This window comes from Gasterosteus aculeatus, chromosome 1 (genome assembly GCF_964276395.1).
Source record: "Gasterosteus aculeatus chromosome 1, fGasAcu3.hap1.1, whole genome shotgun sequence".
Classification (NCBI taxonomy): domain Eukaryota; kingdom Metazoa; phylum Chordata; class Actinopteri; order Perciformes; family Gasterosteidae; genus Gasterosteus; species Gasterosteus aculeatus.
This window is the reverse complement of record NC_135688.1, coordinates 28,196,352-28,465,210: the sequence shown is the minus strand read 5'-3', so window position 1 is coordinate 28,465,210 and position 268,859 is coordinate 28,196,352. Positions and strand designations below refer to the sequence as shown.

The 268,859-nt window shown below is 47.0% G+C and overlaps 17 protein-coding genes and 9 non-coding genes across 66 annotated transcripts; 13 read left to right on the top strand and 13 right to left on the bottom strand.

The window, feature by feature from the left end:
* Positions 1–12,833: 12,833 nt before the first annotated feature.
* On the top strand, positions 12,834–19,069 carry lig4 (ligase IV, DNA, ATP-dependent). 5 transcript variants are annotated; one of them, XM_078101586.1, is made up of 4 exons: positions 12,873–13,058; positions 14,218–14,766; positions 15,710–17,777; positions 17,846–19,069. In XM_078101586.1, the coding sequence occupies exons 3-4, from the start codon at positions 15,718–15,720 to the stop codon at positions 18,513–18,515; spliced, it is 2,730 nt and encodes a 909-aa protein (XP_077957712.1). In that variant the 5' UTR covers positions 12,873–13,058; positions 14,218–14,766; positions 15,710–15,717; the 3' UTR covers positions 18,516–19,069. The 5 variants fall into 5 exon arrangements, with proteins under 5 accessions (XP_040043349.2, XP_040043357.2, XP_077957712.1 ...); XM_040187396.2 differs by having other exon boundaries at positions 12,955–13,175; XM_040187415.2 differs by lacking the exon at positions 14,218–14,766 and having other exon boundaries at positions 12,834–13,175.
* Positions 19,070–20,868: 1,799 nt separating this feature from the next.
* LOC120825679 (NALCN channel auxiliary factor 1) lies at positions 20,869–43,202 on the top strand. The gene is made up of 3 exons (XM_040187433.2): positions 20,869–22,262; positions 38,244–38,415; positions 40,419–43,202. The coding sequence occupies exons 1-3, from the start codon at positions 21,573–21,575 to the stop codon at positions 40,715–40,717; spliced, it is 1,161 nt and encodes a 386-aa protein (XP_040043367.1). The 5' UTR covers positions 20,869–21,572; the 3' UTR covers positions 40,718–43,202.
* Positions 43,203–60,888: 17,686 nt separating this feature from the next.
* On the bottom strand, positions 60,889–82,110 carry cckbra (cholecystokinin B receptor a). The gene is made up of 5 exons (XM_078101569.1): positions 81,700–82,110; positions 75,408–75,656; positions 68,600–68,861; positions 65,021–65,148; positions 60,889–64,490 (listed from the first exon to the last, which is right to left on the bottom strand). Exons 1-5 carry the CDS (start codon positions 81,842–81,844, stop codon positions 63,913–63,915), a joined length of 1,362 nt encoding a protein of 453 aa, XP_077957695.1. The 5' UTR covers positions 81,845–82,110; the 3' UTR covers positions 60,889–63,912.
* A 5,304-nt stretch (positions 82,111–87,414) lies between these two features.
* LOC120817658 (carboxypeptidase O) lies at positions 87,415–93,769 on the top strand. Of its 3 annotated transcripts, none has more exons than XM_078101568.1 (10): positions 87,415–87,509; positions 89,373–89,477; positions 89,626–89,665; positions 89,763–89,864; positions 89,948–90,052; positions 90,168–90,284; positions 90,609–90,702; positions 92,221–92,423; positions 93,007–93,091; positions 93,169–93,769. In XM_078101568.1, exons 2-10 carry the CDS (start codon positions 89,410–89,412, stop codon positions 93,432–93,434), a joined length of 1,080 nt encoding a protein of 359 aa, XP_077957694.1. In that variant the 5' UTR covers positions 87,415–87,509; positions 89,373–89,409; the 3' UTR covers positions 93,435–93,769. The 3 variants fall into 3 exon arrangements, with proteins under 3 accessions (XP_077957694.1, XP_040030022.1, XP_077957691.1); XM_040174088.2 differs by lacking the exon at positions 87,415–87,509 and adding an exon at positions 88,833–88,964; XM_078101565.1 differs by lacking the exon at positions 87,415–87,509 and adding an exon at positions 89,085–89,219.
* Positions 93,672–95,416, bottom strand: nudt15 (nudix (nucleoside diphosphate linked moiety X)-type motif 15). The gene is made up of 3 exons (XM_040174114.2): positions 95,166–95,416; positions 94,180–94,376; positions 93,672–94,084 (listed from the first exon to the last, which is right to left on the bottom strand). The coding sequence occupies exons 1-3, from the start codon at positions 95,312–95,314 to the stop codon at positions 93,954–93,956; spliced, it is 477 nt and encodes a 158-aa protein (XP_040030048.1). The 5' UTR covers positions 95,315–95,416; the 3' UTR covers positions 93,672–93,953.
* Positions 95,417–96,261: 845 nt separating this feature from the next.
* On the top strand, positions 96,262–101,810 carry trim25l (tripartite motif containing 25, like). Its single transcript, XM_040174075.2, has 16 exons — positions 96,262–97,014; positions 97,504–97,599; positions 97,681–97,914; positions 98,591–98,750; positions 98,840–98,872; positions 98,958–98,990; positions 99,082–99,123; positions 99,195–99,242; positions 99,339–99,386; positions 99,465–99,515; positions 99,765–99,935; positions 100,051–100,161; positions 100,293–100,328; positions 100,426–100,494; positions 100,619–100,684; positions 100,985–101,810. The coding sequence occupies exons 1-16, from the start codon at positions 96,385–96,387 to the stop codon at positions 101,557–101,559; spliced, it is 2,403 nt and encodes an 800-aa protein (XP_040030009.2). The 5' UTR covers positions 96,262–96,384; the 3' UTR covers positions 101,560–101,810.
* On the bottom strand, positions 101,739–113,421 carry trak2 (trafficking protein, kinesin binding 2). 16 transcript variants are annotated; one of them, XM_078101512.1, is made up of 17 exons: positions 113,275–113,418; positions 110,884–111,075; positions 110,279–110,464; positions 108,376–108,435; positions 107,904–107,980; positions 107,686–107,802; positions 107,374–107,595; positions 107,205–107,283; positions 106,965–107,095; positions 106,712–106,786; positions 106,306–106,443; positions 106,068–106,198; positions 105,386–105,526; positions 104,988–105,292; positions 104,299–104,790; positions 104,108–104,207; positions 101,739–104,020 (listed from the first exon to the last, which is right to left on the bottom strand). In XM_078101512.1, the coding sequence occupies exons 2-17, from the start codon at positions 111,032–111,034 to the stop codon at positions 103,243–103,245; spliced, it is 3,183 nt and encodes a 1,060-aa protein (XP_077957638.1). In that variant the 5' UTR covers positions 111,035–111,075; positions 113,275–113,418; the 3' UTR covers positions 101,739–103,242. The 16 variants fall into 16 exon arrangements, with proteins under 16 accessions (XP_077957638.1, XP_040029966.2, XP_077957663.1 ...); XM_040174032.2 differs by having other exon boundaries at positions 106,119–106,198; XM_078101537.1 differs by lacking the exon at positions 108,376–108,435 and adding an exon at positions 108,644–108,684 and having other exon boundaries at positions 113,275–113,414.
* Positions 113,411–119,875, top strand: stradb (STE20 related adaptor beta). The gene is made up of 12 exons (XM_040174100.2): positions 113,411–113,683; positions 114,146–114,276; positions 114,830–114,910; positions 116,293–116,395; positions 116,490–116,611; positions 116,702–116,810; positions 116,907–117,030; positions 117,138–117,309; positions 117,413–117,517; positions 117,658–117,914; positions 118,017–118,059; positions 118,202–119,875. The coding sequence occupies exons 2-12, from the start codon at positions 114,265–114,267 to the stop codon at positions 118,352–118,354; spliced, it is 1,281 nt and encodes a 426-aa protein (XP_040030034.2). The 5' UTR covers positions 113,411–113,683; positions 114,146–114,264; the 3' UTR covers positions 118,355–119,875.
* A 995-nt stretch (positions 119,876–120,870) lies between these two features.
* nbeal1 (neurobeachin-like 1) lies at positions 120,871–153,364 on the top strand. Of its 5 annotated transcripts, XM_040193875.2 has the most exons (55): positions 120,871–120,930; positions 121,437–121,796; positions 127,623–127,714; positions 128,422–128,583; positions 128,716–128,797; positions 128,982–129,109; positions 129,224–129,306; positions 130,249–130,334; positions 130,813–131,248; positions 131,402–131,508; positions 132,458–132,544; positions 134,427–134,510; positions 134,603–134,701; positions 134,785–135,356; positions 135,481–135,613; positions 135,897–136,016; positions 136,159–136,468; positions 136,630–136,715; positions 136,864–136,953; positions 137,069–137,246; positions 137,347–137,480; positions 138,259–138,418; positions 138,568–138,670; positions 138,759–138,921; positions 139,939–140,097; positions 140,217–140,376; positions 140,548–140,636; positions 140,916–141,509; positions 142,292–142,467; positions 142,545–142,833; positions 142,937–143,245; positions 143,343–143,492; positions 143,624–143,781; positions 143,908–144,032; positions 144,391–144,517; positions 144,605–144,753; positions 144,847–144,980; positions 145,097–145,198; positions 145,312–145,407; positions 145,497–145,621; positions 145,728–145,868; positions 146,025–146,155; positions 146,634–146,743; positions 147,019–147,136; positions 147,320–147,417; positions 147,576–147,692; positions 147,831–147,920; positions 148,036–148,145; positions 148,274–148,446; positions 148,631–148,725; positions 149,126–149,242; positions 149,555–149,716; positions 149,864–150,012; positions 150,097–150,232; positions 151,138–153,364. In XM_040193875.2, exons 2-55 carry the CDS (start codon positions 121,746–121,748, stop codon positions 151,240–151,242), a joined length of 8,340 nt encoding a protein of 2,779 aa, XP_040049809.2. In that variant the 5' UTR covers positions 120,871–120,930; positions 121,437–121,745; the 3' UTR covers positions 151,243–153,364. The 5 variants fall into 5 exon arrangements, with proteins under 5 accessions (XP_040049809.2, XP_040049828.2, XP_040049800.2 ...); XM_040193894.2 differs by lacking the exon at positions 132,458–132,544 and having other exon boundaries at positions 151,138–153,358; XM_040193866.2 differs by lacking the exon at positions 151,138–153,364 and having other exon boundaries at positions 150,097–150,536.
* Positions 153,365–153,440: 76 nt separating this feature from the next.
* On the bottom strand, positions 153,441–156,813 carry LOC120829636 (uncharacterized). The gene is made up of 8 exons (XM_040193934.2): positions 156,753–156,813; positions 156,606–156,643; positions 156,151–156,369; positions 156,000–156,068; positions 154,730–155,793; positions 154,444–154,581; positions 153,978–154,089; positions 153,441–153,596 (listed from the first exon to the last, which is right to left on the bottom strand). Exons 2-8 carry the CDS (start codon positions 156,640–156,642, stop codon positions 153,523–153,525), a joined length of 1,713 nt encoding a protein of 570 aa, XP_040049868.2. The 5' UTR covers position 156,643; positions 156,753–156,813; the 3' UTR covers positions 153,441–153,522.
* A 1,171-nt stretch (positions 156,814–157,984) lies between these two features.
* On the top strand, positions 157,985–162,801 carry LOC120829645 (adrenodoxin). Its single transcript, XM_040193944.2, has 4 exons — positions 157,985–158,661; positions 160,543–160,667; positions 161,036–161,165; positions 162,093–162,801. The coding sequence occupies exons 1-4, from the start codon at positions 158,525–158,527 to the stop codon at positions 162,199–162,201; spliced, it is 501 nt and encodes a 166-aa protein (XP_040049878.1). The 5' UTR covers positions 157,985–158,524; the 3' UTR covers positions 162,202–162,801.
* Positions 162,802–163,323: 522 nt separating this feature from the next.
* On the bottom strand, positions 163,324–174,258 carry LOC120829620 (putative ribonuclease ZC3H12C). Of its 2 annotated transcripts, none has more exons than XM_040193906.2 (6): positions 174,077–174,258; positions 168,361–169,220; positions 168,061–168,200; positions 167,734–167,968; positions 167,480–167,586; positions 163,324–167,341 (listed from the first exon to the last, which is right to left on the bottom strand). In XM_040193906.2, the coding sequence occupies exons 2-6, from the start codon at positions 169,149–169,151 to the stop codon at positions 165,771–165,773; spliced, it is 2,844 nt and encodes a 947-aa protein (XP_040049840.2). In that variant the 5' UTR covers positions 169,152–169,220; positions 174,077–174,258; the 3' UTR covers positions 163,324–165,770. The 2 variants fall into 2 exon arrangements, with proteins under 2 accessions (XP_040049840.2, XP_040049848.2); XM_040193914.2 differs by lacking the exon at positions 174,077–174,258 and adding an exon at positions 171,656–171,959.
* Positions 174,259–174,310: 52 nt separating this feature from the next.
* LOC120829656 (protein unc-80 homolog) lies at positions 174,311–178,407 on the top strand. Of its 4 annotated transcripts, XR_013467432.1 has the most exons (6): positions 174,311–174,448; positions 174,586–174,697; positions 175,540–175,729; positions 176,605–176,710; positions 177,796–177,906; positions 178,025–178,407. XR_013467432.1 is itself a non-coding variant. In XM_078101494.1 (3 exons), exons 2-3 carry the CDS (start codon positions 175,097–175,099, stop codon positions 175,598–175,600), a joined length of 246 nt encoding a protein of 81 aa, XP_077957620.1. In that variant the 5' UTR covers positions 174,311–174,448; positions 174,586–175,096; the 3' UTR covers positions 175,601–175,729. The 4 variants fall into 4 exon arrangements, 1 of the variants encoding a protein (XP_077957620.1); XR_005713700.2 differs by lacking the exons at positions 174,311–174,448; positions 174,586–174,697 and having other exon boundaries at positions 175,590–175,729; positions 178,018–178,156; XM_078101494.1 differs by lacking the exons at positions 176,605–176,710; positions 177,796–177,906; positions 178,025–178,407 and having other exon boundaries at positions 174,586–175,281.
* A 7,070-nt stretch (positions 178,408–185,477) lies between these two features.
* trnad-guc (transfer RNA aspartic acid (anticodon GUC)) lies at positions 185,478–185,549 on the top strand. The gene has a single exon. It is a non-coding gene; the product is annotated as a tRNA-Asp (tRNA).
* Positions 185,550–186,474: 925 nt separating this feature from the next.
* Positions 186,475–186,546, top strand: trnad-guc (transfer RNA aspartic acid (anticodon GUC)). The gene has a single exon. It is a non-coding gene; the product is annotated as a tRNA-Asp (tRNA).
* A 392-nt stretch (positions 186,547–186,938) lies between these two features.
* On the bottom strand, positions 186,939–187,009 carry trnag-gcc (transfer RNA glycine (anticodon GCC)). Its single transcript has one exon. It is a non-coding gene; the product is annotated as a tRNA-Gly (tRNA).
* A 325-nt stretch (positions 187,010–187,334) lies between these two features.
* Positions 187,335–187,405, bottom strand: trnag-gcc (transfer RNA glycine (anticodon GCC)). The gene has a single exon. It is a non-coding gene; the product is annotated as a tRNA-Gly (tRNA).
* Positions 187,406–190,312: 2,907 nt separating this feature from the next.
* trnag-gcc (transfer RNA glycine (anticodon GCC)) lies at positions 190,313–190,383 on the bottom strand. The gene has a single exon. It is a non-coding gene; the product is annotated as a tRNA-Gly (tRNA).
* Positions 190,384–191,156: 773 nt separating this feature from the next.
* On the bottom strand, positions 191,157–191,227 carry trnag-gcc (transfer RNA glycine (anticodon GCC)). The gene has a single exon. It is a non-coding gene; the product is annotated as a tRNA-Gly (tRNA).
* Positions 191,228–194,838: 3,611 nt separating this feature from the next.
* Positions 194,839–194,911, bottom strand: trnak-cuu (transfer RNA lysine (anticodon CUU)). The gene has a single exon. It is a non-coding gene; the product is annotated as a tRNA-Lys (tRNA).
* A 654-nt stretch (positions 194,912–195,565) lies between these two features.
* Positions 195,566–195,638, bottom strand: trnam-cau (transfer RNA methionine (anticodon CAU)). Its single transcript has one exon. It is a non-coding gene; the product is annotated as a tRNA-Met (tRNA).
* Positions 195,639–196,964: 1,326 nt separating this feature from the next.
* Positions 196,965–208,857, bottom strand: LOC120815768 (N-chimaerin). The gene is made up of 16 exons (XM_040170752.2): positions 208,805–208,857; positions 208,345–208,503; positions 207,920–208,024; positions 206,536–206,574; positions 206,361–206,416; positions 205,110–205,141; positions 204,868–204,981; positions 204,088–204,214; positions 203,571–203,732; positions 201,111–201,188; positions 200,442–200,526; positions 200,084–200,257; positions 199,463–199,540; positions 199,237–199,374; positions 198,974–199,079; positions 196,965–198,887 (listed from the first exon to the last, which is right to left on the bottom strand). The coding sequence occupies exons 3-16, from the start codon at positions 207,936–207,938 to the stop codon at positions 198,716–198,718; spliced, it is 1,380 nt and encodes a 459-aa protein (XP_040026686.1). The 5' UTR covers positions 207,939–208,024; positions 208,345–208,503; positions 208,805–208,857; the 3' UTR covers positions 196,965–198,715.
* On the top strand, positions 208,635–208,708 carry trnai-aau (transfer RNA isoleucine (anticodon AAU)). The gene has a single exon. It is a non-coding gene; the product is annotated as a tRNA-Ile (tRNA).
* A 485-nt stretch (positions 208,858–209,342) lies between the features above and the next one.
* LOC120815563 (FERM, ARHGEF and pleckstrin domain-containing protein 1) lies at positions 209,343–238,940 on the top strand. Of its 4 annotated transcripts, none has more exons than XM_040170627.2 (28): positions 209,343–209,738; positions 213,023–213,246; positions 222,942–223,046; positions 223,873–223,915; positions 224,000–224,078; positions 225,283–225,380; positions 226,020–226,134; positions 227,014–227,161; positions 227,341–227,436; positions 227,525–227,691; positions 227,785–227,853; positions 227,951–228,026; positions 228,299–228,503; positions 233,405–233,586; positions 233,667–233,756; positions 234,930–235,063; positions 235,221–235,302; positions 235,426–235,487; positions 235,572–235,747; positions 235,825–235,955; positions 236,100–236,168; positions 236,269–236,358; positions 236,441–236,523; positions 236,613–236,725; positions 237,354–237,514; positions 237,629–237,736; positions 237,911–238,062; positions 238,250–238,940. In XM_040170627.2, the coding sequence occupies exons 2-28, from the start codon at positions 213,073–213,075 to the stop codon at positions 238,323–238,325; spliced, it is 3,084 nt and encodes a 1,027-aa protein (XP_040026561.2). In that variant the 5' UTR covers positions 209,343–209,738; positions 213,023–213,072; the 3' UTR covers positions 238,326–238,940. The 4 variants fall into 4 exon arrangements, with proteins under 4 accessions (XP_040026561.2, XP_077957520.1, XP_077957517.1 ...); XM_078101394.1 differs by having other exon boundaries at positions 209,439–209,738; positions 227,528–227,691; positions 233,670–233,756; XM_078101391.1 differs by having other exon boundaries at positions 209,439–209,738; positions 227,528–227,691.
* A 177-nt stretch (positions 238,941–239,117) lies between these two features.
* LOC120816060 (gamma-glutamylaminecyclotransferase C) lies at positions 239,118–241,328 on the bottom strand. Of its 2 annotated transcripts, none has more exons than XM_040171371.2 (2): positions 241,184–241,328; positions 239,118–239,986 (listed from the first exon to the last, which is right to left on the bottom strand). In XM_040171371.2, exon 2 carries the CDS (start codon positions 239,968–239,970, stop codon positions 239,476–239,478), a length of 495 nt encoding a protein of 164 aa, XP_040027305.1. In that variant the 5' UTR covers positions 239,971–239,986; positions 241,184–241,328; the 3' UTR covers positions 239,118–239,475. The 2 variants fall into 2 exon arrangements, with proteins under 2 accessions (XP_040027305.1, XP_077957582.1); XM_078101456.1 differs by having other exon boundaries at positions 240,587–241,187.
* Positions 241,311–248,048, top strand: arl13b (ADP-ribosylation factor-like 13b). 8 transcript variants are annotated; one of them, XM_078101424.1, is made up of 11 exons: positions 241,311–241,401; positions 241,953–242,096; positions 243,400–243,470; positions 243,779–244,028; positions 244,379–244,484; positions 244,684–244,886; positions 245,070–245,184; positions 245,258–245,390; positions 245,851–245,973; positions 246,263–246,331; positions 246,925–248,048. In XM_078101424.1, the coding sequence occupies exons 2-11, from the start codon at positions 242,038–242,040 to the stop codon at positions 246,936–246,938; spliced, it is 1,143 nt and encodes a 380-aa protein (XP_077957550.1). In that variant the 5' UTR covers positions 241,311–241,401; positions 241,953–242,037; the 3' UTR covers positions 246,939–248,048. The 8 variants fall into 8 exon arrangements, with proteins under 8 accessions (XP_077957550.1, XP_077957546.1, XP_077957537.1 ...); XM_078101420.1 differs by lacking the exon at positions 241,311–241,401 and having other exon boundaries at positions 241,554–242,096; positions 245,261–245,390; XM_078101411.1 differs by lacking the exon at positions 241,311–241,401 and having other exon boundaries at positions 241,554–242,096; positions 245,261–245,390; positions 246,814–248,048.
* The last annotated feature ends 20,811 nt before the right edge of the window (positions 248,049–268,859 follow it).

Below are 268,859 nucleotides of genomic sequence, written 5' to 3'. Positions count from 1 at the left end.
GACTTGAGACATGGGGCAGCTGGGACTCGAACCACCAACCTTGCGGTTCCCAGCGCACCCACGACCCCAAATGATGAGCCTCACACGACTACAAATCCCATCCTGCCCCTCCTCTTCTCCCTCCCTCACCGGAATGTGAGCACAACTTTGGCACAAAGTGTAATGGCTTCCTGAAGAGAGGCTGATATCCTACTGTGCCCCCGATCTGTGGGAGAATGAGGTGTTGAACTTTCCGGGCCATGCTTTTCCCTTTCCGTAAGTGTTTTTTTTTTTTTTTTCATACGGGGGCCCGAGGCGGGAAGCTCATACTGAGCCAATGACTTCCTTCCAAGCCACGCGTCCCCAGGAAGGACTTTGTAGTTGGAGTCTGGAGGTTCAGCAGGTTGGAAGCACGAAGTGAAACAACCCATTCCACCGTCTCTTTTCTCCCACACGCTCACAGCAGCTGTTACAGGGACCTTGTGGGCCTTTGCTGTGCAGTTATGTTTTTACACATTTCCATTTTCAAATTTGAATTATGATTTCTCTTCCCAAGGTTTTGAGACTGCTTCTTCCAATGACAAATGGAATTTGTTTTTCAAAAACAGTTTACCTGCAAAGTGCCTAATAAGCCTAACAATACAATAATCTCTGTGCGTTACATACAGAGCTAAAGCTAGAGGGGGATTAGCCGAGCTTAAAATAGCTGAACAAAAATAGAAATTCCCACTTTTTAAAGAATTTCTAAACCCTGTTTCCCGTTAAAACCACAAACCACCATTGTTATTACATATAGAGTTATTACCCCGATTCCAGTCCTTGCTAAGCTATTTCCTAACGTGCAGCCCCACAGTGCTGCTGGCACGGCTTTAGTCTTTGTGAAGGCTCAGTTAAAACAGGTTTGAAACCCAAAAGCGTGGTGAGTTGGTCCCCAGTCAGGAGATAAGCAATCCGACAGGGGAAACGGGACATTAGGAACTGACTAACACATGTTTAGTCAGCCTGTCTGTCCCTTTTAAAACGCAGAACCCTCTAGATTATGATTATTACACACACACACACACACACACATATAAACTCACACTTCTGGTGGTGTGTATTAATTAGCAACATGACACTGTCAGAGGGGCACTTCTCTGCTGCCAGGCAGAAACCAGCCTTACGTAACCCAACCAAGCCACCAGGAGGGACAGTGTTCCTCACCCTTCTCGCCACTGTGTCCGTCGCAAGAAATGAAATCTGTATGGGCACATTTGTGCTCTGAAGGCAAACCTCAGGAGAAAACCCCAACATTTTTTTGACCAACATCTTTTTTTTAGTCACTGCTTGTTGCCTCCTCAACATAGAAAACAGCTTAGTTAATCAAGTGTGACAGGGAAGCGAAATTGTCAACCCTGCGCAACACGGCTTTGAAGGTTCCTAAAATACAGTTTACGGGATGCTGCTCTGACGTTATTTTGTGTGTGTGTGTGTGTTTCTATCTGATCTCTATTCCCAAATTTAGGATCCCATTCACCATCACATCCATGCACACGGAAACAGACGAACGAGGAATTCATTCAGAATGGAAATCTACATCATCATCACACCATCTGGAGGCTCCATCTTCTGCGACTCACTGACGAAGTCTCGAGCCCCCAATTACCAGTGAAATCAAGTGCGTTTGTTAAAGGGGAAAACATGAAAAAAAAAGTTTTAAAAGATGTCAACAGTAGATGGTGGAATGGCTGCTCGTGTCGCAAACAGCAAAGAAACAACTCAAAAAATCGGATACTTTTAAATCTAAGTCATGCAACATGAAGGCGGCACTGTAAATCCACCCCGCGTACCCCTGATGCGTGGGCGCCTTGTTCTGCAAAGAGAGGCCCAACAGAACTTCAAATAGCAACTCCGGACCATGCGCCCCGTGGACCCAGTGCACCAAGTGCACATTCAAGCTGCGTGTGTGGTATTCACTGTAAATTAGGGTCTTCTAGCTGCTCTTTTGCCGACCCCGCGCTCCACCGGGCCTCCCTCCCTGCCGCAGCTCTCCAGGGGATTGAGAGTCGCTGGCCCCATTATTTCTCCCTGGATCAGCCTGAGGAGGTCTTTCAGCCGGGGCTCGCCGGCTCCACTGCGCAGCAGCCGGGCAGAGCCGTGACCCACTTACAGGATCCAGTGCTGACTCTCCACAGACAAGAGAGAGGACAGGGGCACACAGCACCGGTGAGCCCACATGGAAACATAACATACTGACATATATTTTTTAGAGCACAATACTTAATCAAAATACTCGTGACAACATAGTTTTGCGATACCATTCTTTGAAACCTGAGATACAGCTTAAGGAACGGTTGTCATTTAAGGGACTCATAGTACTTCTGTTTACACTGTCTTAGATGGGTTAGCGTTGCTTGCTTCTGGTTTCTCCTCCTTGTGGAAGTTTGGTTTTATTTGGTCCAGCAGATCCAGCAAGACATGTAACTTTTCAGGTGTTGATTAATGTGTTCTGTCAAATGCCATTGGTGATTAACACTACCGCCCACAGCATGAACATACGCTGCTGTTGCGATGGCCAATCTTGATCAGTTACCAACCTGCACTTTCTTTAACCTCCTTTTCTGGGAGCATCAGCACTTTAAGCTATACAGAGGTCAACAGGCCAATCAGCCCTGATGCATTCTCTCTGAACCTTTTTGGCTTTTACCAGCCATCACTTCTGCATGCCTTCCCAGACGGAAAGCTGCCTGAAGGCGAGACATCTGGATGCTTGGCTTGGTGCCTTAATACTGGGCGTTTTTTCATTTTGATCTGTCCTTTTTGGACTTGTTGCTGCAAAACAAGTGAAAAATTCTGGGTCGAGATGTCAGCTCGAGAGCCTCACGGGACCACTCTTCTCTCGCGCTTATGTCTGGTGGTTTATATAGGGAGATCTAATGATTAAGTAGCATTAATTGATACTAATTTTTGAACAAATATTTCAGATTTTCTCTTATTATTCGGAATTATATAATGTTAATACGTGGAAAGGTTTACTTGAGGAGGTTTGGCGTATCTTTTTTCTGCGGGGGAGCCTTTACATGCATGTGACTGTGTGCCTGTGTGTGTCAATGGAAAGTCTCTGCGGTTATGTATATCTCACTCTGTGGCATTCAGACTCCACATGTTTGGACAGCATGCGGAGTCCATGTACCGCCCCCTGTTCAAAAACACTCTTGCTGCTGTTTACCACACTGGCGGTGGAGTGGAAGACTCCAGCCTGCCCGGTCCACGTGCCGCCGTATCAGCGGACGCTCTCTCGCGCCTCGTCAACATGTTTTCCAAAGGAAATCCTCCAGGAGGACGCTGTCGTTAAAAGACACTAGCATGAGTTGACTCATATTTGTTTCCCAATGAGCGGGTGTGACAGCTAGTGGGTGGCATGGACTCAGCTTATGCAGATCACCATCTACTGGATGGGTTTTTCTTCCATGTTCAATGTCCTCATTTTGTACAAAAAAATGGTTTATACCCAATCACATCATAGCGGAAAGCCTTTTCAGTCTTGATGTGCAGAGCAAAAAGTAAGAGGAAAGTTAGCAACTAACGAAGTGATCAAATAGTTCTACAAGAGGATAAAAGCAAGCATCAACAAATCAACAAATCCAAGTCCGACAAAGCCCCAGTCAATCAAGGTGTCCCCCAAGGTTCACTTCTCGGCCCCCTCCGCTTCATCCTCTACCTGCTCCCCCTTGGCGACATCGTAGGCCACCATGTTCTCCACTTCTACTTCTACGCTGACAACACCCAGCTCTACATCTCCACCAAATCCATCCCCCCCACCACCCACTCGACCATCACCAACTGTCTCTATTAACACATGGATGCAAGCCAACTTCCTCAAATTCAACAGCAACAAATCTGAAATCCTTACAATCACACCACAATCACTAAACAAACCCCACCATAACTTCTCCCTGTGCATTGATGGCACCACTGTTCTTTCACATATATGTAACCTTGGCATCATCTTCGGTCAAACCCTCTTCTATGAACACAATGTTTAATCACATCTCAAAAACATTTCCCGTCTCCCCCCTCCATCCCTTCTCCAGCTGCCGAAACATTCATCCAAGCCTCCATCACCTCTTGACTGGACTACTGCAATAGCATCTTATATGGCTCATCCACCAAATCATCAACAAACTACAATACATTCAGAACTCAGCCGCTACTCTACGCTCCCGCACCAGAGATGACATATTACAGTTTTCACAACCTTTCAATGTCTCAAACTATTTATTATAAACGGCCTTGGGATTCTGAGACATTTTCATCATGATGCTTGGTGCTCAAACAGTTGACGGACAATGTTTTTCTTTGTGTTGAATTGTTAATGTGAAGATGTCATATCATTTAATCTGCCCAGAAAACAGTATTCTGTTGCTGCTGTTTACATTTTGTAATATGCAAACGTTCTCCTGTTTTGTTTTTGTTTTGTCTGTGTGTGCTGTGTAGTAAATGGGCCCTAGCTGAATGCTGTTGTGCATCCCTGTGTTGCATAATAACAACAAATGCTCCTGGAATGGCTAAAAGGCTTGAGGACCACATTTGTTTTCATGACATTTAATCCAGCGTTAATCATGACGCCCTGCTTTTATTCATGTCATCGTACAAATCTCTTGGAAAAATGCAAACATTCCGAGCACACTGTTTGCACTCTGACCCACATGCCTCACTGGAAACACGGGCCTTGTGCATGAGGTCTGAGTTTTAAGCACGCCATTCTCCATTGCAAAAACCCAAAACACGCAAGGACGAGATTAGGAGTTATGGTGACTTTGATGCACAAATACAGTGACGCCATGAAGCCTGTCAGCTTATCCATGTTTCCATCTGTGTGTGTGTGTGTGTGAAACATTTTGCTGCCTGAGAGCAAACATCATGAAACACACATGGCTATATTTGACATTACCAAAGACGCCGTGCTTTGTGCGATAACAGTTTTGTCCAGGGGTTATTCCCCTTAGCGGGAATGATTTCACGTCTCGTGTCTGCAGATTTGGGGTGTGACGTCATTTGTGTCGCCTGTGCTCAGGCTCTCTCACGACACAGGATGCTTCCTTTATTGGAATTAAACAACCTTAAGATATGGGGTAATCTGGAGGGAGCTTGGCCTTCATCTGAACCTTTATCTTAATTCAAATGCAGTATATATTTTTGTGTGTGATATATTCCTTTTTCACAGGCTCCAGTTTCCTGGGGCTCTGCGTGATAGACAGTGATGTTAACAGGTTTGCCGTAGTGGAGGAGGAGGACGTTTCAGAGCAGAGTCAGTGAGACACTGATGCTAATGAGGCATTAGTTTAAGCCTATAATGCGGACCATGGCAGTTTAACATTGAGGGCGGCCCCTTAGCGCACAAGCAATCTGACTCACTGGATTTGGGATGATACTACCGGCGACCCAGCTGCAAAACACACATTCAAATTCACAACTTTCTTTTTTTATGGATCCATTAATCTAATTGTACCTCTTTTATTTGTTGTGTATGTTAGTTGTAACAGCATCCCTCACATTACTTTTAGTGGATTCTTTGCAGCAGCCAATGTATCATCCTTTACAATAAATCAATAATTGCCAACTGCCAAAGAGTGTTTTGATTTCCTTTACGAAACCCCGTCCAGGAAGTCCAGCGAGATAAATGTCTTACCTTTGGGTGAGCGGGCTATGAAGCCAGCTCTGGTTTTGTCGCCCTACATTACTCTAATCTGATCCCTTCCATTGTACTGCTAATGTCGCTCCGTCTGTAAAGGAGAGCTGTGACAGCAGCACCATGGTCTCTGAGCCTATTCTCAGCCTGTAGCTTTGCGTCAGTACGCATTCGAGTCATGCTTGTGTGTGGATGTCTGCATTAAGACCATCTATGTCTTTATATGCACAGTAACGGCAGCAGCTGGAGTTTCTCCATTTTGCGGGTGTGTTGAATGAACGACAAGGAGAAGAATTTTGTGCCGACTCCTAGTAGAAGAGGATTTATGGGCGTTTTTTTGTTAAACCCCGACTTTTATGAACATTGCTTCAAACCTTTGCTTTGCTTTGCTGCATTGCCAAATGAGGACGACTGTATAAATCAATCTACTTTTGGCATTTAAACTGCTACTAGCTGGGGCCCTGGAGCAGGATTCTGGAAGATTTTTCTGCGACTGGAATGCCAGTGCTATGAAAACATACAAAAATACCCAGTTCATTACCTTTCCCCACGTTTTTAGTCTTTGTGCTAAACTAAGCTAACTGTCTCCAGGATCGGCTTCATATTTGATGCAAAGAAATGACAGTGGTATCAATCTCCCGCACAGTGGCCCTTTAAACTTTGTGGAAGAGGTATTAGAGTTGAGTCACTTTGCGTCCAGGAGATGTAGGAATGCCATGAATGCATTTGCTTGACTTTGTATAAAAAGAAAGCAACTTCAGTCCTGGTTTCTGCAGAACGCTGGAGGGAAAACATGACCATGTGTGTGGCTAGAGATGTTTCCACTGACACAAAACCCCACATGTTATTTTGGCACGTTTGCAGCAAATTTCCGTCTTCCAAACATTCTTTCAATGTTCCTCGTCCTCCAATGCTGCTGCGCTATGGAGGCAATACAGTCACCGTGGGACGCCGCGCTCAAGACGCGAGACACATCTTGAGTTGAAATCTGAACGCAGTCCAGCCGGTCCCTCGCCACTTTCAACCTTAGTCCCGGTGCTTGTTTACCTCCTGAGCAGAGAGTGGCGTTATCTAAGGCTTAATCTATCAGATTACCACCAGGTTACCACTGTGACCCGGGTCACAGGACAACACACACACACACACGGATGTAAACACTTACTCGACCAGCAGCTTAATGATACGGCCGTGCCCGTGTCGCAGCGGGTGTATCAGAAGTGTTCTCCCTGCGCACGCACCGCCTCAGCACACATGCTGCGTGCGAGTAAAGGTCAAGGACCGCGTCTGAGTTCCGTGTGTCCTAACGCGTGAACTTTTATGACCAATAGCAGGGCTTCTGCAGTCGCACGGCAAAGACAAAGGCCCACTCGGCTTACGCATGCTGAACACGAACACTTCAAAACTCCTCGGGCGTTGTTACCACAGAATGTGTTGAATGTTTGCTGTAAGTACACCGCTGACGCGTTTCCGTGATGTGTATTTTGTGCTGTTGACGCGCCAGACCCGATCAATATTTCTTTCCGGAGGTTTCCATTCGTGGAACCCGTCCAAATGCAAACTATGCGCCAAACAGCCCCCCTCCGTGCTGTGTGTGTCATCAGACTAGCTCAGAAACCTCCTGCTGAAAGTCTGCCGATAGCACCAATGGGTGTCAACAGGTTTTTTTTGTCACACAAACATGTCGGTGGGTTGGGAGCGTGCACGCACAAAAGCCCACGGAAACACGTGCACAGCCGCCCTTAAGCGCAATAGAAGTTGAGTCACAAAGCACTTTGCTTTGCTTTACAGGTGCAAAACATTGTATCACCTTTTATCTGAGTAAGATAATTACCAGGAATGTGTTCTCATTGGCCAATGGTGCCGCAAGCCCGATCCCATTTGGGGGAGCAGTCATTGTCTATACATCTCATTCAGCAGCCCAACGCCACCCTCCAAAAACAGAGTTCACACGAGGGGCATGTTTGCGTGCGCTGCAACCAAGTAGATCATCCGTCAAACATGCCAGCCACGGGGCTAAAGCTTACAGAAACAGGACACGGTCGGAGACACGGAGAGGAGGGGGGGGGGGCGCTTAGTGGAGAGCGGCATCACGCGAAGATAATGTGCCACAAAAACACATCCAGCCCTGTGCAAGAGGCCTACTCACTGGGCGCACGACTAACGTGAGTCTGTCGTTGTGTTCACGGCATGCGTGCCGTAAACAGAGCGTGACCTTTTTATTTTGTGTGGTGCCGCTTGCGTACGAAACTAAAAGAAGACACGTCTGCATGAGCACAGCGGTCGATTCGTCTTCTGAAGTTCTCTTTTTTCATACAAACCATGGCCGTTTATACTTGTTTTTGTCCCACTAATGTTTTTTAATGGTTTCCTTGTTTGTTTTATAGGTTGTTGCCCGTAGCCGAATCTATTGTTGACTTAATGAACCGTTATTAACTATTTGTAACTGCAAAACTGACCATTTGCCTTTTCTACTCTACTACGCTGTTTGCTTTAAAATGTTCTTTCCTCGGTTGCCTCTGTTATATGAGTTGAAGATGACCTACATTGGAGTCCACACACCAAAGGCACGACACTCCTGCCTGGCCTACTTGCGGTTGCTATTGTACGATCGGACAATTGCTTAAATGGAGAGCCAAGCAAAGGTAGCGCCCATTAACCTGAAATGATTAGGAGGAGACGCACCCAACCTGGCAGCCCAAGTGGCTTGTTAACTTCCAATTGATCTACATGGCATCATTACAAATGATTCATCATTTATCAATTTACACAACTTTGATACAGTGACACATTAGAAACTAGAGCAGTATGCACCTGAATGGCCTGCTGCTGTACCTGGTTCAGCCAAGACCGCAACCAGATGCTGACAATCCAGCCAGAGAGAGGCGGGGCGTAGATGTTTGTTTACAAATGAAAAAATTGTAGTCGCTGCAGTTCATTGGATCATTGGATTAGGAAGTGAGTGCCAAGTGTCCCAGATTGGCAACGGACACCGAGGGTCAAAGAGAGAAAAAGCACGGCAACAACACAGAGAAACAAACGCGTCTGTGGTGTATTACTGATCCCTCTTGGCAGGTTAAAGTAATCAAGGGAAATTCTTTCTGTAAGATTGTCAGAATGTGTAGAAGTCTATAAGAAAGTTTGGTGAACATTGTGAAAATTCACATCGGGACGTCGCAAAATAATTACTCACAAAGTCAACACACCAATCGGTGACAATACCAAGACTACGTCCACTTCCTATAAACGGTTTAGGCAACCATAACACAAGCGCTAACGTTAGCTTAGCACAAACCAAGAAAGGTACGCTAGCGAACTGAGTGAAAAGCACATTTTAGATGAATTCGAGCAACTTACCCAAAATCTCAAGTACCATGCTATTTAGCCTGTTCCGATCATGCTAAAGAAAAGAATGACGAAAGAATGACGCTATTGACATCGGGCGTTTTTTTGCTGAGACTTGTTGCACAGCAACGCAACGCAGCAACACAACAAAGCAACGCAACACAACGCATAAGAAGCGCAGAAAACTTCACTCCCCCTAAAGACGGTCACAATAATTTGCCTCCCAGGCGCCAAAAAGCCTTTTGTCTTTGGGCCTCAATGCAGTAAATGAATTAATCATGGTGGAAGACCTGGCAGGAGTGGCCGGGAGGTTCAAAGCTCACGTCCCATTTGATGGTATTTAAGATTATTTTATCTTAGTTTTCTGTCTTGCCAGCAAATGTCCCACTTCCTTGGAACTTTGCGTTGTCATTTATTTTAAATGACAACGCAATGTGTTGTTTTTCCGGTGATAACACACCATTGCATAAGAAGCATCAGAAGGTGCTTGTATGTGTTTGCATTTCTGATGTGGCTTGATAACAGCAGGAGGAGGAGTTATTGCTCCGGAAGCTCAAACAGTCATGTTGTTTGACAAAAACACTTTGATAGCAGGACTTTAGCCGATAACAACTGTGGTCACAGTGTTTAAAAACATACTGCGATCCATAATCAGACCTTGGTGACAGAGAAGCCTGGCATTATAAGTACTAGCACTGCAGGGGCATGTTTCAAGGAGCCTGAACCTCTACTAATATTATTATTAATAAAATACTAATTCCATCTTCTTTGAAGCAAATGATGAGTGGAACACTTACATTTCTCCTTAGAAACCAGTCACACAAATGCTTAAAAAGCTTAAAGCTCCTTTTACATTACATGTCATTTAGCTGACGCTTTTATCCAAAGTGACTGACTTTGCTTTTTTAACCCACGGTTAGGGCATCGGACACGAAGCAGCCAGGGTTCGAACCGCCAACCTTGTGGTTCCCGGTGCACCCTTTCTACTCCATGCACCAGTTTATTGTTATTGTCACTGCAAAGTCTGATCGAACCAGACTGACTCAATGACTGTGTGTTTAATAAGGTCAATGAAATACATTGTTGATGAACCATATCATTCTTTTGTTGTTTGGTAAACTGTTTAAAACGAGCCCATTACGTTTCCAAAGTGATTTTTTGTTGTTCAACCAAGAAAGACCATGTACTTTCAAAGAGGACTGAAACAAAAACAAAACAGCTGACTACATTCTCTGTAAATAATGATGAAGGATTAATAGCGCGTTATTAATCCAAAAATGGACTGCGGCGGTGTTATGTATAAATGCAATTTCCCCTTTAGGATGAATGTTTATTAGACAAGTAAAGTTCATTCTATCCTGAGATGCATATAGAAGGAAAACACAGGACTCCTGAGAACAGAGCCCTGAGGCACACCCCCCTCCAAGAGCACAGGCAGAACACACGACTCACAGGGGACCAACTCTTTCCTTTATGACATGTCAGAGGGGGGACTATTCAAAAGCAGGTCCTTATGTGTCATTCCGGGTTTTAAAGAAATAAATCTGGACGGCGTGAGAGGCATCACTTGGATTTGACACCAGCAGAATGGCTCGGCCCAGCGGGGCTTAGGTGTCAGTGGAAAGAAGTGCGGGTGAGAGAGTAGTGCGGTCGAGCCGACGCCTCCGTTCACACACAAATCCACTACGTTGATGATGGAGCCGGGCGACAGTTGACGGGGGTTTTCCACCGTTCGATTGGAACCACTTTAATCAGGCGTGAGGACATCTGAACATGTGGAGTGTTTCCCTCTGAGCGGTCGTCATGAAATATGTCACTTTTATCAATGAAAAGTCGTAACAGACTCACAATTTCCATGTAGCATTAAAAACAAGAACAACACTTACATTGACCTAACCAGCGCACGTTTGCTTGTTTTAATCAGATGCCCACAATCTAATCCTGAGCTTCTATCTTCCTCCGTCTGCTGCGAGGGTGGTTAACTCGCGCTTTAACCCACACATTAGGCCAAATCCAGGTTACCCAAAAGGCTACATGGGACTCTGTGACACCCCACTTTTGCCCGATCTTGCGCTGGAGACCCAGGCAGACGGATCCAAGAGGAAAAAGGGCCGATCGCAGAGAGGAACGGCAGCTACGTGTGAAGCTGATCCACTCGGTTTAGCGGGAAGTTCACTGGGTGCAGCGTGGATCGCTCTGCCAGCCGAGAGACGGCGAGAGAGCCCAGGTCAATATGTGGTGTTCCGCAATTACGGCGAACGGGATCTCCCTGTCCTGACCTCGCCTGACATTTGAGTACAATTACGCGGCCAGGAGTTTGATCAAGCCGCGTGGCCGCGAGGGAAGGCAAGTGTGAGGAGGAGTACTTTTTTTCTCACTGTGATTACAAAGCAGCCTCCGGGAACACATTAGGCACCGCACATTCTGTGCTCTTATACGTGTGCTGTACTTGTCAGCTTTGGCCTTTGGGCCAAACTTCCTGTTATACCACATATAAATGTCATAGCATTCTTCTCTGAATCTAATCAGAGGCAACAGAGGACATTGAACCCCTGAGGGGGAAATCATCTGACATAAGCACCGTCAAGTGGGAAGAAAACAATTTAAACCTATACAAACCCATGAGGCACGCAGTACTGTGTACTGATAGTACCTTCCACCAGTGGGGAACAATATGTACTGGCATGGACGGCCAAGGGGGGGGGCGGTTGGACGCTACGATTGATTTTTGGAAACATCTGATGACAAGTGGCAGCAAAGTCAGAAGAGTAAAGTACAATGAATATAATATGCAGTTATATAATACAACATAATACAATAAGTAGGACTTTACATTCAAATACATTGAACACAAAAAGCTTAAAGGTGCATTCAAACTGTTTAATATCGCACCTTCAGAATGGATGGAAAAGGGTTAATTTAAGAGGAATGTGGGCGTGTCTATGTAGTTTAAGAACTTATCACTCTAACAGCATCCTCCACACCCTCCCTACCGGTTTGTCAAAACCTTTTATCACAAGCCCATAGCGCTGATGACATCATGATGACATCATCAGGGTTATGATAATCTTCATTTTAAACACCCCCCCTCCGTTAAAACCTGACAGATTTCTTTTTTTTTAACATAAAATTAACTGAGAAGCCTTCCTTGGAAACTGTAAGAGTGCGGGCACTCGGGACACTAAGCGGTGGACTGGCTGAAACACCTGCCAGTCAAGCTGCTGCCGAAGCCAGTCGAGAGACGACCAAAAGACATTGTCCCATGGAGAAAAAAGTCTTCAGTGCCCCTCTTCACCCCTCTTTCTAGAACAAACTATGCAGTTCTGATCAAGGATGATGCTACGCAAACCTCTGCAGGAGCAACCATTGTTCCCGCCTTTATCTCTCGCGTGGCCGCCTGACCCGGTGAGGGTCACATCGGACAGCTGTCTTCACGAAGGAGACAACTGATCTTCTTCGAAAGCCCTTTTATACTCATCTATCCATGCTGGTGTCCTCACCGAGTCCTTCATGAGACACGCACACATGCACAATCACGCGTGCATTGAGTGATCAACGGGAAGCCTTTTTTTGGCAAACATCCTCACACCAATATGTCAGCAGCCAGCAGGGGACGGAAAGTGTTTACGGCGGCGACACGTCCCCAACAAGTCACTCTGAATGAGGAGGCTGACGCACACCGCTTAATCATCGGCCAATTCTCTCTCCGACCCTCCGTGCCTCCCTGCCAGAATCTCACTATAAACACCCACCCCCCCATCCTCCTCTTCCTCTTCTCCCCGAGTCCCAGTGCGAGCTGCTGCATGCCACGGAAGCAGTGACGTCAGTTGTTTACCGTCTTGTGGGTCGCTTCTCGTTGCAGTGCAGCAGCACATCCAGCAGGGCTTATGTAACCCCGCTGCACGACTGCACGACAGGAGGGCTACTGCAGTGTGTGAGTGCGCGCGTGTGTGCGTGCGTGAAGTGAAAACACACGTATTGGCTCCAAACGGACCTCCTCTCTCCCTTCCCCACGCGTGCACAGAGATATCCCAGGATGCACCGCTGCAGCAGCAGGAGCGGACAGGTAAACAACCGCAGCTGGCGTGCGACTCCGCGATCAGTGACGTGCAGACCTGCGCCACCGCGGAAGAAGCAGCAGGAAGCAATGAGCAGGACCAAATATGGCTTGCTGTTGAAAGAAGTACGGAAGCTGACTTTCGTTTTTCAGATCACAACGAAAAAATAGTTTGTTCTTTTCAGTTGAGAATTCGTTGAGAATGGACGATCACACGTGTGTTCAAATGTCTGTTTGATTCATGGAAAAAATGATGTTTAGTCAACTGTTTATTTATGCTCAATAATATGTTATTAAGAATTCATCAAATCTTTGTATAATGTTTCTAAATGCAGGAGAAGGCACTTTAATGGCATGGTTCCCCCCTGAATCAATTTTGAATGAATTTGTTTATCCTCTTACCTATAGGGATATTTATCAATATAGATAGATGTGTAAAAAACCTTTCGAACTATTTGTTGAATAGGAAGCACTTTAGTAGCGCTTAAAATGGCATAAGAAATTATACTTATTATTTTTGTAAATTGTTTCCATGAAATTTCCCCTTAAAGTAAAGTGTCACCATCTAATTTGTTTCTCCAATGCATTCATATGCATAGTGTGAACATTAATAACTGTATTCTTTGTAACTGTTACCTTTATTGATGAACTTTTGTGATGTTGTTTTCAAATTTGCAAACTCCCTGACTCAAGGGTCAAAGGTTAGCGTCATTGATTGAGCATCCAAACGTATTACATTGTCAAAAAAAACAAGAATTGTTGCATTTGTAGTATTTTGGCATGTAACTTGACGTAACATCAGCTGCCTACTGGCCCTTGTCACAGCCAAAATTAGTTTATGAGGGAAACAAAGCATGAGGTTAAAAGTCTTGGAGCTGTATTAGTGGCCCATTGATGGGTTTTATTGGACCAAGACCCAAAACCCAGATTATTTACTCCCTCAAATAAGCACAGGGAATATAGTGATTCTTGCAGAATTTGTCTGTTACGAAATGATCCCAGGTCCCTTTAGGTCATCACAATAGTTGCATAAATGATTAACCAGGTCTTAATGTTCTTAGTGCCACCCGCAAATAGACGACTGATCCAAATGTCCTCATAGTAATTGTTGTGAAGGGAAACGCCTGATCGCTGTCAACTAGTCCGCATTCCTGTATTTTACAACTAGATTACTACTGGCTGACTGGCTCCAGACCTCTGGTGGTAAACAACCTCCCTGGCTGCGCCTCCTCAGCACCGCAGCATCTCAGTGTCGTCCTCTGCCGGCGAAAAGGAAGAGCAGCAATGCTACTACTACAGGGAATTCAATCGTTTTTTAAAGCATTCTGTTCATCATAAACATCTCAGGACAAACATGTTTTTACGCACGGCGCAGAATGTGTATGAAACAACATGAACGCGTAGCTCATAATATTACATAAAGCTGCTGAACGTATTCTTAATATGTAAATAATATAAATGTTCATTTTTAAACATAAAAAAGGCACACATTAAAAGTGTGAATCACGTGAGGCCCAATTCGCGGTTTTTGATTAACAATTTTTAATGTTTCAAATCACAAATTGACGCTGTGGGGCAACGAAGGTTCCGCTCTTGTTTCCGGGGGACCGTGTTCCTCGTAGGTCCATTCTGCGACTACAAGGAAGTGTCCAGCATGTAGCTCCCAGGCAGAACCCTTACGTCCGCTACATCTTCTTCTCTGAAGGATACAAAAAGGGTAACATTGAAATGCGATGCATGTATTTATTTAGTAAGCGTGCATCGTTGCCGTTTCTAGAATGAAGCCGGAGAACAACACCTTCCGGTTTGTTCTCAACGCGGTAGCTCGGCGTGATCCCCTCACGCTTAGTTGTATGTGTGAACGGAATATGACTTTTCAGTTCAATTACCCTTATAATATTGTAAAAGTTGTCGGTCAATGTGCGTAACTTTTCTGCACAGACACGCCGATGAAACGCCAACGTCACATGAGACTTTTATTTTGAAACTAATCCAACCCGAGTTGACAGCAGCGTTGCGTTTGACAGCAGATTCATGTAAATAACACGTTCCTTTGAGGCTGAACGAGACGCTTTACTTCATGTGAAACTCAACGTTTAACCCAGTATTGGATGTTATACTTTCCACCATTTTTAAGGTAAACTCAGGCTTTTGTTTTCTTTTAAATTTGCGTGCTACTTTCAGTGTCAGTTTAAAGGAGCTCTTCTTTTGTTCATGTTCGAACATGTTTGATTTCTGTGGATCCATAATCGACTCAGCAGTTATTGGAATAGCAAGAATAATCAGCTTGTATTCATAACTGTTAAGGCTGTTTTATTGTTGACATTGAAATTCTACTAATTTAAGAGGCCAAATATGACAGAATGAGTGATATTTTCACAATCGAAGCTGCCGATTGTTGATATCCAAATCTTTCAATTTAGACATATTCATTAAAAACCACTAACCATTAGTATCATAGTTGATTAAACTGCTAATTGTTTTTTATCAACTACACGATTGATCATCTGGTCTATATCATTTCCAAAAAAAAGTGAAAAATACCGATTAAATGCCCAAAACGGATGCTGAGGATTTTTTCATTTAATGGAAAAAATGAAAAAAAACAACTATTCAGTTGATAGACGTGGCTGACTTTCGAATTGTTGTATTGGTTTCAGATTTCACCATGGAGGAGGCGTCCAGCGATGCAGCGGCTCGGCCCGTTGTTGCTGCTCGGGTTCCTTTCCTTCACCTTTGTAACACTTTAGAGAAAATCCAGAAGTCTAAACTCCGCCCGGAGAAATCCAAGATCCTCGGGGATTTCATTGAGTCATGGAGGAACTTCCATTCGGCCCTGCACAAAGACAACCCCAAAACGACCGACTCCTTCTACTCAGCCATGCGCCTTATAGTGCCCTCCTTCGAACGAGACCGGGTTGCGTACGGCATAAAAGAGAACATGTTAGCCAAACTCTACATCGACGTGCTGGGCCTCCCAAAGAACGGCCCGGAAGCCCATAAACTGTTGAACTACCGCGCTCCGACCACGTCTCAGGGGGAAGCCGGAGACTTTGCTGGCATGGCGTACTTTGTGCTGAAGAAACGGTGCGCCAGCCCAGGGACCCTCACCATCAAGGAAGTTAACGACTTCCTGGACTCGGTGGCCATCAACAACGCGGGCAAGCAGAAGGATCTGGTGAAGAAGAGCCTGCTGCACCTCATCACCCACAGCTCGGCTCTGGAGCAGAAATGGCTCATCCGGATGATCCTGAAGGACATGAAGCTCGGGATCAGCAAGGAGACGGTGCTGCAGGTCTTCCACCCGGATGCGGCCGATTTCTACAACGTCAACACGGACTTGAACAAGGTGTGCCAGCAGCTCCACAGCCCCTCCGTGTCCTTAAGCGAAGTCTCCATCGGGCTCTTCTCCGCCTTCAAGCCCATGTTGGCGGCCGTGGCGAACATCCGCAACGTGGAGAAGCAGATGGGGAACGGCCCTTTTTACATTCAGACCAAGCTGGACGGGGAGCGCATTCAGCTGCACAAAGACGGCGACGTGTACAAGTACTTCAGCAGGAACGCCTTTGAATACACCCAGCAGTTCGGAGGATCGCCGCTGCAGGGCTCTCTGACGCCGCACATCCACAACGCGTTCAAAGGCCACGTCGTCAACTGCATCCTCGACGGGGAGATGATGGCGTACAACCCGACCGCGGAGACCTTCATGCAAAAAGGGAGCAAGTTCGACATCAAGAGGCTCATGGAGGACTCCGAGCTGCAGACGTGCTTCTGCGTCTTCGACGTTTTGCTGGTCAATGAACGGAAGCTCGGCGGGGAGACCCTGAAGCAGCGCCACGAGACCCTTCAGACGGTCTTCACGCCGGTCAAGGGGCGGCTGCACCTGGTGCCGAAGGCCGACGCCCGGACCATGCACGAGGTGGTGAACGCGCTGAACGACGCCATTGACGGCAGGGAGGAGGGGATCATGGTGAAGGATCCCATGTCTCTCTACAAGCCGGACAAGAGGGGGGAGGGGTGGCTGAAAATAAAGCCCGAGTACGTGGACGGCCTGATGGATGAGCTCGACCTGCTGATCGTCGGCGCCTACTGGGGCAAAGGAAGGCGGGGCGGTATGATGTCCCACTTCTTATGCGCCGTCGCCGAAGCCCCAAAGCTCGGCGAGAAGCCCTCCGTATTCCACACGCTGTGCCGCATCGGCTCGGGCTACACCATGAAGGAGCTGTACGACCTCGGCCTGAAGCTGGCCAAGCACTGGCGCGTCTACCGCAAGAACGACCCGCCGGCGTCCATCCTGTGCGGAACGGAGAAGCCGGAGGTCTACATCGAGCCCTGCAACTCGGTCATCATCCAGGTCCGGGCGGCCGAGATAGTCGGCAGCGACATGTACAAGACCAACTGCACCCTGCGCTTCCCCAGGATCGAGAAGATCCGCGACGACAAGGAGTGGCACCAGTGCATGACCCTGGCGGAGCTGGATCAGTTCCGCGGCAAGGCGTCCGGGAAGCTTGCCTCGCGGCACCTCCGCATCGACGGCGACGAACCGCAGAAGAAGAAGCGCAAGCTGCCGGCCAAAGCCAAGAAGGCGGTCGGGATCATCGACCACTTCAAGCCGCAGGACCTCTCCGGGGTCACCAAGGAGACGGACATGTTTGAGGAGGTGGAGTTCTGCATCCTGAACGGCACAGCGGATCACCCCAAGGCCGAGCTGGAGAAGGGCGTGGCCAGGTAAAGTCACAGAAACCTATCAAAGGGAAGCAATGCTTAAATGATGACCGCTGTCTTCGCCTCATTAGGTGTGGAGGTTTCGTGGTGCAGAACCCGGGTCGGGACACCTGGTGCGTGATCGCCGGCGCTGAGAACGTGCGCGTGAGGAACTTGGTCTCGTCCGACCAGCACGACGTGGTGTGGGCCTCCTGGCTGCTGGACTGCCTGGCCCGGAAGGAGGTGGCGCCGTGGCAGCCGCGCCACATGATCCACATGTCGCCCTCCACCCGGGAGCACTTTGCCAAGGAGTACGACAGCTACGGCGACAGCTACGTCGCCGACACGGACGAGCAGCAGCTGAGGGAGGTGTTCGGGCGGATGAGCGGCGCGGACGCGTCGGCGGTGGCGAGCGCCAGCCAGGTGGAGCAGCGCTACGGCTGGGACGACCTTCCCACCAGCATGTTCAGACCCTGCCGGGTCTACATGGACCGCTACGCCGAGATGGGAAAACCGCAAACCGCCTTGGCCGCCAGCTGTTTGGAGATAAGGGCTCTGGAGTTGCGCTACCACGGCGGTGCGGTGACGCAGAGTTTGGAGGAAGGAGTCACTCATGTCGTTGTCACAGAGGAGACGAGACTTCTGGGTTTCAGGACTCTGAGACGCAGCTTCGAGAAGAAGTTTATGATTGTGAGGGACTCATGGGTGACGGATTCCATTGAAGCCGGGCGCCTGATGAATGAGGCGGACTACTTGGTCTGAAGAGTCGTCTGGTGGCACATGCTTGTCTAGTCAGCGTTTTTTAATTATTATTATTTTTTACTATAAGAAGGTAATCACTGTTTTAAAACAACAGTGTAGTGGGTGCTGCTTTCTCTTTAATTAAATTGGGAATTATATAAATACTTTAAACGTTTAGCCGAGCAGACACCAACACTATGGAGCAAGTTCAGTCCAATTTAATAAATGAAGGTTTGGTTTTCATTTTTAAATACTAGGTGGAATTAATTTTAAATTAACTTTTTAAAAAGCAATAAAGCTGGTTTCATTCTTTTAACTGTTATGCCTTTTTAGATATGAAATCATAAAACAAAAGAATCCACAATGGACTGACATAAAATCACCCCAATAGTCCATAATAATTTTATCTTTCAATTTAGTGTCACACTTGCGTGAAATTGGGGGACTTTAATGGTCAAATCCGACGCAGCAGAGGCCGCGATGTGCTGCGTCAATGCAGCGTGTGCCTTTTTCCTTTTTCCTTCTGTCCAATCACATGTAAAGCACAACTAATAAATACATTGAATCATTTAAAACTGACCTGGTGTTTTTACAAAAAACCCACTTAAAACCAGAGAAACTGTGTGAAGCGACGGCCTTTGCCTCGCACGGAGAGAGAGGGACTCAGCGGGGTCCGTTAAAACCGGTCCAGCTTAAGGCCCTCCGACGAAGACGCGTCCGTGTTTCCGCTGCCTGCAAGAATGTCACCAGGATGCCTTGGGACCCGTTGATATGTTATAACCTTCATTACCACGGCCCCCAGGGTGCAGGTGGCTGCCTGTGGTGTCCTTGGCGCTGTTGTGCGTAAATGTCGCATGCATACATTTTTTTGAAGAGAAAGCGATGAGCTACCTGTTACCGGAGAACGCCTCCCGTTGAGGCAGCGCTCATCCCGGGGGTTTGTCCATTTCTGTCCCGACAAATCAATTAAAAGTTTGCATTGGCGACGGTTTTAGCTTTAGCTATGAGTTTGTCCTAAAAAAAAAAGAAAAAAAGACAATGAAATAGTTGAGTGTGCGATTCGACATGAAGATGTTGTGCTTCGGTGAGCCCTGTTGTGGCCCGTCGCCCACTCTGGCCTATTTCCAGGTGATGCGGCGTGAGCGGTGGACTGACAGGCCTTAATTAGAAGTGCTCAAACGGCGCCTGTTGCCGCGTGCCCTCGGGTGCACGTCGGGCGGCGGCACAACTGTAGGCGTTGACGAATGTTTTAACGCCATGCGGCCCTCTTCGGGAGCAAATTGGCCTCCCCGAGGAAGCATGATTTTAACAAAACCGAAAAGAAACGGCAAACGCTGCGGCCTAATGGGATGAATGTCCTAATTGGGACGCTTTTTGGAGAGATGGTATTCGGCGAGCACGCTTGCACACGTAAATTAGCCCCTAGCTTCACATCATCTGAAGAATTTTGTGTTGCTTTGTCTGGTTTCACTGCCCTAATGCTTATCTTGTGGTCCCCACTCTCTCTCGTGTTTAGATTAATCCACTGAAAAAGAACGGCAGCCTGTGCTTTGGTATGAATTTTAAAATACGTGTTTATTTATATGTACTAAATGCATCGGTATCATCCTATAAAGAGAAAACGGGGAGCATCTTGCCTGGAGCTGAAACCAGGTGAGTGAACCAACCTACAGTGTTATGAAAAGCACACTGTAACATAATGAGGTCGTTAGTGGAACACTTCAAAATAAAATCATTACAGTTACCAAAAACTATTCAGAGGAGCAAGTTGTATTACTACGTGTCGTCCGTACAGGTGATGCCTTTAAGCTACACGCTTGAACAGTTGAGACAGTATTTTATTTTGGGGGCTGACATCGTGGGCTTTGACTTTGAAGTCCCAATCACAACATTCCTGGGGTCGTTTCAGCGGGCTCGCTCCGACTCGACGCCCTTTGGTGCCGAGGGATGCGGCGCCTGCGATGCGTGCGCATCACGTCAGAGCTGGAGAAGTTGGTCAAGGTGGCAGGATTACGCAGCACAGTACCGGATGTCGTCCAATTGTACCCTCAAAATAAAATAATATATAACACGGTATTGTTTTATCTCAATGAATATGAGATATTATTTTGTTGCGATTCAAAGTGATGAATACATTATGCCTTTCAAACGATGTATTGTTCCGAACAGTATACGTTTGTAGAATGTTGTACGTTTTTTGATGTTGTCTTAAAATCTTTAAAATGACAATGTAGCAACTCAAACACATTAAATAGAATTAGTAAAATGCATCCTATAATAGCCCAAAAGGTGTTTCCTAAAATTTCCTAAAAAGTCCACAGCTTTGAAAGTTCACAACAGACAGACTGGGAAGAAAAATAAATGACATACAATTGTGTTGGACGGGTCACCAATAAAAACTACTTCGTTATGAGAGCGACCTGAGCTCGGGGCGCATTAGTGCAAAGTAACGCCACACGCGAAACGACCGGCTTCACAGCACGAAACAAACACGACCTTTATTCTGAATGCCGCGACCGGAAACGGCGACTTAACTCGGCTTCCTGCAAACACACAGCGTCTCCTGGCGAACATGGCGGCAACTTGACAACGGCAGCGAGATGAAGACGGCGAGGGCTTGAAAAGGAAAAAGAGGTCCGTACCAGGCTGTAGGCCCCTCCGCCGACACAAAGGCAGACCGCTTCGCCATGTTGGAGGAGGATAGCGCCCTTGTCCCTGCTCGACCGAGGCCGGGGAAAACGTAAAACGCGTCGGTGAGTGTTTCTAAAAACGGAGTCGGGGGCTACGCAGAGGAGCGGAGCGGCGCGGCGCGGAGCTCGGGGCGGGCAGGGGAGGGACGGCGGCTGTCGCCGGTCAGCCATGGAGGATGCGGCCCGTGGTCGCCAGCGACTGATTTCCCATCCGGCCCACGCTCATTTTAATGGGAATTACCGCTGAACGCGAAGGCAAGCCGGGACGACCCACCCGCCTGACATTCCGAGGGGCAAGGAAAACGCGAAGCAGACCCCCCCACCCCCACACGTCAATGACTGTTGCGGCAGAGGAGCCCCCACGGCGGAGTCGGCCGGTTCCCAAAATATGACCAGGGGTGCTGGGACGTGTTGGCAGCAAGAAGATGACGACGGCTTCCAAATCTGGCTAGAGCCCCCCCGCGACAACCAAAAGCCATTCACCGACTCCGAGCGGGTGCAGAGATGGCGACTGTCCTTGGCTTCCCTCCTGTTCCTCACCATCCTCCTCTCTGATCACCTGTGGTTCTGCGCCGAGGCCAAGCTGGCCCGGACCCGGGTCAAGTTCGCGTCCCCCCACCTCCTCTCCCCCCAGACCCACTCAGCACACAGCAGCCTCAGAGGAACCCCAGATGCTATTTTTATAGGAAACTCTACCAAACATGTGTGGCGTCTCGAAACTTGCCACCGGGATAGTTTGTCCAAGAACTGCTTCACCTTCGCAGACGCCGACCACTTGTGCGGGGGCCTTTCCGACAAAGCGGGGACGCCGCCGGCTGTAAATATGAGCGATTTGTACCTCTCCTTTTGTAACTCCTACTCTCTGCTGGACTTGTTCTACGGGTCGACGAGTCCGGACAATTTGAACTGCAGCCTCGACGTGCTCGGCGACGGCGACCCGGCCAGATGCAGCCTGTGCGTCCAGGCGTACCAGCGCTACGACCAGCACGCCCAGGAGAAGTACGAGGACTTCGAGCTGCTCACCCAGAAATACGAGCCGGGGGCTTATTCGGTGAGGACGTGCATGGAGCAGTGCAAGGTAGGCTGCAGAAAAAGGGAAATGGGGAGGGGGGGGTGGTGGCGGCCATCTGTTGATTTGGGCCCCGGATAGATGCCAGTTTCGGTCCTCCTCCTCCTCCTCCTGTCGCCATGGAGACGGATGACAGATTCAAGGAGACTCCCGGCTCCGGGCCTCATGTTCATTCATCTCCTCATTGTGTTTAGGCCCCATGCTAATGTGCAGATGGAGGCCCTGCTTGCTTGCTTGTGTGTGTGTGTGTGTGTTTTTTCTTCTGTTGTTCTTCTCCAGCATATCTTTAAACATCACCCCGTCCCCGGTGCTCTGCGCCGGTTCTCTGACACCGATGACCGTCCGATTAGCCGCCGTTAACCCGCTTTGGGGTTGTTAGACCCGCGCTGTTACACAAGCTTTCCTAGCCACGGCGTTTATGACCCCTTAATGAGCAGGAAGGAAGCTGTTGGCCTATGCAAACAACTCTGTGTGCGCGCGTGTGTGTGTCCTCATTGCCATGTGTGTTGTCGCAGTCCGCCAGGTGTTCATCATGGCCGCCCCCACTCCATATCGAGAGCGTTTCATTAAAGTCAAGAGGTGGTTTCCCAGCCTAATGTGGCAGAAGGCTTTCTTCAGCTGGACTTGTGTTTGCTGTGTGTGTGTGTGTGTGTGTGTGTGTGTTGTATTCATCAAACAATGATTCACTTGCTTTTATATTCTCTTTTTGGAATGCCGGCAAAGACAACACCGACTTTATTTCTTTTTTAGAGTAGGTGAGGAGAATCCCAGCAGAAAACATTTTTGACGGCACATTATAATTAATATAAACACTCACAAAAAAAGCGCCATCGTGGTTTAACATGTGTAGAGCCCAAAGCGGCAGTCATTTGACAGATAAATCACCAGCTATTCTCTGCTTCTCACATGTCGCTGTAAACTCGTAACTGTCGGGTCTTGGACTTTTGGGTTGTTCTAAGATGTCTCCCTGGGTTCTGGGGACTTTTTGGGGGACAATTACTGAATTAAACAACCACTCAATCAAGAGCAGCCCAAGTTACTGATACCTTCCATGAACCATCATCGCTGGAAGCTGAAACCACTCCCCTCCGACCCAGGTCCATGACTCATGTGGCGTTGGTAAAGCCTGACCCGGGCTGCTTCGGAGGTTAACTTCAAGGTTGGCCCCGCTGCCGGCGACGGACTATATGCAATCCGTGACGGCCTCCTCCAGCACGTTTATCAGCCGCTAATGGGAGCCCGGGCGTGTGACCTTCCTCCTCTTCCTCAGCGAGCTCACCTCTCGACACTCTGGGGGGGGGGTGTAAGACAGTCATCTGGCCACGCCGACTAATATCTTCCACAATGACCCCTCTCCCGTTGCGGCCGGCGCAGACTCGATGGAGCGACCATGTCCAGCTTGCGCTGACCTGACGGCTACCTGCGTTTTACGTGGAGCCCTCGGATGGATGTTTTTTTGTGTAAGTTGTGTCGGGATAAAGCGAGAGAGCGCCTCGCATTGAGCCGGGCGGTGTGTGAAAACACACACACCACAAACACATGGCTCACGGTCTCCTTGCTGGGAACCAGAGGAGGCTCTACAACACTTCAAGGGATGATAATTGACACGGCGAGCTGTGTTTTTTGTTTGTGCAGGTCCGCAGGTGGTGCTTTGATTCCTCTAGCCAGAGGTGAGGAATCAAAGAGCGGACGCGGCCGGTGGGCCGGTCCTTGCGATGACGTTCTCCTTGCGAGAGCCCACCGGTTCACCCGGGTGTATCTGCGGATCCATTCGTAATATTTAATGGTGATGAATATGAAAGCGACCTAGGTGGGCCAAAACAAAACCCCACAACCCTAGTTTATGGTAAAGCAAAGTTGTTGTTTTTTGTCTATCAATTAATCCGAGGGACCACGGGTCCTTTTAGCAGTTTAATCCGGCCCGGTTGGGGATGGAACAGGTGGGTCAGGCCTTCCCACCAGAAACGAGGCGTTTTGAGGGCCCTTCCGATCTCACACCAAAATATTGGCGCATTCTTTCGCTCGCCATCGCCGATCTGTTTGACAACACCCTACCCTGCTTCTTCTCTCTCTGCAGCCACAGTGTTGTGAAACAATTTCAAACCAACCACTGATGAGCATGAGCACCTCCTCAAACACTCACTGACTCGCTCTCTCACTCTTGTCTCTCTCACGCTCCAGGTCCAATTGAATGTCTAATCTTAGCTGGTGTTTTGTGAGAGTGGAAAGGAGGACAGTGTCCTCCGCGTCCTACTCTCTTCAGATGCTTGTGAAACCGCACACATCTGCATTGATCCGAGCTCCTCTTGAGCCGGAGGGACGGGTGGCGGCAATACCGAGAGGTTGATCCTTATCGATTCGCGCCGAGCCCCTCTGCCATCTCTCGTCCTTCATCCCAGAGCGCAACGCTCCTGCAGCCAATATAGGGCAGTGAAGACATCATGTCACTATCTGAGCCTGTTTGATTGGGCCAAGGACCTGTGTGTGTGTGTGTGTGTGTGTGTGTGTGTGTGTGTGTGTACAGTTTGTGTAGACCAAGCTGCCCTCTCCTCATCTGTTCCCTCACCATCTGAACAGTGGACAGTTACCATTCGCCAGTAAAGGATGTGTAGCAATGAGGATATTGGTTCTCAGTTGGCACTGAGTTTCGGGACAAACTTTAAACACAGATGGAACTTTGTGTAGTTTTCGGGTTTGAGCTGCACGTTCTGTTCTTTTTTTCCCTTCAAATAGTTTGGACTGAATTAATTAATTGGTGACTCCTGCGCCGTCACTTGTTCCAAATCAAATTTGTTTTCCTGACTTAATACCTGTAAAGCTAATAGCACGCCCACCGGCTGCTCTTATCTGTGTTTTGATGCCAGTTAGCGACATGGGCGACGTCCACAGTCTGTGATGTTAGCATTGCTGGCGTGCTACCATGCTGACTTTAGCATTTAGCCTTGAGCATCACAGTTCCTATAGCCTGAAATGTGCCCACCCCAACAAAAAATGAAAGTAATGTCCATCGGAGAGTGAAGATCCATTGACATAACTTGAAGTACATCTTAACATAGATTTTTAGCACTAGATTTTGATAAGTGTTCACAGACGTCATTGATTGTAGTCTAGATCGGAACAATCAGGTGTCACATCAGAGGGATTCGCTTTCATGTGGAGGACCAATATTCCCACTAGTCCTGTTTGGTAGTAGCTGTGTTCTTTGTATTCCAGTGTCTTGTGTACACAGCCAACCGATAGTGATTATAGCGGCTCTCCGGCTGGAGGGGGCTCACACGCGGGTAGCTTTGATTCGCGCGCCCTCCCCCCTCCGCTAATCCCCCTGTACTTGACAACAAGACATGGATACGCGCACTCTCTCATCACGTGCTAACAATTGTGCTTTATCTCCTCTGCAAGAAAATATGCTGTGATCACTCATGCCTTCATTTAATATAAAAAAGCTGCCTTTGTCAGCCTTTTATTCTTTACTCATATTATCCTTGTGCGCACTGATGAGCGACAGATTGTTGCATTGGGGCCACACGGTACTGCTTACACGTGTGATTTACACCCGCGGGGGGGTTGTGTGTGAACGCTGACCTTGGAGAGGGCTTCGAGATTTTTGGCCCACTCCGCGAGACTCCTTTTTTTTTATTTTTATGAATGGGCAGCTCCCTGAGCAGCATGCCAATGAGCCGGGGAGGAGAGCGAGCGAGAGGGAGAGGGAGAGGGAGAGAGGGGCGGGGGGGAGAGCGGGAGCTGCAGTGTACGGCAGCGCTTCCATGTTGTTTTAACTGTGAACGGGGAGGCTGATCAGATCACGCGAGATAACATGGGGGGGATTGAAAGTGGGTTAGCTGACTAATGGGCTTTGTTTAACCTCTGGCATTTCCATTATGGGTGCAATGTGAAGTCATTTCTGTGGCATACAGTAATGTTGTCAATCAAAGGTGGAAATCATAATTAAGGCCACGATGTCACTTAGGAAGGATTCCATCTATGGAACCGATGTTCCCATCAGCCACAGCTGTATTTTGTGTTTAGGGCTCATCGTGTTAGCGTTTTGAAGCCAGACAATAACCACTTTGCATCTGCTGAACATAATTTTAGCATGCTAACGTTAGCGTTCAGCTAAAAGTACCTCCTGTTTAGCCTCGCATAGCTTCCTAGCTTTTGGGTCACCATTTGGTTTGAAACTATTCCATGTATACATTTATTGTATTTTAAAAAATGGCTCTGTATTTTAAAGGACAGCTCCATCATTTTGGTCAAAATTCAATCTGCACTGTCTCTTTCCCATAATGCAACTCAAAGTCCCAACTTTGATGCATCACGGTGACAGAAATTGGGCTCGACACTTGACAAATCATTCATACTTTAACAATCTCAGCCACACAATTACTACTTATTATCATTTGAAATAAAATCTGTGTAGTTTCCCTTTGTTGCGTTTATCATGTCAAGTGCATAAAGCCCTGAAGAAAAAAAAAACACACCCACACGCAACTATTAAAATGACATCTTAATAAGTATAAATCATCTCGGGAGATGAATCAATTTCAGTTGCTGTTCTCTTAAGCACAACCAAAATATAATTTATAGTAAAAAGATTACTTTTAAGTTGTTTCACGCAGGACGCCCCCCCCCCCCGCTGGAGAAACACCTAAGGGTCAGTACCTTCATACCTTCATGCGCGTCAATTAGTTTTAACAGTGGTATTGTCTGCACAGGTATGTGGATGGATTATTTGTACAGGGGCAGGTATAAGCCTGAATGCATATCCCGTGTGCCGTATTCAACTAATGTAGAAGGAGCGCCGCGGAGGTTTTGTGACCTTGTTCGGGGAGGGACAGCGTTCTCCACGGCTGGTGGTATCCGATAAAAAGTGCTGACTACGCATTTCAGATTCCCTGGGGGCTGCCTCCAGATGATCACATCTAAATCCCTGCGCCACTTGGCACTAATGGGATTATCTGACTTCCCCTTACTCCCCGGTAAGGCTCCTCGCGCACCCTGTGTGCCCCCCCCCCCCCCCTCCAGTAAAAGCCTTTTTTTTTTTTTTCAAACCAGGTCTGCATGAACACAGTGGATAAGGTTAGAATCTCCTTTAAGCTTTGTGTGGCCCATTACGATGATTGAGGATGACGTTCCCGTGAAATGAATTGTCAGTCACTGAACATGCATTTTATTTATGAGAGCGCCGTGCGGCGCTTTGCCTCTTGCGCATTTCTTTCCATCGAACTTCTCATTGCCTGATAGACGGCTCTGCCGTATGCAATAAGTTGATTTGATCCAGTGTGACAGACTAATTCACTGCCCGACGTAAGATTTATAGGACAAAAAAGAACGATGAGGGGAAAACATCAGCCGGTGCAACAGTGTGGCTCATTGATGTTGTTGCACAGAAGAATAAAAATGCGAAATGACTTAAAATATATCGTCAGTTAAGCAAAACGTGAATCAGCGCCTCCTGGTTGTATTCCTCCGCCCCAGTCGGGTTTCAGTTTGGATCCAAAATGTCATTACATTTTTTGTGTGAAACAGTCATAGTTTGCATATGAATTCCTGACTTTCGGGCAAAAGCATTTTGTTGAGAAGTCACGGGGACCTTCGAGGAAATCCCTCCAGGCGAGTCCAAGAACAAAAACACGTCGAACCGATGTCACTGGTGGAAGTCGACTCAGGAGAGATTTTCTCTCGCGTTGGTGCACTATTTTTAACAGTGTCGTTGAGTCTGCTGAGAAAGCGCATTAGAAACAAAATCATTTATAAAACTACAAGTTTTATTTTTTATGTTCTGCAGTGTATACAGTGATCTCATCTTTGCCTCCCTGTTCTTTTCCCAGGATCTTTCAGCCGTATCGTACTAATAGTAATAAAATACCTCACGTCAGCTTGTAGCTGTGGTCCAAAGTACACTTTAGGAAAAACCTTTTTAAAACTTTCAGCCCGTTGACTTCTTGTGAACGCAGTATCTCCGGAGGGCCTCTTGATATTTAAATGTATTCAGATTTGGCACAAACGTCTTGGACTCAATGTTGAACCGATTAGAATTTGGTGCGAAAATGTCAAAGTTACTGTGACCTCACAAAACCCGTTCGGGGGCATAACTCAAGAAGACATACGAATTTCTTGGGGGGGGTTAGGTGGGACATACGTGGGTGTCATCTTCAAGTCCATTCACGGGTATTTACAAGTTCAGCTCTCCGTCCGAACCACGTGGTCAGCTCTTTACATGCCGGGGATGTACACAAATCCATATATGATGACGCAGAGATGCAGGTTGAACATGTACGACTTCATGCGTGTCGTATGCGTAGACACACACACGCATCCATATATGACGCTGCACAGGAAGAAGGCACGCAGGAACGCAGCCTCCATAAATACGGGGTCAACTGCGGGACCCTCTCAGAAACGGCGTGTGTCCCGGAGATATTGGCGAGGTTCTCCCACAGTCACAAGGCCACGATGCGAGGGGGGGGGTGGCGGCGCAGCATCGCGGGGAGCTCGTGGGCGGAATGGGACGCCTCTTGGCTGTATAGCTCTGACTGTCCTTGTATATTAATGATTCATTGCTGGAGAGCTTTCTTTTCCCTGAACATTTCTGAAGTGTGATCTAGCAGCCTGGCGTCTGAGAGAGTTCTCTTCATGCTGCTGCTGTCGTCTTGGCAGATCAACACTATTGAGTGTTACCGTCTTCCTGTTTCCGGAAGTAATGACAGAGACCCCCCCCCCCCCCCCTCCCCTCCTCTCCTAACCCCTGCCCCTTCTCGTACTCGGGCCGTGACCGATTCATGCTCACACTGACCGCCTTGCATACGGGCGGCCGTCTTGACCACAGCTATCTGCCTTCTATCACTCACACAATTATCTTTCACATTTTCTCCGCTTTCCAGTCTAATAAATCTCTGTGCTGATTGCTTGACCAACCCCCCCCCCCCCTCCCCCCCACACACACACAGCACCCCGGGCCTGTCATTCCTACACATTCCCTCTCTGTCATTACGGGCAACACTTGGCCTAGAATTATCGTCTTTCACGGTATTTAAACTCGGAGGGCGTCATGCGAATGTGTCAAGATGAGAGTGGGCATCTCCCATGTTGCGTAATACAACTTGAGTACTGTACTTCAGCACAACCCAATCTTTTTTAATTGTATGCCGCTTTATCTTCTCAAATCTGCTGAAATTGAAATATTTCCTCTCTTTTTACCACTTAACTCATTTCACAGCCATGGTTTCTAGTTTTGTATGCTTATGGAGCGGGGTCATATTATGTGACCATTTTTTCCAGCAACATTAACTTTCGCCTTTACAGGAAACAACGTATTGTTATTTTATGTCAAGGAAACAAAGCCATTTGTGTCATTTTAGGAAAATATCGTGAACTACATCTTTTCAGAAAACCTGTTATCCGTAATACCCACGGAAGTCACGGTACTGAAGTACGAATAAATCCTTGTTGTCTTCTGGAGGGAAGGGCCGTCTCCTTGGTGAAAGGTCCGGGTCATGTTAAGTCTGCCGTGGTTCTTGTGCATCAAACTCCGCATCTATCTGGGTTCATGCCGGTTGGAGGGGCAGTTCAGTCCATTTGTCTTCTAACGCAGAGCCACCCCGACTTGTTCAGCTTCCTCCCGGAGCTCAGATCCAGCTGAGAATTAAATCTTCAAACCTTTGGAGAAAGTGAGCCGCAGAGCTGGAGCTGTGCCAACAGGAAACCCCTCACAATCCCTGACCACAGCGCCGCTTCATCTACAGCGAGGTGAAGCCAAATCTGTCCCGATTAGCTGTCCCTCGCAGCACAGAGGGTCTTTGTTTGCACCCAACCTTTTTTTACTTAAGCTCACAGACATACACATTAAGGACTACGGCTTTTCTCAGAATCTACAAAACACGGCTCGGGGGGCGGGGGGGGGGGGGGGGGGGGGGCATGGCGGCCAATGGGCTTATCCTTCAGACGATCGACGTCCCACAATGCGGGGTGCTCAACGGGGGCGGGGAGGGGGTGCATTTCCAGTTAAAGGGTCGAGGGTTTTTTGGAAGCCTCTGGGGGGCCGTGTCAATACGATTGATGGGTCCCATTGTAAAAATGTGTCTCTTCGTGCTGCAGGCTGATCAGGCGCCGTGTGGATTTTTTTTTTGTGGATGAACCAATGCTCAATCCAGAAAATCTGTAAATAGATTACACAGAGTGGTACCCAACCACCGGTCCGAGGACCAGTACCGGTTCCGGGGCCATTTGGTATCGGGCCGCACAGACAGAACCAATGGAACCAATAACTTTAGATACATTTTTACATTTGACTGTTTTTTCTGAAAAATGTTTTATTTAAAAAAATCCCCCGATTCTCTCATATTGTTATATTGTACATAATGAAAATACAATAGCAGAATAAAAGAACGTTTTATTTTTCAGAATATTAAGTTAGGAATGTAAAAGAATATATCCTAAATAAATAAAACGATAAGTGCAAGGGAAAATTATATTCTATTCATTTTACATATAAATTATCGCAGCAGCAAAAATTATTTGCACATTTTCATATATTGTGCGATATGTCAATATATCAATTATCGCGACAGGCCTAGCGTCAGCCATATTTCATGCACCAAGGCCGCTCTGTGTTATATGGATGTTTGTTTTCATGCCCATTGTGTCTTTTTATTTCCTTGTGTTTATACGCCACGCTTTGAAAAACCTTTTTTAGAATATTTTCTAGCATGAGGCAAAAGGTTTGGGGACCGCTGACCTAGAGCGTTTTCATTTATCTGACAAAAGTCCTATTCTAAGCTGGAGTGACTAACAAATGCATTACACGTTGAAAAAGTTTGGGGATGTGCCCGCTGATATTTCCTTTTGTTGCTGAAGGGCAGCCACAAGCGGCGCATTGAAGAAGCTGAAACCTCGAGTGTAACAGCGGCACAAGCCCCGGAGGCCTGTCGATACCTTTTTATGGATCACTCATCAGGGCCTTTGTTTACTGTTACTGACGCACTTGCTTCTGAGAAACTGTTTGCTATGTGAGCGTGTAATTATATCCATTTGCACAATGAAAAGGTGCAATGGATTATTGGAAGAGGTAAAAAAGAGGTCTGTCTTTTTGAAGTGAAAATAATGTTCTGTCAAGTTAGAACCACAGCTGTTGTTTAATTGTGTTCATAAGAAAACAAGCAACATGTGCTAAATGTGGACATTGGATGGCTTTATTGCTTTTGCATTAGACATTGCATTGGATAAAATCCAGTGGCGGCTGGCCAATAGATCCACGGGGACTGAAGCAGTTTTACCAATTACTTTGTCTTCAGGGTTTGTCTCACAAGGCGACTATTCTTCCAAGACGACCCCACCCGAACTGGGTAACATCTCTCCTCCAAGACCCGTTTGAGAGAAGAACTTTGGCGGAGAAACTGTAGGGAAAAGGGTCCAGATCAGACTGGCGTGAAAGGGAAGCTGCACATGCAAAGCTTCTGTAGAGACGGCTACACGCGGACGGTTTGGCTTGCTGGATGCAGTCGTTCTAACGCGTGTTTTGATTCACATGCTTGTTTTTTTTAAATCAACTGGGACAGATCCAGCTTGGACAGATACGAGAGTAAAGGACATGACGCACTTGTTGGAAATAATAAGAACCCACAAGAACATCAGGACACACACGGAAAACTCCGTCAAGGTAACGTTAACGTTGCTACTCAGACACAGGATTGCGGTGAGGGAACACAAACAGGCACACACGTTCTATAAGATTCATTAGGAAGATTATATATAAATATATTTAGATTATGATCCCTTTTTATATATATATATATATATATCCCTTTTTCATGTTTGGAGACGGTTAAATTCTTATTGAAAGATGAATTTAGAGGATTGTGCATCTTGCAATTTTCTTGGCCAATCATGATTTAAAGAAAAATCTGATCTGTCTGTTTCAATTTCCATTTATAAGATCTAAAATTGACATGAGGGCTGCAGTCTACTGTCTCGAAACGTAGACAGTAAAGATGTAAAGCAACTTGATGTCCTTCAAACAACAGGATTTACTCATGCTTTTTGCCAACAAAGTTTTACTAGTTTACATATAACCTTGAATAGTGTCACTACTCTACTTTCGCACGATGGGAATAATTCATATCTTAATAAGACAAAAAGAATTGTACATGTCTTTAACGTTGTTCCGATTGTGTGTGTTTTGTGTGAAGGCACAAATGTTCTTCTAGTTCTTCTCCACCTTCGGGCCAACGCTCGCCACATTGTTATTCACAAAAAAGAAGAAGAGCGAAAACATCTTCGACTTGACCAGATTTTTCCTCCTCCGTCCTCAGAACCCTGTTTGACCCTCATTCTCCCAGTGCTGCACTTGTTGCCGGGACGTGACACAGCGGGCAAACAAGGATCGCACGGACATTGCAAACCACCTGATTCGATGAAAAACTCTGCCTCGGAGTGTCTTTTTCTAGCCAGCGCACGCACACACCTACACACGCACACAGACTCGCACGTGCACGCACGCCTGTAGCCGTTACATCACCGGGGGATGGAATGCGATAAGTACGGACATCAATGCAGGAGGGCAGACACGCCGTGTACACGTCCCTCTTCCTGACGGATTATCCCGGTATTGCGTCAGTGTGAGCGCATCAAAGTCCTGTCAACAACACGCTCCTTTTATGTTGTGTGTGTGTGTGGCATATAAAATTAATATATAGACCTGGTGAGTAAGTTTTTATTCCTGCACACTCAGGACATTAATTGCGCTGTGAGGAAAAAATAAGCAAAAAATCAGCCGGTCCAGGTAGTTTGTGAGTGGCAATGATCTGTGTCATTCAGCTCCTAGCTGGGGTCTCTCTCTGCAGCTGACTCATGTGTCTTTTATAGCCCGTCTCTCTCATTCCACTTTATAGCCTGTGTGTGTGTGTGTGTGTGTGTGTGTGTCCTCCTGAGATATATGAGTGATAATACTTAGCGGCGCGTTGAGTTAAAGTTGCAACAGACACCAGGAGCATTAAGCAGCACGAGGAGGGTCAACGACAATTGAAAGAAAATGAATAGTGAAAAACGTAAGTCCTAAAGACAATTGTATATATTGTGTCAAAAGGAAAATGTGTATTTGCATGCAGTATAAATGCACACCAACCGAAATGAACACACATATCTGGACAACGTCAAGCGGCATTATTATTTGCATGTTTAAAAACGTCAACATTACCTCTTCTTTCCATTTACCTGTACTTCGTCTACGCCTTTCTACTACTACACCTAACAAAATGTCTATTGCATTTTTTTATAGCCAGTTTGCATTCCTTCCTACATTAAGATGATGCTGGTCTTGCACCATCAGTATCTCTATCTGGGGAAATCAAACATTGCCTCTTTATCTGGTTGGTGCAGTTTTGTCCTCCCAGTAATCGGCGTCTGCGTTTTTGTTCCAGATAAATAAACTACAACTGCAAAGCAGTTTTTGTCAAATGACAACAAGGTGAAAGCTGAAAAACACTCTGGATACGAGAAGGAAAAAAGCAAAACGTTCATAAACGGTCGTTTAGAAAAGTGTTTCGGAGATTTTATGTTGACGCTGCTGCTTTTTTTCGGAGTCATTTCAGCTCGCCATTTTCCTCGCTGCGGTGGTCATTTTACAGGAGCGGGGCGGCGTGCCGCAAACCGCTGGAGGCCGGTAGGATGACCAAAGCTGACCTGCTTTTTGGAACGCAAAAGTCACGGGGGGGCGGCGGTTATCCACCCGAGCTGTGAGTTTCCCCCCTCAAGCCGAGCAGAGGTGATAAACGCTTCGTAGTACCTTAAGGGGTCTGTGGCATTTCTCTCTCCACTGGTTACTAATTTGTTTCCCATTGAGCGCCTCATAAAGCCTCAGCACATTATGAAATAGTGTCACCCTCACCCACCCAAACTCCAGCGTTTTCCTCTCTCGGATTGATTAATGCTACGTGACGAGCAGGAGTGTCCCCCCTCTCATCTCAGGTATCAGATGCACTTTTTTCCCTCCACCCTGCCAGTTTTTTTTATGTGTCCGGCAGGAACACAAAGTCCATGCAAGAAATCCGCTGCATGGTTGTTATTTCTGAAAGGACATTTTTTATTGTTCTTCTGTTGGGGGGGACAGGGTTTTGGTCCTGACTGGTTTATTTCACCACTGCAATATGGTGTCGTTGTTGCAGACGGCGCTGTCGCTTGTGTTGCCGAAAAACTTCTGTAGCTTCTTGTAAAGTCCATGTTTTGATTCAGACTGCGGAGATGTGCACTGATCTGTTCGTCGCTGTGTGTTTTCTACTGGAACCATGAAAGATATAAAGCCAACATCAGCTTTAACATTATAGGTTCTATAATGTGAAACAAACCGAACACGGTGTCTGTGTGTGTGGGAACTGCCGGTGACTGAGGTGTTTGGATAACAAAACAAATATATATATATATATATACTGTGTGGGTACCAGTGTTTACATTATCAGGGCTAACTAGCTCCCGCTTTGAGTGGAAGTACTGGCAGCTGCCACTCAAGCCCTGTAACCAACCACCACCAAGTTCCCGTGCTAGCAGCATCCACTCATGCTAACTAGCTCCCACTAGGTTATATAGTTAGTTGGGCTGGTTCGACTTTCTGATTGGAAGTACTAACTGCTTCCTAAAATATCTTATCCGGTTTTATCCAACAGCTGCCATTCTATACCATATTTTTTTGGCTTTCAGAAAATTGATTCAGTACAGGTGGATTCAGGAGGGAAGTCTGAGGTTTCGGCTTTGGAGTTAATTTACACAATATGAAGGAGAAATAAACTGCATAGTCCCAGTCGTTTATCTGGAGTTCTGAAGAGTATTTTCCCGACTGTGCATAAAGAAAATGAGAAGCAGTCCACAACTCGTCCTGCTTTCTGCTTCTTATATAATAGTAATAATCACCGTGGTGAAATTCAGATGCCAGCGCTGCTGACACTTATCTGCCAAAGCGTCAGCGTTTGAATCTTAATATTGTCTTGTTATTTTTAGGCTTTGAAAGATTTGCATGTAAGGCACCGGCATAAAGCATCTCGTTAGAATATCGTAAACACCACGATCACCTTAATTCCACCCTTCTGATTTGAGGATTGAGGAGGATTGAATTGCCGGCCCGAGGGGCTGAAAGTCAGCTGGGCGCATAAGAAAGACCCCCCAACCGGCCTGGTGTCGACATGGTCGGCAGCTTAGTGTCTCTCCGGTCGGCGTCTCCGGGCTTCAGCACATTGGTTGAAGCCGACCGAGCTGCGCGGCGACGGAGGCTCTTTAAGGCCCGGTTCCCGTTCACACTGATCACACATTAGGCTGATCAAATCAGACTCCGGCCTGCTTCCTGACTAACTCAATTTGCTCTTGTACGCTTCCCTTTTCACGCTGAGCGCACGTGCACAAACGGACCTGGCTGTGCGCTTAAATGTGTGCACACAAACAGCACACCGACAGAGAGCGGGGCAGCACCCATTGAGCTCTAATGAAAAGCAGAAAAAGCCGTTTCCTTGGCAACTGCCGGCACACATCTTCAGGAGGACCCAGGTTTCCCGTCTGGCTGGGCTCGTATTGTTTTGGTCCTCTTTTGATAGCCGCAGCATCCCCCCAGACGGATTATCTCATAGCTGGGAGGAATTTATGCTAAATCATCGTGAATTAAACACCCATTTGCGCAGACACAGCCGCAAACCTCCAACGATTACCACACTCGGTTATAAACGTCAGTGATCTGGGCGATTTTTATGGATTTTTTTGATTTTTTCATTATTCAACCCTGGACCACAAGATTTAGATGGAGACCGATCTCCCATCAAGGTTGTAAAAAAACTGTTTGTTTGTTTTTTTAAGGATGAGGGTTATTCTTGGAAACAGTCTGAAGGATTTAACCCCCTCAGCACAGCTCTCTCCTGCATCAGCAAGAATTCATAAGCGTCTGTAACACATTCGATTTTGCAAAGCTTTTGTGTCCACGCTGTTCTCATCACCACCATCGTAATCAAATTGGTATAATTATTATAATTGCCCGTGTGTTTGTTATCTTTGTATGGCGGTACACAAATCAGACCCCCATGTGATTTCTCAGCATTTGAAAACGGGAGGGATGTTTGAGGAGGGGCACATTCACCCTGTTCCAAGTCTGGTGGAGGTTCTGGGTGTATTTTAACACTGTGTTTACACAGTAAACTAAACTAATTGTTAGCTCTTTAGACTTGATTCAGTAACAGAATTGTTTCAAACAGACAGATTCCCTTGACAATATCCCATATTGTTACATACAGGACTTTCATTTTAATTTGCTCAAGTTCTCTTCCGACCGTGAACATTGATTCTCTACACAGAACCGTTTCTGGGTTGCCATGCGTGTGAAATCCCATCTGCTGAGTCTGATCAAACTGGAGGAAGCAGGTTTGCTGACATTAAAGTAGCACATTTAAAACTTTGATCAGGGTTATAACCCGAACCCTATTTAATTAAAAACATTTCATTTTCAAAGACACCGCTATTTGCTTCCCATCGAAATAATGCGTCCTGAGAGATGTTGCTGTTGTATGTGAAAATCTCACTCTGAAAGGTCATTATTCTCCCACTCTGTACTTACCTGATTGCCACTAATGCTTTGTTTTTGTCCCAGTTTCATGCCTTGTTGCACCCGTCTCCGATGTGTCAGGTATTCAATTGACTCTCTCTTGGAGCCCTCCATCACTTGATCTACAACTCACGTTGGCATGCTAACATGCTAACACGCTGTAGCCTCCCCAGGTGGTTACACAATACTGTGTGCTGACTTGCACCCAGAACTGAATTGAAGGTTTTGTCATGGTTCAGGCTTTCGTCCAACACCTCTGTTTTGTATTGCTTAGTCAAATTTGTAATTAACTGTCATTAGATTATTGTTTTTTTTGCTGCAATATGGTAATTTCATGATTAATTTAAAAGTTTCAACTGTGGAATGTTCCAGTACGTACTTTAATAACCATAATGGCACATAGCATTTTTTTTGTCGTATCGTCCGATCAAATCTTTTCATGTTCTTCTAACTCTTGCATCGGGTTGGGGGCGGTTTCGGCAGCAGGAGGGGGGGTTTTGGAGCACACAAAGTCCCCGTAGCGTGCCCTGGCTGTGCAAGAATGAGAACAAATCCAGACTCTGGTTCATTCTTGGTTTATTTTGCTTTTCCAAGCCCGAGGCCTTGGTCACCAGCTGCCTCCTTATGCACATACGTCTGTACATTTTGTATCACGTTCTGCTTCCCAGTCGACTGCAGCAGGCAGAACTCACAGGAGGGACTGAAATTTGAACTTGATGACGTGGGTTGGTGCTCGCTTTACCATCAATTGCGTGGTGCACCTGGTTGAAAGCCATCCATCCATCGAAGAAAGGCCTTTTTGGAGGTTTCAACCAACCCCCCGGATAGCTGTGTTGTATTGACCTGTATCGATATGTATTGTTCAGATATTTTTTTGCAAACAGGTCTCCAGTTCCTGACAACCACATGTGAGGATGTGGTGCCTTTCTTTCACTTATATTAGAGTGATTTAAACATTTTGGTGTTTTGAACCATTGGTCACACAAAACAAGACAAGTAGAAACGTCACCTTGGCCTGTAGGAATCGATTCATTTAGAAAATAGTTTCTTTCAGCCTTAGTTAAAGTGCTTTTAGGTTTTATTGTAAATCCATCCATTACCTGCTGCAGCCACTTCTCATAATCCGTATCCCACAAACAAGCAAAGGATCAGTCGCTATTTGACACACTTTACTTTCTTTCAGTTAATACTCTGCAGAAAGATTTTTTCAACGTCCCACAAGGTTCTGCTTTGAAGACTTTCCTTGGCTCATAACTCCTGAGCTTTCATTAAAGCATGAAGTGCAAATGCAATCCAATGTTTTAAATATAAATGCAATGACTTTTTACCCCAATGTGTTTGGACGTACGACTCAACAGATGCAGTTCTCAGACAGTTCATTATCATCATCTCTTCTCCTTCTTCTCCTCCTCCTTCCCCCTCAGACGGCCTACAAGCCCTGGCTGTGCGCTCAGTACTTCCCCACCACCCAGCTGTCCTGTCCGAGGAAGGTCCCGTGCCACCAGTACTGCCTGGAGGTCCAGCAGAGCTGTCCGTTCATCCTGCCGGACAACGACGACCTGATCCACGGCGGCAGCCCCAGCTTCATCTGCACAGGTTAAAGCCGGCCCTCTTTTGTGTACGCCAGTTATCAAATGTGTGTCTCCGTATGTTTGCTGGGGGACGGTGTTCCTCCAGGAAAAACAAAAAAACAACAACAGGCGAGGGGCGTCTCTGAAGGCTTTCTCATGACATCTAGTGGCGCATTTGAGCACAGGCCGAGCTCAGACATTTTGACAAACGCAGCGGCCTCTCTGTGTTTACTGCGGGTTGTGGAGTAGCGGTGAGCGAGGCCTCGTCACCATCATCACCACCACCACGCCGGTGTTTGCAGTCCAGTGAGACACCTGCGCCCCACGCAGTATGAGCTGAGAAATGATGTGAGGCGGTGGTGCAGTTCTTTCATTCTGCTGGATTGAGGGCAGTCGGACAGGAAGGACAGCAGGTCACTTTAACTCGCCCGTAGCAAGATGAATAATTAAGAAGATTCAGTTTTGTTCGCTTGCAAAACGTTTAAAAAAGGTGAAATCTGTCTTTTAGAGGTGGCCTGTATTTTAATTTTACTTTTGCTGTTTATTTATCTTCAATTATTTAAATAATCATTCATTGTTGGTATAATGTTGGTTTACATTCTCAAAACAACAAGAGTCTGACATTCGGGGGCGTTTCTAGGATTCAAAGTTGGCAGTGGTATGTCGGCGGCAGTGTCCGTGGTTTCAGACGGTTCTTGGATTCGTTCGGAGAGAGTGGGACTTTGCTCTGTACTTTCGCTTGCATTCAGTGTATGATAACACACAGGAGACAACATTTATGTCATGGTCATGGTGATATTTGGCAACACAAATATGAACTTTGACTCGACATGAAGATAATGTAGATAATGTAGTTTCGGCTATGCCTCGTAGCCCAGGCCTGACAATAAATGCTGACACATAAAGAGAAATGATTAAAAAAACTCCTGTGGTTTCCTTCTAGACCTGTAGACCACTGACCTCCATCATACTGGCTCCTCCTGCTCCTCTCTCTCATCTGAGTCTCCTAAAGAATAAATACAATAAAATACATTTTACAAACAGTCAATATTTGTGCATTTAAAATATGAAATATACCCAGTAACATTTCAGATAAGATATTTGCCTAAAATATAAGCTTTTCCTGCACGTCCTCTCCATGCATGTCTCAGCTGGGCTCGGGCCAGCCCCAAAAAGGGCGGGTCTAAGAAGCAGTTTAGCCAATTACTGATTAAAGATAAAGCTAAATATCATTTCAATAGATTGAGCCTGGGACCAGCGTAGGGCCGGCTCAGCCCTGGTGAAAGCGAAGCAGCACATACGAAGCTTCTGCAGATTCTGCTACACCCTAAAGGTTTAGCTAGCTGGAGGCAGTCGTGCCAACGCTGTGTTTTGCTTCCCATGCTTGCTTTTTAAATCAACGGGGACAGAATCCAGCGCGGACAGATACGGGAGTAAGGGACATGAAGCACTTTTTGGAAAAAAAATATTAAAAACTGACTCAACTCCTTGTTGACGAACGTTATAATCCTGGCTGTTGTCAACGAGAGACGTTGCTTGGCAGAGTAAAAGAAGCCGGTGCGGCCTCCCCAAGGTCCTAGTGCCCAGGGATTATGTCATAAAGTATAACCATAGGCTATCCATCCATCCATCCATTGTCAGACCGCTTATCCTGCACACAGGGTCGCGGGGGGGCTGGATTCCATCCCAGCCAACTTCGGGCGATAGACAGGGTACATCCTGGATTGGTCGCCAGCCAATCGCAGGGCAACACAGAGACAGACAACCATTCACACTCACACAACTACGGGCAATTTAAAGTCCCCAATTAACCTGATCCCCATAGGCTATTGGATTGTAATTTGAAGGGGGTGAAAACATACACACCAGAGACCACCCACACATGTAGCATGTTAAGAGATATAAATAACTTGTCCATGTGAGAAACATATTTAAATAACCTCCCTAAAAGCACCTTGAAACCTTAATATATAAAATATACTATACATTTTCTGTCTCTCTCTATAACATGTTGCCTCTCCCTCTCAGGGATCCTGGCAGATCATCTATCAGACGGCGAGGCGGAGTGCTGCGACGTACGATGGGACCCCAAAATGGACAGCCCCTCAGGCGGGACACTAAAAAGGACTGCCTCCTCCTGCCAGCCCGAAGGGGCCTCGGTCACCTCCGCCGCCACACCGAGACTGTGCAGCGGGCGACTGAAGATTTGCCTGCTGGCCCTCGTCCTCCTACACACTGTCATCATCATCTCGGCCTCCCACAACGCCACGTTGGTGGGCGTGGTGGCCATTTTCTCGCCAGAGGAGAGCGCTTCTAACGAGGAGTGAACCTTTTTGACGTTGAATTAGATGCTCGCGGGGAGCGAGGCCGTTTTTTTATTTTATTTGCGGGGCTGCCGGAGAGCGCGCCTGGCGACGAAACGCACTGGAGTCGCCTCTACGATCTCGCACGCCAACGAACCATCAGCCACGGGGAGTGGGCGGGTTTGAAATGGAGCCGAAAGGTGCCGGGATCGGACGGCGACTGAACCGCCCCCCCACCCTCCAAAAAGGACTGACCTCTTGCCACTTAAAACCTGCTCATTGTTTCTAGCCAACCCAAATGTTTTTTTTTCTAGCATTACTTCCTTCTCTCCGCCCTCCCTTCCCCTCTCCGCCCTCCAGACGTTTCCCGCTTGTGTGGACGGGACGTTGAAGGGGGAAGAAAAAGGGGGACATTAATTTAAAGTGCTGCATACTCATTTTTTGATTATTTGTTTGTTGCATTTCTTTCAAATATATATTTTTTTTACATTTCAACCGTAGTTGCACTTGCTGCTCTCCATTACCTCGGAGGGGGTGTGGGTAGGTGGTTGCGGGGGGAAGGGCTTATCCATCATTCACGTGGGTCTCGTTCCTCTCTATAAACCAAAATGAGTGTGTGGTTCCTCTATGTTCTGAGCATTCAGCATCGTATTTTGTTCTGCTAGCCCCCCTCCCCCCCTCCCTCCCTCCCAAACACTCCCCTTAACGGCAGTACATGCCAACGCGTTTTAGGACCGTAAGTGCTCTGAGACCGGCTCGTTTATTCGCTCGATTGCCGGGGGCCAAAAGTCGCCATGCGGTGCTGCCGGACCGGAAACGGGCCTCTCTTCTGGCCTCTCTTCTGGCCTCTGAACGGTTCCGTTTACCTCGTGCACGGCGAGCGATCAGAGTGGGGGGAGGGGAATGGGAGGGGGAGAGTCGCCTGATGCCAAAACACCAGGGGCCTCATTTAATCAAGCACTCGGGGCGCTCGTTTCAACGGCCTTTTCACCCAGAAAGACTTCAGAACAGATATTCTTTAGTTTCACTTTCTTTAGGTTCAAACCAAATGCAACAGGTGTGATTGGCTCAACACCCCCTCCCCGCCCCAAAAAAGGACGTAGCTCAGCGACTACCGCGTGATACCCAGTAACCAGACTGTCGGCGCTCCACCTGCTGAGGAGGACGAGTGTTTGGGTTAAATGTTTAAATTCGTTCTTTCTCTGAGAAAGTAATTCCGATGTCGCACTCCGCCTGACACCCAGGGAATGAGCCCCGAGCAGATTTACGAGCTCGTCTTCTGTGATGGTTCTCGATCAATGAGGGCCGGATCTTTGAGTGCCTCTTTCTGCTGCGTGCGTCCGCTGAGGCCGATGGCGGAGAGGTACAGACACGTCAGTACTTCGGCCAATCAATCAGCCCGTTGACTCTTAAATACCCGGAGACGCGCTGACCCCTCCCTCCCCCTGCTATCCCCCACAGACTATAGCAAAGCGCTGTGTTAGCGTCGGAAGTGTGAGGAGTTTTCAAAGGGCTGATCTATCCAGTTTTGTTCAGTTTTTTTTTTTTAAATCAAAATCTTGCCATGGCGTGGGGGAATAAAAACAACTCTTGAGCGAGGAGCAAGATCGCGACAGGAACCCAAACGTTAAAATCTGATACCAAAAATGAAAGTCCCTTTACCGCAGCCATTTTTTGTTCTTTTTCTTCATTCCTGATGATCAGTCCAATCCAGATTGGAGTTTCACCTCAAAGCGGTTTCCCGGCAGTGACAGCGTGAGCCCTACGCTCGCGCCCCCCTGCCGAGTTTCTGCAACTTGTAGCCCCTCCCACCTCCATATCTTCGAACCCTCCCCTTTTCCGCGTGTTATGCTTCACGTGTCGTTCCGCTTCCGGTTTGTTTTCCCCGTCAAACCCCGGTGGCGAGAGGGACTTTCCCACCCGAAAACAGCGGCGGGTGTAACGGGCCCCCTCCGATCTCTAGCTGTTCACGATCTGAGTCCTGTGGATCTATGCAGATGAACCCCACCCAAAACTGACACCCACCCACCACCCTTTTCCTTTCTGTTGTAAATATGCCCCACCCTCACCGCTCCTCCCACTGTTCTCACTGTGTTTTCTGTTTGCCTCCTTGTTTTTTTTGTCTGTTTTTTGAGATTTTTTGCTGCATTTTTTTCTGTTGTCTAAAGCAGTGGTGTCAGTTGATGAGTAGGAATAAGTTGGATGTTAAAAAGATGAGATGAAGAGGTCTTGGAGAGAAATATTCTAAAAAAAAAGATATATTATAACAAAGCTTGAATTGAGAAAAGGGTTCAAATATAGAGAAAAAAAATTATGATAAAGTTGTCATATTGTCATACTAGAGATGCTTTAGTTTGCTAATTTACTTTCTTTTTTTTCTACAAAAGACTTGGATGAAATTATTTATAAAAATGCGTCCCACAAGTCATGATCTTTTTTGGACGTAAAACAAATACATTTATTAACATTTTGTTCAAAAGAAAATAAATATAAATTATGTTAAACATTACTGGTGTTTGTGCTTTTTTCCCTTGTTGAGTATCTTACATCGATAGTAACAGAAACAAAAGCAGTATTATGTCAATAAAAAATACATAATTAAAATAATAATTCATAATCATGTGAATAAATTCAGACAAATATAAAAGCGATCCAATAAGTGTTGAAATAAGTTATTCACAACACAAATGTTATGCCATGTGTCATTTTCCGGATTTTATTAAATATTTATCTAATTTTCAAAATGGTCCTTATATGCTTATAATTCAAAATTCTAATGCACCCAAACTCATGGCAGCACGGGGCGTTTGATTTACTGACAGGTAAACACCACAGTTACCATCAAATTAAGTCACATTATCTAAGTCACAATGAGTGGCTTTTCGCCATTATCTTTTCATTAATATATTTACAATATATCTGCATTTATTATTATTTTTGTAAAAGCTAGTGTCTGCAGACGTATACCGTATAATCACATTCCTCGTGTGCACCAGCAGAGGGCAGTATAGCACCATTTCTCAGGCCACCGCATGCCCTGTCTTCCATTCAGTAGATTGTTCTTAAGTGTTCCCTCAGTTCTTAAACACGAATCTTTAAACAAGCAAAACATCTGGAGTGAAATAAAATTATTTCATCTCTCTGGGAGACTTTTTAAAGATGTGTTCGAACATTGTTTGTACTGATAATTTACTTTCTTTGAAAAAAATGTAGTTTACAACGAGCTTAATTTACCACTTATATAATTTATCAACGAAAAGCGCCTGCTAAACAAATCAAACACACCTACAACGTGCGTGCAGAACAGGTGCATTCTGGGTCCGGCTAACGCGTTAAATGCTAACGCGTTAAATGCTAACACGATAAATGCTAATACACAATGGCGGTGCCTTTCTGCTTTCAGTTCAGAACTTTTCCAAATTGTATGAGAAGCTTTTTAAAGCCGATAGATTTCCGCAGCTTTAAAAAACACATTTTAAAACTTTTTACTGCGAAATTACGAATAGACGAGCAGAAAAAATGACCGGGGGCGACGGTGCGGGACTTCCCGGGAAACCGGACCCACAGCTGTGAGTACAACACGACGTGCGTGTCCGGCCGAGCTACTGTTCGACATATTACATTCATACAATTTATACATTTACATTTAATGTGTGCCATGTTTGTTCAGTCTCAACTTTTTCTGGTTGCATTGTAACTCCCTCCGATTAACACGCTCCTCTTCTGGTCGTACAGACGCCTTTTTAAGGCAAAGCCGCTGAGACGGAGCTTACTGGGACATCTTTCTACTGGGAAACCAGGCAAGCAAGGTCAGTGTCCTCGTTGAGAAGTGCAACATCTATAAAGCATAACACTAATATCGTTAATAATAATGCAGCATCTCTGGCAAGTGCTCTGCAGCCATAAAATAAGCACCAGTACCTGGGTGCGGCCACAAGGTGGCGCCATAGACCTGCTTTACATTAAAGAGAAAATAATTAGTTCTGATTGTTGTATTTAGAATCAAGCGAGTTGAAGTTAAAGGCCTTTCAATGACAGTGTTGTGTATATCAAATAGGCTGAAATATTTGAATCAAACAATACATTTTGTGTGATATATCTCACTTTGCTCACATTAAAATATCAACAGAGGTCAACAAGTGTCAGCGTAATGTAACAAAGCGAGCATCAATTGTATATTAAGTGCACTCTAATATTATTTTAAGCATTTTATAATTCCTTAGTTCTCCGCCTGGCATTTAACATTTTGCAGAGTGTCGAATGCGGTGGATGAATCCTTAACGCAGACTTTCTAAACAATTTTGGTGCGTCCGGCTGTGAAAGCGTTTGCACCGCGTGGCATTACTTGCGGTCTTCCACCAACCTGACATTTTCCCATCTCAGGGGCCCTTTTATTTCTCCTCCTTTTACTGCACGCTGTCACACATTTGGGTAAGGCGGGTGGTACTTGTTGTTCTTTGGGTTGTTGTTACACCAATAATTTCCCTTATATTCTAAATATGTTCATATCCATTCAACCGTTTTGGTGCGGGCGAGGGCCAAACCCCCGCCCAGCGACATGTACATGGAGTGCTTGTAAATAAATAAATAAAAAGCGCCCGTCTGTGTCCTCGCCGTCACACGCTCCGAATGAATCGGCGGTGCCAGCAGCGTCCCTCCCACATCTCTTCCTCTCGCTGCCCACTTTCCTCCCCGGTCTGAGTTTATTTATCGAGCGGAACTGGCATCCAACTCGCCCGAGACACTTCAGCGCCTCGACACCTCAACGCTGGGGCTCATCTGCATCAAAGGCACCAGAAAAGGCACCTCGGAAAAGAAGAAGAAAAAAGAAGAAAATTCCTTTCTTGGTGCATTTTTTTTCTTTTCTGCCTGAGGGAGAAAAGCTGGTGTTGCTACTGTACATGCAGCTTGACACCGCGGTGAAGGAGAATGATGTGTTTACATGGGGCCTTTTTGTGTGTGTGTGTGTGTGTGTGTGCTTATGCTACACACACACACAGCCAAAGACCAGTGACTGTGCAGCCTTACACCGTGTCCCGAGGACACGCATGTCACCTCCCATCCGTCTCTCTGTCCAACAAGCTCCTGGAGTCATTGTGTTTTCGATCTCGAAGCAGGAAATGGCGTTAACTTTTAATGCCAGTGTGTGTGTGTGTGTGTGTGTGTGTGTGTGTGTGTGTGTGTGTGTGTGTGTGTGTGTGTGTGTGTGTGTGTGTGTGTGTGTGTGTGTGTGTTGCTGCAGTTTGAAAACACAGGGTTTGGTGGGTTCTTGTCCCAGGGGGAGGAATTTAATCAAACTGGAGCCCAAATCATTCAGCATCTCCGTGCCTCACTGATGTTTCACCACTACTGAATACGTCCAGTGTGATTTCATCCCCTTTATCATGGTTTTTAATGGTGGGATGCCAAAAGTATGATGGTTATGATAATATCGTACAACCTAATCAGACAGAATTCACAGTTTATCTCCTGTTTGCACCGCCTGCGATGTGAAACTAGAGTAGAAGATCTAATGAGTTTGTTTGTGATAGGTATTGGTATTTTATTTTTATTTGCTCCAGAAAAATGTCCACGATGATGAGAAACACCCCAAAGGTGACGAGTTGTTTTCAACATCAACAGGTTGTTGATTTTTGGCAGCAGAGGGGAAGACTTTTAGAACTGTTGGCCTGTGATTAATTCCCAAAGGGCAGAGAGCGATCGTCAGTCGGGACGCGTTTCCTCTCACAGCAGTTATGAGAGAAGACACAAGTGTACACACACACACACACACACACACCACATCAGCCGTCTTTAATGGAACCTGGCAAGCTGGAAACATTCTCTTCTCCGTTGTTGGCACGGGCTGCGAGCACAAACCTGATAATAGGAGACGTGAGCGATGCCGGGAACATGATCTGGGCTTTTTTTTTTTTGTACTTCCCGCTTTCATAAATCTGTGAAAAAGTCAGAATTGCCAGATGGCTCGTGGCCGCACCAGACATTTAACAGATATCTCTCTTTTTCATACAAACCGAGCTGTAAATGAGTGACGGCCCAGAAATGTCACAGGAAATCTTTTTTTCCCTTGATGTGCACTTATCATTCGTAAGCAAGTCTCCTTCTTTGCCATCAATCTCTTTTTCCTTTCTGAAAGTGTCTCCAGGTCAACATGGGTTGCCTTAGAGACGACACGACATGCGTTCTTTAAACCTCACGGTCAGCAGAAGAAGAAGCCGGCGAACACGTGTGTGTGTGTGTGTGCGTGGCTGTTAATCCGTCAGATCTACAGTCCGGGGCCTAAATCACTGCCGTGGACCCCAAAATGAAGCCATGTCGTCTCATTAAAGCCAATATCTTGCTTGAGGACAGCTTAAAGCGGTAAGTCTTTTGCAGCGAACACAGTCTGCGAGGTGTAGAAAGGTGCACACACACACACACGTGACATATTTTATTAAAATTTCAGCATGCAGAATGTAGGTAGTGAAGTCCACTCGGGGGGTGGGGGCCATCTGATGACTCGCTTTAAGTGTTCCCATTCGGGCTTCAGGCGAGTTTTCTCATTTCCTCCAGAGGCAAATACAGCAGTCGTACTCATGCTCGTCCTCGGAGGGAGCCAGGGACGAAAATTCGCCGCTGAATTAAGAGATTTATGCGCTTCTGTGATTGCGATAAATACCTACTTGCACCCGCCTCCCCCCCCCCACCCCCCCCCCCCCCCCGCGCCCTACACACACAATTACACACACACCGTATTCGTTCCAGCATTTGCTCCCACGCGGCGAGTGTGTCGGCATGCAGGGCAGCGGGAAGTCCGACGACCATCTGCCTCCTGATTGAGGGAGGTGGCGGGGTGAGTTGTGGGGGAGCTTCCGGAAACCCACATGAGCGCCACCCGTTGATTAGAATCAGCAGAGAGCAGAAGGACCTGTTTGCTGTGGAGCAACAGACAGCCCCCCGTCCTCCCCCGCCCCTCGAAAACAAACCTCCTTTCCTCTCTAGAAACATGACATTGTCTCCAGACAACTGCTAGGGGTAAATTGATTTGTCTTGAAATCGTCAGTTTCAATTTTGGTGCTGGAATTAATTTGACTTCAAATCAGTCACTGAGCTCTTTGGCCTCGGGGCAGATATTTTATCACAAAAGTAATCCAGCCATGATTTTGGGATACTGTATGTTTTTCGCATACAGACCTGAGACGTGTATGTAGCCTAAAATCCAGCTTCCAACAGCACTTTTTAAGACAATGAATGCTAAAGGAATGCAAAGTCTTAATGTTTTTTTTCCAGTTTTCTGTGACACTGTTCAGATATGCATGTTCCGCATTATCTCATCCAATATGTGCAACGTTTCCAGAACAGTCAGACCCTTGCATCAAGCCAGGATTTTGTTTGGTTTTGTATTGCTCCATAAATCAGAAATACTGTCAATAGTCAAAAAAAAAAATCAATTTTGGCCAAATCTTTTTGGAATTTGGAATTAAGTGTTTAACTCTAGCTATGAATTATTATATATATGAGCACGTCTTCAGAATATAGATGGAAAGTATGATATATTTATGTGCTACTGAAGTGGCTCAGAGTCACTGTAAAAATCCGCCTGTTAAAGATACAACCATATATTTAATGGACCCTCGAAGGGAAGAGGGTAAAAAATGAACCACTGGATATCTCAGTAAATCTTTCATTGTCGCACTCGTGCTTTGTGTTATGAACTTCACGATTAGCTACGCGAAGAAGCCAAGCGCCGTATACCTTAACGTCTCTCCCTTCTAGTCTGAAAGACGACGTGCTACGGAAGCTAAATCTGAACATTTACCAGCCAGGCCTCGAGTGTGCGACTGACAACGTTAGTGGTTCAGAGTAGAAGTGTCAGAGTATCTTCTCTCAGGAAGTCGCCGGCACCGTCTGCACGCTTTGGAGGACTCCTCCGTGCAGCTTGAGAGGTTAAAGCAAAGGTTGATGGTTGAAGTGTTTGCTGTTTCGTATATATCTTCCTCCACATACGCCACATTTTCTGAACTGATTTGAATCCCATCTATCAAGTACCTTTTTTTTTTTTTCCGGAATGGACGTATGTGTTTCACCGCTACAGCAGAATTACGATTCTTTCCAGCGGAGCACTCATGAATAAATCAGCGTTTAAACCCACAAAAGGAATGAGATTTAAATCATCACTCAGTGGTCTCGTCTTAGAAGTGACTTTTTTATTTTATTTCTGAAGCCCTCTGGGAGAAATGAAAATCACTTTTTTGAGCACAAGGCACCTTTTTTTTTATTTTGAGCTTTCAGAGAATTACGGAGAAGAACGGTGAAGAGAAACCGACACACAAACATGTGGAAAATGAATTTACAGGATGAACGAGCTGGGATTAGTCTCCTCGTCTGAGCTAACGAGACATCTCAATTCTGTAAACGAATACAAACATAAACGGATAGTCCTGAGGCTTAACAGAGAATATCTTCCCCAGTGGACGGTAATTCATTCGCGCTGGTCTCTCAGACCAGAATCTTGGTGGAGTGATGCGGGAAGCAGCGCCGCTCTGCCTCGTTTCCATAAATGGCCTCTTCTTTAGCAACGCAGTGCGATTACATTTTGGAGAAGAAACAAAGTGCTCGGCTAGAAGCCGGCTCTCCGTTTTATTTTTGCCCTTGAAGGATGGAACTTTTGGCGTGTCAGCGTTGTAGCTGATATTACCCCCCCCATCCCTCCACCTCCACCCACCACTGAATGCCAAATATATTTCACCGCAATGCGTGTGAAACCCCAACCTCCAGCCTTTTTTGGGCAGACAGCCAAGAAGGCCAGAGATCATACTTTTAAGAACGTCCGCTTGATGCATCACTTTGCACAAGTCCTCCATCTCAATGACGGAAGTGTCCTCTAATGGTAATGAAAGTGACCGTCGACTGCAGTTAAAACGTTTGAGCATTCCAGTAATCTCCGAACTGCACATAATCTCTGAACTGCACATAGTAAAACATTTTACAAACATACAAAGATTTTTAAAAACAATAGTCAACGTCGAGCTTTGCTCTTAAACTAAAACCTATTTTTCAAGTGGTTATAATCACCTTTGTATTATACTAACAGCTGGCTGCTGTACGTGCGGTGGAGCATTTAGCAGCTCTGGAGCTGTAGATTCCCCTCAGTTGTTGGAGACTAAAGTTGAAGAAGAGTAACGCAGCCTTACTTACAACTCAATAGTTAATAGTGTTCTGTTGCAGCCAGTTTCTGCTGCCCCCAAGTGCCCCTCCCACCAAAAGAAGATTCCGTTATCCCAGCTTTAACTAAGAGCCAGATATGAAATTAACTTGGGTGTGAAAACAAGTTAGCTAAAACCCACCCACACACACACTTGCACACAAATTAGAGTGTAAAATACAGGAATAAATCTAAATATATGACAATTAAACGTGAAACATAGGGGGAAGCAACAAGTAATGCAATAAAGCCCATCGTGCACACGGGACAGATGGCGAAGCGTCGACGGTAGTTAAACCACATGTCCTCTTTGTGTGTCTACACATGGTTGGATGTGGTTCGAGGTGGTTGTTAGAATTGGGTTCAACAAATACATCGAAAAAAAGGGGAGTCTCCATATGCAACGTGGTGAATGTCCCAGATTAAAAAAGAAAACCCAAGCGTGTGCAGCCATGGCAGTTTACGATGGAGAAGACGTGACGATGAATATCGGGGTGAATAAGGGTCTCTGACGCTGTGAGCCCCGTCGAGATAAGTCACACGTGACTTGCTGATATCATCAGCAATTTAAAGACCTTTTATGGCTGTGTGGACTACAGTCAGGTGTCCTCACTGCTCCGCTCCACGGGTCGCGTCAGCTTCCTGAGGAAGAGGAGGGGAAACAGGAAACGGTAATTTTAAAAAAAAACGGCATTTCCTTCATTCGGTGGTTCTTTGACGGAACGTGGCTTTGTTTGTTTGTTAGTAAATCAAGGCATTCTCACTCCGTTGGCATCTGCTTTGCTCCACCGGGTGATTTTAATCAATTTTCATGCGGCAGAAAACAACAACAACGCGTTGGACAGTAGAGGAGAGAGCCCCAATAAATCACTTTAATTCCCTTCGACAATTCACAAGGCGGTAAAAGAAAAGGCCCACACGGCTTATTTATCCAACAACAAAGTCCTTTTCCTTCTCTTTGGAAAGTTCTGGAAATTATCATATTTCTTTTGAACTTTTTGAGAAAAAAACATCCATCTTTGTGCACATTACCTCGCACTGCTTTAAAATCGGGGAGGTGGCGAGCTGTCTGAGTTTGAAGTACACATGCAGTAGTTTCTGTGCATTTGTTGCGTTTATCTGAACATGATGTACATAGAAACACACACAGTCTCGATACGTGTGCTTAAAATACACACAGAACATTCAGTCATCCATTCAATATTGTAGTGTTGCCATTTCCCTTATTATTCCACTGTAGGGCTGCAAATAACGATTATTTTGATAATCGATTAATTGGTCGATTATTTCTTCGATTAATCGATGAATTGGATTAAAAAAACTAATTTCCAACCCTTTATTCTAAAACATAACTGCCAATTCACATTGCAAAAATACTTCAGAAAGTACAGGTTGCTCCTTGAACATAATAATTTATAAAAAAAAATAAAAAAAATACAAATCCGAAAATGTAACAGGACAAAGTTGTTTTAACTTGTTCTCTATACTACACTCACAAACTCTCACCCACAAACACACCCCTATGTTCTATTTTTAAGTTTATTCATTAAATGATTACCATCATTGTAGTGCAAGTTAAGTAAATGTATACACCCCATCTGGTACAGCTAAAAAACAACCAAGTGCTATGAGATGAATTTAAAATGGCATTTGTAAATAAATGTATTAGAGGCTTCTTAGTTAGCCGCTCTGGTTTAATGGATCACGGTGTCTCCCTTTACAGACATAACATCAACTACCGTATAACCCACAGTATGTGCGCAAGCGCACTAGATTACCGTATATGACAGCATTAAACACACAAATATATGTCAACAATAACCGATATGGGACAAAGCACGAAATACAACAGATAAAAAAATGAATGGTCCAAAAGAGGCGAGTAAATAAAAACTTGTCTTAGTCCTGCTAACTGCTTCACTGTTAGCGAGCTAACGCTATCTGAATCAGCTGGATGACGAGTAAACCGCTCCTTATGTTCCTCACGTCAAAACGGGACAACGTGGCGCTTTCGTGCCACGTTACGTCGACTTTGCATGTTTTGCCATTGACGCACTTTCAGGGCTCTCGCGTGTCACGTGTCGCGCATCGAGCGTGACAGTCAGTCAGTCTTTAGTAACGCGTCATGTGACTCAAAACAGCTGCCGGCGCTGCTGGCTCCTCTTCCCTCTGCGTCGGATCGGCGCTTTAACTTTTGGTCCGCACGCATCTCTGCAACTCATTGAGTGACGTAATAATCACGCGACACAGCGAATCGATAATGAAATTTGTTGCCAACGCTTTTAATAATCGAATTTGATCAATTTCATGGATTCGTTGTTGCAGCCCTATTGCACTGACCATTTACCATTTTTCTCTCTCTTTGCCCCCCCGCACCTCCCTCCCCAGGGAACATGGAGTCTTATTTTCGTACTGATCAGAAAGGGACGATAGATAGAAGATAGTTTCCCCCCGTCTTTCATTACCGGCCGTGTCTCAGAACCAAATTTGCTCAGTATGCTAATTACAAAGCAGAGGCCCATTTTAACGCCCATCTTTTAATTAAAAGAAGCTGAGACTTTCAGCATCTGCCATGTAAAATTACTTTTGGTGAAGTACGGACTTCGGCTGCCACGCATTGTAGCCGCTGGGAGATAATCCTCCCGGCAAACCAGGCTTATTGACTTAAGGACTTTTCATAACGTCTTACTGGACACGGATGTTTGCTGGTTCACATCCCCCTTTAGCGTGATACTCCCTGAAGGTGGAAGAGGTGTTTGCACATTGAGAGCAGCGCTCCGCCCTGTGACTCATCACGTGTACAAAGTCGGAACTGGGAGACCGAGGAATGGTTTGAGATATTCACTCATTAGATGATGAGGCCTCTCATGGCTGGAGGACAAACGTGGCGCTGCATCCATCTGGGGGTTGATTACAATAACTTTGCTCAGCAAGTCCAGAAACGGAGGGAAGAAGCTTTCTTTTATTTTGTCATGTTTTCTGTTTAATTCAACGCAAACACGATGGGAGGTATCAGAGGTTGATTTCTCTGAGCTTTTGCACCACGAATGAAAACATCGACCAATTGAGTTGTGCTAAATGGGTTGAGTTGCACCGACATTCAGATCTAACAGCAAACTTTTATCACGTTCAGCATTGACGAAGGCAGACAGGCTACTTCTGTTTTTCCCCATAAAAGGTCAAAGAGGAGATTTCTCGCCGGACTATTTCTTTGCGGGTGCAGGTATTGTCTCTGTGAGGTCGCCAGGCAACCGGCGTGAATTCAAGGAAGTCACTGCACGCGGCCGGTGTATGATGGGAGAAAAGCAGTTTGATTTATCAGCTTTGAGGGGGGCGTTGTTACTCTCCCAGCGTGGGTGGGCGCTGACCGACAATTTTAAGGTAGACTACAAACAAGGCACTAGAGGGACACTGTGCGTTGAGGCTTTTTGGGGTTTACATAAATGTTGCTACTCCTCGGTGTGCCTTCAGCCTCCATATGGATGCCGCACACATCCATGTCGGCCCCTTGGAGCCTGGTGCCTGTCAGGATGATTGACAGCAGCCCTACGGGCAACCTGTCAACACCTCTCTGCAGGATCAGTCACAGATTGATGTCTCCCTCAGTGGAGTTCAATAATGTCTCGTATTCATGTGCCAGTTTCAGAAAAGGGACAAAATCCCTTACAGATATATAGAAAGTCTGTACAGCATCCGAGATGCTCGCTGCCGAAAAAATCCATTCAAAAGGCCGTTACAAAAGCCTTGGATTTTCCATACAATAATGTCAAGCGTGAATTTGTTGTTTTGTTTTTCCCGTGGGAAAGTGTTTTCTTCTTCGTCTCATCTCCGTGTACTCCAGGCCTACTCACCTTTTGATTGTTCAACTCCAGTAAAGTCTACATCACATTTAATCTGTGCATCTGAAGTTATGTCCACTGGCTTTACCTTTGCACCTGCCTGGTTCAGCCTGGTCATTCATTGCATTTTATGTATTGAACTATCTCTATAACATACATGTAGTACTGCATTATTCACGTGATCTTACACCAAATCTTGCCAAATAACTAAAAGCAATTTGTGATCTTAAATTGTCGTAAAAGAAAAGTTCACAGTTCAAGTTAAAAATGGAGACTTGGCGGTGACGGCAGTGAGATATCTAAGGCGGTTTAAATTCTTTGCCCGTCTTCTTTTATTTGGAACCAAAAGATGTTTGTTCTGTCTTTATTTAGTCGCCTTTATGGTCAGACCTTCAGAATAAACCAGTGAAATAATTTCAGTTTGTCTGAAGCGACAATGCAAAGAGGAAGCCAAAAAGGCACTCCTTCGTTACCAAAGACATAAACACCTGTTAAATAGGCAGCAGAGGCATCACAACTATTACAAATTCATGCTCACATTTTTCTACCGCCTTCAAAAGTTTCAAAGGATACCATCTGTAAACAATATTGATCCCATTGCAAAAACTCTGAGCTCTTGTTTACATCCCTGAAGTCGGAAGCGCCTCTCTCTGTTTATGAGGAAGCCTCTGTGCCGCTAAGTGCCGCAGCAGCGAAAACACGTCTCGCGTCTGAGTTATGTGACAAATGATATCAATGCATATTGAGTCACGCGCTGTAATATAAGGCTTGGTCGTTAATAGTGGGCCTCCGCTCCAAACGCGTCCCACTGACTCACTAACACGCATCATTGAGGCGAGAGTAACTGAGACGCCGTTTCGTTTCGTTTACGTGGCCAAATGCAGCTCCGCTCCCGCCACCAGATTAAGACCTCCCGTCCGTTCCGCTCACCAAAACGAGGCGAGACTCCTCAAATTGTCCCTAATTAGAAAATCTTCCTGACGGCAAAACGGCGACGCCATTATCTCGGGTGCTTACGCGACACTCGCGCAGCACATGCAGGATTTGTCAAACTTTCATTTTGCATTCATGATACAGGTTCTGTAATGATGCTCTTAATCGCTTCCTCTCATCATCAGTTATTGAGGAAATCGTCTCCTAATGAGCTGTTTTAGATACGGCCCACCGTGAGTATTGATTAATGCGTCTGCACCTGTGAATTTCCCCCGAGGGTTCTTCACAGTGTAGACGTTTCCTGCCAGTCTGCTGACCGAGCTTCAGTGCGTTCCCAGTGAGCGAACGAGGTTTAACTCAAATAAGTTGCATCCAGCCAATCGGCCAATTTGCCTCAAAGGTCACACATGTCGTAGCCGCCAACGTGTGGTATGTTTTTTCTTTCTATTTTGGGAAGTCAATAAAGCGGCGGACAGTGATTGTAGAGCCCCTAAGCAGTATATTCAAATTTGTTCTTAAACATAATTCCAATTTTGTGCAGTTGTTGATGCCGCAAATGTTGTTGTTCCAAATAAAAAATAAAAACAGAGGCAGAGTGATAAACAGAGCGATTGGTCTAATAAAAACTTGCACGCTAGGCAACAAGATGATTTGATTGATTCCCCATGCCTGCACCAATACAACCACAGAGGTTTCTTAAACCTGATTGTTGTTGGGTGTTTTTTTTTGCTGTGATTGCTGCACTGCTGCTTCATTGATGGACATTGAAATACTAAATGCAAATTGGAGGAACCATTCGTTCCTCTTCGGACCACTACCATTTAAAAAAGAAAATGCTTGATTATTTATAGATCATAAACGTGCCAAAATCTGTCAAGAGGTTTTCAGCTTGATGGTACAATGAGGATAAAGTCAGGGGAACAAAGGAGGATATTAAACACCCAAAGAGCTCACGTTAAGTAGTTCTCATCGTTGACCTTCCTCATTTCCATTTTCCTTCTGAGTAAAAGAGTCTCATGACGGCAGAGGTTAAAGCGCGATTCTGTCTTTTGCCGGTCGGCACAAACACAAGACGTCTGAAAAAACGTTATGCGTGACGCCCCTTCACACGTCCTCGGTGCCACAGGAAGTGAGCGCTGTCATCAAACAGACGGCCAGAATGACGCAGGTAAAGTCCAAATGTATTACCACGACTCTCTGCCAAACCAATAAGAAAGCAGAACATCTTCATGTTTCCTACCGATGGGGTGACAAAGGAAATGTATCAACCCCCCCCCCTCCAGCCCAGCTGTTTAAATAATAAACAATATGTCACACTGTGGAACAATTCTTCTCCGTTCAGTTACTTAGCAACGGCATGACGTCTCCTCTCGCAAAAGAGAACTTTTGAAAAACGGATTGTTGTCCCCGTCCGAGGTCTCTGCGTCGCCCGGAGCCTTTCGCTCCTCACAATGGGCCGTTAAGGACGGTGTGCTTTGCCAACGGGAGCAGTTAAAGCCCATCCAGGGCGGAGGAGGAGGGTCCCAGCGCGGTTTGAATGCCGTTTTCACCTCACAGAGGAAAGGTCAACTCGGCATAACCACGTCCTCTGCAGGGGGGCGGTATTTAGGGGGAGATGGCAGGTTCAACTGAATTTTCAACACAAGTGGTTTTACAAAATCTCAAAGCTGCCAACTGTAAGATAACATAAATTAGAGATACAAATCAATTGTGGAATTGAAAAATAATAAATTGCTGCTGCAGTGGAAATTATGATGGTCGTTTCCATGCCTTAATACTTTTGGATTGATTACGTTTATAACACAGCTTTGGTGCCAAATTTGACCAGTAATGTACCACGTGAGAATTTATAAAAAATACTCAAAATACAAAAAAGCACATTAAGACATTTTGGAACTAGCCTAGAAAACTAGCCAAAAGATTGTCTTTCATTCAGCAGCTAGATGGGGAGTTTTCTAGAGTTCCTCCGAAACCACCTTATATTTAGGGAGTATTTTTATTGAGCCTGTTTAATGTAATGACCGCAGCAAGTTGTTAAATAGGTAGTATATATATATATATATATATATAATCTGTAACGACCGCAGCATTACGTTGGGCTCTCTAATCCGAGTATAAAGACACAATGAACTGCAGAGAAAGGCAGCGACTGCCCCCGGTCGATATCTTCTTATTTCTGGGTTGGCGGCTCCATCCTTTCCCGCTTTCCTTCTCTCACAGGTGACCCTTCCCAAAGCATCCTTCCTCCTCTTTGGATCTATATCACTACAAGTGGTAAACCTCTTAGTATAATATGTGAATGAGCCTCCTGGACGCAGTGCGCTGTAGAACAACCTTTCACCAAGTTGTGTGTGTGTGTGTGAAAATACTAATGCGTGGCCTCAAGCTTTTCATAACTCGCAACAAAAGTGCTCTCTGTGTAAACGCTGCAGGGGCATCGCAAACGGGAAACATTACTTTAGTGCAGCGCTGAATCAGCTATGCCGCAGCGTCCGTAGCAACACATGCATTTCTTGTACAATACAGGATATCTATTTTGAATCCCCTCCAGCTGTTTGGACACGGGGGGGGGGTTCTGGCTACTCTGTGAAACCGTGTACTTTTCTACAGACCCTCGCCTTGACATAAAAGCAGAAGGTCATACCATAGCTTTTAACCGCGGGGTCATGACTATGTAACGGAACAAAAGACAGTTTTACACAGCGGGACGGGAGATGGGTATAAATGCTTTTAGGAACATCTTGGGTTGGAAAGAAGATAAATGAGCTGTCCGTGGTGCTTTGCTGTGGAGGGGTTACAACAGAGAAGTCGTGTCCGTCCCCCTGACGCTGCACTGTTGCCTTTCATTACTGAGCCCTGCGGTAGAAGGCAGCTTTGACAAATGGCGGGGTAATAGCGTGCTCGGCGCAGCGCGGGGGCACCTGCAGCTCGCAGGAGGACGGCAACCTGTCGCCGGCTAGGATTACTGATGACTTCACAGTATAGTGGAGCGGGGGCACCTGCCCTCTTCCAGGGCGAGGAACACCAGAAACCTGTTCGGAATGCGCCACAGGTGGGATGTGTGTTCATCATTTTGACGTATTTTTTTTGGTAAGTTAATTTCCCAGAAGAGAGACTTCTCGGGTCACAAAAGTTGTGAAAATGCACTAAGAGCTGCCTTTTGTGTGAATAAGCCTGAGACCGAGCAGCTGGGAGGCCGAGGCAAATGTGCTCCAAGTGGTTGTATCCCATGTGCCATCGAGTGGCTATTCTATTAGAATGAACGTGTATACGGTTCTCTTCATTCGTCCGTGGTCCATCTTGGGTATACAGATGAAGTTAAAAGTTTTGTTTCTGCAAAATTACCATAGACTGTATAAAACCCAGTGGACAGCGATTGAGCCATTTTGGTCGTCTTGGAAAGAAAGTGGTCATCAATTGACTGCAGTTTGATATTTTACCAAAAGTAGAGCCATTGAGCCAATGATAATAATCTTTACGATGTTTACTAAGGAAATAAATGAAGAGAGAAAGAAGTCATTTTCGGATTTATACAATCTCGCATTCTCTTGCGTCGGTCAAATTGTCGCTCTTATTTTGAAATCAAGAAACATGTTAAAATGAGCGAGAGGAAAAGGGTTTCCATGTTGCCAACTGCAGCTTCCTTTTTTGATTATTAAGTGAAACTGGCACCAAGCGATTTTGCTTCATTACAGGGTTCATTTACGCTGAAAATGAGAAGGATGAAAGCCAACTTAAATAGTGAAGATGCGTGCAGTAAAACCGAAACCGTAAAAGATGCTCAAACTGTGAATGTGGCTGAGGGGAAGGACCGACAGAACCGCGATGGTTCTCTGTGGGATTGTCTAAACGAGCAACCTCTTTTTCCCCCCTGGTACTTGTATGCGTTTTTGCCCCTTGGCCATTTTGTGTTGGAGTTGATGACTATTAAAGTCCTTTTTGTTTCCCGGAAACTCCTCCTCCTGCTTCCCACGCAATGTGGCGATGACTCCATCGGCATTCACGGCCTTCTCCCCCCCCCACTAAGACTTTAATTTAAGTATTCTGTGTGGATGTTGACATGCTATTGTTTATTTAGTAATTCACCTGTTTTTTTGTGATGTTTTCCAAAAGGCAGAAACCATATATATCAGGGGTGCTCAATACGTCGATCGCCATCGACCAGTTGTTTACAAAGGGAGCGCCGATCGATCGCGTGCCATCGCTGAAAAAATGACTGCAAGGTCTCCCGCGGGAGATGACCGAAACTAATGCTAATGCTAATTAGCGATCGTTACTTACTAACGGACGCATTTAATTTCATTCCAAAGTGACCCAGGCTGACTCCAGTAAGGTAATGACCAAGAACGTGCGGGACGCTTGTGACTGTTTCCTCCTGCTGACAAATGAGAGGCTCGTTGTTTTCTTCATATCGACTCGCTGTTGGAGCGCATCACCGCTACTATTTACCGGTCCGTCCCGTCATGACCTGGTTAGTTGAAAAGTAGCTCGCGAGCCGGAAAACATCATTTGGCAGAGTTTATACCAAAAATCTTTTTATTGATATAATCACACAAACATCAACAAGTAATCCAGTTTTTTTTTCTTTTCTCCTTATGTTTATTCTTTGTTAAATAAATAATGAACATTTGGCATGAAAACACCAGCAACCATGACGGGAACATGAACATCATCAAGATACATTGAAAGTCAAACATCACAAACATCGATAACCTCATATTGGGGAACCCGCTCAGGCGCGAGCTCCCGTTTCGGCTGACGGGACAAGTTACACGTTTCACACTGCAGCACGAGGCGGCACCGGATGTGGCGATAAAGTCAACACACGCAAAAGAAAATGCAGCTAATATTAATCTGGCAGGCTCTTAAAACTTCGGTAAACATGGAGTGAATGGACACGCGAGCGGACACGGCTACCGCCCCCCTCCATGAGGGAGGGACCTCCATCGATTAAGAGCTGAATATAACATTTCATCATCTCGCCTCAGCGTTTCTCTGGTTGTTTACTCACTCCACTTCCACGTCGACACCTACAACGAAGTGGGAAGGAGCGAGGCGTTTGAGAAGGAGGAGAGAAAAGCCTTTTTTCACGAACTGACACGAACGAGGGGACAAAACGCGCCAGACCTTTCCCGTTAAGCACGTTGCTCATCTGCACGGAGCTGGGGGCCAAAACAAAACACAATATTTCTTTCCGACCCTTAGGTGAGAAAAGGTATCCTTGCAATTATGACTTATTCTACCAAAGTGCAAAATTACAAACCCTCCCCCCAGGAAGCCGTTATGAATAATTGCGGTACAACTTTACTTATGAGCTTTTGTTAGTGTTTGCTGCCGAGCAGGCAATGATTCAGAATCTTGAGGAACTAAAAAGAGAGATTCCTCCAAAGCGCGTAATCCCTTCAGCTGCAGTTAAATCCCCCCCCCTCCCAAAAAATTCTCCAAATTAAAGGTTAAGTAAAAGCAAAAATCCTAATGAGCCGCTCAAAGAGCACAAATTACATTCCCCAGGAATCATCACATATACAAAGAGGGTTGCTGACGCCTATAAAATATGACAGCGCGGTCTATATTTTGTGCTGTCGCTGCCTTTCTCTCGTCCCGAGAGGGTCAAGCGTCGTCTGCGGAACTGAAGAGGTTTTGTTTATTTTTCTTCTCTCCTTCTGTGCCGACCGGAGCGCCTGATGGGATTCTTGTTGGAGGGAGGCGTAGATAAGAGCAGAACGTCCGTGCGCGCGGTCCCATGTCTCAGTCTCGTTTCAGTTTTAATTTGCATCAGCTTCTGTTCTGGGAGACGGGTAAGAATTCGATTTCTCACCCCTGCAGGCACATTTGTACCAGTTGTTTTTTTGGGGGTAAGGAGTCTGTAAACTTTTTTTGTCCCGGTGAAAATCCATTCTTCAGGAGACATTCACTGAGTTGAGGCTTGTAGTGGTGAACGTGCTCCGTGTACACTTAAAGGAATAATTATCCCCTTTCTTGAGAGTTAGACAAGAACATTGATACCGATAAACTCCTCATTATGAAGTTAAAGCCATTCCCTAGCACGCAGGATTTAGTCGACAAAACCGTTTAGTTTCAACAAAAATAATCAAAATATCAGAAGTTAAGTTCAAAGGTCACATCACATCTGGCCTCTGCTTTCATACCTGGATGAAAGTCTTGCTATTTACATCTATTAGTCATGCCCGGTTACCTGTTCGAACGCACAATTTCAAGGAAAACATTTATATGCAGAATGTGTGTGTGTGTGTGTGTGTGTACACATTAAAAAGCAATACTACTGCTTTTTGTAGTGAACGACTCTCATTGTTTTACATCTGCAGCTTGTTAGCTCAGCTTGACCATAAGAGGCAGGATCCAGTTATTTTGACAGTTAAAAGATTTTTTTAAATATATTTGCCTACGTCTCTCTATAAACTACACATTTTTCCAATTACATTTTTTCCAAATTTTCTTTTGTTAATTGAGAGATGCTTTGGAAAGAGCCAGGCTAGCTGTTTTTTCCCAGCCTTCCTATTCTATGCTAAGCTATTCTATGCTAAGCTAACTGCCCGTCGGCTGTAGCTTCATATTTAGTGTGTAGACATGACGTCTAACTTTACCACAGAACTGGGTTCCGTTTCTTACTCATTAGCATATCTCGCAGTGACGAAATATATTGCACTCGCAACTAGCTTGACTTTAAAAGTACAAATATGAAAAAAAGAGACTGAGGATGCTAATTTTAATAATGCATACTTGAACTTGCTGGCCTGGTCAGGTGAAGAAACTGATTCAATGAAGATCCCTTTTTACCGTAGCGACTATTTACCCTGTCTATTCATAATGCACAATCATTAAGCGGTGATTGTAAAGCTACAGGACGTGATTTAATACCCGCTTTAAGAGGCTTACCTTCATTATTACTAACTAACGAAGGTTTAACATACTTTTAACTGTTTGCAGTTCATGAACCTCCAGACGTGTGACGCAACAAAACATGCAAATAAATGCAAATTTAAGTGGAAGGGGGAAATAAATCCGTACTAAAACCGGCAGGTTCTGCTGCGCACCGCATGGCGGCAAAGTTATGGAAATCACTCGCCGTTCTGGCTTAATTACAAAAACGTACTGCAGTGGCGACCGCCAGACGATGTGTTTCCGGGAGTGTGAGTGCCAATTGTCAGTCTGTCTGTCAAAGCAAACCCGCCCACTTGCCACCGCTTTGTAAACCTCTCTCAGGATCGCCGCTTGTGCCGGCAAATCTCAGCTGTCACCCCCACTCTATTGCCATTCATGTATTCATGCTCCTCTGCGCTGGAAAAGCAAGATAAAAACGAGGTGAGCGGTGGGGGGCGGGTGGAGTGTCGGTGGCTGCAGAGACGGGGAAAGAGGAAACTTGAAAGTGGTGGAGGAAATGACTGCACGAAGCTGTTGACATGTCACCGCTTGCAGGACAAAAGCGTCCCACCGGCCAAATTGACTGAGTTCATGAACAGAGTCATGGATCATTTCCACATCGGGAAATCAATGCTACTTACTGCTAGATCATGAATCTAACAGGTCCAATTTAACTCTCTCACCCTTCTAAATGTTGTGTGAGGCAACAAACATTTGAAGGGAGATTTGTGCATTTCTCCGGCTTCATCTCATTGTCATCAATTAGACTTTTTTGTAAAGTTTCAGTAAAAAGCTCGCTACTTCTGGGGCAACACTAACAAACGGCCGGTTATCTTCAGCCAGAGAGGACCGTCCTGCTATACTGCTAGCTTGGTTAGCCGGCTTGTCGCTCGTTAGAAGCATTTCAGTGAATTAGCTAATCATGATTTCAATGTTCACTCTCACAAATGCTTAATTTAAGCGAACGAGATACAGGTCTTTATGCTAAGCTAACACAAGCTTCACATTTAGCGCATGCGAGTGGCATCAATGTTCTCGCATAATCAAATGAATTCTTGTCTGTCTGTGATCTTCAAGTGAAAATGCATCATGTCCCTCATTTAGAGGCTGTATTGAAAATCCAGTTTGGTGTCTAAATCCAAAACATGGAATTTAAACCCAAACCCAAGGGCACCAGCACAAAATGTCTATGTAAATGTTGTATAAACCCTAATACGCTTATTTGAGATACTATTCATAACATTACATTTAAATATGATACACTTATAATGTTTTTATTATCATAAATATATGTGTCTTAATATAATATATAAGCAGAATTACATAATTCTGTTCACTAGTCCATTCTTACCCTAATTTCATCTTTTCTTACGATCCCTCTGTACTTCATCGGAGCGAACGTCGGTCACAATCCGGAGAGTAGAAGGATGCTATTTAACTCCAGATCATCGTTGTCATTAATAAATGACAATGAAGTGCTCTCGGATAATCTGTCAGCGGCTCTACGGGCAAAAGCCACGAGCGGGTTCCCCGGGAACACCTCGTTAGTCTGAGCCTGAGAAAGTGAGGGTCTTTGTGCTCAGGTACTTCTCAGAGTAATTGCGGCGCACTGCAGCTGCTTGAGAGAGAAAGAGGAAAATCAAAGACGCCACAGAGATAATTGAGCAGAAAAGGTGTGTTTGACTGAAGCACTTTTGTGGAGAGCAACCAGCAGCTGCAATCAGCCTCTAACGGAGACTGACTGCACTTCATCTCGTCCCGATGTTAACGCCTGCGTCTGCCTGAATCACAGAGTGCCATTTTTGGTGCTAAATATGCAGGAATATCAGGAAATGATGAAACGTAACTCAAAAAGAGTGAAACATTAAGTCAGAGCTAAGCATGTTGTCCCTTACCCCAACTGTTCCCATCAGTACTTTTTGGTGTCAATAGAAAGACTTCCTGCAGTTATCGGGAACTCAACAATATCATATTAACGTTGCCACGTGTAGCCTTCATTCTTCCAACTGAGAAAGATGCCCTGGATGAGTGAAGATAAAACCACGCTAAACACAAGGAGCTCCAATCCTTCACTGAGGTAATCCGTCCTCATTGTCTCTCTCTCAGTATGTCTCTATCAGAACCTTTTTGGCCGGTAAGAACATAAAGGTATTTCTCCCTATTATATGAATGAAATTTCTCTCGGCCAGAGAACAAACAAACCCACACGAAGAGCACAGGCACTTGATGTCCACCGAACCCGCCTCCCATTCTGCAATCATGCACACAGGATTTTAAGGAACGAGGGCAGGAACATTACGTGGTACGTGAATAGCATAAAAGCTAAAATGAGAGTGAAAAACCGAAGCTTGAAATAAAAAAGCGGCTGCTCCGCCCGGAGCTTAGCAGGTGCCGGCGGTGCTGACGGTGGTGTAGCTGAACTTGGACATGGACGTGGCCATGGAAGTGGCCATGGATGTGGCGCCGATGCCGTCCTCGCCGCCCCCCTCCTTCTTCTGGCACCACCAGCGGCAGAGGCGGCCGCGGCAGCAGCAGGCGAAGGTGGACAGCAGGGCTTTGCGGAAGCGCAAGTTCATGAAGCAGTAGATGATGGGGTTGACGCACGCCGAGGTGTAGGACAGCAGGTGGATGAAGGAGATGGGCGCTCCGGACAGCGCCGCGTAGGCCGACTTCGGGTCGAAGGCCTTCCACGTGTTGGCCGAGTACAGCGGCATCCAGCAGACGAAGAAGAGCGCCACGATGACCATCAGCATGCGGATGACCCGCTTCTTGGCCTGCAGCTTGGCCTCCGAGGTGTTGCTGCGGGCGCGGTCGGCCTTGGCCCGGGCGGCGCTGGACGCGGCAGAGAGGGTGGGCAGCTCCACGGCGTTGCGGGGCTTCTTGGACACCTGGATGTAGCAGCCGTCGTCGTCGTCGTTACTGGACCCCGCGGCGGCCCGTCCCACGCCGTTCTTCTGGCCTGCGGGAGGGAAAGGGGGGCGGGATCAGAAGGTTTACTGCTGTAAAGGCACTAAAGGATGGAGGGGTGATTGCAGAATGCAAAGTTGCAAAGAGTCACACACAAGACTGCATGGAAACAGGAGCGTCTCATGCTCACGGTAACGGCAGCCGCTATTCTTCACCTATAAGGAGCACGGCGAGATTGTTTTTCTGTTTGTTCTGTAACAGCTATACTGCGCGTGTGTACGTCTGTTTCTGCACGCGACAGGTGCAGGTAGCGACGAAATATGTCATCCTCTGCTTGAGGCGACACAAACAAATCTCCCTCCGTGGTCCACTCTTCTACCCTCCATCTGCCCTCCATCTGCCGTCACTGGCTGTCGCTCTGTTCGACCGGGCTTTTTAGAAATCCCGCTGCAGCCTCTTTCTCACGCATTCCACACACCAGTCTGTAAAAGGTGTGATGGATTGTTTTTCATCCGTGCTGTTAAAAATACGGGGGGGGAGTTAGTGTGTTGCAGTTTGGAGTGGATTTGTGGCGGATCTCACCGGTGGTCTCTCTGCTCTGGCCCAGCTCAAACTGCATGCCTCGGAAGAGCTCTCTGGAGATCAGACCGTAGGCTACAATCATCACCACTCCCGGGATGAAGAACAGAGTGAACAGCAGCAGCACATACCTGAAAAACAGCCAGAGTGGAAACAAAACACCAGAGAGGGAGAAGGAGTTCAGTCAGTGCTCAGAACCAACCGAGCACATCACATTTTATAGCTGAAGGCAAAAGAAGTATAACACAGGGTACCATGATATGGTGGCAAATAGTTAATAATGCACGTAATAATAAATAAAGTGCACATATTTTATGTGCACCAATCACTCTAAAGCGTACCGCTTTTATAGACCTTGAGACCATGAACTCATGTTTCCCGAGGTAATAAATCAAGTGAGGATTAATCATATTTTCATACACTTTCATACAACCTGGCTTTCTTTTTGCAACCAGAGGAGTCGCACGATGCTGGTTAGTAAAGAGAGAGGGATCGTGAAGATATTGCTTGCTTTCCCCTTTTCTCCATACACCTCCACTCTTGTGTTGTGCTGGAGGCTCTGCAGGTGGTTCATATTTCAGGACCTAGTCAAACTGTCTTGACGTATTGACAGTGTCCACAGTAGCGTCGTGCTATGGACCGTACACGTGGCTATACGGCACTGTGTTTGTGGACATTTTGAAACCTTGCGTCTGGCTTTTTTGGCTGCCTGCATCTTCCTTTATTTTGACAGGAGAGGGCGAAGCCAAGTACAACTGAATGTTGAAAGGGACGCTTTTAGGTGACCAAAATGTTAAAATTCACTTTGGTGAAACAATGTCATTGTAGCGGCCTGGCGGTCAGAACCTAGCCCGGCTCTACAGCATTCCCTGCTGTATATTCTGTTTTAAATCAACCATTCATTGAAAAAGTTGAAACTAGCGATGGAGACCACGAACTCATCTTCACAATGATTATGGGGAGAATAAATCAAGAGAGAATTGGAGTCATTTTCTCAGACGCTGTGTACCCGGTATTATAATCATAAGCTTCAGCTTTTGTGGCACAGAAGAATGATGATCGTCGCTCTCTTGACGTGCACGGATAGATGACACCTCAAAGGAAAAGCAGTGAACTGAGTAAATTGTAAAGAATTCTGAGGGGAAATGTGTCATTTATCAACGATGTACAACATTAAAAGACCTGCAACACAGTTCTGCTTTGTTCAAATGTGCAGTTAAGTATGATGAATGAGTTGGGGTTTATAGAAATAAACTATAAAAAGATCAAATGATTCAAACCCTTTTCACAAGTGAAACTAGAAAGGGCAACCCATGAATAAACGAGATAAGGTAACTGCAGGTGTCACTTTGATTGCAATGAATCTTTATCGTCTGTGGACACGTCTCCCTTTTGATTGGTCGCGATCCCAGGATAACCTTCCTCGCCACGCGGCGCACATCAGTCAGCACATGAAAGTGACGGCACGGAGGAAGTCTCATTCGCTCTCTGATATTCTAATGTCTTCCCAGGCAGCAGTCTGAGCGCTGCGTGGCCACTCTCATTTAAAAGCTCTCATTTTAAAAGAGAAAAGAAGGTTTCTCCGCCTCTCATCAGCTGGCTGTTCGATACTTTGTCACTTGTCACCGACAGATTTTCCAATGTCGTTGTGCGGGAAACACTACAGAAAAAAGAAAATCATAAATCTGGTGGTATCTGTGCTTGTTTTGCCTCGAGAGGGAAACCCGGATGGGCGGTACGATGAATAAATGTAGCGTCCTTGTGGACAGATCAAACGTCACCGGAAAGCTACACGGTTAACATCCGGGAAAGCTGCGCGTAATTTGTGCTCCTTATCTCGGGAAAAGCACATGCACGTGTTACATCTTTTGTGCTCCAAAACCCGACCAAGACTCCATGTGGCGTTTAGATCATTGTCTACTTTTGCAGATTCCTGCAAAGCCACAAGCAGCGTTTCCCAATGTCAGTCAGTCCAGATTATCCAGCAATTACATGGGTTGTGAGTTCGTTTTGCACCGGCATTCATGGCCCTCAAAGGATGAACCCTACTGACTTTAGTGAGCTCCTGACACGCCGGCGCCACAGAGGCCGACCTTACTGGTTTTGTGATGTTCTCTTACTAGAGAGGTTATTATTCCCTCTACAATTTCTGTTTCTGTGTTTTAGTGTTAGAGGAAAACCGTTTTAGAGCATCCCTATTCCTGTTTATTTTCTCCACTCCACATCCTCCACTCACATCTTTGTTAGACTCGTGCAGATAATCAGGTTTGTCTATAATGCAAAACATCTTCTGGTCTGTTAAAATGGTTTTGATAATTTACTTTAATGAATAATTCTGTCGGTAACTTTTTTTTTTTAATTTAGACTTGTCTGCGCATAAAACGCCCACCAAGCAAAATAATAATTACAATTATCAAAAATCATTACCTTTTAGTCTTTGACTTGACAGGATCAGTTCACAAACCGGCTCATGCCTCTTTAAGTTGTTTGGAAACCGATTGGCTCATCCGCTCAGACTAAAAAGATTGAAACTTCATTCACTCTCTGTGCCGCTTCGTTAGGCGCTAGAATGAAAGGTGAGAAGGCGGGAAAAGGTGATATCTGCTTTCAGTCGGAGTCTGAACCCTCTAACCCTGGTGTACTTTTCAAACAACGTCCCGACGGGGCGAAGGCCAAGCCGCAAATTAAAACTTGAACGGTCTGCGTACTTAGTGACACGTCTGGACTTTTGACATCAGAGCCCCTCGACCCTCTTCCTCCCTCCTCCCTCCTCCTCCTCCTCACCAAGCAGACTAATTAACTGTTCTCCCACTGCCGCGTCTTTTCCCTGAGAGGCTTTACGGTTTGACAGACGGGACGAGAAGAAGCGCTTTCAACCACAAAGCGCTGTTAAGGTAGGGAGACCTGCCATGTTCGGCTTCTCCTTCTTAATTTTAACGGCGCCGTGCTGCGGGACCGGAAGCTGTCTGCGGACCAATCGATGGACGACCACGAGCGTCCTGTGGCGGCTTTAACACGTCTTCATTTCCTCGGCAGCGTATTGATGAGCTTGGGCTGCTTTTTTTTTTTTAGCAACAAAGCACCAAATCGTGTACTTTTTGTTAAGTTTGAACTGCTTTTCATGAAGCGTCTGGAAGCAAGTGGATCCACAGCACAACTAAAGACTACAATATTGCAGACACCATTTCTTTTTTATTTACTGCAAAGAGAACACTGGAAGCCTTCACGCCTTCCGCGTATGAAATGTAAGGCTAGATTACCATAACGACCAAATCAGCACGCACATTTTCCAACCACCAGCAATCAGCGGAGGTGATTCGATTGCACGGTCTCAGAGAGCTGAAAGCGACTTTCTGCTCGATAATGCATATAGATTACACAATTATATCGCATGTAAATCAGAGCGTCGCCGCAACACTGGAACACGAAGCCATGCAGATTTTATTCAGTTCACCAAGTGACTCCATCTATTCATCTCTGGATCCGTCGTCACCAAGGCCCGCCCAACAAATTATTGCCCGCGCACGCCTTTTGTGGTATTTCAACATGCATCCCCTGGGCCAGCGACCCACCAGTACTCACCAGGTCTGCTCCGCTTGCCCGCTGGGCCAGTCCATGCGGCACGTGTGGGTGACGGTGCCGTTGGCCTTGGGGAAGGACTTGAGCAGGCTGAACACCGGGTACGGCACCATGAGGAGCAGCGACACCAGCCAGGTGGCGGCGATGACGCGGTAGGCGTGGGACCGAGTCTGCCACGCGCGAGACTTCAGCGGATTACAGATGGCGCTGTACCGCTCGATGGCGATCGCCACGAGGCTGAAGGTGGAGATGCTGACGGAGATCCCTGCAGGAGAGAATACGATTTTTTTAAAAGGACCACGAGAAAACTCTAGTCACCGGGCAAGATGCTTGTTTGCTTTCTTGCAGAGCTGGATGAGAAGATCAATAGTGCTTTCCCGTCTACAAAGCTGCAGGCGTGTGGCGAATGTCTAAGCATAAAGACTGGACGAGCCATATCTGCACACACAGCCCGGTTCCCCCCTCAAGTAAACACTGTATAGCTTTGTCAGCAATTTTGTTTGCGCTTTTAGTACCATTAGTCGCCATTTTGAGAGGAAATAGAAAAGCTCCAAATCGTGTAAAGAGCACCTTTCAACACATCGGTGCATCTGCACCACCACTGTAATCTTCACCAATAACCATCATAAAATCGCAAATCTAATAGTTGATTAGCTACTGAAACATTCACCCAGTTTAAACATTGATTAATGGATTATCATGTATTATAATAAAATTTGGGTAAAGAAACAGGCCACTAGCCGATTACAGGTCAGCGCTCGAAAGGTTGATAAGTAAAGAAAGCCTCACAATACAAGAAGCTCTCAGTGTGCTGGATAACATTTCTGTTCATAGTGTACAGTTGTGTGAAAAATGTTTGCCCCTTCCTGATTTCTTATTTTGTCACACTTAAATGTTTCAGATCATTAAACAAATTTAAATATTAGACAAATATAACACAAGTAACCACAAACCTACATGGCCCTGTGTGAAAAAGTTATTCCCTCCTAAACGTAATAACTGGTTGGGCCGTCCTTATCAGCAACAACTGCGATCAAGCGTTTGCGATAACTGAGTTTTTTACAGCGCTGTGGGGGAATTTTGGCTCACTCATCTTTGCAGAATTGTTGTAATTCAGCCACATTGGAGGGTTTTCAAGCATGAACCGCCTTTTTAAGGTCATGCCACAGCATCTCAATCGGATTCAGGTCGGGACTTTGACTAGGGGACTCCAAAGTCTTCACTTTGTTTTTCTTAAGCCATTCAGAGATGGACTTGCTGCGGTGTTTTGGATCATTGTCCTGCTGCAGAACCCAATTGCGCTACAGCTTGAGGTCACGAAACAGATGGCCGGACATTCTCCTTCAGGATTTTTTGGTAGAAAGCAGAATTCATGGTTCCATTTACCACAGCAAGTCTGCCAGGTCCTGAAGCAGCAAAACAGCCCCAGACCATCAGACTACTACCACCATATTTTACTGTTGGTATGATGTTCCTTTTCTAAAATGCTGTTACTTTTACGCCAGATCCAATGGCACATACACCTTCCAAAAAGTTCAACTTGTCTCGTCAGTCCACAAAGTATTTTCCCAAAAGTCTTGGGGATCATCAAGATGTTTTTTGGGGAAAGTGAGACGAGCCTTTATGTTCTTTTTGCTCAGCAGTGGTTTTCGTCTTGGAACTCTGCCACGCAGGCCATTTGTGCCACGTCTCTTTCTCATGGTGAAGTCATAAACACTGACCTTAATTGCGGCAAGTGAGGCCTGCATTTCTTTGGATGTTGTTCTGTGGGCTTGTGTGACCTCTTGGATGAGTCGTCGCTGCACTCTTGGGGTCATTTTGGCCGGCCAGCCGCTCCTAGGAAGGTTCACCACTGTTTTTGCCATTTGTGGATAATGGCTCACTGTGGTTGCTGGAGTCCCAAAGCTTTCGAAATGGCTTTGTAACCTTTTCCAGACTGAAGGATCTCAATTACTTTGTTTATTATTTGTTCCTGAATTTCCTTGGATCGCATCATGATGTCTAGCTTTTGAGGATCAGGATCAGGCCAGGGTGTAGCTAGAGAAATGGAACTCAGCTTTTCAAAGATGTTATAAACCAGTTAATTTATGTTTTAACAGGGAGGGCAATCACGTTTGCACACAGGGGCCATGTAGGTTTCGATTTTCTTCTCCCCTTAATAATAAAAACCTTAATTTAAAAACTGAATTTTGTGTTTACTTCTTAAATTTGTTTGATGATCTGAAACATTTAAGTGTGTCAAACATGCAACACAAATAAGAAATCAAGACGGGGGGCAAACACTTTTTCACACAACTGTATATCTGTGACACAAGTCTAACTCCTTCTGGGACGAGCGCGAGCTAAGCATGTGCATATCTCCTGCGATCCGAGGGTGAGACAGGTTTGCGGCAACAAGCATTGAGGACCCCTGCCTGCCTGTCACAGGCGGGCCCCCTCCTTCCCCCCTCCGGGAATCTATTCACCACGCTGATCCTCTTGTCACTACGAGAAGCAACAACATTTTAATCCCCGCCACGGAGGAGAGCGTCCTGACTAAGCCGCAGTGTGCTGTTATCATTCCAGGGAGGAAGTCTATATTATGCCGCCATCAGGAACCACATTGCTGTGGGTATCGTGAGTGTTGGACTGTTTCCATTGTGTCTTCCGACAGCCACTAAAATACAATCCATTCTATCGTGATCAGCTCTGTTAAGCTAAAAGGTAACCGCAGAGATGTGAAGAGACGTTTGGTCGTGGGGGTCTGATGCACAGTCGGATAGTCGTTCTGCCTGTGACAGAACAAAGGAGCTGACTGGTTGTGCTACTCAGGAACAAAGGGAACACCATTATTTCAGAAAGACGTCGGAAGGCCTTTCATGCTGGGCCAGTCGGAGGGGCCGTGCATTATTAAACGCATTTTGGCTTGTCGAGAGCAGGGTCATTTTTCTGTGATTGTTGGGACACCGACACGAAACCTGACAGTGTACAACATCAAACAAAAAAACCCTTCTGGGTTTATTGGCTTGAGGCCTGGGTCGCACCGGCGACCATTATTTACTCATGATGTACTTCGTGTTGACAAAACAAAGAACAAAAAGGTCCAATAATGATGAAAAATAGATAGACCTGTTTGTCCGTCTATGTTCTCAGCACCCTGGACAGCGCCTCACTGACATGCAAACACACACACACACACACTCTACACATCTCATCATTTATGTCACAGGCAGTCAGAATTTCCCCTGTTTGTGTATATATTTTTAAAAATAGCAATGCACTTAATTACTGATTGGGTACCATGGCAACGGTCGACGTATATGGTTCAGCTTTGCATGTGTTTGTTTCATAGGGTTTAACCTGAGCTGCGTTTTATATCACATCCACAATGGGTTAGGAGTATACCGCTGTTAAATAATAATCATGTTTTTGTGAAAAGTTGTAATTGGAACATGTCTAACGTCCTGTTTCCTCAAACTCTGCATGAATTATCCACCAGAAAGATGTGCGTAAAACGTGTTCACATGCTCAGAGAGTCAGGAAGGGGCTCCATAACTGGCTCCCGCTGCAACACACAACTAGCGTTACACATTTTATTTCTGTCAGAGAGCCGTCGCTGTCGGTCCGTTCACGGCCCGTTTTGACAGTCGCCCGGTGAACACCTCCTGCTGGGGGCTAAACAGAAGAAGGTGGGTGGCACTGTCGAGAGATGCAGATCTTTACACCCCCCCCCACCGCACAATAAGTCTCTCACACCCACAAGTTCTCTTTCAAGTGCAAAGCCGAGGCACCGACCAAATCACACACGCGGGAGGGGGGTCTTTTGTTGACGCTCGAGGGCGGTCATGCCCGTCGCAGCGGCAGCTCACGCTGATTGTCGAAAGCGTGAAACACTGCTTTTCAAAGTAACAATACGAATACCGAATAGAATGAAATGAAAAATACAATACTTAAAGAGCACTTTCGTTAAGTCCTCTACAAATCAAACCGACACGCAGCAGGATTTATAGACAAAAGGTTTTATGAAGAGAGAAGTGAGTCCAACCACCATCAGGTATTATATATTGTGTTTCATTTGATATTACCAGCTCATCCTTTGCATTCACAGGCAAAGCGTTGAGGATGAGACCCCGCAGAGGGGAGAGCCACTGACCTCTCACACCGCACACTCATAAAGACCGATCGCTGAGAGGTTGTGCACATTCGCGCTGGAAGGAAGTAGACTTCCAGGTGATGCATGGCGCCAACACCCCCCCAGTAATAAGAATTGATGACACAGCTGACGGTACGCAGAGCGCTCAAAGACGCATCTTGTCTGAGGGCTTTTCTTTTTTTTGTCCTTTCAACGTTTCAGTCCGCTCGACCATCTGTTTTTATTACCGGCAAAAGGAGGATGTGGGGGGTTGAGCAAGTAATTGCTGATTTGACATCAGCAGCATTGATGGATCAATTTGTCCAGCCGTCCAGGAAGAGTTATGACATAGGAAATGCTTAGCAACTATAAAACGGACTGCGGCAACTGCTTAGTGCTCATCTCATATTAATGCCGTATGCGCATCAAGAACACCAGCGTATATCATGTTTCACGTGTGGTCCCCCAATATCAACAAATAAAACCCAGTCGGCTCCTCAATATTAATCGCGGTCATTGCCTCTAAGTCCGTGAAGTCGGGAGGATTTCTTCGGGTCGAAGCGGAATCGAGAGGGTGTGATGTTGCAGGAGAGGAGATTCTGGACCAGGTGCAGCCCAGTTAATTACCAGCCGAGGAAGCGGCCAAACGCTCCCACTTTTTTCCTCCCTTCGCTCTGCAGCTTGTTTCGTATCCTGTTTTCTGAGCGAGGGAGCTGTAATCCCCTTTTCTTGTTCATTAAATACGAGTTGTGGGCGAACACTCAAAATCAGAGGGCCGTGAAGCTCTGAATCTGATTTGAAGTGCACACCTTCCCCCGAGGAGGAAAGGATTTGCATTCCTTCATCAGAAAATATGTTCATTGTCAGCTCACACCTAATTCTCTCTGCAGAAAATTGCTCAAAAAGAATCCCGATTGGAATAAATGTTACGGGAAAAAAACGACATAATGGGGAGGGGTTACGGAGGGTAACATCACCGGCAACGCCAAACATGGACGCGTACACGTGGCAGCATCGAAGGCTGCCTACACCCGGATTAGTGCAACATCGATCGCATGACGGCCTCGCGTGGCTATCGAGCAACAAGCGAACAGATGGACGCACGGGGGGCAGCGGGTGGACAGGAGGACGGATGGCGTATCGCGTGTCTCATTGGCGCGAGCTAACAGATGAGTGTGCAAAGGGCGGATGAGTTTGCCTCATGATCAATGGGTGAGGATCTCAATGATCCAGAGTATCGATCGGTTTTGGATGATCGAGGGCCCTGCTCATAGGAGACTCCGATTGGGGGTTATAGGGTTAAGATGGATGAGGGTGTTTGAGTGCTTTTGCCAAACTTTTTAAACCAGCAGTTCTAAGATATTTTGCCAGATTTGCACTTCAAGTCTTCTTGTCGGGGTGTGATTGCTCATTGGAGGAGCTGTGGTTGAGGTGCAGATCTGCGGCCTTTGCACTACAACACTTTTTACTATTATTGTTATTTGAAGTGTACACATCGGGGGGGGGGAATCCACCAAGGGTGCAAAGGCCGGAATTGTTGCCCCGGAACCACTTGGCTTGCTGCAAACAGTGTTACAAAGTAAAAAGGATAATACTCGACGATACGATGAATGAGAAAAAAACTCGCAAAGCGCTGACTGGAAAATTATAGGCAGAATAACGCATAGGAAGCTGCATCATTGTTAAGACTCCTCCAGAGGAAATTCCAGCACGTAACTGCTCCAAAAGGCGATCCTGGGACTGGCCGCCTGCTTGTCTAATCAGCTGTAAGAACTTTTTTTTTTCTCCTTCAGTAACTTTCAATTGAAAGGAATGATGTCTTGAGAAGTAATTGCACACAACACGCTGAAGAAGCTCGGCAAGCAACGGTCATTCACCAGCTGTTAGCGGTTAGCTCACAAGCTCCATCAACCGCCCCCCCGAGACCCAGCTTCCGCAGCCCTGTATTTTATGTCTATTGATTAACTGGACCTTTTTAGGTCACGGGGGCTCATCGATCCTTCTGGAGGCAATGAGTCAAACCTTGACTGATGAAATTCCTAATTACCACGTTCACCGTTGCAGAACTAAACGTTGTTGTGCTCTCATTCAGGAAGTAACATCCGTCTCAGCTGCAGAGAAGGAGGTCCAGGTCGTTAATCCCAATTTCATAAAGCCGTTCAGGTGGTCGAGTGATTCATCATTTAACCACGGCTATTTGTCAGCTTGACCCTTAGTGTCTTACTGTACAGACGAACGGACGTAGGAAATATCAGACCAGGTGGCCGCAGAACAAAAGGGTTATTTCTGCAGTCAAAGGCCGCACCGCCATTCAGGAGAGCTGAATGGCGGTGATTGAAAAGGAGATTCGGCCGGCCTCTCCTTAGAGTGGCGATAATAGGATTGTGGACAAAGAAGACCATATGGGAACTGGGTGGGTGGGGACTTCGGCACGTGACTCAGGCACCTTACACGGGACCTTGCCTCGAGGCGCGCCAGGAGCCAGCTCAAGGCCAGCTCATCGCCAGCTCATCACTCCGTCACGCTCCTGTAAGACGGGCGGCTCTGACAAGCGGAAAGAGGAAGCCACTCCGAAAGCTCTTGTCCAGTGCCCCCCCCCCAAACAACTGCTGTCCTTTCCTTCATATTCAGCAAGCTCTTGGCAGGAAAGTCAACCTCCTTCCGCCTCCCCCCCCCCCACACTTGCCCCTCTATCCTCACCCATGAAGTAGGAGACGGTCTTGCACATGGCGCCCCCGAAGATGAAGTCCTCCAGGATGTTGGGGATGAAGGTGAAGGGTATGCAGAAGACAGCCATCATGAGGTCGCTGACCGCCAGCGACAGCAGGAAGGAGTTGGTGACGGTCCGCATGCGCTTGTTCAGCACCAGCACCACGATGATGAGCAGGTTGCCGAAGACGCTCAGCAGGAAGATGAGGGAGTAGAGCAGGATGCGGAACGAGTCCATCTCTGGAAAAAAACAACAACAAAAATGTGTCATTGAACAGGCAACTGTGATGAACGTGAATAAATAACATTTCCTGATTGTGAAGAGGCTTATGCTGGATTCACCAAAACAAACTTTGTTCTTTTTCCTTTTTCTCATCCTCATGCAGATGTCGGTGCTTTTTATTCCTTCATCGCTGAAGCATGAAATCACATGAGCAATGACAAAATAAGGAGACGTCGTATGAATAGGACAAGAGATGGCCTGGGTACACGCAGGGAACAGGCTGTATTGAGAACGTTCACGTGGGAAATGAGAATCCGGGCGCGTTAAGATAACACCAAAGTCTATCACAAGAAAGAATAACTTGGCAAACCAACATCTTAAATTGTGAATATGCCCCCTGTCAGCCAAATTCTAATTTGATTCAATATCACCGGGAGAAAAAGACAAACCGCATTGTGTGTGCTTAGAAGACGAAAGCTTGGTAACTCCGACTGCAAGAACAAGATGAAACTGAAAACAGCATATGAGTCGGCAACATCTCTCTCTGTTAGCGTTGAATAAAAATGGGAAATGATTGATTTAAAAAACGGATCGACGCAGAGCATTTCCCGTGCAGAACTGACGCACAAGACAGAGAATGAAAAGGTCCTGAGTCCAGCCGCTACAGCCGAGCGCCGGGGATACGGGGAAAAGCCAGATCCCACAATAATTCTAACCTGACGCATTTGTTCCTTTTTTTCCAAAAATATTCACACAATGAGTGAACTAGTGGACATAATCACTCCATCGGGTGAAGGCAAGGATATGACATCACTTTACTCTTAAAGTATCCAAATTTGCACATTCTTTTACAATTTTATTAATTTTACAATAAAGGGTTTGCATCTAATTTGTGTTTTTTTGCATCCTCATCGGTTTGTCGATGAGCCAGCTAACTACCACGGGCCCATCGATAGGGATGTTGACTCTGTGTGACTAAAGCCCACTTTCTCTAGTAAAACCGTACGCTGTGCTAACCTGGTCTGTGAGCTCATCATGAACAAACATATGAACGCTTCCCACCGACATTCAGCCAGGACCCGATGGGCGTTTTCCAAAACCACTGTCTCTTGGGGAACAGGTGGTCCTCTGCAGACGGTGTGCCGCGCAGGCTAGATGTTGAAATGGAAGTAGCCTAGCAGCTAGCTTAGCCTAGCAGTTCACCAGTAACGTAAATACATTTTGACACATCAGAATACACTCACAGGGGTTCCAGATAGACAAAGTAGTTACAGAGTTATTCCACTTTTTTTCATAGGTGTGCCATTTTTGGAGCAGAGGCCAAAGGTCTAGACATCATCTGATCCGCTATTTCCCTTCTATTTGTTTTGAAATCATAAAAGAAGTTGAGGAATGTAACTGTAGCTAATTTCTAGTCACATTTGTCGGACAATCTGCAGAGAAAATCACGGCAAGGCTAAAATAGTTGAGGGATTTGAACCCATGGGCGCTGTTGCATGTTTAATCATCTCCGCCATGCGAGGGACTTGGTCACCCCAGCGCCGCAAATATGAATTATTCCTTTGATTGGAAAATCCTCTGGCGACTCAGAGAGCAGTTTATTCCGTCGTGGATCGGCGCAGCGTGAATGGAAAGCGAGTTTTGACGAGATCTGCTCAAGCGGCGCTCACTTGTGAGAAACACAAACACGGCCGGCGGGGGGGGGCCCCGCTTTTACTGTTTTAGATCGGTAGCGACCAAGCCAAGTGAAGACGGGATCATCATCAATTCATTGAGCGGTACGTGCGGCTCCCCTGAGCCCGACGGCTCCGGGACAATTCATTCCGGTTCCTATATATGAATACAAAAAAATGGACTCAAAGATTTTCAAAGCGGAACATTATAGTCGTGACTTGGGGGGCGAAGTTACGTGTCTCTTATTGGCGATGGACCGTCAGCAATCTACTCCTCAGGGGAGAAACAAACACCAGGAAAAGTCGACTGCCACTTGCCGGCACAACGGTTGTTTCCACGACGACATGCGGCCTGACGTTATTGTGATAACAAACAGTTATAACTTCGGAGGCGCTGCGAGCGAGAAGCCACGACTCCGAACTCCCATTTTAATCAAGGCCTCGCCGCGAGGGGCCATTTCGTAGCCGAGGCCCTGTGAGATGACGACAATCGGCTCCATGCAGATCCGAGGTTCCTCCTAATTATAACAAGCGAGCGGAAAGCCCCTCTGGAAGTGACGTACGATGAGCCCTGATCCTGTGGGAGTCGTTTAATTTCATTTCAAACCTGTATTAATGTGTTTCTTATAGCAATGATTTCAGCACAAGTTTTCTGTTTGCTGCACGAAGGACAAAAAAACAGTCCCTTTGAATTACAGATATGAATATGAATTCTGAATTCTGCCAGATTATTACAGAAATCACTCCAACTTAATGACATTTTCTGGAGCGCAATTCCGTTTCACATTTTTCCGTAAGCAATAAACATAGTCAAATTACATTTTTATTCTTATTAGAGTCTCTTTTGGAAAGCCAGAGAGACAAATATATTTTTCTGTGAAGGCGAAGGAGGGAGGGGGGGGGGTCCTCGAGTCAAAAGACAAACAAATCCATCACCTGCTGACGTTTTCTGTAGCCTCATGCATTTACTCAAATCACAGACAAAATAATATCCCAGTGACAGCAGAGAAATGGCAGTAAAGTGAAGTGAAGATGAGATGATCATATAAAACCTTCAATACAGTCACTTTTATTGCCTTTTTATATTTGCTTAAGGCAATGCCTCTTGGGAAAGTAAGTAAGGATGTAAATAAAAACAAATCAACTCTGTAAATTTGGCTGACAAATACAAAACTTGTCCATGCACTTTTCCCTTTTACAATTTTCATCCACCAAACAACTCAGCCCAAAAGAAAAGAGCCATAAAATCAACCTTGAGTGTTTTGAAATTTGAATTCTTTTTTCCTCCTGATGTGCTTTCCCAGCACAAGGAGCTGCTTATAATTACGGGTAAACATCTGTTTCCTTCTAACCATGAATGGTTGTGTTTTTGGAGCGTTTTCATTCTGAAGAAGTAAACAGCGCAAATACTCACAGACATACTTGTGAATGCCCCCCCCCCCCCCTCCCAATCGAGGAAGATCTCTTTTAGGACTAAAACCTTATGGTTTCTGGCCCTCCGGCTTTATGACCCATTGGTCTTCTTCAAGGCGCCCTGAACGCACATTACTGGATCTTTTAAAAAAGTGGCGAAGCGACTGAAGAAAGCAATCGAGCGCCAAGCCTCCGTGTCGTATTCCGTCGCTCTAATGAGGCGAGCTGCTTTGACACTCGGCACAACCAAACTAGATTAGTCTTTTCCCCAGCCGTCCCACGAGAGGAGAAAATCGACCCTTCCACGACTTGACCCACGCACGGGGAAGGAGCTCATTTGTAGCGCTCCAAGCGAACGAGCTCAGCACATTTTGAATTTACCCACCAGGGCCTCGGTGGATGCGCGCTTTGTCCTTTAACGCCGTTCGTCCCGCCAATATCCGCCCTCATTACCATATTGTCAAATACCAAAGAGAATATATTCAAGTCAAAAAGCAGAGTGGGGGAACTCGGGGGTGTGGCGGTAGGTGTGAGCTCATGTTTGTTTAAAGTCGAGCATTTAGCAGCGTTACTGCAATGCAGTCGCTCCCGAGCAGGGGGAGGGGAGGACCGATCCACTAAAGCCCCGTGCACTCTGCTGTCTCTCCAAACAGGGCGACACGAGGTTAGACGCAAAAGTTGAAAAAGGCAAACTTCATCCACCCTTGATAATGTGATTAATTGAGAAGTCTGTCTTCCCAGGTGTCCTAATCCCCACTACAGTACCAATTGAAGGAAATGAAATACTCCGACCCTAAACGTGTTAAAAATTGATTAACCGGGTTCTCTAATTTGCCTCAATATGGTCTCATTTGCACCTCATCGCTGGATATTACTGGAGGCGTGTCCCGGGGGAATTTCTTTTATGGAATTAAACAATCAATCAATCGAGGCGGTAGCTATTTAATTCCCATAAATCACTTTGTTAGCGAAGCAAGCGTTGAGGCATTGCGTCTGTTTCCAAGCACCGTACAGTGCAAATCAAGTTACGGCTCGTATATTTTCCGGACCTTTAAAGTTGTTTGCAGTTGCACAGGTGTCACATGACTTGACAGGAGTCAGACTGGAGTCACGTGACTTGGACACGATGGAAACTCAAGTCACGTGACCCGAGTGTGATCAATTACCTCATAAAACTGCAGCGCTGCAACTATTATACAGTTGAGGGCATCTTGAGTGTCTGTGCGATCTACTCCACAGACATCACAACCACACACCCTCATGATCTGCGATAACTCCACTGTTTTTACTCGAGTGAACGGATGATATTATTACGGATTAAAGCCATAACACTGTATTGATTTGCTTTATTAAATCCATAAGGAAGGAAGGAGGGAGGAAACGTGTGTGTGTGTGTGTGTGTGTGTGTGTGTGTGCGCTGTGTCTGCGTCAACATCACCCCTCCGATGTCTCCAATTATATGATCTCATTCCCACGATCACGCTTTGACAGGCGGCCTCAGCGCGCACACGCTTGGGGGGTCAGAGATAATCTACGAGGTGAAACAGGCGGCGATATTAGAAAACTCCTGCGGCGTCCCTCCGCTATTACTGTGCACACATTGCATGCCCTCTCTGCACCAACATGCCTCCCTCTCTTCTTTTTTTTAAATTCCCACCCAAAGCCCCGAAGCTCCGGCTGGGTTGTTTGTTTTAATGCCGCAGCAGCAAACACAGTCTGTGTCTATCATGATATAACGCATTGGCATTTCAGGAGGACGTCACGCGTGTTTTGGTTTGTTGTTTGCATATTGCCGTTATATTTAAGAGCTAGCAGAATAAGATACCAGGTTACCAGATAAGTCCCGGCTGTAAACTCTGGAGGTAACAAGGAGCTTCTCCTCTGTGATTACCAGGCGGGGACACGCCAGATGAGGCCGTCCTCGGGGGGAAAACTGCAAGAATGTGTTTGAGTGATGACTCGTTTCTTTCGGGATGCAAATATGACCAAATTATTGGTCCGGACCTTTATATGCGCTGGCCTCAGCGCCTTCGCCTCGTGCCAGTTTTTATGAAGTGTCTGTTTGTCCCCTGGAGCTTTCAAGAAGAGAATGCAGGAGTCACCTGTCGCGTTCTGTTTGAGGGTTTTTTTAAGGGTCTTTTAGTAGAAGAAAGTGTCCATGTTTCTCCGAAAATATTAACTATTGGGGTTTGTGCCGCTGCTGTAAAAGCTCAATAAGCAATGCTGCACATAAAGATTGTGAATAATTTAGTGTGGGCGGGTGGGTGGGGCGGGATTTAAAATATTGCTGCAGCGGCGTGGGGTAAAGAAAAGGAAAAAATCACTCTGCCCAATGTTTATACCGTAATCGACCCTTATTTCCCACATGGCGCTTGGAAGCAGGCGAAGGGCCTTATCTTCCTCAGTGTGCACTCAGCAGTTTGAAAGACACAAGAAAAACCAACATTCAGAATTAAAACAGCCTCTCGCACTGCACACGCACGCACGCACGCACACACACACGCAATTTGTGGCGGTATTGATGCACCAGTATAATTGGTCGGCGTGTGATGGATTGCACGAAAGGAGGTTGAGAAACTTGATTCAAACACAACTCCTGAACGTAACCCTTTTATTCCTTTTATCTTACAGCACAGACGGGTCGGGGAATTTGACAGGATCTGTCACGGGGGGAGAACAAAATATTTTTTTTGCTATTTTTTTTGTGTTGCAAATGTAATCCTTCATGATGAAATGACTGTCTGCTGATTACATTTTTAAGCAGGCAATCAGTCTTAGCACTTAGAAGCCTTATCATATCTTGAAATGAAAGCGTGTGGCTCTTTTTTGCACTTGATTTCTATGAGAAGAAAAAAACAATTATTTGTTAACATAATGTTGACAATAAATAAGACACAGTTTGGTTATTGTTGCATTACAGTTTGACAGCTCAGCTTGGTGGACGAGGGACAGCCCGGAGGAGGAGAACCCTTACCTCTGACTCTGGCTGCTCTGGGGACGGAGACGTTCTGGCAGCTGATGTTATAGTCGCCGACTTCCCCGCTGAGGTTCCGCTGCTCGGCGCATCCCGACACCACCTCCGCCGCGCTCTCGTTCGCCGCCCGCAGAGCCAGAGCCATCCTTTCCTTCGCGTGGGGGAGACTTAGGGGAGGCAAAAGTGGACTTTTACTAATCTCGATAAATAACCAGCCCCCGACGCCACCTCGCAGGGACGGGAGAACGAGGCTGACCGTGGGAAGAAGGAGAAGAAGAAGAAGGAGGAGGAGGAGAAGAAGAAGGGAACACCCGGTGAAGTGAAGTGAAGCGCGACGCGCACAGCACCGGACTGTGAGGGAATGAAGCTGCGCTGCTAAGGCAACTGAGGAGCTCTCTGTCTCTGCTTCTCTATCTCTCTTTCACACACACAGACCCCCTCCCACCACCACCACCCTCCACCCGCCTCCCTCTGCCTCCCTCTCTCCATTCAGCGCACGACTGTCACTGTACAATTCAGTCACAGCTACTGGAGCGAGGCTTCTTAAATGTATGAATATGAATCTGAAGAATTGCTATTTACTTTTGAAGTGAAATATGAACCGTGTCAAAGGCAAACACGTCTTTGTCCTTTGGTCATCTCTCGTCTCTGCTTGAATCCAACTGCAGACGGACAGTTGGACACACTCACTTACCAAGTGAGTGTGTCCATGCAGGTTTCATGAACATTGCAGGGGAAATGTTCCTGAAATGAGTTACTTTCCCCAGTACGCCATTCTGTTGGTTCTTTTAAGACGTAGGAACCTGCTCAAGTTCCCTGCAGGCGTGTGACAGACACCTGTACTAGTTCCTGAGGACGCTACCAACAGACTCGGGATCAGCTCGTTGGAATCATGCACACAAAGTCCAGCATTAGTTAGGAATTGTAAGTATAGTTATATTTTAGTGTGTGGGTAGAGGGGGCGATGGAGTTAAGAGAGATTGTAAATTCTAAACCACTTACTACTAAAGAGCTGTGAAAAAAAACAACCTGTTTTTTTGTGACTCATTTATTACATGTTTGGTTGGGAGGATACAAACTAAAACATTTGAGCATAATGGAGAGAAGCTGAGACTGGGCAAGAGAAACGCTTTTATTATTTATCAAATTATAAAGACTCACCTGGGGACCCTCACCATGACATCTCCCATTGATATGTTAACTTCCGTTCGGCACCTGCAGCTGGTCCCCCGCCCTAAAGCACGCCCAGCTTTACGGTCCATTCGACTCTAAATGGGACCACAATTTACCAAATGACCATCGTGCTGGATAGAGGAAGACTTGAAACTAGAGCTTGGGATCACAAACTTGTTTACGATGTTTTACGTGGTTGTTTTCTCATCGGCGTCGATAGGAGCCTTCCACTGAAAGAATGCAGCTTCAAAGCGCTGCTGCATTGGCTTCACTCCTCAGAGCAGAAGGTGGCCTCTCGGGCGCCATAAAAAGCTTCTCCCTCATTTAACGGTGTTGTTAGAGCTCATCTCTCACTCTATTGTTTTGAATTGTTTTAATTTTCCGTAACGTTTCGCTGAATCGATAGGACCGCAATCTCTTTCTCTCAAGGAATGAATGTCTTCGATTCCTCTGGGCAACCGGGGGGGGGTGTAATCAGTGGGACAAATGGCCCACAATCCTTTAAGGTTCAGTGAAGGTTTTTCTGAAATTATCTTGCGATTTAAAGCAAAGGCTAAAGAAAGGATATTGCATATTGATTTGTTTTTTTTTCTCACTCCTCTTAGTGTGACTGTCTGATTTACACCTTCATCTTTCAAAAGGCTTCTGTTTCAATCCGCAGAGCGTCGCTCATATATTTTTCTGTAGCTCGTTAGATCTTCCCTTCGGCCGACAGGAAACTCGACGGCCTGTTTACGGGGGAACATCTTCAGAGCGCCTCTGGGTTTAGCCTCTGTGTCACCACTTGAAAAAAGATATTGATGCTTAAAAAAAGATAAATGTCTGCAGGCTTGGGGGGGGTAGTTTGCACTGTGGGGGAGGATGGCTCCGGTATTTGTGTTTGGGATTTGCTCGATGGTTGCTGTCAGTCCTGCTGATGGAATAACAAGCGAACACCGCTGCGTTGCTGCCGCTTTCATTGTGTGGGAGGCGTGTGCGTTTGTGTGTCCGCATGCATGTGTGCTGCTTCAGCTATTGCCAACATGTGCTGGTGTTTCTTCCACTTAAAAACAGGATAACAGCTTATAAAAAGGAATGCCGAACCAAAAGTCGCTCTCTCTCTCGCTTTCTCTGGAGCCTCTGATGTTGGTGGACATTGATTTTCACCGTGTCTACAAGCAGGTCACGACCAGCATGTCTGATGTTCTCGGCTTTCTGAACATCCTGCTGCATTCGTTGGCGTTTTCCATTTTCCGGTGGAACTGAACATTTTTGTGGAAAAGCCCGCTGGAGCAAAGAAGCAGCTCAGGCGGAGCAGCAAAGCTGCTGATTTGCATAAGAGGGGAACGTCGGTGAGCCCATTTAAAAAAAAAAACGTCTCCAGTGCCCCAAGACGGCCCCCTCAATACTGATGAACTTAACTGTCTGCTGTTACGCACCAACCGCCAAGTCAAGTTCCTTCTATGTCTGACATATTTTGGTAATAAATGTTTCCTGATTAAACCAAACTTTCCTCAAGCTAGAAACGGCTCGACTTGCAGCGGAATGGTGCGTGATTATGTGGACGCATTAATAACAAATGTGCACTTTGAATACGAGTGGAATTGCCCTCTTAATGGCTCCCAAAGGACACGGCAGTAGTTCAGACGAGGTTTCAGTCTCATTGCGCCGAAATAACATAAAACCACTGAATTAACCTTCAGAAGGATTTCAAGACAATCCCCAAAACCTGTTCGTAAAAATGTATACGAAAATCTTGAAGATACAAATTTGTAGTGATACATACTAAATAAATACGGACTGCAACTAATGACGTCACCCTATTCCAAGTGAATGGGGACCTGCGCCCCGTAAACACACTTTGTGAAGTCTAACGATGTAAAATAAACGTGTTATGATTGCATTTTTAACGAGAAATCAATGTTAACTTGTAAGAATACAATACTAACCCCAACCCCCTCAAAAAATCCAACATGGCGGAGAGACGTTCACTCAAGAATCCAACATGGTCCGCCATGTTGTTCACTCAAGGGGCGTGGTTAACCACCGCCAGTTCCTATGTATTGTTACGAATTTGTATGTTCAAGATTTTGGGATACATTTTTACGGGTTTTGGAGATCACGTTGTACTGTGAGGTTACATATGCACCTGAATGCACTCATTGTTAGTCGCTCTTAGTACTAGTAGTACGGTAACTACAGTTGAAATTTAAACCTTTTTGCAGCGATAGTTCACCGCCTCCTCCGCTCCATGTCGAAGTGTTCTCGGCCAAGACACCGGACTCCTGATGGCTGCGTGTCAGTGGACTGTGAGAGTGAAGCCGTCATTTTTCAAACCCTGACCTGCCAATTTCAGATTTTCTATCTAAGAACTATAATTTACTTAAACCGTAAAAGTATTTGAAACCCTCCTGTTCCATTAAGCCGCTCTAATCACCACTGTAAACAGGCGTCTCATTATCACCGGCCCGTCAAGTGTCGACAGACGGGTTGTTGAACTTTCCCATGTGACAAAAGTAAACCACCTCAGTCCGAGTCCTTGACCTTAGTTGTGTGTCTCTGACATAAAAAATCCTTCCTTTGTTCAGCCGAGGAAACTATTTTCCTAATCCTCCGATGTAATTGGCGTACGTATGAGAAGCATGGGGGAAAAGGCCGCCTGGGTCTGTCCAAAGGTTAAAAATGATTGCATACCGGCACTTTTAAAGCTGCCTAATTAACTCCAAGTGTCATCTTTACGTTTCTGATTGAGCCTACCGTCCTTTCTCACTGTTGATTCAGCGAAGGTTTTGAGGACTGCACTTATTTGATTTCTTGCTGAGAGTTAACTGAGAAGACCAAACACAGCCATGTGTTTCTCCTTTAAGTGTGGATCTATAGCCCAGGTAGCTCACAGACGTTACTGAGCTTCTTGGTACTTGTACTTCGTGTTGGTACTTGTAGTTACACGGTTTTCCCCGGTTTCTTGTAACTGTCATAAAATTGTGTTTGCCACAATCAAGAGGAATGTATGGAAAAGTACCAGACGACGTAGGGGAGACAGCGTGACCCTCCCTTAATGGGACCCAGTCAATCAATAACAATTTTGAAGATCAGTCAGGGCACCTTATGGGTTCCATCTGTTGAACCCTTATCTCTCCCTGGACGGCCTTCGGTCACATTCCTGAGAGACTTTGGCGGACGGCCTCTGATTCACGGAGGGAGATCTCCACAAACAACAAAGTTGTGGAGGAAAATACGGGACAAATGTGTCCGCGATGAAAAGCAGCAGTGGCGATGCACGGGGCAATAAAAGACGTGACTCTCTAGGTCGTTTTCGATAAAAACATGTTACTCCGCCTGTTGTTCTGGCGGTGAATTGCTCTGCAAGACACACAAGACTTTTAGAACCATGAATTGAAACGAGTGCGTCGCGCAGCGGTGCGTAAAGACGCAGACACAGAAGCACGCGTCAGCCTTTAGGCTGCAAAGATGTGACAAACACACTGCATTCAGACGTTAGCACAGCATCAACGGACACTTCGCTTGAAACCCGCCGACCCCGCGAGGACCCAAATGACCCCTCAGCGACACACGCCCCAAACAACAGGTTCCTGGTGATCCCGGGATCGATGTTTGCACAGCTCTTCCCCTGCAGCAAGCGCTCCCCAAGTCAACTACACCTGGTAAAACACTGAGACCAGCGCTAAAATAAACTGTGATCTGTTAAAAAAAAAAAAGAAGTCATGTGATGCAATGAGTCATACATTGCAAGTAGAGGACAGTTGTGTTTGAAGTTACAATCTACTCCCTATTCATTCAACGCGCTTTTGTGTGAACAACACACAGCAGCGGTGCGTTTATTGTTGAACGCACTGCACGATCACAGGTCACCTCCCGGGAGGCTCCTTGCTGGTTTGAGACGCGTAACCATGGCAACCAGTGCCAACCTTATGTGACGGAAGGAGGAAGTGTGAACTGTAAAACGCAGCTGTTTATTCTTAAATTTAAGCGTTTCTGACGTTGCAGAACTAACTGCCATCGTCGGGAGCGTGTTTGATACTACTGCATTGCATTGTGGGATATCCACGCTGGCGTAGGCTCCAGTGTCTGCACACTGTCCACCACAGATACTACTATTCCATATCGGCTCTTTTGCTTTCACATTAATGTTTCAGAAGTACAAAATCTACCCGCAGTTTGGGTGTATTAGTATGCAACGTCAGGCGCAACCGTTGAGCACATAAAGTCGCAAACCCATATCTAAATTCAGCCCCCCCACCCCTCCTCCCCCCCGGGAGAAACGTCTCATCTCTCAATTCAAAATTCTAGGTGCTATCGGCGGCCTTAAAGACTCACTGTGTGCTCGTGTCTGAGTGCAGCCGAGCGGCCGCGCCTCTTTCATCCTGAAGCATTAGCGCTTTCATCCATCATTATGCCCATGATGTGCGCTTTGAAGCCAACCCCCCCCCCCCCCCCCTTCTCCCTACCAGTTTGTGCACACAGCCCCGAAGCTGAGGCAGGTCTTGTCACCGCATCTCATGAGTGGTTCATAAATAGACGAGTTTGCACATGTCAGCAAAGGAGTGGGAACAACGACTGGAGTTGCTGAGGCGCAGTGACCATGTCAGGGACGTAACCACGGAGATGGCGGAGGGACGGACAGAGCTCTGAGCAAAGTAAAGACTGCACTCTGACACTTGTTCATCTCAAAAGGGCAAACTTTGCCCAGACTGACGGGCAACATAATTGAATGGTTGACAACATGCACTTGCTGCCTACTGAGAACTGAAGGTTATTTTCTCACATTGACTCGTCTGCGTTTTAGAGTTTTAGAATTGACCTAAACTCAGCATCGCACTGACATCTGCTGGTGAGACAATATATGAAAGAATCCTTCGATGGACCGATTTTTAAAGCAGACCGGTGGCAAGTTTCTTTTTACAGCCAAATGTGTCTGCGTCTTTAAGGACAGAAAGGTTGTTGTTTTTCCCAGACTGAATTCTGAATATGATATTTTTGATTAAATTGCATGCCCGACTTCCAGAATTCAGCCGGCTCAGGGGAAGCTTTAGTGCTTATTACTAAAGGTCTGAAGGCTTTATTGGAAAATGGCAGCAACAGAAAGCGTATCAACATTCAGGAGAATAACTGTAGGCGGTCTACTTTAACAGCAGTAGCAACCACAGCCGGAAAAAAAAAAAACAATTAGAAGAGCATCCAAACTAAATCCAAAGGCGGGCGATCTTTCTGGGAGCAGCGGTGCAGAGACACCGAAGCAATTAAGCACCGAAATAAACCAAAAAGGAGGATGATAAGACCCCAACGAGAGCTCTTCAGCAGGCAGTGCAGGGAGACCACTGGTCCTTGTGGTTCTTTAAAATGAGAATCTGGAATGGACTGACCATAAAATGTCACGCAGTCCACCTGAGCACAGACCCCAGTATGCAATAGATAAGTTTGTGTGTGTTATTAAATGCCAAATAAACTATTCTTGCTCTGAATCACGTTGGCTGATATGTCAGTGCGTGGCGACTGATTGAGGCGGTGAAATAAGAATTGAGGAACTAGATCACACTTTGCATCCCCAGATAATAATCTTATATTACCACCATGATACGACGCAGTGGTGGTTATTAATGATGAACTATAAACAGATTGTTATCCCAGTGACAAAATGTTGAAAACTTGAGAGCCCCGTCTAACGTATAATGTTTACTGTCTACATTAGCACGTTACCATGCTAATGGTTCATTATAACCCAACACAAATTACAGCTAATTGGTTATGAAACTTAAACTCACAATTTATTTAATGATGACTAAAATACCCAAAAGAAGACAATCACTAATATCCTTATATTGACAGTTTCCACCCAAACTGAGGCTACAATATTTCTGATGCAATACTGGTGGACCTTTGCTCTCTTTCAGCCAAGCCTCGTTCTTTTTTCCTTTCGTGTCGTTGAATTACTGGAGCTTATCTAATCACGCTCTTATTTTCTTGTTTTGGAAACATGCGGAACACAAGGCTATTATCCTCAAAAGAGGGTGTAGATTACTTTTAGTTTTATTACTTCAGGTTTCCAGAGAAGAAGTAGGAAGCGTTTGCTTATGACCTCCACAAAGTATCAGGTGAGTTCATCTGTTATTCCGTATGAGTGGTCGGCGTTGCTGGGTGTTGACAGGCAAAACTAAACATCAACCTGCTCTGATTTGTTTACTCCCCCGACTTCAAACCTCTGAAAGGAGTGAGCTGCAGTGAACGCAATGACAAGTCAGCAGTAGAGAAACGCACAAAGTCACAGGGGAACGTAAAGGAAAATATCTCTGTCTATATTGCTTTAGGAATTTGCTGACCTTCTGACCTCGGATAATATTTAGCAACTGGTAAGTAACAGAGGAAAAACAGATTCGAGGCTCAGGTCAATCAGTAACCACCAACACAGATAGACTGTGGGACGATTTATGGCTCAGGCAAAGGTCTTTGAATGTCTTTATCTGATGGACGTCTGCTATAAATGTTACTTTCCCCGAGATCAGAACTCTCAAGCGAGGAGTTCACGCTCACAGAGAGACGATGCTTTGGCCCGCGCTGCTCGGCCTTGTGGCGCTGCTCTCGGCGACGAGCGCCGCCGTGACAGAGAGGTGAGTCCCGCTCAGAAAGTATCAGCAGCAGCTGGTGTGTTGTCGCCGACTGACGGAAGGTTGAGGAAATTTACGTTTACAGCTGTTCGCGTTGGTGGACGCGCTTCCACCGCTTACTTCTCACATAATGTTTCCCTGTGCGAAACAGAGCGGAGTACGACTACTTCAAGTACCATCCCATGCCGGAGGTGAGGAGGCCCCTCGGCCGCTGCTCTCGCACACTTCCCTTGTGACTGAATCCCCATCCTCACTTCTGATGGGTAATGCCTGCGTTCCACCCTGCAGATCTCCCAATGGATGGACCAGGTTGCAACGGATCACCCTGACGTTGTCACCGTGATGAAATACGGACAGACGTACGAGAAGAGGACCATCCGCTTGCTCAAGGTCGGCCAACCTTTGCGCTCCGATTAGATCGGAAATGTGTTGTGTGGCAGTTTAATGAGAAGCTCCGCGAATGTGTCGTTAAGATTGGCCTGGATACCGGGGAGAAGAAGAAAGCTATCTGGATGGACTGTGGTATTCATGCCAGGGAGTGGATCGCCCCGGCCTTCTGTCAGTACTTTGTCAGTCAGGTAAGAGCGATGTGATAATTAAAAGAAAAAAAACGACGATTATAACTGCACCCAAAAGACAATGTTTTTATTATGCGGTAGTGAGGAACTTTTGTGTTTCCCCATCTCAAATCAGATCCTGAAAGCCCACAAAACGGACCTGAAAATGCAGGAAATGCTAAAAAACATGGACTTCTACGTCACCCCAGTTCTCAACATGGACGGCTACATGTACACCTGGGAGAACAACGGGGTCGGTGCTCGCGTTCAAACCATTCTAATCCAATTTCTTTTGGAGGGTTGCTCTGAGCTCCGGCTCTCGGGCCACAGATGAGCAGGATACGCAGGAATGAAGCTCTATTAAAGAGACACGATTCAATCAGGGAATAAATTGATTTCAGGTACTCAGTGTGACCCAAGTAGAAAATCATCTAATTTTCAAAATAAGATGGTCTGAAAAAGAGCGATCCAAGGCCGCACTAAAGTATGTTTGAGTGGCCATTTCATGGCCCGCTAAATTGATAGAGGGAGTAGAACCAGCTGATGTAACCGACTGCTCTCTTTTTTTTACCCGTAGACGCGTCTGTGGAGGAAGAACATGTCACCGGGACCTTTTGGCTGCAACTGCACCGGCGTCGATCTCAACCGCAACTTTGATGCCAACTGGGGCAGTAAGTCTTACTGTGTTTGTTTCCATCTCCTCATTCACGCATCCTTTTGCTTTAATCATTCATTTATCTGATAAGTGTTTTCGAGGATAGGGTGACAAATAAATGGTAAGGAAATATGAAATATCTCCATGCAAATGATATATAAACATCTAGGGCTTTTTCTGTGAAGGAAGGAGCGGAGTTGCTCTGCTCCGTCTTTGTCATGGTTGAAAGGAGTTATTACTCCTTTCAAGTTATCGTCTTTGATGAAACTACTCAGCCTCCGCGTTGTCGTGACATAACTCAATCCTTGTTCCTTGTAATATGAGTTCAGAAAATATATTTTATTGCGCTATTTTGCTGCCTGACATTGTGGTTCTGTGTAAATTATTAGTGACTAAAACAAATAGTTCAATTCAAAGAAAATGTGGCTCCATTCTGGTAGTTCTTAACCCCAATATCATCACCATGACATGTTGTTTGACCTTTCATCTTCTGGGCACTGCATTGTATAATATAATATATATATAATATCCAGCCATAGGGGAATTTCAGTATGTGCACAGACATGTTTGACTCAAAGCAGACATAAGGATGGGAAAAAATATGTTAAAACGTATATTGATACCAAATAGAAAATACCCCTCAAAGAAATGTATCAAAGAAAAATACAAAACACTAGTGCCAGAAAATGTAACAAAATACAATATATATATTTTGTATTTAAAATGTAGAAAATATTTTTCTGGATTGCGGGTTCGAGCTATATCATGTACACAAAGCTGAAAAAGAAACACAGAATGTAACCGTAAAATGTCAGGTTTCATTCACGGACAGAAAGACTGAAATGCACGTTGCAATTCAACAAAGTAAACGTATTTTAACTATTGAATGCCTAGTGGCAAACAAATACTTTTATAATGTGCCTTTTAAATGAAATGGATATTTAATGTTTTTTTGATCAAATGGACGTCTACTGTCATAGCCTGGTTGCATCGCCTAAACTGTGTAAATGATCTGCCAGTAATTGATATTATCAGTGCAAGATTAAACGTCTCTTGATAAGATTATCCTGCTACGTGTCCCCTGTCAAAGTGTCCCTGAGCATGACACCCAACCCATAACTGCTGGTCTCCTTTACGGCAGCGTTGGCTAAATGCAATTTCCCCACCGGGATTAGCAAAGGATTCTTTCTTCTTCTAAACACTGGCCTAGACAGCATGCTGGTGTCGTTAGCATGTTAGCATCGATCTCTAGCTTGATGATATAACCATCACCATGTACAAGATGCTATGTAGCCAGACCCAGACATAAATTATACATCAAGCTAGTTAAACACTCAGATAAATATTTACCTTGAAAAATCTGTTGAAGATCTGAAGACTGAACTATTTTTGCAAATTCAAATCAGACTAACGGGAGAAAAAAACACTTCATAAATTGATGTTCTGGAGGATTTCTATGATTTAAACAGCGGCAGGAAGCTTTGTCACTACTGCATTGAGATGGTTTCCCTTTCTTCTTCGGCTGCGTTCACAGCGATCGGGGTGTCGTCCAACTGCTGCTCCGAAATCTACTACGGGAGCCGTCCGGTGTCTGAGCCCGAGGCCCAGGCCGTCACTTATTTTGTGGGCACCCGACCGGAAGAGTTCCTGTGTTTCCTCACCATCCACTCCTACGGCCAGCTGCTCCTGGTTCCATACGGACACCCAAACTTCACCGCCTACAACTACGAAGAGCTGGTACTCCTAGCCCACCCACGCACGTTTTGACACATTATGAGCATGCACATGCAATATTTGACCTTTCAAGTCAGGATGCAAAAAAGAAGAAAGCTTCTACATTAATGAAGGGGAATACTGTACATGCTCCCATAGAAATTGAGCTGGAAAAAAAACAGTTAAAGTGGGACAAGCTCTTACAGTTTGGGGTTAAATATCCTATGTACAGAACATTCAAATGGTGCATTGCATCATGCATTGCAGAGCCACATCGGCCTCTTGTGGCGGATGAGGCAAGGTTTTCCAGTGTGAGACACTTTAATTGATGCCAGAACATCTTCTGGTTCTTTTATGTTAGTGGGTGAAATATCAGATAAAAAATAAAATAAAAACTCGTTACCAAAAATCCCATTATCTTTAGACCAGAAATGAAAAATGGAAATCTGAATATCGTGCCTTGTAAAACTGCTCCCTGTAGTCAGTAGGGTTTTTTCCATCACTTTGACTGGATACACTGCCCTGTATACTAGTAGAAACCCACAGCATAAAGGTACATAGATGCTTTCAAGGAGCGTATGATGAAAGGAAACATCTGGTTCCTCAGATGGAGGTGGGTTTGGGTGCAGCAGACGCCATCAGGAAGGTCCACGGAATGAACTACACCGTCGGAAGCTCACCGGATGTGCTGTGTAAGTCCTTGCGCGCCTGTTCGAGCAGCGTGGCCACTGGGGCGGGACAGTAAAACATTGCACTCTAATTCCCACAGACCCCAACTCGGGTTCATCGAGAGACTGGGCTCACATGCAGAAGATCCCCTTCTCCTTCACCTTCGAGCTAAGGGACAAGGGGGCCTTCGGCTTTGAGCTTCCCGAGGATCAGATCCGGCCGACGTGCGAGGAGGCCTACAGCGGCGCACTGCACATCATCACCTACGCCCACGACAAGACCTTTAGCGGTGCCGTGGCAACCGCTGCCGCAACCCTGTCGATCACGCTGTTAGCAGTGGGTGTCACCGGCAACTCCCTGCTGTGAGGGACGACAAATTGACCCGTAGTGCTTCCAGTTCTAGCCATCCTGCGTATCTGCCACTAGTATCCAGTTTTTATGTTACTGTAAGAAACTGTTTGCTTCTGTTTTTTTATTTTTAGGGAAGGATTATCGATAGAATATGATGAAGCAGTGTGTAAATGTATCTTTTGGTGGATAATAATCAAGCCATAATAAAACTGTTGTGAAGTGTCTTTCAATAAGCTGAGATTTCACCATCTGTTTGTAAATCATTCCCAAGAATATTTTTATTTCATTGAATATCCTAAAATATTTAAAGCATATGTTGTCACAAAAAATAATTAAAATATTTAAATATGTTCCCTCTCTTGTGTTGATGTCTGTACTTTTGCACATTTGCATTTTATTTATTTGTTGCTTAAAATCTGACATAATGTGACAAATAATACAGTATGTAGCATAAGAAAAAGACACAATTTTTGAGGAAAAAGCACTTATGTCTGTCAGTGTGATCCTTTGGGGAAGGATAAATGCTTCACAGTGTTACGGATCTGCCTTAAAGCTGCTTGCCGCTGTGTTCCTGAACGGCTGGAAGCCTTGCTGCCTCAGACCAGCAAGTGGCAAGAAGAGCTGCTCCTCTGGAGGGAACCGGTCCCAGAGCGTCCACGTCCAGCCTGAGACAGAACCACGGACACCACTTAGGTGGGGGGGTCTTTCATATTCTCAAATTAAAACTGGTGAACATCGGTAGTCCCACATCCGTTCTTACCCTCGTTCTTCTCCGGCTCCAGGTTCTCGGGCTCTCCCGACTGCTTCCGGTCCAGTTCTCCCTGCATGATTATGGTGACGTAGTGGTACTGCTCCTCCAGTCTGATGGAGTTCACCACCGAGGCGAAGCGGACGTCCACCAAACGCACCCCAGCTTCCTCCAGCACCTCTCTGTGAGCACACTGCTCCCATGTCTCTCTTTCAATGAAACAGAAACGAGGTTTGCCATTACGATGCTTGTAAAGTAAGCATTTTTTAAATGTATTTTTTATTTTAAAGGGATCATGTACAGTTCAAACATAAATGTCACCATTTGATGCGCTCGACTAGATTATATTGTTTATCATTTGCATTTTTAACGAGAATAACACGCTAACAGTACACGTGAAAGCCATAATAACAACTATAGGTGGTGAAAACACAATACAAAGCTAAAGAATAGCACATTAAAAGTAAGTAGTAAAAAACATAACTTTGCTAATGAGTTGAGTGCTGAGCAGAATTAACATGCTTTTTACACATTTGGACTGCTGCCTCTCCACTCAAATAACCCCAATCTGCTTAAAATCACTTTTAGTCCCTTTAAAGACATCTCCCAGTGATAACCAAGGCTCACCACGTCAAACCAAACTGCCTTCAAAAAATTGCCAATTAACGTTAGTATTCATGCAAACTTATTGAGCAAACACGTGCTAAAATGCATGTCCACGTGGTCATTTCCGCTGAACAGCTTGAAGGATTTCGGCACATCGATAAATGGCTAAAATTAATTTTAATTTTATTTAATTGTAAAAATCACTCTAGTACCAAAAAAAACCGAAACCTATTGAAGCCGTAAAGTGTATGTGTTGCTACAACAACGGATGTTTGACGACGTCACACATCTAATTTTACGTCACCACGTCGTCTCAGACTAATGAATGGGGACAAGCTAAATCGTTGCTAAATTAGCTAACCGCTGTAACGTTAGCTGCCCAGGCTACGTACCCAAACTCTAAGTGCCCCCCGGGGAGCTGGTACGTCCCGTTGCCCATCGGGCTCTTTCGTTTCCCCACGAGAACACAGCCCGGGTGGGCCGAGTCTGTCACCAACACCCCGACCCCAACTCCCGGACGTTTCACGGGTTTATCTGACATCGGTTCGACTCAGAAACGACACAAAGTTAGCTTTGTGTTACTAGTTGCTATACGGAGGAGCAGCTAGCGGCAAGATGTTTCACTTTGAGTACTTCCGTTTTCGCTTTAAAAAATAATCGTTGGTTAGACTCTCTTGTTTTTACGTTTAACTTTGGAACCCTAATTTAGTCCTTTCTTCAGACTTATAGGGTGGCGACAAAATACCGCTGTATACATTGCTACAAAATCAATCTTTCTTATTCGCTGGTTATTTGAATTGCCTGCGTAGAAAATGTTTTCTTTGACGGGTTAAACACTCTTTGGCTACACAGCGCGTCCTTAGCGTGACCTCCCTGAAGCCATCCCCTCTATAATTGGTTATATATTCATATAATGGACTATAATTACGTTTTAAAGCACCGGCTTCTGCCAACAAACAGAGGTGTAACACTGCCACATAGTGACAAGATACGCCTATTGTATGTCACTTTATAAGACACGAAATTGCTTTATTAGTTCACACAAGATACATGGTATAAAAACGTGCAGCATCATCATGGTTTTAAAAAAATACTATGGACTTTATAGAGACTATTATCATAGTCAGAGCAATACCTACTTTTATCTCACTTTGATACAGAGATCTTTCTCAAAAAGGAAGTGGAAGAGGAGGCGTTCCACAACATTTGTTTTCAATAGAGGACTTTATTTACAGTTTAAAGTCTAATAGTTAAGCCAAATTTGAATTATTATACATTTCACACATTTCGACTGTCAATCAATTTCATCATCTCACTAACAAGAATGAGCATCGCAAAAGTTGCTCTGACAGACTCGTAGTGGTGTGTTTCTAAAGTAAAGTACCACAATGAATTCACTACTGTCAAACGATCGGCCCGTTCGCACACCTTTAGCAGTTTTCCACCGACACCCGTTTTCCCCGCTCGACCTGCCCGGCGGCTCTGGCCCCGCCCCTTTCAACCTCTCCCTGCTCTCCCCTCGACAGACAGAACAGTTTCCCGATCAGTCCAGACGAGCCTTTCCTCCTTCACCGCTCCGCTTGTGATTTTCTCTCTATCTTCTCCGCCGGCATGAGCGCCAAGCTGTGGACTGAGGAGCAGTTCAACTGCCCCGTGTGTCTTGACCTCCCCAATGATCCGGTCACAATCCCCTGCGGGCACAGCTACTGCATGGGCTGCATCAAGGACTACTGGAGCAAGGACGACCCCAAGGGGGTCTACAGCTGCCCCCAATGCCGGAAGAACTTCTCCCCCAAGCCCTCCCTGTCCAGGAACACCATGCTGGCCGAGGCGGTAGAGCAGCTCCGCAAAGGGGCCCACAAGGCCGACGTGCGTGAGTCCATGCGGAGTGCCAGTTCCTCGGCCAAAAGGAAGACCTCCTCCTCTTCCTCCTCCTCCTCTTCGGCGGTACCGTGCGACATGTGCAAAGGGGAGCGGCGAGCGGCGGTCAAGAGCTGCCTGTCGTGCATGACCTCGTTCTGCGCCGCCCACCTGAAGCCCCACTCCACTAAGAAGGCCCTGAAGGCGCACGAGCTGATCGCGCCCACGGCCAACCTGGCGGAGAAGATCTGCACCCAGCACAAGTACCTGCAGGAGTTCTACTGCCGCCAGTGCAAGATGTTCATCTGCTGGCTGTGCACCAGCAACCAACACAAGGGCCACGAGTGCGTCTCCACCAAGGCCGAGCGCCTGGAGAAACAGGTGAGAGGAGGGGGCGCTGCGCCGGGATGAGTTCCCTGGGGGAACCGTTGTTTGTTTGTGATCGCTAATGTCTTTCTTAATTATTCAAAATAAGTGGTGTGTTCTTTACAAATACACATACATACAACATCTATACAAACAGTTTTATTTGGCGGAACCCAGTTTAAAGTATCTCAGCAGCTGGAATCGAGTAGTATAGGTAGTACTCTGCAGTAGTACTATGCGCTGTACGTCGTCCCACCTGCCGTCCATTGTTCTGCGCGATGGGTTTTGTCTCTTTCGAGGGTGTCGTCCTCACTCCTTTTGTGTCTCCAGCCGGGCTGAGAACATTCCTCACCGCATTCCTGTCCAATCATAGCGTCCCACGCTCTCGCGTTGTCTGTGAGACACGGCATTTCCTCGTATCGTGTTTTTTTTTCTTCTTCTTTTTCTTCCTTGAGGTGGATGAATGTGGTTCTCATCCTGCGTCTCGATGTGGTCCTCCCGCAGAAAGTGCTGGCAGAGATGCAGACTGAAAACCAGCAGAGGCTGAAAGACCGCCAGCAGGAGCTGAAGGACATGAAGAAGATGATGGAGGGGATGAAGGTCGGCCGCTTGCAGTGATTTTCGTGACCTCAAAAGAAGAATTTTTCATTAAATGAATTAAATCTGCCTCCTCTCTCGCAGCGTTCCGCGGACAGGGTGCACGGCGACACGGAGCAAGTGCTGGTGGAGCTGCAGCGGTCGGTGGAGCGTCTGCAGGAGCTGCTGGAGGAGGTGCTTGACCAGGCCGGCATGGAGAAGATGGGACAGGCCCAGGAGGTCGTCGATAACCTGGAGGCCGAGATCAAGGAGCTGAAAAAGAGGGAGACGGAGATGAGGGACCTGGTGCACTGCGAGGACCACATCCACTACCTGGAGGTGGGCGGGACCAAACTTCGCTGTGTGGGCCAGATGATTTGAGCATATTTCTAAATTCAACCAAATACAGATAACGCTATATTATCTTAGTTTAAACAATAGATGTGGATTAAATCGAGTGGAATTATTACCTTATCTTGTAACCTGTAAAACTTCTGCCTGTTCTGTGTGTTAATATTAAACTACACATGTTACATTTATATCATCATTAATCAAATTTAAGATATTTGATTATTGTTGCAAGTTGTATCGTGTCTTACTTACAGATTTATACTCAAACACACACTATTTTAAGCTCAAAAGGAATTCATTTAAACTTGAGACCGGAAATACATTTTCATTAATATGGTGGCGAAGGCTGATTTGTTTTTAAGCTAGAAACATTGATTTGGGTAACTTGTTGAAAACGGTCAAATTATTTTGCATTCATTTAGAACTATTTGTATGGGCATCTGAGATAGTGTGAATGTATTATTTGTTTTTCGGATTACGCCATTACATTTATTAATTATATTGCATGTCATTTAGCTGACGGTTTTATCCAAAGCGACTTTCATTAAGTGCACTTCAACCATAAGGATACAAACCTGGAAGAAAGTGCAATTTCATCAAATAAGCCGATTTACAACCTGCTATCAATAAGAGCAGTAAGTGCTACATGCTTGTTCCCCGTCAGGCCTGCGAGTCCGTGTGCAGCCCGCTGGAGTCGGGGGACCTGCCCGTCGTGGCCGCAAACCTGGACGCTTCCTTTGAGCCCGTGCGGGAAGCCGTCCTGAACCTCCGGGAACGCGTGGAGGACCTGTGCAACCAGGAGCTGAGCAAGATCACCAAACAAGGTCCCCAACCGAGTCTCGCCTCGCTCCGACCCCCCGCCTCTCTTTCACCTGCTCTCGTGCCTCATCTAATCTCGTCTGTTCTCTTCCAGTCAACGACACCACGCTGTTCACGCTGAAGGACTGTGAGTTCCAGGCATTTCTTTCTTACCGACATGAAACAACAGAAGCGAGTCTTTGTTGCTTAACTTCCCTTTTTGTCTTCCCCAGCCAACCGGAGCGCGAAGGGAGGGATTCTAAAATGTGAGTTTGTTTGTGATTTTAAATAAGCAGCAGAGGACTCCTGAAAGACTTTTATTCCCGTAAAAACCCATTTCCCCTTTTCTCCCCACAGTGTTTGGCCTGTCCTCTCGCAACACCAGCAGCCGCCCAGCAGGTACGTCCCGCCTCTCTGAGTCCACGTCAATGAGGCTGACACACATACGTGATTTCCGTCTCGTCTCACAGCCGCTGTGCCCAGCATCGCGTCGGGAGGGCGGAGCGCGGACAGAAGAGGTGATGCCAACTGACGTGCGACAATATCAGGGACAGGGGGGGAGGTAAGGGTGTGGCGCTCCTTGTTAAACACCATGTTGGCATCGTGTCATTCAGGTATCGGCCTCAAGAGTCAAGACGTGAGGAGCAGAGACGGTCCGCGAGGTAAGACAGAAAAATAAAAAATACCATGGATGGAGAGGTGTGTGTGTGTGTGTAAAATATGCTTCTTCCCTGTAACAGACGGAGGAAACACAAGCTCACCCAGACCCCGAGACAGGCAGAGAGAGACAGGTGGGTTCTGATGACAGTGATCATTAACCCATTATAAAGTTACTATCATTTATAAGGACTTACATGTATCTTATCGGATCTCTGTATTATATTTCCATAATGAATAATAATCTTTGCATCATAATGTGAGTTATTTTTATTGTCTGATTTCTCCTCATGCACCAATACGGTTCTTATGATTTAGTAAGCTTTAATCGACTGGCCATAACACCTATGCTCGATCGAACTTGTCACGTGTCCTCCGAGCAGTGAGGGAGACCAACCCCCGACCGAGCCCCGTCCCCGTCCCCAGCCCCTCTCCCAGCCGCGCAAACCCTCAGTCTCTTTGGAGCAGGGCCAGTCAGAACCAGGCTGCCGCCCCGCCCCAGACTCCAATCCCGGCCACCCCGATTCCCGCTCCAGCACCTGCACCAACCGGAGGTAGACAACCAACCTTGTTTTGACGAAACAAAACCCTTTGCTGCCGCCAACAACAAAATGCTCAGACTCTTCATCAATCCGCCTTTCTCCTCCTCCTCCTCCTCTCGGGATTCAGGGTCCAGTTTCGGTCGGATGGCGTCCATCAGCAGCCTGTTCCGCTCCCATCGGCGCGGCACCACCCCGGCTACCCCGGCCGCTAACACACTGCCAGCCGGAGGAAACCCATGTAAGACCTAAAAGTAGCTCTTAATCCACTCATTTGTATGTTTGGACTGAATTAACCCAAATTCTGAGAAGATGTCTCTATATCAGTAGTTACATAGCGTGTTGACTCTGCGGCTCGTTTACACCCAACAGGGGCGACGGCCGCTCCGTCTGAATCACCAACGCAAAGTAAGATGGCCGCCTTTACATGTTGGATTCATTTATTTTCGGCTCATAACTTGAACATGGACCCGATGTTAATGCACGCGGTTTCCTCGTTGGACAGTTAACCCCGGCCTCTTCTTGGACCTGCCCACCCCGACCTCGGTGATGCACGCGCCTGCTTTTCCCGCGCGTGAGTACATTTCATCCTCCTCATTTTCAGACAAGACGTGAGTGAAAACAACACACGCAACAGACAAGAATGAATATGGAACCTCTTTTTTTTGTTGTTGTTGTTGCAACGTTTGCTTTTCCAGTGCGAGAGATCAACCTGGACAGCATCCAGGCCCCGGAGCCCAGGACCAGAGAGGAGTTCCTGCAGTGTGAGTCGCTACGTTTCAATACGTTTCAGAGGCTGTGGAACGATCGGCTGCTGTTAATGTTTACGCCAAAGAACCTAAAACATATCGCTTGCAGAAGTTGTGATGGAAACAACAGAAAGTGCACTGACATAGTTGATATTCTTTAATAAAAACCCAACTCAAGGTCTAATTCCACGGCTTCTAACCAAATCGCCGGGTCTCTGTGAGAGGACTTTTCACAGTTCAGACTTGACTCAACACAATAATGAACTTAATTCTCCAGACTGTGTGACTAATTGCCAATTTAAAACCCCCCCTTAGACTCTGTGACCTTGACCCTCGACACCGACACCGCCCACCGGCGGCTGGCCCTCACCGAGGGCAACACCAAAGCCACCCTGCAGGCAGCGGCGCAGCCTTACCCCAACGCAGCCGGGCGCTTCGACGGCTGGACCCAGGTGATGTGCGCGAGCCCGCTGTACGCCCAGCGCTGCTACTGGGAGGTGGAGTGGAGGGGCCGGGGCTCCTCCATGGGCGTGGCCTACGGCGCCATGGCCCGGAAGGGCTCGGACGCCCGGTCGGGCCTCGGCTACAACGCCCAGTCGTGGACCCTGGAGCTGTCGGACACCTGTTGCTCGGCGATGCACGACAACGAGAAGCGGGATATCCCGGTGAGCTACTCGCCCCGCCTGGGCCTCTACCTGGACGTGTCCACGGGGACGCTGGCCTTCTACAGCGTGGCGGAGAGCATGACGCACCTGCACAGCTTCCGCGCCAACTTCACGCAGCCGCTGTACGCCGCCTTCGCGGTGGGCAGCGGGGTCGGGGTGGGCCTGGACTTTGCCCTCGGACAGTTCAGTTCCAGCTCCGACAGCATCAAGATCTGTCCCATGTGAGAGAGGGGGGCGAGGGGGGGGAGGATCTTCCCTTCAGAACAAACTGCTTATCCGGTTGGGTTGCGGGAAAGCAGCTGACTTCAGCATAATAAGTAAAAACACTCAACAACTTTACTTTGAGTTTCTGTACTAGTTCTTCCACCGAGAATGAGTAATACAGCAGTGGGTGAGTCAGACGCTTTGTTTCCATTGCTTTATTATTAAAAAAAAAAAGAGGCAGCTTATTAATAGCCATGTGTAGTTTAGAGGATTATGATCTTAGAGGAGAGGCACGAGGAAGCGACATAACATAGTAGCCAACAAAAGACACACCTGAACCTGCCGCCCTACTGGAAAAACAGGGGATTTGACAAATACAACTAATCTACGGATGAGAAGCCTGATGGTGCCTTTTTTCCTCTGCTCTAAACTCTGACAAATGTACAAAAAAACACAGCAATTGTAAGCAAGAAAAATAAAGATGGCTGGACATATTAAAATCGTTGCACTGTTTTCATTAATATGTTAAAATATTCATAGTTCAAATAGTAGTGTCACCAAAACAAAGGTTAAAACAAAGAGTCAAAGTGCAATAGGCGAGTGGGGGGGGGGGGGGGGGGGTCTGGTCGGATCAACGGTTGCTGGGGACGACGGCGCTAAAGGGGCCGCGGTGGTCAAGCGCACACCTCTGATCCTTGTATCAAAAGCATGATTTTATAAAATACAACCAAATAATAAAGGATCACTTTTCATTATCCTCTCCTGAAGGAATACACCCCCCCAGTTCCCTGGTGTGTGAATCACATAAACATTGTCATGTGCAACTAAATTATGTGTTAATATTTATCCGACTTCCCAGACTGCCCGTGAGAGTCTAAAAAGACCTTCAGGTGAGGACGGTGGCTGCAAATTGAATCAAATTCGAGGACCCGAGGACAAAGGCAGACCCCGTCTCGCTCCGGTCTGGCCTGCCTCCCGACAGGTGCATGCTGGGAACCCCAAGCTTGCCTCTGACTTCTCAGGCATTGGCTTGCAAGTAAAATCCTCACAATATTAATACTGGCATGTCAATGGCGTGGTCTGACTACAACAATGGTCTGGCAGTATGCTATTAAACCAGCTGCCACTCAAAGTCCTCAAGTTACAAAAAGCATGTTGAATCCCTTCTGGTTTTATTGGGACATGCCTTTAAAGCGTTTGCTGTATAATGCTTGTGGTTGTAGTATAATGCTATTTCATTACAGACTAAAGCTGACTTGACCCCCCCCCCCACGCAGAACAACCCATGGAATCGCGAGAGTGGATGCTCAGTCTCCTTTACCTTCCCACTTACTCTGCCCTCTGACCTCTGACCTACTTATTCCTTCCTCACAACTCCATCTCATGATCCACATCCTCAGACCTTCGTCCACGTACGCGTTGCCATTTTCTTCCCTCCTACACATGAGCATCCAGAACCTCGCTGCAAAACTACAGAAGCGACTTAATTACTGAGAAGGTCCCGGGCGCAGCCCAGGGGGGAGGCGAGATAAGGCCTTGGTTACTGTCTACTATAAACAGTCAGCTCGTTCAATTGTGCTTCAAAGAGGAAGGTTTAAAAAAAAAAGGATGGGTTGGTCTGTTCTTCCCGCTGGACGCCTCCTCGTCCCCAAAAGGGCAGTGGGAGGGAGACAGAAAGAGCGGTTGAAGTGTCCAGCCACCTCGTCAGCGCTTTGTTGAACCTGGCGGGGCGCGGGGGACGGAGGCAAGATGCCGCCGCCGCTCTTTGGGGTTTCCCCAGGGTGGCGGCTGGAGGGCCAGGGAGGTCGGGTGGGGACGAGGCGTTGGGTTACCGGACAGTTTCCCCGCCCGGGCACCGATCATGGCCGGGAGGCTCTGGTTGCGCCTCAGGCCGTCCAGCAGGCTCCCCCCGCCTGCCGACACAAACGTGGCGGAGCCCTGGCACGGCCCCTCAGACTCTGCGCTCTGGAGCACCCGGGTGAACCCCAGCCGCCGCAGCCTCTCCACCAGGCCGAGGTCGGGCTTGGCGTGCCCGGGCTTGGGGGGCGGGACGTGGGCCGGAGTTCCCTGGGACGGGCTGGGCAGGTCGGGGTGTGGGGCGCGGCCCAGGTTCAGCCCGTAGACGTCCTGGAGGAAGAGCTCGGCGGGCCGCGAGGCGAGGAAGTTGTCGGCCTGTTGCTTGCGGGGCTCTGGGGGCACCGGGGAGGGGTCCCGCGAGTGCGAGGGGGAATTGGGGGGCGTGCCGGGGAGCAGGCGGAAGAGGGGCTGCCGGGACGCCGTCTTTGGGGACGGAGGCGGGCCGTCGGCGGAGACTTGTGCGGAGATGCCCCTCTCCAGGACCAGCTTGGCCAGGCCGCTGGTGGCCACCAGGGGGCGTCGGGGGGGAAAGCAGTCGCCCAGGCTCAGCCGGCAGGGGGTCACAGGGGTGCTGGGACCGGTCCTCATGGAGCTCGGGGTGTTGGCCACGAGGGACGACCGGGAGCTGAAAAACGCAGAGGCGGCTATGAGGTGAGAAGAGAGGCCTCCTGTGTAAAATAAAAGTTCACAGCGTCCTTTGCAGAGGTCCTACCTGTGGGTGACCTGTGTGATGTCGCTGGGGTGCAGGATGCTGCACGTCGTGATGGTGTAGGTGGAGAAGGTGGAGCTCTGACACTTTCCTGGATTTTGGACTGAACACACAACAAAATCAGGTAAGAACACACTCACAACAGCTGCAATGAATATCCTAAAAGCCCCTCATTGAAGCACGGCAGCGTTTACCAGAGGAAGACGTTGTCGTGGAGATGAACATCTGACTCGGTGATTGGACCACGGTGGTACAGGCTCCCGGAATGGGCCGAGGGGATCGCTCGGTGACACGTTGGGGCGCAGGGGTCAGACAGAGGTCCGCTCTCCCGGTGGAGGAAGGCGGATGTGCCACGGGTGATGCTGGCCGGGTGGGGGAGCGAGGCCGGACGGGGAGAGGCAACGCCGAGTGCGTCCTGTCCCTCCTGTCCTCCGGCGTGGACGTAAAGCGCGCCTTGAAGGTGATCCCGTCTTCCTCTTCGTCCTCGTCCTCTTCCTTACCCGGCTCCGCCGACCCCTTCTCCAGGACACCCGTATGCTCCTCGTCCTCCTCCATGTCAGACAGCCGGTACACGGTGTCCTGAACCAGTGGACAGAAGCCTTTGGTCACCACCCCAGGGTGGGGGTCCAGGATGGTGGCCAGGTGGGGTTGAGCCAGCTGCTGCCAGTGATGCAGCGTCAGTGAGCCTGTTTGGTGCATCAACACAGGAGGAAATGTCCTTATGACCACTGATAAATATATAAATAAAAGTCCACTGGTGGTAGTGAAGACTACAGACCCACCTCTAGTCCCAAATCCATGATGTAAGACAACTAAGTCCTACATCAAGTCTCAAGTCAGTGAAAACTTTTGTAAAATGTGCTTGTTGGATCTCACGTTTTACCTTCCATGGGCTTGACGATCTGCAGCTTCTCCGGCAGGAAGGTCTTGAAGACGCTGGAGCCGAAAGAGAGCTCCGACAGGTTGGAGAAGGAGGAACACGCGCTGCCCACCGGCGAGCTGCAGCCGCTGCCCCCGCCGCCGCCCCCCCCCTCCGCGCCCGCCAGGGCCTGCAGCTTCTTCTCGCGCTCCGCCTGGAAGAACCGCCGCTCGCAGAGGAAGTTCTGCCGTCGCAGCGATAGCCGGTGGAGGGCTTTGGTCAGGTCGTTTCCTCCTGGGCAGCCGGGCTGGCCCATCCGCACCTCCTCCCTGGGGGGGGGGTAAAACCACGGGTCTATTAACAAGGGCCGCGGACGTCGCCCTCGGGGTCGAAACCTCGAGGCGGGAATACTTGTGACGTACCCCTGAGAGGACGCGAAAGGCTGTGCGGTCATCACTAGAGAGCTGTGACCCGAGCCGGGGATGGGGGGCGTGGCCAAAGCCGGCCGCGGCGACGAGGCGTTGATGGAGCGGACCGTTTGGAAGACTCGCTTCTGGGATACTCTGCAGGCAGAAAGGGTACGAGGTCAGAGCTTTGACTCAATACATCAAGGGTCTGTTTCAAAGTGGGATTTAATTGTTCAGCAGCAGAAAATCTAAACACATTAAAGGGGACATATAATGAAAATTCCACTTTTTTTGTGCTTCCACACGTTAATTTGTATATCCGCCGTGTCTACCAACCCAAAAGACAACTCCCGCAATTTGTTATGGTTCTTGCTCGTCAGAAACGTCACGCTTGAGTGACTGAGAATGAGCTTCCTTATCATTCTCTCGTCACTATGAAATGAATTCTCTACATGGTCCTCCCCCTACATTGCCCCCCCCCCTCTCCTACACTCACTATAGATACCGTAGCGTCTTGGGTGCAGTGGCTCTCGCAACACGGCGGCGAAAGGACGTACGAGCAGGAATCCTTTTTACAGTCAGAAGACCCCCCCCACGCTGTCTCTTTAGGGCTCTGTTTTAAATCATCCTTGTGGTATTACAGACATTTCATTAAGACCCCAAGGACTCATAGCAACTTGTGGTAAAAGGGGCATACGGTGGGTCCTTTAAAACGGAGTTCCTCAGTCGTGAAGAATGGGTTTCTGACCTTTGGTCCAGGGAGGCCGTCTCCTCCTCTACACTCATATCTCTCCTCATAGTGCCCTCAATTTCGGCGGCCAATGAGTCCTGTTCACACACACACACACACACACACACACACACACGAGAGTTGGATATGCAGAACTTTCTTAATTTTGCAGTTATTTAACGCCTAGTGAGCTATGGGTTCTCACCATGGGATAGACGCCGTAGGAGAGGTGCCTCCGCATCCCAGCTGAGGGAGTGTTTTTACTGCGAAGCTCCTTGATCTCCTCCTGGGATTCATGTAGCATCTCCACACACTCCGCATTCCTGTCTGCCAACTCGTCCAGCTGCAACGCACACGTTATTCAAATTACTTGGTATGAAGCGGTTAAATATATATTTAAATTAGACTTTAAATGTATGATTTGATAATTTAATTATCTTTAATGCATTTTACATCTATTAAGGGATTAACTGCTTTAAGCTATAACAATTTGAGGAAATTGTATTTTTCATACTCGCTATATGTTAAGGCTACAAACCGTAACAACCTATTTTTGTTTGAGTTCAAATAATATAGTTTGTTGTTGTTTGTAACTCCCTGTGCGATTGTACCTCTGCTGTGAGCTGTCGCTGAGACTCTTTGGACGCCTGCAGGTGGATCCTCAGCTCCTCTTTCTCCAGGGCCAGCTGCGTACAAACACACGGATACCCACATGAGCCTTTAGACAGACCACCAAGACCCAGGTCCACACCTAAATCAAGACCACCAGACCCAAATGGAGACCGCAAGAGCCACGTCGTGTCCCTACTCATCAAATTCTGGTCTTAATTTCAAGTTCCATGCATCAGGTACCAGTCTCCTCACCTCCTTCACTCTGTGCTGCAGCTCTACTATCTTGGAGAGCAACTGAGAGATTTCCTCCTGGTGCCTGAGCAGCTCCTCGTTCTTCTCAGATAGCTCGTCGCTCAGGGAAACCATCTGGCAGTTGGACTCTCCTGGAACCAGCACACAGACGGACCAAAGTAAGAAAAAAAGAGAAATCGTGGGGTTCCCCAGTACGGAGAGATCACGTCTCCGACGTGAACGCGTCCTCGTCACACTCACGGAGCTCCTTGACACAGTCGTTTACAAGCTGCTGCTCCTTCTCCTCGTAGGTGATGGTGTCGCATTTCAGTTGACACGCCTGCAGACGAGAGGAACCAGTCAGCACAACGTAGGTCTAGTGGCGCGATCACGGTTCAACGCGCTCCACACGCCCTCCACGCCCTCGTACCTCGGACCTCAGTGACAGGTTCTCCTCCTCCAGCTCCTGCAGCTTCACCTGGAGGGACTCCAGCTGGCCGAGCGTGGCGGCGGCCGACGTCGCCCCCCCCGGCGGCCGGGGCTGCCGCAGCGGCGTGGACGCGCTGGAGTCGGTCTCGCTCTCTTCCGAGGCGCTGGCCACCATGCGCAGAAGTTCCTCCTTCTTTCCGAGCTCATGCTGCACCTGGTGAACCTGAGGGGGGTGAGGGGGGTGCTCAGTGGGGGGGTTGCTTGTATCCACAGGGGTACCTTTACATGTAGTGAGACTCGGCGTGTGAGCTACCTGGTCCAGAGCCTGCGCCAGCTGCTCCTCTAAGGCCTCGTTGCGTTCCTGCAGCAGGTGGTTCCTCTGCAGGAGGGACTGACCGATCCGAGCCGCCAGCTCCAAGTCTCTGTCCCGCTGTCCAAAAAGGACACACAGCGCACCGACCAATCAGAACCGCCTCGTAAAAAGGTGGAAGCACGTGTCCCGAGCGAGTCCCGGGGAGTGGGCCGACCTACCTCCGCCAAAAGGTGCGAGACCACTTCAATGTCATTGTAAGTCCTGGTCATCTGCTCCATGCGATCTGCGCTGAGGACTGGCCAGAAAGAGGACATTTTTATCAGAAGACACTGGAGCAAACACACACACACACACACACACACACACCTACATCCATGCAGTTTGTTTTGCACATATTGCATGCAAACACAACAGCATTTAAACAAAACCACACACGTCCCTTTACTTGCTCCCTAATAACAACATTCCGACCACGAGCAACGTGAGCGCCCACTTGTGTGTGGCTACATTGTGTCACTTATTACAGAAACATATGGCGATGTGGTTGCTAGTGGTCTGAATGTGGAGCCGCCACAACACACACACACACACCCGCCCCACAGGTCCATTTCATCTGCTGTCGTCTACATGCGGCCAAGCAGAGACCCACCGGAGCTAAATGAAGAAGCAGGCAGAGAGAGAGGAAGATACCTTTGGAGAGGCTCTGAGAGCCGGGGTGGGGATAGGAAGAGGGCTCCAAGGCAAGATACGCTACGGTGAGAGACAGATACAAGAAGGGGACAGAGTTACAAGAAAAGGCTCACAAGCCGTCTGCTTGTTTTCACACTGAGGGGGCGGAGAGACAGAAAGGAAAGCGGCTGAGGGCGAAAGCTGAAGAACGCATGAATCGACTTCTTTCGGTAAGTATTAGTGTGTTGGCGGTCTACACAGCCATTAGTGCGGTCCGGCCTCCAAGCACCTGAGTGGGTGTCGCCGGCGCCGCGCTGCCGCCCCTGGCACCTGTTCAAAAGAGAAGTAGCAGCTCCAGATCACCGAAAACACATCGCCGCGGCTCGACCGCGCCGTCGGAGCGGTGTGCGTTTCAGCAGGCGGCACGAGCGGCGCGGCAGAGCGGAGGCGGCCACTCGATCGGGAGGAGAGCCCGTCGACGCGGTAATCTGAGGCCCGCGGTGACCTTTGGATCTCGCCGGGTAAAAATAACCTCTGCGGCGCAGCGAAGATATTTTTGTTACATAAACACACAAAATCTCTCTTGTTACTGTACAATTGACAAGAAGAGTCTCTCTCACTCACACACACACACATACATATATATTGTTTCACCTGCTGGGAAAAGTACGGCTCACCGAGTAAATCAATTATCTGTCTATCGGCTCAACACTACATTAAAAACATAAAAAATAATCACACACTAAGCCGTTCTTTACTTGTTGGCCTCGTTGGCCACAATAAACTACATCACTGCAAAGTCCAATGAGTAACGAGAGCGGTGCTTTTATTTCGATATGGATCATTGGAACGCAGACGCGGTCGGCGTCGTATGAAACACTGTAGACCTCTGGCACTAATAAACTAACAACACGCCCTGCACGTATGATATTCAGCCTTCATGCGAATTTGAAAGTCTCATTCAGGTCCCGGCAGAAAGCCCACATGCGAGGTCAAAGGGTGAACGACTAGAAAGAATTAAAGTTTTTTTTTTAATAAGAATTCTGCCCATCTGTCACCACTCTGACTTCTGCATCAAAATAGAGTTTCTGCGGTTCAAAGAAACATTTACTAATCGACCCTGGGGGAGGGAGGGGGCACTCGGACATCAGCGTGCCTATTGAGGCCATCGGGGGCTATTAATAGGCCGCGTTTTGATTTTGCAAGCGCACAAGTGGAGCAAGTATTTCAGAGAGCAAGAATATGACCCAGACTCTCCCTTACTGTACCCCCCCCCCCACATGTTCAGTTAACACACAAATTCAACAGTTAAAAGCGGCACAGGAAGTACAGCATGTATTACAAATAAAACCGCAGCATACCGCAACCAGTTTGAATGTAAACAGACGAGCATTCATTCAGACTTGCCCACTTCCTGCTTTTCAAGGAACACACACACACACACGTATGTTCCGCCTGACCTTGCAGAGCGGAGCTGCAGTCGGATTGTCTCACATGTCTCTCACACACACACACGCACTTAGCACAGCGCTAACGCTGCACTCACCTTCCATAGCGATGCCGTCGTAAACCTCCTCATTGTGAATGTTTAAAACCGGCATGATCCGACTCCTCTCGCCACTGTCCTCTCTTCATCCTCTATCATCCTCCCTCCCTCCCCGTCCCGTGACTCTGGCCCCGGCTGCACTTAACTCTGGCTTGATCACTGGATGCCTCTCTCTCTCTCCCTCACACACACACACACATCAGCAAAGACCCACAAGCACAACGACAACCGTGTGCCCAATAAGTCCCTCACGCACGCCATCGGCTCGCCGATGTCGCCCAAGAGGCCTTAATCAATCAAATGGCGGCAGACGGAGAGACCTTAAGACCTAAGTGTCCCGCCGCCGGACATATACGCCACAGGGAGATCCACACGTACTCATGTAGCGGAAGGTCTCCTCGGCCAGCACGGGGGAGATGGCGCTGTGTGGAGCGTGGCCTTCGTCCGGGGAGCAGCCGGGAGAGACCGCCCAGTCCTGGCTGTCCGACAGGTACACGGAGCCGGAGTCGGCCGAGCCGGAGCCCAACGAGCCGTAGTGCTTACCGCTGCTGCCGAGCCCCTCGTCTGTGGGTCAGAGGGCGGATTAGAAAAGGGGGGATACAAGTCCCCAAAATAAAGGTCTGGCTCATGTGAATTACTAATAACCAGCATTATATTAACAGCTTGTACCAAGTGCCTGGTTGCCATATTTATATGCTATAATAGTAATAATTTTACCATGACAACATAAATTAAAGAGGCTTTCATTTCGTAAGAAAAGTTGCAGCCCTGGTGAGATTTCCTGAGAGCGAGTGTGGGCTGATGAAGCCTTCGAGAGTGCTTATGTGTGTGTGTGAGTGTGTGATTGTGTGTCCTTTGTGGTTTACTGGGACATGAGGCGATAACTATAGCATCGAGCCCAAAGACACAGCAAACTGTACTGCAGGGCAGCGGGGGGGTTAGAACTCAAAATGTACACATAGGACACACTGCAGACGCCCTACCCGTCTCCGTGCTCGACTCCTTCTTCTCCACCGCCCGGGATTTGACCTCAAACATGTCTGTGGAGCGGGAGAGGGGGGAGGGGGTGGAGGGAGGCGGCGGTCCCCGCTCGCTAACACAAAGCTGGACCGGGAGCCGCTGCCGCTGGGACATCACATCCTGTCCAAGCACTGACCGGTGGTGCCCGCATACACCTTCAGTTGAGGGGAGAAGAGTGGAGTGTCAAAGAAGCAATAGTCCCAGAGAAGAAGATATGCAGAGGGTTGTTGGGGAGGGGGGGGGGGGGTCCCTACAGACACTCAACATTGACAGGATGTTGAGTGTCTGTAGGGAATAATCTGGGCCTTAAAGTGGTCAGACAGGATGAACATTCTTTTTTCTCTCATTTTGTACTGTACTGTAACTTTTTCGTTTTCATTTCACACATTTATTTAGTTCCAAATAACTCATTGCTGATGAAAACATTCAAAACTTAATTAAAGAGCGACTACAACAATTCAGCATCCCACTTCTCCACGTTGGGAGGCTTGTGAGAGATAGATTTTAAAAAGAATAGACAAAATCAAAACCGCAGAAGGGAGACATTCTGACTTCCCCGCCTTGGTACGAGTGATGGACCAAAACGCTGAATTCTACACTTCCCATAATGCAATTCTACAGCATCTTTCATTTCCTCCATACGTTACACAGCTGATTTCCCAGAGTAATAAATCGATCTTATCGGATAAAACTTGTTCTTCTAAGTAGACAGAGAGTTTTATCGTGCTGTTGTTAATTTTTTACTAAGAGCTACTCTAATAACCGTGCAGGTTCATGAATCCCCAAGAGCATCTGCATCACTGATCTCCTGTCCGTGTGGGTGTGTGTGTGTGTGTGTGTGTGTGTGTGTGTGTGGGCATGTCTGTGGAAAAACAGGCCTTGGGCAACATCCATCCTGTGCTTATGTAACATTGAAGCCGTCACTGTTTGTTCTATGAAGGAGATTAACGTCATGCGTGCAACGCTACAGTCCAAATGGGCCGTTCGGCATTAGAGGCCTGGGAGATCATATCGAACTGACCCATAAATCTCATCGGTAATGGAATAATATAGAAACATTCACATATGATATTGCTTGTATTAATCATCCTGAATGGCTCAGTATGAGTATCTTTTTCCATATTTGTCATGGCAACCTCCCCGCTGCCCGATTTAAAATGAAACGGCTGATCAGGGACAAGCGCCCTTGAGTCATTGCATGATTAACACCGTACCAGACAGACAGCTCTGTGCCTGGAAATTGAACAGTGAGAGATGAGTGCTCCCACGAGCGTATTTCCCTTCAAACTGGAAAAACCACAAGATGACAATAAGCCAGCGCCCACAAAAACTCAAATCTATCAATACGCTGGAGAAAATCCAGACCTCAATGCGGAAACCCACCACTTAATGTTGGTGACCGATTATTGCGCGTTATAAACGTGTAAAAAGGTAAGCACAGCCGCAAGATAGTAGCGCTGCGAAACACCGACGACACGGCAGCGTTTCACACAAGTAACAATCTGTCACAGAGGGACCGGATGCTTACTTCAGCTTTTTACAGGCTCCATCTCCCTTCACGTCTAATCCGCTCTCATCCAGAGCGACCTACAACCAAGTGCAGCAGTATAAATGTCAAATGCCAAAAGCAGTAAACTGTACAGTTTGATCTAACTATCACCAACAACAGCAGGAAACACACATCTGATCTGACCTCCATATGTGCCACCGTCGACTATGAAGAAATGGATTCATCCTAAATCCGTTTATTTATAGACCATAGTAAGACTTATCATGAAGATGTTTCAGTGGTCAAATAACCTAATGATTGGTAGAGCATAATTTTGCGGCTCTGCATTTCGGCACGATTAAAACAATTATAAAGATTGTATTTGAAAGAGGACATTTAAAGCTGCATCCCATCGATGTCAAATCCGTTATTTTAGGACGTATATGTTCTATCAATGAATTTTTCAATAACGGCACGCTTATTGTTCTCTCTGTCCGCTAACATTGAGTGTCTACGTGTATTAAAGCGTTATGTGTCCATATGTAATATATAGGTATAAAGGTCACAATAATAAAACAACGCTAACCAACAAACAAACAGCAGGCCGACCATAACGTCACCATTACGCGATCTAAAGCTACGGCTAAATAGCTCGGGTAGTTGTTAGTCCCTTATCAAAATATCCTTTAATTTAAATGTAGGATCATTTTAATAGGCATTTAGCGTTAGCTAACATAACGTTTCACGTGTGGAGTGAGGATGACAGCTTCACTGTTTCTAGTCGAGGGCGTTCCTCGGGCGGACGCATTTCAACACTAAGGACATTAAAAAATGATTTTCGATTATTAATTTTTTTTAAACGTACCCTGCGTCGGTGTTACTCCACGGCATCTGTTATTCCAGTTTTACATACGGAGTATTTCGATATCTTCACCAACAACTGAAACAATGGAGCGGAAGGGAAGGAGACGGCGAACAGCGACGAGTCATCGACGCGCGACAATATGCGCGGTGACGTATTCACTCTGCGCCATTTACCTTTGTCAAATTTAAAGTCATGTCAAAAAGGAAAAAAGAACAGCGCCGGGATATTGTGCGGTTCGGTTCCGACTGTAACGCGTGATACTTATTTCGCACAGATCGCGTCATATGGGCCAAAGTAAATGAAAGACCACGGAGTTCGTAAATAAAACATCGCTTCGGAAAACCAATCTCTTGTTAGTATTTTTAACTTGTTTACGTCGAAGCGCTCGAGTTGCAGTCAAGAGGAGACGGTAAGCGACTTTTCCTTTCGTGACGGGGTGACGTTACTCCAAACAAATGACGTTAGACTTGAAACAAAGAGGTATTTTAACTGAGCTAACGTCGGCATCACGTTTGAACCATATACGTCCATTGCAGCTTTTAAAAAATCTCTCCCGAACTTCGACAAATAGTTATTAGCCATTAACTGACGACATCAACCGTCGGGTTGAATAAAATGCGTTCTGGTTCAACAAAAAAATGGCTGCATCTAGCCATAACCTTGACGTGCAATTGAGTAATACATGTACAGCGGCGTTAATAATGTTATATAACCCAGTGTAAGTACATCTCCAACACAACCGAACACAGTTTTATGTTAGCTTCTGGTCGGGGAATGTTTTCCTGGGCTTCATTGTTCCCGATGTGTCGTCGCTCAACCGGCCTGGCGGGGATGTTTCATGTTTCATATCGTTTGGTTTGTGCTGACTCAGACAGGTGAGCTGCGGGCGGATGAATGCGTGTCTGTGGTCGGACGGACGCTGCCTGCTTTCTACTCCAGTTTGGGGGAGGGGGGGCAGGGAATCGACGCTAGTCTCCTGTTACCCCCTCCATGTCTTTCTTGGTAAGAATATATTATTATTATTGTTGCTGTTGTTGTTGTTTTTCTCACTTTGTGTGAGTCGCTGGGTTGCGATCTAATAGATGTTGATGGTCTGGTGGGATGAAGCCAGTCCCCTCGCGATGCACCATTAAGTGTGTCCAGTAACCAGGTGTGCTTTCTCTGAGGTGTATAAGACGGCTATGGCTTGTCTGGAAAACCCAACGCATCTGCACCAACATACATAATATAGATGGAAAAAATGTGAGATGCTGCTGAGCATTGTTCACACGTAATGGTCATCTGATTATGTATGCAGCGCTCTGTGGGGACATCAGTCACTCCGCTGCCTCTTTTTGTTGCCTGTTGTCGTGAGTCTCGTTCTCTCACCACTTCCAATGAAAATGCGGCGTCAGTGCCCAGATTCCCCAGATGCTTTCTGCTCTCGCCTCATCCCTGACCGTGTCGTGTATCACCCCCCCTTCCCCCAAGTTCCCACGTGTCCTCTCCACCCCTTCCTTTGTTCCGTAGGGCATGTCTCACCTGTGCTCCTCCTCCCTCCCCCACCCTTCACCAGGATTGTTCCTGCATCTCCCACACTCAAGTCCAGCCCCTGGACATAGAGGAGTGCTATGAGGACGTCAGCCACCAGTTCCTGGTCAGTAGCCGAGACATTCAGCGTGGTTACATGGATTCGAATAACTGGCTTAGTCGGACTGAAATCGAATTATTCGTTTCATGTAAACACCTTTGTCCGACTGTGCGGTCCGACTACGATCCGACTAACACCCCTGGATAACTCGATCCGATCCAGTTGATAGTTTGACTATTGCGGCATGTAACGGTGAATCGGATGAGGAACTGGACTTTGCGTCTTTGCGCATGCTTGAGATCCCGACGGCGTCTTCTCTCCGTTATCAAATCAGCCAATAGCGGCATTCGCATTCGCTGTACTCCTATTAACATCATGCACAAATAGTAGAGGGATGTAGCTTCACCTTGCTCTCCGCTCGCCATCTTTCTCGTAATGTTGATGTTGTTGTTGTTGTTGTTGGCGGTAGTGGTGAAGCGGTCAAGCGGAAATTGGCTGTATCACAACTAGTAGTAATGAAAACAGCGCCACCTATCGTATCGGATATGACGATATGCTTTCGGCCGATGATTCGATTTATTCACTGCCATGTATATTGGCTTAATAGCACCTCCCCCCAAAAGATAGCATAGTCCGACTAAGCAAAGATTCCAATTCTACCATCATGTAAACACACTGACTGTCCCCATGGAGACAGGCGTCACACGAATGCTCTTCACTTTGTCAACGTCCATCCATCCATTTATGTTTGCTGACCCTTTGTCAAGTTGTTGAAGACTGGAATCACATTGCAGCTGTTCTTTTTTTTCCCCATAAGCATCTTTATTCCCATGTGTCTTATACTCGCAGTTTACAACAGAGGTTTCTTGCGACAAAGAAGTCAAGGCAACCCCGATAACATTGCCATTACATCATCGGGAGTAGGTTTGCTCCCAAGGAGCCACAGTAGACAGTCACCGATAATCCACATTATTGATTGGATGGATTTCCACAGGGATTTGCCCGTTTTATGTTGTTCATCTGTAGCCACATATAATCATTCTCAACACAGTACTTATTATTAAAATGTACTGCTGGTGTGAAAGGTCAACAACTCCCTCCACAGACACACACACCACACCCCGCCCCCCCTGCCTCCACCCAGTGATACAGGCACAATCCTGGCACAGTAAACAAAGCTGATGTATGTTCAAAAGGCAACGAGAAACTGCATCTGACACGCCTGCAGCTGTCAGATGCCTTCCCAACCCCCCCATGAAACCCTTCACTCTGCACAGTCATACCGCCACCCTCTGGTGGCCACCGTCCCACTCGTACATAAACTCTTTGATGTTAGATGAAGGTCAGGGATCCCCAGAAGCACATTGAAAGACACTCGTGTGCGTCCTTGTTTGAGTTACTTATGTGACGTGCCAAATACACGAATGCATGATGTATTTCCCCCGCAGAGCTGTGACCGTTCTGAATACACCCTGCAAGGGCCGGCAGGGGGCGATGACATCACAGGGCTGTCGGCTGAGCCGGCCCACTACCAGCTGCTGTCTGAGCTGGGTGAGAACAACATGGCTGGCTCCTCAGTCAGGCAAATAGTTACCCGTCAAAAGAAAGGATGAGTTCACTTGAAGTCCATTTCTGTGTGCCACAGGGAGGGGCTTCAATAACCTGAGCCAGGTGAACATGGCGCGCCACATCCCGACTGGCCAGCCTGTTGCCGTCAAACAAACCAACCTGGACGAGTGCACAGAAGAAGAGCTTCTGCAGCTCCTGGTGAGCTGGTGGCGATTTACTTTGAAGGTTAGCATAATAGCATGCTCTCCATCCAGGTGTGTTTACACCTCATTCTGTCTCAAACCCCAGAGTGAGGTTCTTCTGTCCAGGCGGTTCCGTCACCCCAACCTGCTGACATCTCGCCTGGTTTTCGGCTCCTGCTGCAAACTCTGGGTCCTCACGCCCCTCATGGCCTACGGTCAGCCACCCTGCTCCTCCATTCACCTTCTTGGCCTTTTGTCCATCAGATTTTGTATTTCCATGAGCTGTCCTTTTCTCTCTCCTTCGTCCGCAGGCTCTGCAGACGCTCTGCTCCGAACATATTTCCCAGACGGAATGAGTGAATCCCTGATCGCGTACCTGCTCTACGGCGCGCTGAAAGCCTTGGAGTACCTGCACCGGATGGGCTACGTTCACCGGTCAGTGGGAGACGGGAAGACGTTGGGTGAAACATCTGTTTTACCAAGGGAGAGAGAGAAGTGCTTAAAAATACTTAATGTCTGTCCACGTATTCCTCTGCCGTAAGGGGGGTGAAGGCCAGTCACATCTTGCTGTCTGGTGAGGGGCATGTCTACCTCTCGGGGCTCCACAGTGTCTACAGCTTGATGCGCGAGGGGAAGCGGATGAGGACGGTGTTCGACATGCCCCACCACAGCCCCGCCCTGTTGCCCTGGCTCAGCCCCGAACTACTGCGACAGGTCAGCTCTCGCTAGATCAAAAAAAAAAAAAACATGTGGCGGTGCCCTTTTCCTGACGCGTCCTGTCTCCCCTCTCCCCCCCCCCCGGTGTTGCCCTGAGTAGGACCTGCACGGCTACGGAGTCAAGTCTGATATCTACAGTTTAGGTATCGTGGCGTGTGAGCTGGTCAGCGGCCGGGTGCCTTTCCAGGACATGCCCCCCACTCAGGTAACAGGGACGTGGGATTCAACTTCTCCTCCGATGTCCCAGGCAGGCTCATTAGGATATAAATATAAAAGAAGAATAGGTACGTGCACATTTAGCTTTAAAAGGCCGTTGTCCTCCTCCGCCGAATATCCCCCGTCCAGATGCTGCTTCAGAAGCTGCGCGGCTCCCACTGCTGCCTGCTGGATGTGGCTCCCTTCCCGCTGGGCGAGCTGGGGGGGCTGAAGGTCTCGCGGTCCGGGGTGGACTCCGGCATCGGGGAGAGCGTCGCCACCGGGAGCATGACACACAGCGCCGCGGCTCCACCCGCAGACCGACCCCAGAGCCCCGCGCCCAAAAACCACTCGGTCACCCTGCACAACCTGGTCGAGCTGTGTCTGCAGCAGCAGCCCGAGCGCAGGTCAGCGCGACCTGATTTATCAAATACGATTTCATTGCATTGCGATAGCGAGCACAAACTTGAGTTTTCCTTCTTTTTATATATATATGTTTTTATCCACAGACCGTCGGCATCTACGCTATTGACACACGCCTTCTTCAAGCAGGTGGGTTCAATAGGCCTCTTGGTTCTCAGCTCGGTCTACTCATTAATGTCACAAACATAATTTAGTATAATACTTGGGCCGAAGCTTGAAACGGACTTCTGTAAATGTGATTTTAATGAAAAGCTGTGTCGTTGTGTGACAGGTGAAGAAGCACACCAGAGACACCTTCCTCAGCCTCATGTACCCAGCAGTGCCCCTCAGCAGCCGCGAGGACCCTCCGATATCCTGCCCCCCCACCCTGTCCTGCCACGCCACGGTGTCGGCCTACGCTGAGGCCGCGTGGGACTTTTCCTAACACCCCCCCCCTTCCCCGTCCTCCCCTCCCCTAAAAATCTCTTTACTAGCAAGCCAAAACACAAAGACAATTGCAGCAACAAGGCCAAATTCTTCTGTGCTTTGATTTCATGTCATCAACCCCGACTCTCAGAGCCCTTTTATTTTTTTATTTTTATTTTTTTAAAGTAGTTTCATACTTTTTTTAAAACACAGGTTTCTCTGCATATGTTCAGAGTTTGCACAAACCAGCAGTTGACTTATAATCGCACAATACTTGAGAGAGTTAAAGGAAAAGTCCACCCTCAAATACTTTGTGAAAAACAGCAGTTTGTGATAAGCATATGCATTTTTTACAATGTGGTTGTCATACTTCTATTGGCAGTGATCATTTTTTATGTTACTGCACCTGTTCTCAAAGTATTCTCCAAAAAGGGAGGACCTTGTTAACTGGATTTAAAAATGATAAAATAATACAGGGAGTTAGATAATAACAGTTACTGACAAGGTAAACCCTGAGGCACAAGTGACGATGCAGGGTGGGTTTGTCCTTTACATTGTTTTTACGTATTCAGACTGAATAGATACTGAGGTACATGAGAAGATATTTACAGCACACGTGCATATATATTTTCATCTACATCAGAGTGGAACACCCATGGCTGTATTGCAAATGGGAAGTGCTAATTGGTCATTCAGAGTACTTCAGTCAAACAGAAACGAATGTGGGCTTTAAAATCGGGGATGAAAGTGAGTCATGGTAACATATTACACAAAACGATGGGAACTATGGTTCTGCAACTTAGAGCAAAAATATGCTTTATGTGTATAATTTTAATCAATTACGCTGATTCCACACCCGTCCTAACTTGAGGCTTTATTGGCTTGAGGCTTGTTTGCATCAGAAACAACTCTTTTTACCATCTCTGAATGTTTCGAAAACTTTCCCCAATCAAATATGCCACGTGTGTTTGCTGTATGTTTGAACATACATCCACTGTTTTACTATGTGTATTGTCATTTGAAAACACAAGACTAATAAGATAAACATCTGTCCCACGTACGAGTTAGAAACCATCAGTAGATGAGTTATTACTGTGACCACCTCTCCAACAATGCCTTTATGTATTTATGAAACCTGCGTTCTGAATATGGTGATCCATCCGTAACTGTGATTAAGTGAACTGTGTATGAGAACTGTGATCTACACTACATATCAAACATGGTAGCTGCGTAAGCCTTATGTATACATACTTATAAATATATATGTAACTACTAAATTTGATTTATGAACTACCTGTTGAGCCTTGAATCACTTTCTTTTTTGTAGTTGTGTGATAATAGAAAGGTGGTGCGAATTCAGTATCGTTTTAAACAATACAAAAAGGACCTTTTCATTTGCTTTGCAAAGTTTATCAAATGTTGGTACAAGTATTATACATTACAATCTATGCGTGTGAATAATACCTCCACACACAAATGTTAGCTTGGTATCAGATATATCAGATAATAGAAATAAATTGTTATAATCTGAAAGCCGAAATGTCAGCGGTTGTTTTGATTCGTGCACGTAGAGGTGAGCAGATGAGGTAAGCGTCTTGTGGGCGCGCAAAGAGACCAAACCAGCCAAGAAGATGGTGACAGCGTCATCCGTGCAGGTGAGTGTGTATCATGTTATCATATCTATAATAATTGTAACAACCCACTAACTTTCAGCAGGCAAAAGGTATTTAACAGTTCAGTTATCCGGGTTAATAGTGGTAAAAGTAAGGGGGGGACATGTAGAATTAGTTAATTGATACTACATTTATACTACACGGTATAGCTTTATCTTTTTATCTAAACCCAGTTTTTTTAACTTTCATTTATTCACAGAAATACCTCTACATAAGACTTGTCATAAATAGCAGTTCTCTGCTACTCCACTAGATGACGACAAGACATCAAAACAAACCGATGGAGCGCTGCTGCAACCTGAGCCCTGCGCTTAGCAACCACGTTGCTCCACATCGACAGCGTAAAGTGGAAAAATAGTCGCAAACACACCCAAATTTATATGATAAATATATTTGGCCCCGTAATACACGATTATTGCCTTCTATGATAACAAGTTGAGCACGCCAAAAAAGAAACACGAAACTGCACTTTAGTCCTAAATGTATTTCACTTGGTTGGAAGGATTTTTGAGCTGGTTGCTGTAATGTATGATGTATCCGGTTCCCCTACCAAAGGAAAGGCTCTGTTTTTATTTCACCCAAAAATTCATTTTAAAGCATGGGTAAGCACGACATTTTAAAAGCAGTTGTTGCAATAATTCATTCGCAACCGCATTTTCCCGTTTTATTAAACCAGTAACACTAGAAACAAGCTAGTGACAATACGAAACATTCTATTTTCTTGTAATTGTCAGCTTCAATGCATTCCTGTCGTAGCCATATTTGTGAGGTTTTTTTCATTCTTGTCCTTTTATTTTGCAATAAACGTACTCTGACCGGAAGTTGCCGTCGGTTGAATCGACGGTGTCAACGCCGGCAGCTTGACGCAGTTCCAACAACTCTCCGGACGACGTCAGTGACAGTTGGGTCCTTCGCTGCTCAGGTGAGAGGTTTTCAGTTTCTCGACGGTTTTATTTGCGCATTATCAGGTATCCATGTTCTCTTTCCAATTAAACGCCTGTAGCCGCGCGGGGGTCTCTGTTACGTGAGGAGGAGGAAGGACGAAAAAATAAAAATAGAAATAGGCTTTTTTTTTTGACAGCTAGCTTTGAGCTAACTCTAGCTTGGTCAGGTAAGGTCGACTGAAACCGTTAAAGTTACTGTTTGGCGAGGATAACGGAGGGCGTTGTTCCGCGGTCTCCGGTTCGGCAGCTTTGCGTTTACCCGCTAGCACACGAAAGAAAGGGACATTATTGACGGCGTGTGTTGTTTTTCCTTTCTTCCCCCGTGCGGTTTTGAACCGCAGTCCGTCTCCTCTCGGAGCCCGCGGGGCAGCGCACAGCGCACAGGGAGCAGCGGTGCTGCCGGTGTTTGGTCGTGGCTGTCGGCGTGTTTGGCGCCTGCGTGATCGGTAAACGCTAATTGCCTGCGTGTTGTTTTCGTTCACAGTGCAAACGCTGCTGGGGAAAACCCTCTGGAAGAGCCTGTTAAGTGGAAGTACACAGGCCCGGCTGCGCCGAGTCCTCCCTGGGAACTGCACGGTTTGTCCTCCGCCATGGAATAATTCTCGGGACAGTTTTTTTTTCTCTTCTGCCTCGGCACGTCTGCCATCCATCTTTGGATCGCATCCGAAGGAGTGTTGCATCTTGCGGGAGAGTCGTGATGCTGAGCGTCGGAGGTCGGCGGCGGAGAGCATGAGGCGGACAGGGAAGTGACCTCGGTGGACTCTACGGCCTGAGGGAGCCGCTCACTGGCACCATGGCATCCAAGGAGAGACTGTACGAGGTCTGGATGCTCTACTGCACCAAGGTGAGTCACGCACACACACACACGCACACATGGTATTATTATGGAGTCTAGTGTTACTAGCTGTTTGTTTAATAATAGATGAAGCATATATGCAGTGGCAGACTAGTCATCACTAGTAAGTAAAATCAAAAGCTTGTATTTTATTAAACCCAAGTCAATGATATCCATTATTTTGTGGCATCGTTTTGCATCTTTTAATACCCCATATTACCCTTTTTAGGATGCCTCTCTAACAGCATATTACAGGACTCTAAAACGCTCCGTTTAACGTTAATTGATAGGGGACAAATGAGACTTATGATTAGGTAATTAACTCACAGATGTGCCCGGGATTACAGGGAGTTTATTTTTGGGCTGTGGTCTGACAGGAACCTACATCACATTGCTGCTGAATAAATAATACCACTCCCATTAACTCTCATATCCAACAGTTAATGCGCTACGTGGTCTTCTCAGGCTGTAGAAATCACGGCAAGCTGGAGATGGTTTTGTAATGTACCGCTGCAGTGACCGGGGCAGTGCCATGTAGCATTCTGCTTTGTTGTTTTCTCTACAGCGAAGATGAATGAACAGCACTCAGTGCAGAGACAGCACCCCTTGAGTCAGCTGTTGGCTAGATTTAATTCACTCTGCGATAAAGCATGCGCGCATCACGGCGTCCAATCAAAACGGCCCGTCTGAGCCGCTCCTCACGTGAGCTTTCCCACTGTAATCCCTCACAGCCACACACACAAACACACACGCTGCACGGCCCTCTGAGGTATCCCTGAAAAGAGAAAGTGTGTTTGTTTTTTTTTGCTTAAATGCTGACACAAATAGAATATGTAATGCCAGGAGTACGGGTGTTTGGGGCTTACAACAGAACACGCTGCTGCTCGTCACAGCCACTCGTGAAAATGCCAGCAATTTCCTTCGAGCACACACGTCGCATTTTTTCCCGGGAGGCGTGTGTCCTTGCATTGACTAAGCATCACACTCGCGAGGAGGGGGATAGTTTAATTTTGTACTGGCCACGAGCCGAGGGTCCGCCGGGGCCGATATCTCCCTCTGCTCGGGGCCAAGGAGAAGCCCGGAGAGAGAATCATTTCAATCCACACGTGTAGCTGCCTGTCTTCCTCCCCCATGCAGCCGAATAGTCAGGTCCTGCTTGACGGAGTGGCTCCGCAATAAATATGTGCACGTATATGTGTGTGTTAGGGTTGCTGGGAGATGTTGGCAGCGATGTGGACCTGCAGTCACGTGGCTTTAATCAGATGAGGAATGCTGGTGTGAGACCCCCTTTGTCCCACCGACGGGTCAATCGTTCCACAACTGACCTCAGCCCTCACCTCTGTAGTCATACTCCATGTGCATTCGTGATCATCGGTTATTGACATCTTCCGTCCTAATGCTGAGCACGGGATTGGCTCAACAAGGCATATTTAAGCAGAGCACAAAGAATAGCTATTTAAAGTGCATCACATAATTTGGTTTGATGACTTGAGGGGCACATTATTTCTCACGCTTGCCATCTATCTGTGTAATGATTGTCAGAGGTTAACACTTGCACTGTTCTCTCAGAGGATTATACCGTCCGCATTGCATTGCTGACACCAGAAGCTTCAGATGTGATGCCGTGGTTAATGTTGGTAAGCAGGAGTAAACAGTGCATCGAATTGTCTTCCTAACGGAGTAAAATGACCAGGAAGAAGGGTAAGTGGTCGCCATGATGAGAGCTGTTTGAATTCTCTAATGCTTTGGAAGGGAGCTTCAATGCTTCCCTACTTAGCTCCTTTTGCATATGAACCACTGGACCCTCCTTTACAAAAGGAAAGGAGATAATCACGTCCCACAATTCCTTGCGGCAGCAATATTTGAATAGTATAGACGTATCATTCGTTCACGAGAAATAACGATCATGAAAGAGAAACGCAGATCATTTAAGTGACCTTGTTAATAAAGTACTACTTTGAACCTGGTTGTTTTATGTCGTCTGAATGACTCCGCACTTCTTTGTAATCCATCTTTGGAGAAATTGTAGTTTCGCCGCTGCTGCCGGACGTCACTAACAAGTGTCTCGTCCCGTCGCATTATAACTAGTAGCTTAGTGAAAGCAGGTTCGGATTCACTAAAAACCACAGCAGTCTTTTCCTAGCTCCTCATGAATCCTCCCAACCATCTCACCTTGACCCTGTGATGTTTTCTACAGAGGTTAGAGTTTAGGAATAGATGCCCAGCGTTGCTTCTCAGAGTTGATGAAGGCTGAGAGGTCATAGCTGACGGCGGAGGCCGTTGGGTAACCGGCGGCCCCCCTAAGCCGCCCGCCGCTTGTTCGTGCAGGAACGTCGTCTCCAAAGGCACAGGACCAACAACGCCATCGCGCTCTCTAAAAGCCTTTTTCTGCTGCAGAAAAAACACTTTTAATTCCTGACCGAAGGGCTTTAGCACCGAGCACAGACTTTTTAATTGTCCACAAACAGGGATTTCTGGTTAAGAGTTACTGAACCGCCACCCTCTGCCTTCCGTCACCCCAGTAGTCGCCTTTTCATCTGGAATCAGAGAAATTACAGTCTTTTGCATAAGCCCCATGCCCTCATGACAGGCAGAATAGTGAGAGGGAGGAGATGAAAACATAAGGGGGGGGGATTGAAGGTGGGAGAAGAGCAGTTGGAGCTGGAGAAGGAGAGAAGTGCCATGGTTTCACATATTTGCTCAAGTAGATTACTCGGGTCTTTTCCCCGGCCTGCTGACTGGTTGCTAGTTACAGTCTAATCGCTGTTGTCACGCGCACAGCCGCACACGCACGCACACAATTCCTTACAGAGTTAACACAAGTCCACACAGTCAGGCTTTGGTGCAGGTATGCAAAGTTTGTTCCCGTGGGCTCGCTTTCTTTTCTCAACGCCGCTTACTGCGCTCCTCATCTCGCTTCTGAATTAATTCTTTCATTTTCTATGTCTGCGCTATGAATAAATATGGAATAACACTGATGTCACCAACACAGTGCATCATCATGTGGTTTCCACTCCTCCCACCGGCTGCTTTAAATACACCCGTTGACAGTGACGTCATGGACCGGTGGACTCGTCGCTCTCTGGTTTTTCTTTTCTTTTCTTTTTTTTCTTCCTTTTTTACTTTGCGGTTTCCAGTGACTCTTTGCCAGGTCACTCATAGCCGGCCCAAACTAAGAAGAAGACCAACTGTCCAGCTGGTTGAGCCTACTGGACGTAGATCAATCCATCAAGTCATTTCTGTCCGTGCATTTCCTTCCCCTTTAAAAGATTTGCGAGACATATCCACTATGTCATCAGGCGGCGAGACATTAAACACTGTGGTCGGGACGCTATGAGTCGGTATGATAACACATCACATATCAGAGTCTGCGCTTCTGTCGCAGGTCAACAAGCATCTCTTCTTTTGCTCTCATTTAAACGAATAAAGCACGTTAATGTGTCACCAGTGACCTTGTTTCCGGAGGTCAGCGTGAACAAATCAGTGGGAGTGTGATGTAGTTGCTTGGCATAGGGCCTGATGTGTGTGTGTGTGTGTGTGTGTGTGTGTACATATATGTTTACACACACACAGAGAGGCATGTGATCTTCTTATAGGCCTTGTCTGCGCAGATGATTGTTAAGAATGGGGACAAGTTGACTGTTGTTGAGTTAGGATTCCTGCTTATACGTCGAGATCATAATCTGTGTGTCGGGCCAGCAATACAGGCCATGGATAAACGGAGCCATGCAGAGCAGGGTGTGTCCCTGCTTGCCACAGTCCAAAACCCTCAATGGGCATCTGTGCTCTGAGAGCTGCTGCCTAAAAGAGACATTCATTCAGACGTGGGCGCACACACACACCCACACAGTCCTTCAGTCACCCAGTCACCGCTACTGGCGTGCTCACTTGAGAGTGAAGCCGCTGCCATAAATCATCATCTAATTATCCGGAGCCAACGATGGACATAAAGACAATACAGTTGCTAAACTCAAGAACAGATTTTGCAGCAGGCACAAATTAACAATGTTTCCCTACTGTAGTATGTAATTCATGACACAGATGAAGCACACAGGCGACATGCTGCGCTCTCCCAGCAGAACATATTATTCACACGCCGCTAATTTTGGATTTCAGATGGATCTCACTCATGCGCACACGCACACACACACACACACAGAGACACTCCGATCAGCATCGCCGGTTTGTTCTGATGACCTCATAGGCATTGCAGAGAGCTTCCTGCGTCCCTCTGGCTGATTCAACACTGTGACACGCAGACAGAAGCCCTCTCCTACTCTGTCACCACATGGCAGTGCTATCCTGAGAGAACCCAGTTTTTCCATTTGTTCTGTGTGTGTGTGTGTGTGTGTGTGTGTGTGTGTATTTTTTCTTCTCTCTACTTTCAAGCTCTAATCTGCAAATGATTCCATCTACGACTCTCTAAGTAGGGGATTGTATAAATCGGATTTTCAGGTGCGCACTGTTTTTGCAGCCTCCAGGTGTGAATGGCTACAAGGCAGGAAATTAAAGTACCTACATCACAAGTCCAAATTCAAGTCCAATCACAATAGAGCCATTCAATAATGCTGTGAACCCGCAGTGGTGCAGTGTGTTCTCGTCCTCCATCTGTCTCTTTGTCTCCGAGGGTTGCTCAATAGAAATGTGATAAGTCTGTTTCAAAGTTGCTGGCTTCTTAGGATGACAGACTAATGTGAGTGTTTGGAATGATGTTTCCTGGAAAATTCATGCTATGTGTCTCAGCTTAAGGAATTGCAATGTCAGCCTCGCACTTCTTTTCATTGCTATGAACACAACTTGCCCAGTGTGGCCCAAAAGAGTGAAACAAACTATACCGCCGAATGCACAACATACATTGCCTGGTGTTAATCTGCCGCTGCCACCTCTTTAGCCCTCCTTGACCTAGATGGCTCACCCCAAAGTCTTTATGTCTGGATCCTCTGGTGTGGGCGTGTATTCCTGTATGATGAATTAATAATGCTTTCTAAACTTCACCCATAAGGGTCCCTCAGCAGGCTACACAAGTTGCACTTTTCACTGATATGTGCTTATTCTCCCAGGCATCAGTAAGAGGCCTTTTGGGACTGTTACGGTGCTACCGAAGCCGTTTTGACACACAAATGGCTTTGAGGATATTCGTGCACTAGGAACTGTTTACGATTGCATGTCCGTCCTTTACCACCCGGCGGGCCGAACCACACGCCACCGCCATCCGTCCCTCTCGGGGCATTGGTTCAGGAATGTAGGAAATGCGGGTTTGACCGGCTGCTCGAAATCCCTCCCCAGAATGCAGCCGAGCTCGTTCTCGGCTGCGACAGGTGCCTGTTTGAGCCTCCACGCCCCGAAGAGAGATAAGAGACACGCGCTTGCACCTGAAACATTCCTGCTGTCCTGCGTTTGTCACGCTTGGGTGGCAGCTTCATACACCTCTTTACACAGTGTTTGGTACACACTGCAGCTCGTCTCACTAGTTCCGTTTAACCTTGCCCTACTTAATCTGGAATGTATAAGTCTGTTTAGGTATGTTGAAGCCATGGAAAAACATTGCCCCCAGCATTTGAAGGATGCGTTCATCTTTCACATTCAGAGGGATAATAAAACGCCATTTTTTTTTTTTTTCTATTAGAAGTTACAGACGACACACACACACACAAAACTGACTCAACCGTACTGCAGACAAGGCCTGTCAGCTGAAAATTGATATACTTTAACCATGACAGCTTTTGTCAGCAAAGGCCACTAACTCTTTTGTCCTCTCTCTCCCTGTGTCCCTCCCCCTGTCTGTGACCCTCCCTCACCTCACTCCTTCTTTCTCCCTGTCGTTCCATTTCCCAGAGGGATCCGGATTACCTGAAGTTATGGCTGGAGGTTTTCATCAGCTCCTACGAGCAATGCCTGGATGTGGACTTTGAAAAGCCTCTGTCGAGGTAACGCGTTACAAACATATTGGAATAGTAGGAACAAAAACTACCGTTGATGACGGCAGAAACCCAGTTCCTCTTCTGTTTGTCCAAAACTCACTGGAAATGTAAACGCAACATGCGTGTAAAAGAATTCATACCTGAGGAAAACCCCAAATATGCCACTTGTTGTGTTTCCCTGTCTCCAATACATCCCATACCCTGATTACTCCGACCCCCGTGAATAGACTTGGACAAAACATCTTTAGTTTTCTAGCTCCGCACTACCCCTCCTGGTTTCCGTCATGCCACAGCGTGACCTCGTACCGTGCACAGCTGCTTCACCCAGAATAGCCCACCTGATGCTTTCATGCGGCGCGGTCACACAACTTAAAGCCCAGATATAAGGAAAGTCTGTTGATACCCCGTCACATTTTCTTTATCAGGGAGAGAGCCATGTTCTCTCTCTGCTCTTTTCCCCCTCTTTCTCTCTCCTTCCTTTCCTCTGCAGCTGCCACATCTGTCCCACTTTTCCCATCGACAATGTTTTTTTCTAGAAAAGAATGCCTGAAAGCTGCGGCGTGTGTGCGTTTGTGTGTGTGATCGAACGCAGAACTCTGTCAAGCTGTCCTTGTGGACGCTGCAGGAATACCTTCATTGAAAAAAGAAAAGCCACATCGGCACCGTAACGTACATAAATACCCTCCCTCCCCCACCCTGTGATGTGTCTCCAGGCCCGAGGAGGTGCCCCCGGTGTTGACGCTCCTCCCTGACAACATCCTGCAGGTTCTGCGCCACCAGCTGCTGCAGTGCGTCCAGAAAGCTTCCGACGGCCTGGAGCCCGAGCAGCAGAACCTGGCTCTGCTGCTACTCAAGTTCCTCATTGTCATCTGCAGGTCTGCTAATAAAAATGCACCACAGATGTTTCTTTTTTTATCGTTGTGCGTTGCTAAGTTGATGTAAAAGACGGCACTTCATAGCAAGCAACCGATTGTGTGCGTTTGTGTGTGATGGGTTGTTTCTGGCAGGAACCTCTCCAATGTGGAGGAGATCGGCACCTGCTCTTACATCAATCATGTCATCACCATGACAACACTCTACATTCAACAGGTGTGGCCCCCCCAACCCAGGCCTCCCTCTTATGTCTTTGCTCAGATCCTTCAGTTTCTCTCTGCCAAACAAAATAGTAAACTAAAGATGATGAAAATAAATGTGGAAGTGACTGAATGAGACTCTACAGTAGCAGTTGTGACAAGGTGTGTGTGTGTGTGTTTGTCTGTGTGCGGTGCTGCAGCTGAAGAGCAGGACCAAAGAGAAAGAGATGGCGGACCAGAGCCAGGCGGAGGAGTTTGTCCGTCACGCACTAGCATTCTGCGAGAGCCTCTACGACCCGTACCGCAACTGGAGGCATCGAACCTGCGGGTAACGGCGTCCCCGGCATCTAGCTCGTTGCTTTCGCCATACCGTCACACACGTGACTCTTAACATCCGGAAGTGTTTCTCATCCCGTGTGCTGGTCTGTTTGTTTTTCACCAGGGAGCAGCTGGGCACGGTAGAGAGGAGCAGGCAGAAGTACAAGGCAGCTCCGCTCACCGTGGAGTTTGTTCCTTTCTTTTACCGTAAGTTGTGTCTCATAAGTCACATCTAGGCCTATTCATCAACTGTATATTGTTCTCTCCAGTCCCCTGAACTTTAATCCGTGATGTTGGGCGAGTTTGCGTAACTCATTTGCAAACACTGTAGCAGTATTACAGCGCTCGCTGTGTATGGTCCTCACTTTGCATCACCTGACTTTTATGTGTGCAAATGAGGAAGTGATCTCCCATCACAAAAAGCTATCCTCCTTCCTTCACCATCTTGTACTCTCACGCCGTCATTCTCTCCTCTCCTCTTGTATCCAGTTTTGTGTCAGCGTCCCATTTTCCGGCGGCCGAGATGAGCCGATAGCTCAGTTTTCAAATACAGTCTTCAAATACTTCAGTAATACTCCCTTTTCTGTCCCGCGTGGCCGTTGTGGTTTCCCACCAAAGATAACACCCAAAGCCTAACCTGACAGGCTGTGTTTGTATGGATCTTGCTCATTTGAATATAGGTCAAATGATAAAGTTGTAGTCGAAAAGGGAAACAGACCTTGTGGAGCCGAGATGTCACTCTCTTCTCCCCAGTCGGCCGTGTTGACAGATGAGTTAATGGATGACTGGAACCTCCGTGACCCAGAGGTTACTGTCCTGATTGCCTCATGCCAACTGGGTGTTTGCTAACTGAGCTATCTTCTCAGGTTGCAGATTTCTTTTAGCTATTGTGTGTGTGTGTGTGTGTGTGTGTGTGTGTGTGTTTGTGTGTGTGTGTGTGTGTGTGTGTGTGTGTGTGTGTGTGTGTGTGTGTGTGTGTGTGTGTGTACACGAAATGGACAGAAAAAATAGAGGCGTGTCCATGTGTTTTGGTTGTAGACAAAAAAACAGGAATTTCAGTTTCGCTTTGTGGTTTTGTTGTAATTGCGTAGCAAACATCCCTCCCAGACATCAAACTAATGGATTTTATGTGCCCTTCCTTTGTTCCAGAGTGCTTCCAGGAGAGTGAGCACCTGAAGGAGAGCCTGAAATGCTGCCTACTCCACCTGTTTGGAGCCATTGTAGCTGGTGATCAGGTACGCCAGTTTTCACTAGCGGGTCACAGGATTAATTTCACCGACATTCCTTCTTGCCTCTTGCTGGCCACGGATGTGTTTGGAGAGACATGGCACCTACACAAGTATTTAAATGACACCCAGGTTTCAACTTTCGCGTGGCCATATGAAATTGACAGTGCCGGTATCACCTATACACCTAAGACGAAGGAAATTATAAACAGTCAAAATGTCCTCTGGGACATCACCCAATTAGATGAATGAGTGACATATTATCGAGCATAACCTACATCTTGCATATATTTGGAAAGGTTTGGTGGCAACTGCAAGGAAAATGTTTTATATTATATGGCTATTTGAAATATATGTCAGATTGTTGCTCTTTATACCTGGAATTCTGGAATACCAACAGCCATATGGGCAGTTGGAATAACTGGAATAAGTCTAGTGTAATCCCTGCCTTTGACTAGCGACAATACTTTTCTCTGCACTCTTGCAGAGGAACGCTCAGCTTGCCATCTCTCCAGCCACCATGGAGGTGTTGATGCGGGTGCTGGCCGACTGCTCCATGGGGGGCTGCTCCTCGGACGAGGGCGAGGACTGGGACAGCGAGGCCCCCGACCACAAGGCGCTGCTGACCCTGGGCTGCCTGCGGGAGGTGGTGCAGCGCCTCCTGGCCTCCAGCTCCGACCAGCGGCAAGTTGAGATCGCCTCTGTGCTGGAAAACTACTTCAAGCTGCTCAACTCCGACCCGGCAGCCGTTGTAGCTTCCCAACTTCAAGAGCAGCAGCAGCAGCAGCAGCAACAACAACAGCAGCAAAAACAACAACAACAACAACAACAACAACCGCAGGTGCAGCAAGCAAAGAGCAGAGTGCCGACGCTGGGCAGACACTGGGAAAGCCGGTTTGTGGCCCTGCAAGTAAATATGCTAGGTACGGCCATAAAAGACGCTGAAAACACTTTTGTGATCTTGAAAAACATACATTTTCAGCTTGAGTTCATGTTGTGTGACTTATTCCACCTCCTTTGTTTTCTACCTTCTGTCTTTGCTTCTCTTTCTCTCTGTGTCTCCTGCTTTCTCTCAGACACCATCAGGGACATGTTCCTGTGTTCAGACCGTCCGGTTCTACAAGCCATTTTCCTCAACAGTAACTGTTTCGAGCATCTGACGCGGCTTCTGCAAAACAGCAAGGTAACAATGAAGGTTTTTCTATGTAAATATAACCAGAGGACACAACCCAGTGTGTGTGTGTGTGTGTGCGCGGGCTGGATACTTTTGAGCTCATTTCCATTGTTATTATTTTATTATTCATTGTCATTAGTTTTTAGTTGCACCATAATGATACAACAAAACTGTTTGAGCTCGTAATATTGTACCAGAATGACATGTTAATGCAGTTATTTTTTCCCGTAGCGGTTTTCTGAATTTTACAATATTATTACTTCTAAAATGTACAGATTTATTACAATAACATTTATTACAATCTTACAATAACAAAGCAAAATAACCTATTTTGCTGAATGGATAATGTTTTGTTTATATGTGTAGTACCTGATTATTATTACATGAAACCAGCATATTATTGTCACAGCTTTTTTATGTAGAGGCAATTTGAACTATAATTTTATATTTGACCAGTTGGGTATTTCAGTCAGAAACATTGCATTTAATCTCTTATCATGTATTATATGTGAAATCATACTCTGTAGGGAAAAAAAGACATTTCCTCCTTATGTGTAGTGCGGTAGAAACATAACAAAGCCTTTAAAGGTCCAGGACCAGGTTACATTTGACCTTTAGTGTCCTGCTAGACTTTAAGAGCAAAAATGTTATTTGAACTGGGATAGTCTGGAGCCTTAAAGGTCTTCTGTGAATATGGCCTCCGTTATTTAACATGTCATTTTGGGATAATTATGTTGTCTGTCTATTTTTTAAGCATTTTGCCCACGTTGCATGTTTACCTCCCACAGCAAGGCTGGAGCACCAACACGCCTCCACACAGTGACCCCTCCCCTGCTGAAGGGCCACGGCTTTTAGCCTTTTGTCCTCTCCTCTACTTACACCCCCACCCCACCGTTCCTCCCCACATGCTGTGTTGACATGTCGCCCCGTTGTTATTGTTGTTGTTGTTGTGTGTCAGCTGGTTAACGCGAGGTGCACTGCGGCAGACAAGGACCAGAAAGATATAACCAACAACAGGTTACTGACAGGAGAGAGGGACACTCAGGTACCGCCGAGAAACCACCCCCTCCCCTCGCTGCCATCCTTCTCCCTGCCCCACTTACCTGCTGCCAGGTCCCGCCCCCTTCACCTCACCACAGGGGGCCTCCTCCACAGCAAGACGCTTGCGCTGCTCCGTGCCAGACGATGATTTCTGGCATCCGGTCGTCTGACCATCATCAGTAGTCTGTTACACCGCCATGTTTGGGGTCTTCACATGAATACAGGTTGCTGTAGGAGGTCTGGTTGGCAACACGGTGTTGCTTAGCTCATAAGTAGGCAAGTGTATTGACTTCTTTATTAGATGAGCAGGTCAACAGTTTGAGGAATACCTGCAATGTAACTTCTTGCCGAGAGCTGGATGAAAATGATGATGCACATAGTTATTTCTTGTCTGTTAAATATGAAACTAAAGCCAGTTAGCATGGAGGCCGAACACTGGCTTTCTGATTTAACAGTTGTCATGATGCTATAAACTCCTTCACTAGTATATAACAAGAGCAACTAGTCCGCTAGTAAGGCATCAAATAGAGATTTTTCTAATATTTAGACGCATTCAGAAAAAAGGCCATTTTTTTGTCACACATTCTTTAGAAACCATCTGTTTGATCAATTATTGCTTTGTACTATCACTTACTGTGGGTTTTCTGATACATCTAAGGCCGGTTTTATGTCCACTATCTGTCACGGCTCTTTCACTGGATCATCTCACCTGCACAGAAAGGTCCCTTGTTCCCCCTCAGAGTATATCAGCCTCCATTCTACCCTTTGTAGTTCTTGCTTCTACTCACAGAGGCACCTTTTTATAAGGCATTATCCCTCCATTGATCTGCATGATGTGAATACAGGTGGACAAACTGGCGATGGGCCATTGTTGCTGAACAGCTGCAACACGATGCCGTGGCCTTGTGCTTCAGTCTGCTCGGCCGGGTTCATAGACCTCACTCGTGAGTCACCTGTAGGACTCTGGCTCAGTCGGCCAAAGCATTGTATCATCATTGTATGATTCAATTACAACGAAGAGATGTAATACAGACTTAAGAAAAACACCACGGCGGAAGTTTAAAAAAAAACAGAAGGGGCCGTTTAGCTGTCTTGCTGTGGAGTGACCACTCGTCACAGCTCTGTCATTTTCTTTTATTTTAATGCTACTTCAGGTTTCCTCACGCTTTCCCCCCCAAGCCCCTTCCTCCACATGCCATTTTCTGCGGTACACTATGGGTCCTGTTGGAATGCTACCACGTTGGCCTGGTGTGATCTCTCAGAGTTCAGAGTGGTTCAAGGTGATCTGGACTCAAGTGTTTGATTTTGTTTTCCTCCCCCGCAACATTCCTTCTCCAGCTGGTCCAAGACTCTCTTTAGGACCAACTAGCCTGAGAGCTGCATTTTTAATCCAACCCGACACCCAACATGAGCTTGGACAGAGCTGGACAGAGATGTGATTGTTTGTTGTGGTCTGGCTCGTGTTTTTATGGGTTGCATGCTCTTTTTTTGTTTTTGTTTTTTTGTGTGTGAATCTGTGTCTGTGCCAGGAAAAAGCGCAAAGTCTGTCTGTCAACAATGATTTTACTCACATTCTCACACAAACTAATTGAATCAAACCAAAAGGCATCTACTTAAGTCTCTTTTATTCCTCTCAGTGTGATGCATGTTGTATTTGGCATCTTAAATCCGTTTGTCATTATCATTTTAGCATTACAAACCTTATTTATATATATTTATATATGAACGTGGCTTGAATTAATTAATTTGTGCACGATTGTCACCTTATAAATGTGCTATATCATTCATGTGGAATAAGAGGAGATTTGGCTTTTGTCCAATCATATGTTACTACACTAAAAACGAGGGATTTGGCCTTTGGGACTGACAAGTCTGACCCCCCCCAGGTGTTGCAAGGGCGACTAGACTCCCTCGCCGTGGCGACCATCAAAGCCCTGACAACGGTGATGCACAAATCACCTGCTGCAAAGGTGACTTGGTCATAAATACTTTCAAGTGAGGTTAATGTCCTGCGCTACGGAAGCTTCGTCAACGTGTTTTCAATCATTTTTTTTCTCTGCAGGAAGTGTTCAAGGAGAGGATCGGCTACAATCATCTGTACGAAGTGCTCACCTCACTCGGCCAGCCGTCGCGGCGACTCCTCAAGGAGCTGATGAACATGGTGAGAAGCCCTTGCCGTCTCTGCCCCCGGGTTATTCCGCCGGCTCTGGCGTGTCTTTTGATCGCGTGTATTTGTGCGTGCAGGCGGTGGAGGGGGAGCACACTTCAGTGGGGCTCCTGGGCATCAGCAACGTGGAGCCCTTGCTGCTGCTGGCCCAGTGGCTCCCGGAGCTGGACTCGTCGGAGCGGCAGCTGTTCACGGCCGACTGGCTCCGCCGCCTCAGCTGCCTCAACCGCCAGACCCGCGCCATCTGCGTCAACGCCGCCATGGTCATGCGAGCGCTGGCGGGCCTGGAGCGCCACCAGCGGCTGCACCGGGCGTGCGCCGAGAGTTTGCTGGGGCTGGTGGGCTCACTGGGCTCCCAGTCGTTGGCCGCCGGGGAGCTCCTGGGACTCCTTCGCCTTCTCAGGCCTCCAGAATCCACGCATGTTCACCCATATGTGGGTCCCGCCCTGAGGGCATTACTGGCCATGGTGCGCAAGCAAGGCCTGGAGAGCGCCATGCAGTACTTTGACCTGTCCCCCAGCATGGCGGGCATTGTGGTTCCGACAGTGCAGCGCTGGCCCGGCTCGGCCTTCAGCTTCCTCGCCTGGTTGTCGCTAGACCAGGACCAGCTGGGCCCACCCAGCAAGGACAAGAGGAAGCAGCTCTACAGGTGAGTGGATGAGTGGATGACGGATAAAGAAACGTTGTCCTCTTAATATCTGGTCTTGAAAGTAGAGCAGAGGGTTTGTGTTCCATTAAACTCAAACTGTTTTCTTGTGTTCTATGCCGCACAGCTTTTTTACCCCTGGGGGGACGGGATTCGAGGCCTTCATCAGCTCAGTGGGTGTGCTGGTGGTGGCCGTGTGCACCAAGAAAGAATACGTCACAGTCATGCTGCCCGACTACTGTTTCTGTGACTCGCTCTGGGTGAGTCTGGTTCAATGACATCCGCTTCAGACACACATTTAAAAAAGGCAAAGATGCAAGAATATACAATAGAAAAGAAAAAGAAATACACTTTACTACTGCTAAAATGTTCAAGCACAAAAATTGATTGAGTCTTCCCTCGGGACATCTAGGCTAAAAAGGAATCTGGCAACACGGACTACCCTATATTTAGAAAATTAAACCTTTTGAAACAAATGTCTGATCACAGAGAGCAACACTCAAGATTACAGGGACTAAATTCCGTGTGCATTTCTGTTCACAGCACAGCATCGGTGTGGTTCACGTACCGGGAAAGAGGCCATTTGGACAGAGTCTTGTATACATTTATGTGGATGGGCAGCAGAAACTCTCCGCCCCCCTCAAGTATCCCAGCATGACAGAGGTGAGACCTGCACTGGTTATGAGCCAGTGCTACCAGTGATTCAATTTTACAGATATAACTGGGTCAATGGTAACCTGCAGTTTACGTGTTTAACGGTTTCTTAAATGCACATTATTTGTGTTTGTTTGTCTTCAACCCGCAGCCATTCATTTCCTGCTGCATCGGCTCAGCGGGCCACCGGACCACCACTCCGCCTCCCTCTCAGATCCCGGACCCTCCCTTCTCCTCTGTCATCACCCCCACCACTCGCTCCTCGCTGGGCGCCATCTTGTCGCCGCAGACCTGGGGGGGCCTGTTGGGGGGAAAGCCGGAGTCTCTGACCAAGCTCATCTCTGCAGGGACACAGGACAGTGAGTGGGGGAGTCCTACTTCGCTGCAAGGCCAGTTAGGAGGCGTCATGGTCTTCCACGAACCCCTGCAGCCCAACCACATGAAAGCCATCTGTAGTGCTGGTAAGCAGGGAGGAGGAGGAGTGATTTACAAATGACAGAAAAATGTAATAATGTTAGAACAGCAGTCTCACTAACGACTAAAAAACAGTCAAATTCACGTCAGAGATTAGATAATGAATAAAAATAGTGTATTGCCCTCTCTCACCCTCTTTTCTACGCAGGTCCAAATTGCATCTCTCCATTTAAAGCCCAGGAGTCTGAACTCGGTGACCTCTCAACCAAATTGCTGCTTCACTACTCGCCCAAGGTATTTGGATCACTCAGTCCTCTGAATGTGGAAACTATCATGGACCATCATAATGATCCATTAAAAATTAATCATATCCTAATTGATAAATAATTTGTTTAAAGGATATCCGATAACTGCTATCTAAACCTAGTTGTTTTGTCAACAGGCGTGTAGGAACCCCATCTGTCTCGATCTGTCTCCCAACATGCTGCATGGACGCCTGACTGGCAATAAAGTGGTCAACTGGGAAATCAAGGTGGGGGGGGGGGGGATCATGCGGCTTGTGTGATTGTCCTGCCGTTAGAGGAATATTCCAACATGAACTGCAGACAGTTTCAATTTCAAAATACTGTTCTTTGTACCTGCGGCAGGATATGATCAACTGTGTGGGCGGCCTGCCGGTGCTCTTCCCCATCCTGGAGCAGCTGACTCTGATCATCCCGGATCAACAGCCCAGTGATCCTGCCGCCGGGTCAGATTTAATTACTCCTGATGTGACCACGCCACCCGACGGAGATTGGGTCCTTTTGCCGTCCAACAGGGCTTCAGGTCGGCTCCGCAACAATTTATTTTCTGTTCCTCGTTGCCCTAAATAGCACCGTAAAACCTTGGGGCACATGTGGCAACAGGTTACATTTTTTGCTTTCAGAGGCGCGCCTGGAGAAGAATCTGGTGGCCACTTTCCTGTTGGTTCTAAAGCATTTCCTGCAGAGGCATCCTATCAACCAGGATAATCTGCTCCACTCGCATGGCGTCGGCACACTGGGAGCCCTGCTGCAGAAGGTTTCTTTCTCATCTTAATATTTGCACACAATCAGCATAAATCAGTCAAGTTAATTCTGCCTGAGGATCACATTGTATCATAAATATATGAAATATTTACAGAAATAGAATGCGGGTTATTTCATTTGAGTGGAAGACCGAAGTCTTCTCATGAAATAACCTTGTGTGAGATGCACTAAACCAAACAAAGCTTTTTTTTGGGTCACATGTAGTTTCTATCTCCCTGCAATAACATGAATTAATTGCTTTAAAAATGCAAAACTGACATAAGAGAAGCTCGACCTGAAATGACTTCACCTCAGACAGTATTTTCCCCTATGTTTGTCTTTTCCTTTGTTACTGTCTGTTTCCTTTGACTGCTCACTCTTTTTAACTTTAGATCTCGTTCTTCCCTCTTCTATATTTTTTCTGTGGGGGGAGTCTGGGAAATACCGCTGAATCAGCATTTCCCCCATGGGAAAGTAAAAGACTCCACTCAGATAAAAGAAAATGACTTTGCTCTGTTAATAGCTGCTCCAGGAACAGTAGACACACCCTGTAAATGGTTAACAAAACAAACAAAGAAAACTAACAAATAAACTTCTAATGTAGTTTGTGGAGGCAAGTTATGTTCCAGAGGCTTGTTTTCAAACCAGCATCATCATCATTATTTACGGGGCTATTCATAATAAGTACTTCTTTCTTAAAAGAGTCCTGTTCATACCACATGAATTTTTAACCGGTAATGGTGAATATAATGGAACTTATGGTTCGATATATTGTTTGTGTCTGTGTTCAGCTGCCAGCAGGTCATGTGGACGTCAGCGTCCTGGTCGCTATGCAGCTGCTGATTGAACAGGTGACTCATGAGAAGAACCAGGTTCTACTGCAGCAGCTTCACACACACCTGCTCTTCAACTTTAACATCTGGAACAAAGGAGACTTCCCTCTACGCATAGGTCAGATCTCTGTTTTAAAAGATATCTTGTGGGAACCAAAATTGCATGTATTCACATCCACCTTTTCTCTTATAGCAAACACAGAAAGCGTGCGTGTCACCTGACTGTCAACATACTAAGTTTTGCTTTTTTGTTTCCTTCAAATGAAGGTCATATCCAGTACATGTCCACCGTCATCAAAGACAACAGGAAGCAGTTCAGAAAAAAATATGGAGTCCAGTTCCTCTTGGACACTGTGCGCCTTTATTACGGGTAAGATTACATTCCCCAAAGTTCCCGCCTGGCCGGCTGGCTCAGTGTCTTTCTCACCAAATGTCCCCTCCTCCACTCCGTCCTTCAGGAGGGGCAGCAGCAACAAAGAGAGCGACCTCAGCGAGGACGACGTCCGCACCATCCGGGCGTCTCTCTGCGGCCTCATCAAATACTACATCAGCAAGGGCATGTCGCAGGAGGAGATGCAAAGCATTCTGGGATACGTTGCTGCCATCGGTCCCGAGGAGCAGGTGAGGAGGGGCGGGGCTTAAAATTCATAAAATTAAATTTTGTCCCAGGAAATGCTTTTCTTTTGTATATACAAATCCTGACTTGCATATGCAATACAAAGTACTCAATCTTAAGATTGAATACAAAGTACTCAATCTTACTGTGTGTGAGCTACTTTGAGGTGTGTCAGGCCAGCAACCAAGAAATGTGGAATAGGTCATATTATTATCGGTGTGTGCTTCTCTGAGGACCCATATCGTGCAAACCACTCCTGCCGTCAAGTCTTTTTGCTGGCCCCTAAGAGGCAGAAGTATTGCCTGTACAAGAAGTCGCCAGCATCATTTTCCCCTCAGGTGGCTTTCTTTTGCAGCCTCTCTTTTTCAAAACATTTCCTTCTCTGTAAGTTATATCCCTCAGTGGCTGTTGGCAGACCACACAATTTCTCTACTGTTGTCCTCTCAGTCACCCTTTTTGTGAAATCAATTTCCTCCTCTTGTCACTCTCTTCTGTCCCGTCTTGTTATTCCACTTTCTGTATCTATGAACATAAGGTCAGAATAACATGCATGAATACTCCTTCGCTGCTGGGCATTTGATACTACTTCCATCCATTCATCAAGCCATACCGAGGATTTATAAGAATAAGTTAAACATCACATACATGTTCCAGGTATGAATCATGCAACTCAAGCACTTCGATTTTTTGGGGTCGAAGATGCAACTCTGTGCTTGTTAAAGGAACAGTTTGCATCTTTTTGAAGAAGTTTTTTATGAGATACTTATGCGTAGTCAGAGTGTTAACACGGGTAAAGCAATGTATAGTAATGGACATATTTTTGAGGACCTAAATGAATCAATATGTGTTGATTTATACCCTATATTTAGAATATTTTCACTACTTATGGCTGCTGCTATACGGTTGTCTTTGATGGGAACTGAAGCAGTTATGCTCTCTTCAAAACCTCAAGACTTTGCAAACCTCACTGAATACAGAAATAAATTATTATTATTATTAAATGTAGTTGTTGCTATTTGCAGCTGTGTGGCATGCTGGAGTTGTTACTCAGCCTTCTTCAGACCAGTCCTGCCAGGGACCAGCTCTTCCTGCTCCTCTTCGAGCCCGGTGCCGCCGACTCCTGCTACGCTCTCGTGCTCAACAACAAGTACTCTGATCGACTGCGGGAGCTCGTCTTTAAGGTGGGTTCATCATCAACCTCGGAGACCTACAAATGTACTTTACTTTCCTCAAAAATTAATGGAAAAATTACTTTTGGGACTAACGGCAGCGGAAAATTGTTGTTTCTTTATCTGCGCAGTTGTTTGAGCGCATGCTGCGCTGCGACCGGGTCTACGAGAAGAATAAGCAGCGCTTGCGGCTGAGGGAGGCGGGTTACTCCGGCATGTCGCTGCTCTTCTCCGAAATTCACATCACTCCCACACTGATCCGCTGTCTCCTCAACCAGGTCCTCCATACAGGTCAGCTTTCCTTCTTTATTTTATTAGACTTGCTTAAAGAGATAATGAAGAAAGGATCACGAGATTTCTACTTGCTGCAATATTTGATATCAGTAAGGACTGTAGTTACCTCTCCAGCTAATTCACTCGAGTTAAATGTTTTGAGTCTGTTTGTGTGTCTAAAATCGACAGATCATGTGGTGAACTACAAGGACCTGATGGCCCTGGTCCAGCTCACTCACCGGGCCGGTCCCAGCGAGCGCCTCCTCGTCTGCAAGAGGGTGTGTAAAACACATTCACTTGTCCACACTACCAACTATCAATATTGAATACCAGCAGACACAGGAAATGACTTGACGGTGTCAGCAGTTGATTAATGCTTTCTACATTGCTTTCTATTTCCTTTCTTCTCTGTATCTCCTTTTTCTCTTGCTCCATTATGTCCTTACATCCGCCTCAGACACACACAAACTTATGGGAGTACGTCCCGACTCATAAGTCATTGTTTGGTTTCGTGCAGTTATCACTACCTTTAGCCTTCTCCCCCTCTCTGTCTCCAGGTGTACCAGCTGCTACATTCCCAACAAGACGCTGCCATCCAGATCTCGAAGCAGCAGTGTTGGCAGGACACCCTCGTGCGGCTCTACCTGCGTAGCGACGGGTCCCACCCGCAGCGGAGCACCGACACCATCAGCGCCAGCAGCCTGGACCTGAGCCGCGGCGGAGGCACCGCCAGCCGCCTGGAGCTGCCCCTGGAAAAGAGGGCGCGGGCGGGCAGTGGCGGCCGCCTGGAGGACGACCGGATTAGTGTAAGCGACAACCGCTCAGTGGACAGCCTGGAGAGCGGCGACGTCCTCTCGCTGCTGGACACGCCATCCTCCTCGGCCTCTTCCGAGCCGCAGCCGCACGTCAAGCCCTGGGCGGTGGGGAAGTCGGGCGGCTTGATGCTGGATCTGTCCCACCTGCAGCCCTACGAGGTCGGGGACGGCGGCTGTCAAACACCCGGCAGCCAGGCCAGCACGCCGTCGCCGCTGGAGACTTCTAAGCCTTTCCCAGGGTGCACCGGAGAGCGCGACGCGACCTCGTCCCTGACGGAGGACAGCTTTCTCTTCAGCGACAACCTCTCGTTGGGAGAGTCCTTCAACAACGCCGAGGTGAGACAGCTGCTTTTGTGATGATTTTCCTTCTGAGAGGGTTCAAGACAGTGTTTTGGCTATAGTTGTTTAAATCCCATAATGATCACATATTTCTAGGCTTATCCTTTTTAGAATAGATTCTTCACCTTCCTCGACATACTGTTTTGTTGGGGAACTAATTTATTTGTATCAATATGCGATTGTTTACAATAAACGATTGGATCGCCCAACAATCCCTAAAATGATTTTTCATGAAGCCCCCAGAAGTAAGCAGGATCCGATAAGTAAGATAATTTTAATTTATATAGCTCTGTACTCAAAGGTTGCCTCGAACCTACACCGTAGCAAGAGCTTCTTACAGCACTGCTGAAATGCCGCCGGCACCTCAGGGGGTGGGCGACGCTGACTTTCATCCAGGGAGCTCTATTCCGGGCGTTGCTGGGGGTGCAGAGATGGAAGAGAGACGGCCCGTCTCCTCCCGCAGCAGGAAGCAGTCAGTCACAGAAATAGAAATGTCCTTTCAAAGCTTCGGTCCGGGGAATGTGACAAAGCGGCAGAATACAGTCAGTATCATCTACATTCCAGAGACAGATTAAAGGCGGTTAAATCATGGTGAGGCCCGGGCTGTCACAGGGCTTTGAGATGAGAGGTATTAGAATGCGAGTTGGGAAATAACGCTGCCGGGGACATCAATTGTCATCTTATTGAAGTCTTTTCTTCTGTATCCTGTTACCTTGCAAAACACCAGAGGGGTCAATGGCTTTTTTGTCTTTTTTTTTTTTTGTCCCCATCGCTCCCAGCGGGCGGAGGAGGAGCTGTGCCACATGCTGCTGGAGATCTTGCTGTGCGTGATGTGGCGCGGGGTCGAAGGCTCGGACGACTCGGCGTGGCTGGAGCGTGGCCAGGTCTTCTCTGCCCTCGCCAAGCTGGCGACCGCCAACGAGCTGCTGCTGCCCGTCGACCGAATCAAGCTGAGGTGAGCCGGCTGTGGCTGAAAACACGGTACCGGGAACTAATGTATCGACAATATCTAATGATATCCAACTCCCATAGTCTCATGGAACGCATGTTGGAGTGGGCGGTGGGTGATAACCGCGAGGCGTCCGCCGCCACCTTGCCGCAGCACACGGAGAACGCGGTGCGTTTGCTTCACATGGTGCAGGACTTCCTGCAGGCGGAGGGCCTAGTCAACCCGGCGCTGTGGACGGAGAAGGTGCTGGAGGAGACGGTGACCCTGATGGACAGCCTCATGGTGTGGTACTCGGCCGGCGCTCAGTGGTTCCAGCTCTCCCAAGTCGGACTGCGGCTGCTGCTAGGCTTCATGGCGCAGGAGGACCCTGAAGTGAGCTGATTTTCCCGGCTGTCCCGCCCTGTGTGTGATTTTTATTCATAGCTTTCAAATCCACGCCCGTGCATGCACATTAACACATGGCCCTCTGTCCCAGGTGTGTGCCTTGGCCACAGCCAAGCTCAACGGCATCCTGCAGACCAAGCAGGTGTCCAGCCAGGACGAGGCCTGCTACCTCCTGGGTAAGGTGGAGGGCATCCTGCGGCGCTCCATCCAGGAGCAAAGGGAGGAGACGTACTGCTTCCTTGTCCCCCTGCTGCGAACGCTGCTCTCCAAAGTCCACCGCCTCCTCTTCATCGAGCTGCACCTCCCCCAGCTCCCCGACACCAACGGCAGCCCGTCCTTCTTCGAGGACTTCCAGCTGTACTGCGACTCCCCAGAGTGGCGGGTCTACCTCGACAAATATGTACGAGATGGAGTTTTAGAGTCAATCTTGTTCAGCTATAGATTTATTGGAAAAGTTAATGTGAATGTTGTCCTTTTCACTTCTCCGTCGTCTCCAGATCATCCCGTACATGAAGCAGTATGAAATTGAGACATTCAGCCAGGGCCACGAGACCATGGCTCTCTACTGGAAGGAGTGCTACGAGGCGTTCATGGTCAGCCTGCATAAGAGAGAGAGGGAGAGGGGTGAGAGCAAGATCCGCTTCCAGGTTAGTTGAATCCGTAGTAAACAAATAATCACTGAAGCTCCCTCTTCTTTTTCTATTTTCGGATCCCATCTAGTTGAATCTAATCTGGTGCAAAGTTTAAACTCTTCTCACTGTATATTTGCCCTCTTCAGGAGCAATTTGTGGAGCCTTTTTCACGCAGAGGGCGCCAGGAGAATCTGCGCTACAACAGCATGTTGAAGCAGCAGCACAGCCAGAACAGCGCCACCCTCAGGCAGTGGAAGGCAGCACGTCGAGGGCTGGTGTGTGAGAGAGGAACCTGGGCTGACAGGTACCAACATCTCTGCTCTGCTCTCTACTTTGTAAAACAAAAGTGTATCAACATATAATACATTGAGATATACGTATAGCCTTCATTTGCGATTTACCCGTGTGTTTTGTTAACCATCTCGAACAGGCAGCAGGACGAAATGCACTGGCGCGTGTCCAGCGCAGAGAACTTCTCCCGCATGAGGCTGAAGCTGGTGCGCAATTACAATTTTGACCCACACAGAGAAGCCAGCGCTCTGAGAGACAACCTGGGTAAAGCAGCCTCACTGTAGGCTCTTTGATGTGTCGCCTATTGAACATATGCTCAAACTGCACTTTGGTTGCAAATCCTGGATGTGATGATAAAGGATCTGTGCGTGTACAGTATGTCATGAGCACATAAACAGATTAGAAAGGACTGACCTTGAAAATCCTCCTTAAACCGAAGTCATGTCCCACCCTTCCATCCAGAAGAGGATAATCCACTGGGCTTGTTCTTCTGTCCTTATTAAGTTGTATGCAGGGTTTTGCAACCGTTTTTCCTGCACTGCCGTGTGATTGATTGCATCCACCGTCTCTGGAAGCCTCCTCTCTCTGTTAATTACCCTCCCGTCTCATTTGCTGTTCTTAGGTGTTCATCAGAAGCGGGTCAACGCAGAGTCTCTGCTACTGGAGGCAGCGAAGCAGGTCAAAGTCAGCGACCTGGAAGAAGACATCCTGGAGCTGCCGGAGGACGACCCGGCCGCCGCCAACAACCAGTCAGTCACAGAAGACGACCTCTGCAGAACAACCGCGGTCCTGTTATAGGTAGTGAGTTACAGCCTGCAATTCCTTTTGTCCCGCAGAATTGAAGCAGAGGAGGCGGGCCAGAAGGAGAAGCTTGTGCTGTGGGAGGACTGCGAGCTGGTGACGGTGGTGGACGTGGTGCCCGGCCGCCTGGAGCTCACCACCCAACACATCTACTTCTACGACAGCAGCCAGGAGAAAGAGGAAGGTGAGGACAGAGCGAGGCGGGTGGAGGAGAAAGTGTGGTGGAAAACATCACTAAACGTTTACGTACACTTAACTGTCGACCTGTTTCCTCAAGGAGTGGGCCACGACTTTAAATGGCCCCTGTCCCAGATTAGAGAGGTCCACCTTCGACGTTATAATCTACGCCGCTCCGCTCTGGAGATCTTCCTCATCGACCAGACCAACTACTTCCTCAACTTCAAGAAGGAGGTAATGAATTTAAAGTTTCAAGTTCCTGTTGAGTAAAGTTTCAATTTCTCTGATTGTAAGATTTTCGGTACCCTCTCGCCGTTGAGATAGTTTAAGGTCGTGTTGCTTGTGATCAGGTGAGGAACAAGGTCTATAGCCGCATGCTGCTGCTGCGATCCCTCAGCCTCTATGGAACCCGCTCACCCCAGGAGCTCCTCAAAGCCTCTGGACTTACACAGGTTAGGAAACGCTTGTTTATTACTTGTTTTGAAGTATATCATTTTGAAAGAGGGTATTTGATGATGCTTGTAATATTTCTCATTAAACTAAGGAAAGCACTGCTTTTACACAGAAATGGGTGAACCGGGAGATTTCCAACTTCGACTACTTGATGCAACTCAACACGATTGCAGGCAGAACGTACAACAACCTGGCTCAGTATCCAGTGGTAAGTTCCTCACTGAGTACATGACCGTACGAGTGTGCCGACTCGAGTGAATGTTTGAACCGACTTGTTTGTTTGTGTGTTGTTACCAGTTTCCCTGGATTCTAGCTGACTACACTTCAGAGGAGCTGGACCTATCTGATCCCCGCGTATTCAGGGACCTATCGAAGCCAGTGGCGGTTCTCAACGAACGCAATGCGAAGGCTGTTAGAGAGAAGTACGCTTTGTTCCCCCCCCCATGCTTCAGTTATTCTCATCATTAAATTATCACTTAAGCAGCCAGAGGAAGATTCAACATTCCCATTTTTATATGTGCTAACCAGGTATGAAAGTTTCGAGGACCCAACCGGCACCATCGACAGGTTCCATTATGGCACCCACTACTCCAACGCTGCCGGGGTGATGCACTATTTGATCAGGGTGGAGCCCTTCACGTCTCTGCACATCCAACTGCAGAGCGGACGGTAAGGAGACCAGTCCGTCACACCACTCCTCCTTGGCTTCCCTCTTCCTTTTATCTTCAGCGACGATGCCCATTGGAACTATGGAATGACAGCTGTGAAATAGTTCACCGCAGGGCATTTTAGAGAAGCTGCTTTTTCTGATGTTTCAACACTCAGATTTGACTGTGCCGACCGCCAGTTCCACTCCATCCCCGCCACATGGCAGACCCTCATGGACAACCCGAATGACGTCAAAGAGCTCATCCCCGAGTTCTTCTACTTCCCAGAATTCCTTGAGAACCAAAACGGTACGGTACGGGTAATGAGCGATTCTTTTTCAAATGCTTTAACATATTGTATATAAAACTATCTACTACCTTGCATGTGTAACAGATGCGTTTAGGGCATGGAAGTAGTCGACTCAGGTACTGATCTTTTCAGCATTTATTTGCTCCTGCAGAAGACAATAAAACACAGACATTGCCTTCTGGTCTCTGCACATCAGCTCCCTACACACAGGGTCTTCAACAGAGTAACGCTTCTGTGAAGGAAAAACGGGACTACGGGAGCCTAGGAGGCGCAGGAGAGATGAATCGCAATTTCCGCAAATTTGACTCATCAAAATAAAATTCACACACACACGCTCAACAAGATTGTTGAATAATAACCAAAAATAAGATACAATACATTGAAAATGACAGTGTATTTCTAACTCTGTTACACATGCATGCATTTTCTTCTGGCATAGATGTGTTTAAAAAAAAAAAAGTATCCCTTTTTCTTCAGGCTTCGATCTGGGTCGCCTGCAGATCTCCAAGGAAAGGGTAAACAATGTCATTCTGCCCAAATGGGCCAAGTCCCCCGAGGACTTCATCTACAAACACCGCAAAGCCCTGGTGAGATGCGGCCTCAGTTACTTACTTACTTACTTTGCTTCTTGGGGATCTTTCTCAATTGATATTGTGGAAGAAAAAGGTAGAAGGAAAACAATGATTTATCAGTAGAGTGTCCAGATACTGATGGTGATTGTTTTGGGTGGAGTATTTCTGCAGTGGAATTTAAGGCATTGTGATTTGGTCTGTGTTTCTATGTAGGTGTAGCTTGTGCTTGTACTGGCTTCATGTGTGTTTTTATTTTTAACATGTAAAGTTGGCATGTGTTTTCCTAACAGGAGTCAGAGTACGTGTCGGCTCATCTTCACGAGTGGATCGATCTCATCTTCGGTTACAAGCAGAGGGGCCCCGCGGCGGTGGAGGCCCTCAACGTCTTCTACTATTGCACATATGAGGGTAAAGCCTCCAGAACGGTCATGGATTTTATTCTGTCCTCGTTCTGCAGTTGACCATGTTGATATTTCTGAATAGTTGATACTGTATCATCAAACATTTTTTTTTTTGTAATAATGTATTTATTGGGATGTCTGAGTTCATTTCTAATTAAAGTCTGTGGTCTTGATTGGTGTATTGTTGCAGGAGCGGTCGACCTGGATGCCATCACAGACGAAAAGGAGCGCAAGGCCCTGGAGGGCATGATCAGCAACTTTGGACAGACGCCCTGCCAGCTCCTCAAGGTGCAGACACACACACACACACACACACACACACGGCAGACACAACGTGAAGCCAATGAAGTACTGTGTCTGTGCCGATGAATCGGATTGAGACCCGTGTGTGTGTGTGTGTGTGTGTGGGCGGGCGTGTGTGTGTGTGTGTGGGCGTGTGTGTGTAGGAGCCTCATCCAGTGCGACTGCCTCTGGAGGAAGTGGAGAAAAGGAAGGCTCAGCTTGACTCGTGTCATTTCAGCATGTTCGAACACCTCAGCGACCTCAAGTCCTTCTTTGTTGAGGTTTGAACTTCCTACTGCTCGGTGTTGCTCAAAAAAAAAATCATAAATCTAGTAAACTAAAACATCAGGAATAATTTAAACGAAAACTCTAACCCTATACAAGCTGTGATTTCAATTCTCTCCCCCGTCATGCTGCAGGGCATCAGTGACAACGTGCCGCTGGTTAAGGCCGTGGTGCCAAAGAATCAGTCCCATTCTTTCATCACCCAGGGAAGCCCTGACACCTTGGTGAGCCGGGTGCTGATACGAACGTCCATTATAACATTGTTTTAACTCCCTATAAACTGTGGAAGTTGTAAACCAAATGAAAATGAAATATGTAATGTGTGTGCTCTGTCTCCAGGTCACGGTGAGTCAGAACTGCTTGGTCGGGACCCACGGGTGGCTGCCTTACAACAAGAACATCTCCAACTACTTTACCTTCATCAAGGACCCCACCGTGTTCAACGCCAAGTGAGAACACTTTCGACAATGCAGTATTTACAGGAGAGCAGCACCAATGTCATGCTGCATTTGTCGCCATATTGCGTCCTCTCCAAACCTCTGTGCTCTCCGTCTTCCTCTCAACCATCTTCACCCAGGACCCAGCGTTTCCTCTCCGGACCGTTTGCCCCCGGCGTGGAGGTAACCGCTGGGCTCTTTGTGGCCTCCCACGACGGCAAGCTGCTCTTCAGCGGTGGCCACTGGGACAACAGCCTGCGGGTCACCTCCCTGGTTAAGGGCAAGACTGTGGGACAGCACATCCGGCACATGGGTAAACCCGGCCTGCACCCTACGCACACCTCAAGTCCTGACTTGTGTCACATCCTAAAAATAAGCAGGCCAAGCACAATGGCGATGACACTTTCATCCCCTCCTCATAACTGCTACTGTAAGGCTGCAAAGTGTTTTGTTGTATGTCCTGTAACAATCCGTGGTTTCGTCCTCCTCTCCTCCAGACATTGTGACCTGCTTGTCAACAGACCACTGCGGCATCCACCTGATCTCCGGCTCCAAAGACACAACCTGCATGGTGTGGCAGGTTCTGCAGCAGGTCAGCACAGTCAGGGCTCGCTTGTACACCATGACACATCTGCTAAATTATTTCATGAAGTCTTTTTAAAACATGCAGACCTAAAAAACACGGTGCTCTACAGGACCGGTGAATAATTACATCCATAAATCAGTGATCATTTTTTGTCATTTTACTCCTTTTTTTCTGAAAAATGTTTTATTTTGAAAATTGACTGGATTCTCTCCTAATTACGTGCGCTCGTCCACATTGACATATTTCCCAAGCGTCTCCAACGGTCCGTGAGGCAAAAAAGGTTGGGGACCACTGGTGTAGATAACTTTGATGTAAAGGGCCATCTTTCAATTTGGGGTCTTGTTTTCGGGAAAGTGTCGTCCTAGATGTGTTTTAGCTCTCTGTTTGTTCTTGTTTGCTTGTGCAGGGTGGAGCTCCTGTGGGTCTTCATCCCAAACCGGTTCAGGTGTTGTATGGACACACGGACGAGGTGGTCAGTGTCAGCATCAGCACAGAACTGGACATGGCTGTTTCCGGATCACGGGTAAGAGCACGCGCAGAGAGACTGGGCCACTCTAGAGTTTTTCAATCACATGCTCACTGCCATGTGATTGATGACTAATGGTCACTGACCTGGATATGTATCATGATATGTGGAATTGTGGGCCTTTAAACGGTAAAGAGCTTTGTAGGGGTTTAAACATTGTTTAGTTTAATCTAAATAATGTTAGTTTATTGTAATGTTTGGTATTATGTAGCTTAGATTATTCTTCATTTTAATAAATGTACCGAATATTGTCATGTTTGTGTTTTTTATTTGTTTATTTAACGTGTGCTTCCATTCTCTGTGCCCCAGGACGGGACGGTGATCATCCACACGGTGCGTCGGGGCCACTACATGCGTTGCCTGCGGCCGCCGTGCGATAGCTCCCTGCCGCTCTCCATACTCCACCTCGCCGTTTCCTGGGAGGGTCACCTGCTGGTCCACACCTGCCTCGAAGGCAAAGCAACGCTCAAGGTGCACGCAGTTATACACAGATGCTGCTCGGAAGAAAGAGAACGTTTTCACTTTCACAAATTCCGCCTTGTGTGGTCGTTTTCAAACCGTTTTTTTTTGGGATAAAGATTAAGACGGAATATATAATTCACAAGGTTTTCCCCCCAGGATAAAAATTCCCTCCACCTTTACTCCGTCAATGGGAAGCACCTCCGCAGCGAGCCTCTGAAGGAGCAGGTGACCGACATGTGTGTTTCTGGGGAGTATGTGGTCATCGGCAGCGAGGAGGGATACCTATCCATCCGCGACCTCTACAGGTAAACTCCCCTGAAACTGCCCTTTTTTCTTCTTCTGACGTCCGTCGGTCGGCGTCACCGCTCTGTTTGTCTCGCCCCGCGCAGCCTGTCTCTGTGCGCGGAGCCCATGGCCATGAGGGTGCCGGTCCGCTGCGTCTCGGTCACCAAGGAGCAGAGCCACGTCCTGGTGGGCCTGGAGGACGGCAAGCTGATCATCGTGGGCGTGGGCAAGCCGGCGGAGGTAAAGAGCTCGCTGAGGAACTACATCGCTCAGAGCCTGGAGGGATCGCCGCTCCTGGCCTCCCCCCTGCTGGCCCCGCTCCGGGCCCGCTCGCCGACCCGCCTGCTACACCAGCGCGACCAGCTGGTGTTCAGCCCCAGCTCCCATAAACCCAGGCGGCTCTAGTTCCCCGCCCCCCACCTTGACAAACACTGTTTCACACACAGATACACCTGCTGCACATGTTGCCTGTGTTGCAATGCTTGGCCTCAAAGACCTTTTTAATCCACAGTCACCCCTCCTTCTCAGGGATGGTTGTCGCCCCTACAGTTCTTTATTCGTTCCTAATCGAACCACGCGCACAGACTTCAGTATATCCGAGCCACCGGGATTCAAGTCTTTGGGTGGACGTTTTGTTCTTACCTCATACTTGCAATGTTGACCTGATTTGGCAGTTGACCAACTACAACCCCATCTGTTCACCCGAAGTGTCATTGTGTGACGTGTTTGTGTGTACTTCACCACTTCCACAAATATGCTGTGAAACAAAAACTAATTAACCCTTTCTGCAAATCCAAGCCATAGAAACAGTGTAGCCACAATCTAATAATGCAAACCAATAATCCTGTGTCAAGATCAACTTCAGTGTTTTGATAGTGTAAATAGTGCGGTAGTGTAGATGGGCTTGATAGGCAGTAAATAGTTATATGAAAACCATCGCAACATTCTGCTTTTCATCTTTTCTCACCAAAGTGAGTCAACCGCTGATTTACTTGCCTCACAAGTCAATCAAGCCGCAATGAACTAATCGATCACTCATGAATCATATCCCTCCTTTCTTTCTTCCCGGTTTCCTTTGACTTCATGTTTCACCTCCCCCGCCCTTCTCCCCTCCATCCCACTTCCTCTTCCTTTGCTTTTCGCAGATGCGCTCGGGTCAGATCACACGGAAGCTGTGGGGCTCCAGCAAGAGAATGACCCAGATCTCCTCGGGGGAGACGGTCTACAACCCGCAGCACGACCACAACTGACCCAATCCCCCGAAACCCTCCTTCCCACCAGCATCCCACATTCCTGTCACCCAGTTCGCCTCCTTGCCTGTCAATCCCTCGACGGTTTGCTTCATTCTGTCTAAGGAACTCCCTTCAGTTCATGAATCAGTTATGTTTTTGTATTTTTTTTTTGCCGCTGCTTTGGATTGAGCGTAAGGCGCTGGCGCCAGGGTTATAATCCAGCCTCAGCGGCACCACTACCAAACACCGTAGCTCCTGATCCCTCGGCTAGCCATCGTCACTTTTACGTGATACTAATGTCTGTCCGGAGGTGTGCGCGCTCTGTCAAAATGTAGTTTCCAGGGGCCTTTTTTGTTCCCCCCCCCCCCTCATCTTAGCTTGCCTTCAATACAGACTGGCGGGCCTGTGCTCTGTAGGCGGAGACTTCTCATGGTTGCCTCAAAGCTGCGACACCGCAGCCTTAAAATGCAGTAAGATGGCTCCACCACTCACAAGACCAAACTCGTCGCCTTTCTTGGGCATTCTTTTTATGGATTTCTTTGTTTTTTTCCTCCGGGTTTGTTTTTTGGTCGTATTCATGCATGTGCCCCAGCGACTTCATCTTTGTTTGTGTGCATAACCTTTTTGGTCCATTTTGAGATTAGGCAGCATCAAAAACGGTGATGGAAGTCATGGTTGTTTTTCTTGTTATATTGACCTCTTCCATTTAGCTGACTTGTTTTGTTCTAGAAACATCTGTAGCGTCTGTCTTTAAGGTCGGCATGTCATTTCAGATATGGTTTTGTAAAAGACAATATTTTCACTACGGACAAAACACTACATTTTCATGTGAATATCCATCGCAGTACAGAGACGCGGCTTTAAAGTCGCACTTCACAATGAAACACTTCATTGAATGTTTTTAATTTACTTGAATCCATGCTTATTTATAAGTGAAAATGGCAGTTTTTGCATGCACTGGTATTGCATATTTAAAACTGTACTGACTGTTCAGACACCTGCAAAAGAAGGAGAAATCCGAATTCCTCAAGGGCTTAACGAGATGTCGGTGTTAACGGCAGCACAGCTCCTTCCCGTTCCTTTTTGTCCCGTCTTGGTTGCTCTGCCAGCTATTTATCTCCAGTCTTCTTATCGCTTCACTGGGACTCAAATGCGCCATATCTCCCTCCCGTCCCTTTTAGCTCACATCGTCTCCTACGACTGGCGTCTTTTATTTTGACATCTCATTCTCCTTCCTGCTAATTGTGAAGTGAGTCTATTTTTTTTTTGTTTTTTATAGGAACATTGAGAAGGCCTGCGTGACTTTTTGAGGTTGATTGGAAGACTACTGTTCAATGTGTGAATGTGTCCTTACACAAAACTTGATTTATATGATGATTTATATCTCTGCACCATATCTTTGTGTGTGTGAGTGAGGACATGCCGATAATGCGTTTTCTTTTTTCTTTTCTTTTTTTAGCCAAATTCTGATTCAGTAGAGCATAGCAGACCTTAATGGTTTTAGGTCATTGCTCATGGACTTTGCATTGGACACCAGGCTTCTCTGGGTTTTTTCTCTCTAGACGTGAGTTTTTATTTAAATGTCAAAGCAAGATGGGGCGCAAAGACCAATCTGTGTCCTTCTTTCTGAGGTTTCCATGAAAGATGTTTTTCTTTGCTCATCCACATTTTATCCTTAAGACAATAGACCACTGTTTGAGTGTTTTCACAACTGCAACTAACAGAGTGCCTTTATCCCATTGTGGCATGAAAACGTGTTCCTCTCATCGCCAAAACTCATCGTCCCCCCCGACCTTACGGTAAATCTAAGGAAAGCAGCATTCCAGACTTTAAACCTCCACAGTCTCAACGGATGCCAAGAACCGAGGACTTCAAAGCGAAATCAAAAAAATATACATTTTTGTGTCTTAGCAACGTTCTCTGTGACTGTCACCAAATGGATGTTTGTATATCTGTGATTATTTATGAATACAATATATAATGTACAGCATGAATTTTATTTCAGCGTATTTGAAATGTACTTTTGCACTTTCCAGGTACTAAATTGTAAGAAATTGTTTTAACTGGGTTCCCTAGACTGTATAAACTGCTTTGTATACACAGAAGTGGAAAATGATCATTAAAGTTGTCTAAATTGAAATAGTAGTGTGTAATTTGTGGTTTTATCGGTCAGGTCTTTGAAGAAAAAGTAAAAAATATCCTCTTTTCCCTTCACATTTATTGCCAATTTTTTTATTTGAGGGAATACAGATGTATTCGAGGAAACAACTCATTTCATGCTCTGTTTCTTTGTGGTTTTCACGCAGTGATCTGGTACGAACAGATGGACGCTCTCTTCAGTTCACAGTCGGCGGCCGTCCACCAGCTCTCGCCTGCAGAAAAGGTGGGATCAGGATTGTGGAAGACAAGTGGGCTCACCGCAATTTCACACACCGTTCTCGTGTCTTTCTAAGGCCTGACTAGTTACTGGTATTTCTGAAAAGCAAAAGCGTGCTAATGGGACAGGGGAAAAAAAGGAAGTATGTCTAAGCAGTTAAGCAGTGCAAAGATTCCTTCATACAGGTTGACATTTTATCTTATCAAACTTTCTGTGATGTAACCACGGCGGTTGTCTGAGTTTCACTGTATCAGTAACCTTTGTATTAACAGTGTGGTTATGGGTAAGTCACAAAGACACGCTTTGCCTGCCAGCGGACAGTAGACATAATCCAGTCATCTGTGTGCGTCTTAATGTGTCTGTAGTGTATTCTTACCCATCTTGAACATCTCCACGCAGACCGGTTTATCCGTGTGAATGTTTGGGTGACCTGGCATCCACTCGCTGTAGCGCCACTCAGACCCGTCTACCCATGATGGCTGCTGGTTCTGAGGTGTGCAACGCCATCACACACAGTATATAAATGATATGCATATATAATAGGCTTGACGCTTATTGTGACAGTTTTCCAATCTTTTACTTGCTGGTGTTTTTGCTTTTTCTTTCTGTCCTTGTTCAGTGACAGTAAAGAAACAGATGGAACATTTTGGAAAATAAAAGTTCAACGGTCAATGTTTTACCAAGGTAAGAATAACACTATCTGTCCTGTTGATAACATATCTGATGACACTCCTTGGCCTCTGTTGGCGTCACAGCCAAGAGCACTTTCATTAAAATGGCAGTTTTAGATTGCTTTTCCCCACGTCACACTAAAAGGGGGGAAGTTGAAGAAAGGAACTTGCCTGGACCCTGCCTCCCAGCCAGGTCAGGACAGGGTTGCGCTCTCCACCCTGGGTCACCAGGTAGACCAGACGGGATTGCAGATCGCCAGTGGTAACGGATGCAAGCTCAGCATTTGGGGCGAGAGATCTGCACAAGGCCTAAGATAAATGACAGACAAGTTTGAGATTCAACCTGTAAAGCTACAAACATTTAATACGAGGAGACCTAAAACACAATAGGTCACATGCACTCAGAATCACTGTCAATATTTTTTTTTAGCAATGCGAGTTTTGTCATGCGTCTAACCTGTGCATCTTGGAAGGCCAGCAGCGTAGGGTTGAACTCATAGCAGTTTCCGTTGATGACCTCTCCCTCACACGTGGAGGGTTCAGGTGCCTTCCTGAAACCTTCTGGGATAGCCCTAATGGGTTCTGTTCCCTGTCTGAAACCTTCTGGGATAGTCCGAATGGGTTCTGTTCCCTGTCTGAAACCTTCTGGGATAGTCCTAATGGGTTCTGTTCCCTGTCTGAAACCTTCTGGGATAGTCCTAATGGGTTCTGTTCCCTGTCTGAAACCTTCTGGGATAGTCCTAATGGGTTCTGTTCCCTGTCTGAAACCTTCTGGGATAGTCCTAATGGGTTCAGTTCCCTGTCTGAAACCATCTGAGACAGTCTTAATGGGTTCAGTTCTTTGTCTGAAGCTATCTGGGCTGGACTTTACAAGTTTTGTTCCCTGTCTGAAACTTTCTGGGATAGCCCTAATGGGTTCTGTTCCCTGTCTGAAACCTTCTGGGATAGTCCTAATGGGTTCTGTTCCCTGTCTAAAACCTTCTGGGATAGTCCTAATGGGTTCTGTTCCCTGTCGGAAACCTTCTGGGATAGTCCTAATGGGTTCTGTTCCCTGTCTGAAACCATCTGGGATAGTCCTAATGGGTTCTGTTCCCTGTCTGAAACCATCTGGGATAGTCTTAATGGGTTTAGTTCTTTGTCTGAAGCTATCTGGGCTGGACTTCACATGTTTAGTTCCCTGTCGGAAACTTTCTAGGATAGCCCTAATGGGTTCTGTTCCCTGTCTGAAACCTTCTGGGATCGTCTTAATGGGTTCTGTTCCCTGTCGGAAACCTTCTGGGATAGTCCTAATGGGTTCTGTTCCCTGTCTGAAACCTTCTGGGATAGTCCTAATGGGTTCTGTTCCCTGTCTGAAACCTTCTGGCATAGTCCTAATGGGTTCTGTTCCCTGTCGGAAACCTTCTGGGATAGTCTTAATGGGTTCAGTTCCCTGTCTAAAACCATCTTGAAGATGAGGAACAGAAGGTTCATCTACCCGGACCCAACCACCAGCGTTCTTCAGGGTCGGAACATCAACCGGGACTGGAGAACAGAATGGAAGGTGACAATAGATTATACAGGCTTGTTCAGGGAGAGTGAGATGCTATTGAGTACATACAAGAAAAAAAAGGAGATTCTCAGTGGCAATGCTAGGATGTTGAAGTTTAGTGAGTTTACTATATTTACCAACTCTTTGTGTCAGCATCATAGTAACTTAGGAATAGTATTTCCCTTAATAGCTTCCTCACCCTCATCTGTCAGCCAGTGTCTTCTCTCCATCTCACCAAATCCCTTTGCTGGAGAAAGCTGCATAGAACCTAGAGGAGGAAAGTGTACATTGTAAGAACACAAATGGTTGAAGTATTTGTTTCTTGATTGGGTTTGATTATATATACTTACCCACTCTCCTGCTCATCTCACCGATGCGTTTCCGCACTAGGCCAGTGTTGAGGTCAACAAGGAAATTCCTGGAGGGCTCAGTACCCTGATGGAAGCCGTCCGGAATGGGTTTACGGACGTCGGTGTGCTCGGTGCCCTGTCGAAAGCCATCGGGGAGCTGGTAGGTTGAAGACGTCTTCTGCAAATCTCGAAGGACTGCAATTGGAACAGCTTGGAGGCCTGCGAGGGGCATTTCACATATATACTCATTAACTCATTAAGAGCCTCTGTTTTGTCACTGGGGGTAGTATATCCTCCAAATACATCCAAGAAAATATGTTACAGGAAGACAAAAAAACTAACTGATATTTTCACATGATCTGCAAATTAAAGCATTCACTAAGTTAAATGCTGGCACATAAATGAATCATCTTTCCACTTCATGTATCAAACAACCATACAATAAGAGATCTCACCTGACAGCGTCAGGAACAGCAGCAAAAACTTGAACATCCTGTAAACGTCAGAACAAACCGAGCAAATTAAAACTGCTTGATTCTTTTCACTGCCCTGCGTCGATAGTGGAGGTAAAGCTTTAGACGGTCAGCTCTTGTGCTGCTTACCTGAGACCGCAGAGATGGAATGGTGGAAAAAACGAAAGGCGCTCCTTTAATACCTGTCTCAGTCATAAACCGAGGATAACAGTAAATAGGATTATTGATTTACGTGTCCCACAGATTAATGGTGTTACTGGACGCACTTTGACCTCAGGGCTGCGTGGGGGCTTAAAAATGAGGGTTTAAAAAAAACTTGTATATCCTGTAAGCGCCACAAAATACAGTCATTTAAAACTATTTCACTGCCCTGGACTTTATAGTGAACATAAACTTAGTCAGTTATGGTGCTACTCACCCGAGGGAAGAAATGAACCTTGGCAAACGATCCCAAGTCCCATTAATACATAACTGTCATAGTCATCAGACCCAGATAATAACGTGAACGGCCATAACTCAAACTCCCATATTGAGGCTGTTACTGGATGCACTTTGAATGCAGCGTTGGCACAAAATGTCAACAGCTGCCTATAAAGTGCATTTTACCTTGATATCATATTTTACTGTACCTGTACAGTCAATGTACTGTACACATCCTGTTTTCATGCTTTTGTAAATATGTTGAAGGTGAATGACCCTTGGTTTAATAGTGGAATGGGGTGGTTGTTTGTGGAAGGGGAGGTGGGGGCAGTGGTCAGGGGTTGTAGGACAAACCTCAGGGCCCATGATTCCAGTTTTTCAAAATAAAATCATGTTCAAATTTGTGAATACCTTATCCAGAATTATTGAGCCGTGTGTAAGTCTGAAGATACAGGAGGCTCCACCGGATTATGAATTTACCATAAACAAAAGATATAATTTCAATAAAATATCGTAGTTGTACATGTAAACTGTTAAACCCGTTCCTATCTGCGCCGTGTTTTCAAACACAAACAAATATCAAGGTCGCGTGTGGCATCCGATTTATTTTTCTTTCTCGGTTTGGCAGGAATGAAGAAAATCTGATTGCAAATCTGGTTGTTTGTCCTTTATCAATTTAGTTAACACAGTTTCTCAATATCATAACCTGCTCCACTGCGGGGAAGATTCCCCCAAAGGTGAAAACTAGTATAACTCCGGCTGACGCTGTTATTCAAAACTCACATAAACCCTGATTGGGAAACGTTAAGCAAGCACGTGGATAACCAAGAAGTCAATCGGACAAGGACGTTGTTTTTTATTGATAGCGGCATCAAGTTAGAGTTTAAACACTGGGCAGGAACATTGTCAGTATAGCTTTCAAAATAAGAGTCCTAAACACTGCGGACGATGAATTATGAAAAAGTGTCGAGTAGCTGTTAATGAGAACGTCCTTCATTTCCTCCTGCTGGCGGTGGTGTGATTTCGAGTTACAACCTTCTTTCAACACCGTCTGCGCTGGTTGCTCACGCTTTTATTTTGACACTCTGGAAAGGAAGTTGTCGTAAAGCCTACTCTCGCCGTTGCCCTTGCCCCGGAATACACCGGGATCCCCAACGTCGGCTGATTACTAAACCAAGCTGGGCAGTCCGGTCGCAGCCGACAGGGTCAGCCTGCTTTTAGCTCTGTGAACATTGATCACGGGACACTCCGCGCACCGTTCGGGGATCTCGGACAACAACCTCCCGCCGCCAGTTACCGGTTATGCAACGAACGTGACAGTGACAGAGCGACTCCCCGCAGCTAAAAGCAAGCTAGCTCGCCTAGCTAGCTCCGCGTAGCTGAGTCGGACAACTTCGGGTTTCTGCCCCGTTGTGAAGCGGAGAGCTCGACCGAAGAGGGGGACCCGTGTGTTTCAGCCTCCCCCGCGTGTACTTCATCAAATGGCTTTCGTGACGGCGTTGCGAAGGCTGCCCCTCGCCGGGTTGCGGGAACGTTCGTGGAGGACGGCGGCGGTGGTAACTTCGGGAGCCCGGCTGGCGGGTCGGAGGAGCTTCACCGGCGGCACGCAGCCTCTGAGGTAACGTCGGCTGGCCTCCCCGAGACCGCTGTTCAAAAACGCAGCCGTTGTTCTGTGCGTTGTTCTTCCATCATTCGGGAAAGGGGTTATTTTGACCTCCTCGGTACCGCACACGCCGGGCAGGTGTCATCCTTGCGCTTTATATTTGAATACGTTAAACACGTGAGTAAGAAAGGACAACTAAACGGATGCAAGTCACCATAAAACGTAAGAAGTTTTTGAGAAACAGGCGTGACGTTTTGTGGTTTTGTGGTCTCAAAAAGAGCCCAAATCAACAAAAACACCTGAAGATATCTAGCTGTACAAAAATATGTCACGTGTGGACGTGTGTTTGTTTGGTAATATTGAATGAGACGTGTGTGTCACAAAAGCAACTGAGTGGCAGTTGGTCGCTTATCGTCTTATCCTTGGATGAGGCCTAAAGGCGAGTTTGAAGAGATCCATCCTTCAGGTCCAAGGTTTTGGCCACTGGCTCGGCTCCCCAGGGCCAAACAACTTGTTGAATTGCACAATGCCCCCCCTGCTAGACCTTGAACTGGTTGACGCTGTCCCTGTGAGTCCATGTCAGGCGTCGTGTCTTTCATCCAAAAGGTCACGGGGTGCAGGATAATATTTACAGCTTGTTAACTCACTTTTTTTTTCCTGCAAGCGGATTACAAAGGAACAATGTGTAATCGGCATGAAAGGAACCGTCGCTTCATGTCTTGATACGTCTAGATTGTTGAGTTCAATATTAATCTTATGGAAAGCAGACAATTTCACGTTGTAAATGGCTTCTGTGAATTTTGAAATCCGGGTAACACAACAGTAATATGCTATACTTCAATCATCTTTTGAATTGATTAACTGGTTTAATGACCATTTTCACATTTTTGTTCTACAAATACTCCCACAAAACAATGTTAGTTTCCCAATAAATGAGATGTCTCAATAAGGACTCACTGTTCCTTCTTTCTGGCTCCGCACCATCGCATGTGTTACATGGTTTACACAGTTCACAGCCCTCATCTTACTTTAATCCCTGGTTAAAAGCCGAGCTGCTGCGGCCTCTCGCTGTGGTATGAATTTGAGAAAGCCGTCATTGTATTGAACCCTCATTTTATTTCTACTCAAAGCCTTTGGACAGGTTTTAAGGAGCGCAGAAGGATAATCGCTAATCCAGATCTTCTGGCGCCTCCCTGCATTAGAACAAACCTCTGCCGGGTACCAATTCTAACATCTGTAACGCATGCAAATCACCCTAATGCCTTGATCGGAGTTCCTTCAGAGGAATAGCAGGAAAATTCCACATGGAAGAAAGGACATGTCATTAGTGTATATAGTGGCTTACAGGCAAGACTTAGTGGAGGAAGAATGTGTTTCCTCCGCCTGTACAACACAAACAAGCACAACGGACAAGTGTTGCATAATACAACATCGCTAAATAACGCAGAACACAACTGTCAGGCTTTTTTTTAACGCTCTTTTAATCCCCTAATTTGACAGTCAATCAAAATCAAGTTTAATTCCTTCGATATTTTTTTGATGCATCATGATGTGATGCTAAAAACTGAGGTCATTATCATTGATCTGTGATTATTTGCGTGGTCATCCAGCTGGGTTGGAAATGATCAAATTGACTCGTTCACAGCTGGAGAAGTCATTGTGAAAAGATGAGACTATCAGTAGATCGTAGAGTGATGGACCACAGACTCTTTGAATACTCCTCTTTGTGGGAATGTGGACTTTGTGTCTTCGGTCTCTGTGTAGTGAGGAGCTCTGGCCACTGGGGGGCAGTGAGGAGCGGGCCACCCGCCTGGTGGGGATCAGCCATCCAAAGCGGCTCTCCAATTTGTGTGTGTGGTTTAGAAACGGGTCGACTAAAGCTGTTTTGTTTGTCAGGTCCAACAACAAGGTGACTGTGAACTTCATCAACCGAGACGGGGAGAAGATCTCCGTGAAGGGCTCGCCTGGAGACTCGCTGCTAGACATTGTCATCAACGAAGACCTCGACTTTGATGGCTTTGGTGTGTAAGCGCCCACGCGTTGGTGTTGCGATGTAGGGAAATAAAAAGTATCTTTGCAGCAACACAGCCATCAATTTTAAAAAATGGCAGCATTCACATAATTTTGGGGGCACTTAAGAAAATTGTAATTATTTTAGCGCTTAAAGCTTCAGTATGTGTGCACTTCCCTTGCATACAAACCAGAAACTCACTCAAACCCCAAAATGGAGTTGAAACACTTAATTCACTGCATTTTGCTGAACTTTTGTACCTTACATAAAATATTGGCGTGTGGTTATTTTGCTGTTTATTGCTATACAGTAACTGAGAATCCTGTAACTGAGCTGATTCTCATCCAGCAGATGAAGTAAGTGTGTGTTTGGTTTCAGGAGCGTGCGAGGGAACCTTGGCATGCTCCACGTGTCATCTAATCTTTGACGAGGAGACCTACAAGAGTCTAGGCCCGGTCACAGACGAGGAGATGGACATGCTCGACTTGGCGTACGGCCTGACTGACACGTAAGGATCGGACATAATGAGATTTGAGGGTGCAAGTTTGTACAATGCAAGTCTTGTGTATTAAGAGGTTTAACAAACTGCACAACGCAGATGAGATTGTTGTAACATTAGTACGAGTTAATCTGGGAGTGACAAAGGAGCCTTTGTAACGACATCATTTCTTTCCCTCTTGCTTTCAAAGCTGCTCGATCCACCATTTTATTTATCAAAGGAACATCTGGAAGGCCTTTTTATAGTGATAACCGAATGAACCTCATGAGCGGATCTTTTTTCTGCTGCCTCCAAGTGGTCAAATCAATGATTGCAGGTCTAAGAGGCCATAGACGGCAGTTAATTTCCTCAACACTTGTAGGGAAACTGTTCCAATATACAAACAGGCACCTGACGATTAGTAAGAAACTAAGTCTGTCTTACAGCTCTGACCAGGCTGCAGCAGAGTTATTATTAGAGGTTATTGGCTGACTCTCCTTTAAAATTAAGAGAGCTTCTAATCCATATCTATAGAGAAGCGATGGAATTTCAAAGTTACCTGAAATGATCATTGTAGACAAAAAAATAATTTAAACTTGGACATTTTTATTATTTTTTAACATTGCATCCTATGAAACTCAGCTCTGTACTTTTTCTGTCTTTATTCAACATGCTTTTTGTGCACATCTGTGGCACACAGAAACTCACTCACATGCTTCACTATCGGGTTTACACACGCAATATTACTTTTTTCAACACAGTGTATGTACTATGACTCAAAACATAACTGATTTATCATCGTTTTTCCGACACACTATACTAGCGGTGCCTTCACTTTTTTGGCATATTGGGGTCTCCTGCTTGTCGTCGGGATGGGGCAGGCTTAGCCTTTGTTAGTTTAAATAAACGCCGTCTACCATAAAGCGATGACTCGAGTGCTACCGTTTCTGCCCACAGGTCTCGCCTGGGTTGCCAGATCTGTCTGACGAAGTCTCTGGAGGGCGTGGTGGCCCGGGTCCCCGAGAGCGTCGCCGACATCCGACAGAGCCAAGACGGGTCGTCTTAGGAGCGCTGTACGTAGACACTGAGGGTGTGTGCACAGGGACGATGGTGGATGTACCTGCCACAGTATGTCCCCACCTTTTTAAAAATAAATAAGAAAAAGTCAGACAGAATATGGGATTTGGCTGCGCAAATGAAGACAACGTCCTTTTTTATAGAAACGTAAAGCTGCAAACAATTAGAACTCGCAGACACCCGTTCATTATAGGTGATCTGTCCCCATTTGAGGTCTTGTCTCTTTTTAAATCACTTTTAGTTATCACCATGGCTGACTTCATTTTTGCCTCTACTTTGGGGCCGTGCCTTGTGGTTGTCTCTCTCTCTCTCTCTCTCTCTGTGTGCAAATCAGCCATGTTCACTAAACCAGGAAGAGGTACACCGCTTACTGCAGCCCGCGGCTGAGACCGTGCTCGATGCCGACACCCCCCTGCCCCCTATATTATTTTACTCTACACATATGTATACCTCTATTATTGATTGTTTGAATCAGATCCTACATGTAAACCATATAATTCCGTGCTGTGATTGTACATAGCTAGAACACACATGTATAGAGTGGGACATTATGTAATAAAACCACCTTTCTAACGGAGTGTCGTCAAAATCCTCCATCTGTGTAATTCTGTTCAATTATCGCCTTTCTTTGGTTGATAACTATTCAATGTTAACGTCTGTGGAAGTTTATCGTTGTTGTCAGAGAAAATAATTCAACTGTTCAAAGGGATGATTCAAATTTAAAAAAGGTCATAGTATAGCAAGTTGTAAAAGTACAAATTAACAAACTGAATCCTAATATTTGAGAAACCAAAACCTGAAGATGTTTGAATGTATTTGATATAAATGCCAATTCCTCAAGACAAATAGTTGAAACATTTAATAAATTACAACATAATTAAATGTAAAACCTACAGCAACTTTCAAAGTGCCCCATGTTATTTAAGAAACGTTTTTTAGGTGATATTTCTGTCCTAACAAATACTTAGCAGTCAATATTTAGAAATGTATTACTGTTACAAGAAAAGTATACGTTAAGTGGTTTTCTATATAAAATATAAATCAGTATTTGTAAACCGTTCAAACGATAGATGAACTAGCCTTTAACTAGAACAACGCCAATGGATGTCACTTTTTTGTAGCAGTACTATTTTTAATGAACGATCACAGTTACAGTTGAATGTTACACAAGTATTCTACTGGCAATATAGAAATATAATTTGATAGGATTTTCATTGTATATCTCCAGCACACCGGAGGAGCGAGATGCTTCCTCATCCTTTTGAGTAAATATCAAGCCTTATAGAAAACACACATTGTCCTGAAATCAACTAACTGCTGTGTGAAATAAAAGATTAACAAGCAGAAACACAAGTCCGCTTTATAGAGCCGTCACAGAAACATCAAGACAACGCTATGTACACAAGGTCACACACGTGGAAACAAAATCATGCACAACAGTAGGCTGAACATAGTTCAGAGTATTGGATGTGTCATAAGCACAATGCCATGAAGAGGCATTACTTTGGGCCCACGCTCAGGTGCCACACTGACACACAGTGCCAGGAGGCCGGAGAGCAGGCGCTTCTTCACTACACACACAGGTTCGCTCATCAACGCCACGTGTTTATTGTACAATGTGACCCGTTGGACAGCAAAGGAACCCCGTGGGCTTCACGGAGCTCACGCTCTGAGGAGCCGCCGGCGGCCACTTTGAACTGCCGTTACACTTTGGTTGGGCTCTACCTGAAGAGTAACTCGTAACATTCACAGGTTTATGCTAAGAGAAGTGCAACCTACTCTAGGACCATGCGATCGGTCACACATCTGTGTGTAATTAATAATGCACGGGCCTATAAGTGCTCGGGTAGCTTCCTGCGTGTGGAAGAGTTGAAACTATGTTTTTGAAGCTATTAATACATTTGTGTCTGGAAATGTAATGTAAACATCCTGCTATACTTCATATTACACCTGGGTCGTTTCAAAACCTCGTCTTCTAAAGGCAAAAACCACTTCATACCTTTGCAAATACTCCAGGTAGAGCTTTTGTTAGTGTGACAGACATTCAAAACGACCACCGGGGTTTATGGGACTGACCCGAATGTGAAACCTGGTTGGGGTCCGTCCGCTCAATTCGTGAATCAATAAAAACAATGGGTTAGTTAAAGAGGTAACAAAAGAGGCAACAAAAAGCCCCAAAATGATCTGACCCCGACCTCAGCGCGAGTAACCAAGACTAGTTCTCTTGTTTTTAAAATGGGCATTTAACCAGCAAACTTGTCACAGGATTTAATCTGAGCTCCTGGAGAAAATAAACCAGCTTCAAACCCAAAAGGGAAAATAAAGAAGTTGTGATACCTGAACACAGGCAGAAAACTCCTTCCGTTTCATAACATTTAAAATAATTGTCTCAAGCAATTTCCACAAAATTAAAAGCCGGAGCCTCTCGATTGGAGCGTAACTGTTGTCGATGCATTTAAATCATAAAGCCCCACATCGGGTGTGTTAGATGGATGTACTGTATATAACATCAGCGACTTAGTTAATGATACAATTTGTATCAAACAAGGTTCTTCTCTGTCTAACAAGGATTCCGCTGGGATCTGCCGCAGATGCCTGCGCCAAATGGACACCAGGGGAGTCTGTTAAATATATTTACAATAAACACGTTTGATTTACTGATGTCCAGATGTTCTCTGTCTGCAGCAGATACCAGAGTTGACCCGAAGTAAAAGGGCCAGAGAGAGAGGGAGAAAAGAGATGTCCCTTACTAAAACTAAGGTACACACGACAGGGTGACCCATCTCTACAGCTACAACTCTGACCAAAATATACTGACGTCATCTCAAATAAGACGACCGTCTTTCAGACACCAACTTTAACCAACATGGCGAAAGCCTCACAACACAGATTCGTATGATACACGGACCTCCTGCTGTGGATTCCCCACATATCAAATGAACCAGCAGAAAAAATATACCCAACTCTTTTCTCATTAATTATGAAGAAGAAAATCCCACCCATCTGGCACCGAACACATGTAGAGAGAATATTTTCAAATGCTGCTTTGTAGCTTGTCACAATGTGGGTGCACATTACGTCAGACCCTAGTCATAAAGGAGGTGGAAATGCCTGAATGATCCTACATATCAGTCATTATGAATGCAAGAACTCTACCATCATTTACTTGTAACACAAAAATGCACCTTTTCGAATTTGAGGCATAACAAGTTCTGCGTGTGAAAGACAGATCTTAAGCTACGACATCAGACTAACTGGGCCGGTCTGAGGAAATCGCCACAGGAGGACTCGCTCCCCCTACGCTCCTTAAAGGAAGAGCTGTCGCTGCGTCGTGACCAGCGCTCGGGTTGGATCATCCTCTGCATTGTAGATCCTTCATACGTACGCGCTGTCTGATCAACGTCGTGAGAAAAGAACAAAACGGTCCAAAAGCACGGCGCTATTTAAAATCCAACCATGCAAATCTATCATGCTTTCAAGTGCTACAAAAGGCCCAAACTCCACTGACGCAAACCACTATTTCCTCTCGAGACTACATGACGGCTGTTGATTTCTTCTTCAGTATCCCGTTTGGGCTTTCTCTGAAAGTATGGCGGCTGCCAGCTGCTGGGGGTCCGTGATGTGGGGGCTTCGGGCCATCACGCGCCTCACCAGCTCCGAGGGGAAGATGTTACACAGGTCGGCGTACACTTTCTCCCTCATGTCCACGTAGCGGCTGTGCGCAGGCGATTCTGGGTGCTGCGGCATGTAAGAGGGCGGGGCGTGTGACGGCGCCGCGTGGTGAGCGCTGTGGGACGCGTACGGCGGCGGGAGAGGAGCGCCGGGTGGATGAGGCGGGTGAGGCGAGCGGGCTTGGGGCAGCGGGTGGTTTAAGTAATGGGCCGAGGACGGGTGGAGAGCCGGGTGGGAGGAGTGGTGCTGGCCGTAGCCGTCCTGTGCCCAGGGAGGGGCGTGCCAGGACGCCTGCCGCGTGTCCGGCAGACTCTGATAGGCGGACGGCTCGTACCGGGACGGCGGCAGCGGAGGCTGCCGGTAGTACGTGTCCCAGCCGGGCAAAGCTTTGGTGCGGTGGCGATGGTGCTGCGTGGACAGGTGCTCGTAGAGGTGCGAGTCGGACACACTCTCCCGGCGCGTCGGCGCCAGGCAGCGGCCCAGGGGAGACCCGGGGGCGTGCGGGTTGGACTGGGGCAGGGAGTGGTAATCGCCCGGGCAGCTGGAGCGCGCGGCCAGCGGCTGGTGCTGGAGGTGCGGGGGCAGCGGGTAGAGGGGCTGCTTGGGAGGAGGCTGATCGCGAGCGCAGTTCGGTCCGCGCGGCGCGCTCGGGTGGTAGCCGTGCGCCCCCGCGTTGGCCGCGTGCTGCGCGCTGGAGTAGTCGGCGGGATGGAGGCCACAGAGCTCGTGGTTGGGCGCCGCGCGGTGCGGATACAGCCGGCTGTGGGGATTGGCGAAATGGAGGCCGTCGTCCAGCGAGGTCTCTGGGGGGCACCCGGCGCACGGCCTCTCGCCGTACGAGTCGCAGCTGCTGCTGCCGCAGCTCGCGCTGCTCTCGCTGCCGCACTCGGAGCCCGCCGAGCCCACGGAGCCGAGCCGCATGTCCGTGTCGTTGGGGAAGCGGCAGTCCGGGCTGCGTCTGGAGGAGAGGCTCAGGCCCGAGTAGGCACGCGTCACCGAGTAGTAGCTCAGGTCGGGGGACTCACAGTGAGGGTAAAGGTCGTGGCTGGGGCCCGGTAGACTATGGGGAGTCACTGTTCTGGACTGCTGGTCCGGGGGAAGGCTGAAACTAATCAGAGGGTCTCCTGAGGCCGAGGACATGCTCATGCCTCCGCCCCCGCCGCTGCTGTTGTTGTTCTTCTGACTTTCCGCCCTCCCTTTGGCCAGCTTCTCCTCGGCATCACCGTACGACAGGGCTCGGATGCTGGGGTCCGACTGCCGTTTCTGGGCGCCCTTTTTGGCCTCAAAGCTGCCAGCTGGCACGCTGTGGCTCTTCACCAGGCCGGTGTCCCCCTGGGTCTTTGTGGTGACACAGGTCTTGGCACTGGCACGCAGCTCGTCGGCCACAGCTCGCTGAGGCTGAGCACCTCTTTCTGGGTGGTAGTACTTACACTTGTGGCCGTAAGTGCACTTCTTTCCTGGAGGCAAAAGGGTCTCCGCTTCATTACATGATTTGGACAAACGTGATGCAAAAGAAATCAACGTGCAACCTGCAATAGATGATGTTTCAGTGCTTCTGCACGTGTGCAGTTAGGGGATTTGTGCATAGTTCTCACCGTATGGGCAAGGCTGTTTCTTCTGCTCGGGCATGACCGGCCTTTTCCTCAGGAAGTTATCAACGCTGGGGCCATGACGACCTAGAGGGTCATCTGGGGGCATGAATCTGAAAGGACAAGTAGGTAATATGACCTTTAGGTTAAGGATGCCAGGCTTTTTACGTGCACATTTTTGGAGTTACACCTGTAATTTTCATAATTTTATCTATATTATATTGACAGAATCGGCCCTTCCCTAAACTTCCTCCACTCACTTGTCATTGACGAAGGAATACATGAGCAGCCGCTCATCGATGAACTTCTTCCACTCGGGCTTCTCGTTAGCCAAGTCTCGGTAGTTGTCATTGGAGACGATGATGCCGTCTGACTCGTAGGCGAGCTTGACGATGAAGCGGTCGTCATAGCAAACCACGCGCCGACCTTGGACACGCCGCGAAGGAGTGAAGACCAGGATCTTTTCTTTCTCCAGGCGACGCAGGATCTCCTGATCTACGTAGGGAGGGGCGGATATACAGCGGAAGGTTTAGAAAATTGCTACGCGAGAGTTATCTCTTGATCGCAAGCCTGCGCCTCGCACTGACCCGTTATCGGGGCGTCAGGGCGCGACTGCTCTTTCCTCCAAGCGGGCACAAACACCGTGACGTCATGATGACCTCGCTCTAGGAACCAATCCACAGCCAGCTGGATGCCCTGGCAGGAAAACACCTCTTTGTTGCCATGGCTACCAGGAGGAGAAGAAGAAGGCGATGGCAAATGAGTTAAATGCTTTGGGGAATTGAAGGTTATTAATTTTCAGTGAGCCTAAAATGACACTATACAATGATTTGTCATATGTCTTTTGTCTTTATGTCTTTTTTATACTGTGACCATCGTCCGCTCACCTCATGGCTACGTTGCTGCCATCCACCACGATCGGTCGCAGGTTGTCCTGGTCACTCAGAGAGTCTGACGGACAGGGCGAGTCCGACCTCTGGCTGTCCAGCAGATCAGAGTAGCCACAAGAGGAGGAGGACGAGGACGTGGACGAGGTGGAGGCCAGCGATCCGGCCGGCTGCTCGCTGTCCGACTTGGTGCCCAGTTTGACCAGCTCTCCCAGAATGTCATTGATGAGGGTGTCAGGGCCGAGCTTGGAGAGCACCAGGAGCACCGTATCCTCCGAGTAGCCCAGCTTCAGGGCAAACTCCAGCTTTGCCCGGTACTCCTTGCCGCCGGCCTCGGGCGCCGGCTCCGAGGAGGAGGGTTTGTGGGGAGGCTCTGGGGGGCGCTTGCATGGCGAGGCGGGCGACGCCTCGTGCTCGAGCTCCGACGAGAGCTCAGCCGGGAGCTCAGGAGGACCCTCAGTGCCCAAGTCCACACATGGGGTCCTACAAAGGGGCTGGTGGGCGTTCTTACTGGGAGTTAACCCTCCCTCTCCTCCGTCCGGGTCGGGGTCGGCGGCGAGGGGGGCGCTGGAAGCCGCCGGCGGTTGGCGCTCTGCATCGGACCCGGGGTTTTCTTCCGCCGCGGCGGGGGGAGGGGAATCTGCAGAGCGCTCCCCCTGCTCCTCCATAGCGGGGGGCCCGTCAGAGCCGCCAGCCTGCCGGTTGAACCCCGCTACGTGAAGATACTCCAAATCCAGGTCCAGGTCGAGGATGTGGCCCGCTCCCGCCTCCACATGGTCCTTCTGGCCCATGGATCCGTCCCAGACATCCAGCACACAGGCCTGACTGCTGCCGTCTCACAGAGCTTGAATCATGGGGCCCTAAAGGACGAGACAGAGAGGAGACCGCATCACTTTGGACGCCCTTTGTGTCACTCGAACTACAGTGGGAAATGTTTGAGATGAACAATACCAGGTCAACTGATGAAACTCATACTAGTTATAACACTAGAACTATGATGTTGGGGAGAAGATCTTTAGATTATTTAGTCAATCCGTCTCTCCTCCCAACGCTACGGCGGTTGTTTACGCCGTCCCTCACTGGTCCGCTCGGGCCGCTGGGGACGCCGCTGAAGCACAAACTGGCTGACACAAAGAGCCGACGGGGGCCTCTCACCCTAATTAATGGATTCCCGCGTCTCCCCCCCCCCCCCCCCTCAGTCTTTCTTGACCCAGTGTGTTATTAAAGGGCCACTCCCCAGCACATCAATCTGAGGGGGAACAGAGGGCGAACTGTTCAAAAAAGTGCAGCGAGCCGTTAGGGACGGGGGCAGACGGGCCCCTCCCCCTCACATTCTACCTGGTAATTAAGGTCCCGATGCTTCTCCCCACGGCGCTGGTGGAGTCACTCATTAAAACACAGAGGGGCTCAGAGGCCAACGATCAACTTAGTGCATTCAAGCACCAAGAAGACGGGACCTGGTCGGGTGGATCTGATTTGGTGTCAAAGGTTCAGCACTTTGGAAAGTTTGTCGGAGGTCAGGAAAGTGATACGTTACCAACCTGGTGTCCTCCGGAATGAGCACATGAAACCCTTAAAAGCGAATCTGTGGTGTGGCGGTGGTGATATTTCCTTCTCCAGGACCATCACAGACAAAACGGAGATGTAGATGTGCAGTTGGACGTTGCCTAAAGCGCCTCTTCGCTCAAACATCAACACGGACCAATGTGATCAGAACAAAACCGATGACGGAAGGGAAAGTGACTTGAAGATGGTGGGCCGGGGGCGGGGGCTGGAAGGGTGAGTGGGCCTTTTATGAAAAAGGGCTGCCTAGCAACGCCGGCGAGCTACTGTTGCTAAGCTACAGCTGTTGAAAGCATTCTCCCCTCCAAATGCCAAGACAGAGGCGTTCCGTTGGCGGGCCTTCCCCACACACACACACACACACACACGCACACACCAAAAAGATCTGGTGTGGGGGAGGGAGGGGCTTAAGTGTGCCTCATTGGCAACCCACCCCGCCACTAAGTAGCAACAATAGACCTGCAGGACTGATGAGGACTGGGACCGTGGCATCAACGATGCACACATGAACATTTCATACTGCGTCAATAAAATGCCAAGAAACATGGAAAGATGATCCAACTAAACTAAAGGAAATCATCGAATAAAACACTGAAGAACCATCTTGATAACCAAACCTCATTTTATTTTTTTCTTTAACGTTCTGTACAAACATTGTTCTAGTTACAGGGATCCGATCAGCCCAAAGATTCTAAAAGTCTTCGGGTGTGGTCCCAGCTCCGCCGAATTATGCATCACGGGCATAGTGGGACACCCGGAACGAGCCTAAAGTGTTAACGGACTCATCGCGCCATCCGCAGACCTCCGGGCCGAGTGGGTGCATCTTTCAAACATCAGCGCGCCCCCACACACAGCAGCTCTGCTGGCTTTGATGGGGGCAGTAATGAATATGTAACACAGTCCTTACAGCGCTTTGTATGTGGGAGCTTTGTGTAAAAAGTGTGTGTGTGTGTGTGTGTGTGTGTGTGTGTGTGTGTGTGAGACAGGGGGGTGAAGGCTTTCGGATTGGAAGAGGAGAGGAGAGTGGGGCGGAGGCGGTTGTCTGGCGGGTGTGTTGCTGCATGAATGATACTGTGGAAAGGTTATTGTAAAAAAAGAAGGGGGGGGGGGGGACGCGCGCAATAAGTCGTTGCAGCTAGATGGCGCGCGGGGCTTTTCCTGCCGGCAGCAGGGCAACAGATGTCGGCTGAGAGGTACTTGCAACGGTGTCTCCCTTTCTCTCTCACACACACACACACGCACACACACACACACACAACATCTTTAGCCAACGCTCTATTTTGCTTCCTCAAGCCTCATGTGACCCACATAAGAACCCCCCCCCCCCCCCCCCCCCACACACACACACACACACTTTCATATCAACACAGATCACACTGTCTGAAACTGAAGCCACAGCTGCAGACTGAAGCAGGTGCATCCTGCGCCTTGAAGTCTACAGCCATGAAGAACCACCGATGTGGTGGTTAAACTCCCCCCCCCTCCCCCCCGGCTCAAACTCACACTACATCTTTTAGCTCGCACAGTCTGAACTTTTCAAAACCCGGTAACTTTGGTCAGTTAAGTATCCAGGGAGGTCAATACTAAAGTGTATTATAATGCTGCAGCCTGTCTTGTACTGAGGGGGGGTTATAGCCAGGGGCCTCCACATCAACTCACTGCAGGTACTCAGTTTATCTGCCAAAAACAAGGAAGCTAAAAAGCAAAGATGCCGATGGGCAAACACACTTACCGGGCCTTAAAAGATCAACAAACAATGGAGGAAGTTGATCAGCTCATTTAAATCCATGAAAACCGGACACGCCAAGTGACAACAGAGGAGCCACGAGCCCTAAAGTTCCCACAGCAGCCACATCCGAGGCGGCCGCTCGTCCTCTGCAGGTTACAGCGCAGCATCCAGCTCCAGACGAACGCCTCCGTCCTCCCGCTGCCCTCCACGGCGCTCCGTTTATTGGGGGGCTTTTCTCTCTACGCTGGAGCAGGCGCGTGAGTGGCAGAACAGATGGAGCAACAATGTCTGCCAATCCCTCGTTTAGAGTGGCTGCTCCTCCACCAATCGGAGAGCAGCGGCCTCACAATGAGGCGCAGGGACGAGGGGGTGAAGCGGGGGGGGCAGAGAGGCAGGGGGAGTGGCTGCGGGGCAAATGCCTGCAACACCCGGTTTCCCCAAGGCACGCGTACTCAACGTGCACCGGCAGAGAGACGCGCACACACACACACACACACAACTGTCCTCGGCCTGAAAGGGCTTCCCCTGTGTGGCCGATGAATCACCGAGGGGGGGCGGCTGAACAATGGAGCCACACAATGGGAGGCCGGGGAGGGCAGCTGCAGTGTGAGCGCTGATGCTATTACGGCCCGGGGCAGCAATGGACAACACCTGTCTACAGAGCACCACAGTCGCGCTCCGCCCTTTGTCCGGGCCTTGGGTGGTGGTGGTGGTGGTGGTGGTGTTGGTGGTTGTGTTGGGTGGGTGGGGTGGGGGGTGCTCCTAACAGAAAAGGAAAAAAGGCCGTGTCTGGCTGACAGACTGGCGCGGCCTTTAAGAGAGTGCAAGGGGAAAGAGGAGAGTCGCCCTGAAAGGGGAGAAAGGGACGAGTGTGGGGGGCCGGAGACGCATCAAAATGCTTTATGTCCCAGTGAGGAAGAGGAGGGGAGCTGCTCTTCATTGTTGCGGCACACTTCGGGGCAGATGACTCGGAAGCGCGTGATTACGCAGCCTGTGTGCAAATATCACGACAAAGTTACGTCCGGGTTTAACAAAGCGTTTATTTACATCAGCGTCGTTGATGCAAATGCGTTTATTTAACTTTAAAGTTTTTACCCGCCTGCAGGTGCTTTGCAGCAGACTAAATATAGGCGCCGGCTCCGTGTCTAGAGATGTATATTCAAATGAAAGAACGCTGTACTTAGTAATTCGCCGCGGAGTGCAAATGGGCAAATGGGCCTCTACAATCTCAAAGGGTGTTTTCTGTTTTAATAGAAAAGGAGGCCTGGAAGTCCATAAAGGTGAAAGGTGAGTAAATGGAGTTTTGTGCGGATCGTAGAGCACATCAGTGTTTTCATCAACGTTTCAGTGATTTGTCAAGCAAAACTGCCAAATATTTGGTTCAACCTTCACAAACACGCCACTTTTCTCCTTCTCTGCTTGAATAATTAAGGATCAAATTTTCCCAATTATTCCATAATTACATCTTAAAGCCCCAGGATTGCATGTAGTGTCCATCCGAAAGTACAACACCCAACGACATTCAGTTTGCGGTCTCACAAGACAAAGAAAAGCAAACACAGAACGTTGCAGATGAATTGATCTGAATAACTGGAAAACAATTCATTGCGTTTCAGTTTGAGTTGCCTCCGCTCAGCCGCTCAGCAGCAAACTGCCTGATGAAATAAAGATGTGGTCGGAGTCGGCCAGAGAGATGAGGCCACAGCAGCTGACTGACTGCACACTACTACCCCCCCACACACAGAAGAACACTATGTTGACCATCTGTCCTGACAGACAAGTGTGTGTGTGTGTGTGTGTGTGTGTTGCTCCCAACAACTGCAGCAGCAGCAGGATTATTGTTTTGAACAAACTTGAAGCTATCAGGTTTAGTAGCAAAGAGCGATTATGAGGAAGAAATACATTCCTAAGTGACTTAAAACCGCTCACCAAACCAAAAATACCTCAGTTGACCTTAAAGCAGCAACAGTTGCACAACAATTGGAATTGTTGTAGGGAATTTTCTCTATATTAACACCCTTATGGCAGTTTAAAACAAATACTGAAAAGTATTTGCATGTTCAATTTATCCCAAGTTTACCCAACAGAAGGAGACCCCCCCCCCCCCCTGACCTCGTGACCTCTCCACCCGTCCACTGACCCCACTGACCCCAATTCATTTCACCAAAGCACTGACAACTCTCCAAACAGCCAGTTCACGTTAAGTTAGGATGCTATGACGCAGCCGTGCTGCGGCTCTCAAACAATAAAAGGATGCGAGGGGTCGCTCACTCCCCAGTGAACCGGCCTTAGTTGTATTATGGACGTCGGGGAGCGCGCACGGACGCGCGCACGGTCACCGCAAACCTTCCCCGTCACGACCTCCCTGCGGCTCCCTCCCGCTGACGGGCTCCGGTCGGCCGGAGGCCTTGACGCGCTACTCACCCGGTGAGGGGCTCGCCGATGGAGCCGCGCGGCCGTCTCGGTGGAGAAATGGACAAATGTTTCCATCACATATTGGCGACGCGAGGGGGGGGGGGCGGAGAAACATCCGGCGCGATATGCAGCGTGACCCGACTAGACCGCGTCAAGTGACGCAGCGCAGCGAGGCGGCTTCCGCTCTCACCGGGTTTCACAATAAAAGCACCAATGGCCTCGTTCACATTAAAGGCTGGCGCATGCGTCTGCGTCGGTGCGTCGACCGACTCGTTTCGACCCTTTACTGAGGCGTCGAGGTCTGCTGCCGGCAGTTCTACATCCTCCACCGCAAACCCTTTGTCCTGCAGCTGTTTGACAGCTCCACAGCTGGAATTCACAGTGAGACTGCACACACACACACACACACACACACACACACACACACACACACACACACACACACACACACACAGTATATTCCAATCAATTGGATACTTAATAAACACGTTGCTTTCTGTCTTTACTTGCGATTCTAGACCAGCACCAGTCTGTTTGACCTGCTGATCTCTCTAGAGGGGGAGACCAAGGACGCTCTGGACGCTCTGGAGCTTGTGAAGGCTCAGAAGCCTCTACGCTGACGCTCTTTAGGTGAACTGTCACTAGCACATTCACGTTGTGGCATTTTATCTCTGGCTATATCCAATACAGGGGACTTAACTCAGCCAAAGGCCAAGGTAAACAAGTGGGTCTTAAGGCGTGTTTTAAAAGTAGAAAGGCTCGTCGCAGACCGCACAGAAGACGGCAAAGCAGTCCACAGTGTGGGGGCCGCTACTGCAAAGGCTCGATCTCCTTTTCGTTTTAAGGAACGACCGAGGAATGTTCAGAAGCAACTGGTCAGCTGATCTCAGGGCTCTGGAGGGTTGATGTACGTTAATAAGGCTGGATAAATATTCTGGGAGCAGGATTCTTGTGACTGGCCCTGGTAGTCGGCTAGGGTTCAACACTGACCTCAGGGACAAGCTGCACCTGCTGGAGGAAGGCCAGGGCATGCCGAGGGAGGAGCTGGATGAGCGCATCGCCAGGGAAGAGTTCCGGCGGCCCGGGGAATCGCTGTTGAACATTTGCACCGAGTTTTACAAACATTGCGGGCCGCGACTCAAAATCCTGCAGAACGTGGCCGGGGAGCCGCGGGTCACGGCACTGGAGCTGCTGGACATCAAGTCCCACATGAGGTGATGAGGTTTGCTCAAGGAACCCAGACTTGGTGATACAAGTTTGTATATTGTTTTCCTAGAAGTTGCTCGATTGAGGGGTGTGACTCATTCGTGTGGATTTTAGAACTAAGCTGGGCCTGATGTTGCAGCAGGATTTTATATTCCTTTACTTCCATGCAATTTTACATGATTTCTGGCTACATGTGTCATTCCTTAGGTCATTCATTCTATTGTGTGGCTCCATATCACTGCTGAGGTACACTGTGTGTTTCCCAGGCTGGCGGAGATCGCCCACGCCCTGCTGAAGTTGGCCCCCTACGACACCCTGACCATGTAGAGCCGCGGGCTGCGGCGCTACATCATGGAGATGCTTCCCATCACCGACTGGTCGTCCAAGGCCGTCCGCCCCGCCCTCATCCTCATCCTCAAGAGGCCTCAATCCTCAATATAATCATTAATAATAATGGTAATAAACCGTGTTTGTACTGCAGGTTACATACATTAAAAGCAGCTGAAGTTGCAGCGTATTGCAGAAACTAAGAATGTAAACACCGGACTGAAAAAAGGAATTCCACAAGAGTAGAGCTACTATTCTTTATGCTACTTCGTCATCACTTTTCACATTTTACTGCTTTAAATAATACAAAAGTATAAAAGGTGGGACGAAGAGAATGTTATAAAATGTTCACACCACAGTTTGGCAAAAATACAAACTCCTGCCCGTCTGCGTCCTCTTCCATGACGTCAGAACGAGCCCCGCTGGCTCAGAGGGAGCACCGGTCTGTAGGGGCAAGAGGGAACTGGGGTGGCAACTATGATATAAGGACACTTTTGTTTTCTGTGTAGTTTTGTCGAATTTTGCAAACCTGCAATCTGACCAATCATGATTTAACAGTGTCTTACTTTAGGAGAAGGGGGAATTTGAAAACTAATATCCCTTGTTGTGTTGTCACCGTGTCAGTCACGCCAGCACTGTGATTGGCTGTCTTGTGACTTGTTGTGTAGTGAGTGAACGGGTAGAGGAGCGGCAACATCTTATCGTGGGCACAGAAAACAAGCTGAGCTGGGATGCGGTGGCCTTTTGTTCTCGTCACGTGGGTGTATTTTTGTGTCTATGAACAATGATCATAGAGCCTAAAGCGGCGAGATTTAAGGAAACAAGTCACTACATATAAAACCTTCAAAAGTCCTTAAATGAAATAAGGGTTTCAATTTGAATCAACTTGTGAACGTCTTTTCTTTATCAACAAATGGACAAATACGCCAGATGTGTGGAGAGCATTTTGACGCATTTGCAACGCTAACTTCTAGGAGGTTCTAATGGTGGGTGTCATCCTGCAGCTGCGTCGCCCCCTGCTGTCCATTCCAAAGAATGAACCCCGAGGCCGATCAGGAGCGAGGCTCTCCACCACGCGCAGAGGCATCCAGCCCAAGAACAAACCACTGGGTAAAAGCACACGTACCTCCGTGTGTGTGTTTGTGTGTGTGTCTATGTGCGTGTGTTGCATTATAAATATCCCACCCGAATGTGATGTTCAAGGTCCAAACCTCCGTCTTTGTTCCAATGCTGTTTGTCTGTCCCACCTGTCACCAGACTGACTCTTCTCACTCTGTTCTGTCTCATGCCTTATGTTTCGAAAAAAAGAAACGTTGTTGGACTGTGAAGGTGAGACACAACCCCTTAACCCTCACTCTCCACGTGCACGTGTAACGTTAGCTTACACGTGCACTGTGCTAACCCCCCTTCAACAGTTAACATACATCTTAACTTACACGGTGGTTCAGCTTTATTAATTAATGACTTCTTACACTAACCCGCAGAACAAGTAGTTATCTCGAGCAGCCTTGATACTAAAAGATAAAACTCTCTGTGTTGTCAGTAGCCGCCAACTCCCGCGCTGTAACTCCAAATCACACGTGGACTCGGTGCTATCGCGATGCTCCTGCTGATGGTACTTAAAGTGACAGTACACCCTAATTTGAAGCAGCATCTGTTACTTCTCCAACCTTGCATATGAAAACCTCCCTGCCCCCACTTCACCCGGCCAGACATGTTTTAACTCATTTGAAGTTGCCGTTTCTATCCATCCTTAAAGAGATGCATTTCCTCGTGTTGGACACTGGGGGGCGTCCTCTATCTATCACTTGGGATGATGTGTGGGGATGAGTATTTATTGGGTTAAAAAATCTAAACTGAATCACGGGGATACAGAGCATGATGCAACATTTTGTGTAGTGTATATTATGTCTGTAGTCTAAAGTAAGATAATATCTTATAGTATCTAGTTCTAGCAATTCATTAATATCATAAAAGAAACGAGTTTAACAGGTGGTTTATTTAACATGATTTATCCATCCATCCACCAGCAAACCGCTTATCCACACAGGGTCGCGGGAGTCTATCCCAGCCAACTTCGGGCAAAAGACGGGGTTCACCCTAGAGTGGTCGCCAGCCAATCGCAGGGCTAACAAAGAGACATACAACCATTCACACAATTTAGCATCACCAATTGATCCCAACCTGATCCCCAGGGCACATCTTTGGACTGTGGGAGGAAGCCAGAGTACTCAGAGAGAACCCACGCAGACTCCACACAGACAGGCCACTGGGCGGAGTCCAACCCAGGACCTTCCTGATGTGAGGTGACTAACCACCATGCCACCCCCTAACATGATTTACATGATCAGTCATAATATTGTTTTCCATAAAATGTACTAATGTCCTTTGTTTCGCTTCTTTTCTCTCCACACGAGGGCGCAGTTTCCAGGGCTGAGGACGACGGGTTTCTTCTTCTGCTCTGCAGTTACTCTGAGATGTAACTTTGACAGTGGGGAAAGCCCGGACGTCTCTACTGTACCGCGGCGATGCACACTGATGTCCTCGCTGTGGTGGGATTCGAACCCGGGTGGACACCACCACCCAACACCGTGACCACGCCACCATGTCATTCCCCCTATAACATTCCTCTTTGTTGCCTTTTGACTTCTTCTGACTGAGCTATTTGTTCACACCGCCTTCATGCAGCTCTGATAAAACAGATAAAACAAATAAACCTCTGAAATAAACACAATTTCAAGAATCTTCTCAAGAAGGAGACATTGTTCTGCAATTTATATATTAAACATTAAACAAGTGGTTGAAAACATGAATCATATTGAGTTCTGGCAGAATTAAAGCAGACCTGCGACCTCCTGAGCCACATTTGGGCTTCGATCCTTTCTCCTCAGGGTGCCGTGTGTTGGTTCCCATCAGCTCCTCATCTGGGTCAGCTAATCCCTGAAGGACAAACCTGCTCATTTCTTCTGCCATTTGTTCTTCACTCTGCTGAGGAGGAAACTCAGAGGATCCTCCTACAACGTACACAACTTGTGAAATAAACAACAGTCATAGAAGTAGTGAAATCAACTAAGACCTTATTAGCCATATTATGACTTTACTTGACCTGCAATTGTATTATAACGGTACGGAACGGATGTGGCTTCCAGCCTGTGAGTCTATGAGAGTATTGAGGTTCGTCTCATTGACTTGACAAAGTCCAGCGGCACAGGTGTGCGGTGGAACAGTGCAGGGAGATAGCAGGAAGGTTGAGGTGTGGATGGTCCACGGTTCAAACCTGCTCTCCCAGAAGGAGGGTTTGCGTGCAGTCATAGGATCAAGCTTGAAGTACTTTTGAGGTTTCAGTCAGCAATCCCAAGGTCTAATAGGAGAAATGAGAGAGATCATGAAGCATGTGGCTGAATAGCACAAGGGAACAACCGAAGGGCTGCAGGCTCCAACCTGCTGTCTGAGGTTGTTGGTTCAAGCCGCTTCAAGGGGGCGTTCCTTGAAAGATTTTTGCGGTTTAGCTCGTAATCTCGAGGTCAAATACAAGAAATGAAGTCTTTGATACGAGAAACGAAGAGTTGTTTAGTGAGTGGCGAGGTAGCTCAGCTGAAGAGCTGCTGTCTCAAACCTATGCCTGCACCTATAGGTTGATGGTTCAAGCCCAGATGTGGAATAGAGGCTTAGTTTTGAGTTTTGAGGTTTAACTCACATTCTCACGGTTAAATAGGAGAAATAAAGTTCCTCAATTGTGAGCAGGACTGGTGGCGTAGTGGTGTAGTGCTGTAGTGGCCAAAACCTCTGCAAGTGCTAGTGGGTTCAAATCCCACCACTGCCAAGTCTTGAGTGCGCTACCATGGAGGTAGTAGTGGGGGCTTTGTCCCCACTGGTTGTTTCAGAGAAGTGAACCCAGGTTGTTATGCAAAAACAGAAGATGAGTTTAGGTGGAAGTTGCAACAATCTTTTGGATTATCAAGTCCCTTAATTGCTAATTAGCTTCTTTGCCATTGCATTATACTATGCACAATTTGACCTTGAAGTCTGCTTCTCACCCAAAACCTCCTGTCTTTTCTCTGTGAACCAACAAAGGCAACAAATGTCAGCTTCAACGTCCACGTCGGAGCTGGGACGACCTTCATAACAAACATGAAGAGGAAAATACAAAGTGCAGCAGATAATATTGAGAAGTTTCCTACCTCGGAGCATCAGGACAGAGAATTGTAGCATTTTTTGCCATGGCATTATGCTATACTTAATTTGACACGTGACTATTCCATCTTACATATTTGGACTTTTTTGAGGGGGGAGGGGTTACTGTGGACAACTTTAAACTGAATAAGACCAAGTCTGGCACAGGACGTAGATTTGTTTACCATTTTTAGTGCATCCACCAATTCTCTGTTTGGTTTAAATTCAACTAATTTTCCCATTTGGTGCGAAAGGTGACTATTGTAATTAGGATCTGGTTGTAAAGTTTAGCGTCAGCATCAGTCCTGTCTGAGTGTCCCAAAGTGAAGGGTGCGTATACCAATGCAGGAAGAAAGCATGAACAGCATGATTGATCCTCCAAGATGCACCAATCCGTCTCAGGGGCATTAACCCATTATGATATCGTATGAATGTTAGTTGCCTAATAATGAAAAAATGATTTAGGAAGAGCCGGGCCACCCGTGTCACAGCAATCCCCTCAATAAAAGAAAATAATATGAAGAAAACATTGAGCCATTCCATACATTCTTGTTCATTACCTTTCTTATGAATGAAATTAAATGCGTCCGTTAGTGAGCAAGGATTGATGGTCGGCAATCTACTGGCACTGCCTTTGCGATCGACCACTGGCCACCCCGGGTTTAAAATAACCGTATCAATCGAACGGAAAAAAGGTACTTTGGCATGATAGATGCTGGTGAGAAAAGACGTCGAACCCCCACAGCCGCAGCAGAGATGTTCCCTCAGCAGGTGTGTGGAGGGCCTTCTTCCCAGATGTCGTCCAATGAAGCTGCGCACAAGTGTTGACGACATAGAAGCAGTGAAGTGAAACACATTGATCAATAGGACATCTCAAGGCGTCAGAGAGAAAACCAGAGAGAAAATCAAGACGTTCCGATTGGCTTGTGAATCTGATTAGATGATGTAGATTGACAGAAAGTTCCCTCTGAGTGACACGTTGACAGAGGTGAAAGTAACGAAGTACAAATACCTCGTTACTGTACTTAAGTAGAAATTTTGGTTATCTATACTTTACTGGAGTATTTATTTTTCAGACGACTTTTTACTTCTGTTTAAAAACAGTCTCGTTACTTCCGGCTTCTCCAGATAAACGCCGCTATGCGGACAGAGTGAATGTGATTGTGGTTGGATGAGAAGTATAAACATTGAGCATCCAGACACCCGATTGGTTTTCTCTGCGATGCGCCGGTGTTCTGTCGATTTTTGCTGCTTTGTCGAGAATTGCTATTGCTGCATAAATCGATGGCTCTGTCTATCAGACGGAGGCAAGGATACACAGTCCATGCAATTATTTAATATTTAATTTCAAGAGAACAGTCATTGTACAATCTACACGCTCAATGTACTTAACGTGGCCAAAAGAGGAAATAATCGGGATTTTGAGGATGTTACTCCGTTAACGCGTCGTTCACCGACAGGGTTGCAAAATATTATGGGCGTGTCAAGGAAACCTGGAAAATTGACTCGGCCCAATACTACAAAGTAGCAGTTCTCGACAAGTAGAAAATGATAGAACACCGGCAGATCGGAGTGATACCGGCTGGGAAAAGTGGTCGGTGGAAAGTTGGTATTTATCGACATGGACCCTCCTCTTCCTCTTCCTCACGCAGAGTCCATGTAATGTTAGATGAGTATCTTCATGACCGTGGGTTTGTCCTAAATGTTTTATTGAGCGTCTGGCAAAACACAGCGACTTGCAAGCAGCGTATTAAATAAAGTGATGCGTGTCTTAATGCGGCTTTGGAAAGGAACACAAAGGGATTCTGTATTTGCTCGTGATCTGCAGGCACCTTCTGATCACATTGTAACGGACTGACGTGTTGTGTGAGCGAGGTTACGCATTAAGAGTTTTTCCTTAATGGAATTTCTTACATTACTTTTACTTTTATACTTTAAGTAGTTTTGAAACCAGTACTTTTATACTTTTACTTAAGTAAAAAGCTTGAGTTGGTACTTAAACTTCTACAGGAGTCTTTTTAAACCCTAGTATCTGTACTTCAATGAATGTGAATACTTTTGACACCTCTGCACGTTGAGTGTCCGCTAACAACCCGTGGGGAAATGATTCTGTAACTACGGACCATTAACATCCAACGTGAAAATTATATTATATTTAAATAATATTTAAAGATTACTCACGAATGACTTTGCCCGGTTTACTATCACAGGATTTTCTTTTTCTGACAAACCATATCGAGACATTCGCCTTTGTTACACATTGAAAGTCTGATTGTCTGCAATTAGCTTGAAACTGCTGACCTTTTCCCTTCAAATCGAATCCGAAGTGAGAAGCACATTAGCTCCTAATGGCATTTTAAAGGGATTTCATTGTAAACAATGCATGTGCGTTTGCTACTTCGTGCAAAAGGGGAGTTTCTGGGTTTGATAAAACGTGTGCTGTCATTTTGTAACCAGAGGTGGCTGAAATATTAGATGAATGTGACACAGCATTCCACGTGTCACTTGCTTCTTCTCAGCACTCGTTGAACGTGCTTTTAGGAGTGGATCCTGGCTCAACCGCAGTCACAATCATAACAGAATTATTGGATTAATTGGACAAACCAGCAAACCAGCTGGTGATTGATGAGCATGTGTGTGTTTTTTGACTGACCCTTATAATTCATCACTAATATTTTGCTGTTGTCCTCCTAATGGCTGGCGCATGCTTCTGTGTCGTTGCGTTGATGCACTCGTTTCAATTCATGGTTCTAAAAGTCTTGCACAGCAATTCACCTCCAGAAGAACAGGTGGAGTAACGTTTTTTTTGTTGAAGACGACCAAGAGAGTCACGTCTTTGTGTGTGAAAGTCAATGGTTTGTTTATTTATCATAGACTTTATTGCCTCGTGCATCGCCACTGCTTTTCATCGACACATTTGTCCCGTATTTTCCGCCACAACTTTGTGCACCTCTCGACCGGCAAACCGAGGAGATCCCGCTCCATGAATCAGAGGCCATCCACACGTCCTTATAGCCCGCCAGTTGTATAAGCGGTCATATTCACGCATTTCTGCCGACAAGTTCAATCTGATCCGTTCTCTTGTAAACATTTTAATAATGACGGTATTTGGCAATGAAAACTGAAATGTGAGACTCCGTAAAGGACGTAGTTAGTGGACCAATCGCAGCCCGGTTTGCGTAGCTTTTGACCCTAGTCTAGAAAATGGGTCGACGCGCGCAAAGGTGTGAAAACGCACGCAAGGGACGCGCAAGGGGCTCTTGAGTCTGCGTGTCCTTGCGTATCTCTGAAAACGCAGAAGCATAAACTAGGCTTATGAATTATTTCAACAAATTGCTTTGTTGAAAAGTGATTAGTCTCAAGTCCGGGAGGTTTTCCTGCTTCTAGATGGTCCGCACACAGGGTGAGCGCGGACTGTCACTTTACGTACATCGGCATGAGTTCACGTGGGATTTGGAGGTGCAGAACGGGACCTGGCAGCTACCGACGACAACAGGGTTAGCGTTTAGCATAGGAACAGCGCTAGGGAAATACCTGTTCAGCGGGTCAGCGTAAGTGTTCTCGCATTAATAAAACCTGACTCAGGATGTAAATTGTGATTTCACCCCGAAAAATAATGTGGGAAGCACAAGGCACAGGTAAGTTTACTGGAGGCAAGAGACTCAGTTCACGGTTTAGAAAAACAGCTTTATTTTAAATAGTTTTAAAATGAGTGCAATCTCATTCTTCTAAAAGAAAATCTGGAGCCGAGTGGATGGAGAAGTCTAGGTGTGGTGTTAAGCACCAAATTAAGCACAAACTCAAAACCACCCGACCTAGTGAGGATCCCGCTTCCCAGGACACAGCAAACAAAGGGGTAGGACACCAGCACCACCAGTCTCCAACTAAAGAAAGACAAAAACAAATTAGGAGTTAAAATAAAAGGAATATACAAAATTACAGCAAGATAAACATCCATTCAACAATGCACAGGGACAGAGCCCTGGTTGAAACACAGGCGTGACAAATGTTTAAAGGAGCTGATCTGGCGCACGGTATGAACCGGGGACGCCAAAGCACCAGACCGCACGCAGCCCTACACAGCGCAGCGAGACAACGTGTCCAAGGGGAGACAAAGCCAGTAGGGACGCCGCCGCGAGGACGAAGCTTCCCCCGGAGAGAAAACCGCAGCGACCCCAAGCCGCTGATCACAGCAACTGATAATTACAGAAAAATTCCGTTAGTTTTGCAACACTGCGGTTGCTCGCGTAACACACATACCGGTTTTAGGACACAAGCTTACACAGGAGGAGGGAGAGGACACTGGCTGTCGCTGGCATTTACTTGTGACCAGTGTTAGCCATCAGACCGTATCAACAACGCAAAGAGAGGGACACTAACCAAGTAAATACGCCACTGGGCGCACAGAGCAGCACGCATATAGTCGCCCGGACACAACACCGGCGCAAGAGGAAGAGCTGGTGGAGGCGTGCCACTTTTAGACTAGCCCACCTCATTACAGCCACCTGGTGTCAATTACCCCCGAACTGCCTGGTCCCACGGACGTGCTCCGAGACAACCGTCCATAGACAGCGGACACTGACCACAACACTACAAACAAAAGAAGAAAAAAGACTTGACCCAAGAGGGAAGGCGCCACTATAAATAACCTGACAGGGAAACTCCAAACACAGCGCATCAGGGCGGCAACACTTGCATTCTCTTTGGACCACGTACAAATCGACATTTCGCAAAAAGAGAAAACAAAAACTAATCCAAAAGCTTCAAAATCCAGTACGACTCCCAAACTTCCTGCAACACGGAGACAAACCGGCGATCACCACCAAACCAAACGCGCACCAACCGCTCAACAGCTGATCAATACGTAAACAAAGACGTGTCGCACAAAATCACTGACCACAACTCGACAAGCCCCCCATTTGTCACGACCTGGCTCTTTGGGCCATGGCAGGATTAGAGTTGCAGTTTCAAGAGACATGTTCTTTATTTAACATAATAAATACAGATCGAAACAAAAAATCAACAAACATTACAGATGGGATGTGAACGCCAGTATTATCCATAGTGTAGGATGTGCATGAGCTGCCCTACCACACCACTGCCTGCTGGAAAGAGAAGAGGAAGGGAGTGAATGAACGAACACTGAGTTTTCTAATCTCAGGGCACCGAGTCCAGCTGCCTTCAATCACCTAAATCCCACCGGGAGGCTGCTGCCTCCACAGCAGGGGTGTCAAAAGTTCATTACTCAAGTAGAAGTACTGGTAGTAGTGGAGTTAGGACATTGAATATCAAATCTGTGGAGTCCCCTTTAGAGGAACAAAGAAACTAAAGACAAGACACACACACACAAAAGCCTGCCTAAAAAAATAAGAACTGAAAAATTGCCCCCATTGTAAATGCCTGAAGGCTCGTGCATGCTTCTGCGACTGGGTCTTTCTGCACTGTTGTGTTGACGCACTCGATTCAATTCATGGTTCTAAAAGGCTTGCGTGTGTTGCAGAGCAACAATAGGTGGAGTAACACCAAGGGGCTCTTGCGTCTGCGTGTCCTTGTGTCTCTCTGAAAACGCATAAACTAGGCATAAAAAATACTGTTGAATTGGCTGGGAATCCAACCGGGGCCGGTTTAGGAAGCTTAGCCAAAGTTTCCCTGGATGCCCAAGAGGCCGGGGTTTAAAGTGGACGGGACGATGGAGAAAGCCACCTCCTCGTTAGTATAGTGGTGAGTATCCCCGCCTGTCACGCGGGAGACCGGGGTTCAATTCCCCGACGGGGAGTTAACACCTTTTTGAGTTTCTCTTTTAGAAATAGACAAATGGGATCAAATAGAAGAGGTTCTTTGAGATTGTTCTGCTCTGTGATTCTTCTGCTCCCATAGTTCCCACACAGCTAGTATAGAGGAACTTCCTCAGGATGTGATTATAGACATTGATCAAATAAAACGCTATGGCATCATTATACTTTACCATTTCAACGATCAAGCATTTTATATTTGTACCGGGAACTTTCTATCAACATTTTTCAATTGTAATTATTATTGTCGAAAGTTGAGCTTATTTGCCTCTCCTGTTTCCAATAAACTGGACGATTCAGTGGTCCAAAACTCTTTCAGTTTTGGACCACTGTGGCCTGTGGCGCCCTCTTTTGGTTAGAAGCATTGTATTTCAACGTTCCGATCTGTTGCTTAGTGCATACGAGAAATTTTGTCTTGCACCAAATACAGGGGCGCAATCTCAACCATAAACCTACCCCCCAAACCCTGAGGGACTTAACTGACGTCAAGGCAGAGTGGTTGAATTTGAGAGTCTGTGAGGGCTTTAAATTGTTTAAATACGAATGGGACAGAACTTTTGATGGCTTATGTCACGTCACCATGACAACGTCAAAAATATGATTTACAGTTGTACCCTGTAATTTGAACGACTTTCAGGCTTTTTTTCTCATTAGATAAAAAATCGTTTTAAAATAATGTTTTTTTTTTGTCAAAATTGCTTTGATGACAAAAGGTTGGCTGGGATAAAACTAAATTGTGTCTGAAAGAAAAAATGCCCCGTATGAGGCTCGAACTCACACCCTCAGATGACACGCTGCCTGCAAGATTAACCAGGTTAAACTATTTCATCTTGTTTTTTAAGAGATTTTGGCTAAAGAATACAAATTGACCGTGGCTCAAAACTCGACGGGAAAACATACACAAGCACCTCCTCGTTAGTATAGTGGTGAGTATCCCCGCCTGTCACGCGGGAGACCGGGGTTCAATTCCCCGACGGGGAGTCAAAGCTTTTTTTAAAGTTGCTATTTTCGAAATCTTCTTCCAGCACCGAGGTTAGTCGAGATAAGGAGTATGACGCATAAAAGTATAGAAAATATATAAAATTAAATGCAGTACTCATTCTGCCTGGTGACATTTGTTTCTTTTTATTGGGGTCGGATCCAGAGGTGCTATTTGAACTCCTTGACAAGGCTAAAATGTGTTTTTCCCAGATAATTTGAGCTGAACTGAACAGTCATAAACCCAGCCAATGTGGCGTCCGACGCCTTCTACATCGAGGTGTCGGCAGGCGGAAGCAGTGGAACCTGCAGCACGCTGATACATAAACCCTCTTCACTCCGTAATCTTTCATCCCCTAATTGTGGCGATTTGTTTTCAAAAAGAAAAAGTTAGTTGCATTGGCCGGGAATCGAACCCGGGCCTCCCGCGTGGCAGGCGAGAATTCTACCACTGAACCACCAATGCTCACATAGGACCAGAACGTGCACCAAAACAACAAATTCTTACCTACATAAAATATGAGCCTCCTGCGTGACGGGCCGAATGAAAATGCAAACCCAAAGTCCAAAAACAGGCTTGTATATGGCATGTCTCTAGCGAGGTGTTGCAATCGTTCTAAACACTGCAGCTGATCAGCACAATGCTTGCCTGCTACTTTCTTGGGTTCCTGATTTTTTTATAGCCCATGGAGAGGCGATGTAGTGGAGCAGGTGGGAGGTTTGTTGGGGAACGGAGAACTGGAAGGAGGAACAAAAAAAAAGAAAAAAAAGCGAGTATTAAAAAAGACTGTTGCATTGGCCGGGAATCGAACCCGGGCCTCCCGCGTGGCAGGCGAGAATTCTACCACTGAACCACCAATGCTCACATAGGAGTGAAGAGTGCACCAAAACAACAAGTTCCTGCGTGACGGGCTGAATGAAAATGCCTACCCAAAGTCCAAAAACAGGCTTGTATATGGCATGTCTCTAGCGAGGTGTTGCAATCGTTCCAAACACCGCAGCTGATCAGCACAATGCTTGCCTGCTACTTTCACACACAAATCCTGCCTGAAAACATAAGAAATGAAACATTCACCAAGATCCTTGGGTGAGTTGGTGCACTGTAATCCTGCACTGGAGGTCTCTCAGCTTTGTCCAATTTCGATGCGGGATTGCTCAAAAATCTCTGAAGAGGGGTTTTAGGTATGGCTCCTAATCCTGTGTATCTAACCGGGTCAGATTCCAATTCATCCACAGAAGCTTCATGCCTATGCCGCTTCCAGTATTCATTCATGCCATCTCTTCCGTGATTAATAGAGTGGACAACGTAAGGTCGAAAGACTGTGCCGATGTCCTGTCCAATACAAAAGCCAGCCCCGATGCCTCAGTCCCACCCCCTCCTCTTATCCGCTGATCCTCATCAGGTGCATGAGGTGCAGGTGAATTTTCATAAGTGACTTAATTAGTCTCTCCCATATGCCTCCGTGGTGAGCGCCTGCTGCTGGGTTAAATATCCACTCTATTCCGTCTTGCAGCAGATTCTTTCGGCATGTGTCGTCATGCTGTAGTCCTTTTAATGATTGTTCCAGTTCCTTTTTTGCGGCAACAAAATTTGTATCTTGATCAGATCTGATGGTTTTGACAGTACCTGGTTTTGATTGTTATCTGAAATCCAAATGTATCCCTTTCTATATTCCAGTACATCCCAAGAGCCCTCTCTACAGGTAGCTTTTCTCTGTCCAGGTCCAGTTCTTTAATCTGCTTGGCTTTGTGTTCATCTGAGATAGTAGCCAGGACAGCCCGGCTATTGATGAGGCATTTTGTTAGTTTGAATCCTCCTTTAGCACACCGCTCACTCAGATTTTTCACGAGGTTAACCGCTTGCCTTTCTGTGGGCAAAGATTTAAGGCAGTCATCTACATAAAAGTTTGATATGATAGTGTTAACTGCCACTGCATCACATTTGTCCTTGTTATCTTCTGCAGTTTTTTTGAAGAGCAAAATTAGCGCAACTTGGTGAGGAGATGGCTCCGAACAAATTAACTTTCATTCGGTATTGCTGTAAGGGTTTGCTTGTGTCTCCGTTTGGCCACCACAGAAATCGCAGCAAGTTAGAATCCTTTTTGTAAACTTTAACTTGGTGGAACATTCTCTCAATATCTGTCATAACGGCAAACTTCTCTTGGTGGAACCTCAGCACGACTCCGAGAAGCGAGTTGGCTAAGTCAGGTCCTGGTAAAAGTTCCTTTGTTGAGTGATGTTCCTTTGTATGTAGATGTACAATCAGACACCACTCTTATTGACTTTCTACGCTTGTGGTACACACCATGGTGGGGTATACAGTGCATCCGGAAAGTATTCACTGCGCTTCACTTTTTCCACATGTTGTTATGTTACAGCCTTATTCCAAAATGGATTAAATTCATTATTTTCCTCAACATTCTACACACAACCCATAATGGCAAAGTGAAAACTGTTTTTTGCAAATTTGTTAAAAATAAATAACGAAAAAAATGTACATAAGTAGTCGCAGCCTTTGCTCAATACGTTGTTGAAGCACATTTGGCAGCAATTACAGCCTCAAGTCTTCTTGGGTATGATTCCACGAGCGTGGCACACCTATTTCTGGGCAGTTTCTCCCATTCTTCTTTGCAGAACCTCTCAAATTCCATTAGGTTGGATGGGGAGCGTCGGTGCACAGCCATTTTCAGATCTCAATGCTTGTGTTCCATTTTACGTCTAAGTGTCACATTTGGTCGTTTAATTTCAACGTGATTAATATAGTGGACAACGTAAGTTCGAAAGACTGTGCCGATGTCCCGTCCAATACAAAATCCTGCCCCGGTGCCTCAGTCCCACCCCCTCCTCTTATCCGCTGATCCTCATCAGGTGCATCTAATGAATCATAAAGAAAGTTATTTCAAAAATGAACAAAAAATACATTAAGTGAATACACATAATTCCTACCAACAAAACAAATAAATGATGTGTAACAAAACAGAAAATATGGTTCCAACAGATGTTGATAGGCAAAGGTTCTAACACGGTGTCACAAATGTTTACAAAGAAACTACAAAGAACACATGAACACTTATGAATAGCCCTGTACTTGAACATGGTCTTTGTTTTGACCAATGACAAGCACATGGGTCCAAAAACAAAGCATGAGATGGGATCAGAACAAGCAGGCCGCTCATCCTAACACCTTCGTTTGGATTTCTACATCATAAATTAAGTGGAGTCCCCTTTAGGGGCGTGAGCACCTGATGGGCTGGGGGAGGGAGGGGAGGGGGACTGCAGCAGGTTGGTGGAGCTGTGGGGGATGGGATCAGGACATTGTCTTTCAAATCTGCAGTAGAACTTATTCAGCTCGTCTGCCAGGCGGAGGTCATTCATGGAGTGGGGAGTTTTTGGCTTGTAGTTGGTGAGGTGTTTGAGGCCTCTCCAGACCGAAGCAGAGTCACTTGCTGAGAACTGTTGTTGGAGTTTCTCAGAGTACAGTCGTTTAGCATCTCTCACCGCCTTGCTAAACTTGTATTTTGCCTCTGTGTACAAGTCTTTGTCCCCACTCCTAAATGCCTGATCCTTTTGCAGGCGTAGTGTGAGATGGGATGAGAACAAGCGGGCCGCCCATCCTAACACCTTCGTTTGGATTTCTACATCATAAATTAAGTGAAGTCCCCTTTAGAGGAACAAAGAAACTTCAAAGAACACACACACAAAAGCCTGCCTGAAAACATAAGAAATGAAACATTGATCCCATTGTAAATGCCTAAGTTAAAAGAGCTGTTGCATTGGCCGGGAATCGAACCCGGGCCTCCCGCGTGGCAGGCGAGAATTCTACCACTGAACCACCAATGCTCACATGCCTGGCAAAATCACAGAGTCTCGTGAATATCCACCAGGTGCAGAGGCTACCGGAAGATGGAGAGATGTTGATGGCAAAGGTTCTAACACGGTGTCACAAATGTTTACGTGCAAACGTTCTTGCCTTTCTGAATCTTACAAAGGCACAGCGGAAGGGAAGGATGCTCACAGTTCTGAAGTTCATTGAGCTCAGGCACTATTTTCCCCCGAGATGCAAAGAATAAATCCACAGGAGGAAGTGTAGGATTTCACGGAAATGGGCTGCTCCTACAGGTTGCCAGCTCACTCTCAGTGCAACATTGGGTTTACCCGGCTTTTCCAGCCCCCTGTCCAACTATCTGATCCAGCTCACTACAGGTAGTGACTTTTAGCAGACAGCCCTGCTATTATGTTCACCCAGTTGTCCAAGACATTCGGCTTAAGTTCTGAGGATGGGACAACAAGTTTGATCCTTGATCTTTGGCCGTGGTTATTCTGGTACCAAGTACACTTATGAATAGCCCTGTACTTGAACGTGGTCTTTGTTTTGACCAATGACAAGCACATGGGTCCAAAAACAAAGCATGAGATGGGATCAGAACAAGCAGGCCGCTCATCCTAACACCTTCGTTTGGATTTCTACATCATAAATTAAGTGGAGTCCCCTTTAGAGGAACAAAGAAACTACAAAGAACACACACACACACACACACACACACAAAAGCCTGCCTGAAAACATAAGAAATGAAACATTGCCCCATTGTAAATGCTTAAGTTAAAAGAACTGTTGCATTGGCCGGGAATCGAACCCGGGCCTCCCGCGTGGCAGGCGAGAATTCTACCACTGAACCACCAATGCTCACATGCCTGACAAAATCACAGCGTCTCGTGAATATCCACCAGGTGCAGAGGATGTCGGAAGATGGAGAGATGTGGATGGCAAAGGTTCTAACACGGTGTCACAAATGTTTACGTGCAAACGTTCTTGCCTTTCTGAATCTTACAAAGGAACAGCGGAAGGGAAGGATGCTTACAGTTCTCAGGATCAGGATCAGGAAACATCTATTAGCCAAAATATGTCAAACATACAAGGAATTTGTCTTGGCGGTTAGTGCGCGACAGTAGACAGACAAGACAACAGTGCACAAGTAATAACATAAAGTGGAATGAAATGCTAATGCAATGAGTTAGTAGAATAAAATAAAATTTAAATATTAAAAAGTCAAAAAGAAAAATATTAAGCATAAAGTGCCCTAACGAACAAGTAACAGACAAGAGACAAAGTGACAAGTGACGACAAAGTGATGAATTGCAGTTAAAGTGGCATGTGCAGTATGAAGGGGAGTGACCGGTGGAATGTTATAGTCAGTCATTGGGGGACCGGGCTCTGTTGATGAGCCCGACTGCCGACGGGAAGAAACTGTTTGTGTGGCGGGAGGTCTTAGTCCTGATGGACCTCAGCCTCCTGCCAGATGGAAGGGGCACAAACAGTTTTTGTCCGGGGTGGGAGGGGTCGGCCGCGATCTTTTTAGCTTGCTTCAGAGACCTGGAAGCGAACAAGTCCTGCAGGGACGGCAGATTGCAGCCGATCACCCTCTCTGCAGAGCGGATGACCCGCTGCAGCCTGCCATTGTCCTTGGCTGTGGCTGCAGCGTACCAGACGGTGATGGAGGAGCAGAGGATGGACTCGATGATGGCCGTGTAGAAGTGGACCATCATCGTCTTTGGCAGGTTGAATTTCTTCAGCTGCTCAGGAAGAACAACCTCTGCTGAGCCTTCTTGGTGATGGAGCTGATGTTCAGCTCCCACTTGAGGTCCTGGGTGATGATGGAGCCTAGGAAACGGAAGGAATCCACAATAGTGACGGGGGAGTCAGACAGGGTGATGGGGGAGGGTGGGGCTCCGTTCCGCCGGAAATCCACAACCATCTCCACTGTCTTTAGAGCGTTGAGCTCCAGGTTGTTCTGGCTGCACCACGACACCCGATGGTCAGACTCCCACCTGTAGGCGGACTCGTCCCCACCAGAGATTAGTCCAATGAGGGTGGTGTCATCCGCAAACTTTAGGAGCTTGACGGACTGGTGGCTGGAGGTGCAGCTGTTGGTGTACAGGGAGAAGAGCAGAGGGGAAAGAACGCAGCCTTGGGGGGAACCGGTGCTGATGGTCCGAGAGGCTGAGACATGTTTCCCCAGCTTCACGTGCTGCTTCCTGTCAAGACAGGAAGTCTGTGATCCATTTGCAGGTGGAGTCGGGCACGTGCAGATGGGAGAGTTTGTCCTGCAGCAGAGACGGGATGATGGTGTTGAAAGCAGAGCTGAAGTCCACAAGCAGGATCCTGGCGTAGGTTCCTGGGCAGTCCAGATGCTGGAGGATGTAGTGGAGGGCCATGTTGACAGCATCTTCCACAGAGCGGTTGGCTCTGTAGGCGAACTGTAGGGGGTCCAGGAGGGGGTCGGTGAGGGACTTCAGGTGGGTCAGGACATGTCTCCAGGGAGGTGTTGAAGATGTCAGTGAACACCGGAGACAGCTGGTCAGCACAATGCTTCAGGGAGTGAGGGGAGACGGAGTCCGGACCGGCTGCCTTACGGGGATTTAGTCTTCTAAAGAGCCGGTTAACGTCTCTCTCCAGAATAGAGAGGGTCGTTGCTGGTGGGGGAGGGGAAGGTGATATAGTTGAAGAGGCGTGAGCACCTGATGGGCTGGGGGAGGGAGGGGAGGGGGACTGCAGCAGGTTGGTGGAGCTGTGGGGGATGGGATCAGGACATTGTCTTTCAAATCTGCAGTAGAACTCATTCAGCTCGTCTGCCAGGCGGAGGTCATTCATGGAGTGGGGAGTTTTTGGCTTGTAGTTGGTGAGGTGTTTGAGGCCTTTCCAGACCGAAGCAGAGTCACTTGCTGAGAACTGTTGTTGGAGTTTCTCAGAGTACAGTCGTTTAGCATCTCTCACCGCCTTGCTAAACTTGTATTTTGCCTCTGTGTACAAGTCTTTGTCCCCACTCCTAAATGCCTGATCCTTTTGCAGGTGTAGTGTTCTGAGTTCCGCTGTGAACCAGGGTTTGTCGTTGTTGTAACTCACCCTGGTGCATGATGGTACACAGCACAGACGGCGTGATAAGCCCTGCTTACTGTGTTGTAACAGTGATCCAGCGTGTTCTCCTCTCTGGTGGGGCATTTAATAAACTGTCGGTATTTAGGAAGTTCATGGGTGAGATTTCCTTTGTTAAAGTCCCCGAGAACAATAACTAAAGAGTCCGGGTTGGTCCGCTCCACACGCCGTATCTGGTCGGCGAGTCTCTGAAGTTCATTAAGCTCAGGCACTATTTTCCCCCGAGATGCAAAGAATGGATCCAGAGGAGGAAGTGTAGGATTTCACGGAAATGGGCTGCTGCTACAGGTTCCCAGCTCACTCTCAGTGCAACATTGGATTTACCAAGCTTTTCCAGCCCCCTGTCCAACTATCTGATCCAGCTCACTACAGGTAGTGACTTATAGCAGACAGCCCTGCTATTATCTTCACCCAGTTGTCCAAGACATTCGGCTTCAGTTCTAAGGATGCGACAACAAGGTCGATCCTCGATCTTTGGCCGTGGTTATTCTGGTACCAAGTACACTTATGAATAGCCCTGTACTTGAACGTGGTCTTTGTTTTGACCAATGACAAGCACAAGAGTCCAAAAACCTTCATGAATGATTCAAAAGATTTATGATGGGAAATGATGCTAAGGGTCCTGAAGTTCACTAAACTTGAGAATCCGGCAGATCCGGTGCTCATGGCCAAACCAAGTCTGACTCTACGGTGTATCTAGCCAACTGAGGGCAGATCCGCCCCGGAGTTGACTACTATCTGGGTACCTTTCCTCCACGCATAGAGGAACATAAGGATATTGAATGTTCTGAATTTTATTCCATGTCCCTATTCTCCAAGCCAATCAGTGTCGAGATGCTCCGCCCGTCATCATCACCGTCTTGCTGCCATTGTAAAAAAGCATTTTCAAAAAGGGACAATATTGCAGGTAAGTGTATTTGAATAGTGTGTGTGCTATTACAGACATAAGTCAACAACTACACAGATTCAATGAGAAAACAATGTTTAAATGCTTATTAATGGAGGAGAAAACGTAACTTTGTCTAACACCTCCTACATACTCAATTACTGTTGTCGGAATACATTTTACTTTAGAGATGAATATGTCATATGTTGTTATCCCTATCACAGGCATTTACATAAACGTAGTAACTTACATGAAACGACTGCATTTGTTACATACTTGTTACAGACGTTGTTACAGTAGTATTTTTCAAAACACATCTATAATAATAAAATCACTGCAGGGTTCCCAAGCCTCACGCATTGAACATGAGACGCGCACCTTACAACCAGTTCACACGCCACACATTGAAAAGGAAAGCCAACCGAGTTTTCGACAGGGTAAAATCTCCATCATAGATAACCAAAATAAAAATTGATTGCGCCCAACGTGGGGCTCGAACCCACGACCCTGAGATTAAGAGTCTCATGCTCTACCGACTGAGCTAGCCGGGCATGGATGTGACTGTATTGTGTTCATATTTAATTGCAGAGATGCTGCAGGAACATACTTGATATAAATTGTTGAACGCTGCCGCTCTGTCATCCATGATTCAGAGAACCATAGTTACATCCGTAACAACGATGGAAAATCTGGAGTGTGATCACTTTCTGAACATAAATTCTCAAAATTAAAGAATTTTATTTCAAAATGTCGGAGAAATGCTGTGAGTAGTTCATAGAAGGAAACAAAATAATTGAATTTTACTCGAACACCAGAGAAGCTGATGATTTTGAAGTGGTTTCTTAATTTTTTTCAGAGCTCTAAGTAGTAGCTGTAGTTGTTGTACTACCAGGAATAAAGGAGCAAAATCAGTAGTAGAAATATGAAGTAGTAGTGGTAGCCGAAATTACTACAGTAATGAATTTTGGACAGGATGAAATTTCCAATTCGATAAAACATAAACATAATAGAAGTAATTGCAGTAGTTAAAAACCATAAAATGGTAAAGGTAGTAACAGTTGTAGCATCAGCTAGTAACAGTTGTAGCATCAGCAATCAACCAATGAATACATATATTCTTCTACAAATATAACATTGTAAATGGCACTCATAAACTTCGAGCTTAATCAGCATAACATGATTTAAGGTTATACCAGCAAAAGTGATGCCCCGTGTGAGGCTCGAACTCACGACCTTCAGATTATGAGACTGACGCGCTGCCTACTGCGCCAACGAGGCTACGTCTACATCCTCACCGGAACTCATTAAATAGAGTCTCAGATAACATACACTGAGAATTTCAAATACATGCGGAGCAGATATGTCCACATATCAAAAACTCATCACGTTACTTCAAGCGACTATTAGCTGTAGTAACTCTGATCTTCCGCTAGAGGGCGGCAACGCTCCACTGTTGAGCCTCCCGTCCTTCCATTGACGTTATGTTCCCAAAAAAGTAACAATTCATGTAACGTTAAATCCAAACATCCAACAATGGACGTGTAACCAAAATCAAATAAGAGACTGTGAATAAAGCGAGCATAACATGTGGCTGAGGTATTTATCTCCGTTTAATCGTGTGCGAAGGCCTGATGTCAATAACTAACGTTAAGTTATTACTTTTTAATACTTTAGTTAACATCAGCAGCTCACATTAGCGGTCACTGAGTTGAAGCATTGTTCACCAGTTCATTTAAGTCCCGCCCCATAAGCTGTTTAACAAGGAAGAAAAGCAGCTCACGTAATGTGACTTATTGTTACTAACGTTAATTAACATGATAAAACGGGAACTAGCGTTAGCTTCAAGCAAGCTTGCCAGCCCAGGCCGATGCTACCCGCTCTCCGTAAACTCGCGTGTGAAGAATAGGAATGATGTTAATAAATAAGTTATTCCTTTTGGGTAGTTATTTAACAGCTCAATTAGTGGCCAGTTAGTTCAAGCATCGTTCACCAGTTAATTTCAGTAACGGCCCATTAGTTGTCGGACAAGCAAAAATACAAAAAAAAACACGTTAATTAGCTTTAGCTATAGCAAGCTGCGAGCCTACAGCGATGCAACGTTGGCTTTTAGCCATGCTGCTACCCGTTCGTGAATATGTATAGACTTAACGTGAAATGCTTATTTTACAAGTAACACATTGACATTGTGTCTTCAGTAACTTACCCCAAGGCCAACACAAAACAAATGAATCCACCATTAATCCGGTTTTCCACCAAAAATCCAGCGCAATATACGTCCAATTTGGGCCGTTAATCTTCTTTCTCACGACAAAAACAAACAACACATAAACTGTTGAAAACTGTTTTGACAATATTCATTAAAGTAGGCAGTAATAACGTCGAAGTGACCGTGTAAGGCCCTGGGGACACGGACTCGCCTTCAATTAACCAGCATCCAATGGGCGGAACGCGGTGGCGGGGTCACGTGTTGGGCAGGTGTGCGCGCCACACTATGATGGAAAATTACCAAGAGTCGAGCTTCGTCAAGAGCTACGGGCTAAAACGACGTCACGTGTGAGAGTTGCTCATGTGAGGGCGTGTAAACCAAGAATGACATCAGAAATGTACCAACTGTGATGCATATTTAATAATTTAATTTCAGCATGCAGAAATCAGGTAGAAAAAAACTTTACAGCAATGATAGTAAAAAGAACAACAAAAAGAAACAAACAACGTGAATCAATGAAGCACTGGAGGCTCACATGTTTTCGTTGGTTTAGGCTTAGGGTTGATAGCTAGTACAACTTGTCCAAATTAAAAATAAAAAAAACTAATCAGGATTTGTTAGAAAAATAGTAATGTTACACCCAGCAGTTGGTTTTTAAAACCCTGATGAAGTTAACTGGGAGCAGGAAATCATTCAGTGTCCCCCCGACATAAATGGGGGTAGAAATGAATAAAACAAGGGTTTAGTGTGTTAGTATAGGTGTGTGTGTGTGTGGGGGGGGGACATACACCCCTCTTCAAATGGCCCTAGTTAGAAAGTTGTGGCGATTAAACTCCTTCATACAAGAGATGTCATTTAAGTTACTGCTTTCATCATCAACGTCACAATTTCAGTTTGATCGTCTTTTATGGCCTCATCATGAAACATGGATACAGAGAAATTAAGAGTTTTTTTATATTCATCTTTTTTGCCCATCATTTTTTTAATTTCAGATAATCTCTTAACCTACTCAGGCCAACAAAGTCAAATGATTATTTCAATCTGCTTAAATCGAGTGCAGGAGAGCGTTCAAGAATTTAAATTCTTATTTCAACAACCAACAAAAATCTACTTAATGACAGAACTGCTTTAAAAAAATGACAATCCATAGCAAAGTCAAAACATAAAAACCCTTTCACAAATATAGTTTCAAGTCAGTTACGATGAGTTTAAAGCCCCGACGGAGAAGAAGAACAGGCTGCAGGTCAGAAGGAAAATGTTCCCAAAGCTTCCCTTTAAGTGGCGAACAAAGTCTAACCGTTTACTATACAGCCCCCTCAGTTGTCATGTAATTACACAGCAACAACCCTTAAACCGCTTATCATACGTCTGTGTTAGCAACTAAAACCTGCTTTGTGTAAAGTGACTGTATAATTATGTTTCAGTCTGTGGAACAGAAGAGGAAGCTGTTAAGTAAAAAGTTTAAAAAGACAAATAGGTCCAATGTCACTTTAGTTCCATGCAGAGGAATCAGAGCTGTTTTCTTTTTCTAATCATTCATTCATCCAGCTGTCAGTGCTTCTTCTTCTTCTTCCTGAAGGAGGATTAAATGCAAACAAAATGAATTTTAAAAAATTCCACTAAAACCTATTGGTGACCACGAGGTGGCACTTGTTCGTGAGATTGTGGCTCATTAGTTTTCGGGCCCGAATGCAATACGAACATTGCAAACAAAAGCTTCTTAAAAGTAAGTCTGCGGGAAAAACAAAACCAAAAACTGAAGGCATCAAATTAAGAAAGATATTAACACAGAACGCTTCCCCCACACGGACACCGTGGCGTTCAATTCATTTCTCCCAACAACGGGGAACATATTTGTCCCTGGATCATCATCGCAGATATTTGCTCATTTCTAATCGAGTGAAGCTGGAAAATCGTCCGTAATTTACAATTTAACTTAAACGATGTGGGGAAACACTACATTCTTCGTTCTACTTCTTCCCCCTTTTTAAACTGGTTTCCTTCGTTGCAAACAGTCCCTTCCTTCATTGTTCCCTCCTTCCTTGTTGTCCTCTCGAGCGACACGCACCTTCCACGTTTCATTTTCTTGGAAAAAGTCCCATTTTTTTTTCTCCATCCTTTCACACCAGCGCTTTCGCCTCCGGTCCGCTCAGAAAAGCACATCTTCGTTTTTAATGAGCGTTTCCACCACAAGTCTCTGGTATCGGATGTCGTTGAGCGCCGTCATGGCGTCCAGCCCGGGGGCCCTCATCAGGGTCGGGCCGAAGACGATTCCCAGGTTCTCGCTGGACATGAGGTTCTCCTTCTCGTACTCGGTCACCCTGGAATCAGAGACGGAAGGACAATGTGAGCGAGTGAGCCGAGAAGATGGCCGCAAAACTAGAAGTCGGGACTCGTGGGCTCTGACCTCTTGAGGTGAGCCATGAGGTATCGCAGCGTCTCGCAGTGGGCCGGCGGCAGCAGCTTTAAGGCCTCGTGCAGAGACTCCAGTCGCTTCTCGGCGTCTGCGATCTCTGGCAACACACCAAACACAACAATTCATTTTAAAATGCAAACAAATCCGTGTCCTTTCCTGATTTCAACAGTACAGAACAGGACGCCTCAAATGCTCGTCCTCTCATTCTGGGTTCCTAAGTACATAAGACACATAAAGCACACACGGAGACCTACTTCCTGTTTCGATGAAGTGCGGGTAGGCGTCGTACGTGATGAGCGGAATAGGCAGCTCCCTGAAGTAGAGCTTGAGGGCTCCGGCAATGATGTTGAGGTCCTCGTAAGCATTTGAGGAAATGTCCGCCTTCTCTCCATCTGTGGGGCAGATCCATCAGCCAAACAAGTGAGCCAACGTGGTCACCAAGTGAAACACCAGCCCTCAGTCGGAAGAGGAAACAGTCACCTCTGTCAAACGCCAGCTTGACGTCTTCAATCAGCTCACTGAAGCCAGATATCCTGTACAAGCCCTCCGACTGCAGACCTGCGACACACAGACATTCATTTGATGTATTAGGACCGGAAAATGTCAACGACTGCCTTTGGGTTTCAGACAGCTGCTTTGTCAAAAATAGAAGTTTAAAGACACCTTTAATCGGAATAATAAAACATGATAATAAATAATTGTGTCACAGAGTTCAAACGGGTGGATTAAGTGCTGATACACAACAACGTGCTTGTGACGGCGCTTTCTCTCCTGACGTGCCAACAGAAACACACACACACACACACACACACACACACAGACGAGAGGGAGGATTGATGAGGGATTCAAACAGAGACAACAGGGAATGAGAAGTAAATTGCTCTCTTGCACCCGTCAAGTCCAATCACTTCAACCCAGGCGTCTTTATTGATTTCACGCATTAGTTTCACTCAGGTCCTGAAAGGTAGTCAATAAAATCCCATCCCAGATCCCATAAAGGAGGTGGGAGACCGACTCCGGCACGCGGGAGTCACACACATGCCGGCCCCGTGGGGGTTCCCCCCCTCCTGGAATCGCAGCGAAGCGCCAGAATCCTCTCACCCCGAGCCTCGATCTCCTGTATGCACATGTCCACCACCATGGGCCGCTTGGTGTTGTGGGCCTTCACCAGCGTGGTCAGGTCGCAGCTGTACACCTTCTTCACGTGCCGCAGGTCCGGCTGGCAGTCGTTGGGCACGACTTTGGAGCACTGCTTGTGGACGTTTAACCCGCAGTCTGACAGAGAAAGGCGGAACAGCAGAAGGGGAGTCAGCACCACTGCCGGACAGTTGCACTCTTGGCTCTGCTCAAGAGCCGAGGAGTCACCGGCGATGGTGAGTAACTTCAAGCCGCGTTGGAGCACAGCGGAGGAGGCACAAAGGACCACATGCAGAATCGTATTTTTGTTTGTGGGTGTTACCTGCACACTTGACTCCCTGAGCGATGAGACCCCACATGAAGTTAGCGCAGTACTCACACCAGTGGGGGCCTCTGAATGTATGAACCTGGTTAAAAGAGATACAGCAGGGATACAGAGAGAAATGACTTAAATTAACAACATTTTAAATTTAAATTTAAATTTAATTTTTTTAAATTATTTTTAAAAATAGTAGCATTTGCCAATATTAAATGGGTATACTGGCACAGGTTATAACCCACAATAACAGACGTAATCATATAATATAATAATTACATGTTTTAATACAAAGAGAGCGATGAGCTTTAGTCTTTTCTTTGCATGGATTAATTCTATATAATGAAATGCTAAAAACCTCCATCACATCACAGTGCCGCTGCTGTGTGTGTGTGCGTGCGCGCTCACGGTTCATATTTCCCTTAAGCTCAGCACAATGTGGCTCTGACCTCTGTGCTCCTCACTACTGGCTGCTGGTAAAGTGGACAACTGGGAATATAAAGCGCTTACGAAGCTTCAAACCACAACAGTAGATGTGTGTGTGTGTGTTCTATGTATTCTAATGCATTCTTTGCTCTCTGATGTGAATTTGAATAAGACCCCATGAGCTGAATCAGCAACTCTTGCGGCGCACACGCTAGCTGGACTCGGTGGAGGAGCGAAGGAGCGGCTCACCTTGAAGTTGTGGACCTTCTCGTACTTGGGCGCCAAGTCGCTCTCCCTCAGGGTGGCCCGCCGCACCAGCGCCGTGAGCTGCGAAAGGGCAAAAGACCTGATTGGTTGCCAGAAAGTGGAAGCGGGAGAGGTGGGTTTGGAGGGGGCCGGGTGGACGCGGGCCCCTGAGCCCCCGCCGGGGTCCGTGGGGCCGCTGGGGACCGGCAGTGAAGGAACCGGAGCGGCGGCGACATTCAAACTGAGAGCTGCACTCAACAAAGAGCCCTTCTGACCCGCCGGCTTCTCGGCCCGCCTGCGCTGCGGCTTTTTAACCCTTTTCACCACATGCGACTCTCTGCTCGGCATTGTGGGAATTGTAAATTTGGTGTGAATTTCACTCACACTAGACACAAAAACTCAAAAACAGTCACAGTGCCAAGAAATATGAAAGCTCCCAAAGGCAGAAAATCCGAGGAAAAATGACCAAAAACAGAGAGGAAATGACCCGCTAGAGTCTCAAATCATTTCAGAAGCCTCATCCGACGACAACGTCCCAAAGCGAGGAGCCGATACAGACCGGCCCTGCTCTTTTACCAGTGCACAGATCAGCCAACCAGATTAGCTCTGCACACGGATGCGGCTGCTCGGTGCAATTCCAGTTCATAACAAAGGCCAATGAATGAAAAAAAAAAAAAGTCACCGAAATAAATATTGTGAAAAAGTTCTCTTAATTTGTTTCAATAAATCTTCCTCAAAATGTGCTCCCAAAATCCTTCAAACGGGACGGATGCTGCAGAATGTGCATTCCCGTTGCAGCCTGGTGGAGGTGAGTGCTTCAGCCCACATGGCTCAGTGTGTGTGTGTCTGTGTGTGTGCGTTAATCCTCTTTCCCTCCACACACACACACACACACACACACACACACACACAGTAGCGGAGGGGGAGGGCTGAGCTACGGTGCAGCGATGGATAAATTTAACAGGTCACAGTGAGAGGAGAACGAGCCAATCACAGCGCAGAGATCCTTGTTGTTCGTCTCCTGTTTCCACCGGGAAAGGGACAGCGAGGCAGGAGGAGAACGAGCGGAGAAACGAGCTGTTGTTTTCTTCACTCTTCTTTTGTCATTTCACCAGATCTGCTTTCTGCCCAACGAGAGCACTTACGCTCACGTCGTTGGACGCCCCCCCCCCGGACGGATCTACAAGCTTCCAGCAGTTTGCATTATCAGATTATCTTGTGCCAAAGTATACAATTGCGTTATAACACATTACGTTGGATTTTTAACCCAAAATTGACCGAGTGAATATGTGTGACTGGTCACGGGTATTTAATGACAGGGTGGCGGGTAGCAGCGTGGATAACAATGCCCAGACTATGGACAGAAAGACAAAAGCAGCTAGTTATCCTCAGAAAGGTCATTTAAGCTCCTAAAATGTCAGAATTCTGAATGTCAGAAAATCAAATCCGAGGTATCGCGATTTAATATTTGCCTTCCAACTCCTCAAAGTAATGCCTAATCCTACAAAAAATGTAAATGGGAAAATAATTAGCATAACCACGCCTTTATGGAAACAGCACCTAACCTGCGATGAAAGGTGGTAAGCTTTGTGGAATGAGCATTTTGTCTTCCATACAGAGAACCACCTCGGGTCTCAATGTCACAGCCGTACCGCTTTGTCTGCAAATCCAGCCCATTACCAAAGCACACACGTGCACGCACACACGCACACAAGGACAGTGATGTACGAGGAGCGGTGCAGGTGGTCACGCACTGCAGGTCACACAAGGCTTCCGGAGGTTCAGTGCTGGCGTAGCGGATACACACACACACACACTACTTTGTGCCTTGTTGTCACACACACGCATCCACAGAAATCACGTTTACACAAAGTGTGATTGGCAGCAGAGTCAGAAAGTAACCCTGTCAAATGCTGCAAAAGCTCCATCTGTTTAAATAAAAGTTTCCTTGTTGGTCCTCTGGGTCAAAAAAACAATCCCATAAAACAACTATCAACAAACTTTACTGCTTAATACTTTTGGGAGACAGCGGGTTTCTGCAGGCAAACTGTTGTTATGCAGTTTATCTGCAGAGCCTTTGGCTGGAGGGATTCTTCCTCCTCCCCCTCCTCCCCCTCTATCCTAGCTCTCTAGAGAAACTTTTCTCACATTTAGTTCAACTTTCTCCAGAGTTTCCCAACATTAGCAACTGTTTGGTTATTACCGATAATTACTGATTACTTGAAACAGAAAATGACAACATTTCAGGTTCATGTCTTTTCGATTCAGCAGCAACATTTTCAGACCTCAATGTGTTTCTAATAGTCTTCTACAACATGCAACGACAACTTGAAAATATTGATGTTGAATGTACAAGAAACTGGGGCCGATTTGAACAAGGCTTTTGGGAACTTGCCAAACTTTAAGGGGACAAAGCGCCTCACGGTTCATCCTCTGACACTGTGCACGTGCGCTTGTGCTCACCCTCTCCTCGGCCTGGCGGTCGTCTTTGGGCGGGACGGGGCCATCCGGGGCGTCGGGGCTTTGTGGCAGGTGTTTTTTCAGAGTGGGCTCCTGGTTCAGCGTAGTGTAGCCAACGTGTTCGTAGATGGGGTTTATGGTCATCTTAGCGATGTACTCCGCTGCCTGACAGAAGAGAAGGTTACTGTCAACACGGCAGTCGCAGGTTTGGGGTTTTGCCGCCAAATCTTCCAAAACACATTCCGGATTTTACAGAATACACAAAGAAACACTTAAGGGTAAAGAAAATGCGGATGTTCCTTTTTTAAATGAAGAGCCCAGGGATGATCCAGTGGCCGAGCGGAGGAGGCAGGTAATGATGCGTGTGTAAAGCTGAAGGTTACGTAAACATCGGCTCACAGCTCAGATTCTTGCATTCTGTAAACATCCATAATCAGCATTTACATTCACTGATCGCAGCCGTGGTGTTTTGGGTTCTCAGAGCAGATGTTTTTGTGGGGTGGGGAGGGGGGCCACACACCTTGGTCTCGATGTAGAGCGTGATGAGGCCGTCGGTGACCAGGTCGTGGATGGACTCGAACCTCTTTTCTCCAACAAAGTGCTTCCCGTCGTGGTAGAGACGGAAGTTTCTCGTCTGGTTCCCGAACCTGGACGGAACGGAGGAGGACACTTTGGCTTCAGGCCGTGCAGGGGTGAAATGAGGATAACATGAATGTCGTTTGAGCGTCTGGGTTGTCACTTGGAAGCTTTAAATACTAGTTAACTATTTTCAATAGAAGATTAAGAACAGAAGCGGTTCATTCGCTCACTACTGCCCCCCTTTTACAAGAAAATACACAGTCAAGAAATGGCACAATAACTGTGACAGGCAGACACTGAACTGGGCCAACGCGTCATCTGCCCCTCAGCAGATCAAAATTGAACCACCGCGAGATGAAACTGCACCGTGAGATCATTAACCCAAAACCCAACCTTTCCATTTCCGCCGGGCCAGAGTGGGACGCTGGCTTATGAAGGGGTATTTATGGACGGTAATTGGAACCACGGCCATGGGAGAGGCAGGGAAAAGGGAAAGAACCGTGTGCAGGTGGATATGAATAGAGCACGCTGACCCAAAAGCGCGTTCTAATTGTGCCGTGCGCCCAATTCAAACTGTGACTCCAACTCAAAGGAAACGACAGCTAACATTCAAGTCAAAGCGACTGCTGATCAGGCCGCTGTCAGTTTGGCTTTCACGGTTTGGGTTTGACCTTAAAGATCTTCTGGCCCTCGCAGCTTTTTTTCTCTCGTCTGCATCTACCTTAGAGCCAGCGTGTAGGTGCCCGGCTGTCTCTGACTCTCTCTGATGAGGTAGCTGCCTTCGGCCTGACTCAGCCACTGGTCGGCATCTTCTCTGGAGATCATCCCATGGTACCTGGACGTGAGGAGGAGCTTATAGGTGAAGATTTCCTCCAGAGAACAGGCTTTTCAGCATGAGGAGATGGAGAGGAGTCGAGGGGACGTGCCTCACATCAATCGCTTACGAAGACAACAATAACTTACTCTCTTCCATAGTATTTGGGCCGGTTGTCCACCTGCAGGGGCAAAAGGAATATGTACAGAGGATGAAACAACTACAGCCGAAATGTTCACGGGGTCGGCATTGCATCATATTACAACATATTGCATACAACAGCAAAAACACAGGGTGTGAAATGCCAGCGTTAGCGCGTGTGTGTGTAGCGCACACACACACACACACGCGCACACACACACACACACACCGACACGGCTCTTGTGCGTGGGCACAGAGAATTCTGCACGAGTCGGATAAAAAGCAGAACATAGTGTTGCTCTCAAACTGCTGTGGAGCCAATAAATCAACAAATGTCCAACAAGCTGAGCTGAATATTAATATGGATGCTCTGTGTGTGTGTGTGTGTGTGTGTGTGTTTGAGGTGCACCTTGATATGGGTGTGAATACATTTTGTGCATACGGCAAACACCATCGTTCCACATACATAAATCAAGGTGGTAAAAGTCAAAATGAGCCGTTCCCTCATTCCACCCGTCTATGAGTAACAAAACGCTGCCTTTACGTTTCTGAACTTCCTGAATTATCCAGTGGAACACAATATATATTTATTACTCCTGTTTTTTTTAGCTATGGCTTTGATGAAACTGTATAATAATAATGTAAGACGAGGTCCTAAAGGACAGTCTCCCCTTCGTTTAAGTCACCCTGACATGCCACAAATTAAAAAGTACCTGCCTTAGATACGTGCTTATTGGGGCAGCAGTAAATCACATAGGGCTCAAAACAAAGCTGCCGGTCGTAAAGGGGGGTGGGTTGGATTTTAAACGGGTCAGCACAAACTACCTGACCAGGCCAGGGCATCAAAGCCAACAGCTGTTCATTTAGCACAAACACACACACCACCATCCATCCAGCATGCCCTAAAAAGACTTTTCAGATTAACACAAACACCAGACGCACAATCCCCCATTATTTAATCCCCCTTGGATTCCCACGGACCGTGGTGCCCCCGCCGCTAACACATCTGTTGGCGAACACGCTGGTTTCCCTCCAATAGCACTCCCTCTAATAACAGCTTGCTTGAGGCTTAGACCACAGCATCATTGTTTCAGTTGGTAATCGAAAGTGATGCTGGAGAACAAACAACATTTGATAATCTTGATACAAGCCAATGGCAGATCAAGCTGAGCTTCTTTGGGTCTCCATTCAAATCACTGAACAATGGGTGAAAGACAGACGCGGCGTTTGGCTGTCTGGCAGAGGAGGCATGTGCTCACCTCACAGGTGCAGGTGAGTCTGCGTGGGTGAGGCGCCTCCTGCTGGAGCTGGTACACTGTGGCAGAAAAAAAACAGAAAAGCATCAGCATGTAAGAAACACTCATAACAATCGTGAAGTTTAAGAAAAATGACAAATGATTATAACAGCACGCTGAGTGATCCATAAATACTCACAGTAAGACTTCCACACGGGTGGCCTGTATTCATCATGATCTGAGGACAGAGAGAAGAGCAGGTCTCCAACAGTTACTCTTTATTTCTTTAGCTCCAGCGCCCCCAGGGGGACAGAGCGTGGTACCGTGTTGATCGGCCTCATTTCTCAACGTTGATACGAACCCTCATTCAGGTTAATCCTTTTTATTTCAGGTGCTGGGTAAGAGCGCCAGGCTCAGACTTTTATACAGCTTAAAACTAAAACTTTGCGGCTTTGGTAACGCCATCGCCAAATGAATATGGTGAAAAAAATAAGTGAAAGTACTTCACTGAGCATAAACTGTGACTAAGTGACTTGCAACGTGAGACGCTCAGAAGAACACAAGATCTTTCCCCTTCCTCTCCAGTGGCGTTTGGCTGATGTACTCGTTCAGTCAGCTCATTTGTGTCAATTCTCATTTACAAACACATCAAAATGCAACGTAGTGCGACAAGTAAAATCAAAGCGTGACACGGTATCGACTGTTAAATCCTCTGTTGTAGTTTCTGTATGAAAACATGTGCTTATTTCTTTAAAAGCTTAATTTTGATGAGACAAAAATGCACAATATGCAGCGGCCAGTATCCCTTTTAATGCAGGCACATCTTCCATCTTCTCTGCAGGAGTAAAACCAACGGCCTGTTTCCTGTTCTCTCCGCGGGCCTTATCTGTGCAACACTTGTCGTCCCCGTATCCTGTCTTCAAAATAACTCCAGGTCCTCCCTGGCCAAGTGTCTCCCCCTCTTTCTCAAGGCAACAGAAGCTCACAGCGAGACACAGCAAAGACAAAACACACGGCCTGCTGACGAATCGCAGTGTGAAGCAGGATACAACTCTGGGTAAATAAATGCCAGTGCTTTGACCCGAGCGCTGCAAGGACAATTGTGATGCGTAAATCGGCTGCAATGTTTTCACAACTGATTAAAATTTCATATTTAAGTTTACCAAAAGCATAAAATACAAAGCTATACGTCAGTACTATTCAACAGAAAATGAATTTTAGACACTGCACAGCTTAAAATACACCATTTTTAATAGTTAGTAAAGTTCCTACTCAAGTACTGGTAGACTTGCGTTGAAGCAAAGCTGATTTAACTGCGTTATTCACTGTTCATAGTTTCGATAAAAATGCATCATAATTTCTAAGATGACCGTGTGGTTGGTTTATAAAACCATAGCCTGCAAAGTTACCAGTAAAATACAACTGTGACATAAACGAAGCAGACGAGGATGTTATTGATTTGAGGTTGAGTGGTGAAGAACTTTATAATTAAGGTAATTCAAAATGATTGTGGACAGTACCTACCAGTTGTATTATAAAAACATGACACACGTACAAACAAACTGGTGTGTGATGCTGCTTACCAAACACATTCAGAGCCATCTCGATTCTGGGATTTCAATATTACAATGATCGATTAACCAGTGGATCCAAATTTCCAGCAAAACGAACCACTCTCAGTTAAAATCCTGAAAAAGAGAAGATGTTTAGGGTAAATGAGCTCAAGGCATTCTCCCACTGACCGAGGTCAACCACCGTGGCTAAAGTGAAAGCCGCTGAATAACGATGAACAATAACCGGTGAGCTAACGTTAGCGGGTTCGGTAACGTTATTTCAGATGGGAGCTGAACCGATCATCAAACGGAACCAACGGATGCATCTTTTTACCAAACCGTAGAGGTAAACAAAGACGTTGTAATACACTGAACGTGCACCGACGACAGTCTTCAAACATTGTGAATTGAAACACTAGTTGATAAACAGTTAGCTAATAATACGGCGTACTCACATTCAAATCCATTCTGCATTGTGGTCGCCATCTTACTGGGTCACGTGGGCAGTCTCGCCCTCTCTCAAATGTAACTATGGTAACGGTCCTTTCCGATGTTAACGTTAGCTGTTAGCAAGAGTTGTTGTTGGTTGTCGTTGGAGGCAACGTTAGGCTTCACTAAAAGGGAATAAACCAAACCTTCAGGGCAGCTGGCGAACGCGATACCTCGCTTATCTGCCTTCTTTGTTAGGGTAAGGTTTAAACTCAGAATAGGGTTTTTAAACTCATTGTATCCCCACTCAACTCATGGCCGGTTAGCTCAGTTGGTTAGAGCGTGGTGCTAATAACGCCAAGGTCGCGGGTTCGATACCCGTACTGGCCATTACTTTTCTCTTGTTTCATTCAGGGTTTCTGAAGCGCCTTATGCCACGAAATAATAAAAATCAGGAATGAGAAAGAAATTTACATTTTCCCTTACCATTAGAACATCGCTAGAAATGTTAATTATGCCTTATTCCACCTCTTTAGCCGGGCCCACAATTAACTAATCACGTTCATGTTGTCCGTGGTTCATCGTCACATCGACTACTTTTCTATAAATGCAGCAATACCGACCTTCCAAAATCCATTTTAGGTCCTACAACGTCATTTTAAATTCATATGAACAATCATTTTATTGTTACTTATATGTTCAGTATGATGGAATTTTACAGTTAGTATAGTAGATGTATAGCATCTTATATATTTCATATATTTTTATATATTAGAACCTTAAACTTTAAATCTATAACAATCTAACATATTCTATAAAGTAATTGTTTTGACCAATCTGAACCTACTTAAATTGAAACATTTAAAAAAACAGCAGAATGAGGAAAATGTTTCCCTCTGGGGTAGAGTGGTTCAGAAGTTAATACTTGAGCTGTAAACTTGCAAATTGAACATGCCATTTTTCTTGCATCATGTTATTTGTCTTGTTGTCTCACATTCAAATCCATTCTATGTCTGACTTTCAGCATGATAAAACTGAAAGTGCACATTTATCTGAGGATTTTGAACGCGACTGCGCTCCTCCCCCCGGAGGACCGCGCGGGGGCGCTGTTCAGCCGCCCGGGTCGGACTTTCTCTCTTCCTGCCGATGCACGATTGCTCTTCATTGTTCCAGTGGGGGGAAAAAAAGGAAAAAAAAAAAAAGAAGCTCCACGCAGCTCCGGGTTTTCCCACAATCGCTTCGATGGCCACCGCACCGAAACCACGTCCCACCTGAGAGGGAGCGGATTCACCGGAGTGCAGGAGTCACGGCACCGAGCGGGATTTACCGTCCGCGTTGGGGAAGTTAAAAAAAAAAGAAGCAGAAGAAGAAGAAGAAGGTCCGGCTGACGGTGAACCTGCGGACCGCGAGGAAAGAGGGGGTGAGGAAATAGTCGTGCTGCTCCGGATTATGTAGCGAGGTGACACAGTTAGTTTCCTCGCGTCGTCCCGTGGTTGGATTTAGATTCAGCCACATTTGTTGCGGAGTCCCTCCCCAACTGTTTTTAGGCAACAGCGCGTGATGTTTGATGAGCCCGATGTTTGAAGCGTAAACTCTCTTCCATCGCAGCCGGTTCCTAATCGGCTGAGCTTTAGGAGGTCCAGCACCCCCCCCCCCCCCCTCTATAAGCTTAATTACAGACAAGGATCTCCAATAAGTGCTTCAAACGTGTACACGTCACGCAAAGATAATACATATGTATCCATATTTGATCTGACATGTGCTTTGAGTCTTGTTTCACATCTATTTCTATGTATTTCCCTCCCCAGCTCGTCTCCTCAGTCTGTCCCTGCAGACCTTGCATGCACATTAATATCAACAACACAGCAGCCCTGTGAGTGTGCTCCGGTTGCTTTAGCCCGCTGACTTCTTTACTCTGGCCTAAAGGATTACTCTGCTAACCTACATCCTGGAGCGAGCACTCTGCCAACTGCACTCTGATGTGCATGCATTATATATATATACATATATTTATTTTTATTTTTCATGGGTGTGCTTGTTTTATTCCACTGGACGAAGCTGCTGCAGAATCCTTCTGGAGAATGCATGCAATTACTCTTTTGTTTTGCCCCCCCCCCCCCCTCCCTATTTGGTGAGAGGTCAGAGCACAGGGGTCAGCGGGGAGGCGGCACCCGGGATCAGCTTTGTTCTGATGGTTGCCGCCCCGCTGCCAATTCACTTTTACAATCAATATCACACCTGTAAGGCCAGGAGAGCTGGTGTTGTGATTCCTGTGTGTCTCACACACACACACACACACACAGTCAAGTTGGAGAGCAGTAGCTTAATGGCTGCATCACTTTGATAAAACGTGGTATCAAGCCTATCGATCTGTGCAGTGTGTCGCGCTGCGGCCTTGAGCTCGTCAGCTTGTCGTTTCGCCGCAGGTTGTCCTTTCTCAGTTTGAGGCGACTCAGTTGGCAGCTGTTTATTGGATGTTGCATTGTTATTGTATTGCTCATCGCTGCGATTTTCCACCCCTGATAATGTTTTTCTTCTCTGAGCGTTGAAATAAATTCCTTGTGTGCCTATTCTGTGAATATCTCGAGGCTTACAGGAGAGTAGCCCATGTTGTTGACATGCTCCTCTTAACATTAGCAATTCTGGCAGATTTATCTCAAGTTGTTATGAAAACCCACTTATCAGAGGGTTGATTGTCAAGCCTGTCAAAGATGAAAAATGTGTCCTATTACACAACCGCCGGGAAAATATTATGCCCGGCGGTTTATGCAACGGTTCATTTTCACCAACCATACAGTCGACTGAGCTAACTGCAGATTTACGTATGAAAGATGAAGCTTTCTCACATCCGATTCCCAAAGCCCGGCTTCCCTCCCGCTAACTCTTGGGAAACTTTCCTTTAAGGCCAGTTCAAAGGCTGCCCCCCCCCCCCCCCCCCCCCCCCACCCTCCGAGCTGGAAGCTCCCACAGTGGCTTCCTTTGTGCCCGTGTGACCAGCTCGCTCCGCGTTCCCTCCCGAGCCAAAGCCCACGCTCGATGCCCCCGGCCCCCTCGCCGAGGAGACGGTGGAACGTCAGCTGTGAAACGGAGATAAACGAACAGATCGTGTGGAGTCGTCCTCGACCTCTTCAATCCATCCAGTCAACATTTATGGCCCCCCCCCCCCCCTCCCCGCGGTGAGCTTAGAGGCTCTTGTAAGGCCTTGAGTGACCTCTGTGGAAGCCGTGCAGGCGACAATCCATCTTCATAGCTGCAGATGTGCGTCGCTCTGATTGGCGCCGCCTTCAGGGTGACACGGCGTTGAGTGAAGCGGTTTCCTCTGAGCTTAAACTTGTTCTTTCCTCGGTGTCACTGAGCCGAGCGGAGCCTCCGTAGGGGGGGGGGGGGAGGGGGGGTTAGCGCACGAGAACAAAGGCATGTTTCTCACAGGTGTAATCAGTAACTTTACTTTACAGGTCCCTCTTTTTTTATTGTCGAGTCACTCCCCTGACCTGTTTCCAGTTCCAGCTTTTGTCAGCGAGGTGAAGGGAGGTGCTCGCTTGTGTGTCGCAGGTGGAGGGATTAGTGGAAGATTGCCCTTTGCATTCTGGGAAAGATTCAGTTCTCACGTTTTGGCATGAAAAGCTCGGCGAGGCGTGAAGGAACAAAGGGGAGGTCTCCCTGCAAATACCGACTATCGCGTATGATCGGCACGCATTGCATCGCTGCAAGCGATTTGAGGTGGAGGGAGAAGTCCGTTTTGGCTGAGGTCAGAGGTCGGAGGCCGGGGCGCAGCTCCCTGGGAGCTAGTCGGCCTCCGCTGGCCGTGGGCCATATGCGGGGGCCTCTTCCTTTTGCACCACGACTCCGTAGGACCGAGGGTTCTGCTGTAAGGTGTCAACTCACAATTATTAGTTCATCTGCTGCTTATTTCCTCAATCAATAAGACAATAACCTCTGGATGAACAAACCTCCGTTTCCCTTTAAACCAAAACAAAGTCTGGAAGTTGCTTTTTTTGTGTCCCAGCAGTCTGAAATCCCTGTAAGACACGGTTGACCTTTTTTAAAAGTTCATTCATTGTCAGACCGATGCAGTTAATCATCGTAATGCCCGATAGGTCCCTAAAGACGTGCTGATGTATTGACGAGTATTGACGTCCCGACTGAGGACAACCTCAGCTTGGAGGAAACAAAAGGGATTCCGTGTCGGAGCAGTTCAGCCCTCATCCCTGCTTCGCGTGTCCACAACATTCCTCCGCTGTGATGTCACCAACCGCCTGAGAGCGTATTTATCGTCTGAGGTCGAGGTTCATCAAGTGTGGGATGGAGGCGGGGGGGAGCTGCAAAGTTTGCGTGTGTGAATAGAGGAGAGAGCGAGTGTGTGTGTGTGTGTGTGTGTGTGTGTGTGGGGGGAGCGTCTTTGTGTGTCCTCAGACAGTATCTCATCTGCCAAGCTTCCGTTCCAGCCTGAACTTGTCTCACAGAGCGCTCAGTGTTGTGTTCGAGGGGAGGGGGGAGCAGGAGGGGGGTGGGGGGGTCCCACCTTGCGCTGCAGCCGTCGGGACGTCTGGCGAGGTGTGAGGCGTGTCCGACGTCACCGTGCATCTGCACGCCGCTGTGGTCCGCGCACCCGTTTGGTCACCGTTTCGTGAACCTCATAGAAACACACAAACTGCGCCCCCCCCCGGTATTTTGATTAAAAACCACTCTTCTTTTGTCCTCCAGACGTGAACGGAGGTGCCTGCAGCTCGAGAGCCCCTCCCGTCGTTGCCGCCATGGTGGAACCAGCCGACAGGCCGTCCACAGCCGGACACAGGCTGGGCGCCGCCGACAGCTTCGGGGTGTCCACCCTGGAGCCGGGCCTGCGTCCCCCCGCCCAGCCCGCGGGGCGGCAAGTCTCCATCCGGGTGCAGATGCTCGACGACACGCAGGAAGTCTTCCAGATATCGGTGAGTCGCTCTGTGATGATCGCAGAATTATTAACAGACGTGTCAACATGCTCCATTCAAACTTTTTCGCCTTCTCTTCCTGGAGGGACGCGTGGGAGTGGGAATATAAACCGACTTCCTGTCCACACACACCACACCTACAGACCTTGATCCTGCCTCGCGGTCAGGAAACGCTCTGTTTTCTTCTCCGCCTGGATCCCGATTTGATGCCCCGATTTGAGGGTCTTGAATCTCCTTGTGAGCAGTGTGTGTGCGTGTGCGCGCCTGCGTTTAAGTGAGTCCGAGGCACGTGTTTGTCTTTGGCAGCCCCGGCTTCCTAGCGCTGTTTAGAGAAAACAGCGGCTGCTGCGAGAGGCTCGGGTGACATCGGTGCTTGTGGTATTTCATCAGAGAGGCGGCCGTTCGCCCGCCGCCGCGCTACCGGCCTCGAGTTTGGGGAGTTTCTCTGCGGCGGCAGTTAAGGAAGATTGAGTCACTGTCTCAGGAATCAGGAACATTTATTACCAAGATATGTCAATCAGACATACAAGGAATTTGACTTGGCGGTTGGTGCATGACATCACCGCCTCAGCTGGCTCTCCACATCCAAAACCTAAACCCAACCCTCATACCAGGACCTGCTTTGATGTGACGATGACTATTATATGTCAGCAGGTCAGGTTATACGTCTCTTCCTAAACCCCCAGATGTGCAATGTTTGAGTACACATAGCATGAATAAAACATCCCGCCAGCATATTGGCACACATTGCATTAGTGACACACACACACACACACACACACACACACGTACCCGTCTAGTGGCTTTATTATTGATGTGCTGTGGTAGAGGAGTGTGTGAGTACAGAACATCTTCGCTCGCTCTCACCTGGTGAATAATTGAAGGTGGAATGTGTGTGTGTGTGTGTGTGTGTGTGTGTGTGTGTGTGTGTGTGTGTGTGTGTGTGTGTGTGTGTGTGTGTGTGTGTGTGTGTGTGTGTGTGTGTGTGCGTGCTGCGTAAATAATGGACATGTATGTTACTCATTTGCTTTCTGTTGGTTTCTCCTGTTTTCAGTGAAACCGCTTTTCCTTTTTCTTTCCTGTGGTCTTGAATGCGTCCTGTTGCTTTCACTGTGCGTTGGGCACAAACGTGAACTACTGGTCCGTTGGAGGTTCATTCTAGTGTTTTAGTCGTAGTGTTTATTCCGACATTTTGCATTATTTACCCCGGCATGTAACACTTCCTCCAGTTTATCACCAGGTCAAAGCATTCGGGGCCTGAGGGGGTTTCCAAAGGAAACCATTTTGGTTTGTGTGGTGGAGAAAACAAATGTCGGCATCCGTGAATAAGAACAAGTGGAAATACTAATACCACTTTATGCTAATAAAGTTGAATTTATTTGAAATATATTTATTTCAGTGCAAGTAGCAGGGTCCCTATTCCCTCCCTGCAGGACCGTCCATCATCTCCACACATGACGACAGACTTTCTCAGAGGACGTCACAAGCCCCCAAACCCGACCGCGGGGAGCCGGAGAGGCTGCACGGGGCTTTGTGGTCGCGTGCGTTCGGGATGTGCGCCTGCTCAGATGCACGGAGATCGCTGAGTGGGTTTGTGTTGCGTGATTGGATTGCTGCGTTATGCATGCGTGTGTGTGTGTGTGTGGAGAAAGACACGGGGCTCCGGGGGGGGAGGGGGTTATGAGGGCCGGGATGACAGAATGGCTTTATAGACGACATCATTAGATGGACTAGGAGTCCCGAGAGGCGTCCGATAAATGAGCTACAAGTCCCCGGCCACATTATGCGCGCACACACACAAACACACACGCGGTGTGGAGCAGCTGACATTTCAAATGGATGGGCCTTTGTGTGGTCCTTTTGTGGGGAAACGCTGCATGCGGGGTGAGAAGTGAAGACGGCGAGGGACTCTCACCTTTTTTTAAGAACTGTTTTTAAAAAACTAAAGAAGCAGCAGTTTAAAAGATCAAATGGCTGGAATGCCATCATTTCTTTCTTGTATTCAATGTTGGTTTCTCTTAATCAGACTGCATGATTCCCTTTCAAGGGCAGAGTCTATCCATTGTGTTGTCTAAATGCTTTAAGAGAGGGCTTAATGCACATTTATGGGTTGACTGCCTCTCATCCCTCTTACAGCCGCTATCGTTGTGCCTCCACAGCCGAGGCCGCGGTTATTTGGCCCCAATAAATGCACAGGAAATTAATTCCAATCCTGCGTGCAGATTTGTGAATTGGCTTACGTGAGAACCAGACAGTTTGAAAGCTTCTTTTTGGAGTCGTTTTTCTTTGTGGCTGGAATCTGCACATTGCATCCGGAGATGCCTGTGTGTCCTCTACGGCACTATTTGGCCCCCAAGCAGGATGAAATCAGCTGAATTCCAGTAATCAGAATAGATTTGAATTCCCCCTTCTAGTTACCCTGGAGAGAGAAAAGAGACTCTGACGGGTACCACGTGATGGGAGTGGAAACCTGATGGTTGTGTGTCTTTATGCTCCTGCTGCGGTGGTCTGGGGGTGTTTGTTAAGGAAAGTGAGATGTAGTGATTTCAGGGCGAGGCTCAAACGCTGGCTTTGTGATCTCTACGACACGTCGTCCGGCTCCTTTCCTTTTCATTTTCTCGTCGTTCATCCCGTCTCCCGATCATCCAACGTACTAAACCTAATATTGATGCTGTTTATATGGGCCCACGAGGGCCTCATTAAACCGCGTTACATGGATGTGTGGGTTTATGGGCCTGAGTGAGTGCACGTGTTCCTGCTACGACCTGCCCTGCGAGTTTACGCACTCTTAATTCCAGTCCGATTAAAATAAATATTGGATTAGATTTGCTGATGTAATCTCCTCCCCTTCATGAATGCTTCATTCAGGAATGAACACGACTGAATAATGTATTGTGTTTTTAATCATTCAATGTGTGCTTCATCACCCCCTTCAGCAATGCAAGGCAAAGCAGGGCACGGGCCATTTTGAATGATGTCAATTTGTACATCATGAGCTCTTTGCCTTTTTCCGGCCGGTGGTTTCGTTTGTAGGTCCTCTGAACCTCCCTCAAGTTTACCAAGTTTGGGGCTTTCATTTTGAAACTTTATCTCCAGTTTCCTCTTTGGGACTCCCCGAGTCGTGCAGCATGCCGCGTGTGGTTCTTCGTGGGGCGGATATGCACTTCACTTTGTGAGGTGTGAGTTGAACGGTCGGCATGGGAACCGTCAGTGCTGTTGGAGCGGGTGCAACCCACTCATTTTGTTGTGTGAGAGGACTCTTTTTCTCTCTTTCCAATGACCCGTCTGTGCAGCAAATGGAGTGATTATCGTACCGTAGAGGCCGAAAGGTGACGATGATGCATTTGCCTCATTACGGTGTGTGTGTGTGTGTGTGTGCACGTGCTTGCGTGCACGTGGGGCCACGGGAAGCATCTAAACGCGCTGTGATCAAAGGCGGCGCTGCAGACGGAGCGGCCTCCGAGCCCCGAAGGAGCGGGACGGAGGCCGGGGGGGGGGGTGCATGAGGGACGTGCAGTTCCGCTCACTGTGTTGGAGGGGGGGGCGGCGGAGGGGAACCTTTTCTTCTGTTTTTAATTGCAGTGAATGAGGTCCCCAGCGAGGAGGCCAACAGTAGCAGAGCAGGGCCCCTCTCAGGGAAATCGCCTCCCTTTTCACTGCCGACTGCATGTCGGACCGCGGCAGGTGAATTTGTGAGGGAAGGGATTTGTCGTTCCGTTCTTACAGCCGGGGTATTGATCGTTCCCTTGTCTTTGATTTGTAACATCTCCGCCTCTCGGCCATCAAAGCCATAGCCGGGCGCTGGTGTCATTCATCATCAGCGCCCGGCGCCCTGGATGTGTTGGACACGTCGCTTAGCTTCAGGCGGCGCTCCTGTGTTTCCTAATCGGATAATTCCCAGTGCATTAAGAGGCTCTCTGACAACCCGCAACCATAAGTTCATTTAATGGGGCGGTGAGGGCTGAATGGGATTGACCAGTTCTACACGTGTAGTTTTCTTGTGCTCCGCTTTAAGTCTGCACCTGATGAAATATGTTGCAATAGTTTGTATCATGTTTCCACTTTTGGCTTAGGCAATAAAATCAAGTTGAACTGAGGAGTACGTCTCTGCATTTCATATTTATGGTTTGCGTTGTTGTCAAACTGCAGCTCTGATATAACATATAGAGAGGAATCAGACGGAACTGCAAGGCAAATTGGGGACTCTGTGTGTGTGTGTGTGTGTGTGTGTGTGTGTGTGTGTGTGTGTGTGTGTGTGTGTGTGTTGGGAGCATGGCGTCCTGGGTTCCTTTTCAATAAGTGAAGTGTTTTAGGCTCCGTCCTCATCTCCGTTTTGGATGTTTTCCAGCAGCCTTGGTGGAATTCAATGCGCCCCCCCCTTCCCCCCCGCCGAGTCTCCGGCCGCTTGTTTCCCTGAGAAACTGGCCGAGGAATGTAGCCGGCAACGTGACGTTTGGAGCGTCCTGTCCCTTTTGGGAACGTCCAGTGCTGCGTCGCGCGATGAATCGCTGTCCCCGCTCTGCTGGCGTTGGCAGCGATTGTCCGTTACACTGAAGATATTTATCTGTGGATTCATTCAAGATCTACTCCTTCTTTGTGAGTCATCTGGGTACTTGTATAACCACACACACACACACACGCGCACGCGCGTTGAATACAGGCCCTAGTTGTTTACTCAATTGTTTATCCACACATCGTAAATCATCAGTTTCTGCAACACGTGCACAGAAACACCCGCTGAGCTGGAGCGTCTGTGACTTGGTTTTAATGGCTGGCCCTCTGCTGGGAGGTTAAACGGGGTGAGGGACCTAAAGCTCTCAGGACGACACATCCACAGCGCTTAGCGCTTCTATTTGTGACACCCTGACCCCCGGGTTCACTGTGGCACTGACGAAAACGGGTTCATTCCACCATCCGTTGGCATCAAGTTGTCAGGAGCGCGTCCAGTTGATCGTCCAGCGTCTCCATGGGCCTCCAGAGGAAGCTTTGCAAAGACCTTCCCATCCCAGCGCGAGGCGCAGTGCAGGCCGCCGTCCTACACCAGACGCCAATTGCTTTTCTTAACAGTACAACAACGTGCATGTGTTACCATCTGCTGCTCGATTTAATTGTCTGCCTCCAGCGGGCTGTGAGGACACACACAAAGACGCACACTGTTGTCTTCATTGTAGCCTTTAGGCATTTTCATCCCCCCCCATCAGGGGAGCTGCCAGTTTGATTTCCCACAGTGCCTCGCTGACAATACCAGCAGGTATTTTGCCATCACTCTGTTTATTCAGCAGTCTGGTTAGTTGTGTGTGTGTGTGTGGTTGTGTGGAGGCGCTCTGACGTCTTGCCAGTGGGTTAAGCCGTTTAACCTAATCCGAGCGAGAGGTGGTGATTGGTGGACGGTCGAGGAGGGAGGAAGCTCCAGCTGTCCCCCTGTTCACTGCTACGTTTTACTCCTTTTTAAGTTGAACTATTTGTTCCCTCGTACCGAGGGTGAGGTCGCACTACAAGTACGTAGTAGTAGGTATGACATACAAATCCCATTAAATGACAGCCATAAAGGCCTAAACAGGCTTTAAGAGGGATGGTCATCAGCAGCGGGGGATCTTTGTGATTCGTCTTCTCAGCGTCAAATAAAGCCGCAGCATCAATTCTGAAGAACTAGCACCCTGACTCTAACACCACACTACTAAACCGGCTTTTATGGACTACTTGGCTCCTTCCTTTTAGAAAATGTGTGTAGGCCCATTATTCTCTGCTATAGGGAACCGCTCCCCAGGGGACGGCGCTCTCGAAGCAGGCTCGATTTGTAGCGTGCAAAGGAAAGACAGGATTCAACCTAGAACGATATCTGCCGGCCGCACCGCACGCCGCTGTCCATCCCGCGGCGTCCTCTCGGTCGACCCCTGGCCCGCCGACCGGCAGGTTAGCAGCGGGACGCGGCTCGTCGCGCCGCGGTGTGAAACGCTCCGAGCTTTGTGAGGAGTGCGGGGGCCGTGAGAATCGAGGAGATTTACGGCTCAAACGGGCGCTTCGTCGCACGCTCGCAGCCAGAGAGCAGCCGGGTGACGGTTCAGGTGATTCTGGCTCAGCGGGGCGTAAATATCTATTTCAGACGGATCGCTCTCCCGGCCCCTTAACGTCACCTTGAAGTTATGAAAGGTAGAGCGTTCCCCTTCTGCCTCAGGGCTGCTGAACTGTGTGTATAAAAACGGGTAAAGCCAGAGTTTTAAAGCAATAACCGCGTATTCTTGTGTCGTCTGCCTGACAAAGACCCCCGCTGGCGCTCCAAGCCAGGGACTGAACCGCTTTGAGGTGCTTTTGTTCCTCCTGGGGGGGGGGGCGGGGGGGTTCTTATCAGTCTCAGCCATCTGGTTTCTCTCCTTTGTTGACATAAGTCTGCAGGACAGCAGAGAAGAGCCTTTCAAACATCCCCTCACTTCACGCCATTCCGCCTCGAGTCGCGTTCTTTTGTTTCACGTGTTGTCGGGAATATCCCACTTCTGCAGGGCCAGTGAGATCTCTTCGTTTCTCATCTACGGGAAGCTATTTAAGCCTTGAAACTTTAATTCTGGCAATGTGAAGTATCGTTGCCCAAAGTATGAAGGCTGCAAAGGGGGGGGGGGGGGGGCGACTTCATCGGCCATTCGCACTCTGTAAACCCTCGGCACACCGCGGGCAGATGGTGGGAATGTTTTACTTGGCCATAGTTTGCAGGGCAAGAAGGAAAGGGAGTGTGAAGGAAAATATCGTAAGATAAACCGAACAATGAATAGGTAAAAAAAGACGTCGACTTTCCAGCGGAAAGCTGGTGTGTGTTCACCGTAATTGATGCATTTTCATTAGCTGCTCCTCTGTATCACAAAGGCCACAGAGAAACAGTGACTGAATAGAGAAAGTGACGTGATCTATGGGAAGGTTTAACTATTGGCCTCAAGGGGCCGAAGGCGATTGGATGGTACAACAGGCAGAGCAGTTACTTTGATATACAACAGCCCGGCGGGAAGGGAGGGAGAGTGTTTCGCTGAAAGACCCGTCGGATGAGTCGGCGGGCCGCGTTGGCGGAGTCCGGTCAGCTCACAACGAGAACGTTCACACCGACGCATTCAGCTGGGCTTCTTCTTCAGCCTTGTTCGTTGTCAGAGACACAAACCAGAAATACTCGCCGCGCGGGTGTCACCACAGCCGACGTGCACGCTGACTGTAAGTGGTATTTTTCTCCTGCGTTGTGACACAGAGCCTCCCCCGGCATGCGTATTGTTTTTCGGGGCACAGCCATAATTTGAGTGTAGAAGAGGGCCTGAGTCACTTCGTGGAAGGTAATCAGAGGAGGCAGCGACTCTTTGCTGAAGAATAACATGTTGCTGCAGCATCAACGAATGCGTGTGTGTTTTCCTCATTTAGCTGTGCGACAAACGCGACTGTCAAGTGGCTGAACTGTGCATCGCACACAGACGTGCTGGTGTGTTTGCGCAGGTCTGGGTCTGTTTTCTCAGCTTGGATGACGGGTGCCAGGTCCGAAGCCAGCATCCCCCCATGGCCCGTCGGTGGCTGAGGCTGCTCTCCTTCTAATTATCCTCAAAGGCCGGACTCTGCCTCCAAGGACGCAACCTTTTTGCCTTTTTTCAGCCGCAGCAGGAAAATATGAGTTCAACAGCTCTCTCGGTCTCTTTAATCGCGTGTCGCACGCACGCAAGGCCGACGATTGCGTCCAATCGTGCTCCATACGTCCGGGGATGCCGAGCAGCGTTGCACTTCTGCTGGGTGAGACGATTATCCGGATCGGACTCCATGGAATGATGAAAATGCGTCTCTGTGTGCACGAGCAGAAGAGTGCGTTTGGCTGGGGAAGAAGGGCTCACGCGTTGCTGAATGAAGGGATCGTGCGTTAATCTGCGAGGAGCTTGGCCCGCCCTGCTCAGCTGCAACTGGTCCAGAAGTTATTTTTAGGCCGTAAAACTCTCAAACCAGGAACCCCCGAGGCAGATTCTCGCTCTCCTTCAAGGGTCTTGAAAGACGACATGCTGTATTTAAAAAATGATGGTACATAACAAAAGGGGCCGCCTGCTTCAGATTCTCCCCGTTCTCCAGGGATAAATGACGTCCCTTTCCTCATTCTGAGAACCCGTGACCTCTTTTTTGATCTTGACCATTTAAGACGCTGCGTTTGGTGTGAAAAGACCAGCTTGCTCCTTTTTCATTACCGCTCCCGATGTTACGTTTGGGTCTTTTTATCCCAAAGAAGCGAATAGCAGGTCCTGCTCAGGTTCGGACCGGATGCTGCCCAGACGCATCGCGTGTTCGGGACGCCCGTGTGGTTTTAACTGGGGATTGATAGCTCAAGACTCCCCCTCGGCGTTTCCTCAAAGACATTCCGCCCTGCGTTCCGGCGTGTCGCGTTACCCCGAGCGCGATGTGGATCACCTCCCCGGCGCGTGCACACATCGGAGGAGCTTGGAGGAAACCGCTTTCGCCCCAAAACAAACTTGGAAACCTTGCTTGGGCTCATTAAGGCCGTCTCGTTTGACTCGACCTGCTGCAGGTTTCCAAATGTTTTCCGTTTCGTGTCTTCCGGGCAGCATTTGGATTTCTATTAAAAGTTCATTAAGGAGTTGTCTTATTCATTTAAAATACAAAGCGGACGAATGACCAAGAAGAAGTTTTACAATACAGCGAAACAAGCTCCTCTTAACCTCTTTTAAACCGAGATTACCCCTCGCTCTGGATCCCGTCCACACTCCGGGGATCCCTGAGCTCTGCTCGTGGCATCTGTTGCGTCGCCGCCGTCGTGGCGAGCAGTCACTCTGCTTCCCGTGTCTGACAGCAGAAGAACTGGACATGTTGTGTTTTAACGAGCAATGTTGCTACTGGAGGCGTGTGTGTGTGTGTGTGTGTGTGTGTGTGTCCCTGCAGACAGGCTGACCACACACAGACAGATGGAGACACACACGCGGTAGCCAGATGGTGACAGACTTGGCTAACACCTTGGCCTTCGCTGCTCTGATTCCTCCTCTCCATTCCAGCACGTACTTATGCTTTAAAAAATAAAAGTATTTAACATTCCTCAGTCTGTCTTGCTATCGGTCTTCCCGGTTTTCTTTTATTAATAAAATCTATATAAGGTCGAAATGTCAAATTTCTATGTTAAGTAAAAGTGTGTGTGTGTGATTATAGCTGCCTGTGAAAGCAACACATGTGACAATATAACACACATTCTCTGGAGCCTCATCAGACTCACTGGCTGTGTAATAATACGCTGTAACTCTTCAGGGCGGTGCCTTTTAACTCAAACGGCCTCAGAGGGAAATTATTCTGGGCTAATTTGGGGTTTGCTTCCACGTCAGTCTATTTTGGAAAATTCCAAAATCTCGCTACTTGTAATGCTCTCGCAGTGCGTCTGTGCAAAAATGATGCAATGACCAATCACTGCTCTCTCTGAGTCTCCAGCATCAGGTGGGGCTGCGACGGGGAACACACACACACACACACACACTTCTCCTGCGCCACATTGTTTGCACTCCGGCCTGCGCCACCAGCTATTCATTGGAAACGAAACCCGAGGCCTAGGCCTCACCTCTGGGGTCAAAGGTCAGCGGCTGGTTAAGAGAGGGGGGGGGGGGGCAGCGGGGCTTTATGTCTCTCACCTTCTGCCTTCTCCCCTCCAGTTTCCTCTTTATTCATTTCCCACCTCTGTTATTCTCCCGCAGCAACGTTCCGTGGGCAAAGTGCTGTTTGACCTGGTCTGTGTCCATCTCAACCTGGCCGAGGGAGACTATTTTGGACTGGAGTACCAGGACCATCGCAAGATGACGGTGAGGGATGCAGTTGTATTTCTGAATGGAAACGCTCAGGTGTGCCGCCGTGAGGACGTGCATTAAAGTACAAAATACGTTCACTCCTTTTTTAGTGCACACAAATCATGCGTTTTCTACCTTCCCCTGCTTCTACAACCTGAACGGGAGCTTTCAAGAGAGGCGCGCTCATGCTTGCCGTCTGGTTTGAAACCGCATGACTCATGCGGATCCACCGTCTGCACGCATGGGGACTCCCGACACTTGTTTCACGCGTCTTCCTCTCAGCCACATCTGTGCGGTTTTAACTTTGACTGAGTCGTTCCTCTCGTCTCATCGAGGAGCAGCCGGTTGTCATCGTTTGTACACCGTTCCACCTGGAGCGTTCTCAGATGCTGCTGAGGACATCTGCCAGCAGAGCAAGCGTTGGCCCGTGGAGAGGTCACTAATCAAAGAACGGCTAGCCGGAGGAGAGCGGTCGGACCCGTTTTTCTCGCTCAACACTCCAACTGAGCATTTTAGTGCCTTGAGCCTTAAAAAAAAACCATTCACCGGAGGACGTGCAAATACACGAAGGTTGAGCTCAATTAGATGGCTCTTAATAAGTAACGTAGAAAGTGACTCCACTGCGCATGAAGCTGCAGTACTTCAGGCCCAGAGGTTCCCTGCAAAGAGCTGTTTTAAGAAATAGAAACCTTGTTCTTTCAGCCAAGGCACCGATCTTTGTCAGCTGCAAAGTGTATTTGACACGTTTATATCTTATAGTTGGGTTACACCGTCACGGCTACTATTGTGCTTAATGTAGATGTACGGTGCTCATGGTAAAGTTGTGCTCCGCCCTCCGTAGGTGTGGCTGGACCTGCTGAAGCCCACACTGAAACAGATCAGGCGTAAGTAAGGCGAGTCTCAAGAGATGATGTGTTCCCCATTTAAACCCGACTATGTAACCACCGCCCTTCTTTCCTCTGCTTCAGGGCCTAAAAACACCATCCTCCGCTTCGTGGTGAAGTTCTTCCCTCCTGACCACACGCAGCTCCTGGAGGAGCTGACTCGGTAGGTCTTCTCCACGCGGAAACCGCACCGATCGGAGGACCAACCTCTTAGAATAAGAGACGCTTTTGCTCGTCAGTCCGGCCTCCGGGGGCAGTTTCACAGCCGCGTCTGAACTCCACCATGTTTGCGTCATGTTTTGGACCTTTAGTAGCCTGTACAGCACATCCATAATCACATGGCATAACCTCAAACAAGCGCCTCCTTTCCGGGAACCAGACTCGTCCGCACATTTGTCCTTCCGGGACTTTGATCCGTAGCTTCTGGAAACCGCCTGTTTTCTTTTAAAAAGACTGAAATGTGACATATTTTCACGTTGCTCATTCAGGACTTCGGTTACAGCCACGGTAAAGCACATTTTCCCATGATGCTCTGCTTCGCTCTGAGCCCCCAGCTGGCTTCACTTGAGACCAGAGCCGAGCAGGAAGCAAGCGAAGGGCCTCTTGAGATGTAGTTCTAACAAACCCCCCTTTTTTCGTTCTGTTCCGTCTTCTCAGGCTGCAAATCATTTCATTTTTCTGCAGCTACACATGTATTGATGTATGATGTATTTTTCTCTAAATTTAGGCGACGTTCTCAAATAGTAAAATGACTCCGTGCTCGAAATAAAAAGATATCAAAACTCGCCAACGCCTCATTAGCTTTATTAGCGAGCGATAAAAAGGTTGAATTGGATATCACATAAAAGGCTGCCGTGCACCATTAAACGCACGCCTTGCAGTCGGTTCACTGTGTGTCCTCGTGCACGGAGCTGGTAATAATCCAAACGTTTAACGAGCACCGCAGGCTTCTTTCTTTCTGAAATATGCAACCGTCTCCGTCAAAATGACCTCAAAGAGAATCTGTTTGAGCTTCTTGTCTTTGAGCTGAATATGGGTTTTTGAGGTCCGCTACAGTCTTCTTTATGTCTGCCGTGTCGTGATGGAAATTCAGCATCAGAGTCTGTCGTGTGTGTGTGTGTGTGTGTGTGACAGAGAATGAGGTCCTGTTTGAATGAGATCATGTTTGAAGCGGCCGATTGTATAATGATTAACAGAGAAGGTCATAAACTCAATTAGGGATCGGTTTGAACTCGTATAAACACATATATGTGAATGCCAGCCAGCAGTGTGGCGTGGAGTTCATGACGTGTGCGTTGATTGAATAACCTTTTCCTTTCCCCTCTTCTCTCTCCCTCTGTGTCGTATCCTTCATTCTCTGCATCCAGGTACCTGTTCGCTCTGCAGATAAAACGCGACCTGGCCTGTGGTCGACTCGTCTGCAACGACACAAGTGCCGCTCTCCTGGTGTCGCACATTATTCAGTGTAAGTGCGACACACGTGTAGAACTAAAAACCTTCCCAATGCATGCGCGCGGACGAACAAAAGCCCGTTCCTTTATATCGTTACTTATTATATGATTTACTTTAAGCTTTTCGCCAGCGTGAGATCCGTAGAATCTGTACTCTCTTTCGTTTGGATATTTGATGAAGACTTTATTTTCACCCCCCCGGCTGCTTCGTGAAGCTCTCAGTCGTCTTCGCAAGCGGCCGTCGTTATTAATTGAGCGTCGTATGTGAAGGATGTAGAGAAGATCGGTCTGGCAGGACGGCGGCTGCTCGGCATGCTAACGAACAGCACTCGGTTGCCTTGGTAACCGGCGCTGCTGCACAGTGAGGGCTTATCGCCGCCGTTGCTGGGACAGATGGTAGAGGCACGCATCAGCACGCTTCATCTGATCTACTGTAGGATAGGTTAGGACAAATAACAAACCGGTAGACGGGAACAAAAGTGTTTGTGTCGTTTTATTTTGTAGTATTTGCTTAGATCGCTGCCCCTGGTTGTGGCAAGGTCCTCTTGTCCTTAACAATCTTTATCGAATCTCCTCCCTCAGTCACTCCTCTCCTAATTTTCACTCTAAATACACAATGAGATCACTCCTTCTTCCTCCTCTTCCTCCGTCAGCTGAAATAGGAGATTTTGATGAGACCCAGAGCTGGCAGCATCTCCTCCACAACAAGTACCTGCCCGACCAGGACGCCATCAGAGACAAGATCACCGACTGCCACCGCCAGCATGTGTGAGTCGGCCCGTAAAGAAGATGAAATGAGATTTAACCGAGAAACTAAAATGAACTATTTTAAAAGTTGCTTCTTCCGCACTGTTGAATAGATAAATGGATTATCCAAGCCTGAAAAATAATTCCAAGCTGAGCAACCGTCTGACTTGGGACCAGTTGGTGGCTCGGGCCTTACTGTCGGTCACATAAACACACACAGCCACTCTTACACAGAGAGATGTTTATCTGTTTATTCAAATGTGCGCTAACAAACACCCATTACACGATTACACCCAGCCAGCATACGTCTGTGTCCCACCCGCGATTATGATCTCTTTAAACCCAACACACACACACACTTTTAATCCCTCCCCCGCAGAGGTGACTATGTGCAAACACACCACATTGCGCTCTCCCTGTGGCCCAGAGGCCCCACACTCGCCCAGCACACCTCCCTCCTCATCTACTTTGTGCTTTGCGACGCTGTTTGCAGATCCACGTGGCAAAAGCATTTTCTGCTTTTCCGGGGAGACGCGAGTTCCCCCGAAACCGGTACTTCACCACGGGGAGAACTAAACCCCAGAGGTGTTGTTAGTCACGCTGTGCACCGCGTACGCGCTTCCTGATCTCACCCCTCCCTGCCTCTTATCTGCCCCCACTGCGCGACGCAGGAAGGAAGTGGCTAATTCAGCAGCTCATACAGGAAACAGGAAGCTATTTTCGGAAGAAAACCAACTGTTCACGTGGCGGATTTCTTTCCGCCCACATCGGGTCTTCGCATCCGGTCGTGGTTTTTATTTGAAAACTGGAATCTCAAAATACAACAGACCAGAACTTGTGCGGTGCGACTCCATCCATCAGCGGTTATTGTTCGATTGATTGATCACTCTCGTCCCGCAGCGGGCAGACTCCCGCGGAGTCGGACTACCAGCTGCTGGAGATCGCCCGGCGGTTGGAGATGTACGGCGTCCGTCTGCACCCGGCGAAGGACCGAGAGGGATCCAATCTCAGTCTGTCCGTGGCGCACGTTGGCGTGCTGGTTTTTCAGGTGAGACCATTGATATCGAACCGTCCGTTCCACGTGGCGGCATAGGGAACTGTGCGTTACCTGAATGTTTACTGGAGAAGATCCAATAATACACATTTTGGGATGTGGGGAACAAAGGATTGCAGACTGAGAACAAGTTCATTCTTAATCATCTTCTCATAATGTTCTTCTCCTTTCAGGGGCACACAAAAATCAACGCCTTCAACTGGTCCAAGGTCCGCAAGCTCAGCTTCAAACGCAAAAAGTTCCTAATCAAGCTGAGAGCGGATCCCGCTGTGAGTTCACGGCTTCTTTCTCTCCCCGTCTCTTATTTCGTCTTTTCGTCCCTCCGTCCGTCCTCACGCCTGCCTCTGCGTCTTCCAGCAGAGCGCCCACCACGACACGCTGGAGTTCGCCATGGCCAGCAGGGATTGCTGTAAGGTCTTCTGGAAGATCTGCGTAGAGTACCACGCCTTCTTCAGGCTCTTCGAGGAGCCCAAGCCCAAACCCAAACCCATCCTCTTCACTAGAGGGTCCTCGTTCCGCTTCAGGTGAGGGGAGGACTGGAGGCGGCGGGGCAGGGGGGTGGATGCACACACGACTTGTCTTTGCATTTGTGTACACTCTGTTTTCATCGTCTGCAGCGGTCGAACCCAGAAGCAGGTCATCGACTATGTGAAGGACTCGGAGCTCAAGAAACTCCCGTTTGAAAGGTGAAGCTCTTTTGTTCGGACGACTCCAACCACAGGGTCTGTTTTCCTGTTGGGATGCACCCGGTTTATCATCACCCGCCCGCTCCTCTCTTTGCAGGAAGCACAGTAAGATCCTGTCACATAGCGGCCTGTCACCCCATTCTCCGTCCTTCAGATCCCAAGTGCCAAAAGAGGTGATGCGCGCTTTAAACCCAGTAGAAGGCTCATTTATTTGTTCTTCCTCGTTGATATTTCTTTCAGTTTCCTTTTAATTCTACTCGTTGGAGACATTTCCAGTCTCCTTTCAGTCTTCTTTTCATTACTTCTCTCCATCTCTTAAATCCGGAGCTGCTCCGCGGCCGACAGCACAAAGCTGTTTTTGTCCCGGGCAGCTCTGGGGAGGGAGTGTGCGCTCTCCATTCCGAGTCAGGAATGCAGTTTAATGTTTAATCCTTCCTCTTCGCAGAGTGCCGCGTCGGTGCAGCAAGCGGACCGGCTTGACTCGGTCAGACCGGGCCATCGAGGCGAATGCAACGGTCCAGAGGAGGCCCCGTCGGCCACCAGCGGCCTCCGCGATGCGGTGGCGGCGGCGCCCGGCTCCGACCCGATTCCGTCCCGACAGAGCCACCGCGGCACCGGATCATCGCCGGACCCGCAGTTCCTCAACCCAGGTCCATCCTGCAGGGCAAACAAAGGCAGCAGCTCTTCTATCCCTTACATAGACTGCAGCGACATAGACAGCGAATGTGATGTGACGAAGAGCAGCGGGGCTCCCAGGGGCCACGGCGGCGGAGCGGATGAGCCGCGCGTTTGTAACAGCGATCAAAGGGGTAGCGGTCGCGACGGGGGGCAAGGCGGGAGTCTGTTCGCGGCCGTGAACGGGTTCTACCACACCAATCACCAGGGGCTGTTGCAGCAGGGTAGGCCGGGTAGAGGAAGCGCCGTGGAGCAGCGCGCGGCGTCCGTCAGCGCCAGTCACGAGCTAACGGATGACGAGATCGTGCCCAACGGAGGGTCGTTCCACGGCCGCCTGCCGCTGCACAGCACGCTGCTGGACGAGATTTTTCAGGGCCGAGAAAAGCGCGGCGGGTCGGCGGTGCGTCCGCTGGGAACCGGCACCCGTAGCCAGTGCTCCAGCCCGGTGATCAGCAGCTTCCACCACCGCACCAACTCCCTGAGCCACGGCGAGGCGACAGACGGCCAGCCGCGCGCGCCGCGCTGGGACGACGGCGGGCATTATTTCAGTAAACGCCCGGGAACGGGAGAAACCCTCTCCGTCCCGCCGCCGCCGCCGCCCCTCCCGTTCAACCACTACGGTAGCTACTCCCCGATAACCTCGAACCGCACGCCGCCGCATTTCGCCACGCCGTACCACCACTACAATAACAACAACGTGCCAAACCGCTCGGACACCGATCCGTTCGTCCTCAGCCGGCTGTCGTCCACCCCGGCGCAGCGGCCCGACCCCCGTCGCTCCGGGACGCGCGACCAGGCGCCGTGCTCCGCCCCCGTGGCGCGGCGGGTGGTGGTGACCAACGGAAACCCGGCGGGGCACCTCGTGGTTCCGGGTCAGCCGCGGCCCAGCGCGGTGCAGCGGCTGTTCGGCCGCCAGGGGAAGCCCGGCGCCGACCGCGGCAATCTGAACCAGACGGTCCAGATGGCCGACGGGTCGTCCAGCAGCGGCAGCGACTCCAGCGACAGTGAGTCGGACACGGGCAGCGGCGGCGCCGCGTACAGCCAGCCGCTCACGTACGGCAACCCCGCCGCCGTCGGCTGCGGCAACTCGGTGAACTCGAACGGCGTGAGCTCGTCCCCGCTGCCTCGCAGCAGGTTCGCCTTCGGGAGTCTCCGGTCGGGGGAGGGGCCGGACGGGGGGGAGGAGGAGGAGGGCGAGGAGGGGTGTTACCGCTTTAACGAGGAAGACACAGTAGGGCGGGTCTTCAGCTGTTGAAGGGCGCGAGCGTCGCTCGGCATTAAAATGCACGATGACTGATGATTTGGTGTCGGACCGATACGGTTACATTCGTGAAAAGGGGACCAGTTAGTTTTAGGTCAGCTTTGATACACCTTTATAAAAAAAACACATTTTGTGTAACAGCTCTAACTTATTTTTGCAGTTTGGAAGCTCCTCCCCACTTTTAGACGCATCAATCGTACGCCCCTCGTTTCTGAACCCTACTACACTCGTGTTTGCTTTGACTTTTTGTACGCACACGCCGGACTTTTGTCCAACGTTACACACAGTAAACAATCTGCATGGCTATTGGTCAGAAGGAGGACTGAAAAGCATCCGCAGGTAACCAGAACCTACAACGTGCCATAACTTAAGAACTGAATATTTAGGACGAATCCAGAGGCAGTTTTTATGGGGAAATTATTTCTGCGATTCTGGCTTTTTGTTTTTCTTATAAATGAATGAATATTATCGTCATTCAAATGTACTCCAGTTAGGGTGAATCGGGACGGATTGTAGCTCGCCTTCTGTGAATCTGTGTTGTGGAGTTGTTGGTCCGTAGATCTGAAGCTGGCATTGATTGTGAGAGCCGTTGACCAGGATCGGCCGCCTTTGTCGCTCATCATCCCTCTGATGGAGCTCACGTTTGTGTCCTAATGTAGCATTTTCTCTTAATCACAATTAATTCACTTGTTGTCTTGTGCAATAGAGGCGCTTTAAGAGCTTGAGTCCTTTATGGGAATGATTTTCAAACATGTTCTTAACAGTTTGTGGTTGCTGGGGCTGCATTGTGGAACTGAGGGATATTCCCCTTTTCATTGTACAGTGTTTTTGAATGTTCTTGGTAGACAAGGGATTGTAGAGGAAAACCCTCGTAGTAGATGATGTTAAACGTGGAAGTCCCGGCGAGGCTGCAGCCGGCGAGCGATTGGTGTGTTTGATTAGGCTGGTCGTTGGTCTTTCTTACATTTATTCTTTTAGAAGCAGCGATTTAACCCGCCGAGCATCGGCCTTAAACCCGTGCCGCCCCCCCCCTCCCGCAGCCGCGCGCGTTGCTCGGCCCGCCGTGCACCGGGACCCCCACGCGCCACTTGGTTCGGATGCTGATACAATGCTGTCACGGCGCCATGGCACATCCATCCCAGTCACTGTCTGCTCGCTGCAACGCATGCTTTCATTTGTTTTAAGAACTTGCTACGTAGCCGACAGAGTGTTCTGGTGATCGGCATGCAGACATTTTGAAACGCAAGAAGCCTATAAATGTCTGGACTCCGGGTCACCATCTAAACTGAAAATGAATATCTGAAAACATGGAAGTCCGAGGTGGGATTCTGACTTCTTTATGACTCCTCAGTGCTCCCTGGAATAGCGATTTAAGGGTGTAGTCCCCTTGTAGAGCTACCGCTTCTTCCTGAAACAAACGTTCATGCTTCCTTCTTTGGAGATGCGCTGCTTTGTTAAAGGCATGTCGGTGGGAACTGTTTGCTTCCCGTGTCCTCGTCTCTCCTCTAAATGCATGCTGTCCAGGCGACCAATGTCCCTGCAATGTCCCTTTATGTCAATCTGCCCTGTTTTTGCTCATTTTCTCTGTGTTTCTGTCACGGGGCTCAAAATGGTTTCAATTTTTTTTTTTTTGTTACAGCCCCATCACCATAAAGTAAATGCACCCTGTCCCTTTTCAAATAGTCAAAAGCCACATGTGTTTTCGCCCCTCACTGTGCCCAAGGACAAAGAACAACTCCAGTGTTTGCTTGCTTTAGTGGAGAGCGACGGGGCGAAGATAGACGGACGCAAGTTAAACTTAATGTGCAAAACGTATGTGCAAAAACGATAAAAGATATCCTTCAGAGGCTTTTTGTAATGTGTGAAAGTCTTGAGTATTGTCAGAAGATGGTCACACACACACACAGGCACACAAACACTGGAGTTGAGATGTCCTCACTTTCACTGTCACCAAGTAGCACTCACAGCAGTCTCTTCCATTGAAGCTTTCTGTAACTTGAATGTACTGTACATACAGTAACAGTCTGATAGATTGTGATTTTGTTCTCATAATGTCATTTGTATGTCAATGGGTTTAATCAGAAGCAATGTTGTGTAGATTTACTTTAGAAAGGGAAATGATCGGTTCACGCGCTGTGATGGCGTGATCGCTTTTGACCGATACCGGGCTGCTTAAAGCAAATGGTTCAACATTTTGGGAGGTGCGATGTTTGACTTCTTCTCAAGAATTCAATCTTTCCAACCAACTTTTAAAACTGAACAATTTCTCCCAAAATGTCAAAACGCTATTTTTTTTTAATTCGGAGGAGGAGTTAAATGGTACACGGGGCGTTTTGGCATCACGTCTGTTTGTAGAACGGAGATAAACGGGCTCCGGCTCTTCTCACGTCCTATTTGAGGATTGGCGGCAGAGTGTTTCCACCTCTCTGAAACAACGAACGTGCCAACGTGCATCACTGCTCCAATCTTTGTATTCCTTACAAAAGAAAAGCGTTAAACGGTCGCTCTTTTCTTCACTGGTTTTCTTTGTCCCCCTTGTAACACTTTCCTGCTCACCTGTCCTTTTTTTATTTTCCTTACAAAACACCCACTGGGGTTTGATTTCTTGTGGCTTCTTCGAGGTTCTGCTCTGTTATTTCTTTACTCTCTCTTTTATAACACTGTAATTGTGCACTAGTGTCAATAAAAAAAAAAAAACACCTTGTGTGTTCCACGAAAAGGGACTCCAGAATTTTTCTGTAGAGTAGTCGTACTGCCCCCCCCCCGTGTCTTGTGCTGTGGTAGTTAGCCCGTAGAGTAGAGGTTGTTGGTTGTCGAGCACGTGCCCCCGTCTGTTTCCTTGTCTCACGTGTTTGTGTGTGTGTTGTCGTGTAGTTGTCGTTCTTCCTGTATGGTGGCCCGTTCTTTTATAGCGCCCGTCACAGATCTGCACTCAGTGGTTGCCATGGTTTTACCCATGATCCGGTTTGGTGTGTAGCGGTGGACCATTTGAAAGCTTTGCACCCGGGCAAGTATACAGTCGCAGCTTGGTAGCGCGTAGTGAGCCTCTGTAGTCCCTCTAGCTGTAGTGAGAAGTAGCGTTAACCTTTTGTCTGATTCCTCCTGCAACTGCAATCAGGCCCATTTGGTGTTTTTAGTCGTCATGACAACTAGCATCACTATCACCAACCTAATAGATCATAGTGTATGCAAAATGGAAAAGATGAAATAGTGTACAATGACAATATATAGTCATATATTGACTTGGCTGATAAATCCAAACGATCTGTTGTATCATCTGCATTGGCCTTTATAATGCACCGCTGTGTTTAATCCAGTCCTCCTCACTAACCTCTACTAAACAATTTAACGTCTTACGATCTTTTTGTCATGTGGCATTTGTCACCATGCACCTAGTTGTATTTAGAGGAAGTCATTGGAGAGATGTGTTGATGTTTTTGAGCTGAACGTAGACTCCTTTGATGAGCAGAATGAAATGATGGATTGCTACATTTAGAATTAGTATTTTAACTTTTTCCTGTATCCTCTTCTACCATCTACTCCCTCATCTCACCCTTTGTTCTATCCCTGTCCCCCCGTCTCCTTTTGTATTTCCGTTTTCCTCTCCTCCCCCAGAAAGCCCCGGTTCGGAGGACTCCCCGGTGGGAAGTCACCGCGTGGTCGTTAACGGCAACGGCTCTCTGAATGGCGTCCCGGGTCCGTGTCCCGAGGGACACCACCTGTCGCCCCTCACCAGCCCGCTGCTCACCGACGCCGGATGTGTCCGCAACGACGACGAAGACGAGGCCAGGAGGAAGGTAGTCGTAAAGACGGGGCGGATTGGAGCGGAATCGCTCAGCGTATCGGTCAGTCAACGGGTCTTTCTGTTTGTGTCCAGAAGTTTCCCACAGACAAGGCTTACTTCATAGCCAAGGAGCTGCTGACCACGGAGCGGACCTACCTCAAAGACCTGCAGGTCATCACCGAGGTAAAGATTAGTAACACGTGTGCGTGGTCGAATGGAGAGAGGGGTCCTTGAGACGCCAACCTGGCAACCCTGAGAGACCGTGGGGGTCGGCCCCTTCAAGGCCCTCACACTGGTTCCTTTCTGGGCTCGAGTGTTCAGTTTCTTTGGCGGTATTTTCAATTTCCGTCCCGAATATGGGCTGTTGTGCGCATTTAGTTTGGCCCACGGCTGACGGAGGCTTTATGGGCCTCCTCCTTGTTCACGCTTCCCCTCACATGTGTTTTCTAAATGGCATTCGCGCTGTTGTTTTCCACAAGAAAGCAGCGCATGTGTTATAATCCCCGTCCTTGTACGTTGTTTGCTCTTGAAGACGTCGCAGGCGATTAGCTCCCGGGCGCTTCAGTTTACAAGCAAAACCACTAAAGTCGACGCGGAGGAAAAAGGCGCGGCGTCTGCACAAACACAACGTCTGCATCTCAAACCCTGCGATGGAGGTGCAGCTTAATGTGGGTCACGTCTTTTGTGATTCGACTTCGCCGTCTGTGTGTTTTTACTGTCTCAGTGAACAAATGAGCAGGAGAGGAGAAAACACAGATTCAAGCACCTGCAGGATGGATATCAAGAAGCTGACCTTTGACCTCGCCAAAATAAAAAATAATATTCCCCCTCTTGGGTCTTTTTCTCCCCCTCAGCTGTTTTTCTTGCCAGCAGTAGTTTCCACTCCCATTGATTTGGGAGCATCCGGCGCTTTTTCTTTTTTTCTTTTAAACCTCTTAAATATTTTTTTTGGCTTAAGATCCACACCCTCCTCTCTCTCCCTCCCTCCTCTCTCTCCCTCCCTCCCTCCTCTCTTTTTCTCGCCGTCACCCTCCCTCTCTCCCACCGAGTCTCTCTGTGGAGTCCGTAGCTGTCGTAATCGTGTGAGATTTACTCTGAAGGGCAATATAGCGCCTCGGTGTGGGGGGGTCGGGGGTCACGGTGTGTGGGCCGGCTGATGGTTATCCTCGATGCATCCAAATGTCAAACTGACCCACTGACCACACATTCTGGGGTCTGCCGGGATTGTGTGAGAACCTCAATCACGTACCTTTGGTCCCAAATGGAAAATATGAATGTCAAGTAATCCATTTAATAAAAAAGACCCCCGTAATGCTTGTCTCCAGCCTCGTTGGTAATCGGTGTTGTCGGTTGCAGTCCTTCCACGGTGTCGCGGTGAAAGACGAGGCCTTCCCCGACTCCGCGACGAGCCTGATCTCCACCAGCTACGACCCCGTCCACGAGTTCCACCAGGGATTCCTCAGGGAGGTGGAGCAGCGGCTGGCCCAGTGGTCAGTACCTGTTCCCCATTCGGACAACTGAAGGGTTTGGGAGCTGAATGAAGATTCTCGAGTGCCGTGCGGTGCGAACGTAGCTGTATGCTGACCCCTACTGGTGTGCAGGCGTCGCTGCACGTGAAAGAAGCCTGACCTGTTTCCTCTTCCTCAGGGAGGGTCGCTCCAACGCTCACATTAAAGGAGACTATCAACGCATTGGTGACATTCTGCTGAAGAACATTCAGGGTCTGAGGGTAACTACTCTTCTTCTGCCCCAGAGCTCCTCACCTCCTGATGTTTGGGCTACAAATCAAAAGGATGGTTGGTCTCACTATTTCTCATTGTCTTTATACACAATCTGTCTTTTGCATCTGCAGCAGTTGACGGTTCATCTTCAGAAGCATTCAGAGTGCCTGGTCGAACTGGAGCGGGTCTGCAGGTGAGCTCTTTGATGCTAATGCAAAGTGCCCGGGCTTCGTTCGGACTTGGATCGCTCAGCTCATCTTCGGCCCCTGCTCCTCAGGTCCAGTCGGAAAGCGGAGGCTGCGTGTCGAGACTTTGAGCAGCAGAGGGTTTGCTACCTGCCCCTCAACATCTTCCTCCTCAGGCCCCTCCACCGCCTGCTGCACTACAAACTCCTCCTGGAGAGGCTCTGCAAGCACTACCCGCCCACCCACGAGGACTTCAGGGACTGCAGAGGTGCTTAGTAGTTTAACCTTTTCACCCACGTGAATCTGCCTCTCGTTATCCGTAACCATCCGTTCATCCATCTTCAGCGGCCCTGGCGGACATCTCCGAGATGGTGCTGCAGCTGCAGGGCACCATGATGAAGATGGAGAACTTCCAGAAGCTTCTGGAGCTGAAGAAAGATCTGACCGGCATCGACAACCTCGCCATCCCGGGGAGGGTCAGACGCTTCTCATTTTGTTATTGATGTGACGCCTGTCCGTGTCTAGTAGAAGTGACTGACTTTCAATTAGCTGGTTTCCACGTGTGAGGCAAATGTGTGCGTCTTGGCCTCATTTTTATTACACTACGTTTTGTGTTTCAGGAATTTATTCGGCTCGGTTGCCTCAGCAAGCTCTCGGGAAAGGGCCTCCAGCAGAGGATGTTCTTCCTGGTACAAAATACTCTTCACCCTTTCAAAGTGAATCCAACATCGTCAAGTGCAAAAGAGAATCTCACCTGGACTTGGTGTCCTTTGCTTCCTCCCTCCCCAGTTCAGTGATTCCTTGGTGTACACCAGTCGAGGAATGACCCCGTCCAACCAGTTTAAAGTCCACGGCCAGCTGCCGTTGTACGGCATGACGGTACGCAGCTATACGTTTCGTTTGGGTGTTGAGGCGCGCCGCGTGTCGCCGAGGTGACGCCACTGATGACTTCTCGTTGCAGATCAGAGAGAGTGAGGAGGAGTGGGGCGTCCCTCATTCCTTCACCTTGTTTGGACAGCGCCAGTCTGTGGTTGTGGCAGCCAGGTACGCACGCACGCACACACACACACACACACACATACAGTAACGTGTCCTTTTACACGCTGTGTTATCCTGACTTCTTCTGCGTCCAGCTGTGCGGCGGAGATGGAGCGGTGGGTGGAGGACATCAGGATGGCCATCGACCTGGCGGAGCAGAGCAGCAGCCCGAGCACTGACCTGCTGCCCCCCGGCCTCTCTGACAACAGTGAGTTTAATTCCAATTAAAAAAAACAATGTGAGATGTATGTGCGCGTGAGACCCAGTTTGTGTCTTAATGTATAAATTCACTTACTATTTTGTCTAATCCTCAAAAACAATGATTTGTAACTGATGTTGAAATGATCAGTTATTTTTACCATGTTTGTTTTAGTAATTGAGAGGATATGAATCATTGCCAAATAACCACTTCCTGTCCGGACATCAGTGTAGCAGGACTGTACGAGCCCGTGGGAACCAGAGCAGAGAATTCTATCTGGAAGCGTTTCCACGTGGGATTCGTCTGCCACGTCAGCAGACATTTTTAACTCCAACTGTGTCGGAGTAATGGCTTACGTAGTACCAACAATGGTTTTTTTCCCCTCTTTTATTTTTGTCCTGACAGCTGTTCACTGTTTTGGCTCAATAACCTGCAACCATTGACGCGGTACCACTATGTGATACGTGATTCACCTCATGAAACTGTTTTTAGACCGTGTGGAAGTAACCGATCCTTTATAAGTATATATAAAAGAACTGAATTGAAATAATTATTTGACTTGTGGTGGAGAATTCTTCAACTCTACCCAGCGAGGTCAGAGGTTTTTTCTTCTAACCGGCGCTTTTCGCCTCCACAGAGCTGACGGAGGACGGCGGAGCGGAGCTGGAGTCGGAGGACGAGCTCAGCGGCTCGCGCTCGTCTCTGGAGCGCCCCGGTCACCGTGGCAACACCACCGTGCACGTCTGTTGGCATCGCAACACCAGCGTGTCCATGGTGGACTTCAGCGTCGCCGTGGAGGTACCGGCCCGGTCGTCCCAAATGGTTTCCTCCAAGAACCAAACCCGGACAGACAGACTTTCCTTCCAGCACCCCGACCGTGCGTAACACTTTATTTGGGCTTTTCTTTCCCAGAACCAGCTGTCTGGTAACCTGCTGCGGAAGTTCAAGAACAGCAACGGCTGGCAGAAGCTCTGGGTGGTCTTCACCAACTTCAGCCTCTTCTTCTACAAGTCGCACCAGGTTAGATGTGTGTGTGTGTGTGTGTGTGTGTGTGTGTGTGTGTGTGTGTGTGTGTGTGTGTGTGTGTGTGTGTGTGTGTGTGTGTGTGTGTGTGTGTGTGTGTGTGTGACGAGGCGTGGAGGTGATGAAGCCGTCACATGTCGATGCACAAACATTACGCTCGTCTGCTCACAGGACGACTACCCTCTGGCCAGCCTTCCTCTGCTGGGCTACTCCGTCACCGCCCCGGCCGAGTCCGAGAACATCCACAAAGACTACGTCTTCAAGCTCCACTTCAAATCCCACGTGTACTACTTCAGAACAGAGAGCGAGTACACCTTCGAAAGGTCGGCCTTAGGGGTTCTTTCTTCCTTTTTTGACTTGTTTGGTTTTGGAAAAGATGGTTTATGTTTGTGGTGTTCGTTCAATGCGTCGGCAATGAGAAAAAACAAATGGCGGAGTTGCTGGAATAATAAAACCATGTGTCGCTGTGTACATACTGTGATGCGTCCGTGTAATGTTTATTGTCTCCAGGTGGATGGAGGTGATCCGCAGTGCCACCTGCTCTGCCAGCCGCTCCCTGTCCAGCTCCCGGAAAGACCTTTACTGACGAAGCTGCGCAAACGCCACTAAAGACTCTTAATGAAGACACAGAAGCCCGTCCATCACCTCCGAAGCGCCGATCCACTCCCACGCCGTCGCTCTCGTTACACGTCCCGCGCCGCTAGTGTCTGCCATGGCTGTCGTCCAACGCGTAATTCAATTCGGGTTTTTTCCTCGTGGTTGTCCTTCGCTTCCCTTTTTGTGTCGGTCATTGGGTGTTGTTCACACACACACACTTTATATTAACCCCCCACACATCGTATCATGTTTACAAAAAGGATTTTATCATTATGAAAAACCTGATCTTGGTAAATATTCCTTTTACATTTGTATAAAAAATGCTTGAATAAGACGTAAACCCGGATTTTAAACTGTGGGGGAGTTTCTAAGTATAATTAAATCATTGTGTAGCCACTTTGCTCACAATTAAAAAGCATTCAACTTATTTGTTTTGTACAGTACTTTGATACACTGTGAAATGCTTTTTTTTCATGTTTCCAGTAGGTTTTGCTTTGTTTGAATTGACAAATCGCTTCAAACCTGCTTCCAACGCCAACAGAGATTTCACTGGTCCGTCTGCCAAATACTTTTACTATTCTAAATAAAGATTGTTCATATGAAATCTGGTCTCTAGTTTTTAAAGGAACAGAACAGGACGCAGGGGAAAATCTGGGAGGTAAAAGCAGCAGAGGTTCTGAGGTTGAGGTTTCTTCACTGATGCTCATCATCAAGGGGAACGGATTAACACAAAATGAATGTAGATAACAAGTTCCAGCAGTGAGAGAAAGGTCAACAAACCTTTTTTTAGGTGTGTGATGACTTTTAATATCAAAGTGCCTTTCAGCTCGCTCAGTGTTGCAAATATGAACAACTGTACAAATGCTTCTGAAAACAACTGAAACGACCAAAACTTAAATTATGACTTAAAATGTTTGACTTTTAAACAATTAACACTCAACTACTTATTACAGGCCCAAAACATTGTTTTTCTTTTGCACTCCTGTGATGCATCAAACAACTTTTTTTTTTTTTCTTCATCATCTTTAATAATTAGGTTCTAAAACAAAAACTAGAGTGTTTCTATTCACTTAATATCAGGTGCTGGTTTTGAAGAGGTCAAAGACCTTGTGCAACGTTTCTCTCTCGATGTGCTCCTCTCATTCCGGCGGGTGACCTCCGCCGCGTTCTGATCTGGTCACATACTGGAGCTCGTGGTCGCCATTGGAGTCGTAGCTCTCGTGGTGGGGCAGCGACGGCCATCCTGGCTGGTACGTGGTGGTGCTGTACATCAACGCCTCTGTGACGCTGCCCGCTGCCGGCCTGTCTTCCCCCTCCGTCGTCCCCGCCCACTCCTCCACCTCCAGTTTGACCGGAGTGCGCTGGTACATGCTGGGAACATTTTCAAAGGCATCCAGGAATTCAAGCATCTTGTCGTCCACCTTGTAGATCTCCCCGTGGACTCGGTGGCCCTGACCCGGGATGTTGAGGAGGAAGGGGATGTTGTACTCGCTGGCGATCACCAGCGGGTATTTCTGGCTGGTGCAGGCCGAGGCGAGGAACTCCGCCTTCCCGTTGGCGCTCTCGAACAAGCGGTGGTAGTTGGGCTGCCCTTTCTTCAGGGTGCCGTAGACGAAGATGCGAGTCATCAGCATTCAGGAGGGCAGGCACCTGCAAAATACAGCACGTCGTCATTCAGCAACCTGCCACCGTGACCTCAAGGCCCGCTTCTATTGAAGCTCTTTGGCGTTGCAAAGTACACCAGCTCAATAATTAACTCACTGCCAGAGATAATCTCTTCAACACAATGTTGAGAGCATTAAAGCTGCGAAACACAAGAGGGTAGGCAATGAGACTCAGTGAACACCAGAACAATGTCACAGTGTAGATGAAGTGCTGCATTCGAAAGTCTACTTTATTCAAAGTTCAAAAGGTAATTAATGCAACAACATTATGCAGAACGGCCCAATTCAGAGCAATGTAATGTATTTTGATTATAATCGTTGATCCATGTATCTATTAACCTCTTAATGCTGCAGCTGGTAAAGGTGGAGAGCTACTTCCAGTGTTATGTCCCTACTGGTTTTTGAACCCGCAACTGCCTTCAGAACTTTAAATAGTTTTGCTTGCCAGGTTGTCACGATCTTTGAATAGATTTATTTTCTTTAATGTATTTCTTTATACGTGGCAGTGACAATGTAGTGCTCACTTATATAATCGTTATCGCTGCAGTGGATAAGTGATGCAGTTTGAGGATTTCCAGCAAATTACTTGAATGTGTGACGAATCAGGCGGCCTGGGCAGAAAACAGCTGTTGCTGTTGAGTAAACAGCAAACGGGGTCGTCGTGGCGCGGGGGTAGCGGGGGCGCGCTGGGAACCACAAGGTTGGTGGTTCGAGTCCTGGCTGCCCCATGTCGAAGTGTCCCTGAGCAAGACACCTAACCCCTAATTGCTCCCCGTGCAAAATGTAAAAGCCATGGGTTAAAAATCTAATGCAAGTCGCTTTGGATAAAAGCGTCAGCTAAATTACCTGTTATGTAACGAATGTGAACCACTCCACCCAAGCGGAGGCAAGCCAGCAGTGACGTAACAGCGGGTTCCTAGTTATAATAATTGCTATAGGAAAGTTTCGTGTTTTTATTAATATTCCGCCATGTGAATCTGCAAAGTAGCCCCAGCTGTCCAATACATGTAGTGATTAAAAAGAATAAAGTAGCATACAATCAAAATACACAAGTTACAAATTTACATTTGGTAGCCTATTAAAATGGTCACTTGTTACGCATGACCACATACGTTTAAAACGAGCAGGTCAACTGCTATATAATGGGGAATTGAGAAAAGGCCATCATAGATGAGTATCTCACCAGATTGAGATGAGGAGGATGGATGTTGGGTTTGATACAACTCAAAATACTCCGATTGTGATAGCACGCGCTGCAGCAGCGAAACTAGCTCGTGATGCCGCGCATGCGCACTACAAACATGGATACGCTTCTACAGTAGATGGCGCTAAATTGACGAGGAAAAAAGACAACGACGGGAAGTTACATTTACTCATGAGCACTTATTGAACGATGATGGTGTAAGTTATGTTGTTGCTGTACTCAACTGTATTCATATTGTATCATATTACAGGGTGTTTTACACCTTTATTCATTACTATATTCCTTCCCATACAAAACTATTCCCATACAAACAAATCACAGCGTACGTAGACGCTGATTTGTTGATCACGGGAGATGACGTAAGCACGTCCGCAGCCTAGCAGCGGAAAATACGGCGTAAACAAAGAAGACGAGCTCGAGCTCAGCTCAGCTAACGCTAATTACCGTTAGCTTGCATTTCGCGAATAAAATGCGTTACTTATTGTAGCTTAGCGCAGCTTCTATTCTTATGATACTATTATGAACTCAAACGAGTTTAACGTAATAAGATACCGTTGTCGCTAGCTGCGTTAGCTTAGCTTTGGTAAGGGACGGGACACGGATTTCAAATTTCTGGAAACGGGTGTCATCTGAACCAACCCGATAACTGCCCGTTGGTTCTCTAGCGTTGGTTCCGCCGATTTAAAAAAAAAAGGTGCTGAGGTTGATGCTGTCAGGAGTTATAGCTTCGCTACGTTAACCGATTCAGGTTGAGAATCGATCCGCTCGGCTCGTGGTTTTGACGCGTCTGGAGAGATGACCACTTGATCACAGATACCTGGACTCGGACTGCGATGTTTAGCCTGATGGCGAACTGCTGCAACTGGCTGAAACGCTGGCGAGAGCCCGCAAGGTAAGTTGGGTTTTACAGCGATGCTGTCATCCCCCACCCTCCTGTCCTCGTCGCTCAGCTCCAATCCGATCGTTTCACTGGTTTGAATTGGTTGTCAATAGTTGACACAGTTGGCTTTTCAGGCACAATGCACTTTTTTTTATACTGTATGTTAAAAGAGTTTCAACCAGTGTCAGGTGAGACCGATCGAGTTTCAGTGGATCAGTGAATGAAATGAAGGACAAATTATAATTTTCTGTCACTATTTTAGCTTTCTTGTATCATCATTTCTCAGTGGAACCGATCTTGAAAAATCATCATATTACTAAGTGCATTGTGCAGTGCATCTCTGATCCAAAACATCAACCTATTCATCTTTGATTTGAAGTGAGTGTTAATGTTCTGCTCTGTACCTCCCCAATAAACCTGCCTCATTCCTGCAAACTTCACTTCACAACTAAAAGACAAAGCATTCAAAACATTCATTGTACCAAGCAGCTGAACCACAGAAAAGTAATTGTGACTGCTTAACCCACGTGGTGCATTTGAGACACCTGATCCTTTGGACTTAGTCAGAAATCCTCTCGCTAATCCTTCGGCCGGGTCTGTTCAGCCTGTTGCTGCGAGGTGTTTGCAGCAGCGAGGACGGAGCAGAGGTTTAGCAGAGGCGAGCGCACACGAGGCAGACAGCCGCTCACCCGTTGGAGGTTTGCAACAAGCGGCTTCCCCGATGAAGGCCCCTGGCTCGAGAGGACAGATAGATGGATTGTGCGGTTGATGTCTTTTCGACGCGAGTGTCAAAGTTAGGTATTTAGCTCGGAGGCGAAGACTTCTGTGTACGGTTTGGCTTTGGGTACATCTCCTCTCGGGTCTTCAGTGTTTTTTTTCAGTGTGTGTATACAAAGGGGATACATGTTTGCACACCTGCTTGGATGACAGTTCCTGTGTTTGCAATGAAATATGTGGAAGTCATGTGATACTTGTGAACACACAACAGAAAAGTTTGCCAATTCCACAATCTGCCAAATAATATGATAATCATAATCAGCAGTACTAATATGGCCCCGAGCAGATAAGCTGTATCTCTGTGTTGGTGTAATTGTGTGTGCTGACTAGGTAACTGTCGCTCATTCACTCGGTCTGATTGTGTTCTTCACAATAAGGGCCCTCCGATGCACCCTGAGATCTTATTCCCGCTAATGTGGCTTCAGATGCTGCACGTTTAGAGGCAGGACATCAGTTCCTTCTTCTGCCCCACTGCCGACCTGGACCTCTGGCCCCGAGTGCTGTCGGTGTTTATTTGAATAATGTTCTTCCACAACAGGAAGGTGACTCTGGTTATGGTTGGACTGGATAACGCAGGGAAGACCGCCACAGTTCGAGGAATTCAAGGAGGTAAGGGCTGTTAGTTATTTGGGTTATTTTAGTGTTTTCAACATTTTTCTTGTTTAAAAAAATCTTTGTAAATAATGTAAAAGTGGAGTTAGTCAACCTAGATGTTCCTCATCTTGTTACGCCTCACTTACTCTTGTTTAATATTTATCATCATGTTTATTTTACCTTGAACTGGCTGACTGCCTCGCTGCTTTCATATTTTATCAATTTGAACACATTTTTTCCAAAGGTTTGAAGCAAAGCTGTGCTTCAAAAACATCTGAAACGCTTTCAAGGTTAACGTGACGACGTGATTGTCTCCTTTGCAGATAACCCACAGGATGTGGCTCCCACTGTGGGGTTTTCCAAAGTCGATCTGAAGCAGGGCAAGTTCGAGGTGACCATCTTTGACCTGGGGGGTGGCAAGCGAATCCGGGGCATCTGGAAGAACTACTATTCGGAGTCGCACGGTGTGGTGTTTGTGGTGGACTCCAGCGACGTCCAGAGGATCCAGGAGACACGGGAGACCATGGCTGAGGTCCTCCAGCACCCGCGCATCGCAGGGAAGCCTGTGCTCGTGTGAGTGTCCCTGCAGGCGTCTGCTTAATCAGTAATCGGGAAACAAAGGCACGCAGAGTTTCCCCAGGTGTGCAGATAGTATTGTGATCAACAGTCGGCACAGTCATATTTCCGTAATATTTCCTTATGAAATGCAACTGCAGCTGACTACTAAACTGTGTTATGTGTTTAACAACAATGCCGATATTGAGTATTATAACTCCCCTGCGGCTTCTTTCTCCTTCTTTCCAAATATTGAGTTGGTTGTATTGGTCTCGTCACAGGCGAGGAATTACAAAGTTTCTAATAATTTATCTTTTTCGTCACAACATCAATCACTAAATTCCTCTTCATCCCGTCTGTGCCTCCAGGCTTGCCAACAAACAAGACCAAGAGGGAGCGCTGGCGGAGGCAGACATCATTGAGAACCTGTCGTTAGAGAAGCTCGTTAACGAGAACAAGTGTCTCTGTCAGATCGTAAGTGGGTGTGCACCTGTTGTGGAACGGCAGATGAATGACATCTAGGGCTTCTGTTTAACTGTGGTACACACACAAAGAGCCATGTTGGTTCCTTCTCCTGTAGTAAGAGCCTGGTCAAATGCCTCTGTTTGTGTTTTCTCTGAGTGATGATTGGGAGGCCTCATTTCTCACTGTATGAATCCTCCCCGCCCGCCAGGAGCCATGCTCCGCCGTGCTAGGCTACGGCAAGAAGGTCGACAAGTCCATCAAGAAAGGCCTGAAGTGGCTCCTCAACAACATTGCCAAAGACTACGAGGCCATTACTGAGCGCGTGCAGAAGGACACGGCCGAGCAGCACGCCCAGGAGGACCAGGACAGGGAGGAGAGGAAGAAAAGAGTGCAGCAGATACGAGAGCAGAGGTGAGGATTCAGTGGAATCAATTTTTAACCATTGAATATTTGTACCCAACGTCCCAATGTACAAAATGGATGTTTTGTTCAAAAAAAGAAAAATGCATGGCAGACGCAACTGTAATCAAATGTGACCTCAGATCAAAGGGACGGGCGCATAATTATGCTGAAGACTCCTCGTTCTGTCCACAGAGAACGAGAGGAGCGGGAAGAGGCGGAGCGGGAGGGCAGGCAGATGGTCGAAGAGGAGCTCGAGGATGAAAACATACCCAGCCCCTTCCAACCAATCAGCAGCGTGATCTCTGAGGTGTGTGTGTGTGTGTGTGTGTGACCTCTGTGTGCAGACATCGCGGGAAGTTTAAGTTCGTTCCTCCTTTCAGAAGGATGAGAAGGAGCGGAGGAGGCAAACGGAGCTGCAGGAGGCCCGGACCAGCAGCCCGAAGACGGGCCCTGATCAGGAGGAAGAGGAGGAGGAGGGAGAGGAGGATGACGAGTCGGAAAACGTCAGATCAGGTGAGCGTGGAATCTCCTCCAAAGGTATCACACCCAAATGTCCTAATGTATTCTGTGATTAGAGCTCAGAGGCCGGGATTAACTGGAGAACACGCTGTGATTTCTGTCCCTTGGCAAACAGTTGAACGGTTTTTCTGCCAAAATGTTCATTTAGAAGTCCGTCCGGACGTGGCGGCGGCAGCAGCTTTTGAAGAGTCGCTCCTCATAGCTTATTGTTTGGCTTTGCACCACAGTGAAAGACGAACGTCTACTTGTAGATGAATAGAAAGCAAATGATTAAACAGAGCGACTGATGTGTCCCCTCCGTTCCTTCACTGGGCTCTAAGTGCTGAATGTGTAATGGGAAGACAAAGAAATAAAAACACACGAAGAAGAACTACAACGGCATCCTGAAGCCGTCTCCGGGATGAAACGTGGATTTGAACATTTTGATTGTTTTCATTTTGTCAATGTCTTTAAGCCAGAACAGGCGAGCAAGACAAGAAGAAGACGAGGAAGCTGCACCTGAAGAGGAAGCACCGGGTGGACCCGCTGAGGACAGAGGACGGGCCGGCGGAGAGCCCCACACCCCCCCCGCCTCCCGGTGAGTCTGCCCTTAAAAATACCCTTTCTAGCTTCAGACGGAATCCGTGTGTTCCTGCTTCAATGAATTAAACTGTTTACTGGTCGCTTTCCAGCCCAATCGAAGCTAAGCGAATGTTTCCCGCTGCCGCCGCTTCACATTAAGGATGTTCCTCTTCAGCTGGGGGGGGGGGATGCAGTGTATTAATCACCCACTTAGCACAACTGTCAACTCTGTATTAGAAGAATCTGTAGTGTGTGCCTTGTGGGTAACTCTCGCTGACTCCTCTTCATTTATTCTGTTTCTTCAGTGGGATGGGGCACACCCAAGGTTTCTAGGCTGCCAAAACTAGAACCCCTCGCGGACTCAAGACGTTCTGGTAAAGAAGCCCGTGAAGTCCACTGTTTTTATTTCACGTCTGTCACTAATCATTCATCCATCATTGTGTCCTCTGTGCTGGGCCTCTGCCTCTAGTACAGTTCTGTCTCACATGAATACAATCTTTGCTTCGAAGAGTAGCACCGCGTTAGTCGCGATGTTGTTTTTCACAGCGTTGCAGAGGAAACTCTGAACTCTGTCTGCCTTTTCAAGCTGTGTGTGTTGCCTATTAATTAGCTTCCCACACACCAGCGCCTTTCTCTTCTCCTGCACGTCGCCGGGCGCATGTGTGAGTGTGTGTGGCTCCTTCGTGGTGGCAGACGTCTCTCTCGGCTCAAAGGCTTCTCTGTCTTCATCCCCCCGGCCGATGCTTTCTGCTCGCAGCGTCCTCGATGGAGCGCTCGCTGACTGTTTTGATTTCAGGCCTCGGTGGGTGTAGACGACTAACGTAGACGTTTTCTTTTTTTTCTTTTCTTCCCCCAGATTTTTTCAAGCCTCTCCCGCCTCTTGCGAACAGGCAGCCTAACGGCGACGCTCCTGACGTCATTTTTTAACCTCCAATCATGGCTCTCCTCTTTTGCTTTCTGTCTCAAGCGAGCGGCGTGTAGACAAGCGAGCGCGGGGAGACCGCGGCCTCCCGCCGGGGAAGACGGCGAGCGCCCAAGGACAGGAGCACCGTGGGAAAGGACGTCCCGCGCAGAAACCGCTTAACGGTAAACCGAGAAGCTGCCAAGAACTCGTTTGAAATCGGGTTCTGCCTCTGCTCGACAAAAGGGCCGTCATTTTTTTATTTTAGATATCAGTGTTAGACGGTGTGGACTCCACTGGTCCGACTGAAACGCTTTTAATTGACAAGGATTGTAAACGTGTCCGCTGCAACCTTATATATGTCTGTTACTGAATAATAGATTTGTATACACGCCGCCATTAAAAATGTATTTTCTTTGTTTATTTTTGCACCGTACACTGAGGTGTATGAGGCAACTTGCAGGTCATAAGTGGCTTTTCACAGCGGAGTGCTTTAAATATGATCTTCTTAAAGTCAAACATTTCCCCTTTTGAATTTGCGGGAGTGTTTTGCTGTACTGTACATGGATATGTGTTACATTACATCATCGTTTTTAGTAACAATGTCTTGACCTTTCACTTAAGTACTACATCCATGAAAATATTAGCTACATCTATAAAAGATGACGTCTTCTGTCTCTTGGCGGCAGCATCATAAAGGAGCTTATCTTTTTACGTATTGTTAAAAATGTAAACGTGAAAATGTATTTCTCTACAGGGCTACAGATTTTATACGCGTTCTGCTGTTTACACTGTGTGTGTGTGTGTGTTTTTAAAGTGATATTTCCCGGGAACCGGCCCCCAGTTTCACGTTAGGGAAAAAAAAGCTGAAAATAGCAAGAAAATTCAATATTAAAAAGCTCAAACAAACACATCTGGAGAAAACAACATCGCCCCAGTTTAGTTTATGCGTGTTGGAGGAGTTTTTGGGAGGAGAGACATCACAACACGCCACCTGGAGGAGCCCATTATCGGGTCACAACACACGTGTAGCAAAAGTAATACTTGAGATATATCACTTTAAAACTCCAATATTGTTCTTCAAAACTATGGAACAGCTCTCTTGTTAATGCGCTAGATGTTTGAAAAAATATTTTTTCTACTCAGTTTGTATTTTAAAACTGCACAATTAAAAATGTTTACAAGTATAATTCTTGACTGATGTGTATTAAGTTCCTGCATCAGCTGCCGCTGGATGGGAAATGGAGTGTTTGTTGTTTTGCTCCTGAACACACACTTGTGTCTGTCACTGCTTATGTTGAGTACTTCTTGTAGTGACTTGTACTTCTCATAAGAGGATTGAGATTGTGGTTGTGATGCCACTGATAAAAATCTGATGGAGTGCGATAAAGATATTGAGAAGGTGTTTTACATTACAATTGTGTCCCAATATCTGCAGAAAACCGGTCAAATCCATCTGTGTCTTCGGTAACCGCAGGTATGAAAGGATTTAAATGTGGCTGGGTTCATTTTCCATTTATTACACCGCTAACGAGTCATTCAATGAACTTGTGTGTTTGACACTTTGAGTCATGTTTGGGTAATAAAACTTGCTGCTGTGATACGTCACTGATCTAAATGAAATTTCCCTCAGGCAAAACATTCCTCAACCAGGGATCGCTCTGTCTAGTGAAACAGCCCAAGCTTCACCCCGACACGAGCTGGGAATGGGTGGGGTTCGGGGTGGGGGCGACACCTGCTCCAAAATGATGCATAATCCAAGATGCAAGAGTAAAACAATTCTGAATGATTTAAGCGCTGGTTGCTAATTACAGATGGGCTTCTGCTTTACTTCCTCATCAGGGTCCAAAGAGGAGGAGAGAGATTTGGAGATGAAGACCCTGTCCTCATTTTGGACTCTGCGTAACATCTGTTAGCGTCACCTGCAGCTTTGCACGCTGCAACAGTGTGCTGTCTCATTACCGTTCTCCCCGTTGTGTCGATGCCTCATCTGAGTGAGCGATGTCCACGGAGCCCGAGCCCGGTATCCGCTCTGCACGCCGGGCGGACGCAGATGCACCGGTGCCCTTAAGCAGATGCTCTCAGACATCAATCCCCCCCCCTTCCCCCTTCCATTATGCACCCTCACTCCTTGATATCCATCCGTTACGTTCGGTCCATTCCAGCAGCGATGTTGTGATGAAGTGTTGTAATTTACTCCCCCCCCCCCTCCCCCTCAAACCTGCTTGTCTGCATCTGTTTTAGTTACTACCCAGAACGCCCTTTCAGCAAACACCGTGGAGTCGGTGGAGAGCAGGTTTAACTCAGGGGAGCGGAAGATTCTGTGTGGATGGAAAGCGGCCATTGTGTGGCCCGTGCAGTTGTTAGAACCACGAAATGGCCTCGAGCAGCCAAAGCCGGAGGATTATAAAATGAAGCTGCATTGGCATTTGAGTCTATTGAGGCTTCTGACAGTGGTGAAATTGGTATCTCCCTCTTCTACAATGGATGTCTCCCTGCATTGTTGTGCAAATGTGTAGGTGCAGAGTTTGAAGGCATGAAAATGTTCTGTCATCAAACTCCTTTGTTGCGGCGTTGGGAACATTTCAATTTGACATCAAGGTGGGGGGCAAGGACACGTTGAGGAGCTGCTCCGTGCTTTTTGAAGGCGCATTCTCACTCTGCACAGGCTGCGGACATTTTAGAGAATAGAGTATACACAACTGCTCAGATTCCCAATCATTATCGCAGTTTCAGCCTTATTTGTGGTTATTTGTTGTTTTGACTACACATATCCTCTAAATCAAAATGGGATTTTTTTGTTATTTATTTGTTCATTCCAAATGAAACTGGTACATGGAAGTGTATAACGCAGCGCATCCTGTGGGCCACAGCATCTTCCCACGCAGCGCCGACCTATGACCCCATTGAGCGTTGACCCACATAAAAGCGTTGGTGAGCGGGGCGGCTTGAATCGCTCGGCGGCAGCAACAAGGCCACAGGGAGGAGATGACATGTTTTTGGGCAGTTGTGCTCGTTGCTAATAGAGCCACCTTTTCTGTCACCTGAAAATGTGTAGCAAGCTTTGTTTTTGTTTTGTTTACCTCATCCACCTAACTGTAAAGTCTAAAGCTCCACCTCGTCTAGTAATACGCCGCTTCTGCAATGATGCATCAGTATCAAGCTGTCATAGATTAATAGGTCAATCAAGCGCTAGAATGAGTAACTTGACACTACGTTTTACAACGTTTTGAAGAAGCAGAATCCGTGTGCTTTAAAAACAGCTACGAATATCTTGGATTGTGGACACCTAGTCATCTCTGCGGCATGCGATTTCTAAAATGCTCATGTAATGATGCTGGTGTCATATTGCCATCATGCCGTATGCCTTTAAATGCAGCAGCAGTGCTTGCTGCGGGCAGCTGGTCCCTGCTCTTTTCCTTTCACCAATAAAAAAGACAAATAATCCATATCTGAAGGAGAGAGTGGTGTTAGGACGCGTTATGATGATAAGCCGTCGCCATGCAACTATTGTGCCTTTCATCTTACATCAGAGTCCAGGCGTAGTGGGGAATGGGTGTCCATGATAATCCAATCTCTATTACGATTTTTAAGAAACAGTGTCAACACAACTCAACCTGTAATCCAAGCCTGAGGGGGAACGAAAACTAATGATGAATGACTGAAGTGGTGTCCTTCCTCGTGGTGTGTGCATCTGTCTTTTAAAATGAGGGAGGAAAGGTAATTGGGTGTGCTCGTGTGCTGGAGGGGGCTACGCGGCAGTAAGCCCGCAGGGAGCGTGCACAGAAGCTGTCGTGGTCCGTTTTGGCTCGTCCTCCTGCCTGCAGAGGGCAATGCAGCTCCAGTAATCCCAAAAACACAGCTGTTTGGGAATATTCGGGGGCAACTTAGATTCTTCCAGTGCCCAACCTAAGCCTGTTAGTAAATAAATCGAGGAACACAATGTAGCTCAGGAGACTCTAAATCTACTGTGTCCAGCCAGAAGCTGGAGAGTGGCTTTAACTGAAGAACTCAAAGCCTTCATCCTTGGACGCTGTATAATGTCTCTTTATGTAACCGCGCAGAGTAGAAGGGGACAAAGTCGCAGCAATGAGCAGATCTTGTCTGAGCCCACACAGAAGCAGCCCAATGTTCACAGCGGCAGGTTGCATGCACATCTAAGGCTGTTGCATACAGAGATGTTGCCAGAGGAGGACAGACGGAAGTGGTGTCCTCACATTCTTTAAAGATTGAAGATAACTATTGTACGTACTGATCAAGTACTGATTCCTCGACCTTCTTTCACCGGTGAAAAATGCCGCTGTTTGCACTCCAATATCGGTCACTTTAATGCAGTGTTGCAATGCAGATTTAGTGAAGTCATTTTTGACGCGGCGTCCCCGTGGAGACGTTGTTAGCTTTGCCGTTGAGTTCATTCTGTTGTTTGCGCAAAAAAACAAACATATTGGGATCTTTGTTTACAGAACAATTCATTCATAGTCGAGGTCCTCATTAGCTGCAGCCCCAGGGCACAACATCCCCATTCTAGTGCTAAAACAAGATTGTTTCACAGCTGCAGTGCCGGTGTATCCCCTTCTGTAGGGTGTCAAGTGCTGGCTCATGAGATTCAGAAAGCAATTGGCACCAATTGGTGACGGTGAACACAGTTAATGTGGATGAAGAAACCCCCCTGCAGAGCGCTGGAGCCAAAGCTCTTGGCATCTAGCGCCCTTAACTCCAAATGCTCTCTTCTGTGCTAATGGTGGACACGTTTCAGTGCCACATCAGATCACATTTCTGATCCAAATGGCCTTATTGCATGTGAGTGGGCTAATGTGCCACATGCACTCTGCTGTAAGTGAATCAACATCTTGGTGACGGCACACATGATAGCAACACGAGGCGCGGCGGTGAAATGAAGTGGAGGGCAGCACGCGGCAGAGGGAGATGCAGGGAGTCTGTAAAAAGAGGGAGATGAGGGGTGGGGATGAGAGATTACAAATAAACTGACGGCCCGGTTCATAAGATTAATAAAATACATTTAGTGTACACCAGAATGCAGCCATGACAGACAGACATTCGAAATCCGAGTTACATAGAACTCACCAGAAGACCACTCCCAGAGGTGTGGACACTGACTTTCACACCTTTAAGCATTGTTATAAATACCTGTAGGAACCATTGTTCTCGAGCTCGCTGGTGGAGGCTACAGACGGGCACTAGGGACGGTCAAAGGACTGACCTGGGGCCTGTTGGCTGCAGAGACCAGCGGCTCCTCAGCTGAGATGTTCTTTTTACCACAACACCACCTCCTTTATTAAATACATTTGATTTAACCTTTCGATCTGCGATGACCTCTGTCCGTCCGGCGTTTCTTCATTTTTGAACATAACAGATGGGAAAGGGAATAAGAAAAGCAGATAAGGGATAATGAGCTGTTCGCAGGAAGATTGAGAGAGAAACTGAAAGGAAGCGGCGCAAATAATGGGCCGGTGGAATTTGGGGAAGGAAACAGGAGACAAAGCGGGAAAAGGAGCAGAGGAAGATTGTGGTGTGTCTTGGCCAAGCTCAGCAAAACCAGGGCTAAAGGAGCGGGAGCGGAGAGAGAGGAGCCACGCTGAGAGCCTAACAGGATTGTGAGGAAGCCTTTGAGGGAAAGGGGGGGGGAACGAGGAAAAATGGGAACAAGAACACAGAGAGTGTAGCTGTGTTTGTTTTTAGCGTTTGAAAAAGGCTGAATGTGTCCGTGTTCTGGTCGTGTTGGAGAGTCAACCCACACATACAGCTCAGTTGCTGTGGGTTGTCAAAGAAGAAGCGATTTCCTTCTGAGCGGGTCCGAAGGGTGCAAACTAATACCAGGCTGGATGATTGACAAGTGCTCTTCTGTGCTGAAATACCTTGAGATAGCAGCCGGGTTCATGTGGCTCAGAACATGCCCTATTTATCATACTGCTGAAGGTGAAAAGTAGGAATTTAAAGTTTCTCCACTTTAATTCTTTGTCACAGACCTAATTTATTTCTTTTGCGTCAATGCAAAAGAAATTGCAGCGTCAATGCAATAAAAATCCTTGAGTCTTCCTATGCATACACGCAATTAATTATCAATTGAGAGCGTCTCTTAAAGGTTACTCCAACACTTCTGTGAGTGGGCTTGAGTTGCTTGATAAATGTCTTATTCTTTACTTGTTAAGTAGGCTATGCCATATGTGCCTATTCTCTCTAAACTATCCAGTGGAATCGGTGTTGACCAACATTTGAGGTCAGAAATATGTCAGTTTATTATTAAGTAAATGAATCTAGATGGGAATCACTGACGAAGCTAAAGGCTGAGGGCCTCTGGGAAGCTTATGCAGCTTACAGAGAAAGTGGTGGAGAGTTGCTTGACTTTGACTTCCTGTGCCTCTCGGTGCCGACATACATCGTGAAGAGAGACCACACGGCTTAACTCATGCGTGTGGGTGGAAGGAAACACACGTGACACAAATCTCGGTGCTTTAAATATGGACTCCAACCAGATACCCTGCGGTTCACAGTCGGTAGCGTCAACCCTCGACCACCGGTCCACCGTTTTAATATATTTTCATACATTACGCAACACCCTATTTGCATTTTCTTTTATAGAATTTATAAAAGCTGCTTTCTGTGGGAGATTTGAACCAGGGTGTAGCCAAAAATGGAACAGTGAGAGAACAAAGGAACGCAGTTGGTGTAGGAGTAATCTCTACAGGATCTCTGCATCAGATATGTATAATCAACAAGTCATCAATGCCACGCTGGTTTAATTAAAGCGTGGCCCTGGAGGAAATTAAACATTGGTTAATACGTCACCGGATGGTGAAATTGACTTAGTTTTTTGGCGGTCTAACAGCAGCTTTTGTGCACTTCATGTGTTGATGAGTCAGCACAAATCAATGTTGAAGCAAGTGTGTTCGGGTTTAAGAAACGACTGAGTGGGGCCAAAAGTGGCAGCACAACGCACAGCACAAAGAGTGTTTTGGGGGGTATTCATTTATTTTTTATTGAGTAGCTCTCAATGTCAGAAAAACAAAAATATACATGGATCTTCAGCCAAAACTGGATAAGAAATAAACTCAGCGTTGTCCTTATTTGGCATCTCGCGTCTGTTTGCTTTGGTTGTGTGTGTTCTTCCGTTTACTGTGCAAGCATGCACATAACTTGGATTAATCTGAAGTGTGATTTTGACACACACATAAGCATACAGCTCTGCGGTGAAAGATTGATCCACGCTGAGTCGGCCCGTAATTACTTACCAGCAGACAGGCGAGCATGGGAGAGGCAAAGGAAATCATTAGGGAGCTGTCAGGTGGCGAGAGCGCTCTGATATCAGTCCTCCCTGGGTGCAGCGAGGCAGAGGCGTTGTTGTCTTTAAGTATTTCTTCGCTGAACAGCCCAGAGACAACAGGAAAGATGAGAGGGGGCGGATGTGAAAACCAACAGAGACGCTGTTGGATTCGGACCCTTGATGCTGCAAGATAGAGAGTGAGATGTAACACGTACGACAAGGAGGGTCTCCTCGGGTTGGTGTGTTTGAACTGGGGACATAACCGCTCAGCCCACAGCTGCTTTATTAGGCTTTAAGGTTGTTATGGAAGTTATCTCTCTAGCTCCGTATTCCTTTTACACCTCAATGATTCTTTATTCTGTTTGGTTTAGTTATGTTTTTGATTACTTTTAAAACCACTCATGTTATATTTCTGATCTTTTGTGCAGCAGAACTCTGGATGGCAACCAAGAACTCCAGCACTGTAAAATAAAATCCCCCTAAGTATATATATATATATATATATATAAGGGTTGATAAGAGAAGTAAGATTGGACCAAAACAACAAAATTGCAGAGCATAAAACCCCAAATAAAAAGAGCTAAAGATGCTAAAGCTCTCCCTAGTGAAGAGCAGATGCACATTGATCTGATGATATTGTTTATTCCGCTATGGGTTTGTCAATGTGACCCCTTTCACAAATGGTCATACAATAATATATAGAAGAAATGGCACTTAACTTCACAATGAGGAAAAAAAGAAAAAAGTACCGTCGATATAAGGTTACATATTCTCTGCATGGCCGGACTCTCTGCTTTGAAGGCAGAGAATTTGTGTCAAATCAAAGCAACAAGACGCATCAAAACTAAGGGAAGTCACGAGAAGTGTCGTTCCTGATCACTCCTAATCACACACACGGGGGACACATGACTGTACAGCTCCAGTGACCCTGTCTGTGTGGCCACTCAGGTTCAGGTGGTGCAACAAACTATCACATATTCTCATTGTTTGCTGAATAACCCGACATGTTTGATCATCATTGGTAAAGGTTATTTTCCCCACCGATTGTGGCAGCACCTAAAAACAGACCATTCCTACAGCTGCTTCAACAACAAACCGCCACATTGCAAACTATTGTCCAGATCTTGTTTGTGGCCACTTGCTAAGATGAGCAGAAGAACATAGCACATTCAGCACATAGCTCCACGTCAATTAACAAGCTTTGTTAAAATTAATGACACTCTATAAGAAGACATAAATTCAGGAAGACAATAAATGTTTAAAGGCCTAGAAGGTTATTGTAATGGAGAGTCTGTGCATCAATATCATGCATTTTTATTGATTGCATTGTGCAGTTTGGTACAAGGTTTCCTCCCTGCTGCTTAGTACGCACACACGTGGACGAGCGAGGCAAAGGAATTGTGTTTTAAGCAGCTCTTTGCTCACTTTAGCATCGTTGTGAATGTTAGCCTGTGACCGATAATTATAATGTAGTAAGAAATTCCCCAGGCGCTGGCAATTACACAGGGTTATTAGACATTTGTAGCTCGTCGTAGAATGGTGCAGCTCTCATAGTCGCTGCTTCAACTGCTTGACAGGCTTTATTACAGCCGGACCATGACTGCTCAGGGTTGGTGTTTGGGGATCTTTATGATTGAAGGTCAGACGTGGTCATACGTCTGGTGGCGCCAGGCTCATTGAGCGCGATCGCAGAGGACGCACTGGGTGAGAGGAGCCGTTTGAACTCTATTCTCAAATGGTAAACATAATGGCACTTTCAGTGAATGCAGCAAAGTGCAACATGGCTCGTACGCAAATGACATCATAATGTTGATGAGCAGTGCAAACACAAGCGATGTGAAGTGGAGTGTGAGAGGACCTTTTGCTCTTATGCATCACTTCACTTCCTCGCGTGGTTTTCTGCTTTTATGGAGCAGGGATCGAGTGTGCTGACGGTGGAAACTCATCTGCTCCCCTGTGCACAACCTGTGCTCTTTGGTGGTTGTTTGAGTCTGTCTTCCCCTCTGTTGTGAGGGGGGGGGCATGCTTACAATAGATGTGTGGTAAATATCGTCTTAAAGTAGGTAAAGTCAATATCGGGGAGTTGCACATCAAACTTATTATCGGCCACTGGACCCCAGGGATGACATTTGCTGTTTCCTTTTGTCTGAGCACAGACAAAAGATCCTTATATGCTGTTGTCATTTCAGAAGGTCATCTTCTCCACAAAAAATAAGCGGTTTGTATTCATCGCGCAGACGCAAGCGGTTACAGCCGTGTTCGGCAGGCCCAATTCCAATGGTCTGGGGCAAATTTGCACATAAGATCTTAAGACAAAATAAATGTATTCAGACTAAAATAGAAGAGTGTTTGAAGAGTGTGTTAGTTTTTTTTTATAAAGCCCCTGTCCAGTCTTTGTGTCATTAGTTGTCCAGTTATATTATGAAAGAGGTCTGAGGATCTATTGTGCATCATGTTTTATGAAAGCATTTCCCTTTAAAAGCGTGCGCTGCTTTTTGTTGCTGCCCGAACACAAACATAGAATGTTATCTTGCTATTTAGAAATTAAGATGGAAAACATTACTGCAGTCCACCCTGTAGAACAGCCATTAGACTGCGAATTATTATTATTAATTTAACAAAGAGTAATGGAAGGAGAACTTGCCACTGGTACACGTGGCTTCTAAAGGAGTCTTAAGTCACATGTAAATGTGAAGCTGATCAGACGGGAAAAGGTGAAGTGCGAGCCAGTTCCTAAAGCTCAAAAATAAAAATATACAAGTCTCCACAAAAAGACCATTAAATCCATTTGACTATTAATGTAATGTTAAACTTGCTAAACGTATGTGTTCAAGTTGTGTTTCTGCCTTGGACATGTTGCATTTTATCTTATTTATTGACCAAGAGAAAGTGGTTCTATTTTCGATAAACCTCCTCTGATGAGTCATGTCCTTCCTTAGAAATATTGAAGATACACAACAGTCTCCAGCCAAGGAGCTGCAACAAACCAGCACTCCACTTTGCTAGCTTGCCTGTAAATGTACCTATTGATCAGAAGCCCACTTATTCCTTACAGAGCATCACGGGGCCTTGTGCCTCGGTGGGCTGTTGCTGTGATTTATTTACCCGCTGCAGGCCCACCCATGCTTTCCTCTCACAGGATGCATTGTCATCCCCCTCATTTGAAATTAAACAGCTGGGAGCACAGCCTTGGCTCTTTTGCTATCTGCCTTTAACGTCCCGGCGGTCCATCACCCGCTCGCTCCGGGCCGCGCGGCTTTGAAGTTCATAAACTGTGACGCAAAGGACGGCTGATCTGATGGTCATTGTAGCCGAGGCAGAAAGGACCCGGTCAATAAACCCAGGGAGTGAGATGCCTTTCGCAGACATTAACGCTGGCACCGTAAAAGCATTCATCCAAACACATCTTACCTTTTGCTCTCCCTCCGTCAGAGCTGAAGAAAAGAAAATGAGCTCTCACATCTCAGAATTTGTGCAATTATTGTCTTTGTTCATTCGTTTTGTTTTTCTCTTTGTTGAGGTCTTCACTGGGGAGCATTTTAAAAATATTTTATTTTCTTTTCACTATTACGTGTGACATTGTGGACGAGGTCAGATTTTGTCGCAGAGTGAAGCAATAACCGTTACAGTTATTTTTTTTTGTTGAGGAAAAAAAAAATAAGAACAAGGGCTTTCATCTTGACATCACCGCCCACGCAGACTCCCCCACTGCTACCAAATGTAACATAACTATTTCATGAAGACGTCATGAAAGCCCAGGAAATCAGCATTCGACCGCTATTCGCACATAATGAATGTGCGCGGGACCAGGCTTCATGGAGGGAGAATGAGGGGAAAATTAAGTTCACTTGACCTCAATATATCCCCGTCAGCTCCTGGAAATTGCTTTTGCTTTGGTCCTCCCACTTGATATCTCTTTGCCAATCACAAAGATCCACCGGTGCCGTCTGTGTCCGTGCACCGTCAGCGCTGCTGTCGTAGCTGAGATCGTGCTTAACAGCGTGACGCGCACGTGCCGACTCAGCAGCTGTCACCGAAAAAGTGAGGAAGGCCAGAGAGTATGTAAAAGTCTCTTCTTTCCTGACATTTGTCAAGTTGCATGAGAGGCCGAACATTGCAGAGTTGGCAGAGGGGCCCAGCGGGCAAACAGACTTTCCAAACCGTGTCAATTTTGTTTGTTAAAGTAGATTTGAGAAGTTGTATTGCAAATTGCCAACTACTGAAATGTTGCCGTCAATATCTGATTAGGTGTCTATTTATATAATAGTGTATTTCTTATAAATTATTTAAACAACATTTGAGGATTTGGAGTGAGGTTGTCAAACACTTTCTTCCTCACTTTACTCGCCCACAATCCATTTGGCTCCAGTCACCTGTGGAGATGGAAACGGTACACTTTGTGTTTTTTCTCTTGACTTTAAAGAGCTTCTTTAAACGGCGCTTAAAAAGGTGGAACTTTCCCCCATGTTGATATTGTTCTTCTTTTTCTAAGATCTAAGATTTTCTAAGGTTTTGTAATGCAACAATTTTATGCTAAAACAACGAACTTACATCTGCAGGTTCAGCACTCTCAACAACCTCTTTCTCATGATACCCTCATTTCATCATAATAATGTTAACTATAGCTGCTTTAAATTAACTAACCAATCCCGAAACTGTTGCTATGATTTTGATTCCAGTGACGTGCTTTGTGGGCAGCAGAGAAGTTAAAATATCCTCCAAAACCGACTGCTGTATCGTTCCATTTCTAAAATACTGTTCAATAGCTACATAGCTAAATCAGGCTTGTGAAAACTGCCTTTACATAAAATACCTTTGTCCTTCCAGTTTGGTATCATTAAGAAATCAATCAAAGCAGCAATAAAAAAGATGATATGATGAATAGCTGCAGTCAGTGTGAATGATGAGAGCTTATTGAAATGGCCCTTATTGCCACTATATCACTTCTGGATACATTAATAGAACAGGATGAATACCGTAACATATGAAATCGATATAATTTGACCACATGGAGGAGTTTCTTTTTTTTTTTCCAGGCCCTCGCATTTGCTCCGGCTTCACCAATGCAACGTTTGAACACAACATTTCACCGGAAAAAAAAAAGACAGCATATCAAAAGAGCGAGCGAGGATTAACCCCGGATGTAATTTAATTCCTTCCCATTCTATTCACGATATTACATCATGCCCATAATCCCGATCACCATATTCTCCGCTTTCCTTCACTCCTCCTTCTCATCATGTCTCATGCTGCCTAATCGCAGGGTGACATCATGGCGCACCAACAGCGTATTTCCTGTGTAATTGGCTGCAGTGGCCAGCGTGCTGCATGCTTGATAACCCAGAGGACTTGCAGCAGCGCTTCAAGCGAGCTGTTCGGAAGTCGTGGGAGGATGCGACACAAGTGAGCAGCTCGTCCTTCTCGTTCCCCTTTTCTATGACAATGGGCCTCGTTTCAAAAATACACCAATTGTGGCAGGTAGCGGTTGCAAACGATGCCCAATTCATGGCGCTATCAATCCATTCTTTGTGATTTCAACCCCAGTGGCTGTGAGCATATTTTATCGAGGCTTATGGCCTTGAGAGGGAGCATGTCATTTTTGCGCTTTGAAAAGCAGAAATGGAGGTGCTGCAAACTGCATGGACGTATTGAATGTGCTGCTTCGTGATTGCTTGAAGTGAAACTTCAATAAGCCTCTACTTCGATGCAGATGGAGGGTGTTTCATTTTAGCCATTAAAGATCTGACTCTGAGATTCAAATCCAGCCCTTTCTTCAAAATGATAGCAGAGACCCCAAAGTTTTGCAGGATACCAATATGTCAACCAAAGTTTTTGAAAAATGTGTACAAAATTTTGCGCGGGGCATTCAAACCAGATACACACATCTACGTCCTGAAGAGGACTTTGACATTTGCTTTTTCTCTCAAGTGCACTGATTTGGGAGTCGCAGCGAGGGCGGCTTTTGTGCTCCCACAATCCAACAGCAGTTGCTGTCTGGCTTCCTGGAGTGGAGTAAGGGGCGACAAAGGTTGGTTAGCCATTGTTGCATAGACAGGTATAGTAATTACATTCTCATCCATTCATTTCCTATCTCCATACAGCACCAGCAAACCCCTATCATCTCCATTATATGCTTGCCAGAGGGAACAAAAGCCCGACATTCGACGGCCGTCCAAATGAGACACTGACCCATGCTGGGGTTAAACATCAAATTGTGCCGCGGTCTCGCCGTCTGCTGAATGCAGTATGACTTTTAATCTATGGTACCGAAGTGGGGCTGTCCTTTCAGCCGCTGGATTACCCTCATGCACTTGAAAGCGCATTGACTGGGCTTCAAAATATCAATACTTTACAAAATCATGTATTTGAGCCCAATTAAAACGGTTAGCTTTTAGATTTGTGACATATAACAATGCAGAATAAAATCTTATCTGGACCACACAATGCATTTTTTGAAGAGATTTAAATTCAAATGTGGTAGGGGTTTTAGATTTGCCAACACAGGGAGGGGTCTTTTGAAAATAGTGTAAGAATTCTCTGCTCCGGATTGTTTTTCACACCCTGCTTTCCAGATATGCTCTAAATTACACTACTGTTAGGGCTCAGTAGACAATTCCTGATGAATATAAGGATGACACATATCTCGTGCACAGTTGCTTGAGAGTGCACAGATGTTATAGTGGAGCCCGGAGTAGCACACACAAAGCAAAGCAAGGCGATTGTCTGATGAGACGGCTCATTTGGAGCTGCCATTAGTAGACGAATGATTTATGGCTGCGTCTGCCCCTTGCTTTCACTTCAGCGCTCTCTGCTTCTGTCATGTAGCTCCAAAGCAGCACAGTGGTATGGATGCATAGTGAAGACCTGCCACTAAACACGACTTACCTTAAGAATGGAGATGATGAATGGAGATAAAGTAACAGTAACTCATGTTGCATATTTGTTCATATCTACAAAGATAATTGCTTGTAATAATTATCTTAATTATATATTTGAACTCTACATGCGATGATTAGGTGCGTGCTCTTACTTTAAAATTTGACCTGAGTTTGTAAAAATGTATATGTCTTTTTAAAAACTTACTGACCTTCTAGTTTGCATTTATATACAAGTAAATTCATAGTAACCTAAACACTTCAACCAAAGTCACTCTGTGAGCATCTAAATTCTTTTTCATTATTGTGTGTATAGACTATTAAATGGCAACTTCAACCTCGCTACATATTGAGGAACTTAGAAAATACCTGTTATCTGTTTACCTGTGATTCACATTTCTTTCACAGGATGTCACCAATGATGGAAAAGAGGTTTTTGAGGACTGCAGACAGGGCTGTAGTGGAGGGTAAACGCACGTAAACGCCGTTTACGCACCTCTAGAATTTTGGAAATAGCGTTTACGCACCTATAAATAGCGTTTACGCACCTCAAAGTTCCCTGCGCCTTGTATTCTTCCGTTGGAATAATCCGAAATAAACTTGGTGTAATTTTTAAACAGCTAAGACTTCGTTTCCTATTGTTGAACATATAAACGCCGTAGTCTGAATCATTTTCATCTGCGCTGTATTACGGTCTGTGAGCATCCAATCAGTGCCTTGCGGCTGCAGCAGCGACCGATCAGGATCCAGGAGGTGTGTAAACACACGCTGTGGATCAGCCCAGTGGTCCCCAACCTTTCTTACCTCACGGACCGGTTTCATGTCAGACAGTATTTCGCGGACCGGTCGAGAAGTTCCGACGGGGGGGGGTGTAGTAGTCGCGCGCTCTGTGGAGGACAAGGAGGCCCTCTGGGCACTACTGTAAAAAGGAGACTCCATATGTAGATAGTTCTTAATCTGCAATTGTGTTGTTGTGTTGTGTTGACATACTTTTCTTTACTGTTTTCTTAAATTTACACACTACAAACTACTAACACATTTATTCATTGTCATTGATTGTATATGACTTTTACTGATAACATAATGCAATATAGCCAGGACAGCCTTACAGAGTCGCGACGCTTTGTGTTGCGTTGCTTCGCATCGCGTCGAGGTCTGTATGATCACAAAATTCAGAGTTTACCCACCTCTAATTTTACCACTACAGCACTGACTGCAGAAGTGTTGCAAAGGCTCGCTGGGAACTGGGGTTACCTACAAACGTTGAGTATCAGGTTTTCCAGAAGTTCTTTCTTGAGCTGGATGTCCTGGAGATGTCTCCCAAAGTCAGGGCCTTGCGCAACAAAGGTCTGGAATACAGTGAGAGATTTTTTTAAGATAGTCCACCTCTCATTTTTCGAGTGCACTTAAACGCATCACGGACGTACTCCACCACGTCACTAGATGGCGCTTTCGCGCGCTTTTGGCTCACACGTAGACGTCAGTAGCGCGAGCGAATAAAACGACGCTGGCTTGATGAAGACGTCGCCTCGTCGTACGTCTCTCCATTACTCCGCAGGTAATGTCAAATATGTTAGCTTGCTGTCACGCCAATGGCAATTACATTACAGTATTACATTACATGTCATTTAGCTGACGCTTTTATCCAAAGCGACTTACAATAAGTGCATTTCAACCATAAGGATACAAACTCAAAAGAACAAGAAACGAGAAAGAGAAATTACATTAAATAAGCTACAACCTGCTATAGCAATTACATTAAATAAGCTACAACCTGCTATAGCCAGGAGCCATTATGAGATGACGATGATTCACAAACTATTTCGCTGTATGTGATGACGGAGTGTGCAGCGTTAGTTGTCTTAAGTAACTCGCTAGTTAACGTTAGCCGGTACGCTTTTTAAATAAAAGTAACGCTGTGAGGGTAATTTTGTGTAACGTCAAGCAGTGATATTTTGTGAGTGTTTACGCGTTTCCATGTTGTTTAAAGTGTTACAGCTGTCAGTGTTTAACAAGGAGTTTTACCATAAAAGGCTGTTTAGCGTTATTGTTATATTTCTGTTCAGCCGTTGCCACCACCGTCCGCCATCTTGTGTTTTTTGGCCAACGGTGAATGAGTTAATGGTGAATCTGGTATTTTCAAGACATGCCTTTTAACATATTAGATTTGTAAGTTACTTTTCTGTATTTTCCTCTTATTGAATTTGAATGTATGAGGGTGTACAGGAAAATAGTTTGCTATGGCCAGAATAAAAGGACGCTGGCTTGGTGGAGACGTTACCTCGGCGAACAATCCAGTAAAACTATTAATGAAAATGATTGTGTAACGCATTCAGGTGATTTAACAGTGTTAAAGTGTTTGCTTCTTACCGTTCAAGCCGAATAACTATGTCTCTTCATTAATCTACAGCAAAACACAGATCCACAGTGTTGTTGAATCGCATGTTACCAGTCCAGACGGCCCTAAATTACATCTGCTCTATGCCACCTTCTTTGTGTTATTTCTTTCCCCTATGTTTTGTCAAACATTTGGGTGGCTGTGTTCACAATATCTGGACTCATTTAATTACATACGATATTTTCCAACTCTTTTAATACCGGTTAGAGATGTGTTTGGAGCATTTTAAAATTTCTGTAGCCAAGACTTGACTGTTTCCGTGGGTGTGAAGCATCGTTATAGATTTCTGTGGTGAGTAAAGACTCTTTGGGTTGGAAGTTGGTTCCGCTTGGTTAAAAACCCAAATGGGACATGGCCAAGCACGGTTTTAAATGGTCACAAATATGTCAAAAAGGATTTACACGTGACCATTTGCATATTAATACAAAATATAGTTGCTGCTTTTCTTAAACAGCAACTTAGGGCAACTTTAGGATAATAATTAACTTGATAGGCCTGCACTGATTTTCAATACTGTCATCTCATCTGGTTTATGAATCTTTGTTTCAGCCCGAGCCCAGTCACACTGAAACCATCTGAGCTCCCAGGAAGCTCAGTGGCCAGTCCAACAGCTTTAAAGGTAAAAACATAGATTCAGAGGATGGATACACGTGGTCAACTGTCACTTAAGTTACATGTTTCTCTGTGGTGTTTCCACCAAATGTCATTATTTTGACCAGGTCGTGGAACAAAAAAATTAAAATAAATCAGAGACACTAGAAAATTGCAAATCCATCCTCTCTTCTGTCTTTGTCCCTGTAGCTGTCAAGTAGGAAGTGGCTGCTGATGCCGAGGTGTCGCTACCTGCCTGAGTGCTCCGCCATGCCACATCTGTCCATCTGTCAAGCAGCTGAACGCAGGTGAGTGTGGGGGACAATGAACAACCATTAATCACTCTGCGACACGGACACCAGTGGGGGTGCGCTGGGCGGGAGGGGGGCATCTTTAAGTACTGTGATAGTGTAAGCGAGGCGCTGAGGTAAGCCATGATGCAAATCTAAAATGTGACGGTCAGACCGCTCTGTTTCACTCGCTCAGCTGCTGTTATTGTTGCTGGTTAAATATGCCACCACACTCTGTGTCTTCTATGTAAACCGCTCAAACAAATGCACGCGTTAGAGTAGCAGGGCCAAAACCATTCAGGCCAAGTTGTTTACGCCTTGGTTTTGTCAGTTTTTCACTATTGGAGTGGGTGGAGGATTTATTGAGAGAATAGGCTGGACAATTCTCCAAACTCTTCTCTTAGTAGCTAAAATGAAGAGCAAACTGCAAGTTGGAAGTATTGAAACCTCACAACAAGATTGGGATAAAGTCCTTAATGGAGTTCCAGTTTCTCATGCACTGGCTTATACCATTCCCTTAATACTGACACAGGTGGGGAGGGCTTTCAGTGCGTAGACGCAGCTGAGAGCCGACGTCTGCGCTATTGTGAGCCTAAAGGCTCCGATAGGGTGTGAGGGGCTCAGTTGATAATACAGAACACGGCTAATAAGCTGGATTGTCAGACATGTGCCCCGTCTTCTGGATGATGATGCTATTTCTTCAGGAGTTTTGTCCTTGCAGTTTCTCAATGTATGTATCTCAACTCGTGAGGGAGTTTGATTATTTTCAAAATTTAAACCTTCACTTTTTTCCCCCCAACGTCTTCTTAATTCTCCCCAGAGGAATAGTAAATGCTGCTTTTACCAGTAGTACTGTGACGTCCTCTCTTGTACCATACAGATCAAGTTTCATGCTGCCAATAAATGAAAAAAGGGTTTGAAAAGCATAGATTTGCCAAAAAGATGTACAGCTCCTCAGTCTCCACTCACTGATCCTAGGAGAGAGAAAGGAGCCAATGGAGATGGATTGACAACCTTATTTCAGTTGTTCTTATTTTTCCTTCTGCCGTTTTGTAATGTGAATGAATGTCACTAAAAACACTCCTTGTTTACTGACATTTAAAAAAAAGAAATCCTTTCTTACAAAGTTGTATTACTGCGCTTTTCAACAGCTGGTAGTTAATTGGCTAAAGTGGTAATCGTCGAGACATTTAGCTTGAACTATGTTTAAAATTATGTAAATTATGTTTAAAAGCCTTTCACCTAGAACTCTGAAGCCTGCCAAAACTCTACTTTATCCGTAGATTGATAATTATAATCCAAAAAGATTCATGTTGTGTAATTATGGCTGCACTTTGACAACTACAGAGCAAATACTCTTTATTACCTAAAGGCCCCCTTGGTTCTCGCTGATGAAACCGCATATAACATGTGCAGCGCACACTTGCAACGTTCCCTGACACCGTCTGTCCCCAAGACAAAATGTGTCCACAGACACTCCGAGGCTTCTTTGTGGTAGGTCCCTCTGCAGCGGGTGTCTCCAGGACAAACATCCAGCACATGATGAAACAAACAGACTCACGAGGTGAAAACAAAACCAGAGTCGCTGTCATGGCTAATCATATCGTGTTTGCACGTTGGTGTTAACGTCAAACATTGTACTACTTCGGCTCGTAGAAAATATTTCCAGTTTGAGTAGTCCGTATGAATCTGAAACCTGATGAAAGAAAATCAAAGCGTGCAGGAATTAATTGATATGGAGGACATTACCACCAGAGACATTTTACAGCTGTTGGTGAACATTTTTTTTGACTTTAAAGTCTCAACTTTTCCCCTTGAACATTGTGTTACTTATTCAAACACATTGCAATGTTACACCTTCCCCGTGTTTGTACGCACGGGCCTTTACTCTAGTTGCACTGATTCAAATAGTAGATGGCTTAATAGCGGTGCTGAAAGAGGGACTAAAATGGTTTATTCATGATGGAAAATATGTACTGCTGCTGACCTTGAACCTCTGGATTGAGCTGAACGACAGAGCTTGAGTCGAAACGAGAGAGTGAGCGTCAATAATGACAATTTTCCATATGAATAAATAATTAAAAAACAAACAAGGAACTAAGCTGTAAGCAATTCACTTCGGGAAAGAGAGAGGGCAATTAATTGTGTTTATCAGTGATGTATAACTTTTATTACATGGACCCATGAGGTTTAGAAAAATCCCTATTAACTGATTTCACAACGCACATTTTATTCAGATTTGTGGCCTCTGTGACTCTGTGTGAAGAACGTAGCTACCCTGAGATCCTGGATGGAGGTACATGAAATCTCCCTTTTTTAACTTTCTTTATTTTGGCGCAGTGTCTGAAAATGCAAGTGCTTTTTCTTTTTCCTCCATCAGATGAGCCGCTAGACATAAAGAGATTGAGAAGGGAGAAATCAAGGTGTTTTATGGGCATTTCCAGTCATATTGTGCTTCAGATTGTCATAGCAGTAAAAAAATATCTACAGACAATCTGTGTTCATTTAAATGAAATCACTTTTTTCCCCAGTCAAAGACAGTGAAGTAGAGCTAATAACAAATCAAGAGTGAATCAAAATTTGCTTTGTATTTTTTTTATTAAAAAGTAATTTGTGCTTTGATTTTAGTATATTTCCTGATAAACAATTCTCAAGAACTTTCATTAAGTCAAGTTACATTTTTTATTAAGTAGCTCTAGTAAGCTCTTTGACATGTTTTCATGAGAGAAGATGCTGCGAAGACAGACATTTGTCCCTGGAGTATTACATTTTCTTCTTAACTACTGGTTTGTGGTTAACCTTTGGTCATCCACATTTTTTGTCTTTTACATCAAAAGACCATACTTCAAAGTTTGTTTTGATCCAAAGAACTGGATTTCAACCTGATGAAACCGGAATAATAGACGTTGCCAAAAGAGGTCGGCTCCACTCTTGATCTACTCGGACGTTCTTTACCTGTGAGACCGAGGATGCTGCAACAAAACAAATGTTATCCAGTGTCCCGTTCCGAGCCTTTCCCGATGGGAGTTTGTCAGCATGCCGGAGTACTTGAATAATTTTGAGTGAGTTGTATTCTAATCAGAAAATCAGATCAATCAGTCTCGAGGGGATTTTCAAAAAAGACGAAGTGAGATCTTAAGTGGTAGAAACGCTGCTGTAACTCACTCAGGGGCCAGCGGGTGTTCTTTCTAAATTATTCATCCAGTGAATGGACAATGACCTCATCAACAGAATGCACATTGTGGAGCAGCAAAATATTTTTAGCTGTGCTTTAACATGCATGTCACAACAACTATCACAATGTAGAGTCATGCATGGTCCCCATGGGATAAAGAAAAAAAGCCCACTCCTGAATATCATAAAAGCTGAAACACATTTAGTGAGCCTCCACTCCCAACCTACCTGCCCTCATTGATGTTGCAATTCCACATAAAAATAAAATAACAGCAGATGACCCGGACCATCCACTCCACCGTCGCTTCACAAAAGTCCCCTCTGGCTACAAAAGCAGAAGGTTCAGCCACAAAGGAGCCCATTTCTGCAGATGCTTTGCGCGCCTGAGCCATTGAAATTCTAAAGAGTGCCTTTTCAGTGGTGGGTTTAATGCAGAGGTTTCACATTGTAGCAGGACCACAGTGGATGAAGCTAAACTCAATAGCACACTTTGCGATAGCCGCAGTCACACTAGTGTGCAGAAAAACACGTCGGAGAATTTTACCCCGAAATGGATTCATCTGAAAAAAAGCATAAATCCCATTTTTGTGGTCTATGAAAATAACTACCCTTCAAACCAGAAGCCATATTTGATTATCTTGTGTAAGTTGAAAGACATTTTCAAACTTTTTAAACATAAAAATATCAAAAGAAACTGTTACCTCCCCTAATGATTATTTCCATTATTATCTTCCCTTTTAAATACTGGCGACGGGAGGAATCCGCTAACCTGGCTTTGTCAAGGTATCAAAGTATGCCTACCAGAGTAGAGTAGTACTAAATGCTTCCTCCTGTACTTGACTCATTGTTGTGCTGTCTGGTCAGAAGGACTGACTGACACTCTGTTTGTGAACACACACAAATAAGCTGTTCTGATGTCCGAAATGCCCTTCACTGCTCTGATAGCTGAACGGACTGTAGTCGACTCCCCTTGGGCTCCCGAGAGGCAGATAGGAGCAAACAAACTTATCTCGCCACAACTCCCTCCCCTCTGCCGTGCAGTATTTATTTATTTATTTTTCTGTTTGTTGATGGCGGAAGTAAAGTAGTATGCCACAGATGGGCACAGAGGACACTGATAGGGTTTAGGGACGCTGGAGCTTAACTTGTATATCTCAAATTTTAAAGCGCAGTTCATGTGTTTTGGTCTGTTTTGTTTCCATCACTCATTTGCAAGATGGAAATGAATTCATCATCGCTACGTGGTGTCAAGTTATTTGCATGACGTCCAGCGCTTACATAACGGCGCTGGATGTATTGCTCCCAAGCAGATTACATAGAAAAAGTATGAGTCTTTATATACAGCACTTCGTATTTAATTGTAAAGCGTTGCAATAACCAGGAAGTATAAA

Excerpts from the sequence above, each read along its gene's own strand:
- nudt15 (XM_040174114.2), bottom strand. The coding sequence starts at position 95,314 with ATGTCAGATAAACCCGTGAAACGTCCGGGAGTTGGGGTCGGGGTGTTG. Across the intron at positions 94,377-95,165 it reads GGGGGGCACTTAGAGTTTGG|AGAGACATGGGAGCAGTGTG; the intron begins GTACGTAGCCTG and ends TTTCATTGAAAG. Across the intron at positions 94,085-94,179 it reads GGAGCCGGAGAAGAACGAGG|GCTGGACGTGGACGCTCTGG; the intron begins GTAAGAACGGAT and ends GTTCTGTCTCAG.
- arl13b (XM_040171058.2), top strand. The coding sequence starts at position 242,038 with ATGTTTAGCCTGATGGCGAACTGCTGCAACTGGCTGAAACGCTGGCGA. Across the intron at positions 245,391-245,850 it reads GTCGGAAAACGTCAGATCAG|CCAGAACAGGCGAGCAAGAC; the intron begins GTGAGCGTGGAA and ends AATGTCTTTAAG. Across the intron at positions 245,974-246,262 it reads CACACCCCCCCCGCCTCCCG|TGGGATGGGGCACACCCAAG; the intron begins GTGAGTCTGCCC and ends CTGTTTCTTCAG.
- trim25l (XM_040174075.2), top strand. The coding sequence starts at position 96,385 with ATGAGCGCCAAGCTGTGGACTGAGGAGCAGTTCAACTGCCCCGTGTGT. Across the intron at positions 99,516-99,764 it reads AGACAGGCAGAGAGAGACAG|TGAGGGAGACCAACCCCCGA; the intron begins GTGGGTTCTGAT and ends TCCTCCGAGCAG. Across the intron at positions 99,936-100,050 it reads AGCACCTGCACCAACCGGAG|GGTCCAGTTTCGGTCGGATG; the intron begins GTAGACAACCAA and ends CTCGGGATTCAG.
- LOC120829645 (XM_040193944.2), top strand. The coding sequence starts at position 158,525 with ATGGCTTTCGTGACGGCGTTGCGAAGGCTGCCCCTCGCCGGGTTGCGG. Across the intron at positions 158,662-160,542 it reads GGCGGCACGCAGCCTCTGAG|GTCCAACAACAAGGTGACTG; the intron begins GTAACGTCGGCT and ends TTTGTTTGTCAG. Across the intron at positions 161,166-162,092 it reads GCGTACGGCCTGACTGACAC|GTCTCGCCTGGGTTGCCAGA; the intron begins GTAAGGATCGGA and ends TTCTGCCCACAG.
- LOC120816060 (XM_040171371.2), bottom strand. The coding sequence starts at position 239,970 with ATGCTGATGACTCGCATCTTCGTCTACGGCACCCTGAAGAAAGGGCAG.
- LOC120829636 (XM_040193934.2), bottom strand. The coding sequence starts at position 156,642 with ATGTTCAAGTTTTTGCTGCTGTTCCTGACGCTGTCAG. Across the intron at positions 154,582-154,729 it reads TGGCCTTCCAAGATGCACAG|GCCTTGTGCAGATCTCTCGC; the intron begins GTTAGACGCATG and ends CATTTATCTTAG. Across the intron at positions 154,090-154,443 it reads GGCTGGGAGGCAGGGTCCAG|AACCAGCAGCCATCATGGGT; the intron begins GCAAGTTCCTTT and ends TGCACACCTCAG.
- LOC120815768 (XM_040170752.2), bottom strand. Across the intron at positions 206,417-206,535 it reads ACCCGTGTGGAAGTCTTACT|TGTACCAGCTCCAGCAGGAG; the intron begins GTGAGTATTTAT and ends TTTCTGCCACAG. Across the intron at positions 199,541-200,083 it reads ACAGGAGATCGAGGCTCGGG|GTCTGCAGTCGGAGGGCTTG; the intron begins GTGAGAGGATTC and ends TGTGTGTCGCAG.
- nbeal1 (XM_040193866.2), top strand. The coding sequence starts at position 121,746 with ATGGCATCCAAGGAGAGACTGTACGAGGTCTGGATGCTCTACTGCACC. Across the intron at positions 128,798-128,981 it reads CAACACTCTACATTCAACAG|CTGAAGAGCAGGACCAAAGA; the intron begins GTGTGGCCCCCC and ends GCGGTGCTGCAG. Across the intron at positions 138,419-138,567 it reads AGACTTCCCTCTACGCATAG|GTCATATCCAGTACATGTCC; the intron begins GTCAGATCTCTG and ends CTTCAAATGAAG.
- trak2 (XM_078101509.1), bottom strand. The coding sequence starts at position 111,034 with ATGTCCCAGCGGCAGCGGCTCCCGGTCCAGCTTTGTGTTAGCGAGCGG. Across the intron at positions 107,596-107,685 it reads TGGCGCAGGCTCTGGACCAG|GTTCACCAGGTGCAGCATGA; the intron begins GTAGCTCACACG and ends CACCCCCCTCAG. Across the intron at positions 104,791-104,987 it reads GATCGTCAAGCCCATGGAAG|GCTCACTGACGCTGCATCAC; the intron begins GTAAAACGTGAG and ends TGCACCAAACAG.
- LOC120829620 (XM_040193906.2), bottom strand. The coding sequence starts at position 169,151 with ATGGGCCAGAAGGACCATGTGGAGGCGGGAGCGGGCCACATCCTCGAC. Across the intron at positions 168,201-168,360 it reads GGCAGCAACGTAGCCATGAG|CCATGGCAACAAAGAGGTGT; the intron begins GTGAGCGGACGA and ends TCCTCCTGGTAG. Across the intron at positions 167,969-168,060 it reads CCCTGACGCCCCGATAACGG|ATCAGGAGATCCTGCGTCGC; the intron begins GTCAGTGCGAGG and ends CTCCCTACGTAG.
- cckbra (XM_078101569.1), bottom strand. The coding sequence starts at position 81,844 with ATGGCTCTGGCTCTGCGGGCGGCGAACGAGAGCGCGGCGGAGGTGGTG. Across the intron at positions 75,657-81,699 it reads CAGAGCAGCCAGAGTCAGAG|AGATGGACTCGTTCCGCATC; the intron begins GTAAGGGTTCTC and ends GTTTTTTTCCAG. Across the intron at positions 65,149-68,599 it reads GGGCAAGCGGAGCAGACCTG|GTATGTGCTGCTGCTGTTCA; the intron begins GTGAGTACTGGT and ends GCTGTTTTTCAG.
- LOC120815563 (XM_040170627.2), top strand. The coding sequence starts at position 213,073 with ATGGTGGAACCAGCCGACAGGCCGTCCACAGCCGGACACAGGCTGGGC. Across the intron at positions 225,381-226,019 it reads GGTGTCGCACATTATTCAGT|CTGAAATAGGAGATTTTGAT; the intron begins GTAAGTGCGACA and ends TTCCTCCGTCAG. Across the intron at positions 238,063-238,249 it reads AGCGAGTACACCTTCGAAAG|GTGGATGGAGGTGATCCGCA; the intron begins GTCGGCCTTAGG and ends TATTGTCTCCAG.
- LOC120829656 (XM_078101494.1), top strand. The coding sequence starts at position 175,097 with ATGCCGAGGGAGGAGCTGGATGAGCGCATCGCCAGGGAAGAGTTCCGG. Across the intron at positions 175,282-175,539 it reads GACATCAAGTCCCACATGAG|GCTGGCGGAGATCGCCCACG; the intron begins GTGATGAGGTTT and ends TGTGTTTCCCAG.
- stradb (XM_040174100.2), top strand. Across the intron at positions 117,031-117,137 it reads CGGATGGGCTACGTTCACCG|GGGGGTGAAGGCCAGTCACA; the intron begins GTCAGTGGGAGA and ends CTCTGCCGTAAG. Across the intron at positions 117,915-118,016 it reads CAGCAGCAGCCCGAGCGCAG|ACCGTCGGCATCTACGCTAT; the intron begins GTCAGCGCGACC and ends TTTTATCCACAG.
- LOC120825679 (XM_040187433.2), top strand. The coding sequence starts at position 21,573 with ATGACCAGGGGTGCTGGGACGTGTTGGCAGCAAGAAGATGACGACGGC. Across the intron at positions 22,263-38,243 it reads CGTGCATGGAGCAGTGCAAG|ACGGCCTACAAGCCCTGGCT; the intron begins GTAGGCTGCAGA and ends CTTCCCCCTCAG. Across the intron at positions 38,416-40,418 it reads CCCCAGCTTCATCTGCACAG|GGATCCTGGCAGATCATCTA; the intron begins GTTAAAGCCGGC and ends TCTCCCTCTCAG.
- lig4 (XM_040187415.2), top strand. The coding sequence starts at position 15,718 with ATGGAGGAGGCGTCCAGCGATGCAGCGGCTCGGCCCGTTGTTGCTGCT. Across the intron at positions 17,778-17,845 it reads CTGGAGAAGGGCGTGGCCAG|GTGTGGAGGTTTCGTGGTGC; the intron begins GTAAAGTCACAG and ends TCGCCTCATTAG.
- LOC120817658 (XM_078101568.1), top strand. The coding sequence starts at position 89,410 with ATGCTTTGGCCCGCGCTGCTCGGCCTTGTGGCGCTGCTCTCGGCGACG. Across the intron at positions 89,865-89,947 it reads GGACCATCCGCTTGCTCAAG|ATTGGCCTGGATACCGGGGA; the intron begins GTCGGCCAACCT and ends TGTGTCGTTAAG. Across the intron at positions 90,053-90,167 it reads GTCAGTACTTTGTCAGTCAG|ATCCTGAAAGCCCACAAAAC; the intron begins GTAAGAGCGATG and ends ATCTCAAATCAG.